This window comes from Tenrec ecaudatus, chromosome 1, assembly GCF_050624435.1.
Source record: "Tenrec ecaudatus isolate mTenEca1 chromosome 1, mTenEca1.hap1, whole genome shotgun sequence".
Classification (NCBI taxonomy): domain Eukaryota; kingdom Metazoa; phylum Chordata; class Mammalia; order Afrosoricida; family Tenrecidae; genus Tenrec; species Tenrec ecaudatus.
In genome coordinates this window covers 23,488,264-23,753,075 of record NC_134530.1, presented here as the reverse complement: position 1 = coordinate 23,753,075, position 264,812 = coordinate 23,488,264, and the positions used below count along the sequence as shown (strand labels likewise).

Genomic DNA, 264,812 nt, shown 5'->3' with positions numbered 1-264,812 from the left:
GGTCACCAGCAGTTGTCAAATGGGAGAACAGGTTTAGGAAGGGAAATCGGATTGCATGAGATTGGGAGGGAGATAAAATCCTACTTAATGGCAGCAGGTGGGTTAAGATTTCGTGAGGTTAAGCATCTGGCTCGAGGTCACATTAGGTGTTTAGGTTTTGGGAAAGGCAATTGAGCCCTGGGCTTCTCAGAGACTTCCAGAGCTTTGAGAGGCAGGTTGCCTGCTGCCTCCCCTGCCCTTTTGTTCTGGCTTTTGCTGGGAGAGGCGGCTTACTATTCCCATGACAAGTTAACAAGTCTTGGAAACCTCCAGGGGCAATTCTACCCTGTCCTGTAAGGTCACTGTGAGTCAGAGTGGACTATTGGAGTGAGCGAGAGAGGCCTGTCTTACTGAGAAGCTGCAGCCCATGGCCAAGGGCATGTGTCCGTTTCCAACTGTGTTCCCGGCTCTGCTTGAGAAGGCAGGTGAATTAGGCCCATTTTACAGATGAGAAAATTTGAGGCACAAAGCACTGGGATGCACCCACAATGCCTCAGTCACCTCCGTGCTAATGCTCCAGGCCATCAAGTGGCCAGAACTAGAGGCTTCTCAGAGCTTGAAGGCTTAGTGCTAAACCGTGGGTCCACTCTACACTAAGGAGAAGGGACTGTGGTCAGCGGGGTGTGTCCTGACATAGGGAAGACAACCGGGCTTTTGGGGGCAGAACTTGTGGAGTCAAGAGACTTGTCTCGAGGTTCCAGTTGGCCACCCTGGCAGGGCCTAAGCCAAGTTCTCCCCTTCTGACCTCTGCCTCCTAGTATGTAAAATGGGTGCATTTAGGGCGGCACAGGCTTACCGACAAGTGTTTGGGAATGAAGAATCACAATAGGGTCAGTGCCGAGAAGTAGCAACCTGTGCACCTCTGTGGGCTGTGCTGGCATCCTGTTTACAGAGGTGGGGAGCCCAGAAAGCATGCCAGACACCCCAATAAATGGTGGAACGGGTATTTGAACCCAGGCCTGTGCCCCCTCCTGGTTCTCAGCCAGGAATCGGGCATTTTTCTCACCAGCATTTGTTGCACCTGCCAGGGAGGCTCCCAGTCTGAGGGGAGAGGCAGGCCTGTCAGCTCGTGGGGAGGGTCTTCTTCTGAGACCACAGACCTGACTCCAGTTTGTAACTTCAGGAATAAATTGTTACCGTGCCAGGCGCACACCCCGGCAGGCTGAGGTCTGCCTCCCTCGGGGCACAACTTCCCTTCTGGACTAAATCCCTTCCCTTAGCTCGGGCAAGGAGCCCTGGGGTACAGTGGTTAAGCAAAGGCCTCCCAACAGCAAGGCCTTCCATGGTTCTCTGAGTCAGAAGCCACTGGATGGCCGAGGAGGGCTTGGGGGACCGTGGCCCACCTAGGGCCCTCCCTCCGTGCCCCAGGCTTGGGAGGTGATGCTTCAACTCCTACCACCACCCGTGCCCAACCCCCACACATGCCTAGTCCCTCATCACGGGTCTGTGGGTCTGCTCAAGGCTGAGCCAGATCCAAGGACCAACTCACAGGCCCTGAAGTGGGAAATCTGGGAGGGGCAAGGTTGGCCCCAGGCCACACCCACCCAGGGGTTGTGGGCATCTGTGGGTGTGGAGAAGACTAGGGGGTGGTCCATGGCCCACCCCTGCTGGTTTCCTCTGCTGTAGGGTGAGGCTCCCCTTTGGGCCCCCTGGGAGCCTTTTGGCCCCAGCCTGCTGCTGAGCTGAGGCCAAGGTGTGTGTCAGCCCCAGCCCAGCCAGCTTGAGTCATCCAGGGCACAGACCCAACCCTGGGAGGTGACCTGGGCCAGCAGCCTGGCTTCCCCTCCAGGCCAGGGGCTCTGGCAATGCCTTACTCTCAGACATGGACACATACTTTGCCCTCCTTCATGGATGAAACAAACAATCCTTTAAACCCCCTCTTGGCTTCCCGGAACCTTCTCAGTAAAACCCAAGCTCCTCAAGTCCTGGCCAGAAGTCTCCATGCTCCTCATCCTCCCTCCACCTTCAGCCACACCCACCACTTAGGTTCTGGTATCAGGCCCCACGGAATTGGGGCCTCAGTGTGGGCTAGGCCCTTTGTCTGGACTGCCCTCCCCCGCCCCCCCCCCTCTTCCTGCTGGCTGCTCACCCTTCAGGCCCCAGGGCCAATGTTCCCTTTTCAGGGCAGCCTCCCCAGAGTGACTTTGCTGGTTTGTGTCCCCAGACCCAGGGCAGCCCAGAAATCCCTGAGGTAAAAGACTAGAGCATGCACCCCCCACCCCCTATAGGTCTCCTCTGTGCAAAACACCCCAACTTTCTGTGCTGCCTCTAGGAAGCACCCCTCTATGGCCTTCAGCCCTGCCCCCCATCCCTGGTGCCACATTCTAGAGCCCCCTCCCCCCAAGAGCCAACCGGTTGAGCAGGGATTGGCCGGAATGTGGGTACGAGTCACAAAGCCACGGTGACACCAGGGCTCCACAGCCGGCCATTCGGGCTGGTGGGTTCAGCTTTGGGGGCAGGTGAGTGGGGTGCATGGGGAACAGGGGTAGGGGTCCAGGGTGGGCCTGTTGTTCCCTTCCTTGTCCCCAGAGTCTCTCAAGCCCTCTAGCCTGTTCTGAGCAGTGAGCCAGCTCCCAGCCCCTCAGAATGTGGCAGCAGGGGTGGGGGTCCCGAAGAGCCCAGGGATGGGCTTACCTCGGTAGGAGAGTTGTGTGCTATCTCCCCAAGGACCGGGACAGTGGCCTCAGCTTGTGCGACCGATGAGAAAACCGAGGCTCAGAGGGTTTGCTGAATATTCACTTGGTTTGTGTGTCAGGGGACCCCCAACCCTCCCTGCCGCTCCCTCCCTCAGGAGCCCCTTCTCTCCCTCTCCCTCTTGTTGAGTGTGCCCAAGGGTCGTCTTCCTGAGATCAAATTCTGACGCTTCCCTTTCCAAGTTGGGACGGTGTGGGTGAGGGGGGTGGGATGGGGGGTGTTTTCAAAAAGTTTGTGGGAAAGTGATACTGCACGAGAATGGACTTCCTCCATGTGTTTTTAAAAATAATAATATAGTGTTCTGAACACCTGGTTCACATAACAGACATTCCAGAGTTCAGTCATATTAAAAAAAAAAGCTGTAGAATCATCTCTACACTCGGTTCCAGAACATTGTCTTCCCTCTTGTATTTAGCTCCCATGTCCCTCCAGCACCCCTGCCCCATGCGTGAGCTCTTTGGAGACCTTTCCTGCCCGCTTGGGCTACAAGCCTTCATGCAGGGACGGCGCCAACAGGCTCAGGCGTGGGAACCATTGTGAGAGTGGTGCAGGGCCGCGTGCACAGTCGCTGTGGGTGGGAGGTGACGCAAGGGCACCCATCCACAATCAGGCCTTCGTCACCTTTACCGAGCGTCCGCTGTGCTCTGCTCTCTTCTTCGAGGCTGTTGTGTCGACTCCTACTCCCAGGTGAGCCCAGGTGTGCAGAGTCGACCTGCTTCGTAGGGGTTCCAAGGCTGGGATCGCTAGGCCTGTCCTCCAGGATAGACACCTCTGGGTGAATTTGAAAGGACGAGCTTTGGGCTCATGGCTGAGTGGGAAGCGGATGCTGTTGGAGGTGCTGGTGAGTCAAGAGTCTCTCCCTCTGGGGAGCTCCGAGTCCACAGGAAAGAAAAAACCACACTGTCAAGCAAGACGACCAGTGCATTGCTTTCCCTGGCCCGGTTTTTCTTTTCCTCCGTGAGATGGGGTGGGGACAAGGGCCACACTGTGATGTGTGTTCGGGGTAGCAGTGACATTCAGACCTTCACTAGAAGGAGAGGCATGTTCACTGTGAAGGGGTGTCAGGGAGGTGCCCTGTCCAGGCAGGAGGTCTGCTCAAGCTGGGACCCAAGGGTGATGTGTTGAGCTGGGTGGGGGGGGATCAGGTGGGGCTAGGAAAGCTGGCAGTTTGAATTTGCATATCTGAAGGCCTTGGGGGTAGAACCAGGCACCTCTGGTTGAGGCTAGAAAAGAGGCTGGGGTAGCTGGAGTGAAAAGGAAGACGGTCCCACGACGTGCCCCTCCCTCAAGAGCACAGCACAATCCCCATGTGAGCTGTTTTACCTGCTCATCACCTGCCTGCTCCCCTTGGACCAGCAGTAGGCGCTCCAGGCATCTTGAATGAGCGTGTAAGTGACAGTCAATGATGGTCGGCCATACGGCCTGGGCTGCTCCTTCCTCAGTTCTCCAGCGCTGCCTCCAGCTCAGCTCCGATGGCCCCTCCTGTGGCCACTCCCCGCCCCCCCCCCCCGGGACTATTTCAGTAGTTGGTGGCCCCAGGCCCAGGACTAATCCCAGGACCCAATGGGTGCTCAGCGAATGCCTGAGAGATGCAAGCCATTTCCCAAAGATCCTGTAGAGGGAGAGGGGCATAGCAGGTGCCGACCCTACCCGGCTAGAACTCCCAAGGGAAAACCTTTTCCTGCCTATGCTGTGCAGCTGGGTGAGCCAACTCTTAGCATCCCAGCCCCATTTCCCTGTGGGGTACTGATTCCAGAACAAGAACCGTCTGGAACCACTTGGGATTGCCAGCCACATCCAGCAACAGGCACGTGCTGTTTCTCAGTTCTGGAGGCAAAAGCTCAAGTTCCGGTGTCAGTATGCTCCTGTGGCCTTGGAGGCTCTCAGCAAGGGTCTTCTCCATCCCTTCTGACTCCTGAGGGCACCAGGTGTTCCCGGGCTTGTGACCGTGGCGCTCTAACCCCTGTCTCCACTGTGACATGGTTGTCCTCTCTGTCCCTCTCTGTCTCCTCTCCCTACTCTGGTAGGTTGTCAACTGTCACCCAGTTAGCCCCAGCCCATGGCAACTCTGTGCACAAGGGAGCCAAATGCTGCCCAGCCAGGCTTGTGGGGATGCCCAGCACTGGCAGATAGGATGGCTGTGGTCCAGTCGGACTTTAATTGGCTGACTTTCTCAAGTAGGTGAAGCACCAGACTTCTTAGTCTTAGACTGGCAGTGCCCCTGAGGCCCACGCTACATCCCAGCCATGCACAAGCCTCCACTGATAGCTGGTGGTTGCCTGTGAGGGCCATTGTCTGGGGACCAGACCCTGAGGTTTCGAGCCCTGAGCCACCACTACCCATGTGCTCTGGCGTGACCTCTTTAGACTCCATGCCCAAACATAGCCATAGGTACCGGGATTGGAATGTCACGTAGCATGACAACGAATGAATGACTAGACCTTGTTTTTAAGAGCAGTTTTAGGCTTATAGGAAAACTCTACAGAGAATGTAGAGATCCTGCTATTTGCCAGGAGCCCTGATGGCAGAATGGTTTTGAGTTGGGCTGCTAACCGCCAGGTCGGTAGTTCAAAACTGCCAGCCACTCTTGCGGAGGAAAAATAGGTTTTTTACTCCCATTAAAAGTGACAGTCTCAGAAACTCACAGGGGCAGTTCTACCCTGTCAGGTAGGTCTGCTATGAGTCAGAACTGACTTGATGGCTGTGGATTGGTTTGTGACTTTTGCTTCCAGTGCCTTCCACCCCCACCCAATCCCAGGTGCACACCATCTCCCCTAGTGACATCTTGCATTCCTATGTTACATTTGTCACAACTGATGAACCCTGTCATTGTTGTTAGTTGCTGTCCAGTTGATCCCAATTCATGGTGAACCCAGCGGCGGGGGGCGGGGGGGAGAGTAGAATGGTTCTATTAGAGTTTTAAAACTGTGACCTTTCAGCAAGCTGTCACCAAGCCTTTTTTTCTGAGGTGACTGAGTGGATTCGAACCACCCACCTTTTGCCTAGTAGTCAAAGACTTCACCACTTCCATCAGGCAGGGACTGCTGAGAAACCACTGAACTCAGTGACCCCGACCCTTTGCCATGGAGCCCATCCCGCCTGTTAGCGATAAGCCAGGACGGGCTGCAGTGTGATGGGGACTGAAGTCCAGGCTCCCCGTGAGCCTTCACCCCTGGTGTTGTCTGAGCTGTAGATGGCGACAAGGTTGCAGATGTCACGTGCACATTATCTCTCTTGGGGACACGATTCATAACAGGCACCTTTTCTCTTCTTTCCAGGTCCAGAGGGGGCTTCAAAGAGCTCATGGGAAAATACCGTGATCTGTCCACCCCCTTTTCCCCATGAAGTCTTTGAAGCGCCCCTCGCCTGATGGCCTGTTTCACACACAGAATACCACCACCAACCCCCGATGTTACAAAGGTCAGCTTGTTGCAGCAGGGGCTTCAGGTCTTTAGTGAGCATTCTCCCGGGAGGTTAGGTGCTGCCAGCCGGAAGGCTGCAGATTTGAGTTTCCCCAGAGGTACCCTGAAGGAAAGTCAGCCACAAGAAATGCTGGCCAGCACCCTGTTCCTGTGACACACTTCACGCTGACAGCAAGTGGCTGGTCTGGTTCCCTGCAGTGACCTTGGCAGTGAAACCCTGCCTCGCCCTGCGCCAGCTCACAGCTGTCCCTGTGCCGGAGCCCCCTGAAGCAGCCACGGGGTCCATCCATCCCCTCGAGGGCCTTGCTCTCTCTCGCTGCCCCGCCATTTCACCAACCAGGATGTCCTTCTCCAGGGCCTGGTCTCGCTTGACAGCATGTCCAGGGTGTGTACGAGGAAGTCTTTCCGTCCTTGCTCCTAAGGAGCACGCTGGCCGCACTTCTTCCGAGCCAGCTTGGCTTGTCCTTTCGGCACCATGTGGCCCCTTCCATATTCTTTGCCAGCACCGCAGTCCCCAACATACGGTGCTTCTTCTTCGGTCCTCGTTCAGTGTCCACCTTCGGCGTGCATGTAAGGCGACTGCATCTACCCTGGCTTGGGGGCAAGGCACGCCATTGTCCTCAAAGTAACCTCCTTGCTGTTCAGTCCTGTAAAGAGTTCTGATGGAGCAGATGTACTCAATGAAAAGCATCATTTGATCGCCTAGGGTCGCCCCCACCCCCCAGACCCCCAAGCCATTCCAAAAGACAGCCTCTTGTTTTAATTAAAATGACAAGAAAAGTAGCCTCCTCTTAGCCTCCCTCATCTGGCTTGTCTCCCTCCTTCTTTAAAAGAACCCCCTCCCAAACCCCCAAACCGATGAATTCTCTCCTTCGCATAGGCGTCACCAAGTTTAAGTGGCTCCCTTCACGATTCCCCACCCGCCACGTTGCCCAGCAACCAGGGATCCTCTTGCTGTCTCTGTGGATTCGTATCAATGGCACCAGATACTGTTCACCCACTGTCTGGGGCATGGCTCTCAAGGTCTTTGGAAGACGGGGGACGATTGGGGAAGACACTGATGAGGCAGGGGTGGAGTGCGCCCTCCTCTGCTGGCTCCTGTCACCACGTACTCCTCCCAGACATTGATGCCAATCACGATCTGTGACCTGTTGCTCCTCAGGAGACAGACGGGTCTCTCTCTACCCCCGTAAAGGGTTACAGTCTCAGGAACTCACAGAGGCGCTTCTGCCCTGGCCTGGAGGGTCGCTACGAGCTGGCCCAGACTCGCTGGAAGTGCCTTTTTCATTTTTATACCATATACCAGGAGCCCTGTGTGTGTGTGTGTGTGTGTGTGTGTGCGCGTGTGCGTGTGCGCGCGCGCGCAGTGGTTTAAGCCCTCAGCTGCCAACTGAAAGGTCGGCGGTTCAAAGCCACCAGCTGCACTGCGCAAGAAAGACGTGACTGACCGTCCGCTCCTGCAAAGATGCCCCACCTTGGAGACCCTCGGGGGCAGTTCCACCGTGTCACCCCGGGTGGCGAGGGGGCAGACCTACTCAAGGACGCGCACACCAGCCATGCGCTGCTCCCTTTTGCGTTTCCCCTGACTCTTGACGCGCTTGCTCGGGTCAGGGTAGAACCGCGTTCCTCAGAGCAGCTGGCTGGGTTCTTCTTACAAGGTGCCTCTGGGTGAGCTCTCTCCAACAACCTCGTCGATCCCGACTGAGCATTTGACTGCTTGCCCGAGTCTCACGCTCTGTGACCCACGAGGAGGCGGGGCGGCATAGTGGTTGTGCCTTGGGCTGCTAACTCCAAGGTCAGGCGTTTGAAGCCAGCAGCCACTCTGAGGGAGAAAGACGGGCTTTCTACTCCTGCCAAGGGTTGCCCTCTCAAAAGCACGGGGCCGCTGTCCCCTGTCCTACAGGGTTGCTATGAGTCGGCACTGCCTCGCTGGCAGTGAGTGGGAGGGACACGTTGTCTTTCTGAATCTGGGAGGAACAACAGCTTGTCATGGTGCTGGTGTGTCTGCTCCCCCCCCCAACATCCCATGAGGTGGCTTCAGGGTCCCCATTTCACTTTGAGCACCCTGAGACGCACGGATATTCAAGGGATGGTTTTGATGCAAAAGCAGAGAGAATGGGGGACTGGGTTTAGGGGGACTCAGCCCTTGAAGCAGGGGGTGTCACCTGGGCCCTGGGGTGAGTGGGCTCCTTACAGGGCAAAGGATGCTCTTGGGAGCCCTGAGCTTGGAAATTGTGGGCTTTGTGGCCAGCTCTGCCGTCTCTGGGATATCTAGTCCAACGACTCAGCCCCAGGTGTGTCCCTGAGCAGGTGACCCGCCTCTCTGAGCCTACATTTCTCCACATGGAAAACAGGGGTGGGTCTTGGGGTCAGTGGACCCTGGTGGGTGGGGAGAGGGCTTACCTTTTTTAAGCATCTACTGTGCAAGCTCTGGACAGATGCAACCTCCTGACCAGAGGGATATGTAAATACCTGCTGCTGGTCTGCTGTCCACGGGGCTGCGATCCGCAAGGTCAGGGGTTTGAAATCACCAGTTGTTCAGAAGGAGAAAGATGGGATTTTCCACAGATCCGGTCTCAGAAACTCCCAGGGGGCAGTACCAACCTGTCCTCACTCACTGACATGGGCCAACGGCAGTGAGTGAGGCCTCTTTGGGCCCAGTGCGGATGCAGCTAGGAAGAGGGAGGGTGTGAGGATGGTCAGGGGAGTTCCCTGAAGAGGTGAGGTTTGAGATCTGAAGGAGGACAGGGGGCATCGTGCGGGGAGTGCAGGGAAGAGCAATGCAGGCAGAGGGAACAGCACATGGGAAGGCCTGGACTCAGCACGGTGCGGGGTTGGGGACCACAGCGGAGGAGAAGTCGGAGGAAGAGGTGGGGTTTGTTCCAAGAACAGCAGGAGTTGTAGGGAACGTGTGGGCAGCACAGCTGGTGCGGGCGGGGGGGCTGCCCCCTTTCAGCCAGTGGACCTTGACTCACCATGCCTGCCCCTCCTGCTTGGGCGGCCACTCCTTGCCTGTCCTGCTGCATGGAAGGTGCTACATTGTCCAGAAGGTTCTTTCCATTCCTGATTTCCCTCCTCAAGTCAGTTGGCTGCATCTCCGGTGGGTTTGAGTGATTTTCGATTCCATGTTTTGTTTCATTTTGTTGCTTGTGATAAGTATATAGGGAACACAAGTGGACTGTCTCCACATTCTTTGCACGTGTCATGCAATAACATGACACGTGCCCCCCATGCTGCTCTCTGGACTCTCCCATTGTCCTTCGCGGTAGCTTGATGCCTAGTTTCAGATGATGTGACGTTTGGTTTTTGTTGTGCTCCTGAAAGGTCCCCTCCCAGCAGCTCTGCTCCTCTGGGGTCAAGTAGCTTGTGTCGGGAGCGACCACAAATGAATGACTTCTCTGTCCCGTCAAAGAGGATCATCGTCATCGAGTGACTGCAGACGAAGTCCCAGAGTGGAGATGACCATGTAGTTGGTTCCTGAGAGGAGTGCTGGCTGCTGTGGGGGTTTCTATTTCTGAGACCACCTTTGGGCACGTGTGGGGTCCCTCCCCTTCAGTCCTGCAGCTCGCTCACCTTCTGGGTCGTTTTATTTTGATTTTGTTAAATCTCTCTCATCCGTGCCACGCCACTCAAAGTCCAGTGAGTTCGCAAGGGCCTTGGCCACGCCACGCTCACTCTCCTTGGCGGTGTCCTTCAACGCACTAATTTCCTCCAGCCCTGTAGCTTACGACCGAGTGACCCGTTTTGGGCTGAGCATTTCTTTTTCTGATTTGAATTCCAGGAACCCTCATTTCTGCCTCTACCACTTGTCCTTCGTTTTGCGCAGAATCCACATGTGTGTAGAGTTTGAGGGGTTGTCACGTGTGCATTTTAAGGGTCATCGTGTCTGCGTGGAAAGCACCCCGTCCCTCGCCTTTGGAGATGCTGTGCTTTTGTTACCATTTAGCACCGATTCCAATATCCCGGAGGTTTCTTCTTTGATTCATGGATGAGCTCGTATGCCGTTTGATTTCCAAATAGTGTAGCTCTTCCTCGCCATATCATGCTTACCATCCTCTGATTATGCGTAGAGAACATTATGATTCGAGAATATTCTCTTTCCGATTCCAGGCCACTTCAATGTACGGAGACTTGCTTCCTGGCTTAGCATGTGGTCGCTCTTGGTGATAGTGCCACGGGCACTTGCTACTTGGGGGGTGCGCCATTGGAAATCGTTTCCTGTAAACATGGTGGTGTTGGGAGCATGCATGTCTTGGCTGTTTTCTTGTTTGGCTGCTCTCTCCGTTGCTGAGAAGCAGGTGTCTCTCTGTTTAGCTCCACCAGTGTTTGCCTCCTCTATTCGGTCGCTGCTGTAAGGTGGTGCACACATCTCATCTATTGTGGTGTCCTGATGAGAGAGATTACTCTGAGCTGGTGCATATTGTTGCTGACTTTATGGATGGCTTGTCCGGATTCGACTTTGCTTATGGATGCAGACTTCACACGGTTCCAATTGGAATGAAGATTCTTCACGCCGAAAAACATGATTGTCTCCTCAGAGCACTGGGTTGTTATACGTGGGCAGTATAGAAACTGGGAACCCAAAATTGGGGGGATAAAGGCATGAAGTGGTTGGCTTACATACTTTCATCGGTGGGGGAACATATTCACAGGATTATAGGATTAAGGTGTAGGTGCTACTTAATTGCAATTGTGAGGCAAAAGAATTTTATGTACAGGTGCCAAGTTGGCAAGGGGGCGGATTGAGATAGTTAAAATTTATTGTGCCAACCTGGCTGATAAACACATGTGGGTTAATAGAAGGGCAGTGAGATAAATGGCTCATCGAGCCACATCTTTAGAGTTCCTGGGTCTCTTGCTTTCTGATGGTCGGACCAGGGTGCATCTGTCCTAGCCAGTTCCATGCTTCAGCTGGCGAGGCTCACTTCCTGCAAGACATCCTTGAGGAGAAACCACATGGACCTCCCCCGATGCATCCCTGGATGCTGGAGCAGCTGTGTGGAGACCCCTGCCAGCGCTGAGATGCTCACACATTCACTGACTCGGCTTTCCTCCTGCAGTCAGCATCATTGCGTGTGTTTTGTGAGATGGAGGAGGACTTTGTGGATTGGTGTTGGACATATGGGTTAATGGGTTACTGTTGGACTTGCGCAGCACTGGGTTGGGATGTTTTCTTGATGTGTACTTACCCTTTATATATAAAACTCTCTCTTATACATCTGAGTGTCTGTGGACTTGGTTCTCTAAAGTACCCAGAGTCACCCAGACTCTGTGGTCAATGTGACCAAATACCTCTAGTTATCCTGTCTTGAAGTCCACCTTATCTGACATGACTACGGCCGAGCCAGCCTTTGTGTAGTACTCGTGGTGTGATACATGTTTTGCCATCCCATTACGTACTTTTAGAAATGATAAGTTACAGTTCTATTGTCAAAATCTGTCTACCTTTTGTGGGGCGGGGCAGGGGGCGATAATGTACATTGAGATCAGCCCCAGGCTGAATCCCTCTGAGGTGGAGGTCAAACACACCTTCACACTCCACCCCTTGACTGATGCTGTACCGGCTGTCTCTCCCATGTTATGCTCGACTTCTCTTGTAAACTCAATAATCCATAGCGCTTACCAATCTGAGTTGTCTCCTTCCAACGCCTGCCTTCTTTTCCTCGAGTATTTTCAATATTTACCAGAACTCCAGCTTGTTAACGTGTGCCTTCTAAATGATACCTCTGTGTGCTTCTTTTCAGCGGTTGCTCTGGGAGTTATAATAACCATCCTTAACCTGTCACACTGACTCAGAGTCACCTACAAGGTAAAGACATTTCAACTTCCCGGGACCTTTAATCTCACCTATATCCTTTATGTTATGCTTGTCATATGAATTAAATCCACATAGATTATAAGTCCTATAAAACGACACTTTTAAGAAAGTAATGTGGTCACCATGTTAGTCTTTCATATTTACGGAGGTATTTACCGTCTGTGAAGTGGCTTCCATTTCTTCCCGAGAGCTGAGTTTCCAAAACCCAAGTGTAACCCCCTCAGTCTGTAGGCCTTCCTTTCAGCACTTCCGGTGATGCGGGTGAACGGCAAACTCTCTGAGCTTTCTTTGACTTTAAGATGTCTTTACTGAACCGTTGTTCTTGTGCTGCCGTTTTTGTTGTGGTGACAACACCCAGAACAAAACTCATGCCGCTGCCACAGTTTCTACCCGGGCAACGTGGTGGGGACACCGACTCCAGACTCTAAGAGTACAGTCAACTCACTGACCTCCAAAATATCCTGGCTGACTTTCTGAGCTGGTCTTTTTTGTTTTTGGGGGGTGGGTGCCGTGACTTGGATATGAACCTGAGCTGGTCTTTTCAAACAGATCCCATGACATCTTTAAAAGAGGGTCGCATTCAAGGCAGACCTTTTTAAAATCCTCAGGCGCACCTCTTGTTAGCCACCCCTTGTCTGTTAGGTCGCCATGCTGGGATGGCTTGTGTGTGGCTGTGATGCCGGGAGCCGTGTCCCTGGTATTTCAAACGCCACCCACAGTGAACATGTTCCAGGGAAGCTTCCAGACGAAGCGCAGACTCAGAAGAAGGAATCGGCTGCCCACCTTGCAGGAAGGAGTTGGGTCAGACAGGGCAGGCCCAGTGAGTGGAAGCAGACACTGTCAGTGAGCGTGCTGGAGGAATGGCCCTGCCGCAGACGGTGTTTGAACTCTGAGGAGGAGCTGCTTTCTCAAAGTGAAGTCGACCCTGGGGTCGTGAGTGGAGTAAGGCCCGTGGGAGTGGAGCCTTCGGAATCCTCATTCACAGATGGGAAGAGCTCCAAGTGAGAAGCCACAGCTGCAAAAGTCTTCTGCAGTCTGAACGTGGAGTGTCTGCATGATGCATCGAGGAACATTGGAACGCGTTAAAAATGAAATGGAACACACAGATCGATAGCCTAGGCATTGATGAGTTGAAGTGGACCGACCTTGGCCATTTTGACTCTAACACTACTGTGGTTTACTCTGCAGGAATGACATAACCAAGGGGAATGGCGTGGCGTTCATTATCAAATGACATTTCAAGGTCTATCTTGAAGTGCATTGCTGTCCGAGATAGGATTGTATCTATCTGCCTTCAAGGACATCCAACTGTGTTTGTCCTGGTTGGACTAGAGCAGCGGTTCTTAACCTTCCTAATGCTGTGACCCTTTCATACAGTTCCTCATGTTGTGGTGACCCCCAACCATAACATTTTCATTTCTACTTCCTCACGGTAATTTTGCAACTGTTAGGAATCAGGTGACCCTGTGAAAGCGTCGTTTCCCTTTGGGGGTGTTGACCCACAGGTTGAGAACCACTGAACTAGAGAAACAAATCTAGGGAGACTCGTGTGTGTAAAAGAAAGAGCTTTAGATACAGGAGCAATTGAATATTGAGAAAACATCCCAGCCCAGTCCAGATCAAGTCCACAAGTCTGCTATTAGCCTATATGTCCAATACCAAGCTGTAAAGTCCTCTTCAGACTCATGAAATACATGCAATGATGCCAGTGCACGAAGATCACAGGCCAGTACGTAGGAAGTCTTGTGGATCCAGTGTAAGCATCTCAGGGCTGGCAGGGTTCTCCACCTGGCTCTTCCAGTTCAGGGCACTAGCGTAGCTCCATGTGTCTTATCGGCTGCAATGTCTCCCAGGGAGTGAGCCTGTGTCCTGCCTCCAGCGAGCTATTTATCTTCGTGGTGCCTCCAAATGAGGTCAAACTGAGACCTGATTGACAGGCTAGACTCCTCCCCTCCACAAATTGACACCAGATTGTGTAACTACCACATCAATGAATACAACTATTATTAAAATTTTATACGCCAACCACAAAAGCTGGTGATGAAGAATTATTTTTTTTAATCGTTTTATTAGGGGCTCATACAACTCTTATCACAATCCATACATACTTCAATTGTGTAAAGCACATTTGTACATTCACTGCCCTCATCATTCTCAAAATATTTGTTCTCCACTTAAGCTCCTGGCATCAGGTGAATTTGAAGAATTCTACCAAGGTTTTCCACTAGAACTTGAGCAAACATACAATCAAGAGGCATTGGTGATTAGTGGCAATTGGAATGTGAAAGTTGGAAACGAATGACATAACCAAGGGGAATGGTGTGGCCTTCATTAACAAATGACACTTCAAGGTCAATCTTGAAGTGCAATGCTGGAAAAAAGCTGGAGTTTGCACGATGGAGCTTTAGAAGACCAATACCTTGTTCATAGCAAGTACCATTTTCTTCCACACAGCCGAGAGACCAAATGATGCACCACATTAAGTAAATCTGCTGCACAAGACCTTTTTAGAGTATTGAAAAGCAAGGATGTTTCTTTGAGGACTACAGTGTGCCTGACCCAAGCCATGTTTTTTCTTCCATGGCCTCCTTCGCATGTGAAAGTTGGACACTGAGTAAAGACTGAAGAATTGATGCTCTTAACTTGTGGTGCTGCAGGAGAACATTGAAAGAACTATGCACTGCCAAGAGGGTGAACAAACCTATCTTGGAAGAAGGATGGTCAGAGTGCTGTGCATAGGGTGGCTATAAGTCGGAAGTGACTCAAAGCATCTGACGACAGCAACAACAACTGTTTGGTTTAAAGAAGATTTCTGAGGATATTTTCAGGGGAGAGGTAACCCATACTGCCCATCCGTTGGTTGATATTTTTGGTTTAAGCCTTAAAGATGATCTAAGGGCAATAGTTTTGGAGACTTATCCATCCCAAAAAACTTCTAGAAAGTCTGGATTCCATGATAACTTGAAATTACCTTCCAAATTTATCCCTCTTTTGATCAAGAGTTTTTCATAGGTTGTTTGATCAAAATGTTCAGTAATGTTACCCAGGCACCACTCAGTTGTGGCCTCAGGGCAGAGGGCACAGTTGTTGATGCGGGCCAATTAACCTCCCATTCCTCTCCTTTATTTTTTACTTTTCTTTCTCTGCTGCTCTGGGTGAATAGAGACCCAATTTTGCACCTGGAATGCCACCCTCTTTTCCTGAAGGACTTTTTGCTGGGTATAAAATTCCAAGTCGACAGTTCTGATCTTCTTGCACCTGAAAACTGTGTGTCAGTTATCAATTTTTACCCTCTTGACTCTGAGTGCACCTTTCAATATGAGGTCTAAGATGAACAAAGAGCTTCCTTTGAAGTGAGCGCCATGTTAAACTCTCTCAGTACCTATGCAGGGGAGACATTTCAGGTGAACAGGTGCTCACACAAAGAGGGGTGTTAGTTGTGTGGGTGTGAAGACAGGAAGTGGTTTTGCATTTTTGGTGGAGTTTACAGTTGTCACCTACAGGGTGATTAAGCCTGTAGGAGCTTACTTAGACACACCTACATGCCTTTTTCTCTCTCTTAGGCATATGTGGTAACATCTTCCCAAATGGTCTTGTGTGGGTCTCCTCCTTTTTTCTGGCTGCATACTGCTCCAGAGGTCCAGCAATTGCCCCCCTTGATAGACACAGACTTCCTTCAGTTTTGTGCCATTGCTTCCAGCAAGGCAGCAAAGAACTCCCTGTGTGGACACTGTGTCCTTGGAGCCCTTGTTATTGTGGAGTTGCATCCCAAGAGGGAAGTTTTCCAGATGATCGCATGTTTTACTACTAACTGAGAAGTTGGCATTTTGAACTCACCCAAAGGCACCTCCCACCCCTCATCTGTCAGTTTGCTGTCCTCTGGTGGCTCGAATGCGGCTGTGGTACTGAAAAATACCCCACTGGCTGGTCGTTCCAATACCAGCAGGGTCGCCCTTGGTGGACGAGTTTCAACTGAGCTTCCAGACTAAGAACAAACTAAGAAGGAAGAGGAGGTTCATTTCTGAGGGATCAGTCGCTGGAAACCTAATGAATAGTAGCAGAACACTGGTGTAATGCCGGACCCCTCCAGATGGAGAACCCGAGAATCCAATGAACTCCATCCGTGGGAAGAGTTCTCTGGTGTCAGAAGGGTGACACAGTGGGCTGCCAACTGCGAGGTCAACAGCTTGAAACCACCAGCCGTGCCATAGGGAAAGATGAGGCTTTCTACTCCCATAAAGGTCTACAGTCTCAGAGACACACACGGACAGGTCTACCCTGTCCCGTAGAGTCACGCTGAGTCAGCATCGACTCAGTGGTGATGAGTTGAGTTGAGTGGGAAGAGATGAAGATGTAGAAGCTCAAGATGGTTAACCAGAACGAGGCTAAGGGCCAACTTCAGAATGGACGATCAAATGCTCGTATAATAAGTTCAGGTTGGAGAGGCGAACGGGAAGGGAGGGGAAAAAAAGAGGACCTGATGCAAAGGGCTTAAGTGGAGAGCAAATGCTTTGAGAATGATTGGGGCAGGGAATGTGTGGATGTGTTTTATACAATTGATGTATGTATATGTATGGATTGTGATAAGAGTTGTATGAGCCCCAAATAAAATGTAAAAAAAAAAGAAAGAAAGAAAGAAAGAAAAGAATTGCATGAGTCCCTAATGAAACAACTAAAATAAAAGTCATTGTCTAGCCCCTAATAAAACAATTAAAATAAAATAAAAAATAAGTTCAGGTTGACACAGAAGGAAATCGAAACAAGACCCATGAGAGCCAAAATATGACCTTGAGCACATCCCATCTAAACCTAAAGACCTTCCCGAGGACAGCTTTGATGTGTAGAGTAGCAGCCAAGAGTTCCGGGATGAACTCAAGAGCACCCGACAGGAAGAAAACAAGAAGTGATAGAAAGGACAAGAAAGAAAAGATCAAAGTGGGTGTCAGAATAGACACGGAACCTTGCTCTTGATCATCGAGTAGCTAAAGCAAATAGGAGAAATAATGAGGTCAAAGAGCCGAACGGAACCGTTCAAAAGGCAGTTTGAGAAGACAAAGTAAAGTATTATAATGAAATGTGCAATACAACCCTGGTGGCAGGGAGGTTGGGGAAAACAGGTTGGGGGTTCCTTTAATTAGTTAAATACCGGATTACCATATGACCCAGTGATTCATTCTTCGATCTAAACCCCAAAGACTTTAAATCAGGAACTCAAACAGGTACTTCTACAACGATGTTCATGGCATCACTAGGCACAGAGGGAGAAACAACCCACATGTCCATTCACAGGATGGACGCATGTGGTCCATCCAAACAGCAAACTGATTCAATGATAAAAAGAACAGAGCATGGATACACGTGCTTCACAGGACCACTTTAAAGTGTCGAAGAGCGAGGATTTTGCTCTGAGTACTGGTGTGTTTGATCCAGGCTGTAGTATTTTCAGTCGCCACATGGGCATATGAAAGTTGGACAATGAATAAGGAAGAGCACAGGATAACGAGGTTGGTGAAAAATATTGAAAGTATCATGGACTACCCAAAAGCAAACAGATCGGTCTTGGGGGAAGTACGGTCAGAATGGCCCGTAGAAGCGAGGACAGTACACGAGACTGTCTCACGTGCTTTGGACATGTTATCAGGAAAGGCCAATTTCTGGGAAAGGATGTCACGCTTGGAAAAGTAGAGGGCCGGTGAAAAAAGAGAAAGATTCGTTGAACCCAGTGGTTGCAACAACCAACAGAACAGTAGTTGGGAGGACGGTGCAGGACCGGGCAGAGGGTCCCTTAAGAGTCATAACTGACTAGGGCAGTGGTTCTCAATCTTCCTGGTGCCGTGACCCTTTCATACAGTTAGTTCCTCATGTGATGGTGACCCCACAACCCTAAAATTATTTTTGTTGCTACTTCGTCCCTGTCATTTTGCTACTGAAATGAATTGTCATGTAAATATCTGACCTGCAGGATGTATTTTCTTTGTTACCAATTGCACATAATTAAAACATAGTGATTCATCACAAAACAATATGTAATTATATATTGTGAAATATTTATTTCTAATGACAAATACATAAAATTTTGTCTTGAAGCATGGGAAACAGGCTTACGATAGCAACAGTAAACTATGTTGCTACATTTTGTAAAAAGCCAACCTCAGTGTGGAGGTTGAAATAGCTTCTTTCTCACTAGATCAGAAATTCTCGGGGCTGTCTTTGCCAGAGAACAACGAAGATCGTCTTCCACAAGTTTACTTCTGTATTTAGACTTGAAAACCAACAAGCTGGAAAACTGCTTCATAAAGATATGCTGTTGGAAATGGAAGAAGGTGCAACCCAGTCTCAGACAGAACAGGATATGACTGCAAACACTTGATCCAGAATGTTGTAACTGGCATTGTAGAGAAATCAGTTCTGTCTGCATCGCTGTTAATGAGTTCAATGAACTCCTCTTGTGCTGTCTCAGGAACATCTTCAACTGTGACTGTGAATGAGCTTCTGGCAAGTGCACATGAGTGTCAGGGAGATTTGGAAAGTCTACGATAAAATTTCATTTGCAAACACGTGTAAGGGTTCTTTCACTGAAATTATCATCGTAATCCTTCTGTCTGGTTCAATGTCATGTTGCTCAAAGAAAGCAGATACGGTAGGCAACATGCCAATTTTATTTTCATCCAGTCTTTTTTGGCCAAAGCTGAAGTTTCATTTGGAATGATCAGATCTTTTCAGACAAATCTAGGCATGTTGCTTTTGGTCCTTGCAGTGAATAATTTAACGCATTCAAGATGGCAAAGATGGCAACCAATCAAGCTATTTTCTGCAGTTCACTTTTATTACTGAAAAGTGCTTCGCTCTGTGGTCTTGCTTTCTGATTAAAAAATGTTTTGAGTTCCTCACAAAGCTCAAAAACATGTTTTAAAACTTTTCTTCTCGACAGTCATCTCACTTCAGTGTGAAATAGCAGAGCATTGTTTGGTGCATCCAACTCACTGCACAGTTGAGAAAACAGTCGGCTGTTTAAGGCGCTGACACTTTTCATTACTTCTTGTAACTCTGGTGGCAGCGTCTTCGTTGCTATTATTGGCCGATGAATCATACAGTGAGTTCTGATGACTTTTGGTGACTCATTCAGTACCAAGTGTTGAAATCCAGATCGACATCCTAGCATAGCTGGAGCACCATCTGTGCAAACACCACAAACCTTGTCCCAAGAGATCTTGTACTCTTTCAGAAATGAACCAACTGTGTCAAATACACCAAGTGCAGTAGTTGTCGTTTCGAGAAGTTTGCAAAAAAGAAACTCATCTTTAAAGGTCACCATCACGTAAACCAGTCACTGAGAACAGTTTGCAATGTCTGTAGATTCATCAAGCTGGCTGCTAAATGTTGGAAGTGGAGCAGATTTAATTTCCTGGATTACCTGATCAAGAATATCACAGACATGTCATCTATTCTTCTGTGGACAATGTCGTTAGATAAGGAAATTGTACTAAATTTTGTAACAGATTCTTCTCTGATCATAACTTGAACAATGTCTTTGACCGCAGGCGACAATAAATCCTCAGCAGTGGTGTGAGGTTTCACAGCTCTGGCGATTCTGAGTGCCGCCAAATATGAAGCTTCAACGGCTGCTATGTCTGTCTGTGGGACTTGCCACCAGGGTCAAGCCTGGCTTTCTTGAGTCCATCAGCTCTGCTTCTAAAATAGTTGGTCTCCTTGCAGGCAAAGCTCAGATGCTTGCTATCAAAATGGCATTTTATTTTGTTCAGCTTCATAGATTCGGCTCATAGAACTTCACAACAAATAACACATTGCGGTTTCTCAATTCCTGCTGTAAGTATTGAGGTAACACCATCCTGTAAAAAATCCTCACTGTATTTTCTTTTCTTTTTAAAAAATTTTCTTTTCTTAACGTTCTTCTCTACACGATCCATTGTCATGTGATGGCTTCCCCATGAAAATAATATCTAACAATAACTTTAATAATACAAAAGATGATGCATGGCACAGTTCAGTCAATACAGTTCATTAAAGTTTCCTATGATTTACCATTCTCTGTGTTGTTTTTAACATACCTGTTACTATCACAAGGGGGCAGTATTCACATCAACCACAGCTGAATCTAAAAAGACTGATCAGCATCCAGATTAAGTTCCCATGGTACAGATATATATTTTTTGCAGTTGGTGATGGTTGTACATTTACCCAGTAATTATAATTCATGAAGTGTCATTTTACCTCTAATACTGCTGCTTTCAACACAGTAGCTGCTTTTAACAGAATAACTGCTCTCTGCACAGTAGCTGTTCTCTACACGTGTGACTTCTCCCCATAAGTACATTATGGGGCCAATCCTGTCACATACACCTGTCTTTGTGCGGGGTGTAGGTGATAGGGTTGGCATGATTGTGTCATCATGCTGGGTACTCATCTGTGGGTGTATATGCATGTGGGTGGACCCGCCTGGAAGAGAGAGGAGCAGTGTCTGGGTTCCTAAGACCATTGGAAATATGTGTTTTCTGGTGATGTTAGGTGATCCCTGTGAAAAGGTTGACCCCCCCAAAGGGGTCGTGACCCACAGGTTGAGAACAGGGTCTCTATCAACAACAGACACCATATCTTGTATCATTCTTCAGTGCTAAGCTTTAAGAACAATTCGCATATTTATGGAGGCTTTTTTAAAATTAAAAATCATTTAAAGAGCCCCAAATAAAATGATCTTTTAATAAAAAGAAAATTTAAAAAGATCATTTTATTGGGGGCTTTTACAACTCTTATTACAGTCCATCCATCTATTCCATCAGGTTTATTTGTACATGTATTGCCATCATTATTTTCTAGACATTTATTTTCTATCAAGAGTCTTTTTTTCTCTTCCCCCCATGACCCCTTGATAGATTATAAGTTATTATTACTTTATCTCACACTGACCGCTGTCTCCCTTCCCTCATGCTTTCTGTTGTTCTTCCCCCTGGAGGGAGGTGTGTGGTTGTGTGTTGATCATTGTGATCGGTTCCCCTTTCCCCCCCTCTTCTCTCTGCCATCCCCCTGCCCTTCTGATATCACTGGCATTCCTGTTCCTGGATCCCATGTCATGAACTCCCATTTCTTATTATACCTGTGCACATGCTCTGGTCTAGTCTGAATTGAGAAGCAGCACTGGGGTCATGACAGTGGGGGGTGAGGAGGCCTCAAGGGACCAGAGGAATAGTGTGTGTTTCATTGGTGCTTTACTGCACCCTGGTTGACTCATCCTTTCCCTGTGACCCCTCTGTGGGAGAATGTTCCACCGTCTACAGATGGGTTTTGGGTCTCTGCTTGGATCCCTCTCATTCTCAATCATTTGTTTTGTTTGTTTGTTAAGGGTCTCCTGATGTCTGTTACCTTGTCCCGATGACACCTCATGATCACACAGGCCGGTGTGCTTTTTCCATGTGGGCTTGTTGCTTCTCTGCTAGATGACCGCTTGTTTAACTTTAAGCCTTTAAGACCCCAGATTCGATGTCTCTTAATAGCAGGGCACCATCTGCCTTCTTCACATTTGCTTATGCACCCATTTTGTCTTCAGCAATCGACCGGGAGGGTGAGCATCACAGAATGCCAGTTTGTAAGAACAAAGTGTCCTTGTATTGAGGGAGGGTATGAACAGAGGTCCCAAGTCCATCCCCGACCTCAGTGTATGGCTGTATAAATATACGTACATAGACCAATACCTTTATTTCTATGGATTAATGTCTTTATATATGTAGATGGTGTGTGTGTGTGTGTGTTAAGTGCAGTTTCTTCAATAAACTTCCAGGCACAGGGAATGTATCCCCAAGGGATTACCAGGGACTTGCTGTGGGGGAGGGGGAGATGGAGAGGTACTGAGTTTCTGTTTAGGGGGATGAAAACCATCAGGACAGACGGCCGATGATAGCCCAGCATGGTGAGTGTAACTCATGTTAATGAATAGTACACCTAAGAATCACTAAAATGACAAATGTGTGGTTATGTACGTTTTAATCACAATAAAATGAAAAGACAATCGATGAACATTTTCAGATGACTTCCCAGAGAATGGCGAACAGAACCCAGCCATTTTCTTCAGCCCTTTATTCCCTACTGTGGCCTGAATTGTGTCTCCCCAAAACATGTGTCCACGTGGCTAAGCAGTGATTCTCAGTCGCTTGTAATTGTCCTCCATTTTGTGATGTGATGTATTTATCCTGTGTGTTGGTTCCTGATCTTTGTGATGTTCGAGAGGCAGGACACACTTTCTCTGATTAGGCTGCCTCTTCAGTCGAGCATCTTTTTTAGATATAAAGGACATGAAACACCTAAGCAAGACCGAGGGATCTCCTTCCACCAAGAAAGAAGAGCCCAGAGTGGAACACAGTCAGGATTTCAGAGCTGAGAACTTCCTAGACCCAGGAAAGGATGTGCCAAGACACATGGAGAGCGTCAAGGGATGCTAGACCCACAGACATTAAAAGGAGATAAGGACCTTCCTCCAGAGCCAACGCAGACAGAGAGAGAAGGCCTCTCCTGGAGCCAGCACTCTGACTGCGGACTTCTTGCCCCTAAACTTTGAGAGACTAAATCTCTGTTAAAGCTAACCACTTGTGAAGCTTCTGTTACGGTAGCTCTAGATAACTGCATAAATCATGTGTTCTTTATGGAAGCAGGTGACCAGCCCTTTTCTTCTGGCTGCTGCTGGATGGGTTTGAGGTCAGAAGTTGAGCACAAGCTGTGTATGCCACCCTGCTGGGTTAGACCACAAAGTGCTAACTAAGTCTCTTCCCAATATTTTGGTCAACCTTGTGCAAGGAATCGTCTGCCGTGCAATTCTTGTACCTTTAACGAAGCCAAATGTGTTCATCTGTGTGTGTGTGTGTGTGTGTGTGTGTGTGTGAGCTTCAGTGTGTCCTTATAGGTAGCGCCTTGACTCACAGGCTATACTAAACCAGCCCTGAGCATCAGGGAATAGACCTCACTGAGATTTTGACAGAGCAGATTGCCACATCTCTCTTCCACAGTGTTGCCGGGTGGGGCTGAACTGCCAACCCTTTAGGTTTGGTAGTTGAGTGCAAACCATTCATAACACCACCACCGCCCTCCGGGGTGGGTTCCAGGTTATTTACACACTCCAGGACACGTTCTCCTGCTTGTTATCCTTAAGCACTGAACCCATCTAGAATCTTTCGGGACCTGAGACAGGAGCAAAGTCAAAGCACCGTTCTTCCCGGATAACTGCTGGTGGTCCTCCCTCGGGCCATGTATCACAACATGATTCTTTCCTTTCTGAACAAGGCAGCCCAGAGAGCGGGATCCATCTCTGGACTTACTTTCCTGCTGTATCTTTCTACTTGAGCCTTTGGTATCAGCTCCTCGTTTTCTCCCCTCCCTCCTCAACACCCCTCCCTCATGAACCCTTGATAATTTATAAATTATTATTTTGTCATATCTCGCCATGTCCGACGTCTCCCTTCACCCACTTTTCTGTTGTCCGTCCCCCAGGGAGGGGGATATTTTTTCTCAGTGAAAGCACCTCCACACACGTTTGCCAGCATCGCTTCCCATTTTCAGTTCAAAGACCTCGCTTGCGTTTTCCATGCCCTGTCCTCATCCTACAAAACATTCCCACTACCGCTTCTCCCGCCATATGGGATCCTGTGGAGGCCTGCTGGGAACACAACCTCTAAACAACACACGTCTGGAAGGCTGTGGTCCAAGGCCATCTTTGCTGGCCATCAGCGCGGTCACCGGAACCAGGGGGAGCACACGGCTCTTGTTAACATTGAAGGTGTTTATGCCTGAGATAAGACAGAATTTGTCGAGGCAAGCGATGCACTCATGTGTCCAAAGCAAAGAACCACACTGGCTCCCGGCGGCAAGCTTAACAAAACCAGAGCCATCTGGGGAGAGGTAACTCATGCCCATGGAAACAGTGGCAGGGTTCGGGCCAGATTCTGAAGCAACCTGCCTGCTAAGGCCATTGGACACAGAATCTGTGTGATGCTGGGCCCCTCAAAGATTTAAACTTAAAAGTAAATTAATAAAATTCCGTGTGTTTTTAAAAAACAACAACAAAACATTCCTGTGGTCGTCACCTAATCTGGTGTCAATTTAAGGATGAAGAGCGTAGGGGTGGAGTCTAGGCTGTCAATCTGGAGATAGCCAATGAGACTTCTGTGTGGGCATGGCTTTCTCCTGAGAATGCTGGGAAATCTGGTACTTCCTCCTTGGAGGTGGAAGACACCTCTCTCTCTCTGCACTCCCTGGGAGACATTGCAGAAGACAAGCCACATGGACGCAACCAGACCTCAATCCGGAGAAGCCACAGAGAGGCCCCTGCCAGCGCTGAGATGCTCACAACGCCACCGGACCCAAAGACTTTCTACCCACTGGCTTATGATCATCCTGCATTTAGCGTCATTGCGTGTGTTGAGTGAGTCTGAAGAGGACTTTATAGATTGGTATCGGACATATGGGCTAATGTCAGACTTAAGGACTTGATCTGGACTGGGCTGGGATGTTTTCTCCATGTTCAATTCCTCTTGTATATAACTCTCTTTCTCATACACATATGTGTGTTCATGGATTTGTTTCTCTAGTCTACCCAGACTGACACAATTCCCCCTACCATGAACACAAACTCAGGAATCCCCAAGCAAACGCATCCCCGCCTTTCTCTGTCCCACCTACTCCTGAATTACCCTTGGTCTCTCTAGACCAGAAATGGTGTCTTTCATCTAAGTGAGCTCATGCAGGCTTCATCCTCTTTGTTCATTCATTTATTTAAAAGTTTATTCACTTCTCTGCAATCAACTCCTTCCGCTTGGTGTGATGTTTGAGAAGGTCATCCACAGCGTGGCGTGGGTCAGTCTGTTTTCCCTTATAGTATGCCCTGGCCCAGAGGGGCCGTGTCGTGCGTCTCACTCATCTGCAGACTCACCTTTGGCCTGTTGTGAGAGATTCTGCGAAGCACCTTGGTGTACAAAGATCCGTTTGCATCGCTGGTTTCACATCTTCTGGGCACCTAGGAGGTGAAGCCGAAATGCATGTCTACCCAATCACAGCACCCCTCTTTAGACAGAAGCGTCAACCCCACGGCTGTGAAGCTGGCACAGGACCAGCAGTGTTTCCTTCTGTGGCCCATAGGGGCGCTCACGGTCAGAAATGACCCGGTGGCACCTAACGATGGCAGCAAGGGCTGGACAGGTGTGAAGGCAGTGTAGTGGTGATGCCTCGGGGCTGCTAACCACAAGGCCAGTAGTTCAAAACCACCAGCTGCTCCACGGGAGAACAACAAAGCTGTCTGCTCCCTGGACAGGGTCAGGACCCAAATGGGCAGTTCTACCCCATCCTCTAAGGTCACGACAAGTCGGAGCCGACCGAGGGCAGTGCATTATTTAACCCTTCCCCGAAGAAGTCTGTGCTCTTGTATTTTCTTTCTTTTTTTTTTTTTTTTAACAATTTATTAGGGGCTCATACAACTCTTATCACAGTCCATACATATACATACATCAATTGTATAAAGCACATCTGTACATTCTTTGCCCTAATCATTTTTTTCTCCTCTTTTCTTTTTTTACATTTTATTAGGGACTCATACAACTCTTATCACAATCCATACATATACATACATCAATTGTATAAAGCACATCCATACATTCCCTGCCCCAATCATTCTCAAGGCATTTGCTCTCCACTTAAGCCCCTTGCATCAGGTCCTCTTTTTTCCCCCTCCCTCCCCTTTCCCCCCTCCCTCATGTGCCCTTGGTAATTTATACATCGTTATTTTGTCATGTCTTGCCCTATCTGGAGTCTCCCCTCCCCCCCGCTCTTGTATTTTCACAAGGCCCAAACGCAGGACTCCGATCCTGCTCAAGTTCCATGTTCTTTGAGTCTGAGGAGTCAGAAGGAAGCAAGAGCTCTGCTGGAGGGGTGATGGGGTGAGATCCCCAGAACAATTCTCCTCTCAGAGGAGGCGCATTGTCGAGATGGGATAAAAAAAAAAATCCCGGCGCAACTTCCCTGGCCTTTTTGTCAGCAAGGAAGTTTTCCATTTTCTGGAAACTTCTTCACGATAAGTCTCCGTGACCACCCTGTGTCCTTTGAGACAAATCTATCAAGATGACCTCTTTGGAACTGGAAAAAATCAACTCAAAATCAGTTGCCATTACTCTCTAAGCCACCTCATGGTGTGGTGACCCCCAACCATAATGTTATTTTTGTTGCTACTTCATCACTGTCACTTTGCTACTGTTGTGAACCATCATGTGAATATCTGACATGCAGGATGTGTTTTCATTGTTACAAATTGAACATCATGAAAGTATAGCGATTCAAAGGCAGGGTGGTGGTAAGAATCACATCACCGTGAATGAGGGGAAGTGCATGATGGGGACCCAATGCCCATCTGTAGACAACTGGACATCCCTTGCAGAGGGGTAGTGGGGAGGAGATGAGTCACTCAGTGTTCAGTGTAGCAACAATGAAACTCAAAACCTTCCTCCAGTTCCTGAACGCTTCCTCCCCTCCCAATTATCATGACCCCAATTCTACCTTGGTTAGACCAGAGGATGTACAGCAGTGAAGTGGGGATCTGGAAACACAGGGAATCTAGGACGGATGAACCCCTCAACACCCGCGGTAGAAGTGGCGACACCAGGATGGAAGGGGGTGTAGAAAGGGAGAACTGATCTTGGAGATCTATGTGTAACCTCCTCTCTGGGAGATGGGCAATGGGGAGGTGGATGAGAGGAGACGCCGGGGAGTGTAAGATAAGATATAATAATTATTTGTAAACTATCAAGGGACCGGGGGAAGGGGGGAGCGGGGAGGGAGGGGGAGGGAGAAAAAAAGGGAAACCGAGCTGATTCCAGGAACCCAAGTGGAAGGTGAATTTTGAGAATGATGAGTGCAACGAATGTATAAGGGTGCTTTGCTCAATTGATGTATGTACGGATTGTGATAAGAGTTGTATGAGCCCCAATTAAAAGATTTATTAATTAAAAAAAAAGAAAGCATAGCGATTCATCACAAAAACAAGATGTCATTCTAGATTGTGAACTATTTATTTCTAATGACAAGTCAATGAAATTTTCTCTTGAAGCACGGTGTAGCACGGGTAACAGTCTTCACGCCGGGTACTCGTAGGAGGGCGTATCTGCATGTGGACGGAGAGGAGCGGGGTCTTGATTCCTAAGACCATCAGAAATCTATGTTTTCCAATGGTCTTAGGTGACCCCTGTGAAAGGGCCGTCGACCCCTAAAGGGGTCGCGACCCACTGGTTGAGAACCGCTGCTCTCAGCTGGTTTCCTTTGGGGTCAACTGGCCCAGCTGATCCCCTCAGAAGCCACTGTTCTGAGAAGATTTTTTTTTGGAAGGGCACTTTCAGGAGATGAGGACAAGTGTCTGATTGAGAGATCTAGTTAAACACATCTTTTGTGTGAACCTAACCTGAGCACACATGAATTGGAATCCCAGTAGTAAGACTTTGGGGTTCTCCTTGTCTCCCACTCCATAGGTCACAAGTGGTTCTGTGCTCAACTTTTTTCCTTTTTTGGTCAGGAACCCCGGAGCTATTTTTGCCACAGTGGACAATTAAAATGAGAAATCCCCTCAGTCTTCTTGGTAGATAGTCCTGGCACTAGCAGCAAGCTGAGTTCTTCCTCTGATCTCTCTCTCTCTCTGTCTCTCTCTCTGTCTCTCTGTTTGCGAGGTGCTCTCGAGCACACCCCGGCTCACAGCACAGCAGCCCTGTGGGTGCCAGCATGAACCACTGCCAAGTCCTGCACCCTGCCCACAGTCCTTGCTGAGACTGAGCCCTGTGGCCGTGGTTGCAGCCACTGCCTCCGCCCACCTCCTTTGTTGGGCCAGGTCTTCCTCCTCCCTGCGGAGTCTCTGCTTTGCCCCAAACCAAACCAGACCCACCGCCATGGAGTTGAGCCATCCTGCAGGACAGGGTAGAACGGTCCTGTGACTTCCCGGGACCGTCACGCTCGATGGGAGGAGAAGGCCCCGTCTACTCCTGTGGAGCGGCTGGTGGTTTCGAACGGCTGACTTTGACGGTCCGACAAACCAACAGACAATGAGCAGTGGCCGTCTTGACAACAAGGCTCGAATTTCCAACTTTTTAAGATTAAAGTATCCATGAAAGTCCCCGTGTGCGCCAGCCTCCGCACCCTCTCTCTGGGTCTCTCTCCTACATCTATTCCACAGATGTAAAAATGGCTGTCTCTCTCTCACCCACCCCCCCCGCTCGTTCTATCACTTTCTCCATGTGACTGTGTCTGTGGGCCTCTCTCTGTAGTCATCTCTTTCTCTGTCTGTCTCTCCCTCCCCACTCTCTATCTCTCACCCTTTGTTCTCATCATCAGCTCTCTCCTCCGCTGTGTCTCTTACACATCCACACCCGCCCGAAAGCTTCATTCAGAATATTTCCTTCAGAGTCAGGTCCTCCGAAGCTTTTAGTTTTATAAAATAGGACTCTTGGTGGACTCCTGATCCGAGGCTTTGACCCTGTTCGTGGAAGCAGAAGGGCTGGGTGGTCCTCAAGTAGTCACCAAACATTCCCCCGAACGATGTGCTTGCTCCCCATGCACGCCATCCCTAATCACTGGAGAGAGGCCCGTGGGTGGATGTCCCCTGGATTCATGGACCCCCCCCCCCACCTCTGCCTGACGAGACCTCAGTTGGTTTGGGTTGTCACGCTTCTAGACAGCGGCATGATGAACAGCCTGGAGGGGGTTTCTCTGTGGCCGCTCTGTCATCATCCCCCTGGGTTCAGCTGCACAGCGGTGACAGGACGGACTTCCCTGCACCTGCATCGTTTTGTGTGTGTGCTTCTGAGCATTTCGTGAGCTTTGGTGTGTTGGTTTGTTGGGGGGTTTGCTTTTCATGCCTCTCCATGGGTTGGTCTTGTATGCAGGGCCGGCCAGGGAAGTGTCGCTGCACATCGCGTGGGATGAGAAATTGAAGACTGCTCCCTCTCTCAAGTTGGCTTTACGAGATTGTATCTTCTCCTCCTGCGTCTCCTCCAACTCTATGACCCTCCGAGGTAGGAAGACGCAGCGTCTGGTCCATCAGCTGGGGAGGAGGGTTTGAGTCACGTTCCATGTTGGGACCGGCGTGACAAGATCCCCCCTCTCACTTCTACCCATCCTTCCATCTGCCATTGAACCACTGTCATCGAAGTAGCACCCTCAGACTCCCATCTGTTCATTTCCTCTCCCACCCCGTTAGCTCTCTGACTGCGTGAATACTCATCGATTTATTCACTCGTCCTTCAACTATCCATCCATCGGCTCATTCATTACGCCATCTACTCAAATCTACCCCATCATCTCCAGCCAACCCTCCGTCCATCGGCCAATCAACTGTCTATTCAACCACCCACTCGCTTGTTCATCTACCCACCCACTTATTTGTGTGCCATTCACTGTTATCCATACGTTCATCCTTTTATTCACCCACTTGCTCACCCATCCACTCATCTACTTAACATCCACTCATTCACCTATCAACCAATCCTCTCTCCACTCACCTAGTAGCCCTATGATCCATCCACCCACCCACCCATCCATGTCCTTACCCATCCCTCCACTGATTCATTTTTCATTTCCCTGCTCATCTCTCTGTTTATCAATTAATTAATCAGCCTCATTCATTCAACCATTTTTCCATCCAACCCTCCATCTCATCCCATTCATTTGTCTACTCGTCCATTCAGTACGTAGTCATTCATCCCTATATCTCCTCATCCACCCAATGTTCAACCCACCAAAGCACTCATTTACCAATCAAACTACACACCCACCACTCACAGCCTGGGGTCGGGTCCTCTGGCTGAGGTGGGCACCTAGAAGTGATTAGACCTGGGCTCTTTCCTCTAGAAATACAGTCAGTGGGTGAAGGCCAATCACACACACACACACACACACACACACACACACACACACACACACACACACATGGACATCCCCTAAATCAGGTGGTCAGTGCTTGTCCTCTGAGTAGGGGTGTGTTCAAGATGAAGGAGGCAGGTAGGTGGTCAGGCTTCAGGTGAGAGAGCACCGTGTGTGCCAGCCCTCAAGTGGCCCTGGGCCACGGAGGACGACACAGGGATCCACAGGTGACCAGCATTGAGATGGCCTGAGAAGGGAGGAGGAAGAGGCAACCCTCAGGAACAAGGAGGTCTAGGTGTCCACTGGAATGCCTGCCCAGTGGGAGCCCTTATGTCCGTAGGGCATCGCATCGACCTCCTGACCCGCCCCCCTGCCACTCCCACAGGCAGAACCAACCCCCTCAGGAACCAAGACCATGCAGCAAGAGACACCGCGTCCGCTTCCGGAACAGACATCACCGAGCAGGCAGACAGGCCTCCCGTCCCAGTCCAAACTCAATTCCCCCTGTGAGGCAGAGGCGCCGCCCGCCAAGCCCCAGCCGGAGGCCGCCGAGTCCCAGAAAGCCCCCCAGGAGCAGCCGGCGCCACACCATGTCCCCCGCCTGCGCTCCGTGGTGGAGAGCCACGCCTTCAGGAACGTCCTAGTGGACGAGATGGACATGATGATGGCTCGCGCGGCCACCCTCATCCAAGCCAACTGGAGGGGCCACCAGCTCCGGCAGAAGCTGATCTCCCAGATGACAGCAGCCAAGGCCATCCAGGAGGCTTGGCGGCGCTTCCACATCAAGCGCAGCCTCCGCGCCTACAAGGAAGTGGACGAGGACAAGGACATCCCTTACCACCCCCCGCAGCAGGTGCGGTTCAAGCAGCACACCCCAGGAGGGCGAGAAGCCTCCCCACAGCCCGTCAGGATCAACAAGGAAACCCAGTTCCCTTCCTCAGACAGTCTGGCCCCCTGCAACCTCCAGAAGTCCCTGGGGGCGCCTGGCTCCCTAGAGCCCGGAACGACCCCTCCATATGTGTTCGAAGCCCCCAGTGTCCCCTTCCTGTCCCACCAGTCTGCGGCCATTCGGTTCCCATGTCCGATGCATGCAGACAAGCGCCAGTACCCTTGCTTGATGACGAAGACCATCAGGAGCTCCTGCCTGGTCCACATCGAAGCGGAGACCGCCAAGGGCAAGCATGGGACCAGCCCACTCAGCAAGGGCAGCCCTGTGGAGCTGACACCGTGTGGAAGGAGTGCTCAGTTGGGGAGTGGACCCCTCAAAACCCAGACCCAGGCCCATGTGGAAGCAGAGGCGCTAAGACTCGCGCCCCATGTGTGCCCGGTGTCCTCGCTGGTCAAGATCCCACCCCAGACACACCCGGTCACCGTCACAATGACCAAGAATCCATCTCAGCCCAGCCCGACCGCCACCATGTTCAAAATGCCTCCCCAGACACGAATGGCAGTCACGACGGCCAAGATCCCATCCCCAGCCTGTCTGATGACCCCAATGACCAAGACCACGTCCCAGACACACCCAGGGCCCACCATGGCCCATCCCCTGCCCCAGCCACGTCCAGCATCCATGACTTCCAAGGCACCACACCAAGCACGCCCTCTGTGCATGATGGCCAAGATTTCACCCCAGACCCATTCAGTGGCCACCGTAGTTAAAGTTCCCTCCCAGACCTGCCCAGTGGTCAAGAGCCCCCCTCAGACACGCCTGGCCACCATGATCACCAAGACCCCGGCTCAGTTACGCTCGGTAGCCGCTCTCTTCAAGAACTTCTGCACGTTCCCGACACCCGCTGGGAACCCAAAGTCACCCCCTCCAGCCAGTGTGGGCAGCAGGACCTCCCAGTCTCTGTCCCACACGCATCTGAACTCAGCCAAAGTGAAGAGTCCTGGCCCCGAGAGGCAGACCGACGTGGCCCTCAAGGTCTCATCCCACTCCGGCGTGGCTGCGGGCAAATCCACGGGCCACCCCCAGGAAGTGGGTACGCCCAAGGTCCTGGCGAGGTCTAACTGGGAAGCCGAGAACATCAAGGTCTGTACCCAGAGGCTGATGAGAACAGAAATGCCACCCAAGACCAGCGGGGACGCAGACATGCCCAGGACTCTGTTCAACAGGTGCAAGGCCCGAGCACAAGGCCAGGAGAGAAAGGAGAGTGTCCGGGGCCAGCCCCGGGCCTGTTTGCCCACCCAAGGGGTTATGACCCCAGGCCAGGTCCAGCCAGCCGCTGCACTGATCAAACCCCAGTGCCAGGGGCATGCGTCCACCGGGCTGGCCAAGACCCTGTCCAGGACTCTGTCCAAGACCCTCTTCCAGGCCCAGCTGGTGAGCGGGATGACCAAGAGCCAGTGCCAAGCAGCAGAGATCCCTGCCAAACCAACCAAGGTCCCGTCTCAGATGCAGCCCGGGGCTGAGCTGACTAAAACACCCTTCCCGGCCCAGGCCCCTGCCGGGCTGGCCAAGACTCAGCCTCAGAATCAGCAAGTGGCCAAGCTAACCAGCCCCCAGCTCCAGACCCAGACACCCCCCAGGATGCCCAAGGATCAGGACCGGGCCTCACAGGCGGCCAGGTTGGCCAAGGCCCAGGCCCAGCCCCAGCCCCCTGCTGGGATGACAAAGGCCCAATCCCAAATCAATCTGGCCGCAGGAACAACCAAAGCCGGGATCCAGGTCCAGGTGTCCCTTGCCCTGACCAAGGCTGAGTCCCAGGCCCAGCTGGCTGAGCCGACCAAGACCCACTTAGAGAGACAGCTGTCCACTGGGCTGACCAAGACCCTGTCCCAGGCCTCGCTGACAACAGAAACAGCCAAGCCCCTCTGCCAAGACCATCAGGCCACACACCTCAGCAAAACCCAGTCGCAGCTCCAGCTTGCTGGGTGCAAGGCCTCCACCCAGCCCAGCCAACTCCTCGGTGCCCTGGCCCCCGGCCTCGAGCTGGGCAAGACTGAGCAGGCCATCCACTCACCAGGCCCCAACACCCAGGGCATGCTGGTGCCATTGCTGCCTGGTCACTCCTCCTGCAACATCGAGTCCTGGGGGGACAGCGGGGCAGCCCGGGCCCCAACACCCACGCACAGCCCGCCTGGACTCAGCCCGGAGGAGGTAACAGCCTCCCAGCTGGCTTCGCTCTGCGCCGAGCTGACCGCCATGCTGAACTCCCACGAGGACCTCCGCTCGCTGCTGTGCAAGACTTTGTCGCAGGGTGAAGTGCGGGCCACTCTGACACAGGTCCTTTCCAAGGAGGGACTGGGCACCACCATGGTGAAGGCCCTGCCACAGGGCATGCTGGGTGCTGTGCTGGCCAAGGCCTTGTCTTGGAGCGAGCTGGGCGTGGCTGTATCGCGGGCGCTCTCTCGGACCGAGCTGCGGGCAGAGCTGACCAGGACCCTGCATAGCAGGCTGACCGACGTGCTCAGCAAGGCGCTGACGGAGGACGAGCGGGCGGCACTGAGCCAGGCCCTGTGCCAGGGGGAGCTGGGCGCCGTCCTGAGCACATGTCTGTCACAGGCGGTGCTGCGGACCGCAGCTACACTTCCCAAGGTGGTCGTGAAGGCAGCAGGCAGCAGCCTGGCGGCGGGGGCCGGGACAGTGGAGTTGGACTGCGGGGGGACCCCATCGGCCACGTGGAGGCCCGCCCTGGGGCCCACGAGAGGTCACCCCAGCAAGGTCAGGGACCCTGGCAGTGGGGCCTGGGAGGAGATGGGGGATGGGACGATGCTTGGGGGGTCACCCTGCTTGTTGAGAGTCCCTAGTCCAGAGGTCACCACCATCCACCAATGTGCACTCATCTTCAGCCAGGAGCCCCGGGGGCCTTGGGGGAGGACAGCGGGCAGTGACCAGCCCAGCCCGAGCTTAAGCCAGACGGTCTGCGGGAACGAGGCACCCGCTTTCCACAGCACAGGACCTGATGTGCCCAAGCCACCCCACTTGCGGCCGCCCCCCTATCTGTGGCCACCGCTGACCGCCAGTGGTGTTGGCCACAGCGCCAGCCAGCCATCAGTGACAGGCGGTGCGGCCCCCAGCTCCCAGAAGCAACAGGAGTCCAGCAGGGTGGCCCCTCGCACGTGGTCATCGCCCGGGGCGGCCAGCAACTACTCAGGCAAGATGCCAAGCTCGGTGGGCAGCAGGAGGGCATCACGTGGCCACCAATCCCCTTTCCCCTGCAGCAGGCACAACTGCTGGTGCCAGCTCTCAGAGGCCAGCAAGGGGACCTGTGAGACATGCCAGCCTCCCATGGCCAGAGGGGTGGGCCCCAGATCGCAGGCCCCAAACCATAAGCAGGCACCTGTGGACCCCAGGAAAGGGACCAGGAACCCATCGTCGGGCGCCAAGATAAGCAGGGTGGTCCCAGGTGACCCCCAGGCGGGCTGTGACCTGTCAGACCCCATGTCACCCATGAAGAACTACCTGGTGACTCAGGTCAATTCCATTCTTTCCCAAGCTGCCTCGGGCCTTTCCCAGACACCCATCCCCTTCCAGGAAGGGACGAGGGTGTCTAAGCCGGCCAGGTCCCAACCCCAGCAGCTGGCATCGGGCCATCAAACATCCGTGGGTAACAGGCGGACAGGCCCCTCCGCAGACACTGTCAGAGGCTTCTCCCAGCGCTCGGCAATTCCCAGAGCCCAGCAGCGCTCAGCGGCCCTCAGCAATTCCCAGAGCTCTCTGCAGAGCAGCAGCTCGGCCAGCCTGTCCACCACGTCCCTGGCCAGCTTGAATGCCACTGATCAGGAGGAGGAGCCTTGGGAGGACAAGCCACAGTGCTGTCAACAAAGGGGGCCCCCGAAGCATGGGGAGGTGGTGAGGTGCTCGCAGGGGACCAGGGAGATGGAAAAGACGAGTAGGGCCCAGCCCAGGCAGACGGCCCGCAGACGGCCCATCACAGCCACAGAGCTGGTCCCCATTCTACACCACGGACCTATGGCTAGCCGAATGTCCTTCAGTGTCCACTGGGGATCAGAGAGTGACACGGATGTGTCCTCCTTCCCGAGCTCCACAGATACAATCCAGAGTCTGTCCCAAGTATCGGCGAGGACAGGGCTGGTGAGAAGCCTCTCTCTGGGGAATATGACTCACACCCCACGTCAACAGCCCACCCAACCCCAGGCATCTTTGGTCAGTAGGTTGGCTCCGAGCCTTTCCTACCCATCCATGGCCACCGGGGTGACCTCCAACCTCTATCATCCATCTGTGGCCAGTAGAGTAACCCCCAGCCCAGCTCGCCTACCTGTAGCCAGGGGGGTGTCCCTCAATCTAACCCACCCAGCTGTGGCCAGTAGGATGACCTCCAGACTCGGCCAGCCATGCATGACCAGTGGGGGGACACCCAGCCTAATCCAGCCATGCATGACTAGTGGGCAAGCACCCAGCCTAGCCCAGCCATGCATGACCCCTGGGCAAGCACCCAGCCTAGCCCAGCCATGCGTGGTCAGTGGGAAAGCACCCAGCCTAGCCCAGCCATGCATGGCCAGTGGGCAGGCACCCAGCCTAGCCAAGCCATGCATGGCCAGTGGGCAGGCACCTAGCCTAGCCCAGCCATGCATGACCACTGGGCAAGCACCCAGCCTAGCCCAGCCATGCATGACCACTGGGCAAGCACCCAGCCTAGCCCAGCCATGTGTGGTCAGTGGGAAAGCACCCAGCCTAGCCCAGCCATGCATGGCCAGTGGGGGGGCACCCAACCTAGCCCAGCCATGCACAACCAGTGGGAGGGCGCCCAGCCTAGCCCAGCCATGCATGACCAGTGGGGGGGCACCCAGCCTAGCCCAGAAATGCATGGCCACTGGGGGGGCACCCAGCCTAGCCTGGCCACCCATGACCAGTGGGAAAGTCCCCAGTCTATACCAGCCATGCATGCCTAGTAGGGAGGCACCCAACTTCTCTCACTCATCTGCACCCAGTAGGGCGGCCCCTAGCCTAACCCAGCAACTCATGGCCAGCAGGGGTGTGCCCAGCCTCTCTCACCCATCTGTGGTCAGTAGGATGACACCCAGGTCCACCCAGCCAGCCATATCCAGTTGGGGGGCACCCAACCTCTCTCCCCCATCTTCAGCCAGTAGGGTTACCCCGAGCGTAGCATCAGCAGCTAGAAAATTGAGCCCAAGTCGATCCCAGCCATCTGTGACTAGTCATGGCTTTGATATGCCGCGTTTGGCCTCTGGGAGAGATTCTAATGGACAGTCCTCCAGGAGGGTGGATGCGGTAACCCCACATTTGCAGCAGGCCCTGGGCACCATGTCAGTTAAGCCACACCCTTCTGCAGCCCCCTTGAGCTGGCAGCAGCGCCAGGCTGCTTCAGAGACCTGGGTGGCCATAACCCAGAATCCTCAGGTAGCCTCCAGCCTCCAGCACCCCAACTTCAGCGAGGGTATAGGCCGGAGTATGGGCCAAACTTCCCTTGTCACCACCTCCACACCAAACCTTTACCAGGCCTCGATGGCCAGTGGTCCGGCTACTGGATCTGGCCAGTCGGTTAGCATTTCCCAGGAGACTCCACCCAGACGGATGACCCCAAATCTGGCTCAGGAGACAGCAGTGGCTAGCGCCACGCCCATTCTGCCTCGGAGGACTATGGTCACCGGTGTGGGCCAAAGTCAGTCTCAGGTGGCTGGTGGCGTGGCGCCTGCTACATGCTGGGTGTCTGGATCCCGTGGGCATTTGACCCGTGAGCAAGTGTCAGTGACTTCCAGAGCCCCGGAAGGCTCCCAGCCGTCGGTGTCGAATAGATTGGCAGAGTCTCACTCCAAGGGTTCCATGGTAGGCGTGGCCCCCAGCACCCCCAAGCTCAGCATGGATCTCCCCGTGGGCCTGGATTACCGGCCTCCTTCCGTGGCCATCGTGGTCACCCCTAGTTACCAACAAGCCAGTGTTCTCACGCAGGATTCCATGATGGGTGTGGCGAGTGGCCTGGGGCCCGATCCCGTAGCCAGTAGGATGACCCCAGCCGGGACACCACGCACTGCAACCACTACTTTGACCCCTAGCCCGGCCACAGGGTCTGTGATCCGAGGCATGGGCCAAAATCTCTCCCCAGGTTCTTCAGCCAGCAGTGTGACCCAGACCCTTCCCTCAGGCTATGTGGCCACTGCGGGGGCCCCTGGGGTAGCTCCAGCATCTGTGGATGGGGAGCTGAATCAGAGCCTAGTTCTAGAACCTAGACCTAGCCTGGTGACTCCAGTCCCCGTGGGATCCCTGCTGATTGGAATCTCCCCTCGGCCTTATCAGGGGTCCCTGGTTGGGGAGGGGTGCCTGACTTCCTTCCAGGCGTCCCGCACTGCTACCATGGCACACGTGCACACTCAGGCATCAGGAGTAAGCAGTACCATCAGGAACCTTAACCGAGTGCCCACTGTTCTGTCCAGAGTCTCCCAGATGGACCAGGCGATGGGGGTGATGTCATTCAGGGCCACAGAGACCCGGGCCACGTTGTCCCAGGTGTCGGGATCTAGTGGAGAGAATGACCTCAACAGCAAGCCTGTGGTCCTGCAAGTGACCCCGTGGACGTACAGAGAGTCCCTGGGGGCTGAGGAGGACTATGCCCCTGAGCTGCAGTTGCAGGAGGGGACTGTAAAGGAGCCCTGGGCACCATTCTTGGGGGAGGTGGCAACCAGCTTTGCCAAGTCTGTGGACAGCATGGTCCATAACTATCCACAGGGTGGCATGGTCAGTGCTGTGACCCAGAGTTATCCACAGGGTGGCATGGTCAGTGCTGTGACCCAGGCCCACCCACAGGGTGGCATGGTCAGTGCTGTGACCCAGGCCCACCCACAGGGTGGCATGGTCAGTGCTGTGACCCAGGCCCACCCACAGGGTGGCATGGCCAGTGGTGTGACCCAGAGCTATCCACAGGGTGGGGTGGTCAGTGGTGTGACCCAGAGCTATCCACAGGGTGGGGTGGTCAGTGGTGTGACTCAGAGCTACCCACAAGGTGCCAATGTCAGTGGTGTAACCCAGGCCCACCCACAGGGTGGCATGGTCAGTGGTGTGACCCAGGCCCACTCACAGGGTGCCGTGATCAGTGGTGTGACCCAGGCTCACCCACAGGGAGCCATAGTCAGTGGTATTGCCCAGACCCATTCAAAGGACGCCATGGTCAGTAGTGTGGGCCAGAGGCTTCCCCCAGCATCTGTGACCAGTCCCAGTATTCAGCCTCTAGGGTCCATGGCCAGTGGGGTAGCCCAGAGCCATCCACCGGGCTCCATGGTCAATGGCATGACCCAGGCCTTTCATTCAGAGTATGCAGTCAGCATTTGGGCCAGGGCTCCACCTCCAGGTCCTGTGGCCAGTGGTATGGCCCCTGCCCCCTCACAGGCCACCAGTGTAGCCACCCACTCTGGGGTTGGCAGCACTAGCCCCACGCCGCAGCCAGCAGCCAGTAATGGGTCATCCAGCAGGATCAGTCTGCATACGCAGTCTGTGGTCAACAGGCTCATATCCCAGTCCCAGGTAATCTCTGGGGCCCCATCAAAGCCGCCTGTGTTTACCCAGAGTCACTCCCAGGCAGCTGCTCTGCCCCCACCCTCCAGGTCATCCCAGCCACCCCAGGGCAACTTCAGGCCCCCCAGCGTCCCCACAGGGTCCAACACCCAGATGAGGGACCCAGATCCTTCACAGGGGTCCCACACACCGCAACAATCCCCCCCGCCTAGCGAGGCAGTGCCCAGTCAATTCCAGATGGACACTGCTCCAGGTACCCAATTGTCCCCCGTGGCTAGGGATGTGGCCCAGAGCAGCCACCGCGCATCTCTGGGGCCCCGGAAATCCTACAAGTCCGTGCACAGCAGCATCGTGGCTGAGATGCTGGGTGACTCTGTGACCACGCTGGTGCCAGCCCCCCAGCTTCAGGAGAAGCCCCCTCAGCCCTCACAGACCACCAGGTCCTCTGTAGGCGCCCCGCACACGGGTATCATGCGCACCCAAGGCATGAGCGTCCCTAGGACTCACCCAGGCATCCACAGGGTGTCCTTGGGGTATGAGTCTTCTCCCGGTGGTTCCCGGAGACCCCTCTTTGACCAGGCATCCCCGCTGAAGTTGCAGGAGTCCCACGCTTCGGTGGCCCCGAAGAGCAGTCACCAACCCTCCCAGACCCCCAGTGCGCTGCAGAGAGAGATGGTCCTTGGTGTGGAGGGTGGCCAGCAACCTTGGAACACCAATGCCACCGCGGCCGCCGCCGTCCCCAGCGTCGTGGCTGGGACCAGGGACAGCATGGCGGGCCCCAGAAGCGTGTGGCAGCCGGTCAGGGGCCCAGGCCCATGGGATGTGAAGGCAGCTGGCTGGAGGAGCTCGGGGCAGCAGTGGGGGGCGGCGCAGAAGGTGGAGGAGCTGCGTGTCCGTGCTGTGATCACCATCCAGGCGCACGTGCGTGGCTACTTGGTGCGCCGCAAGATTAAAGCGTGGCACCAGAGTGCCACCACCATCCAGGCAGTGTGGCGTGGCCATGTGGTGCGGCGGCAGCTCTACCAGCTGCAGGGGACTAACCACACCATCCACACCCATTGGTGTAGCTACAAGACCCAGCAGGACCAGGACCAGGGCCAGCAACCACGGCCCCAGGCTGTCTGGCCAGCTCCAGCAGACTGGACCAGGGCCTCATCAGAGCACCGATGCTTCCAGTCCTGCCAGCCTCGCTCTTGTGCCCTCTGCCAGACACTGAGTCTTGGGCTGGGGGCCCCGCCCAGTGTGGTCCTGCTGGTGGGCTCCAGCCCCCGCACCTGTCACATGTGCGGCCAGACGGTGCAAACCCGTGTGGTGCAAGGCACGGGTCAGGGAGCTGGGTGCCAGGAGAGCACCCCGGCACTGAGGACTCTCAGCGCTCAGCTGGTCCCCACCAGCCCCTCTGGACCTTCCCTTACCACCCTCCCTCCCTGCTGCGAGAAAGCAAAAGCGGCCACGACCATCCAGTCGGCCTGGAGGGGCTACGTGGCCCGGTGCCACCTCAAGAAGCAGCAGGCAGCTGCCAAGAAGCTGCAAGCAAACTGGCGTGGCCACTTCACCAGGACCTGCCTGACAACCGACTCCCTCCTGGGACTCACCAGGAGCTCCCTGGCAAATGACTCATTCCTGGGCCGGGAGAGACCCTGGGACAGGCAGAGGCACACCAAGTATCCCGGGGTCTAGGAATCCAGCCACCAGGAGGGGCGGATCTATGAATAAAATCCTTCACAGCCTGAGTCCTGAGGTGCTCTGTCCCAAAGTGCATGATGGTGAATGGGGGTGCCAGGGCAGGGCGGGTAGGGAGGCCTGGAACATCCTGGGTGGAGAAGCCCGCAGCCTCCGCACCACTCCATTTGCTCCTGGGTGGTGGTGGTGGTGGGTGGTTGGGGGGTGGGGTGTGTGTGTGTGTGTGTGTGTGTGTGTGTGTGTGTGTCCAGAATGGGAAGCCTATGTCTTTCTGGAGGTTAGGAGGGGCCAGTGTGGCTTCATTGTCGCCTAGCGAATGGGGTGGCATCCAGAGGGACGCTGTCCCTGACTCGCTGGGTATCTGTAGCAGGGAGCATGCCTGGCAGGCAGTCTCTTGATCCTAGAAAACCCACCCATGGGCACCTCGCTCCAGAGATGTTGGGAGGTGCCAAGCACGTCCCTGTTTGGGGATGCTGCGCCCACGGCTGAGGAGGTCCCCGTCTTGGGGACAAGGCCAGACTCCTGGCACTCCAAAGGCAGAGGGAGGGGAGGGGAGGAGGTTGGGGCGCCTTTAAGGGTCTTCCGGGAAGCCTCCTGGAAGGGGGAACAGTGGCGCTGGACTCAAGCCCATCAAAGTCTCTGTTTACAGAGATTCGGAGGAGGCGTGGAGGGTAGGCGGCTTTGGGGCAGTGAATGGAACGGCAGGGAGATCCGGGGAGGCATGGACGGGGGCACAGAGTACGAGGGCTGGGCGTCAGGGCTCCGGCTAGCAGTGGAGGAAGGCGCTGGGTGGACGTCCCGAGGCCCCGCCCCGCTTCGCACCTGCGCGGTCCCTCGCGTCGCCAGTAGGGGGCGCGCAAGCGCAAAGCGAGCACACCTGGGCGCGCGCACCTGTACGGAATAGGCCGACCCTTCCCGCTCCAGAATGGCGGTCTCGCCGCCACCGCTGCTGCTGCTGCTGCTGCTGCTGGTACTGGCGCTGCTGTTGAAATCCGACGGGACTCCCGTCACTGTCGCCTCTATAGGTAAGAACAGGTAATCGGGAGACTGCGAGTCCAGAAGCTGGGGTGCGCAAGTCCTGGCCACACTTCTGGCGCCTGCATCCCTCCGGGCGGCCCATTTGCTAGTCCCTTCCCCGCTCTCAACCAGGGCGGTCACTTTTCCCGGTGGCAAGTGGCGGAGGAGTAGTGCGAACAGCTGGAGCACTCCTGCTGGAGTCGGAGGGGAGGGGTTGGGATCTGAAGTCCGCCAATTTCAAACCCGAGTTTCTCTTAGCCCAGCCCCAAGGGAGTGGCTGGGGAAGCCCAGGGCCTGAGGGGTCACGTGTTTGTGGCTCCCTCTGCCCACCCCAGCCCCACCTCCAAGCCCACGAAGTTCTTGGCGGTATCTGTGACCCTGTGAGATGATTCCCAGGTGGAGAAGAGTCCAGTTAATTTCGCTGTCCCAGACCTCCCTCCAGGCTAGCTTGTGTCCACGTTGGCCTCAGTCCCTCTTAGCAGGTCCCTGTGGGGAGGAGCCGATGGCCCGCAGGGCCTTCCTTCCACCACCACCATGTGCAGTCATGTATCCCAGCTCAGAAAGCTGGGGCTCAGCCTGCTCAGGTCCCCAGTCTGGATCAGACCTTGATTAGAAACCACAGATTTGGTTCCTGCCAGCTTCCTGATCTGCGCCAAGAAACATAAGCACCTGGCACAATACACAGAAGCAAGCCCCCTTAACCTCCTTTGGATCCAGCTCCAAGGTGGATCCTGGTGGCACTGTGGGCTAGGCGCCGGGCTGCTAACCACAAGCTCAGCTGTTCAAACCCAGGGGCTGCTCCTCAGGACGAAGACGAGGTCGTATGCTCCCACAAAGATGGACGGCCTTGGGACCCCCAGGTAGGGTCGCTGTGAGCCAAAGAAATGTGATGGCTGCCACTCATGGTGTGCTCTCCCACCAAGGCCCATCAAACCACAAGCCACACTCACTGCAATTGAGGCAGTGCTGGCTCCAAGCCACCTGGAGGACAGGGTAGAACTGCCCCTGCTGTCACTCCTTACCAGAGTCGAAAGCTTGGTCTTTCTTCTGGAGGCGCGACTGGTGGTTTCAAACTGTTGACCTTGCAGTTAGCAGCCCAACAGGGGTTTGAAACACCACTGTATTCCCCAAGGCCCACCGGTTCCCCCCCTCCCCCCATTTGCTTAAAGAGCTCAGCTAGGCTGGGTTCTGGCTTGGCTTTCAGTTGTGTGATCCCCTGGCTCATCTTCATTTGAAGAGAAACCTCATAGGGTCTGAAAGCGTCCTCAAGGGGGAGTGGGAAGCAGTTTGGGGCTGGCCTCTTAGTCACTGGTTCCTTAGAAGTCCTTGAGAGACCCTCTATCCACCTTCCCAGTCACTCGGTCACTTCAGGCCAGACTCTCTACCCCCGAATGCACCTCGCCCATGACGAATGGGAAGGAAATCAGGCCAAAGCTCTGCAGCTCATTGAGACTCCCAGATCATTCCAAAATGACCTGGGAGAGACGACAGAGAGATGGAATGTGGGGTGGGGGACACTCCTGAGCTGGGTGTTCTTTCTGCATTTCTGGGGGAAGGAAGCCCATAGGGCAACCAGGGTGGAAGGAGCAGGGCAGGGCAGGGAGCGGCTGATACATGGACACGTGACAGCCAAGGTGCTCAGTGGCCTGGAACCAGGATAGGCAATAACTGTGGGAGGTGGCCCACAAAATATTTACCCACCCTTCGCCCAGCCCCTGGGCTCCATGCCTGGCACTGGGTTGGAGCCAGAGAGCTGCATGAGCAAAGGAGATGGGGGAGGGGTTCCAGAAACACAGCCCACTGATGCCTCTCAGGCCCCTGGCACTCTGGTCACTCCTCCCCAGCCCCCCCAAACAAAAGAAAACAAAACAAAACCCAAAGCTCTGAGTTTAACCTGAGGACTTCCAGGTAGCTGGGCTCTAACCCCTGGTCACTCCAGGGTTGTCACAGCGGGACTGTGCTCCACATGGCTTCTCCATGGCTGGATTTCGCCTAAGCGGATCACCAGGCCTTTGTTCTGGGGCACTTCAGGTGTCCTCAAACCTCCAGCCTGTTGGTTAGCAGCTGAATCAGTGCAGCTGGGTTGTGCTTCCCCCTCACTGCTGGAGTGAGTGCTTGCTGGGGGGTGGGGGGGTACCAGTTCCTGCAAGCACCGGCCTGATGGACTCCCTAGAGCAGTGGTTCTCAACCTGCGGGTTGAATGACCCTTTCACAGGGGTGGCCCGATCCGATTCATCACAGCAGAAACGAAAATAATATTCTGGTTTGGGGGGGGGTCACCACCACACAAGGAACTGTGTGAAAGGGTCACGGCATGAGCAGGGTTGAGAACCACTGCCCCAGAGGGTATGTAGAGGCAAGAAGGGGGCCAGCCAAGGAGGACTTGACTTGAATGGAGAGGATCCCTGTTTCCCCCACTGAGCACTCATGTGATGTCCTGATGACTAGAGAAAGGGGACCAGAGAGGGCCAAGGACCTTCCCAGGGCACACAGCACGGCCATCCCACCCAGAGCCTCTTCCTCACCATCTGCTTCCTGCCCTCTGACACTGTGTTTCTTTCCAGATGTTAGAACTTTGTGGCGCTTGGCCCAGCCGGTGGAGACCTTACCTCCCAACCCTCAGGCAGCTCCCAAGGTCTCCGACCCCAGACCCTTGAGCACAGGGGGTACTGCCACCCTCCACCCTAGCACCCACCATTCCCAGACCGACCCCAGCAGCTCGAGTAGAGGGGAATCCGCCATCGCCCGCCTTAGTACCACCATTTCTGGGGACCCCTCCATCCATTTCAGCACCCCAGGTTCAAGGGCAGACTCCACGCACTGGAGCACTCTAAGTCCAGAGACAGTCCCTACCTCCCTGCAGCCAGAGATGAGCTCTCACCGCAGCACAAGCCCCCCAGTTCTGAGCTCCTCCCCACCTCCCACTGCTGCCATCCCAAGAAATACCTCCATGACCCTGCCCTGGAGTCCCACTCCCGTCAGCACCCAAACAGAGCCCTCCTCCACAACCTCCCAGACGGCCTCTGCTTCGGACCCCAGTGAGTACCTTGGGGAAGTGGGTCTGGCCAGGTGCCGCGCTGCACTTCTTCAGAGCAGCCACGAGGGGGGGTCGCAGAACGGGGAATGTGCTGCCCCCACCCCCCTTGACAGCCTTCATTCATTCGCCCAGGCCTCTCAAGTCCCTTAGGTATACCAGGGAGCCCGGGTGGTGTCGTGGTTACATGTTCGAAACCACTAGCTGTTCCGTGGGAGAAAGACGGGGCTTTCTACTCTGTAAACAGTGACAGTCTCAGAAACTCACTGTCCAAGAGGGTCACGGAGTCTACATCGACTCGATGGCAGTGAGTTTGTTTTTAAGGGGTACTGCCAGAGGCAATGGGGGTTTTCTACTCCCATCTAGAGGTATCGCCTCGAAACCACTTTTTCGGGTGTGGGAGAGAAACCCACGTCTCCTGCCCTTGTGTGTCACGGCAGGCAATAAACACATCAGTGGAAAGAGGGGGAGGAGTCAGCGTGTGGGCTAGTGTTCTGATGGGTTTTGAGGATTAGTCCTTGACCAAAGGAAAAGAGCCACATGGAGTCTCTGGGGACGGGGACTGGGGCAGCCAGGCAGGGCCTGCAGCAGGTACATGCCTGGTGGATTTGAGGATGAGAGAGAAGGCGGGTGGGGTATCAGGTGGGGACAGTGAGAGTAGGGGTTGCAAGATCCAGACCACACAGAACCCCACAGGTTCCAGAGGCCCCAAATCATTGTCCCTTATAATAATATACTGTCAGCGGCCCCAACCCTTCTGGTGAACGGGGATGCCCTTCAGCCTGAAGTTCCAGAATATACCCTGTCTCCACCAGGGGTCAGATGCCTCGTTCACAATCAGAACGTGGCTGCCTTTAGGAGCCAGGCCCCCATGGAGTTTTCTCTCCCCTTGTGAGTTCTCCAGAGAATGCCCCACCCACAGTGGCAGAAAAAAAATGCAATCACTTATAGTCCTCTTATGCATTCCCCAAAGACAAACATATTGCCACCACCACCACCCCCATGTGCTTAACAAAAGGTTGTAGCAGAAACCTGGGAAGGAAAGTGAGCCTGGCTGGCAGGAAGGGGTTTAAAAGGCTCTGGGCTCTGGTGGGTATCCCAGTCCTGGGAGTATGGCCTACTGGGGTCCTAGGCTGATTCAGGACTCCCCTTTCCAGCTCCTGGTGGGCCCAGGGTGCCCGAGCTACACAGAAATCCGGGTGTAGTGGTGGCAGTGTGTCTACTGGTGTCTGTGCTGGTCATTGGTTCTGTGGTCATGGCCGTGCGGTGTTGCCAGAAGAAAGAGTCTGAGTTCCGGAAGCTGGATGAGGTTTCCATGGTGAGGAGAGGGTTGGGCTGGGGGCTCCCAAACATGCCAGTCCCCTGCTGTAGAGCCTGCGAAAACCTGACCAGACCTCTCCCCTGTTCCTCCTGCAGGGCGTGCTGAGCGAGAGGTCTTCCTTTGCCTACCCGCCTCCGAAGTGATCTGCGGACAGAGACGGGGGTCCCTGGGGAGGAGCAAGGCCTGTGAATAAATCACTCACTGAGCCTCCAAAGTCATGAGTACTTACTGTGTACGAAGAAGTATACCAAGGATTTTACCTTTAGGGTGTCCCGTCTTGAGAACCAGAGGGGCCTAGGAGACCGTATCAGAAGGTGCTGAGGATCTGGAGCTGGGCCACAGGGACCCGGGGTGCCCACACTGACCCAGAGGGCAGGGGGCCTCCCTGAGGAGGAGATGGTTGAGCCGAACCTGGAATCCCAAGAGGAACAACACCGGGAAAGTTTCAGAAGAGGCTGCAGTGTGGGGGATTGGTGGGAGCAAGGTAAACGTGTGTGTGTGTGTGTGTGTGTGTATGTGTAGGGCCTTGGGGGCTATGGGTGGAGGAGTTCCAGCCAGTAAGTACCAGGATGTGGTTGTTCCTGCCAGGGAGGCAGGTGCCGCCTGGGCAAAGACTGGTTAATTGCAGCCCAGGTGGTGATGCATGGGGACCCGAGTGCGCAGCATGGAGCTTCCCAGAGGGGGCTCATGGCTGTTCTCTCTCCAGAGGCAGATCGCCAGGCCTTTCTTCCGTGGAGCAGCTGGGCACAGAACAGTTGGTGCCACCGGGGCTCCCGTATAAAAACTCGGAGCCTGGTCCCACAGCCTCTGACATGTCCCGAGGAGGGCCAGGGGACCTAGCCTCCTCCCTCTCATGGGCCAGGTGGGGAAACTGAGGCCCAAGGAGGGGAAGGCCCATGGCTGGGGCCACTCTGCAGTGCAGTAGGCGCTTCCTGCCTCCACCCTCATCATCTCAAACTTCTCTAGTCCAGGGGGACACTGAGGTCCAGGTGGAGTCGGACTTCATACCACATCTCATGTCCGGGGCCTCCCCTCCTGGGTTGTGCTGGCCTGGCGGTGAAATGGGCATTCAGAGAGGGGCCACGGGGCCATGGTCACCCAGCCAGTTGGGGCTGAAGGCCGCCTGAGGGAGGGCCAGCGCTGCTACGCTCCGATGGTCTTGCGGGGGAGCGGGGGACACAGGGCCTCCCAGGCAGGCGGCCACACAAGTGAAACATTAACTCAACTCTGGTTCGGGCGCCGTGAAAGTGGCAGCCACATGCCCCCCTTTCTCCTTGTTGTGTCTCCCTACCCCCACCCCACCCTGGCCACCAGGGTGGGGAGCTTTCCTGAGATGCCCCTCACCAGGACCTCCGGTCCATCCCCCTCCCCTGACTAGCTCTCATTCTCTGTCTCCTCACTTAAAACCACCAAAAATTATACCCACACAACACTAACCCAGCGGTCCTCACCTTCTTCAGGCCGTGACCCTCTCACACAGCTCCTCAGGTGGTGGAGACCCCCAACCATAACATTATATTTGTTGGTACTTCACCACTGTCATTGTGCTACCATGATGAGTTAGGTGACCCCCACCCCAAAAAAAGGGTCACGACCCATGGGTTAAGAACCGCTGCTCTAACCCCTAGGCCTGGTGTCTGTGCTGAGTCCTGGCCTCTCCCTGGGCGTCAGGGCAGAGCTGTGCTCCCGGGGGTCGCCAGGCCTTTCTTCTGCGGGACCATCAACTTTACTTTGGCTGGTGGCAAACAGCTTGTGCCACCAGACTCAGAGAAGAGGGCATAGATCTCACACATACACACACATCCACACACACACACACACACATACACACACACACGTGTTGTCAGGGGATGGGCGCTCCCTGAAGGACGCCAGGCACAGAGGGATCCACTGGGCACTGACACCATAAGTCTGCACAGACAGCAGACTGGTGGGTGCCTGGGAGTGGGGGGCGGTGGGGGTAGTGACGGGAATGGGGCTGGGAGTCTCCGCTTGGGCCATGAGAATGTTCTGGAACTACACAGAGGTGGCAGGTTCACTCGGGGACTATACTGCTGAATTTTGCAGCCAGAACCACCATTCACTCTGCAAGGTGAATTTCTTTTTAAGTGGAAATAAACTCAGGAACAATTAAACTTGACATTCACTCCCTTGGGCACCTCCCATACTATCCCAGCCTCCTTCCCCATCCCTGCCCCCCCCCCCAGTCTGTCCTCACTGTTCACCTCCCCACCCCCAGCCACCGGCTCCGGTCACTAGAGTAGACTGGGCTGTGTCTCCATCTGGCACTCAGAGAGTTAAGGGGCTCAGATGGCGGGGGCGGGGGCTTGGGCCGCCCTCTCTGCAGGTACAGCCCCACCTCCTGCTTCCTGGGAGGGCCCACTCCACCAGGCCGGAGGCTCAGCGGCTGGAGAGCCAGGGCTGGCTGTGTGAGTTGGGAATTCTCAAGTGGTGGGTGAGGGTGTCACCTACAGAAGGCAGGGCTCCTGTGAACAGACAGCTGGGCTTGGGGTTCTCTCCTTGGGGTCCCCAATGTGGCTGAGTGGGGAGAAGCCTTGGAGGGGAGAGCAGGTGGACACTGGGGATTGCTGTCCCAGGACAGACAGGCCCCAGGGGAGTTCTGGGGGAGGGTCTTCTGGGATGACCAGGACAGAGATCCACAGCTGGGAGTGGTAGGGAGCTGTCCTCAGGGAGGGGCATCACAGAGATGGGCATGGGGGCGTGGGCTTACACTTGCCTCTCTCAGGTCCAGACCCCGGGCAGCATGCGGCGCAGTGGAACTGCTCACTCCTTCCTTCTGAGCGAGGTGAGCAGCCAGGGATGAAGGAGGCAGTCTGGTGGGGGGGGGGGGACCGGGCGGGGGGGGCACCCATGGCAGGGAGGAGTGGTGCTGGTGGGCCAGCTGTGGTCTCATCATCCACACACCTGCTTATTTCATCTCAATGGAGCAGGTGAGGGACGCGCCAAAACCAAGCATCCTGGTGAGGGAGCCCATGACTGTGTCCAAAGGGTCTGCATCAGGCAGCCACTGAAATAGGATGGCCCCGTGAGGTTTTCCAGGGAGCCTGGGGGCTTAGTGCTTTCACAGTGGGCTGCTAACCACAAGGTCAGCAGTTCGAAACTACCAGCTGCTCCAAGGGGGGATGATGAAGCTTTTTACTGCCACACAGATTTAGAGTGGTGGAAACCCACGGGGGTAGATTTACCTGAGCTGGGATTGGCTCTGTGGTGGGAGGCGGAGTTGGCATTTTGGGAAAGGGCTTTTAATGCCCTGGCCTCTGGGAAGCAGCTTGCCCTCTCTGTCCGCTGCAGCCCCTTTGGTGGGTTAGAACCACCAACCTTTCAATCATCGTGTGCTCAGCTGCTTATGTCACCCCGGGACCAGCCTACAGCCCAGAGTGCCAAGCCTAGGTGTCCAGTCTGGGATGGTGGCTATTCCTTTAGGGGGTAGGGGACCTGGGAGACTTGGGACCTCTCAGATCGGGAGCCAAGGTCTTTGATCTCCAAGGAGGCCAGAGCAGGAGACCTCTCAGTGGAGACAGAGAGGAAGGAAAGGCAGGTGCTGGCCGGGGCTGGATTTGAACCCTAGATCAGCCACCTTCCTGGGACTCGGGGTTTGTCTGCTCCCTGCCATGGAGTTGACTCCCGGGACCGTGTCGGACAGGGGAGAGCTGCCTGCCAGTTTCTGGGACTGTCACTCTTTACGGGACCGGAAAGCCTCCCTTTCCTCTTATGGGGCAGCTGGTGGCTTCGAACTGCTGACCTTGCAGTTTAGCAGCCCAACAGGTGACCCACGATGCCACCAGGGCTCCCTGTTGATGTAGAGCGAGGGCTGAATGTCTGTACATGGAAGGACCAGGACTACACTGGCCTGGCCCATCTTGGCCCTAAACTGTGGAAGAAAGGCTTCCAGTGGCTGACTACTCCCACTCCCACCTAGACCTTAGGTGTCCCCAGTTTACAGACAAAGAACCTGAGGCACAGAGTGGTTACCCACCCCCCTGGGATAAGTGCATCTGACCATGGGCCCGTGGAAGCCCGAGTCCCTGCTCTGAACCCCACCCTCTGCCCTTCTGGCTGACTAGGGACCCCATAGCCGGGGCCATCTCCCCCTTACTCCTCTTTAAAGAAGGCGGGTGGCACTGACCAGGCTGGCCCCTGACCCCAGCAGGCTGCCCACCATTCCCTCTCAAGTGGGGACTACCTGGTGCTCTCTGAAAACATGGGAGCGGCTTTCATCACCCCACCAGCATGTTTCCTGGATTCTGTGTGCTGGGGATGGGGAATCTGGAACCCATAATGACATGATAGGTTCTGCCCGCCCACCTGGGACTTCTGGCTGGGGGAAGGGCAGACAGTTGTTAAACAAGAAGAAAGGAACAAAGGGTGGGGTGGCTGGGGTGGGAGAACCCTCTCCCCCTGCAGGGCTGGGAGAAAAGGGCTCCTTTAAGGGGGTTCACAGGAGGAGTAGTGGCAGGGGTCTCTGGCCGGGGTGGGGCCACTGCTCTGTGATGAGCTGGACAGAGCCCTGGATCTGAAGTCTAGTGACATTGCTGGTGAGACAGAGGGAGAGAGCAAGGGGCCGTGGGAGGAGGGGCAGGGTGGGCAGGGGCTGAGCCCCACATGACCCCAGGGGCAAGAGGGACATGGGCTTTGCTGTAGGGGCCCTGGGAGCTATGGGAGGTGGAGGGACAGGTTTCAGGGTTGTCTTGGCGGTAGGACTTGGGGTCCAGCCAGGGCCAGGACGCTCAGTGTGAGATGAGCAGGGGCACCTGTGTGCCCTCCACCCCACACGGAGAGCAGTGTGTCCAGAGACCAGGTGATGGAGCAGCAGAGCCTGGAGAAGCCTGGAGCACCCCCCCACCCCCACCCCCCTCGGCTCTGACCCACAACCCTCACAAGTCCAGGGGCAAGCCCAGCTGCCTCTAGGGACCCCCTGGGACTCCTACACTCCAAGACCTGCTTCTCCCCATACCTGCCCCCCATCCCCCCATCCCCCAGTCTTCTTCCTGGTAATGGTTGCCTCACCTAACCACACAGGGGACAGTGTGACTGCCTGGGGGCAAGTGGTGGTGAGTCATGGTTCTGTGAGCGCCTGCTGAGTCAGCCCTGACTCCTGGCGACACCAGCCCTCACCACCACCACACACACACAAGATAAGACATCCTGGCCCTGCGTCATCCCCAGGGTCAGCTGTGGCATGGACCCACCCGGGGGGCCACGGGTTGGTTTTCAGAAGTATAGCCCCAGCCCTTTCATGCCAGTCCATCTAAGTGTAGTCTGGAAACTTCCCTGGAACCTGAGATGCACCAGCCTCTCTGACAGGCTGCTCCAGGTTCAGTGGCCAGGAACCAATTACACAGGGTCTCCTGTGTGGAAGCCGAGACTCGACCAGGGCCTGCCACTGCCTCCCAGTTCCCCACCATAATCCTCGGTCCCCTCTCTGTCACACCCCGTGGCCACTGCCCCCCTTTCCATCCCTAATATGCACTAAACTCACTCGCAGTGACCCTCCAGAACTGCTGTGGGTCTCCATAATTTTAACTCTTTATGAGAGTAGAAAGCCTCATTTCCCCTGCCTGGAGTGGCTGGTGGTTTCAAACTGCTGGCCTTGTGGTTAGCAGCATAGAGTCTAGCCCACTATGCCACCAGGCTTCCTTTCTTATACACCCCAAATCCACAGACTTCCCTCCAGGGGCCTCAGAGCGTCCCGGTCACCGGGAATCACTGCCACATGGAGCTTTCTGAAATGACCACAACGGTCACCTTCCTCTCTGCTCTCAGCACTTCTCAGAACCAAATGCAAGCCCACTCCGGGCTCCTGAGCCCCCTCCGTTCCACCCCTGCCTCCCTGCTGTCATCCCACCCTCAGCTCCTCCCGACCCACCAACCACACGGCCTTGGCACACGGTGACCTCTGACTGCCAGCTCTCCCCCACAGGCTCCTCTTTTAGATTCCAGCTCTGTCAGCTCCTCACACAGCCCCCCACTGTTCTCTCCAACAGTATGTGTGTGCCCCTCCCCAGCCCTTACATGCTTCCATTTCCTCCCTCTGCCTTCTGCCTCCCCCAAAGGCCTGGGAGCCTGGTGTAGTTGGACCCAAACCCCTCCATCCACAGCCACATGGCCAGCCCCCAGCCCCCAGGGGGATCGGCGATGTTTGTTGAATGAGTAAGTGGCCCACTATCACCTTGAATCAAGATTTATTTTTTCCAGCTGAGCCTCAGTTTCCCCACCATAAAACAGGCAGGTGGCATTTTGAGGGACCTCCTGTGCTGGGAGGGGCCCACTGGCTCCACACACCCTCCCTCGGTTTCCCTACACAGCCTCTCCCTTGCTGAGAACCCTGTCCTGAGGGATGCGGGAAAGGGAGCACTTAGGCTTCTGCCGCAGAATAAAGACACACCCGGGGTGGGGTGGGGGTGGGGGCGCACGGGTTGGGGCAGGAAATAAGCCATGCCTAAATGGGGGGCCTGGAAGGATGGGTTTGGGTGAAGAGCTGAGGAGGGCCTGAGCAGAGCCCCTGGGTCACTCTGAACCTCAGTCCCTTCCTCTGCAGGGTGGGGCCAGAGGGCCACCTCCCAGGGTGAGAGGGGCCCAGGCGCACAGTAGGCACCAGCCTGTGTGCTTTCCTCTCAACCCCCCCCCCTGCCCTGGCTCCTCCCGGCCCTGGCTCCGGTCCTGATTAGCAATGCTGCCTGAGGGCCTTCCTCCCCCCCCCCCCCCCCCCCCCGCCACTTGGAGGGGCTATGGATCATACTCCAGGGCACCAGCTCAGGGGAAGCCTTGCCCTCTCCCAGCTCCACGTGGGGGTTCTTAGCTCCTTCCACCATGGTGGGCCCGACATTCCTGGACGCTTTCCATGTGTCTTGGCATGAATCTTCCCTGCATCCACCAGGGACCCTGGAGCCAAGAAGCTCACTCCTCTGCCGGCTCTTCTTCCTTAATGGGAGTCGGGGGCCCTCCTTCTCCGCCCACCTCTCTCTCCTTGTAGCCCTTGTAAGATGACAGGTGAGGAATCCTGGTAGCACAGTGGTTATCTACCCAATCAGCTGCTCGCTGCGAGGTTGGCAGTTCAAAACCACCAGCTGCTTCTCTGGAGAGAGAGAGGAGGCTTTCTACTCCTGTGAAGAGTTAGTCTCAGAAACCACGGAGCAGCTGCACCCTGTTCTAAAGGGTCGCCCTGAGTCAACCTCCACTGAGATTGGCTTGGGGGAACAGCAGGAGATTCAGGTCACAGCTCAGGGAAACTCCCCTTACTTGGCATCAGGGCTGTGGCCTGAGTAAGCATGCTGCACCCCACCAAACCCTAATCCTAATCCTCACGAACAGAAACATGACCTAGTCCTCCCTCATTAACCCGACAAACAGACGAACCTTCTTAAGGCCACCAAATCCTGCCTCACTGATAGATTGGAGTTGACCGCCCACTCAAGACCAAACACCAAAGGGTCACAAGGAAGAGACGAGCCAGTCAGGGTGCAGTATAGCACCGATGAAACATACAGCTTTCCTCTAGTCTAGTTCTTTACCACTCCCCCACCTCCCACCCCCACCCCCACTATCCCAATTCAACCTTGCAAATCCGGCTAGACCAGAGCATGTACAGGGGTAAAGACAAGAGCTGGAAACACAGGGAATCCGGGACAGATAAATCCCTCAGGACCAAGAATTGGAGTAGTGATACCAGGAGGGGAAGGGGGAAGGTGGGGGGAGAAAGAGGGAATAGATTACAATGATCTACATCTAACCCCATTCCTGCAAGACATGAAGAAATAATAATAATTTATAAATGAATAAAAAAAATAATAATAATAATTTATAAATGACCAGGGGTTCGTGAGGGAGGGAGGGGTAAATGAGGAACTCAAGTAGAAAGGAGATGTCTTAGAAATAATGTGCAGATGCGCTTGACACAATGTATCGATGCATGTACTGTGATGGGAGCTGTATGAGCCCCCAATAAAATGATTTAAAGAAAGAAAAAAAAAAGGCAAGCATGACCACCATGCCGACCCACAGTGCCCCTGTAGGACAGGACAGAACTGGCCCTTGGGGTTCCGAGATGGTCACTCTTTGAGAGAGTAAAAAGCCCTGTCCTCCAGTGCAGCTGGCTGGTGGTTTCGAACGGCTGACCTTGCAGCTAGCAACCCAGTATGGCACCACCCTGCCACCCACGCTCCCCACCAGCACAGGAGGCAGGGTTATATCAGATCACAAATGTCACCACACCGGATGGGCATCTTGGCCTGGTCAAACCAACGGACTCACTGTGAGGGAGGGGCGGTACAGCTAAACTGCCCTGTCTGGTGTGTGTGTGTGTGTGTGTGTGTGTCCTGGGAGGGGTGTGTGTGTGTGTGTATGTGTCCTGGGAGGGGTGTGTGTGTGTGTGTGTGTCCTGGGAGGGGTGTGTGTGTGTGTCCCGGGAGGGGTTTGTGTGACAGTGTGTGTGACAGTGTGTGTGTGTGTCCTGGGAGGGATGTGTGTGTATGTGTGTGTGTGTGTCCTAGGAGGGGTGTATGTGTGTGTGTGAGTGTGTGTGTGTCCCGGGAGGGGTGTGTGTGTATGTGTGTGTGTGTGTGTGTGTCCCGGGAGGGGTGTGTGTATGTGTGTGTGTGTCCTAGGAGGGGTGTGTGTGTGTGTGTGAGAGTGTGTGTGTGTGTGTCCCGGGAGGGGTGTATGTGTGTGTGTGAGAGTGTGCGTGTGTGTGTGTCCCGGGAGGGGTGTATGTGTGTGTGTGAGAGTGTGTGTGTGTGAGACCTGGGAGGGGTGTATGTGTGTGTGTGTGTGTCCCGGGAGGGGTGTATGTGTGTGTGTGTGTGTGTGTCCTGGGAGGGGTGTGTGGTGTGTGTGTGTGTGTTAACTGCTGAGCCTCCTAGGGGATCCTATGCCCAGGAATTCACTCTGCCTTTTGCCTGTGTCTCCCTAGCGGACCCGGGAGTCGGCAGACTCTGGCTCAGCCCCCGTGAGCCCCCTTGGCGGTGGCGTCATCCGGAGACGCTTCTCTGGCACCCCCTTGCTGCCCCCGCTGTCCAGCCGCCTCAGCGCCCCAGGCGAGGCGGAGCCCCGTGCCCATGTTGTGTTCACCATCGAGGCCCGAGGGCCAGAGCGGAGCCACAGTCCGGCGCTGGGCAGGTGAGTGGGCTACGGGATGGGGGGTTGGGGCGCCACGACAGAAAGGTAGCTACGTTCGTGCAGCCGTGGAAAGAACATGCTAAAGGGTAGTTAGACTAATAGACGAGGAGAGGTCGGTGGGTGGACGGTGGGTGCAGTCCAGCTGGCTGGCTCCTGGGGGCACCGTGGACGACAGATTGAAAGGATGCCAGCCCTTGCCTCCTGCTCACAGGCAGGGCCACCTCCCTCCCTGACACACTAATCCACCAGACTGGATGTCCTCCCGTGGCCGAGCCCTCCTGATGCTGTGGCAACGCGAGGCAGATGGATAATGCTTGAGAATATTTGGGAGCCACCAGCCAGCCCTTTCTTCCTTGTCTTAAGTCTGGAAGCTCCCCTGAAACCTTCCCGCCCTCATGACCCTGCTGACATGTGATACACACAAGGCACCAAAGAAGTCCATGGAAGAATTCCACTCTTCTCGAGTCCCCTTTCTTCCATGAACTTTTGGAAGCCCCCCACCCAATACTGGTAACACCAATGGTGGTCAGCACCACACGCAATCCAGATGGATGATGCGGAAAGGGCGGGGACCCCTCCTGGTGGTGTCTCTCTAATTTGTTCCAAAAGCATCGATGGCGCGCCTACTGTGCGCCGCAACCTGTCTGGGGACGGAGTCGTGGACAGTTAGGCGTGCGCAGTGAGATGGTGGAATCAGGTTCATGACTAGATGTTGACCGTGGAGGGTGGTCCAACTGGGATGGGGCAAGGTCAGAGCACTGGGGGAGTCTGGGGAGGCCAAGGAGGGCTGCCTGGGGACAGTGGCCTCTACGCTTGACATGAGCACTAAAGGGAAGCCACCCAGGGGTACGCAGAGGTCAATCCAAGCGGAAGGAACAGAAGGTGCAACGTCCCCGCCTCAGGAGGCTCATGTATGTGCAGAGCTGAACACAGACCATCGAGAGGGTGGGAGAGGAGACCGGGGAGGAAGGTGGGGCCTGGAACACAGAGACCTAGGGGACACAGTGAGGAGGCTGTCAAGGAAGTGATCCCATTGGCATTTTAAAATAATCCCCCTGGCGACTGTGGGGGAGAACCAGGTGCCAGGGCTGGCGTGAGTCTTAGGAGACCAAACCAAGAGGCCTGGGCAGTGTTGGAGGGTGGCATAGCAGGCTGCTAACTGCCTGACCAGCAGTTCAAAACCACCAGCCTCTCTGTGGGAGCAAAACGAGGCTTTCGACTTTCCTCAAGGGAACCCACAGGGGCACTTCTAGCAAGTCCTGTTAGGTGGCTTCGAGGAGTCAGAATCGTCTGGATGGCAGTGGGCATTTTGTTTATTTTTACTACCTTTTAAGCTTAATTTACTCCCGAGTCCTAAGTTTTTCGCTCCATCAGTTTCTTCTATGCTGCCTCCTCCTGGTTTAGGAACAATTCGTTGCTTTTCGGTCAGGATCCTCTCACTGTGGCCGGGGTGGGGGGTGGGGGTCTCATGGATGGGTTGATCCCACCATTGAGCTCTGTACGCCCGGCGGCATGTTTGGGGCGCCTTGTTCAACTGGATGTGCTCTGTGACCAGAGAATCCGCAGCGAGACCCTTCCGTTCAGCGCGACGCTCTGCGTTTTTACGCATGTGCAGCAAAAATTCAGCACTCTTGGAGGCCACCGACCGTGGGTCCAACCCCACTCTTTGGCCTGGGCGCACCGCCCAGTTCCACCATGGTAACGCCGGAAGGGCACACGCTGTTTCTGCAGAGCGAGCCTTTCAGAGACCGGGTGGATTCTGGATATGCCGACCCTTGATGGTCTGGGCAGTTTCATGGGCGTCCTTAAAATGGACCCGAAGACTCGGCCTTGTGGATTCGTGTGATCTTGTGGGGTTTTGTGGGTCAAACGAGTCCTGAACCATTTGGCAGATCGCCTCGGGCCGCTAGGGGAGGCAGTGTTTCGTGTGATCTTGTGGGGTTTTGTGGGTCAAACGAGTCCTGAACCATTTGGCAGATCGCCTCGGGCCGCTAGGGGAGGCAGTGTTTTTTGAGGGGAAGGCCAGGTGGGAGCCAGGAACCGGAAAGAAGTGGGCAGCTTGGGAGGACATCCAGGAGACAGACTCATCAGGTGGGTGGACACCAGGAGAGGGGAGGGGAGGGGAGGACTCCTGGCGCAGACAGTCAGGTCACACCCCTAATCCTGGCCCTGACATTTCCACTGTGGCCTCTCTTTGGAACCAGTGCGCCCCCTTTCCAGAAGGAAACGCTGAGGCTCAAACATAGGAAGACCTCTCGGAGCCCATGTCCCACCCTGCTCCGACGGTATTCTCTGGAAGGGGCGGGGAGGGAGCCCAGAGGACCGGTTCTGTGCTGGTTTTTCAGCTCACACTGCAGAATGCAGCGGCTCTGGGACATGTCTTTATCCCACCAGCCCCCAGCCACGTTTTGGATTGTTTTCCCCTGGGGGCAGGGCTGGCCAAGGGGAGACAGGTGCCATGTTGCTGCCATTAGGTGCTGTTGAGTCTGACCCACAGCCAGCCTCTGCACAACTGAACCCGCCACTGCCCGGCACGACGGCGCCTGGGCTTGAGTTCATTGTTGCAGCCACGGTGTCAATGCATGTCCTTGAGGGCCCGTCTTCTGATCTGCTTCCTCCCTGCCTGACCAAGGGTGATGTCCTTTTCCAGGGACTGGTCTCTCCTGAGGACAGGTCCAAGGTCCGGGAGACCCAGTCCGGCCAGACTTGCCTCTCAGGAGCGCTCTGGCTGTACTTCTTCCAAGACAGATGTGCGGGTTCTCTGGGCCATCGCCGCGACCTTCAGTGTTCTTCCACAGCCCCATAATGCAAACGCATCTGTTCTTGGGTCTTGCTTAGTCAGCGGCCAACTTCCCCTGGCATGGGAGGCAATGGAGGGCACCACAGGGCCAGGCGCACAGGATCCTGGAAGGAACCTCCTTGCTGTTCCACACTGTAAGGGTTTTTTTCCAATCATTTTATTAGGGGCGCATACAACTCTTATCATAGTCTATCCATCCATCCATCCATTGTGTCAAGCACATTTGTACATTCATTGCCCTAATCATTCTCAAAACATTTGCTCTCCACTTAAGCCCCTGGCATCAGCATCTCATTTTCCCCCCTTCCTCCCTGCTCCCCCTCCCTCATGAACCCTTGATAATTTGTAGATTATTATTATTTTGTCATATCTTACACTGTCCAGCGTCTCCCTTAACCCACTTTTCTGTTGTCCATCCCCCAGGGAGGAGGTTATATGTAGATCCTTGTAGTCAGTTCCCTCTTTCCACCCCAACGTCCCTCCACCCTCCCAGTATCGCCACTCGCACCACTGGGCCTGAAGGGATCATCCACCCTGGATTCCGTGTTTCTAGTTCCTATCTGTACCAGTGTACATCCTCTTGTCTAGCCAGATTTGTAGAATTGGGATCATGATAGTGGGGTGGGTGGGGGAGGAAACATTTAGGAACTAGAGAAAAGTTGTATGTTCTGTCGTTGCTACACTGCACCCTGACTGGCTTATCTCCTCCCCGCGACCCTTCTGTAAGGGGATGTCTGGTTGCCCACAGGTGGGCTTCGGGTCCCCACTCTGCACTCCCCCTCGTTCACTTTAAGGGGTTTGGTGCGGCGAGTTATCCGGTGCCACGCGTCATTTGGTCTCTTCAGCTGTTGCTTCCATGATCATTGACTGTGGATCCAGTCAGGAGGAAATCCTTGCCCACTTCCATCTTTTCTCCATTAATCGTGATGTCCCCACCGGCCTGGGGTGCGCAGTCTGGTTTTCTTGCCACTGAGTTGTGATCCTGCTGCAGGCTGCCGTCCTGGGTTTTCAGATGAAGCTCCAAATCATGGGGTTGACCGCGGCGAGCCTTGGGAGGAGCTGTGGCACGCTTTGGGTCTTGTTTACTCTTTTAAAAAAATCATTTTATTGGGGGCTCATACAACTCTTATCACCATCCATCCATCCATCCATCCATCCATCCATCCATCCATTGTGTAAAGCACATTTGTACATTCATTGCCCTCATCATTCTCAAAACATTTGCCCTTGACATCAGCTCCTCATTTTTCCCTTTTTAAAAAATAAGCTGCCACTCAGAAGGGGCTAGGGCTCCGATCCACCCTGCTCCAGCCTGACCTTACGCACCACGCACAGTGATACCTGGGCTGTAGAACTTGATGCGTTCCAGATTCCTGTTCAGATCCCCAAAAAACTTCAGGGCGGAACATGTTGTTTTTTTCCCCATAAAAAAATGGTGAACCAAATAATAGTTTCTTAGCTCCAAAAATTACACTTAGACATTCATTTTGTCCAGGATGTTAATGCAAAGTTGATCGCCCGGGGTTGTGAAAACACCTGCCCCCCAACCCCCGTCCCTATTCTAAAACATCTAAACCCAGGGGGGAGGAAGGGACAAAAGAGGGGCTCATGCCAAAGAGCCCAAGTAGAAAGACAATGTGTTGAAAATGCTGATGGGAACATAGGTACAAGTTCGTTTGAGATCACTGACTTATGGATTGTGATAATATCTCTAAGGGCCCCCAAGAAATTTAAAAAAACGAAACACAATAGAGGCAGCACATTAAAGATCAAAACACAGTTCGGTAAATGAAAACATTTGGTACAGTACTCTCGCTTGCCCTGGAGGCTTCCTGGCATCCTGAGATGGGAGGGGGAGGGCAATGGCCCCTCCCAGCCTGACTGCTGGGAGGGGCCCTTCCTCTCCATCTCTGGTCACCTCTTGTCCAGTGACACCTGCTCCTGCCTTCTTTTCAAAAGGCCCCTAAAGTGAGAGGTGGCATTTTTCGTTTTGCCAGGGGCACTGCTCTGTCTGTCACTGCCTTCTCTGGGTGGCGGTCTGTCCAGGGAGTGGCCACTCCCGGCCATTTGGCATCCATTTCTCTTATTAATGAACTAGGGGGCCCCTCCCACCCCTCCTCCTCCCCTGAGACCATTTCCTCTGTGGCAGCTCCTTCTGAAGATCCAGAGGGTCTTCTGTGGTGCGTCCTGCCCTGGGCTCCTTCACCAACTCCTCCACAGTCTCTTTATCAGTCCCTAGACCGGTTGACCGGCCCAGAGACACACGCTCCTCCACAAGAGGCCCCTCCTCAGACCCCCCGGGTCGCTCTCTGTCACAACTTCTGGCCACACGTGGCCACACAGAGTTCATGATCCTGGAAGAGACGCCTGCCAGACCTTGTCGATCAGGGTGATGCAGTGCACGTGATTTCCCCAGAACTCTTGCAGGGTCAGCTGGGTGTCTGGGGTTAATTCCAAGCACTGGTGTACATTAAAAAAATCATTTTATTGGGGGCTCGTACAACTCTTCTCAAATTCCATACATCCCTCCATTGTGTCAAGCTCATTCGTACATTTGTTGCCATCATCATTCTCAAAACATTTGCTTTCTGCTTGAGCCCTTGGTATCAGCTCCTCATTTCCCCCCTCCCTCCCCGCTCCCCCCTCCCTTATGTACCTTTGATAATTTATAAATTATTATTATTTTGTCATGTCTTACACTGATGTCTCCCTTCACCCACTTTTCTGTTGTCCATCCCCCAGAGAAGAGGTTATATGTAGATCCTTGTAATCGGTTCCCCCTTTCCACCCCGCCCTCCCTTCACCCTCCTGGTATCTCCACTCTCAGCACTGGTCCTAAAGGGATCATCTGTCCTGGATTCCCTGTATTTCCAGTTCCTATCTGTACCAGTGTACATCCTCTGGTCTAGCTGGATTTGTAAAGTAGAATTGGGATCATGCTAGTGGGGTGGGTGGGAGGACGCATTTAGGAACTAGAGGAAAGTGGTATGTTTCATCATTGTTACACTGCACCCTGACTGGCACGTCTCCTCCCTGAGGCCCTTCTGTAAGGGAATGTCCAGTTGCCTACAGATGGGTCTTGGGTTGGTGTATGGTTTTTTGGAAATTAGCAATGGCTTGCTGGTCCAGGGACCGGATGAGCAGAGTCATATTCTGGGGCAAGAACTTAATAGTGACAAAGGAGCTTAAAAATTTTTTTTAATTGAGAGCTCTAACAGCTCTTTTCACAATCCATACATCCATCCATTGTGTAAACACATCTGTGCATCATCTTTTTCAAAACATTTTCTTTCTACTTGAGCCCTTGGTATCAGCTTCTCATTTCTCTCTCCCTTCCCCACCCACCCTCCCCCATGTCCCCTAGGTAATTTATAAATTATTCTTTTATTTTTTCATGTCTTACACTGACTGCTGTCTCCTTTCACCCACTTTTCTGCTGTCTGTTCTCCTAGGAGGAGGCCGTACATCGATTATTGTGATTGATTCCCTCTTACCCCCACCCCTTCCCTTACCCTCCTAGCATCGCTGCTCCTCTTAATGGTCCTGAGGGGTTTATCTGTTCTGGATTCCCTGTGTTTCGAACTTGTATCTGTACTATTATACGTGTTCTGGTCTAGCCAGATGTGTAAGATAGAATTGAGGTCATGATAGTGGTCAGGGAGGGAACATTAAACAACTAGAGGAAGGCTGTGTGTTTCGTCGGTTCTGTACTGCACTCTGACTGGCTTGTCTCTTCCTTGTGAACATTCTGACAGGGGGTGTCCAATTGACTGCTGATGGACTTTGGGTGTCCACGCTCCCCTCCTCCTCATTCCCATTGACATGCTTTTTGTTTGTTTGTTTTGGGTCTTTGATGCCTGATACCTGGTCCCTTGGACACCTCGCGATCACACAGACTGGTGTGCTCCTTCCATGTGGGCCTTGTTGCTTCTGAGCTAGATGGCTGCTTGTTTTTCTTAAGCTTTAAGACCCCAGATGCTTTATCTTTTGATAGCCGGGCACCATCAGCTTTCTTCACCACATTTGCTCGTGCCCAGCTGGCAAAGGAGCTTTTATCACCCACTCACCATCCAAGCCCGGAGGTTGAGCAGCAGGAGCGTGTCCATGAAGAAGGCTGCTTTTACAGACACTTTTCATCCTGCAAGTGTTTCTTTACATTCGGCCCAAACACGCCATGTCCCCTCGCCATGAAAACCTGCCTGCTCACCCAAGCTTTATCATTTCCCCTCCACATCACACTTCACTTATTTTTTCCTTTTTGTGGTTGATGTTTTACTCTCAAAAGCTTTATATTGATTTTTTAAAATCATTTTATTAGGGGCTCATGCAACTCTTTTTACAATCCCTACGTACATCATTTGTGTCCAACACATTTGTACATTCGTTGCCATCATCATTCTCAAAACACCTGCTTTCTACTTGAGCCCTTGGTATCAGCTCCTCATTTTTCCCCTCCCTCCCCACACCCCCTCCCCCTTGATAATTTATAAATAATTGTTATTTTATCATATCTTACACCATCCGACATCTCCCTCACCCAGTTCTCCGCTGTCCGTCCTCCAGGGAGGAGGTTACATGGAGACCTTGTCATCTGTTTCCCGTTTCTCCCTCACCCTCCCTCCACCTTCCCGACATCGCCACTCTCACCACTGATCCTGAGGGGCTCATCTGTCCTGGATTCCCTGTATTTCCAGTTCCTATCTGTGCCAGTGTACATCCTCTGGTCCAGCTGGATATGTAAGGTAGAATTGGGATCATGATAGGGGAGGGGGGGAGTAAGCATTTAAAAACTAGAGGAAAATTGTATATTTCATCGTTGCTACACTGCACCCTGACTGGCTCGTCACCTCCCCGCAGCCCTTCTGCAAGGGGATGTCCAATTTCCCCCAGATGGGCCCTGGGTCCCCACTCTGCACTCCCCCTCATTCACAATGCTATGATTTTTTTGGTCTTTGATGCCTGATACTTGATTCCTTCGACGCCTGTCATCTCACAAGCTGGTGTGCTTCTTCCATGTGGGCATTTTTGTTTCTCAGTTAGATGGCCCCTTGTTTATCTTCCAGCCTATGGGGCCCCAGAGTCTATATATTTTGACAGCTGGGCACCATCAGCTTTCTTCACCGCATTTGCCCATGCATCTGCTTTGTCTTCAGCGCTCGTGTCATGGTAGGCTGCTGTGCTTCTTCTGTGTAGGCTTTGTTGTTTCTTAGCTGCCTGATTGTCTCCAAGCCTTTAAGACCCCAGACCCTATATCTTTTGGTAGCCAGGCACCACCAGCTCTCTTCGCCACATTTGCTTGTGCATCCATTGTTATCAGCGATCATGACCGGCAGGTGAGCATCTCAGCTGCCGAATTGTTAGAACAAAGTGTTCTTGTGTTGAGGGAGTCCTTGTGGATGGGCCCACTGCCCATCTGTTTTTTTAATACTCAACAGTGGTTCAACCATATCAAGGAGAATTGTACAATCATCGCCATAGCAATTTTAGAACATGCTTAAATCGCCTTTAAAATGAGTGTGTAATCACTGTCCATTCTAGTGCCCCTCCCCTCCCTTCTTCTTTTCCCGCCCCCAAAATCTCCCTTCCCTCCCTCTCACCCACTCCCCGCCTCTACACCAATATGATAACTATGCATCCACTCCTCCTGTGGGCCACACAGAAACAATGAAAAGCAAATTCATAATAAGGAGGCAAGGATACAATAATAATAAGATGAAAACCAAAATGCAAACAGCAAGAAAGGAAAGCCCCTCATCAACATTCCAAAAGCCAGGAAGACATTTCCATCCTGGAACAAGAGACACTTGCACCCAGAACCAACTCAGGTCGGGTCTATAGGGAGGTCGTCTGGCCAAGTATCAAGTTCGGTTCAGCACATTCAAGGTCGCAGTGGTCTCTGCCTGACTGCAAGGCTGTTTGCGATTCTTGCCTATGGCTAAAGCGGATCTGCCAGCGGCTCAGGCGGACCAGATACCCTGCAGATGGAGTTGGGCTCCCACTGCCCTCCATAGCCTTCGACATGCTGGGTGTTCATAATTTTAGCTCTGATACTTTTCCCCTGACTATATGCGAAGTTTTTCGTTGTCATCTTTGCATCACACAAGCTGGTGTGCCTCTTCTGTGTGGACTTAGTTGACTCCTCGCTTAGATGGCTGCTAGTCTGAATACAAGCCTTTAAGACCCAAGACACTATTAAATGGATAGCCGGGCACCATCTACTTTCTTCTCCACACTTTGCTGTCGCACCCTATCTCCAGTGAGCCTTTCCTGGAGATGAGGCTCGAGCAGGGCCCTGTGATCAGAATCGACTGCTCTTGGATTGGGGCTAGAGGTAAGTAGGACCCCAGACTCCATCTGCTTGTCCACGGGGTTTGCGCGGCTCAGGTTTACATTGGCGATTGTGATATGACAAAATCAAAGCCCTGTCATATCAACCACATCCATAGAACACACCCCCCCAAAAGAAAAGCGAGGAAGAAAAAAAACAAAAACAAAATCACCAAAAGAGCAAGCTACAAACAGGAAAGCTGAACCCCATAGAAACAAAGAAGTGCAGCCTGTCGATCATCCCCTGGGGGGGGGGTTGTCCACTGACACACTGCTGTCATCATCCATTTCCCCAATGACCCAGTGCCCCAGGCACTGCCCGGAAGGAGGAGTCTATGCGAGGACAGTTCCACCTTGAGCCGAAACCCCTGAGGTTTTGTCCTGCAGTTTGTCCTCTCATTTGGTTGGGCTCTGTCGACCCTGAGTATGGGGGTGGATGCCAGTGGGGGGTGTTGTTTTCAGAATAGTCCATGAACTTCACATTCAAATCTCCACTAGCATTCCACACACAGAGTGAGCCTGTCTTTCCTGGGCTTGTGTCCTCACAGCGTGCCTTCTCCGCTTTAGTCAAGAAGGTCCCGTTGGGCATTTCCCCCTCCAAACGGACCAGCTTCCTCACAGGCAAACACTTGCTGGGGAACGAAACCCTCAGCCTCCTCTCCGGATTCAGCAAATCCAGGCGCACATTCGCTGGCGTGATTGTCTTTATTTGCTCTTGCCCCTCCCCGTGCCTTACCACCCTGGGTCTGCGGCTCCCTCGGAATTCTTTGAACCAGCCCTGGCTGGCTCTGAACACGTAGGGCTGCTCAGCACTCGTCCCTCAGCACTTGTCACCAAATCACTACGGACGCGGTTAGCCTTCTCGCCTACCAGGGTCTCGGATGAGCTATGGCTGTCCAGTTGTTCTGGTTCGTCCAAACTAACGGTGACCTCTCATCCTCTTCCAGGGTCTGGGTTTCATGGTTAACCATTTCATACCTTTGGATGCATTAGCTGCTTCAATCACATCTTTTCCCCAGAATGTTGACAGTGTGGGATCCAAATCAGACAGCGGCGACCGATTCACATTTCTCGGTGATCCCTGTCTTTTGCTGTCTCGGCATTCCTTCTCACAGTCGGCCCCTTCCTTTACTGCTCACTTCCTTCAGAGCCATGGTTACGACATTTTATGCAAGCAAGGCACACACAGAAAGGGCAGTGAGGAGCATCTTGACGCATTATCAGGAGACTGAGAGTGGCGCTGAGGCTGAAGCGCCGCCCCTTTGTGTGCGAGGCAAGATGCGACAGCATGACTCACTCTCAGCCCGGACAGGTTAGTGTCACATCCGACTACCGAGCAAAGTTATAAAACCTGAGCAGATTTTTTTTTTCGTATTTTGATGTTCCGGAAGTAGACAGCTGGAGCTTAGAGCCTTCAACAACTGAGGTATCACTGCAAAGCAAAAATGTTCTTTCCACGCAGGAAACATTCACATGTACGTGGGGTAGATCTTCAGCATCTTCTTCTTATTATTTTTCAACCAAACTCACTGCCATTGAGTCAGTTCTGTGACTCAAAGCAACCCTATTGGACAGAGTATAACAGCCTGGTGGGTTTATCAGACTGTAACTCTTCATGGGAGTAGAAAGCCTCATTTTTCTCTCGCAGAGCAGCTGGTGGTTTCAAACTGCTGACCTGGTGGCATACAGCCTGTCCGGGTAACCACTGCACCACCGGGGCTCCCTTAAGATCCCTTGTGAGCCCCAACCACCTTCCTTCCACTCTCAGAGTTTATGGGTGGCTGACACCAGGTTGAGACCCAGTCTCACCTCTGTCTGCTCCTTGCCCAGCCCTGTTGGCATTCCAGGCTATGTCTATAAAATGTTCTCCCCATCTGCCACTCCCCAGGAAATTTCCCTAGAGCAGAATGCCCAGTGAGCAGGCCCTCGAATTTCCAGAGCTGGGGATGGGGTGGGGCAGGCCTGGTGTTGAGGATGGGGATGTGGCCTGTAGGGTGTGTCCAGGACAAATGAGATCCTGCCATTTCCCCTGAGGGTCTGGGCATTGGTGTGGTTATCAAAGGGATGGGCAGGGGTGGGATGATGAGGCGCTCCAAGGAGCCCCAACTACTTATCCTGAGCAACTACAAAAGGTGGATTCTCTTCTTGCCGGCCCATCCCCAACCCAGATGCAGAACTAGGAAGCTCTGTCCAATAGAGATGTGACTTCTCGCTATAACCTCCCCCACCCCCAACGGTGACCTCTTTGAGCTCCGGCTGACCTCTCTGCCCACCCAGGCAGGGGAGGACCCCACCACAGACTTCGTTTCCCTCTCCTCCCAGGACCCCTTTCCTGTGAAAAAGGGGCTCCCAAAGAGACGACATCTGGGGCTGAGCTGCTGAACCGACCCTCCTGGGCTTGGTCGAGGCTCCACCATCTGTGCCAACCTCTGAAGACCAGAGCGCTTACCTCTGCTTCTAGATCCTTCCTCTGCTCTTACTGGGGAGGGCTTGCCAGTCTCAGCTGTCAGCACCTCCTGGGCGGACAGTGCCCTGGTCCGTGGGTGCGCCCTAACCCCTGTTTTCCTGCGCCCCCTTCAGAGCCATTGGGGTCTGGACAGTTAGTTCCTCGCTGTCGCATCCCCTCCAGCCCTTGAACCCACCACCGGCTTCCTTTTCAGCACCAGAGGAGGGACAGCGCCACATCGCCAGGGGGTCTCCCGCCCCTGCCTGCCATTCAGCACAAACAGAGATCAATTTCTGCCTCCACCGCCTCAAGCCCTAGCCTTGAGCCTCTTCTGTTCTTGGCCCCAGGGAGTCTCCCCCTCCCTGTCTTCTCTACATCCTTCCATTCGGCCCCCCTTCAGCACCAGCTGGGCGCGGACAGCTCCTACCTGGCGCTCCTAGTTCTTACCTTCTTGGTTCAGCACCTCTTCCAGCCCTGCTCGCCCCGCTCCCCTCCCCAACCAGAGCATGGAGACCCCCGGGGCCGGCGAAGGGGCCGAGGTATCCAGTGGCTGGAGTTGTTCTTGCAGCCGCCACGGCTCAGCCAGGCCCCCCAAGCACCTGTGGCGGCAGCCCCGGCGTCCCACCCTCATCCAGCAGCGCTGCCGCTCGGACCCGGACAAGTCCGCGCCCCGTGGCCAGGGCGGGCGGAGTCCGCGCCCCGGGCTGGAGAAGTCGGGGCGCTCCTGGCCCACCTCCGTGCCCAGGCGGTAGGAAGCAGGGGCGGGGAAGGGGCGCGCGCGGGGTCTGGTGGGAGTGAGGGAGGGTCCTGGCGTCTGCCGGGCGGGGGCTGCCTGGGTGGAGGCCGGCGCTCGGAGGAAAAAGCTGTTTACAGGTGGGGGTGGGGTGAGGGTTGCATGTGAGAGAGATGAGAGAGAGGTGTGTGTGTGTGGTTGTGGCCCTTGTGTGAGTGCCAACTTCATCTTGTTTGGGGCTAAGCTTCATGTGTCCACCTGTATGCGATGCCTGGTGTCCCTTCCCACTTGTGGGTCGGCTGTAGTGTGTGTGTGTGTGTGTGTGTGTGTGTGTGTGTGTGTGTGTGTGAGAGAGAGAGAGAGAGAGAGAGAGAGAGAGAGAGAGAGAGAGAGAATGTCCTCCTGCTGTCCTATGGTCCCTTGGATCCTGGGGTGCTCACAAGTGTTTGTGGGGGGATGTGGGCACTGTGAGCACCTGGGTGATCTCAGGGTGGGCGAAGAGAGCACTGGGCTGGACTTCCAGTGCTGGAGGAGGCACCTCACTGTAGCCTGTCCTACCATCCCCCACACTCCAGTCCCCCTCTTCCCCATCCTTACACTTCCCTCACCACTCTCTCCTGTCCAGCAAGCAGGCTCCCTTCCCCCAGCTCTTGGTAAGAGAAGGGGGCCCCTTGGGGAGCCAAAGCACAGATGTTTCTTCCACATCAGAAGAGAAAGGGGGGAGTGAGAAAGCAGGAGACTGAAGCCCCGGTGGGGTCAGGGCTGCTCCTGCATCTTAAGGCTGTGGGGGGAGGGGATACAAGGTAAAGGAAAATGGGGATGGGGTAGGGAGCAGGGACTGAAGGACAGGACAGCATCCAGGAGCCCCAGGCCCTCCTTGGATGGAAATGGGGCACCAGTTGGGGCCAGACCTGGAATCTTGGGCTCCAGACCAGGCTGGGTGACCTTGGGTGAGTCACTTGCCTCTCTAGGCCTTGCTCTCCCCCCTCAACCTTGGCCTAAGAGCCTCCCAGGATCACTGGCTTCTTCTCTAATCAACAAGCCTGTCTGCAGGCTCCCCTCCCACCCAGCTTTTCACAGCCCTAGGAGGCGGTCCGTCTGGTGCACAGGGGGCCCCAGGGTGCTGTGGAGTTGGAACCATGCCCAGACGACCTGACAGGCCCCTTAGCCCCCTCTGCCCCCGTCATTTCCACTCCACCCCCCCTCCAAGTGAGTCATGATTTTCCATCTTCAGGAAAGAACAAACAGACTTGGTTTGGGCCTCTGGGGAATGTGCTTGGTTCTGGGAGGCTGCGTGTACATGTGTGTGGCCTTCTCATGCCTGTGTGTGCCAGGGGAGGTGCTGGGCACCACCTTGTGGGGAATCTTGGGTTCAAGGCCAGAGCCCAAAAAAGCCCCTGAGAGATGCTTCTTAGTGAGTGACTGAGTAAGATACAGGCATGAATTTGTACTTTGTATATTTCAGTGAACAGTGTATTGCTGGCTGGGGAAGCCCGTGGGAGCCTGTCTGACCCTGCCTCCAGTGCCCACCCCAGCAGATCGCTTGGGTCTGAGAGGCCTGAGCATTTGCCTGTGGCCATCTGGACCAATGTCTGCAGCCCACATGCATGTCTTTATTTTACCCCCCCACACACGCACACATGCATTATTCAACATCTACTGCATGCCAGGTGAGGAGTCCTAGAGGTGGTTTGAGTTACGAGTCAGGCTGCTAATCCCAAGGTCAGCAATTCGAAACCACCAGCTGCTCCTCTGGAGAAAGAGGAGGCTTTCTACTCCCACAGAGATGCAGTCTGGGAAGCCCACAGGGACAGTTTTACCCTGTCCTGGAGATTCGCTATGCACCCCCTGTCAGGGAGCGGCAGGGAGAGAATGCCAAGTGTGGAGAAAGGGGCAGGGACCCACGTCCACCTGGCCTGCCAAGTGTGGAGGAAAGACCAGGAAGCCATGTCCACCTGGAGGCTGGGGGGGGGGGGGGGGACTGGTACTCACCGGCTGGCGTGTGTGTGTGTTTAGGGATGTGTGATGACAGTGACTGTAAAAATGCTCCCAAGGACAAAATGTGCTCCAAGAGGGTCTTACCTGACAGGCCAGAGACGCTTCCTGAGTATAAAGAGTGAGGACCCAGCCAGGCAAGAGCATGGAGCAAAGGTCTGGGGGTGTCAGAAGTAGGGGGGGGAAGACAACTCAAAAAACAGCGAGAAGTGGAGGGGTGCTGCAGCAGAGGAAGGGCGGTGGTTGGAGAAAGGGCTGGGTCCTAGGGAGCTCAGGTGAGGTATGGATTGAAAGCCAGGCCAATGGGGAGCAATGAGAGGTTCAGGAGCAGGAGAGGGGGGCATCTCCATGACTGGTGGGAACGAGGACTCAGCCTAACCTTCCACTCAGACTTTGGCAAGTCGTCTCTCCTCCCAGGGTTTAGGCCTGCTCCTTGGAAAGCGGGGCATACCTGGATGGGGGTGAGGTCACCTTCTGCCTTGCTGGCGCCACCTGGTGCCAGCAAGGAAACATGCCAACTCAAGCCAACTCATTGCCCTAGAGTGGTGACGCCCCAACCATATAATTATTTTCATTGCTACTTCATCAGGATCGTTTTGCTCCTGTTATGAATGGTAGTGTAAATACCTGATATGCAGGATGGATTAGGCGATCCTGTGAAAGGGTTGTTCGACCCCCCAAAGGGGTCGCGACCCAGATTGAGAACCACTGCCCTAGAGGGTAGCCCTGCCATTGTGGGTTTCTGAGACTGTAGCTCTTAACAGAAATAGAAAAGCCCACCTGGCAGTTAGCAACCCAACTCAAAACCCACTACACCAGCGGGTCTCCTCGGAACCCAGCGCCTCTCGAATGAGGCAAATTCAGGCAGAGGTCCTCCAAGAATGCCCAGAGACCCAGGAGCACCTCCCCAGGTCACACAGCATGCAGGGACAGAGCTGGGGCAGGAGATCTTGTGTCCACCTCTCTCCCAGCACCAGCTCCTTTCTGCCTGCCGGGCCTCAGGGCTTCACAGGCAGCAGCTGGCCAGGCCTCTCGTGCTGAGCCCTGCTCCATGGCATGATCCCTGTCTGTGGCTCAGTTTCTCTATCCAAGAAGCAACGTGTCCCGCACTACTTCAAGGACTGTTTATAAAGTGCTTAAGTGTTTAAGGTGCCGTCTATTAGCGAAACATTCAGATGAAGAAGATGACGAAAATGAAGATTGATGGACGGGCACCAGTCAATGCAATCAGAGGGGAAGGCTGAAGTCAGGTGTGCAGGGCTCAGGCTCATAGGATCCGGCCCTGTCCCCAGTCTGGCTTGAGTCCCCTTGTGTGGCCTCAAGCAGATGGTCACATCTCCCATGCCTCAGTTTCTCCATCTGCACCAAAAACAAACCCAGACTCTGGCCACCAGGTCCACTCTGACTCCTGCCAACCCTGTGTGTGTGACAGAGGGGAACTGCTTCATTGGGGCATCTGGGCTGTAATTCTGATGACAGTGATCACCAGGCCTTTCCTCCACAGCAGCCCTGGGTGAGTTTGAACCACCAGTTTCTGGGTTAGCAGTCCATCTCAAACTGTTTGTGTTGTTCAGGCACTCCATCCGTAACACAGGAAGACTAGTTGCCCCCACCCTGTAAAGCTGTTTGGAAAACCAGATGACATCTTACACGCACAGCTCTCGGCTCAGAGCCAGGCGTCGGTCCTGCCTGATTGTATCATGTTTACCCACAGTCCTCCACTTCACGTTGGGGGTTCCGCGGAAGTGGCTAAACTAATCTATACCTCGGTTTCTCCTTGGTAACATAGAATCATGGTCAGATTGCAGCTCCGGCTTCTCTATCAGCCAGCCCTGGTGGCCTCAAGACTCTGGGGACCATTTATAATTAGGTCCAGTCCCAGCAGGATTTTTGTCTTGGAGACAGGGAGGTCCAGTTCCCCCAGGTGACTGGTCACAGGGCCCAGAGAAGGGGGAGGCCTGAGCCCCACCGTCTTCCTGGCCTGTGCTAACCCTCTGGGCGGCTGTTGTCCATTCTGTAAAATGAGAAGCAAGTTTCCTGCCTTAGTGTGCGATGGGGATTCCCTCCTGGGGCGCCCCTTCCACCTAGCCCTGCCCCCCCATGTTGTAGCTCAGATGCCCTTAGCGCATCAATATTGGAGAAGCCCATGCCCAGAAAGAGGGGTCCAAAGCCCTCCAGGGCACAGCCTGAGCCAGGGGATCACCCCATAATAGGGTGCACCGTTGGCTCGGCACCCCTGGGCTCGTTTCCTCTGCTTGGGAAGTGAGGTCCTGGGCCCACTTGGGCAAGGTATACCTTCCTCAAGTTCATCCCCAGAGTAAACGGGGAAACAGGGCCAGCACCCCAACATTCCAAGGACTAAGGCTCCTGGCACAGCCCTCCACCAACTCTGGAGACACCAGAAGTGGCCTGGGCCCAGGGCCCCAGCTGCCCTTCCTGCCTGGGCCGCAGATGAGGTTTCCCAGGGGCGGAAGGCCTTCGTGAAGAGTGCTGACGGATGTTTGTTCAGTGGAGACAGCAGGAGAGAGCGCAAAAGGATCCAGAAACAGGGCCTGGGGAGTGTCACAGCAGGTGCGGGGGGGGGGGGGGGGCAGGCGGGGCCTTGGGAGGGGGGCGGGCATAGAGGTGAGCGGAATCCCAGACCCCTGCTTTGTGCCAATCCTCCTGCTTGCCTCCTAGCTAGGCGCCTCAGTTTGCGCGTCTGGAACGTGGGCAGAGGGCTCGGGAACCTAGCCTGAGGCCTGGGCAGCCCCTCCCCATCATGGAGGCCGGGGTGACGGTGCCCCGGCTCGTCGCCGGCGCTAACTTCCGCATCTCCTTCGGCTCAGCTCTGAGAGTTGTCGCCCCGCGTCCGGCGAGGATGGGGAAGTGCGGACACGGGAAATGGGGGCGGCCTGACCGGCCCGGAGCCGGGGTGTACGCCCCCAGGGGCCGCCCGCCAAAGAGGAGCACAGGCATGGGCGGCCCGGCGCGTGCCTCAGTTTGCCCTTTTATCCACGCGCAAAAGGGGTGGGGGCGACCTGGAGCCTGCACCACAAGGAGGGGCGGGTGCGCCCTGGGTCCGGTCCCAGCCAGGCCCCGCCCCCGCGGCCGGCCAGAAAAGGTCCCTGCTCACCCCGGCGGGGGCCAGCCGCAGCCAGGTTCCCGCGATGCAGGGGTCCCCAGCGGCCGCCGCCCCGCGGAGCTCCTCGCGCGGCTCCCCGGGGCTCTTCAGGAAGCTGCTGACGAACCAGAGCCTTCGCCTGCAGCGCCGCTTCACCGTGGCCCATCCGCTGGGGTGAGGAGGGAGGGCGGACGGAAGGCGGGGGGCCTGGACGGCCGGCGGGCTGCGCTGGGCTGGGGCCTCGCGGCCGGCGCTCCTTCCCTTCCACGGTCTCTCCCCGTCTCTGCCCGGGTTCTCCATCACTGCCCCTCCGCCCGCCCCTGAGCGCGCGCCTGGGACCCGCAGCAAGCCCCAGCCGCTCCTGAGCCTGGCAGCGTTGCCAGGTGAGGGGTGGGGGGGGGCAGACCTCCCTGGGTCACCCCGCCCCCGCATCCCTCCTGGACCCAGCACTAGACGGCCCAGGCCTCCCCCTGAGCCCTAGCTGCCCACGAATTGAAAGGGGCGCTGGAGGCAAGCGCTGCCCCGGGGCAAGTGCGCGCGCTGAGTCCACGGGTGCGGGTGTCCCAGAACGTTCACTCCCGCCAGTTCCGCGGGGTTAGAGGTTAGAAGTTAGGGTTTTGAGTGAAGGCGTTAGGGGGTCAGAGGCCATGGGTTGGGGTTAAGAAGTTAAGGGTTTGGATTAAGGGGTTAGGGTAAGGGTTAGAGTTAGAGTAAGGCTTCAGGATTAGCCTTGGGTCAAGGTTCTGACTCTATTCACGGTTCTGGGTTCGAATCCCGCCCCTGCGGGAAGCGGCAGTTACCTCGTGGGCTGAGCTCAAGCTGGGGTGGAGGTTGGGGCTCGTGAGCCCCGGGAGACCTCGCTCCGCGCCCCTTTCAGGACTTGGCACCCCGAGGAGGCTCAGAGACAAAAGCTCATTTCTGGCCATTCGGCCAGACAGTGGCTTAGCCAGGGTGAGGGTCGTGACAGCGCTCCTTGGGGACACCGTGTCAGCTCTGGGGAGAGCCGCTGGGGAGTGCAGGGTAGCCAGGGAGCAGCCCCTGGATCCCCAAAACGTGAGCCTTGGGAGAGCGAGTGGATCGCGGGCAGCCCTCCAGCCTAGGTCTGCGGCCCCAGACCCCAAGGCCTCTCCGTACCTCGGTTTACCCGTCTGATCAGTGGGTAGTCCCGCTATTCCCACAGACCTGCAACCTGGACTGCGCTGATGGTGCGACAGCGTCACGGAACCGCCCGCCTGACCCCGCTGCTCCCAGCTAAGTTTAGAGCAGAAAGAAAAACAGCTCCCAACCCGTCCCCCGCCCCAGGGAAAACCGCAGGCGTCTTAACCCTTTGTACACGAGACGGGATTCGAACTTGGCACCCTGGGACCGCTTTGGCCTCAGTTTCCCAAGTTGTCCGTTGTCGCCTGTCCCTGGAAGCCTTTGGTCACAGGCGTGGCCATCACTACACCTTCGCGTAGGAGGGCAGAGTCTGAGGGTGTGTGCTGCTCCTGGCCCGCCCTGTGTCTCTAGGTGCGCGGCGCCCCTCATTCCATCTGGGCAGGGAAGGGTTAAGAGACCCCACCCCCTGTGACGTCTCCAAGAGGCCACTGGAATCGCTCTGCCTGGGGCGTTTAAAGCCAAAGATAAGAGACTAGGTTCTGTAGAGCACATCGGAATTTACCCATGCCAAAGTGGCCCACCTCTCCCGCGAGCGGTGACCCAGACCTGCCTAAGCGTGTGGGACCTAGCTGAAGAAATCCGAGCTCAAGCAAAAGCTGACCCCAAACCTGGGACAGAGACCAGGTGGTCTTTGACCCAAAGGTCACACACGAACAAGGGACCAGATAGACATTGATCCTTGGTCAGGAGATTCGAGTTCTGGGCAGCCTCCTGTGCCCACCAGGTCCCACCACTTCCACCATCCTTCTCAAAGGGACATGACCCAAAGACAGCCCCTCCCCCGCTCCCACCTTCACACCTGTGCCGGCTGGCTCCCACGACCTGCCCTCCATCCTGGGACCCCAAGGTGGGGCTCATAGACCACCCTACCTACTTAGGATGTGGCTGGAGGCCTGTGCAAAGCTGGGCGAGCGTGGGGATTGACTATGGCAGGAGATCCTGAGACCCCAGGAGGAGGCTCCCTCCTGGGGCACAACTGGTTGGGTTCAAAGAGCCAAGGAGAAGAGACCCTGCAGGCAGGGGCGTGTCTGGCTGCCTGGGGCTGAGTCCTAAATCCTGTGGGTGTGGTCAGTGCGCTGTAGGAGGGGGGCAGGGCAAAGCTTCTTCCAGGCTGTAGGAATCCCTGGAGCCCAAGGGGCCAGGTAAAATGAGGGTCCCCTCCAGGGACTAGAATCCAGAAACTGGTCAGTAACCTGGGTCTGTTTCCTCCTTTGTAACAGGGGTGCCCAGTCACTGGAGGACTTTCCAGTGGGCAAGCCAGGCCTACACCCTCATGGCTCTGGGGAGAGAACGGCCCTTGATTCCGGGACCCTTGGCTCTGACCTTGTCTCTTTTGCCTCCAGCTTTGACCTGGAAAATGGACTCGTGTGCAGCAGGGGCGCCCTGGACCCTCAGGCCAACTCAGGTCTGGGCCGGTCAGGCCAGAGCTCCGGCCCACACAGCCAGCGGCGTGAGTCATTCTTGTACCGCTCAGACAGCGACTATGATCTCTCGCCCAAGGCTATGTCCAGGAACTCCTCCGTGGCCAGCGACCTGTGAGTTCTGGGCTGGTGGGATGCGGCCCCTTCCTCCCTCCCTCCTTCCCTTACTCCTCTGTTCAGCCACCCTACCACCTCAAGTGACTATTTGCTCTGGACTTTGAGGTTTGAATAGGAGTTTGCCAGGCAGGTAGTTAGCTCACTTAGCATGGTCCCAGGTGAGTGAGCCTGTGTGCTCAGCTTTAGGAGGGGTGGGAAGAGGAACACGTGAGGTTTCAGAAATGCTAGGCCAACTCACGACTGAAGAAGCCATTTGACTTGAGTTCCCTGGTAGCCACAGCGAAGAGTCCAGTGCGATCATTTCTGCCATGGCCTTAGTTTCTTTGCTGCCCTGGGACTCAATGTTCCCCTTTGTGGGCTGGAGGTAAACTGAGTGATCGGTCAGAGGGGAGTGCTCACTGAGGAAAGCCAGGGACCAGGGAGCCACTGGAGGGAGAGTCCCCTCAGCAGATGGCAGGATGTGTGGAAGAAGCTGCGAAATGGGGAACCCAGGGAAGTGCCCTCTGCTGACCTCCCTGATCACCTATCTCCTTGCAGACATGGAGAGGACATGATCGTGACGCCCTTTGCCCAGGTGGGTGTCTACCCCTCTCCCCGTAAGCCTGGCGGATGGAGCTGACCCCTCTCAACTTGGTGCTGACTCCCACCCCCCTTTTAGGTCCTGGCCAGTCTGCGGACTGTACGGAGCAATGTGGCGGCCTTTGCCCACCAGCAAGGCCGAGGAGCTCTCAAGTACGCAGGCGGAGGGGCGTGGGGGGTGGGGGTGGGAATGGGAGGTGGGGTGTGAGGGGGTGCTGGGAGAAGGGGGGGACCGCCACACACGTGGGGGCAGGGCTAGGCAACAAGAAGTGGTGGGAACTGGGGCCAAACTGGGACTCGGGTATTCAGGGGTGAAGCCTGGAGGATTTGGGGCAGGGTTACAGGGGTGGGGTCAGACCAGTGTTAAGCCAATTTTCCTACAGGTGGCCATCCAGTGGGAACCCCCCATCCAGTGGGAACCCCCCACCCACTAGTCAACCACCTCTGCCCACAGGTAACACTCGTCTTCCCCTCCCCTCTCCCATAGCCTTGAACTTCCTCTTCCTGGAGATCTCCCCGCCTAATTGTCCTAATTGTCACTACCCCGATGCACTCCCCTCCCCACCCTGTGGAGCCCCCAGATTGCTTGCAGATGGAAGGCTGACGCCAGGGAGAGACAGAGACCCAGGCATGTAGGGACAGATCTGGAGGTTCCAGGCACCAAGTGTGATGGCTCAGCGTCCCTGCCTGGGGTGGGGGAGAAGTGCTATCGGAGGGTCCCTGACCCACTGGGTCCCCAGAGGACACAGGGCAGAGGCTGGCACTGGAAACTCTGGAAGAGTTGGATTGGTGCTTGGACCAGCTGGAGACGCTGCAGACTCGGCATTCTGTGGGGGAGATGGCATCCAACAAGGTGAGAGCCTTCAGAGAGCCCAGGAGGCCTGCTTCCGTCCACAGCGCCCCCTCCTCTCTCCCCGCCCCACCCCTCCGTTCCATCACCCCATCCTCACCACCTGCTCCTCTCTCAGTTCAAGCGGATGCTGAACCGCGAGTTGAGTCACCTGTCGGAAACCAGCCGCTCTGGGAACCAGGTGTCCGAGTACATCTCTCAGACCTTCCTGGGTGAGCTGTGGTTGGGTCACTGCCTGAGCAAAGGTGTAGAGTTGGAAGACAGAGGAAGAGGAAGAGGAGGAAGAAAGGCATTGTAGACCTTTCTAAGGATGTCAGGGCCCCCGACAGGCTTCTGCTCTGTGTCTTTTATGCCCCTCAAGGAGGTGGGGGGGCAGAGCCAGACACAGACACCTCCAGGCCCATGGGTCAGAAATGGGTCAAGGGAAGGAATGAGTAGAACTTCCAGGAGGGGGGGCATTAAAGCTAGGGTTTTGAGGCATGAATAGAAGTTTGCCACGGGGGAATAGAGAGTACCAGACATCCAGATCTTCAGCTTGGTGCATGGAATGGAAGGATTGGAGGAAAATGCTAACCCCAAGTGCCTACCAGCCATGCCAAGCAGAGGGCATCACTGAGTTGAGCCATGAATGGGAGAAAGGGGTCAGGCGGGGGCTTTGCTCTGAGCTTGCTTTGGTAACTAGATTGTTTCTGATGCTCGTCAGAATCCAGAGCTGTGGCCAGGTTAGGATGACCCTGAGGCAAACCAGCCCCTCTGTGCCCCACCCTGTCCCCCCACAGAGCAGCAGGCTGTGGTGGAGTTGCCTAGGGTATCCCCCGAGGAGACCCCTCAACCCATGTCCCAGATCAGCGGCCTTCGTGAACTCCCCCACAGTGCCAGCCTCTCTGCTGCCACTGTCCCTCGATTTGGTGTCCAGACCGACCAAGAGGAACAGTTGGCCAAGGTGAGTCCCCCAGGGGGACAGCAAGACCTGGCTTTCAGTCCTGGCTCCATTCAGATAGATGTCTTTATCTTGGGCCTACTTTGCCCACCTGCATTACCGGCCAGGCGGGGCTTACTGTGGTACCTGGGCGGCTGAGGGTCCAGAGCCTGGAGGAATTCGGCAGGGGTTAAACTGTCGTCCTTCCCGCTTTAGGAGCTAGAAGACACAAACAAGTGGGGGCTTGATATCTTCAGGGTTGCAGAGCTAAGCAGGAACCAGCCCCTCACAGCCATCATGTTCCGTATCTTTCAGGTACCTCCCCTGCTCTTGACTTCCAATATCGCCCCAGGAGTCCTTTCCTACCCCTAGACCTCAGGGAACACTTATTCTTCAAATCCTCTTCAAATCCTCGCCAGCAGTCATAGTGGGTCATTTGAACTGGGTTTTGAAGGATGAATAGAAGTTTGTTAAATTGTGTGTGTGGGGGTGGGGCTGGCGGGGGATGATTATTGTCAATAGCCTCAACCTGAAGAGACCCAGTCTGGAGAGACTAGCTGGACACTGATTCCCTTAGTCCTGTGGTGTGAGGTCTAGACCAGAAGGGAGGGGAAGGACAGGGACAGAGAGAGCAGGGAGGATATCATGAAAGGAAGAGCTGTTTGCAGGATGGGTAGAAGTTCAGAAGGAGTAGGCATGGCGTGTACCACCACCTTAAGGCTGAAGCCCTGACCTGGGGCCTGTCATGAACCAGGAGCGGGACCTGCTCAAGACATTCCGGATCCCGGTGGACACACTTGTCACCTACCTGCTGACACTGGAGGGCCACTACCATGCTGACGTGGCTTACCACAACAGCTTACATGCTGCCGACGTGGTACAGTCCACACACGTGTTGCTGGCCACACCTGCCCTGGAGGTATGGCCCTACTGGGTGTTTGCTGGGGGCCAGGTGCCCTTGAAGAGCCTGCCCTTACCCCTCCCTGTGCCCTGTTCCCACCCAGGCCGTGTTCACAGATATGGAAATCCTGGCTGCCATCTTTGCAAGTGCCATTCATGATGTGGACCATCCCGGAGTCTCCAACCAGTTTCTGATCAACACCAGTGAGTTGGAGGCCCCACCCTGCTCTCTGCTCTTTCTGGAATCCTGGAGACCCCTAGTCTCAGGGAAACAGAACCAAACATAGACATCCCAGTAGCCACTGAAGCACAGCAGGGCCAGGAGGAGAAGCAGTATTCCTGGTAGAATTTTCGGTAGGGCTACAACATAGGTGTAGGAGTTTTCCAAGGATTTCCCCAAACTTGTTTTGGGGTGAGCAGATGGGATGGGCAAGCGGAGATAAAGTAAGGCCAGAGAGAGGGAGGATCTTGGAAGTCTTCTAGAGGAGGGGATATGGGAGCTGAGGCTTCAACACATATGTAGGAGTTTGCCATGAATTTCCCCAAACCGGCCTATGGTTGGGTCGGTTAGGTGGGTGGGTCTAAAACTCCCAGCTTCCCCGCAGACTCGGAGCTTGCGCTCATGTACAATGACACCTCTGTGTTGGAGAACCACCACCTGGCTGTGGGCTTCAAGCTACTGCAGACAAAGAACTGTGACATCTTCCAGAACCTCAGCACCAAGCAGCGGCTGAGCCTGCGGAGAATGGTCATCGACCTGGTGAGGAGGGACCAGGGACGAAGCTGGCTGAGGCGGGCTTGGTATGGCCAAGGGTTCTGTCAGATGGGGACCTATCTCCTTGCTCAGCTGTCTCTGAAACAGCACCGTGACCAGCCAAGCCCTGGGTCCTGCCCATCAAAGCCTGGCTGCAGTTCACACAGTAACAAGGCAAATTCCCCCCAACTTCCCCCAACTGAAAGCCCTTAATGACGCTGATATTTTTCAGGTGGGAGACACCCATACCTTTGGGGGGAGTGTCTCATGCCACACTCCTTGATTTATTTGATAAACAAATCTTTTTAAACCCCCTACTGTGTACCCAGGCCCCCTGAGCTGGTTACTGAAAGGCTGGTGGCTCCGGTCCAGCCAGGCAGGCCTCAGAGGAAAGGACTGGTGACTTGCTTCCTGTCAACCAGCTTCTAAAAGCCCCAAAGGAGCAGTTTGGTTCAGACACCCGTGGTCTCCCCATGAGCCGGAATCCGCTTGACAGCAACTGGTGTGGTTTGGGATTACGCGGTGCTCTGGGCCAGGGGCCCTGGCGCATAGTGCTGACGTGCTGAGCTAACCGTAGGGTCAGCAGTTCGAAACCACCGGCCTCTCCACCGGAGGAAGCGCTTTCTACTCCTGTTGTCAAGAGTTACAGCCTGGGAAACGCACAGGGTCAGTTCTACCCTGTCTTATGGGGTTGGCACCAACTCAACGGCTGTGAGTTGAGTTTGGTGCTCTATGACCAGAGGCCTGCGTTGGTGGCTGAGTGTCGCTGCGTTTCCTGGCCCCCGATTTCATCGAGGAGGACACTGAGTCTCAGAGGGCTGAGGGTGGGAACCGGAGTGGTATCTGGGGGGTGCAGGATAGGCAGGGTCCTCTCATCCCTCCCCTGCCTTCTCAGGTGCTGGCCACAGACATGTCCAAGCACATGAACCTGCTGGCCGACCTGAAGACCATGGTGGAGACCAAGAAGGTGGCCAGCCTGGGCGTCCTGCTGCTGGACAACTACTCTGACCGGATCCAGGTGTGTGGCCCTGTCTGGGCTCGAGCCGTCCCGGCCCACGGTGTGTCCAGATGGAGGTGCTGAGAATCACGTGCCCTTCCCCTTCTGGGCTTCCCTTTTCCTACCTATAAAATGAGTCGGCCGTGGTTTTGGGAGGAGGGGGGACTCCAGGCCTGAGGGTGGCTCAGACTGCACCCTCCCGAGCCTCCTTCTCCCCAGGTCCTGCAGAACCTGGTACACTGCGCTGACCTCAGCAACCCCACCAAGCCGCTGCCCCTGTACCGCCAGTGGACGGAGCGCGTCATGGCCGAGTTCTTCCAGCAGGGTGACCGGGAGCGTGATCTAGGCCTGGACATCAGCCCCATGTGCGACAAGCACACGGCCTCCGTGGAGAAGTCCCAGGTCCAAGGGCAAAAGCCACCATGGGATGGGGTCAAGGCAGGGGAGCCCCAATGGGGCAGGAGATGTTTTCCTAGAAGAGGGGTTATTTAAATTGGGTTTTGAAGGATGTTGTGTTAGTCCTGGTTGACTAGAGAAACGAATTCATAGACAGTCATATGCGTATAGGAAAGAGCTTTCTAGAAAGGTGATGGAACATGAAGAAAACATCCCAGCCCAGTCCGGATCAAGTCCATAAGTCCGATAGTAGCCTCTATGTCCTGTACCAGTCTGTAAATTCCTCTTCACACACACGAAACACATGCAATGACGCCGGGTGCAGGAAGATCACAGGTCAGTGGGTGGAAAGTCTTGTGGACCCAGTGACAGTGGAAGCATCTCAGCGCTGATAGGGGTCTCCACATGACTTCTCCAGCTCCAGGGCTCTTGCATAGCCCCATGTGTCTTCTCAACGGAAAGGTCTCGCAGAGAGTGAGCGTGTGTCCCGCCCCTAGTGAGCTAATTATCTTCTTAGTGCCTCCAAATGAGGTCATCAAGCTGAGACCTAATTGACAGGCTAAACTCTACCCCTTCACTCTTAAGTCTCAAATTGACAACAGATGATGTAACTCACAGCTATGTAGGGGTTGGGTATGGCATTCTGGACAGACGGAACATCAGGGCCAGGGCCTGGGTGCTGGATTGGATCTAGGGTCTATGGCAACTCACTACTGTTCACCCCCCTCCCCCAATCTCACAGGTTGGTTTCATTGACTACATCGCCCACCCGCTGTGGGAGACATGGGCTGACTTGGTGCACCCGGATGCCCAGGACCTGCTGGATACCCTGGAGGACAACCGAGAGTGGTACCAGAGCAAGATCCCCCGCAGCCCCCCAGCCCCCAACAGCCCCCAGCGGGCCGGTCTTGACAGGTTCCAGTTTGGGCTGACCTTGGAGGAAGCAGAGGAGGAGGAGGAGGAAGAGGAACAGGCAGCAGCGGATGGGGAAGCCTTGGAAGGGCCTGACACAGAGCTCATGTCCTCCGAGGCCAGCCCGGACCCCCAGACCTCACAGTTAGACAACCAGAGGACCAGGGGCAAGCCTTTTGTGGACTGTGAGGGGAACACGCTGGCCAAGCCCTTTGGCACTTAAGAGTCCCTACCAGGTGGACTTCACAGCAGGAGGTCCCAGGTGGCCCTGGCCTCGGCCTCCTACCCATTGTGGGAGACAACAGAGCTTTAGTTACAGCAGGTCTCAAGGTGAATTCAGGGACTCCTGCCTGGGGTTCATCCTGACTCCAGGCTCAGGTGAGAGAGAGCTCCCTCGGGAATAGTCTCCTACAGCATCCTTGGGATCCCCCTCCTGGAAGCCACCCCTTCTCCGGGGAGGGAATTCTTACCAGACTCCTTGGCCAGCTTTTTCAGTGGCCACTCTGAAGCCACGATGATAACTTTATTCTCTTATTATTTATCAAATATTTACTGAGCACCAGCTGTAGGGCCATGCCTCCTCTGGGCCTCTGCGGGAGCTGGGGTGTGCGGGTGGGACAGTGGCAGTACATGCGTGCTTGCCTTGGGGGTCAATGGCTGGCCCTGAGGGGGAGCACCCGCAAAAGTGCCTTTCCCTGCTCCTCTGCCCAGGTGCCAAGCTCCTGCAGAAGAGTCATCCTGAAAACCGGCACAGCTGGTGCCGCTGGTGCCTTTAGATTGTGGCTGTAAGCCCCTGAGCTTTCTGTGGTCAGGTCAGGTGTCTCTGGTTGATGTGTCCCCTGCTCGCTGGCAGCCCCCAGTCGAGTCCCACTGCTGACTCACCCCCATATCCTCTGTCTCCTAGAATAGGCACAAAGGCCCAGAATGCTCCACGTGAGCCCCACTCTGTGACCCTTTGGTTCCCGGAGCCGCCCCCCCCCCACACTTAATCCAGAGGGAGGAAGGCCCCAGAGGCTTCCTTGCAGGTACAGCCCCTCTGGGCCTCAGTTTCTCCACCTGTAATCTGACTCTAATACTCACCTACCCCTTGGTTGAGGGTTGGGGTCCACGAGTCCCCTCCCCCATGGCACACCTGGCAAACCTTGGGCATTGAGGGCACTGAGCGTTTTCCTGACGCTGACCCAGCCATCTGGGTCATATCGCAAGTGCCCCACCCCAGCTCCTGACGAGCCCCTGTCCGGCGGGACCAAACCACTGTGTTCCTGAGGATTTTCCGAAGGCAACTTCCAGGCCTTTCTTCCTGGTCCATCTTAGTCTAGGGCAGCGGTTCTCAACCTCCCTCATGCCGGGACCCTCTCATACAGCTCCTCATGTGGTGGTGACCCCCCAACCAGAACATGATTTTCGTTGCTACTTCATCACTGTCATTTTGGTACTGTTAGGAATCAGGCAACCCCTGTGAAAGGGTCGTTCAACAACCCCAAAGGGGTCGCAACCCACAGGTTGAGAACCGCTGCTCTAGCAGTTTCCCGGAAACCTGCTCCACATCCACATGGTGGCCACATGCAAGCCTCTTCTGACTGATGGGTACTGGCTTTGTGTGAGGCACCTTTGGGCGACTCGAACCTGGGTCTCTGCATAGAGAACGAGAATTCTACCTTCGAATCACTGCTGCCCTCATTCAGGTCTTAAAGGAAAAGAAAGACGTGGAGTCGATTCTGACTCATGGACGCGGCAGGACAGTTGGTTTCCCAGAGACTGGAGGCTTTCACAGGCGCAGAAAGGCTCAGCTTTCTCCCAGGGCGTGGCTGGTGTTCAAACTGCGGGTCCTGCAGTTAGCCCAATGCCATTCACAGCTGCAGACGCTCGATGACTCAGCAATTGGTATTGTGCCCATTGCATGGTTGGTGAAACTAAGGTGCAGGGAGACCCCCACCAAGTCCTGGACCACCAGTCAGGTCCCTGGATGCTCTGCCATAGTCAGGGCTGCCACCTTGTGGTCAGAACAGGAAACACAGCTGTCCTGTCCTAGGGACAGACCCTGTTGGGTGTTTTCCAGAGGTCAGTGGTCAAGTCCCGAGTCCTGTCCCCTCCTTGGAGACCTCCCCTTCCCAAAGCAAAACGAAAAAATAAATTCACTGCCATTGAGTCGACGCTGACTCAGCATCCATATAGGACAGGGTAGAACTGCCTCTGGATTTCTGAGACTAAACTTTACCGGGAGTAGCAAGCTCTGTTTTTCACGGGAGAAGCAGCTGGTGGTTTCAAACGGATAACCTTGCAGTTAGTTTCCCAATGGTGTACCACTGCCACCAGGGTTACCATCCCACCCAGTGCCTGAAAAGGTGCACGGGACACTAGGATTCTAGCTACTAACTGCCCTCACTGTCACCAAGTCCATTCCGGCTCCTTGGGAGCCTGGAGGACAGAATAGAATTGCCCCTGTGGGTTCACACCATCGAGTCGCTGGTGGCTTTGAACCGCTGACCTTTCCTTTCAAGGTGCAGTGTGTAGCCCGCTACGCCAGCAGAGCTTCCCTCTGTTACTGTAACCACGGACACTTCCCCACCACCAGACTTAATGCTAACTATCCACAGGAGGAGAAGTAACGTCTCTGGGGTTCCGAACCTGGTACAGTTCACCAGACGCTTATATAAGAGGCCGGGTGCCAAGGCATTCCTATTTAGAATGATCTCTCTACCCTCCACCCCAGCCCCTTTACAAATCAATATGTGTTTGCTGTGGGTGATTTGGAAATCATAGAAATCGAAAATAATCATGGACATGAAGAAGAAAATAAAACGGCTATAGACCTGCCTGTAGATGACTCGGCTGTGTTCGTGTGCATTTCTCTCTGTTTGCTGCCCCCACCCCTGCCTCCGTGTGCACCTCTGAGCATCCCTGTGCCCTTCCCTCTGTCTCCCTCCCCTCCCCCTCACTGACCGCCTTGGTTGCCTGGAGCTGGGGAAACCGAAATGCCACAAGTGAGTGGGTTTAACCCACAGCCCAGGAGGCTGGAGTCCACATTCAGGGCTGGCGCTAGGAGAATCCTCCCTCTCCCTGAGATTCTGTGGGGAGATCCTAGTCTTTCCCCCGCCCCCCCAGCTCTTGTCCCTTGCCCATTTCCATCTACCTTCTCCATCTGTGCTTCTGTGAGAATCTGCCTCTTTTGTGTCTCAGAAGAGATTGGTCTAACAGACCCCACACGTGTTGGTATCGGGTGCTCAAGGTGTTTGGGACAGGGGAGCCCAGACCTTCCTCTCAGCGGCACTCTCTCTCCTCTTTCACACCTGGACGCTCCTCCTCCAACTCAGCCATCCCTAAGTCCAGAGTCTTAGGCCTTGCATTCCTTTATTTAAAACAGACAGTGCGGGAACAAACTAGACCCAATGAGCCCCCTGCTGTCCATCTAATGCAGACGGGGACACCACACAGGGTTTGCACTGAGTTATCATTTTGTTTTATACATTTGCCAACTGTGCTCTCCTCAGAGCTAATGGCCAAGTCTCTCTCGCTCCACGCCGCCACCGGTGGGCTGACACAGCCAACCTTTGGGTTAGAAGCTGGTGTAAATTTAGTGGGGGGGGGGCTGATCCCCCCTAGTCAAATCAGAGAGTATTTCTCAGTGCCAACCAGTTCCAAGCCCTAAGCAGTGGGGCACCTGCATCTGGGGGTCAGAGAGCCAAGTGGCCTTGGGATTAGCTGCCCGTGGGCTTCTCTCTGCAGGCAGGAGCCCTACCAGGGGTGAAGCCTTGGCCTTTGGTTTGGGGGATGGGGATGGGAAGGGGGAAAGGGAGAAGGCTTGTCTATGTTTTTCCGGAATGTTCCCAATGTGCCTCAGTGTGTTGAAGATACTTTCATAGTCCAAAGAGGTTTGAGTGGGCAGTTGCTTTGGTTGGGTGCTTGTCAGCGGGGACTCTGAGCCTATGAACAAAGGGAGGGGGGACGGGGTGGGGGGGGGCGACACTTCCTAGGCTTCCCCATCCAGGACTGCAGCCACTGGGTCAGCCCATCTCATGGAAGGTCTGCCTTTCCCGCCCCCTCCCCTCCACCCCCGCCACTTTACTAAGGACTAGTCCCTCCTGAGAACTTGTTTTCAGTACGCCCAGCTTAGTCTCCCTGTCCCTGAAAGAGGGACGGAGACAAACATATTAACCAGGGAAAAAATAAATTTTCCAAATGCAGTCGTGGGAGGGACGTCCCTGCACTTCCGGGGGTGGGGTGGGGAGAGTGGAGGCGGGAGGCGGGGAAAGTTGCCCGAGGAGCTAGCTGTAGTTATTCTGGTCCCTCGGCGCCTGTGCAGCTGCAGACCTTTTTATAAACAGGTCGCCCCTCCACCTCCACCCCAGACCCGCCTCCTCAGGGAGGATGTTGGATCGGGACACTGTAGAGGCCCCTCCGCCCTCTGTGGGGTAGTGGGTCTGAGTGAGAGAGCTAGTACTCAGAATGGAATTCGGAGTCTCCCTCCTTCCCCTTTCCATTCTGACTTTTGTGGTCCAGGTTCTGGGCAGCGTGGGGCCTCTTCGCTTCATGGAGCATTTTCACCTCAAGGTCTCATTTATCTGTCTCTTGTTTTGGTTTTTTTTTGCGGCCCTGGTGTGGTCTGTTTTTTAACTCAAAACTGGGGAAACCTGGGTGGGGATTTTTGCAGCTCCCAGCTCCCATGTCTTTATTGTGAAGTGTAGGTAGGAAGGGCTCCCTCATCACCTCTGCTTACCTGCCCCTCAATAATGGAGCGAAGGGAGGGGTTCCCAGAGAGCCCAAAGCCCTTCCCACACCCCCACCAGGAATTGGGGAGAAAGGTGGCTCTCTTGACCCCAATTTTTTTTCTCTTCTTTTAAGCCTTAGAAATGGGGGCGGGTGGAGGCGCTACCACCCGCTCCTCATTTGTGGTCTTACACGCAAGAATTGAACAAGGAAGTGTTCTCCCATGACCTCAATTTTCCGTTTCTTCTTTTTGAACCCCATAAATGAGAGAGGAACAGCTCTCGGGCCTTAGCTTCAATTTTTGAAATTAGGAGTAGGGAGCGCTCAACGAGAGGTCACAGAGCTCCAGGCGAGACAGGGGTGGTCGCAGGGATCTACAGTGCTGGGTAGGTACAAGCAGGGTAGGGCCACCCGACCAGTCTGGGGGATCAGCTCAGGCCTCAGGCATAGCCCTTCAATGGCCCGGGAATCACCATTGGACAGGAGGAGGGAGGCGGCGGTCTCTTATTGGCCATTCATCCCGTCCATCAATTACATAGGCCAGTGAACGGGTGCCAAACAGCCCCACCTCCTGATACTGACAAGAGGCGGAGTCCGAGTTTGTACCGCCCCCTTGAAACAGGAGTCCACTTGAGCCACGAGCGATTGGGTGTGAACGCTTAAACCCGCCCATCCACCCGTCAATCTACGCGGGAACCCCACCTCTCCTGCATCTGCGTGCGTCAGCGGTCCATATCTCCATGCGCGGCCCCGCCCCTGAATGGCGTCACGGCTGTATCTGCATGCGAGGCCCCGCCCCACTCTTTGCAGGACGTCACCGCGGACTGCAGGGGCCTGAGCCGCCGCCGCTGCCGCTGCCGCCGCCGCCACCGCCACCGCCACCGCCACCGCCACCGCCACCGCGCAGCCCCACTTCAACGCACAGGGGACCCCAGCGCCGCCGCAGCCAAAAAAGCCACCGCCGCGAGGGTTGCCACGGCATCAGTGCAGGGCAAGGTGAGCTGCCAAGGGACCCGGTGCTTTTCCGCCCGGCGCACCTGCGTAACCTTCATTTGACTGATGCACCGGCTGGATGGGGAAACTGGTGGACGGCGTTTGACTGAGGGGTGGATGCGGCGAAGCGATGGGGCTAGGTGTCTCCACCTGCCGATCCTCAGTCCCCCCCACCCCCATCCGGCCCAGCTCTGCGGTGGAGGGGGGAGGGGAGGCGCGTGCCGCTCGGGAGGTGTGCGCGCAGAGGCTATATACGTGCGCGTGCGCGTGGTGTGCACACGCGTGTGCTCCCGTCTTGTGACGGCGAAACTGTGACTGTCCTCTTGCATATTCTCCCATCGCTGTGGGCCTCTAATCTCAAGTGTGTGCTTGCAGCGCGCGTGCGGAGGGAGGTTGCGTGTGCGCGTCCCACGGTGTCACACAGGGCTGCATGTCCCTGTGGGTGACACTGTACACTGCTGCCTGGGTGGAGGGCGCTGTCGGTGTGGGTGAGTTTGCATATTTGTGTATGCGAGCCCATGTGCAGAGAGGCGCCTGCCTGTATGCACCTGAGCGTGTCTGCTCCCTCTTGTGTACGCCCCGCACAGGTAGGTGTGCGGTGTGCGTATGTCAGGCTGGGAGCACCTGAGCATGTGACTCCCTGCCCCTGTCACGTGATGCCGCTGCCTCAGCTCTTGCGCTCCCTACCTGGAGGGGTAGGGAGAAGGGGCTGTGGACGCGCCTCAGTGGTACCATGCGCGCGCTTGTTCACGTGCCCGTGCCCGGCGCAGCTCGGCCTGGAAGATAATGAATGATTGATTGGGGGCGGGGCCAGCTGCAGTCACCCCTCCAGTCACAGCGGTAGGGTTTAGGGTTACAATGGGACCTGGGGTGCAAGCCAGCTAGAGGGGACTGAGGAGGCGATCCCATCCCCATCACTACCTCTGAGATCCTCCCTTGCAACCTTGCGCCATTCAAAGTCATGGGTCTCCCAGGGTCACGGCCTCATCCTGATGGGATCAGGGTGGTCTCCTCACGCCAGAGTCCTCCTACTTGGGGCCCTCTCTATCCTGCGTTCAACCTTGGAGGCTGCAAGGAGCATTTTGATGCGTGCCTCCGCTCCACACCCCCAGATGGCGTCTGCCACAGACTCGCGCTACGGACAGAAGGAATCTTCCGATCAGAACTTCGACTACATGTTCAAGATCCTCATCATTGGCAACAGCAGCGTGGGCAAGACGTCCTTCCTGTTCCGCTATGCCGACGACTCCTTCACGCCCGCCTTCGTCAGCACCGTGGGCATCGACTTCAAGGTCAAGACCATCTACCGCAATGACAAGAGGATCAAGCTGCAGATCTGGGTGAGGGGGTGGGGGTGGGAGGCCTTGGGAATGCCACACTGCTTACTCCTTACTCCTTGGGAGACAGCCCCTCCCTTCCTCTGCCCTTCTCTTTCCTGGCTGAATCCATTCATTCATTCATTCACACAGTGGGCTTTTATCAGGTGTAGACAACAGTACTAGGGCTGGAGGTACAAGTGAGACCACCTCAGCCTTCCCCAACACTCCCTTGGACAGGTGCAGGTAACCCCACCAGGGTCTCTTGGCCCCCTCTCTTTCCTCCCCTCTGAAGGCCAGAGTTCTCTCTCTTCAATCTCTGTGCTGCTCTGCACGCCCCCACCCACTGCACTCGGGGTAAATCCACACCGGATCATATCCACCATGTGGGTCTGGCTACTCTTCGTTTTAACTCTTAATTGGGATCTGGGAAAGTTCTGGTGATGGTTATGCTTTGGGCTGCTAACCTGAAGGGTTACATGTCATAACCACAGCTGCTCAGGAGCAAGAGCATTCTTTGTATTCGCCTGAGGAGTTACACTCTCAGTCGTTCACAGGGTGCCTCGGCTTTGGTATCTCTCTCTCTCTCTCTCTCTCTCTCTCTCTCTCTCTCTCTCTCTCTCTCTCTCTCTCTCTCTCTCTCTCTCTCTCGGTGGCAATGAGTTGGTTTTACCTTCCATCATTTAACACGTACTTTGTTTGAACTCGTCCATGTCAATCCCCTCCCATGCAGCATTGGTTTTCCCACTTCCCATCTCTCTTCCTGGAATCCATTCCTCCTTTCCTTTTGATTTTAAATGGCTGATTCTGCTGGTTAGCCTGGGGTCCTTTAGGATTGTGAGTTCTGTATACTTTTCTCCCACTCTATCCAGTAAGATCCACACCCACGCTTGTCATTGGCTGCTAACCTAAAGATTGGCAGGTCAGCCCCCACCCCCACCCCCACCCCCAGAGCCACTGTGGAAGGCTTGGGGAGTAGCCTGATAATGCATGCCATTGCCATGGGCTGGGATTGACTGGGTGGCAGCGGGTCCCCTGGCTCAAGTGGCCCATCCCCATGGGCACCCCTACCACCTTCTCCTCCCTCCAATGCAAAGGCAGCCCCACCTCAGGGCCTTTGCATGGGCTCTGCTCGCTGCCCAGGAACCTCCTCCCTGAGAACTATGTGGCTCTTCAGGTTTTCAAACTGTTCTTTCTCCGCAGCATCCACCCCCATCTAGCTTGTTTCAGCCACAGCCCTTGGCTGCCTCTGACACGTGATATATTTCTCACGACCTGTTTGCCACACTGGGCTTTCAGCTCCTCCTGGGTCATGATGTTTGTCCCATTTGTTAAGTGAAGTCATCCAGAGCTGGGTGGGGCACACAGTAGAGCGGATGAGGAAGGAGCATTGGTAGAATGGATGGGTAGGTCATGTGTCTGGGTACCCCTTTTCCATTTGCATTCACGGACCCCCTTGGAGCCCCGGTAGCATAGTGGTCCACGCATCGGGTTGCTAAGATCAGCAGTTCAAAACCACCAGCTGCTGCGAGGGAGAAAGATGGAGCTTTCTATCCCCGTAAAGAGCTAGTCTTGGAAACCCAAAAGGACCCTTTTACCCTGGCCTGGTTTGGAGCCCTGGTGGTGCTGTGGTTCCGAGTTGGGCTGCGATCCGCATGGTCAGCAGTTTGAAACCACCAGTGGCTCCTCGGGAGAAAGACAGGGCTTTCTACTCCCGTGAAGTTAGTCTCCCGAACCCACAGGGTGGCCAATGGGCCCGCATGGACTCGATGGCAGCATTTGGTTTGGGCTCCTAGCCAAGCCCCTACCCGCTCTGTGCCTCGAGGTTGGGGCTGGATAAGCCTGAGAGCTCGTTTTCATCGCAGGTTTATGTGGGTCCTCTCTGACCTCGGTCTCTTCCTCCCCAGGACACAGCTGGGCAGGAGCGGTACCGGACTATCACCACCGCCTACTACCGGGGTGCCATGGGCTTTATCCTCATGTATGACATCACCAACGAGGAGTCCTTCAACGCGGTGCAGGACTGGTGAGCTCTGGCCCCGTCCCTTTGCACACCGCCCTGGAGCCAGACGGGGGGCAGGGCCCAGGCCCAAATGAGGGAGCTGGAGACCCCGGACATACAGGCAAATGGTTTTCCGAACTTGCCGCCAACTCTTCATCATTCAAACTGTAACTCCTCCTGGCGTGGGCCTGGGAATGACCAGAAGTCAGACTCTGGAGGAAACAGGCTGGGAGAGGCCTCACTCTGAGGGCACAGGAGATGGGGGGGGGGTGTCCCAGGAGGGACTATTGGGGGATGAGGCAAGGTTGATGTGTTTTTGACAGGAGGGGTGCCAGGAATAGCCATGCAGTCGGGCCAAACCTAGACTGTTCAGACTCAAGACTAGTTGGTCAGGGACAGTTGCTCCGAGAAAGGAGAAAGAGAAGGCCCCCCTGCTTCCCTAGAGTGACCGTCCCTGTAACCCAAGGAGGCAGTCCTGCTCCGTCCTGTCGGGTCGCTGAGCTGGAACCTCGAGAGCAGTGAGGTTTTGTTTTGGCGGTGCAGTGGGTTAGGGGTTTGAGTCCCCCAGCCGCCCGAGAGACAGAGGAGGCAGTCTGCTTCCATAAAGAATCGTCATGAGGCGCCCTCTGGTCAGCTCCAACCCACAGCGACCCCATGCGGAACAGAAGGAAACCCGGTACCAGCCTTAGGATCATTTCTGTGCCGGAGCCCGTTGTTGCTAAGGGCTTGCCTCTCATTTGCTGCCCCTCCACTTTACCCAGACTTACAGCCTCAGAACCCCCTGCTCTGTCCTGTAAGGTCACTATGCGTCAAAACTGACTGAGGGCATGGGGGGGCAGAGTTTGGTTCTTAAGGTCGGTCCCTGGTGGCCCAGTGGTCAAATCCTCCCTCAGCTGCTGACTGAAAGTTCGAACCCCACCTCCGTCACCCCAGGGAGAAAGATGGGAAGGTCGCTTGTAGCAAGACGACAGCGTTGGCAGTCCTTTGGGGCAGTCCTGCTATTGTTCCGCCGTCCTCCAGGGTATTTGCATCAGAAGTGACTCCGTGGCAGTGGGGGGTGGGGGGGATCATGCCAGCAGTTTACAATCACTGCTGACCCAGAGGTTGGTGGTTAGAGTCCACTCGGCGACACCACAGAAGGACCCGTTTCCATCGGGACTGCAGCTGGAGTCTGTCACACTGGGGGCTCTTGGGAGTTGAGACTGCCTCCCTGGCAGGGGGATGGGTGGGGGTGAGCAATGGGTGAAAGGGGGAGAGAGTGGAGACGGCAGTGGGACCTCCCAGTTGAACCTCAAGGATCCTTTTTCCTGGGTCAAGGCACAGCCCTGGGCTGACTTACAGGGGCGGGGCTTAGCTGTGGCTATCTACCTCTTCCAGGTCAACCCAGATCAAGACCTATTCGTGGGACAACGCACAGGTGCTGCTGGTGGGGAACAAGTGTGACATGGAGGATGAGCGAGTGGTGTCATCAGAGCGTGGCCGGCAGCTGGCTGACCACCTAGGTGAGTGCCTGACAGGACTGGACACGTACCAGGCTAGACACGGGGAGCTAAGGCCCCAAGAGGGGACGGGGCATGTGCAAGGCCTCTCAGCAAAGCCATGGTGGGGCCTGCACCATAATCTAGGAAGCATGCAGTTTCAGCCAAAGTGGGGTCATCAAGGGGCCGTTTGAGGTGGGTTTTGATAAATGTATAGTAGTTCACAATGCAGACAGCCACTAAGTCATTGTCATGGCTCAGCTTCATCATAGGAGGCACTGGGCTCTAGAAGCCTCCAGCTTTGTGGGGGACCACTGACTGTGGGTAGGTGGAGGGGGGTACCCAGGCTGGAGAAGCCCTTGAGGATGCCAGGCTCTTCCAGGGCATTAAGGAAGACTTCCTGGGAAGTTGAAGCTCGTGAGGGGAGGAGAAACCACCTGGTCTGAGACCCAGAGATGGGAAGATCCCATGTGTCCTGGCAAAAAACACTTTCACCAAACTAAGGAGCCCTGGTGGCGTGGTAGGTTAAGCTGTGGCTGCTGACCACAGGGCCGTGGTTCAAACCCACTAGCAGCTCTGAAGGACAAATGGAGACTGCCTGCGTCTGTGTAAACCTGACACGCTTGGAAACTCTACGGAGCAGTTCCACTCTGTCGTATCGGACTGCTGGGAGTCAGCGTCAAGACAATGGCGGTGGTTTGTTGTGTATCTTTTTTTTTTACCAAACTGGCCCATGCTAGGAGCCCTAATGGCATAGTGGTTACACATTGGGCTACGACCTGCTAGGTCCACAGTTCAAAACCAGCAGCCACTCTGGGGGAAGAAGGAGGGGCTTTCTCCTCCCATCAAGGGACAGTCTCAGACACTTGCAGGGGCAGTTCCATGCTGTCTCCATGGTTTAGTGTGGCACAAGAGGGTCAACTGGGGGACACACAGGCCGGCCAGTCACACAAGGCTCCCCAGAGCACGGTGGGCAGCCACAATGGACCAGAGAGCAGGAGAGGGTGGGTCTCCACTAGCGGGTCCGAGGCTGCAGGGCCTTGTCAGGAGGACTCTGGGGGCAGTGGGCAAGAGAAGCACACGATGGGTGCGACCTCACACTGTGCCACGCAGCCCCTCTCAGTGCCCAGCTGGCCTGGTCCTGATCCAGGTGCCTCCCTCCTCTCCCCTCAGCCCCAGTCTCTGAGAGTGGGGGGCTGGCTCCCTAACCCGGGATCCTCACCCCTTCCTTCTCTAACTCGGACACAGGGTTTGAGTTCTTCGAGGCCAGCGCCAAGGACAACATCAACGTCAAGCAGACCTTCGAGCGCCTGGTGGACGTCATCTGTGAGAAAATGTCCGAGTCGCTGGACACGGCCGACCCCGCGGTGACGGGTGCCAAGCAGGGCCCACAACTCACGGACCAGCAGGCGGCCCCACACCAGGACTGCGCCTGCTGAGAACTCCCACCCGGCCCCGCCCCCACGGGCCCTGGACCTGAGACCCCGCCCCACTCCCTCTTATTTATCACCCTGCCTATTTATTTATTTATTATGTCCCTGGGGCGCAGGCTCACCTAAGGCCCGGCCCGCCCTGCCCAGTGGGCCCATCCTGTACATACAACCCTCTCCACCAGTCCCCTCCTTGCTCTGCCGTGTCGTGGCCCCCCCACCCCACCCCCAGCCTACCACCCTCTCGAGACCCCACTTTTTTTTAAAATTCACCCCCATCAACAGTTGTCCGTTGTGACCAGGGGCCTGATGGCACCCCCAGGCAGGCTGATGGGTGGGGGTGGGGTGGTGCAGCCTTGCCTGCCCCTGACTCAGGTGCGGTAGAGACCACCATGAGGGTCTCCGTTTGGCCAGGGGTGGGGGGTGAGAGTCTAGCAACCCTTTTCCACCTCCTCTCTCCTACAGGGGCTGCTATAGGTCTTTGCCACCCTGGGACTCCCTGCCCTCCCCCACCCCTATCCCCCAAACACCAGACCTGTTCTGACGTCACGAGTGTCAAAGATGCCCCCCTAGACCCTCCAAGAGATGTCACAAGAACCAACAAACACAACCCAATAAAGCAGAATTGACAAGGTGGTGTCCTGGTGTGCGCCTGCCCGCCGGCGGGGATGGACCACAAAAGCTCCACTTGAGAGAGGATTTAATGGCTTTCCAGTCATTGGTCAGCTAGGAGGGCTGGGGCCTGCGGACAGGGCCTGGGGCAGGCCCGATGCTGTCTGACTCAGGCAGTGTGGATGGGCTGGTGCTCTGGGCAGGGGGGACCCCAGGGAGAATCCCGAGGCTCCTGGGATCTAAAGGGCGAGGCTGCGGCTGTCCACCTTTGTGGTTTTGCTCCAGATGGGGAAACTGAAGCCAGGCAGTGGGCTTGGAAAGGGTAGCCCCGGGGTGGGGTAGGCACACCTTGGTGCAGCTTCCCTTGGACCACAGTGATGTTTAGTTGGGAGTGGAGGTGGACCTTCTCTGATGCTTCTTCATCCGGCAGGAGGCTCAGTGTACGCTGGCGTCCAGGACTACACAGCCTGGGGGCGTGGGCCAGGCTCATGTGACACCAGGTTCATCCATCCTGGCTGTCTCACAGCCTCAGCCACCCGTCTTCTGTCTGGGGTCAGCCTTGCTCCACTGCCACTGCCACGGCTGGCACCTGGTCACACCAACATCAGACACCTTGCTGGGGCGGACCCCGCCGCCCAGGAGTGGGGCTGAGCTGGGCCTGTCCCGACTCATGTGCTCACCCGGTACTTCAAGTAGGAGAGGTACGTGTCCCAGCCGAGGGTCACGCCATTGATGTAGGTGACCCGGAACTGCGAGGGCACGAAGAGGAAGTTCACCAGCTGGGCAGGTGGCCAGACGCACCAGTCTGCCTGTGGGGAGGGGCTGTGGTGAGAAGTTGGCACTGCTTGTGGGTGAATTCAAATGAGTTATGTGTGGGGGGTGGTGGGGAGAAGAGAGAGCATGGAATGGGCAGGGCCTGGGTAGGTATTCCCTTCAACACCTCCCCCCCCACCCCTGCCAAACTCCGGGCCATCAGGTCTTTGCTGACCCAGTGACCTTGCAGGGCCAAGCAGAACTGCCCCGTGAATTTTGGAGACTCTTTATGGAAGTAGAAAGCCTGTCTTTCTCTAGAGCAGCTGGTGGTGTTGAACTGCTGACCTTGAGGTGAGCAGCCTAACATGTACCTCCTACACTACCTTGTAGAATTCCCAGAACTTGTCCCGCAGCTCCTGGTGGCTCTCCTCCAGCGTCTGGCCCTCCAGCCAGCCAAGACCTGGGAAGAAAACCAGGAAATGAGTGTCCATGTCTCGCACCAAGGAGGGCTGGCAATGAAAAGGGTGGGAGGGGCAAATGGGGTTAATGGACCTTCCCCCCAGGTTCCTGAAGGCCGATTACCACCCCGCCCTCCCCCAGCCCAGCCTCTCCCACAGGTTCTACAGCCATCGAGTGGATTCCCACTTGGACATCAACGGGGCAGGCCTTTCCAGTAAGTCTCAGCCAAGTGCTCCTCTGTGGGAAGCCCACTTGGCCCCTTCACCAAAGCAACCCCATCCAACACCCTGGGGACCCTCCCATATGCATCACGGGCTCCCTGAGGGTGGGACCAGGTCTGCACAGTGGTCCCTGTGACTGACCACACCCTGGTCCAGGAGGTATATCTATCTATAACCTCCTCAACCCAAAGTTGGCCCTGCTCCAAGGACCATGGAGGGGCAAGGCCAAGGCTCATAGGGCGTTAGAGATGGGATCATGTCCCCAACCAACATGCATTGAAGTCCTGGCCCCTGTCAACATCAAGCTCATGGCCAGTGAGTCGATTCCAACTCACAGGGACCTAGAGGACAGAGTAGAACTGCCCCTGTGGGCTTCCAAGACCGGAAGCCAGGAGGGGCTTCAAATTGCCGGCCCTGTGGTTAGCAGCCCAACACATAACCCCCATACCACCCGGGCTCCTGATGGCGATTGGGTAGCTGTTGGGAAAGAGGGCTTTCTTTTGGGAATGTGAATTAGGGTGTAACCTCACCCCAATCCCTTCTGAGCTCTATCAGAGGTGACACTGGCACATGCACATGAGGAACGAGGATCAGATGCATCCATGGACAAGACCAGGCACCAACAGTTAGGTGCTGGACCACAGGCCCCAAAGCCTGGCATCTGCTTCTCACAGACCACCGCGTTGACAGACTGGAGCAGGAAAGCCTTCCCTTAGAGCCCGGCCTCATCTCTGACTCCTCAAGATCACCAGCCACTGTTGGTGGACTCCCCCTTGTGGCTTCCCGCTGGGAACCCCTAAATGACTCCAATAAGGGGATCCTTACCCATGAAGTACCAAACACCTAACAAGGGTGAGGCCACGAGCTGGTCCACTAGGACCTTCCTGAGGACGGATGGAAGGCTGCGGAGGCCGGAGGCAGGGAGCAGGCGGTCCAGCCAGAGGTACCAGTAGTGCAGGAAGGGGCCCATACTGCAGCCCATGGCAAACATGCTTGCTGAGGGTGGAAGAGCGCAAGTCAGCCTGGGGCAAACACCGCAAGCCAGACACCCTTCGGGGGCTGCAGTTCCTGGGCCTGCCCAGGGATGTCTTCGACCTACACAAGCCGGATCTCCAGGCTCAGCCCCAGGAGCTGTCTTCTACCTGCGAATCCCCTCCCCATAACCTGCGGATGTTTGATCACTGCCCCACTTTGTATAGGCGGGAAACTGAGGCATACTGGAGTGCAGGGGCGGGGCAGGACGCCAGGTTGCCGGGTGCAGAGGCTACCAAGGGTCCCACCTCGGCAAAGCCAAGGCTGGATGCAGGAGGGCGGGGCGGCAACACCCGGTGTGGGCAGAGCTGGAGACGAGACCAGAGGGCGGAGCGCCAGGAAGTGGGTGGGGATGGAGGTAACGCAGAGCGAAGACTCCGGGGATGGATGGGAGAGGATGGAGACTCCTGAGGTCAGGTGGGACGGAAGCTGGGGAGGGTTGATCAGGCACCAGCGTGAACTGAGAGGCCAAGGGTCTGGCCTGAGATTGAGATCACAGGTTACGATCCGCGGATATAGTACAGGGTTCTTAGAATATAGGGTGGGGTCCAAAGTCCCCCAGGGTGGCGGGCCTGCAGGCCGGTCCGCTTACCGGAGCGCAGCGGGTTGAACCTCTGGCCAGGCCTGGCGCGGATTTCCCAGGTCTGGCGCGCACCGTCCCCGGCCGCCATGAGTGCGCCGCAGCCCAGCGTGTTCGTGACGAGCAGCGCTCGGCCTTGGAATAGCGGCTTCCCCGCCGCCCACAGGCCGCGCACCCAGTGCCAGCGGCCGGACGCCATCGCCGCGCCAGACCCAAGAACTCCGGAGCCGGTCCGCTACGTGCCGCGCAGACCAATCGCGAGTCACCTCCTCACCGGAATGCCCGCCCTATGCCAAGCCGCCAATGGTAGACGGGCTACAGCTTTTTATAATAAACGTGTGCCCCGCCCCCAAGCGACGGAGGCCAATCGATGGCCACCTCACTTTACTTTCCCCGCCCCTAACTGTATTGACCAATAAAGGATCAGCACCTCATCCCGGAGCCAATCGCTGTAAGAAGGCAAACCCTGCCTTCCCGCGCTGCGCGGACCAATCGCAAAAACGCATCGCGCCACACTCGCCACCAATTGCCGGATCTAGCCCGTTTCCCCGCCCCTTCGGCCCCGGCCTAAGGGAACCGTGGCCACACCTCCCAGGACTCCACGCGCCTGCACTCCCCTAGCCAATCGTCCTAGAGCGGAAGTCCAATCACGGGCGGGGAAGGACCGTGCTCCTGCGCGCGCAGTCCAAGTGAGTCGTTGTGAAGACGCTGACCTTAGTCCTGACTTTACCGCGGCTAATAATTAAAACCTTGATCGCCGTCCCGTGCATCCGTTCCTTTTACAGTAAGTTCATGCCACAGGAACTCTTAAGCCCTCGTGTATCCCCTGTACTCCCGCAGGGGAAAATGTTTCAATAGGCACGTGGAAGGTGAGGCAAAGTACAGCCCGTGGGCCAAATCAGGCCACAGCCCGTTTTTAAGTGAGGCCTGGGTGTTTAGGGTTTTTAAAAGTCTTTTTCAGTGTTGAGAAAATATGTTGAGACCCACATGAACAGAACTTTTTACCATCTTGCCCCTGGCCCAGTGGGTTAAGCGTTGGCTGCTAACTTGCAAAGTAGCCGGTTCAAACCCACCAGTCACCGCACTGCAGGCAAACAAGGAGATGCCCGGCTCCAGCCAAGATTGAGCCTTGGAAACACTAAGGCGCTGTTCTACTCTGTCCCATCTGATGAGCAATCTACAGGGCAGCAGTGGGTTTTCCTTGTTCCCTGTACAGCCTGGTGGTGCCATAACTAAGTTCTCTACTACTCATTGGGAACATAAAAAACCTCACTGCCATGTAGTCCATTCAGACTCATCAGAGATTCAATAGGACAGGGTGGAACTGCCTCTGTGAGTTTCAGAGACTGTAACTCTCTAACAGTAGAAAGCCCTGTCTTTCTCCTGAGCAGTGGCTGGTGGTTTTGAACTGCTGGCCTTTAAGTTAGCAGTCCAATATGTAACCACTAGGCCAGCAGGGGTCCTGCTAATGGAAAGGACCACTTGAACCCATCACTTGCTCCTCGGGAGAAAGATGGGGAAGTTTGTTTCCTTCCATGACAGCCCCAGAAGCCCAACAAAGCAGTTCCTTCCTCTAGGGTGACCATGCGACAGGCAGAGGGCTAGGTTTTGGTTCCCTATAAGGCCCTCTTCTGTTTCTCTGGTTATAAGTAATAACAATAAAAAAAGAATTCTTGCTTATAGACATGCAAATAAATTCTGCTCCCTGGAGGGAAAGCCCCAGGCTCTGCAAAAAAAAAAAAAAAAATTTTTTTTTTGGCTTCAGTGCAGTATCTGTGACCAGTCTGGTCCTTGGGGGTATAAACATAAGGCCAGAAAGGATTTAGCAGGCATTACTGAGGTCCCTAATCTGGTCTCCTGAGGCAATCAAAAGGCAGATCTACCATGGCTATGAGAAATCTTGGTGGCACATTGTCTGATGTTAGGTAATTACGGTAGTCTCTGCCGCCATCATTATTTAAAATGTTAATTTAGCTAGGATCCCACACTGCACGTAGCCGTCCCATCTCCTGTTTCCTCTCGTCTCTGAGTTTCCCAGTCTCTCCCTGCCTCTCAGGACCTGAACACTTTTGAAATGCTTGGGACAGGTATTCTGTAGAAAGGTCTCCCCACTGGGGTTGGTCTGGAATCCAAACCTGTGTTGTCTCAGGTCTGGGGTCACCTGGCATCCACATGACTGATCATAGTGGGTGACACCAACCTTAATCACCTGGCGAAGGTAGAATCTTTCAGATTAATGTTTTCCCTTTCTCTGCTTCATTCTTTGGAACTCAGTCCCTCCAGGTATAGGTGCCCTAGTGGTGCAGTGGTTAGGCAGTGGGCTGTGATCCGCATGGATGGCGGTTTGAAACCACAAGCAGCTTCACAGGAGAAAGACGGGGCTTTTTACTCCCATAAAAACTTAGTTTCAGAAACCCACAGGTGTGTTTCTTGAAATCGAGCCACTGCCAAGATGGCAGGTGAGTGGAATTAAGCTTCACCCCCTGAAGGGCAGCACAGACATGCAATCTGACAGCCCCTTTTCAGATCCTACTAGCAGCTTTCCACTTCCCCTCTGGCGACTATGGTGCTGTGGGTCTTTTAAATACTAACATGGTGGGCAGGTTTCAACAGAGCTGGATTAGATAAGGCTGATAAAACGGATTAGGAAGAAAGGCCTGTCAGGAACTACTTCTGAAAGTCAGTTGATGGAAACCCCATGGCCAGAGGGAGGTCGCTGGGCGGCTCCAACACTACCTGTGTATGTTGTACGGCGGAGTGAGGGCAGGGGGGCGGGGATTGGATGGGCGGAGCGGGGGCTGCTGACTTGTCAAATGACGGACAACCGCCAGAAGTTTATTTGAGTCATTGCAGTTTAGCACCATTCTCAGAAGGACACGATCCTTGATCTTGAGGTGGGATTTTTGAGACAGGGCTTCTCAGGAGGCATAGGAGTTATCCAGGTCTGAGAGCTGGGAATCAGAAAACCACTGTGTGTGTGTGTCGGGGGTGGGGGGCAGCCAGATTCTCACTACTGTCTCTGGAAACAGACTTCCCGCAGGGACTTGGCTCCAATATTGCAGACATCCGGCTTCTCACCCTGGAGGGAACAGCCAGGAGTGGGCGTCCTGGAAGGAGACCCAGACCCCAACCCTCACCCTTTTCTGCCCTCAGCCAGTTTACCTGGTATAACTTGCAAACAAGGTTCAGCAGGTTGTCATGCTCACCCATGGGTATCTGCACAAACCAAGACAAGTCAGGGGTGGGAGCACAGTCTCACCTACCTCAACCCATACACACTGGTCCTGGCTCCTAAGGTCCCCATCCTGGCTTCTGGTTTCCAGCCCAAGGGACATCTCCATCACGACAGTCCCCACCTGGGTACCCTGCTGAGGGCAATGGGAGTCTTACCCCATTGACGACGGCCCAGGGCACATATTTATGGGGAGGCTTCAGCGCATCCGTCAGCTGGGCGTTGGTGTGCATGAGCTGTGTGCCCCGGTCCCCCTTTGCACACTCCACAATAGCTTCTGAGGACACATCCGGGGCATAGATCTGCAGGCACTATAGGTGCAGGAGAACGGGCAAGTGGTGCATTGCTTCAGCTTCCTCCCTGTTATCTCCCCAACGGTCCACCACTGGCTCCCTAGCCATGCAACCCTGCCCCCAAAGAGTGGGGGCTTTATACATGCCCAAGTCGGGGGCCCTCAAGGCCCAGGCTGCTCCTGCTTCCACACTCTGCATCCTTAGAGCAGCTCAGCCGATCCTGCCTTTCCTCAGAGCTGCCGTACATGCTGTTCCCTCCACCAGAAACACCCTTCCTCTTCCTTCTACAGTGTCTCAAGAGAGCTCCCCTCCTCTGTACACCCAGCTCCCTTCTCACCCCACAAGGTTGGGAGTGTCTCAGGGTGAGGCCACTTGGCCAACCCAGCTAGCTTTTATTTTATGATGGTGCATGTACACAGTCAGAACAAAGCAGCTTATGCAGCTGAGGAATACATAAATGATGGGGAGAGATGCGGCTCTCCTCTGGGAGCTATTGTTTAGAATCCTCTGGGGAAGTTCTGGGGGGGGGCATTTTATCATCCTCCTGTGCCACGGGAGCTCCCTCATCTGTATCTCTGCCATCTTTTATCCATCCTTCTAAGCACAGCTTAGCGGGACGTCTTCCAAGCAGCTCTTCCTAACACAGCCCTGCTCCCGGGGGACCCTCACCCTCTGATCATTCCTGTTGAGAGATGGAGGCTGTGAGGGTTACACAGCAGGTGGTGTTCAGAACCAGGATCTGCACCCACGGTCCGCTGTAGCGCCGACGGAGGGGCACACTCACCGGCTTCAGGTTGTCTTCCATGTCATCCATTTCCTCTAAGCAGACGATAGTGACAAGAGCTGTGGTCTTGTCCAGTTTGTCCAGCAGGCAGGCCTAGGGGGTGAGGGTGAGTAAGGGTGTGAGGGGGGCCTGCCTGAGGCACTCGGGCCCGTTCAGCACCTTCGCTCTGACAGGAAGAGTGGTGGCGGGCGGCATGGAGGCCCCTGGACAGAGGACAAAGCTGATTCCAAAGCCCGCCTCCTGCCCACTCACCTCCACCTTGTTGAAGAAACACTCTCGCTCCCCGTGCTGGCACTGGAACTCCCACTTGCCGCTGACATTCTTTTCCTGCAAAGCAGTGCGGTGAGCGGTGGCTGCCCAGTGTGTATGCCCTCTGCCCAGCCTGCCCCCCTCCCCACGACAGGGTTTCCCGGCCCCCACACACCTGGGCGTTCCCATAAGGCACCAGTGTGACGTTCAAGATCTCCAGGACCATCAACCACGTGGGGAAGAGCTCTCGGATCAGGAATGCCCGGCAGCCACCGCACAGGGACTCGTAGTAGAGGGTGACATTAACAGGTGGCGGGGCCCAGTTATTGACGGGCACCTTTGGGCACAGGATGCCGGCCTGCAAGGAGCAGGGGGTGTGAGGCTGTGTGGCTCTGGGCCTGCTTGGCTTCCACCTTTCAGACACGGGGGGGTGGGGGGGGGGTGGGAACCTTCTCTCTTCAACCACCGAATACAACAAATCAATGAAGAAATCCAAACCCCAGGGCAAACATGCCAATTCCAACTCATGTTGACCCCTTGTGGTTACAGAGTGGAACTGCTCTGGGTGTTGGTTTTTTTTTGGATAGACAGATCTTTTTTTTCCTGACACAGGTTAAGTACGTTCAAAATGCCAACCTTTAGGTTCAAACTGCCTGTCGGTGAGGGACCTGTCAGGTCCCCAAAGGTGCCTCTGAGGGGCCGCAGTCAGTAAGGCCCACACATGTTTCTGGTCCACCCCCGCCTTTTCCAGGGTGCATACCAGAGGAGCCTAATGTATGCACATCTCTCTACACTTCCCCCCCCAGAACCTGGGTGAGCTTTGTTTACTCTGCACCCTCCCAAGGCCAGCTGCACAGAGGCGGCGCCTAATAGGTCCTGGCTTCCAATGGGGCAACCCGAGACTCAGCCCCCAGGGGCGCCCCGGAACGCACAGAGTAAGCGCCTCCTGCATGCAGGTGGTGCGGCTGGGCCGCGGAGCTCGCAGGGCCCGGCCGCGGCGCCCTGGGCAGTGCACTTCTGAGTCAAAGCACACACTCAGCCGCGGCGCCCGGGGCTGGGGGGGGGGGGCGCCCGGGGCGAGGGGGGGGAGGGGGGCAGGCCGGGGCACACGGCCGGAAAGTGAAAGGACTCCCGGAGGGTGTGAGCGCAACTCGACCGGAGAGGCTGGCTGGGGAGCCGTCTACACCGATGGCGGGGCGTCTCCTCCGGCCCTCGGTCCGTCTCCCTCCCTCCCCCGCGCGGAGTGCCGGGACGGGGCGTCGATACCCCCCGTCCCTCCCCCCACGGCTTCACCGTCCCTACCTTGCAGGCGGCCGCCACCTCGGGGAACGCTCCCCGCGGGGACGCACGCGCTGCCGCGGGGCCCTGGAGCAGCAGCAGCAGCAGCAACGGCAGGAGCGGCGTTAAAGGCATCGCGGCGGAGCAGCAGGACAACGCGGCGGCCGGCCAGCGCAGGGAGCCGCCTTTTAACCTGGCTGAGGCCACGCCCCCTTGCCGCGCCGCCCCCCAGCTGGTGTCCCCGCCTCCCGGGGTGCGGCTTCCGCCGCGGCCTCCCCTCCGCTGGCGCGGACCCCTCTCCGCACGGCCTCCCTTCGCCCCAACTCCTCCTCTGGCTCGGACCCCTGGGCCCTCTGGGAACCATCACCAGCGCCCACTTTCCAGCGCGGCCCTGCCCCACCTCTTCCGGCAGGTGCCCGGGGCCCGAGTCGCGCGCCAACAGGTGGTGGTTGGTCTTTTTCGACCTTTGCGCCGCGGGCAGCAGCGCTCCCAGCCACGAGACGCTGGGAGTTGGAACATGTTGAGCGGACCGGGGTGTGGAGACTTCGGGGATAGAGACCGGGGCTGCGAGAGACGCCGGGTGGTCTCCGTGGCCCAAGGCCAGTGTAGGAGCCCAGCCCCATAGCCCGGAGACCTGGTGACCCCACAGCCCTGTCCCAAACCGCGCTGGCCCCCTTCCTCCCTTCGCTTGCTCCCTGGTTCCGCAGCCTTAGGCTCAGACCCAACCGCGGTCGGTCCCCAGGGGCTGACTCAGACTTGGCCACAGCTGGACCAGAAAGCAGAAGCCAGAAAGGAGGCCTCCTCCCTTCCTTAACGGGCCCTATCCCAGGGGGCTGGGAATCCTCTATTCCACCACAAGACTTTAGGGGATGAGGGGCAGGCATTGCCCTCGCTGTGATGTCAGTTCTTTTTTAAATGTGGGGTAGGGGGTGGGGTGTGTGTGTGTACACTCCTGGGTACACTGGGTGGCCTTAGGCAAGAGAGCCTCAGGATCTCAATTTAAGGTAGGGGAACAGTCCAGAAAAAGGCCCGGAGGCAGATGTGGGGGGGAGGGGGGATAACCAGATTCTGCAGGTCTCAAGGGCCAGGTACTAGGCTGAACACGGAAAGCCCCCTTTTCCTCAGTTCTGGGAAGTTCTGTGTTTCTACACAGGTAGCAGCAAATTCGGGGACCATGTTTCCCGGCGTCTGGCTGGCACATCCCTAAACCTGGTGCTTTAGCTCTCTGCAAAGCCCACTTTCTCCTGGAAGCCTCCCCTAGGCTTGGAACAAAACTGATCTTGGCTAAGTACATGCAGATATAATAAATGCAAATGCTAGTTTTCCCATTGCAGATGTACCTGTAATGGTAAGGGCAAGATTCCCTGCTGAGCACATTTGATCAAACCACCCACCCCTCACCCCCCATCCCCGCTGAAACTTCCCATGGAAAGTAGTGACCCCCCCGGCTTTCCTATTCCTAGACAAAGAGGAACTGCTGGGCCAGAGGGAGGGCAGCTTGCCCAGAGGTAACTTAATTGGCTGGTGAATGAGGGCAGGGACTGGGACGAGGCTGCAGTGAGTTATTTATTGGCTGAAGCCAGAGAGCTTTATCCTTTGCTTTCCCCTCAGGAACACCTGGTGGTCAGGAGCCTGGTGACTCAGCCACAGAGGAAAAGGAAGCTATTGGAAGAGCTGGGCCAGGGATCAGGGGAGGCTGGGCTCTGTTCACCCCTTTGCTCCTGCTGGGCTGCGTGGAAGTCGGTGAGGAGGGGCAGTAAGGACAAACTCAGCCCGGTCTAAGGGGAGGAAGCAACTGAACCAAAGGACAGGGACCCTGGGGGGAGCGGTCAATTGGAGCCAGGTGGAGGGTGCTGTGGGGGCAGAGGTCACAAGGTGGCCTGGCTCTGCATCCCTTGGGATCTGGTGGTGGCCTGTTGAGGGCCAAGGGGCCTCCAAAGCTGGGGAGTGGTTAGGACCCTGAGGACAAGGGGAGCCCTTAAGGGCAGGAGGACCCTCTGGACTGGCAGCGTGGTTGGGTCTTACAGAGCTAGGCAGGGTCTTGAGTCCCCTCGTCCCTGGGACCTTCTCTGGACCCTGAGGCAAATGGAACAAGTACATGTCAGCCCTCAGGGGTGGCTTAGGTTGGGGAGGGGGGGAACACGAGGAAAGCACACCCTTTCCATTCCAACTCCCCACCCCCACAAAAGGCTCAGCGCGCAGGCACCAACAGTTCCAGAGCTTTATTCGTGGCAATGCCGATGTACCGTACAAAATGCTCCTGCCGGGGTCGGCAGCATAAAAATCAGAGTGCTCATCCTGGAAAAGGAAGGAGTGGGCTCGGCTGCCCGGGGTGGGGGTGGGGGGTGGGGACAGCATGATAAAAGAAGCGGTCAGGGCGACTCATGGTGGCCAGGGGGGCGGGCGGGCGCTGCTGGCAGTGGTGGGGGCCGCTCCGTGGCAGGGGCCTCAGTTCCTGGGGCCAGGCTCAACGTGGGCCAGCGCCCGAGTTTATTTTTAATGATTCTCATGATGGGGAGGGGGTGGGGAATTCTCGGCAATGGCCTCTTGGGGCCGGAGAAGGCCCCAGCACAGGTTTCACTTCAGGGTTTGGAGGGGAAGCTGGGGTCTGTGGGGCGGGGGCAGGGGCGGGTCCCGGTCCCGCCCGCTGGCTCCCAAATGTCACAGCAGAGGCTCTTGGAAGTGGCCGAGCGAGAGGTTCCTTCCTCTCCGGACCCCTGGGTCTATGGCTTAAAAATCAGGGCCCCTATGCTGGGTCGGCGCTGCCCAGAGGCCTCTGTAAACAGGGCAGGTACAGCCAGGAGGGGTTCTGGTGACCCCAGAGGCCTGCAAGGGCCAGGGAAGGGGTTAGGTACAGGGTCCTGGGAGGACAGTGCCCCTGAAGGGGTCCAGGGTAGGGCTGGAGAGACCCCCAACACAGCCATGGAGAGACAGGGCGAGATTTAGAGAACTAGCATGTGGGGGTAGGTGGGGTGGGGTGGGAACCGAGACAGACAAAACCCAAAGCACAGACAACCAATCGGCAAAGGATGAGACAGGCCGGACAGAGACAGGTAGGGAAAGAGGGAGAGGGAGAAAAGGCTCAGGGGGGAAAAAAAAGAGGAAGCTGAAGGGTGAGGGCGATAAAAAAAGCCTAATGGAGCAAAACCAAGAGAAAAAGTACTGAGGCGGGCAGAGAGGCAGACTGGGGAAAGAGCAGGGACAGACTCGGACAGAGACAGATGGAACGACAGACTCAGCTGGCGGGAGAGGCCACGAGCCAGGAGGTGGGTACTCGGAGGCAGAGAAGATTGCGGGTCCTGCCCGTCCCTCGGCCGACGTCAGCGGGCAGCAGGCGGGGGCCCGGGCCCCGGGGCGCGCACGGGGTGGGCCAGCGTGACGGTGAGCGCGTCGTTGTGCTGCACCAGGGAGGCGTGCTGGTAGTGCAGCACCAGCTCCTTGAGCGACCCGTACAGGTTGTAGGGCTCCGCAAAGCCGAAGCCGGTGGCCGTGCGGTAGATGACACAGTGCTTGGTGTCGCCGTCCACCCTGTGGGTCAGGCCAGCGGCGTGTCAGACAGGGCCCTGGGCTCCCTGAGCCCCCCATCCCGCTGCCCAGTCAATCGCTCCGGTCATCCAGATCCCCCCCCCACAATCCCCACCCACTTCTGGCCCCAACTCCGGTCCGCAGGACACGCCCGCCGTTTTCCCTCACCTCCAACAACCCTAGCTCTGCAAGGTATGTGAACAGCACCCCCCACCACGGCCCTATTTCCCCCCCACCACACACACTCACACCACAGAGCAGGCGTAGCAGCCCCGCTGGCTGCTCTCCCGGATGAGGAAGGTGCCATCCCTCTTGCCGCTCAGCATCTCCTCAGCCTGCGTGCGGTTGATCTTGCCCACGTACCACGTCCGCTCCTCGTGGTGCGGCAGGTCGTCTTCATCCTCCATCAAGGAATACTGGCTGTGAAGGTTGTGTGTTTGCAGGGGACAGGGGGAGGGCACACATGGTCACTCACCTGCTAGCAGCTGAGATCTCCCTGCTGCCCAGACAGCATTTCTTCCCTGGCCAACGAGCTACTCTTTCTTCAAAACCCATCAAAAAACAACTGTCCCTCAGGGAAGCGCCGGTGAACTCCTATGCATCCTTCAAAACCCCTTAAAAATAGCCCCTCCTCGAGGAAGCCCTCCTCTAGGTAGTTACTTACTCCTCCGTCTCATTTCTTATTCCCAGCCACTCGTTGATTTTCTTCTGCCTGGCACCTTTTTGGGTGAGCCACCTGAGGGGGGGGTGCAGAGAAAGCTGGGCTCAGGTCCCTTCCGAGGTAGAAACCAAAGCTGGGGCAAGGCAGACCCTGGATGCCCATCAAACCTGGCCCAAGGCAGGGGCCGACCTGGGAAGCCTGTTTCTGGACGCGTTATCGCCGGTGGCCACGTGGGGGCAGCCTCCACTTGGCTAAGGGAAGCTGGACCAAGGTAGGCTGCCCTGGCTTCAGGTGTGGAGCTGGGGTGGGGTTGAGGGCATCCTCTTATCTGAGAGCACTTTTGTAGCACACGCCAGGCCAGAGGAGCCCTTATTACGAAAGGCCGTAGCTTAGAGATGGCCTCTGTCTGGGCCCGCTCTCTGCTCAGTGCCTCTATTTCCCTGGATGTCAAGGGCAAGCTTCACCAAGGTGGAGCCCCTGTGTGTCACCCGCAGCGGGTTCAGGGGCAGAGCTGGGATTTGAACCCAGGCTGGGATGGCCACAGCCTCTTAACCAGAAGCTAAGGGTGGAGCGGGTAGAGTTTGAAGAGCAGGGGCTTGGGGGTGGGCCGCTCGGTGGAGCAATCAAGAGCGGGAAGGTGCCAGAGACCCCAGGGCGCCCCGCGCGAAAGGGGCTGCGCAGGTGCGAGGCACTCACACCAGGTACTGGTCTCGGATCTTGCGCAGCTGCATCAGGTCGGGCTTGAGGCTGTTCATGCGCTTGTCGATCTCCCGGTTGTCCGAGGCCTGCGCGCGCAGCTCCTGCTCCAGCTTTGCCCGGCTCTCGTGGATCTCGGTGATGCGAGACTTGAGCCGCTCTGAGTTGAGCAGGATCCTGCGGATGGTGGTGCGGAGGGCTCAGCAGGCGCCCAGGCGGCTCCCTCAGGGCCCTCTTTGCATCTAACCATGTGCTCCATCCTCTCGGCTTTGGCCCGTGCTGTTTGCCCAGGGCTTCTCTTTCTGGCCCAAATCTACTCATCCCTCAGAACCCCTTTCCACCGCCCGACTGTCCACACAGATCCCTGGCTGTGGCCGCGCCTGTCTCTCTTCTAGGGGGGGGCGCAGACTCACCTCTGCATCTCTTTCTCATTGCCCTCCCGCCGGAACCGCTCCAGATACTCCTTGCTGCACTTCTCTTGCGTCTGGCCCTGCTCCTCGAAGATCTTGATCGTCTCGTTGAACGCCTCGACGGCCGTGCGCTTCATCTGCAGCTCCTGGAGGAGGGTGTGTGTGTGTAAACCTGACTTTGGGCCATCTCACGGGGAGAAAGCAGATCCCAGCGCTGCCAGGCGCCTTTGCTCTCGGGCTGGCCCTGCCACCAGGAGTGCGAATCCCCTGGCTCCTGCTGCTTCGGCTGACCTGCTTGTCAACCTCCCAAACCCCATTCCTACCGAGCTCCCACCTCCTCGCATGCTCCTTTGGGCGCCCTGGCCCTGCAGGCCCTGGTGGCCTCGGTCTCCCCGGGGTACCTGCGAGGTGCGTGTGTATTCCTCATAGAGCTGGTCGTACTCGCGGCTCTTGTCCTGGTACTGCTGGTGGTAGACTTTGAGTTGGGCGCCCACAGCCTCCACGCTGTCCTCCTTGACAATCTGGTCCTGGGGGCACCCGGAGGAGGGGTCAGGGGTCTGGCCCAGCACACCTCCCTTGGCTCCCGCCCACACCTCCCCGCCGTAAGGACCTGCTGGTACTTGGACACAGGGTACAGCAGCCGCGTGTCCAGCTTGGCATTGTACTGGGCCAGCGACTCGTGGCGGTAGTGGGTGATGAGGTCCACGACGGAGCAGAAGGTGAGCGGCTCGGAGAAGCCGTAGTGGCCGTCCCGGCGGAACACTTTGATCAGCTTGTTGTTGCCGCCTTTCCTGGAAATCGGAGGAGTGGTCAGTGCCCACCAACACCCTGACCTCGACCCCAGGTCTCCCGGCTGTGATATACACCCCTGATGTCCTCCTGCCGCCTTCTCGGACCACTGACACCAGGGTCGTGGGTACAGGGGGAAGCCTCTACCTGAGGGTCAACGTGTACTCCCCCTGGATCTTGCTAGATGCATCTCGAACCAAGAAGGTCCCGTCGGGCGTGTCTCGGAGTTTCTCGTTCACCTCCTCCCTGCCGAAGAGACCCAAGATCAGGTCACCTGCCAGAGACCCTTCTCCCCACACTTACCCCCCCCACCCCAGGTAGACCCCATGCTGCCCCCACCGAGGCTCTGACTCCACCCACGGCTCTCCAGGAGGCTTCACCAGCTCCCCTACCTGGAGATGTCCCCCCAGTACCACTCAGCATCCTGCAGGGAGGGTGGGCTTCCCCCATTGGCCAGGCCCCCGGTGGTGGCTGGTTTTGCCTTGGGAGGCTTAGGCGGCAGTGCTGGAGGACAAGAAAACAAGCCATGTTGAACACCGATGGTCCACTGCCACCAAGCCCACCACTCCTGGCAGGGCTCGACCAGGGGCACTCACACCCTGTCCCAGTAAGAGGTGGGGGTGCACACCTGGGGGCGCGACCTCTTGCTCCTCCAGGTGTTCCTTGAGCAACTTCTCCACCAGTTTTGCCGGGAAGTCGGGGCCGGGGCTGGGCTCAGTCCTGCGGGGAGGGAGTGCGGTGAGCCCCAAGTGGCACCTGTCTGTCCCTGTGTGCACACAGGTGTGTGAACCCTGATATCTGGGCTGCGTGTGTGGGAGGGGAGGGTTGATTATTGCTTATGTGCATGTAGTAGGTGAGACATTCGCAAACCAAAAACAGAATAAAAGCCCCAAACCTGGGGTGGGATGAGTGGAAGCAGAGGCTGGGAAAGACCCCTGAGTGGGGGGATTTGGGCCACTAACCACCAGGTCGTAGGTTCAAACCCATCAGCAACTCCAGGGAGGAAAGATGAAGCTGTTCTTGTAAAGCCAGCCTTGGAAACCCTTCGGTGCCCTGCCCTGTCCTTACCACCCAGGGGCTCGGGCTGAGCCCCAACCTCCTCCCTTTCTTGACTCCAGCTCCCAGCCCCGCCCTCCACCCGGGCAAGGCCTTGGCTCACCCATCCGGCGCGCTCCCTGGCGGCGCAGGCGGCAGCGAGTGTAGCAGCAGCAGCGGCCCGAAGGCAGCGGCCAGAGCGCGGATGGCGGGGCCTGGGGCTGGGTCGCGGCGGGCCAAGCGGCCCAGATGCTGCAGCAGGAAGCGCAGCGTGAGCGCGTGGTGCAGCGGCAGGGTCGGCGGCTCCAGCGCCGGCCCCACAGGGCCCGCACCCTCTGCGGAAAGAAGCCGACCAGCTGCAGTGAGCCACGTGACCTGAACCCACCCACCCAGGCCCCTTCCCCAGGCGGGCGCCCCCCTGGGCTCACCCCGCAAGGCCCTGAGCGCCTCAGCTGCGGCCTCAGGTATCACCAGGGGTGCTGGAAGTGCCAACAGGAAGCCCTTGATGCCGTCGGCCAGGGCCACCGCGTCCCATTGCTCCACGTCACTTAGGGACCAGTCTGCAGGGGACACACATCCGGATGATCCTAGGTCACCTCTGAGCACCCTCTGAGGCCGGGGGCTCCCCCACTCTGTCCCCATGTCCCCCTCACCTGTACGTGGGGCAGGCAGCTCTGGCCTGCAGAGGGAGGCACTGTCCAGCCCTGGGGGTGGGGGCAGAGACCGGGGAGGGAATGGGGCAGAGTCAACCATGTGAACCGGTGAGACTAGTTCTCAGATCCAGACCCCCACCCCCTACTCACACTGGCGATTGAGACCCTGACAAGACTGGAGGGGTGGTCCCGTTCTCCATTCCCTAGCGGTGGGGGCGGGGGTTGATATGGGGGTGGTAAGAGGGAGTGGTGTCATTTCTCTCCCTGCTCCCCATAGGGGTCCCTAGCTGGTCCACGGTCTGAAGCTCACCTGTCCGCTCAGCGGCCTCCACAAGCTTCACCAGAAGGGGCGGTGCCACATCTGGAGGGGAGAACTGCTCGGGCAGGTCGGGGAGAGTGAAGCCTGCGGGAGGGAGGGAAGGGTGGCATGTTGGCAAGGTCCCTGGCAGGGCCTAGCATGGCTCCCTGCCTCCGGGATCCCTCCGCTTGGGTCACTTCAGGCAGGGACTGGCTCCGACAGGCAGCTGGCCCAGGACTCTCATGGGTGTGTGTGTGTGTGGTGGGGAGGTTTCCGCTGTAGCAGGAGGAGAGCCTGGCCGAGGGCAACAATGTCCCCGGTCACAACTTGGAAACCAGAGGTGATGGGTTACTTTGTATCCCAGCCCTCTGAAAGAGATGCCTCCAGATGCCTGGGGCTGTGTGTGATTTCATTTGGAAGCTGGGTACGTCATGATTGTGAAGACGTTGTTGGGGGCCTTCCATCTGATTCTGACTCACAGCAAGAGCACAGGGCACAGCTACTCTGCCCACCCTGTAGGGTCTCCTGGTCCTGGGCTGTCACCTTCCTGGTTGGCTAGGTAAAGGCAAGGCGACAACGGAAACACAGACCCTCAGCTACCAGAGCGAGGCCTGTGGGACGGAGCCAGGGCAAGGCAGGCATGGAGTTGGAAATGACTTGAGGGTCCGAGGCAAGACTTCATCATACATGCTTTGGACATATGGTCAGGCGAGACCAGTCCCTGGTGAAGGGTACTGCGTGGTAGCGTGGAGGGGCAATGTTGTAAGGGAAGCAATCCTTCAACAAGGCAGACTGACACAGGGGCTGCATCCACGGTCCAGGCATAGGGGCCACTGGGGGTGGTGGCAGGCGCAGAACCAGGCAGTGTTACGGGTACGTTTGCTGTGGGTCAGAGTCAACTCCAGGGCACCAAACAACGACAGTGATGACCACTGGCAGGAGCAGGTAGCCGCCAGGTATTTTTCCCAAGGAGCCACTTGGTGGCCTCGAACTGCCCACCTTTGGGTTAGCGGCAAATGGCTTACCCACTGTCTCCCTGTAATAAAGTTAAAAGATTTTAAGAGGAGACAGCATGCACCTCGGGTCCAGGGACCGGCATCCCTGTAAGAAAGGGGAATTCCCCAGAGTGCATGGCTATAGGCAAACAGAGCGCCCCCTCCCGAGCGCAGCCATGCTGGGATCTGGACTTCCAGCCCCCAGAACAGGGGAGAAGAGAGGCCCGTGTAAAGTTGACCACCGGAGGTGCTTTGTTACCATGCCCACGGGAGACTCATACACCAGGGCTTGGCCTCGGCCACAGCCACGGCCACGGCCACGGCCACGGCCACAAAGCCCAGCTGGGCTGCCTGCCTCAGGTAGGGGACCTGCCTTCTCTGACTCTGTCACCTTAAATAAGGAAGGGGCATAGCATTAGCACGGTGGGGAGGGGGTGTTTGCTGAGGGGGAGAATGGTGGAAAGGAATGCACAGGAAACAGTTTCTGGGGACCTCAACACCTTTTCCTGAGGCTTTTGCTATTTTTTATGGCACTTTGCTTGTTAAAAAGGGTTCCCCATCCCAAGCCGGGCCACTCACTCCCAGCATCCAGGCAGCCCGAGCCCGCCCCCTGGTTCTTTCCTGCTCAGAAGCCTCTGGCTCCATCACCACATTGGACCTGGAGCTGGTCCTCGGCAGGCAGGGACGCCCTGGCACGCAGCAGGGACAAGCCGGGGCCTGCGGGGCGTCCTGAGTGATGGGCCAGGTGGCGCCTCAAACTGGAGAAGGGCCCAGCTGCAAGTAGCAAACGCCAAAACAAACAGCAAGCGTGCAAGGCGAAGGGGGGTAGGTGACGCCCTGAATGGGGTTGGGGGAGGTGACCCTGAAAGTCTTCTGTGACCATCCCCCACAGACCGGGGTCTCCCCACCACCATGTTACAGATGGCAATCCACGAGGCTCTGAGTGGGACAACCTGCTTGCTGTTACCCAGCAGCCTCAGCCTGTCCCTGGCTTCCTGAGCAGCAGGCATGTAGGCGGGAAGGGACTATCCCTATGGTTTCCAGATGAGGAAACTGAGGCCTGAGGTGGGCGGCTCTGGCTGAGGTCACGTGGTCCTGGAAAGCTCAGAAGGCAGGCTGGGCAGCTGCCCCACGTGGGGCTTTATGTGGCGGGCAGGCGGGCGGCTGGAACAGGGCCAGGCCAGGGAGGGAGGCGGCTGTTACCAGGGACAGAGGCAGGTTCTGGCTGGGAGCCCAGATGGGGCCTCCTGCTCTTTGGGCCGAGGTGGGATGCAGGCCTAGGCCTGGGCACGCCAGATGCAGAGGGGCCCAGCGTCCCTGCTCGGCCCAGAGCTGGGGACTCCGGCCAGGTCCTCTCTGGGGATCAGCGTCCCTCATGTACAAAATCAGCCTGACCTTGGTGCCTCCTAGCTCCATGGACATGCTGGGTGGGCCCCTGGCACCTATCTTGCCCTCTGGGCACAGAGCCTCACAGGCTTGCCCGAGGGTCAGTGCAGACCAGGCTAGCTCCCCTCTCCCCAGGCAGCTGGGACCCACACCTGCTGCCCAGCGCATGGCAAATCCAGCGTGGCTCTGTGCCAGGCTCCCTGCTCTCCCCGGCAGCTCTGTGGCACCAGAGACGGCTCAGTTTCTGAGAAGGGACACAGGGTCCTCACGGGTGTTAGGTGGCCTCCACCGGGTGTCCCATCCTGAGCGTCCCCTCATTTGAAAACTTGCGTAACAAGAGGGCTGTTCCTGGGACAGAATGGAGAATGTGCCCCTGGGGGCAGCTGAACTTTCCTGGGACTTGTGAACATTCCCGTGTTCCTCTCCAACCCCAGGCCAGGTGCTGCTGCCTCTACTTCCTCATTCTACCCCACGTGTGCGGCCTCCTGCAGTGGGAATCAGTCAATCAGACAGTCAATCCCACCTCCTGACCTTCGCCCTCGCTGCTTGGAAACAGTCCACCCCCAGCTCTCCCCCTGCAAGGCTCCTTCTCCCGTTCTGGGCCTCCCTGGACCCACCACCGGCAGTTCCACAAAGGCAGCGCCTGGTCTGTCCAGTGAATGGGGCCCAACCCCAGAAAAACGGTGTCATCAGTGGTTGACAAGAGTGACCGAGAGCCTGAGCGCCCACTGGAGAGAAGAGGCAGGCGGGGCTGTGGGAAGACAGGACCCTGCCACCATCTGGCTGCTCACCTGGCTCAGGGGGCCCGTCTCTGGGCCGGGCCGGCAGCGGGCGGGGGCCACGAGGGCGGGGGCCGGGCCGGGCCAGCGCCACGGGTCCCAGGAACTCCACGTAGGTGCCGGGAAAATCACCACGCTGCCGTGAGCGCTCGTTGACGCCAGGCATCCAGCCCACGGTCTGTGGGCAGCGCTCCCCGCCCTCGGCCACTCCCAGTGCCTGCAGGGCTGCCCGGCTCACCACCAGCAGGTCTCCGGGCAGCAGCTCCAGGTCCTCGGGCCGTTCCCGGCGATATGGGTACAACGCGCGGTACTGGAAGCCGTCGGCACCAGCCATGGCCAGGCAGGGGCGAGGTCTAGAGTCAAGTGGCTGCTGGGGGTCCGTCTGGCCCCATTGGCAGAGTCAGGGCCCGGAGGGTCCGCTGAGCTGGCTCGGGGCACTCAGACCCCTGTGTCCACCATGAAGTTGAAACAATGGAATTTAACCAGGGGAGGCCCGGCCGAGCCTGATGAGTCCAGGGGAGCTCACACTTCCATCTGTTCCATTGGGTCACGTCCCCGATCAGGGTCCTTCCCCACTGTGCCTACCATCAGCCAGCGGGCGGGAGGAGCCTGCAGTGTGTCTGGCCACTCAGCCAGGTGGAGGGGGGGTGCCCAGGATGGACCACTCACTCACTCCCTCATGTGGGGTGCCATCGGCGCCTGAGGCTGGTGGCTCTTCTGAGAGAGTCAGGGGCACAGGTGGTCACCATGCTCAGCGGGGATGTGGGTGGACCTAGGGAGAAAGGCAGGGCAGAGTCATCTGGGCTTGGATCCCTAGCCCCCCCACCCCCCGCCCCCCGGATGGACTCCAAACCTAGGTTCCAGTCTCAAACTCACTGAGCCCGCTCAGGTCCATCGGGGCCCTTCTGTGGGCCTCGGTTTCCCTACCTGTAAAATGGCAGCACCCCTTGGGGCCTTTAGGGGCAGAGCTTTAGGAACCTGCTCAAGGCATACTGAGGGCACCACCAGCAACACATCCTCCATTTGCCCTTGTTAAGAATGGGGAGACTGAGGCTGGGGGGGGGCGAGTGTGTGTGTGTCTGTGTGTGTGGTTAGTCACATAGCCAAAAGTTAGAACTGGAGTGGGCAGGACTGCTAGGTTGGTGGGGGTTGGGGAGGAGGCTTCAGGAAGATCTGGAGAGGGGTCAGAAGTGACCAGAGCCCCACAGGCGATGGCGGGAGAGCAGAGGGAAGGGGGAGGAACCCCTGCAGGTGCCACCAAGTGAAGGCCTGGTAGTGAGTCAATGTGGGCAGACCTTGTGCCTCCACTGGAGGGGGTGTGTGTATGTCCCTGGCATCGCTCGGTCCAGGGGGCTCCCCCGGAGTGGTTCAAAATATGTAGGGGTGGGTGGGGTCAGCAGCCAGAGGAGAGGGCAGACCCAAGGCAGATGGCAGGAGTGCCCTGTGGCCGCCAATGGGGGTGGGGGTGGGGTGGGAGCTGCCAGCTGAAGGCCATGATGAGCCCGGGCTCTGAGCTGAACACAGGCATGCCACTGCAGAGCTGCAGGGCAGGGTCTGGGGCTCCTGGGTGAGGGCTGGGTCCTCAATGAGACTGGGAGGGTGTGCTGGGCAGAACGGCTGTTGGTGCTCAGGCTAGGTATGGCAACTAGGAGGGTACGTGCCCTCCACCAAAGAAATTCGTTCAGGTGTCTGGTAGGAAAGCAAGGAGGCCTCCCCCAAAAGGGTCTGGAGGTCCAGTACTTGCCGTCACCCAAAGTCCCAGGAGATGTCCTACACAGGACTCTCTGGCCCCCCAGTGCCCACCCTGTCACCTTGATTCCACAGGTGGGGAAACTAAGGCCCAGTGAGGGGACGTGGAGGAAAGGGATACTCGGGATGGTCCGGGACCTCTCGCCACCCCACTCCAGCGTACACACATTTGCACTTGCCCCAGTGTGCACCCCTTGAATCCAAGAGGCAGGGGAGGGGAGTGGGTCGGCAGGCCTGGCTAGACTCGGGGTCGTGCGTGTGCAGACATGCACTCGGGCCCGCGTGGACTGGTAGTGGGGTCGACCCCGAGCCCCATTATGCTCCACACAATGCCTAATGCTCCCAATCACTGCTCGAAGCCCCCTCTATAGGCAGGGCCACCCTCCATCGCGGGCTGCGGCTCCTTCTGCCCAGGGCCCCCATTCTGTCATTAGCAGGCAGCGTTGAGCCGAGGCCTGCGCCCTACGCGGCTCCTTCTCCCTGCTGTCCCCCAATTTCTGCGGGGCCCCGATCCAGCCCGGCGCTTCGTTCTGGCCTCCACGACCGCCGCACTCTGCCTACCCGCCCCGAATTCGAGCGCGCCCCCATCGCGGTCTGCCACACCGACCGGCCGGACTCACCTGGTCTTGCCGCCGCCGCCGTCACGCCGACCGGAGCCCGCCCCGTGGCTGCACCGCAGCCTCCGCCGCCGCCGCCGCGGGATCCCCGCCTCCGCCGCCGCCGCCGCGGTTCCGAGCGGCCGGTCCCGCCCCCAACGGAAATGGCCTAGCACGGTCGGGTCCCGAGGGTAAGCCCGGGGACGCCCGAGCGGCTCCGGAAAGAGTCGAACACGCGCCCCCGGTAGAGCCGAGCGTTTCCGGAAGTCGCCGAACGCATTCAGTCCTTCGGAAGACCCGAGGTTGGGCTCGGCTGAGCAGCTCCGGGAAGAGCCGAGCGAATTCCCGCGGGAGTCGTAGAATAGAGGCGCTTCCGCGCATCTCCGGGAAGAGCCGGAGGAATATGGGGTTGGTGGGAAGCCCCGAGGAGTCGTGGCTGCGCGTGGTGTCGAGATTCTTAAGTTTAGCAGTTCGAAACTACCAGCTGCGTGGGAGAAAGACTGGGTTTGTCTACACCTATAAATGGCTACAGTCTAGGGAACTCACAGGGGCAGCTTAATCCTGCTCTACAGGGCGTAGTGGCGTAGGGGATTATGAATTAGGCTGCTAACCATTAGGTCAGCAGTTCGAAACCACAGCTTCTCCGAGGAAGAAAGATGAAGCTTACTGTTCCAGGAAAGCTCTACAGCCTTGGAAGCCCACAGTTCTACCCTGGCTCCAGAACCACTGTGAACTGCAGTCACTGGCAGTGAGATTTATTTGTCTTGGCGGGGAGACACCCAAGGAATTCTGGACATGGTGGACTTGGCGTGGGAGGGGAAGAGTTTGGGACCGAGCAGAGTATGCTCAGGAACAGGGACTTAGCTAGGAGGTGGCCGGTTTGGGGCTTGTGCCCCCAGGCTCGGCTTGAAGTAGTGGGGTGGTGGGGGGAGAGCGCAAACGAGCAGTTTCTATTGGCTATCGCAGTTTCCATCTCCAGCTGCGAGGGAGCAGCCAGCAATTTAAAACCGCCACAGGCATTCCATTCTGTAGCTAGTTCGTCCCAGTGGCAGTGTACCCCAGACAGCTCCCAGAAATTGCCTCCTGTGGATGGCTCCCGAGGAGGGTGGGCGAGATGCCCGGAGGGCAGGGTGCACGGGTGGTGAAGGGGCCGGAGCAGCAGCCAGTGGACCTTTCCCGGAAATAGCCCAACACCCTCCGAAGCAGCCCGTGGAAGGCGTTTCCCATAGCAGCCACTGGCGTCCACAATCAGCTGAAGGAGCTCTACACTAAGTGGGCCCAGATGTCACCGAGGATTTCCACGCGTGGGAAGGTGGTGGCGATGAGAATGCCAGAGACAAACCGAATTCGAACTCTACTGGACTAGGGAACCGTGTACAAAGAGGGTGGGGGGTCTCTGAGAGGTGATATAGGTTTATTGTTCATTTTTAGGGCACAGCCCAAGGAAAGATCAGGATGGAATGGTCACAAAGAAGTGTACTTCTCTTATCAACACAGCTCAAGGTTCTGGGGGTGGGGTGGGGTGTCTGGATGAAACGTTTCAAGGCAGAGCCTGAGACAGGAAGGCCAGGACCAGAGAGTACTCCGGGGGCGAACTCCTACAGAGCCTTCAAAACCCACTCCAAATGGCCCAATAGGAAGTACCACAAAGTTTTGCTGCATGGATGATAGGACCGTAACTAAGAGGGGAAGGATGCCAGGTTCACTCTGCTGAGCCAAGGGCTGTTCTCATAACCCGCCCCCCCCTCTTCCCTCCCTTCTCGAACTCCCAAATCAAGACATCAGACCATCTGTGAATACAGGCTTTTATTCATGCCATCTCCTGGACAGAAGGAGGGGGGCACTCATGCACAGCCTCTGTCTGCCTCCAACCCCTGATGGTGTTGGGCTGGGGACTGGGGGAGGCAGGAACGACGAGGGGGGATGCAGTGCCTGGAGAGTGCCCTCAAGAAATGGGGCACAGCCTTGCCATCAGCTGCGTACAACGAGGAAACAAGCCAGGGCTAGAATCTGGTGTTTGCCACCAGACCCTCCATTCAAGCTCCCTCGACAACGACGGTCACACAGAGCCCGACAGCCGGAGGCTCCCTTATGCCACGTGGGACAAGTCCCTGCCCGGCACCAGGCCTCAGCTGTCTTGTCTGTAAAATGGGGATGCTGCGGCCACCTGCAGCCTTCTGAAGGCTGGCGAAGGAAGGGAGAAGCCACGAGAAGAAAGTGCTTGGCACAAAGTAGGTGCTTAATAAATAGTCGCTGGACTTAAGTCTTGTAAACACAAACTCAGGCACAGAGTGGGAACATTGCTTTCCCCGAGCCACACAGCACAGCGGAACGTCACACGTGGTCGCTGTCCTGCCCGGGTCAGGTTCTTCCTTACTTTCTCCCTAGAAGGCTCTGAATCAGGTGAACCCCCTCCCCCCAAAAAGGAGTTACTGTCAAGGCCTCGAACATTCGGAAACTTGTGCTAGGTCAACATTCCTCTCCCCTGGTGTCGTAGTGGGTTTACAGGTTGGGCTGCTAACTGCGAGGTCAGCAGTTTGAAACCACCAGCCGTTCGGCAGGAGAAAGAGGCGGCTTTCTGCTTCCCTAGAGCGGAACAGCTTCGGAACCCCCCAGGGTCGGTTCTGCTGTCCTGTACGGTTTGGCCTGTGGAGTGGGTGACCCCTCTGCCTGAAGTTGGTGAACGCTGACTCATCCATCCAAACCCTAGCTCCCAGCTCCAGGTGACAGTCTGGAATCGGAGGCCAGTTCCAGGAGGGAGTAGGAAGCTCCTTCAGAATGCACTTTGTTTTATTTCACAGAGGCTTGTCGGAACTCTCCAGCCCGTGCCCTACCTGAGTCCGGACAGGTAAGTTCAGTGGAATTCCTTCAAACTGGTGGGTCTTGGGTGGGGGAAGGTACAGGGAACACACACAAACATTTTTTAAAAAAATACAGAAAAACTGGAATACACGCACACACATGACTTGTCCACAGTGCTTTCTCCTTGGCCCAGGAGGTGGGGACTCTGCAGACAGGGTCCCAGGGGCCGGGGCCACTGCCACCGCCAGCACCCGGGCAAGCTCTGCCTGGCAATATAAAACGTAATAAATTAACCACAGGGATTTGCTGCTATTTACAAGGCCATCCTCCGCCTGCCTTCCAGCCTCCACGGCTCCATTCAGCACCAGAACGTAAAATGCCGCTGCTGCTTCTGCCTCCCAGCGAAGACCAGGAGGCCTCAGGCTGGTGCCTCGGTCTCTTCTAGAGTGTCACTTGACTGGAAAAACATGGAACGACAAAAAATACCACGCGGCTCGGGGGCCAGGAGAGGCCCCGGGGGGTCGGGAGGGCTCAGTCCTTTCCTGTGGGCCCGGGGGCTCCCGGCATGGCCTCAGCACCCTCCACGGCGATCTGTGGCACGGCGGGGAGCAGCCCAGTGGCCTCCTCTGGAGGTTCGTCGAAGCTCACCTCCTGCACCGCCTCCTGCTTCTTGAAGGAGTCCCGCCGCTCCGACAGGTGCAGGCGCCTCATGACAACCAGCTCAGCCTCTGGACCGCGGCCGCGGCGCCCTGACTCCCCGTCCAGCCGTTCACCGGTGCCCAGCTTGTCGGCTGACTGGCCCCGGCGCAGGCACGGGGAGCGGGCAGGGGTGAGTGGGTGCCCAGGCAGGGGTGAGGGAGAACGGGGTGGGGGCGCGGGGACAGGCGGGCAGGCCAGAGGGGACGGCGGGATACTGCTGGTGGACTTGCGGCGGCCGGCTTTGGGGCGAGGAGGTCCCAGCTTGGCTGCCAGGCCATGCAGAGAGCTGGGGCGAGCGTGTCCGGCTGCGGCTGGAGAGGCTGGGCTGCTGGAGCTTGGGGAGGCGCTGGGCGGGGAAGCAGTGTCTGTGGATGACAGATGTGGGTCAGGGCTTCCTGCCTCGGTCCTAAGCCAGAGTTGAGGCCCCGGGACTGATTACACCTTTCAAAACTTTCCAGCCACCCGTCCTGTGCCTAGGCTGGTTGCCTCTGCTGGCTTTGATCTCTGAAAAACCACCCTGCCATGACTTGAGGACGACGCAGTGACCCTAGACCTGTACTTCTTTACAGGAGTAGAAAGCCTTGTCTTTTTCCGGTGGCGCCACACCACCAGGGCTTCCTACTTTGATCTAGTGAACTCCGATTCACCCATCTAAGTCCCAGCTCCCACGCCCTCTCCCTCCAGGAAGTCTCTGCCTCCCCGCTGAGATTCCTGAGTCCTGGTCCCTCCTTGCAGCCAGGGCCTGTCCCAGTAGGGCTGGGGTCTGTGTCTGGCTTAGTGCGTCCCCCTCTCCTGGCCCAGAAGGATCTTTTGCAATGGTCAGCCATGACCAGGCCCTGGCCAGCTCACACCTCCTCCATGCCCCCACCCTAACACCCCTCAATTAAAGTCTAGCTCTTTGGCCCAGGGCTTGGAAGCACGGCTTAGGTCACCTACTATACGCCCCGCCCTCTCTGCCCCCCAGCTTCCTTTTCAGCTCTCTGCCTAATCTCCTCGGTGCATGCAGTCCCCTCTGGTGGGCACGCCCTTCCCCTCCTTTGCACTGGACTCTCGGAGCATGGCCAGTCCTCCCAGGCCTCTGGGTTCTTCCTTTGCTTGGTCCTCCATTCTCTGCTCCCTCCCTCTCAGTCCCTACTGGTTCTCTCTCCCACGGTGGCCACACAAACGCACGCACCACGTGCACGCACCTGTGGGAGCGTCGGGGGCTGGGCTGCGGCAGGGTGTGCTGGGGCTCGGGGAGAGGCTGTGCGTGGGGGAGCCGGGGAGGCTCTCGCTGGAGGACAGGGAGTGGTGGAGGCCGGATGAGAAGCTGCGGCTGGTGTGCAGCACAGAGGACTGCTTCGAGATCTTCTTGAACAGCGACTTCCGCCTGGGACGGGCAAGAAAACCCGGATTCAGAAAAGGGCCCGGCCCGGCTCCTCCTGCCCCTGCCTCGGCTCATGCCACGGGTCCCCCGGTCGCCACGCACCGGTCCTGCGTCTCCCGCCGGCGGCTGCGCTTGCTGCGCCGGGCCATGCGGCCCTTGGCCACGTTCTTGCGGGCCGGCCCCACCTTGATGGACGTGTTCTCCAGGGCCGTGGTCCGAAGCGCGATCTTGCTGCCGCTCTGCAGAGGGACGGCCAGGGGTGGAGTGGGGTCCCTGGGAGCCTCCCCGCTGAGGAGGGCGCCCTCAGAGCCTCTAGCGTCGTCAGCCATCAGCCAAGACCTGCCACCCGCTCGCCCGCCTGGACTGTGCCTCACCAGCAGTGCACCCACCACCAGAGTGCGCCACGCCCTCCCCAGGTCAGGACCCCGCACCCTCCTCTCTAACCCACAGCCTGGAGGCCCCTGCTCCCGCACAGCCCTGAAAGTCAGGGTGGGTGAGAGGAGGGCCAGGATGGGGTGGCTTGAAAGGGTATGGCAGGGGCTAAAGAGAGTGGCCCACCAAGTCTGGGGGACTGGGGTCCAGTGTAGCTCTCTGGGTGGTGTGGGCAGCAGGCAGGGAGAACATGGAGCTGAGGCTGGGGGGGTCCTCAGGTGGATCAGAGTAGGGAATCTTGGGATCCTCCCAAAGGTGAGCAAACAGGTTGTTAAGGGTTCCAGGAGTCTCCAAGTGGTACTGGAGGGAGGGTTCTTAATGATGGAGAGGATATTAGAGGATCAGACAGGAAGTTGCAGGGAGGCCTGAAGGTCCAAGGTTGGGAAGACATGAGATGAGTGGAAGAGTGGACAGAGGTCTACAGCCCTGGAACGGGACGGGAGGCAGATGGATCTTAGGGCAGAGGGCTGGGGCCCCAGGACTTAGAGTGGCACCTTCAGCAGCAGCTCCACCACGTCCATGTGCACCAGCCCCAGCACCGACTCCCCGTTGATGTGGGTGACCAGGTCCCCGGCTCGCAGGCCCGCTTCCTGGGCAGGGCTGCCCTCCTCCACGCTCTGCAGGAGGGCGAGCTGATTCAGTGTTCCTGTGCCCTTCATTTCACTACCTTGGGGGCTGTTTGGTGAGTGGCAATAGGGAGGAGCCACCAGGGGGGTGGGGGAGGACGGCACGGCCATAGAGTGCCAGCCTGGAGTGCGGGCACAAAAGCCCATCCAGGAGCTAAGAAGGACCACCCCCCTCCACAGTCCCTGACATCTACTCAGTTTCCAAGAGGGGGTGCGGTCCTCGCCCAGCTCCCCTGCAGGCTCCCGGCACTCACCCAGACCACGTGGTGCACAGTGTAGACATCACTGTCTCCCATGTAGACGCGGATGGCCCGCAGGCTGAAGCCGTACTTCTTGCCCGAGCTGTGGATGATGATGGGGGGCCGCAGGCTGCCGCACACGGGCGACGGGTCTCGGCTGGGCGAGGAGTCGCGGGAGGACGGGTTTGAGGACAGGGAGCGCGGGGACAGGGGGCTCATGAGGGGGCCGCCGCTGCTGCCGTCATCTGTGGGAGCGAGCGGTCATTCCCACGCCGGGGCCCCAGTCGGTCCCCCTCACCTCCCACCATGTCACTGCTCTACAGCCTCAGGGCCTTTGCCCCACCAGGTCTCTATTGGAAATGCCCTTCCCCCAGCTCGTCTGTGTCCCCAGGGCTCAGTCCTGAGGCCACTGCCTCAAGGAGGCCCCAGAAGCCTCTGGGTATTGCAGCTCCTGCCCCCCATCAGTGAACACATGAGAAGCTGACCTGACTATCTGGTGGGGTGGGGCTTGGGGTAGAAGGGTGGGACTCCCGGGTGCAGAGGTACCTGCCGTGATGATGAGCGACAAGGCGGACACGGAGGCCGACTTGGGCACTCGGCCGCCTCCGACGGAGGCCCGGGGCTTCTCGGGGCCTGTGTCCCTTGGGCACCCGAGACGGCGGCCTCGGCTGGAGTCTGGGGCTCGGGGTGTGGAGTGTCGGGCGCCGATGCTGTTGCTGCGCAGGCGGGCTTGGCTGAGGGCAGCTGTGTCGGCTGGGGGATGGGCAGTGGGGTCAGGGGTCAGCAAGGGCCTCTGCCCAGCTCACAGAGGCCCGAGGAGGTGCAGTCCCGCCTCTCAGTTTCTGCCCCACAGTTCCCTTTGCCTGCATACCCCTCCTCTCTTTGGAAGCTTCCCACCTCCAGGAAACCTTGGCGCCCCCCTTACCCCCATCACTGCTCCCCTTCCTGCTGTCGTGACCCACAGAGCCGAGGCCCTGGCTTTTCCCTGTCAAAGCCTCTGTGACAGAAGGAAAAGAGGCCTCCAGTAAACTCCTACCCATCCTGAAAGTCCTACGTGAAAAGAATACCTCCTCTAGGCAGCATTCCCTCCACTTTGGAAAGAGCCGAGGTTCCCTCTAGATCTCCCAGTTCCAATCCTCCCCCTCCAGCCCGGGTCTGGCCTTACAAGGCTAGTGGTATCTTAGTCTGGGAGTTCCTTAATGGAACAGGTCAGAGGAGGCTAGATAAAACAAATGCCTTCTCTGGCGAACTCCTACTCATCCTTGAAAACCCCGCTCAAAAAACCCCCTCCTCTAAGAAGCTGTCCTGACACGCCCACTTACCAGAAAGACCTGAGGCCTTGGGTATCACTGGGGTGGCTGCCTGAGGTGGGTCAGGCTCGCCCAGAATGAAGATGGGTCTCTCGGTACTGGTAGGGGCCGGACCTGCCGCTTCATCCTCTGAAGAGAAGGCAAACTTGGGCATTGTGTCCAGGCTGATGGTGTTCAGGAGAGATGGGCTGGGTCCCCGCTCAGGCTGGGATGACAAAGAGTGGCAGGAGGAGCCAGAAGATGTCCACGACCGCAGGCTGCAGGGAGAGGGCCCATGTCCACATCACACGCTAGAAGCCACCGCCCTGGGGTACCCATCAGACCTCAGGGCCCCTCCCTGGTATCGGGCACTTCCCTGCCTGGTATCTGCAAACACAGGGTGAGTTCCTCCTGCCCGCACTGCCCTCCACATCAGCGTGAAGACCCAATTTGTGCCCATTTTCAAAGAGACATTATTTCTGTAGGGCCTGGTGTTGCCGCGTGAATAGACGCTCATTAGCAGATGGGCTTTCCAGGCAGGGAGAAGAACTGCGTGGGAAAGGGCACTGCACAGGGTCACAGGTCATGACCGGGTAGGGCCTTTGGAGCCTCTTCTACAGGGCCGCTGGGAAGCTCCCTCCAATGCCTGTCTTTGTGGCTCTGCCTCTCTCCCAGCAAGTCTTGGGAACCGGACCTGCCCCTACACACCGGACTTCAGTGTTGAGCCGGCGGCTGGACTCCCCCTCGCTGCTGCGCTCCCAGCCCTCCTCCTGGTCCTCGCTGAAGCTTCTCTCTGTGAAGGTGGGGGCGGGCTGCACGGCTAGGAACTCGGAGCTGCTGTAGACCTGGGCAAAGAACAAAAATAACAGTAAAAACAACAAGGACGGTGCCGGCACCGGCGCCGGCCACACCCGTGTGTGAGAGGCAGCTCGGTGATGAGCGCGTCCTCCATGCCAGATGCTTCCACGTGAGTCACTTCCTTAAATCCCCGCTCACCACATCCCCCCAGAGCCCAGTCTCTCAGTCATACACAGGCGAGGAAACCGAGGGTCAGGGAGGCCTAGTCACCAAGACGACAGCTGGGGGTGCAGCGGGAGGTGGGGAGTGTTCCACAGCCAACCAAGAAGTCCTGCCTGCGACAGGACAGAGACCTGATCACATTATAAGTGGGGAAGATATTCCACTTAAGCTTAGTGGTCAGAAAAACACCGGAAGGCATCACGGTGCTAGGCCCAATTTGTCGAAAGACATCAACAGCCCAGATGGCCACCGACCAACAATCAGATCAACAAAACCTGGTCTGGACGCACCAGAGACTAAGGAAACCGATTGGGACCCACGCCGCACCTGACACTAAAGGCACATCTCGTGTGACTGCACTTATGCAGACCCCCGGGCTGGACCCTCGTGGTGACCCAAGGCAGATTCCACTCGCTCAGGGAACCAGGGAGGAGACCGTGCGCAGCCTTAGCAGTTCCTGCCTTGTCAGAACGGTCCGGTGACCTACTCTCAACAGCAAGTGCTCGAAGACCCTCGGGAACACAGCTCCATGGGGTCACCCACGGGGTCCCCGAGTCAGGCTGGACCACACCCCCGTTACCCTTCTCCAAGTTGTTCCACCTGTAACCTAGACTCAACGCCCCCCAGGCGACGGCGCCTCCTCCCCACCAGCAGGGGCCGTCTTTTGTTTCCAGACATCTGGTGAGTCCCCACAGTATCCGCACGTCCCTTTGGGACAGATGTATGGCGCTGTGCTCGGCACGGCGGCTGGCTTCAAGGCTCACTGGATGTGGGGTGGCACCTGGGTTTCATTTCTCCCCGTGATGAATAAGCACTGCCCTTTATGGAAAGGCGAGGGGGAGCAGAGGGATGGGAGGATGACTGCCGGGGAGCCCGGGGTCCCTTTCGGGCTGATGGGAAAGCTCTGGACCCAGACAGAGGCAGTCTTCCACACCAAACTCACTGCCATCCAGGCAAGTCCGACTCCGAGCGACCCCATAGGGCAGAGTAGAACTGCCCCCGTCGGTTTCCAAGATGGTCACGCTGGACGGAAGCAGAAGCCTCATCTCTCTCCCACTGAGCAGCTGGTGGTTTCGAACTCCTGACCTTGGCGGTGAGCAGCCCAATGTGTAACCCCTCACCGTCTCGACGGAAGTGGTGGTGGGCCCGCCAAATGATGGTGCCAAACGCCCCCCACCGGACCCCTTTGATTACGGTCAGCATTGCAAGGCACGCGTGTGATCGCTGCTAACAGACAGCGTTGGAAGGGGAGTAAGTCGTGCCACCGCCGCCTCCCCCAGTGCCCACCTTGCTGAACCGGTGGGAACAGGAAGAGAACTGGGGGATCTCCGTGGATGACTCCTCATCGTTGGTCTCGTCGTCCTCGGAGCCGAGGTGGCGGTACCGCTCCGAGCGAGCTGCAGGAGGGGGACACACAAAGGCCCTAAAATGGGGACCCCCCCGAGCTGGGACCAAATCCCAGTCGTGTCCCTAGGAGCTGGGGGACTTCAACTGGGGGTTTCCTGTCCCTGACCCTCCCTTTCCTCACCCTTGAAGCAGGTCACCCAGAACCACACGGGCCTCAAAGACAAGGCCTGTTTGAAGAAGAACCAGAGGACTGGACACCGGACAGGACCCCAGGACACGCCACAGCCTGCTCGGGGAACTGCGGGTGTTCACTCAGCATCTGGCTGTGAGTGGAGACAGGTGAACCTGTCCGAGCCCATCGCCACACCCCAAAGGAGGCCCCCCCCCTCCGTGTCAGATGGGACCCAGACAGGCAGGGGGCACCCTAGGTGTTTTGCCTGACCAGGGCCCAACCCAGGAGGCTGGCCCATGGGAGGACCTAGGTTCAGCTACACCTGGTGCCTTGATTTCTGCTTCGCCAATGCAGGGAGGGGAGCGGGGACAGGGGGCCGGCTTGGAACGCCTCTGCCCAGAGGCACAGGAAATCCCAGTTGGTGGACGGCGGACATGACCCCAGCTTCTGGGAAAGTTCAGGAAGTCTGAGGCTCCAGGCACGACCAGGCAAAGTGCCAAGATTAGGTGAGGTCACTGGAAGACACCCCACTCCGCCCCCCCCACTCACTGTCGAAGTAGCTGGTGTCATCCTCGGCTTCCAGCTGCGGCACAAACTCAGCCTTGTGACGCAGGAGGCCTGCCCAGTCCAGGGTATAGAAGAAGGGGTGCTGCTTCACCTCATGGGTGCCACCTGCAGACACACCGGCTGAGCCTCAACCACCATCCCCTCTCAGACAGCCGCCACTGTCACTGTTATCTCCCTACCCTACTCTGCCCTGCCCCCTGCAAGTGGCCTGCTGACCGGACATGTGACAGGAGGGGACACTCGGGTTAACCACAAACTGGAAAGATGAGGGAAGTCAGCAGCCCCAGGCAAGCACCAAGAGGAGCCCCAGGGCGGTGGAATGACTTCTGGGAGCTTGAGCCCTGGGCCGGCCAGGCCCCCTGCTGGGTCCTCTGCTGAGCCTGGCCCAGCATCCGCCTCCTTGCCCCACGAAACCAGAGGCTGGGGCTGGGGGGGGTCTTCCTAGGTCAGCTCCACAGGCTCATGGGTACAGGCACTGCCTGCGGGCAATGTCACAGCCTGCTGCCAGCCAGCCCCACCCACTGTCCCTCCTGGTCAAGCTGCCCCACGGTGGTACAGGCAGCTGTGTTCACAGTTGAATCGTCCTGTCACCGCTAACCAGGGAGTGGGGAAGCTGGGACAGCAACATCCACTGGGCTTTGAAGGACACAGTCCCTGGACCTCTCAGAGCTTCAGGGACCCACACAGACTCACCACTCTGTGTCACTCCCCTGGCTCTCCCTTCCTTTGTGCCTGCTGAACTCCTATGCATCCTTCAAAACCCCACCACCTCCAAGCCCGCTCCTCTGTGCAGCCTCGCTATTACAGCTACTGTCTAACCTAGTCCCTATGCCACCCTTCCCTGGGTCCTGACCATACCCACATACCAGTGCCCAAACGGTCCAGGGGGCTCTGCCGGAGCAGCCTCGTGATGAGGTCCTGGGCGTCTGGTGGCAGGGCCTCCTCCCCTTCTGGCCACATAATCTCGTCTGGAATGAGGTGGGGCAGGGTCGATCTTATCACCCTAGCAACTCTGCCCCCAGCACTCCCGGCCCACAGCCCCTGCTCCTTCTACAGGACAGCTCCCCGATCCACCTGTGGTCCTGGCTGCCCGGGGCCCATCCCTAAGTGGGACTGTTCCTCTCTCTGTACAGGACCACAGTGGGGCCGAGACTCAAACCCAGGGCCAGGGGAGGGGACGCACCACTGACAACCTGGCCGAAGAGCTCCTCGGGGGTGTCCCCAAAGAAGGGCACGCAGCCCACCAGGAACTCGTACAGGATGACACCCATGGCCCACCAGTCCACCGGCTTCCCGTAGCCCTGGCGGAAGATGACTTCAGGTGCGATGTACTCGGGCGTCCCGCACACCTAGGGCGGGGGCACAGGGACACTGAGGCCAGGGCAGCAGCGGGGAGGTGCAGCGAAGGGACAGGACACACCCGAGCCTTTCCCGCCCGGCCCACCTGCCCTCCCGCCAGCACACCTGCTTGTCCAGGAATTCCCGAGCATCCTTCTCAATGTGGTCCTCGTAGAGGTTAGTGGCCATGCTCATGAGTCCGATCTTGGACAGGCCGAAGTCTGTCAGCTTGATGTGGCCGAGCGAAGTGATGAGCAGGCTGCGGGCAGGGGGCGGGGGACACTCAAGGCTGGGAAACCGAGGCATGCCCGACCTGGCCTGAACTGGATCCACGGAACCAAAGGGTTTTCGGTAGTGACCACGTGACAGAGCACACAGCTCAGGGTCCCTACTGGGTGCATCTGCAGGCGGTACTGGGTACCTCCCTGTGGACGTGGGAGTCCCAGAGAATGCACACAGGCTATTGCTTGGCTGGTAACCAGGAGGCTGGCGGTTCGAGCCCACCAGAAGGATTCTCGGAAGAAAGGTCTGCAGCTACTCTTGAGAAAGGAGCCCTTGAAGGCCTGCCGGAGCCTGACCTGCACCCTGACCGCCGTGGGGCCGCCGTGGGGCCGCTACACTCAGTGACAACGGGGCTTCGACTGTGTGCTCATCTGTGCACAACGCACGCTCTGAGAACCCAGTCCTGCTGGGTGTACGTGCATGTGCGTACATCTAGCAGGTCCGTCCACTTCAGGAAGACGCGCCCTTCCCAAGCACCTACGACCTACCTCCCTCTGGAAAAACAGGCCTATCTCGGATGCCCGCTGCATAAAGGGCTACTCGTGAGCACCTCACACGGGCACAGGCCAATCCACGGCCTCACCGCCGCCAAGCCCATGCCGACTCACAGCGACCCCGGAGGACAGGGCAGACCTGCTTCTGTGAGTTTCCCGAGGCCGGAACTCTTGACAGCAGAAAGAGCTCTTGTCTTTCTCCCGTGGTTTTGAACTGCGGACCTTGTGGCAGCACCACGTAAAACCACCACGCCTCCAGGGCTCCTCCTGTGTACGCTGCCATCCCAGACTCCCGCAGACTTCAGTCTGAGTACGTTTCGCCAAGTGATAGACTGGCATACGCCACCTTTAAAAGTCACCTTTTCACGTGTGCCTCCTGCCGCCACGGACAGAGGCAGCACGGTGGGAAGTGCCCGCCCCCTCCCTCTGGTGGCCCGTGCCCTGTATACAGCAGGGGTCTCCTAGGTGCACATTCCTGTGCTCACTGACAGCCAGGCGGAGGGCCTGGTCCCTTCCTTCCCTGACCCAGCCGGAGCTTCTGAAGGGCCCGGAAGGGTCCTCCTTTCCTCTGCATACAGTATGCACTCATACTGCCTCTCTCTCCTCCTGCACACCAGGTCAGCTGGTGCCCCAGAAGCGGCCCGAGATGCCAGTGGTGTTCCTCATAGCCAGTTCTACCACCTCCTTTCCCAAACAGCCTTCCTCAGCCCCCACGCCACTCCCTTGCCCATGACTCCAGTCCAGGTCCTTCTAGCCTAAAGCCTCTTTCCATCTATGTGAGGCCTGCTCCAGCTGCCGCAAACCCCAAAGGCTCCGAGCCTCACCTCCCACCAGAGGCCCAGCCCACGCAAAGGCCCCACCCAGATGTTCAGGCCATGCCCACTCCCTAAACCCAGCTCTAACCCTGGCAGTCTGGCCCCAGAGTTGGGCCCCGCCCCTTAATCTGGCCCCGCCCACTCCAGGTCCCACCCCCTTGCCACAGAGGCCCAGCTGCACGGCCAGGGCAGGGGCGGGCAGGCTCACTTGTCAGGCTTGAGGTCGCGGTGCACGATGCCATAGTTGTGCAGGTACTCGAGCGCCAGCACCGTCTCCGCGAAGTACATGCGGGCCATGTCCACGGGCAGCGGGCCCATGTTCTTGAGCAGCGTGGCGCAGTCACCACCTGGGGAGGGAGTGGGGCTCGTTCATGGGGACCCTGGCCTGCTGCAAAGCGTCCTGATGGGAGGGAGTCAGGGCGGGGACAAGGGCAATGCTGCCCGCCATGGTGTGTCTCTGGACCCCACCTGGGATCTCACAACACCTGACCTCCACCTGTCAACACACTCAACGCACTGCCATCGAGTCGATGCCGACTCGGGACTCGTACCCTAAACTGCCCTGAGTTTCCGAGACTTGGAACTCTTTTGGGGAGCAGAAAGCCTCATCTTTCTCCCGAGGAGTGGCGGGTGATTTCAAACTGCTGACCTCAGCGGTTAGTAACGCAAAGCATAGCCTACCACGCCCCAGGCACTCCTCCCCAAATTCTCACTTCCCTCCTCTGAACCTCTTGGCCTGCCTGGACCAATCCACCCCCTCCTCTGACCCTCACACTCAGCCCCACCCCACTGAACTGGAGGGTCTTCTGGACCTATGTTGCAGGTCCAAAGGACGACGTTCTCCCAGGCCAGGGGGTGAGCGCCCCATCTCCGGGGGCATGCAAGCAAGTGCCAGCGCCCGCACCTTCCACGTACTCCATGACCATGCAGAGGTGGCGCCGGGTCTCGAAGGAGCAGAACATGCTGACCACGAAGGGGTTCTCGGCGAAGGTGAGGATGTCCCGCTCCACGAACACCTGCTGGATCTGGTTGCGCAGGATCAGGTTCTGCTTGTTGATCTTCTTGATGGCAAAGCGCTGCCGTGTGTCGCGGTGCCGAACCAGGTAGACAGCGCTGCAGAGAGCCGGGGGAGGGGAGGCAGGGGGTGTCTGAGTCCGGGTCTTTGTCTGGGCCCCTGCCCAGGACACCCCTTCTCCATCCCAGGCAGCCATCCACGGGCTTAAACTGACCCCCCCCCATGTGACTGGGATAGATAAGACAAGATGTGGGTGTCCTCACCCCTCTTGGGGCCTCCACCCGTCAGAGGTTCCCGCTGGATGGACCCCGGCCCACAGGTCTGGGGTGGACCTAGGACTCACCCATAGGCTCCATTGCTGATGAGCTTAATGGTCTCAAAGTCGCTCTCACATGGCTTCCTCCGAGAGGGGCCGGCCAGGGCCCGGCTCTGCGGGCGGGCGACAGGGAAGGCTCAGGGCCCTGCCCACTGCAGGTGTTTCTGGGGGCCCCTCCCGTCACGCCCCCTCTTGGCAAACAGCTCACACTCGGCTCGAGTGTCACAGCTTGTGTTCTTCCCAGCCAATTCTACACGTCCTTCAGGACCTGCCCCCCTTTCCCTGTGCCACCCCCCAAGTCACACTGCCAATCCCGGCACCTCACACTGCCTCCCCCAAACCACACCACTTCTGGGTTTCTGTGTCTTCAATCAAAGCTGTGTCTTTCCTCCTGGGAAACTCCTGCACACCCTTCAGAACTCTCCTTCCTGTGCCCACCCACCCATGACGGGGCATTCCCCAGGGATGACGCGGAGTAATCCCATCTCCTCCTAGAGGTTGTCACAAGCATTTTATTAATCACCAACGAACCCAAAACTTCGTCAACACGAAACTTTACCAAACCCCGCCCCCTCGATGGGCCGCCTGATCTACCCCCAAGAGGACGAGATGGCCGAGGGGCCCAGAGCTCTGAGACTCACCTCTGGGGACTCAGGGGTGGGGACCTGTCCACTGTCAAGGTGACTCAGTGGCACCATCTCTGCAAGACAAGTAGGGGGGCGGGGATGGTGGTGACTGCCCCTCTCAGGGTCAGCCTGTCCCTCAGCCAGAGATTCCCCAAGGCCTCAGGCCCGTCCTGGGCTGGGGAACACTGTGTGCCCCCTCCCCCCAGCTCTGCGACACACCCAGTTCTCAGCCAAACCCTGGGAGGCTGGACTAGGGAGGAACCTTCTACATGGAGAATTGCTCAGCAGTGACCAAACCCTGACTCTGAAGTCTCAGGCCAGTGAGGCAGGGCCTCAGGGTCCAGGTTCCTGCTCAGCCCAGGGTAGGTCCCATTATTCTCCGTCTCCCAGGGGCTCAGTAGAGGGACGTGAGTCACGATGGTGGTCATGAGGGCAGTGTCTTGTGGTCACAGCACAGACGGCACAGCGTGGCAGAGCCAGGCTGGTGAGAAAGTCCTGAGTTTGAATGTAGTCTCTCCCAACTCCTGACCCCTCAGGGCCTCACAGCCTCAGCTATTGCCTGCCCAGCTGAGGCCATCCCCTCCACCTAGGCTGACCACCACCCACCACCCATATCACATCCATCCCACGGGGGGAGGGGTGGAGCTGAGTAGGGAGGGCAATGCTGCTCCACACAGTCTGGCCTCGGGCATGCTTGGGTTTGGATCCCGCCCCACCTCTTCTGCTCAGAGCCTCCATTTCTTTGGCTTTCAATGAGGCCAGCTGCCCCAGCCTGGGATGTGCCCATCATGGTACCAGCTACAACTGTGGTGGGTCTGGCCCCTGCAAGGACCCTTGGCCCCCCAGGTCCCCTCCTTCCTCTGCTCTAGCCCCCCTGCCCCTCTGCTCTGCCCACCACAGGGCCTTTGAACGTGCTGCTCCCCAGCCTGACTCCCCCTCTTCCCACTGCCAGCTGCACTTCCTCCCGGATGCTTCCTGGCCACCTCCAGGCCACCCAGGACCACACCGGAGGATCTAGCCTGGCTGTTTGCGGGGATCTCTGTCTCGCCCATGGCTTCTGCCTCTCCAACCCTGAGTGCCCTCCTGGGCCAGTGCGAGGACGTTTGTAAACTGCTAATGGAGCTCCTGCCTGGCGAGAAGTCCAGTCAGAGTGCTCCTTAGAAGCAAAGACGGTGAGATCTCATGGACATGTGGCCAGGAAAGCCCAGTCCCTGGAGAAGGGTGTCGTGCTTGGTCACATGGAGGGGCAGCGAGAAAGAGTAAGGTCCAACACTGTGGACTGACACAGGGGCTGCACCAATGGGCTCGAACATAGGACAATTGGGAGGAAGGCGCAGAGTTTTGTTCTGTCGTACAGATGGGCACTCTGAGTCCGGAACCCACTCCATGTACCTCTAACAACCAGACGCTCCGCCCCAGCATTGCTCAAGCATCCCACTGAGCGTCCCTCAACTTGGCGCTCAGGGACAGAGGGTTCCCTGAGGCCCGTGCAGGTGAGAAGGTTTCACTTGGGCTGCTGGACCTCAGCTCCTGGCCCCCAGCAGGCCCTGCAGGTGTCAGAGACTGAGCCACAGACAGGAAGGCCCGAGTGCAAGGCTGGGGAAGTGAGAATCCCAGCTGCGTCTGTCTCTCTGGAAGGCAGCCCTGCCCTACCACCACCCTGGCTCACCTTCCAGAGGGTCCTTCGTCAGGCCCAGCTGCCCGATGATGTACTGCGGCAGGTCTGTCTTGATGCCCTGGCCTTCGCGGGCGTGGCCCTCAGCTGCCTCCAGCAGGTGGTAAAACTCCTCGGGGTCAAACTCCTGAGGGAGCAGGGGAGCCGGTCAGTTGGCCACCAGCCACATCCTACCACTGGGCCTTTGCACATGCTGCTCCCTCTGTGCACACGCTGTTCCCCCTGTCCAGGGCTCAGTTCACTGTTTCCCTCCAGGAAGCGCCTCCAAGCCTAGCAGCAGGGTCCTGCACCCCTCTCCAAGATCTTAGGATGAGAGCCATTTCGTGGACCGTGGACTGTCCACGTGGTGGGACTGTGGCTGACCTCCGCCCGCCCGGGGACTCACCAGGCACTCAAGGAGCCGCGCTGGTCTCGAGATGATGATCAGCAGCTTCCGCACGAGCTGGACGACGAAGCCTACCTCCTCGCTGTCGGAGCGCTCATGAGCCTGGGGGTGGGCAGATGGGGGCCTCACTCACAGCCCTCTGGGTTCTGCCACCCACCCCCACCTGCGCCTGGGACCCCTCGCCTCCCACGCACATCCAGAAGCAGGCGTTCCAGCTTCTCCTGCATCTCCAGGAAGTAGCGGGAGGTGATGAGCGCCTCTCCGGATTTGGCCAGGCAGTCACGGGCCAGCTCCACAATCTGGTGGTGGATGAAGCCCAGCACGCCATCGGCCAGCGCCAGCCGGGCGTCGGGCGCATAGGCCGCCAGGAACTCCTGTAGGCGGCCCTCCATCTGTGCCGTGGCCTGGGTGGAACCGGACAGGGAGCCGCCGTTCAGAGGACAGGGTTGGAAGGAACACAAGGCAGACAGACGGGGGATGGGAGAGGCACCAGGCAGGCAGAGCGGAGGACAGATGGGGCAGGGGACGGATGGAGGTAGGGGTGGGGGACAACATGCACAGCTAAGGGGGAGGGGTCAGAGCAGAGGGAGGGAAAAGGCCAAGTGGACAGATGGGGCTGGCCCGCTGGCCCACCTTGGGGAACCTCTCCCGGTACACGTGGTTCATCATGACGATTTCATTGTCGAAGGTCCCCGATGTGCGGCCTGGGCTGAGAAGAGAATGGGCGGCTCGTTTGCGGGCCTGAGCCCGCGGATTGGGGGACTGGAGGGGAGAGGGGCTGGCACCCAGGCTCAGGTTTGGAGGCCCACCTGAGGCTGCGGGAGCGTGGCCGTAAGCAGGGCAGGCGGCCGCCTTCCTCGTCGGCCACACTCTCGGAGCTGCGGAAGTGCTTGGACAGGAAGCGGAGTTCGTCCGGCGTGGGCTGGAAGGGCAGTTGGTGGAGGCGCTCTCGGGAGGACGAGCTGGACTGTGGGGCGCAGGCAGGGGTGTCCGGTCAGCACCACAGCCAGCTCCATAGCTCTGCCCTACAAGCCCTTCAGAGTCATACTTTCTCCTGCTTGGCCCCTACGTATCCCTCAAAACCCCAATGCAATAGCCTCCTCCTCCTCCAGGAAGCCTTCCGTGCATGCTCCCACCCTACTCTGTCCTCCAAGACCTAGGCCACTGGTCAGTGCCTCACACAGAAGCATAGCTGACAACTGTGCATCCCTCAGAACCCTAGCCGTACCTCCCCCTCCAGGAGGCCCACCGAGCTTGCCCTCTCTTGGCATGCCCATGTGCCCCACTGGCCCGACCTCGACTCTGAAGACTGGGGATGTCTAGGTCCCCCAGACTGAAGGTTCCTCGGGGATAAGGCTAGATTGTCCACCCTACTTGGGGCTGCAAATACCGAGACGGTGGAGCTGGGAGTGTTGGTGCCATAGCCGGATGATGGGAGGGATGCCAGGGACCACCTTCTGCCGTCCGCTCTGGGGGGAAATGAGAACAGTCAGCAGGTGGGACACACCTCACAGTAGGTACATGCTCTCGGTGGACACCGAGGCAGGAAATTCTGGTCGTGCCTGAAAAGACCCTATACCTGACTCTGCTCCAGGAAGCCCTCTGTGACCTGAGCTGCCACCAGGCCCTCCTCCCAGACCAAAGCTCTGGCCTTTCGGGGTTTGAGCTCCCCAGTTGAGTATGCAGGCTGCCCCGGGACCCCAAGGCCCAAGTCCAGCCTCCCAGGCTCAGCTGGTTGCTCTGCTGCATACGGCAGGCATTTAATAAGTGAGGTGAACCAAACAGGCCAAACCTAAGTGCTGGCAGACACTTGTGTGAGCAGGGTTTGTTGAGCGGCTGAGTGACTTCTGCTAAATAGAGGATACTTGGACCGGCCTGGCACCCCTCCTCGGCCGCCCCGGGAGCTGAAGGTGATTACCTGTCGGTGCGTGGGAAGTGGCTGCAGGTGGATAAGCGTGTGCCGGGCCAGATGCCGGAGGCAGAAACGGCCGGGCAGGGGCCAGGGGAGGGGAAGAGGGGAATGAGAAGGTGGGTCCAGTCACCTAGGACACGCCCCTGTGGGTCTCCTCAGTGGCTGGGCCCACCACCATCCCCCGTGGTTGGCCATCACTTACCTGCGGGCAAAGGGGAAGTTGACAGCTGACGTGGACGAGAAATTCCGGGGGCTGTCCAGGGGACTGCTGCCTGCTGAGCACAAGTGGGGGAGTGGTCAAGGGAGGGGGGCAGGACACCATGTCCACCTGCCTGACGACCTTGACTCACCTGTTGGGACGGACAGCGGCGACAGGGGCCGAGAGAGGGTCGGTGAGGGTGTTCCTACCACGAGACTTTTGCGGTTCCCGCTGCGGCAGCTGTGGGTGTAGGGAAGGCACGTCAGGGGCTGCCGGATCCGACCCAGAGGCCAGAGGTCCAGGTGTCCAACCCGGAAGCCATGTTTCGCTGACTTTGGAAGCTGAGTTCCCCTCGCCTCTCAGAGTGAGCCTACCCCCAGGTGGGCCCTCCACAGCTTTGTGGCCAGCCCTCAAGGCCCGGCACTGGACAACCATCACCTACTCCTAACATGATCGTCCTCATGGCCGACTACGCTCCACTTGGCCCCGACTCCTGGTGACCGTACACACAAGGGAAGAAACCCTGCCAGCCCTGTGTCACCCCTAAAATCAGTTGCAAGTCAGACGTGTTGGGACCCATTGGATTTTCATGGACCGATTTTTGGCAGTTGGCGATCGGGCCTTTCTTTCTCGTCCGATTTATCTAGAAGCTCATTCCAGCAACACGCAAGCCTCCTGCACTGACAGGCGGGACGTGGCTGTGCCTGCGGAGGCACCGGCTGGGGCTCGAACCCAGGTCTCCCCCACGGAAGGCAAGAATCCTTCCACTGGACTATGATTGCTTGCAGTGAGACGGGCACAGGGGGCACCGCCCGAGGTCAGGAGGCTTGGGCCAGCCCCAGCTGCCCTGTTCACAATCCCACACCACCCACCTTGACCTGAACTGCTCCCAGGCACAAAGTGGGGTAGACCCCAGAGTCCACCAGTGGGCTGAGGGTGCCCCGTCCCAGGTCTGCACTATATGCCCACTCCCCAGGACGGCCACCTCAGTGTCTTTGCAATCCCTCACCCCCGGAAAAAACCCTCAATGCGGTCGCGTCTCCTGACTCCTGGTGGCTCCATGTGTTACAAAGCTGGACTATTTTCCAGGGTTCTCCTGGTGGTCCCTTTCCGGGAACCAGGTTGCCAGGCAGACCTTCTTAGTGCCTCTGCAGGGGTTCACCGTTAGCAGTTGAGCACAAACTAGGAATTTGACCCCGGATCACACCTCCTTATCTCCCACTGCCACAGACTCGACTCGACTCAGACGCCCAGCTACTCGCCAGGGGCAGTTGAGCTGCTTCTTTGGGCTTCCATAATGGTGCATCTTGATTGGGGGGGGGGTGAGCAGACAGCCTCCTCTTTCTCCCTCTGGACTGCCCCATCAGGGATCCTTAAGTCCAGGCCCGCTTTCCCAACCCCCTAAATGCACGCCTCACCCCACTACACCCTACTTCAGCATCTTTGCCTCCACTTGTACCTAGCTTGTCACCTCATTTCCCCCTGGGCCCCTAGCTCCCCACCAGACTCTCTGCCCAGGCCACTGGGGGGGGGGACATGCTGGCAGAGGGAAGTTAGGAGCAACACCAGCCCGCCCCCCAGCTCAGTTACCCGGCAACCACTCAGCCTGCTGGCTCTGCTAGTTCACTGCTGCTCGACAGGCAGGCACACAGCCCACACAGCCACGGCCACCAACGCAGCTCAGCTCGGCAACGAGGGAGAGCCATGGGGAGGGAGAGTCGGGGTTATGGGGCCCCAAGAGGAGGAAGGGTGTCCCAGGAGGAAGATGCAGTGCTGGCCAAGGGGAATGGGGGCAGTGGTCAGCCAGCGACCTGGGGGCCCTTGCTGGAAAAGCGAGGGAGGAGTGCTGGTGCACCCTGTTTCCCAGTTGTCAAGAGAGAGGGTCCTGAGTCGCAAGTGGTTAGACGCTCAATGACTAGCCAGGGGGTTGGCGGTTTGAAACACTGCCCCTCAAGATGCCTTGGAAGAAAGCCCTGGCGATGCTTCACACACAGGGGGCCACCGGTCAGCCACAGACCCTGAGGGGCGGAGGGAAGGTGCAATGCATTCTAACGCTGGGTGTGCTGTGTGCAGCTCTTGGACCTAAAAAACACATCAGACTCCTTGCTATCGAGTCAGGGTCAAGACCACCGACTGGCCCCGAGGAAACCGTGGCAGGTCTATCTATTGCTTTTTTCTGTTTTCTTGGTCTCCCACAAGTGGCCCACAAGCCCCAGGTAAAGGAAGACAGAGAGTCCAGGTGCTACCTGGGAGAATTAAGGCCCGGACAAGTGCCAATCCCAGCATGCCTCAGATGGAGGTATAAGAGAGCAGCTGTACCCATTGTTCAGCCAGGGAAACTGAGGCCCTCAGATGTCAACAGCTGCAGGGCCATCTTCCCCGCCCGAGGTACAAAAGCAGCAAAAACGAAACCCCCAAGTTCCTGCCAAACTTCCTGCCTACACCCCCTCCCCCTCTCGTCATACACACCACGGTTCCCCTGCATCAGTGGCTCTCAGCCTTCCTCAGGCCTCAACCCTTTCAGACAGTTCCTCATGTGGTGGTGACTCCCCAACCATAACATTATTTTTGTTGCTACTTCATCACTGTCATTTTGCTACCGTGATGAATCAGGCGACCCCTGTGAAAGGGTCGTTCGAGCTCCTCCCAAAGGGTACATTGCAACCCACAGGTTGAGAACCGCTGCCTTACGTCCTCAGCAGGCCTCTCCTCTAGCCGGGGCCTTGCCCCCGTCCTGCACACCACAGACCAGTTGACCACATCAGAAGGGGCCTCCTAGGAAACACAGCCAACGGTGACGTCTCAAAGGAAAACTGGACCACTCCTAGGAGAACCAGGTATACGCCGAGCATCCAAGCAGTGCCGACTGTTTGCAAAGCCCCCCGGCTTGACCATGCAACAACCCATGACGTGGGGGCCCGGGCAGGAGAGTGTGAACATGTGATGGGAAGCAGGGTCTGGAGCCACATTCCTGCACCGTACCCCACCCCGCTCACGTGCCCTCTGTGGCTCCCCAGCACCTGCACTTTGAATGCAAAGCTCTTCACAAAGTGGGTCCCTTAGGGAGGCCATCAGGGTAGGGGGAAGTTGGGGGGAGAAGGGGGAGAAACGGGGAACCGGCTACCATGATCAACATATAACCCCCCCCCCAGGGGGATGACAACAGAAACGTGGGTGAAGGGAGACTGCGGACGCTGTAAGATATGAAAATAATAATTTATCATTTATCAGGGGTCCATGGGGGTAGGAGGGTGGGTGGGCAGGGGAAAAAGAGGCGCTGATAGCAAGGGCTCAAGCGAAAAAGAAATGTTTTGAAAATGATGATGGCAACATATGCAGAGATGTGTTTGATACACTGATGTATGGATTGTTAAACGAGCTGCAAGAGCCCCCAATAAAAGGATTTCTTAATTAAAATGTTTAAAGTTGGTCCCACAGCGTCCCAGTTCAGAAAACCCAACCCAGTAGCCTTCTTTCTGATCTTCAGAGCCTGGGCTTGTGCTCCCTTCAGCCGGCACCAGGGAGAAAGCTGAGCTCAGAGAGGTTCAGGCACTGCCTGAGGCCACACAGCCTGGGGGCTTCGCGAAAATTCAAGCCCCCACCTAGTAAGTAAGGCGCTCTATGATCCCATCTGCCTTTCAGTCCGGGAAACAGGCTCACAAAGGAGCCAAATGCATCTCGGCGAGCTCCTGCCACTCCCTCCCCACCCCACCCCACCCCCAGCTGGGGTGGCAAGACCGACTTCTGAACCAACGTTTCCACTGACTGACACCCCCCCTCCCTGCCCTCCCCCGCCAGACAGAAAAGCTTCAGTTTTTCCAAGAACCTCGCTCATACTCGTTTCCTCGCAGCGCTAGAGGCCTGGGTTCAAATCTTGTCTCTGTCCCAAGTGGCCGCTGACTCTCAGTTCCATCCCTGCACCCCAGACACCCCAGACACCCGAGCCGCGGCCCGAGGACAGGGAGGCACCTCACACTCACAGTCCCCTCCCCGGCCGCTTCCGACGCGGCTCGCCGACCCCCCCCTCTGCCGGGACGCCGCTGAGCCCCGGCCGCCCCCCTACCTCTTGGAGCGTTGCAGCAGCGCACCCTTGGCCAGGCGGCTCCGGTGGCCAGGAGCCGCCACCGCCGTCCAGTAGCTGGGGTCGGACATGCCGCTTCCCTTTGTGCCGCCGCCGAAGCCCGAGGTCCGGGCGCCCCGGGAGACGCCGCGCGACGGGCGGAAACCCCCGCCGGCGGGCCGAGCCCGGGAGTGGGTCCCACGGCGGGGAAGGGGCTGCGCGCGCCCCGGGGTGGGGGGTCAGGCCGGGAGAGGAGGAGGAGGAGGAGGAGGAGGAGGAAGCGCGCGCGCGCGCCCGGAGCGCGGCCGGGAACGGGCCTAGAGACGGCGGGGGCGGGGCCTGGAGGGGGCGGGGCCGGCGGGACCACGTGCCGACCGGGGGCGGGGCCCCGCGAGGCTGCCGGCGGAGAGGCTGCAGTGTTGCCAGGGCCGCGGGCGGCAGGGGCGGGGCGTTGCCAAGGCCGCGGGCGGCAGGGGCGGGGCGTTGCCAGCGCCTCTGCGCTGCGCGGGTGGGGCGTGGGGCGGCACCTCCAAGTCCGGTGGAAGATTTTGGGTCTCAATCCTTGTAAACGTAAACCCGCTCACGCACTCCCCGCCCGGCCCAATGCACTAATCACGTCCCTCTGAGCTGCTCCTGGCTCGGAAAGGTCTTCGTAGCGGACCAAATAAAACGTCCCCGCGTCCTCCAGGAAGCCTTCCCTGATTCCCTTTGCACACCTCTGGCTGTCCCTCTATCTGAACCCCAACCCCAACCAGACAGGGCTGGAGGGATCTGTTGGCTGGACCTTCCCCGGACTTGGGGCTCCTTGGCAGCCCCGTTGTCTCCTAGCCCAGGATTGGCACTGAGGAGTGTTTGGAAATTTGCGTTTGGGGCATCTTGTCCTTGTCAGGTGGCGAAAGAGCTTCTTCCTGGCTTCACCCCTCCGTGACCCATTATCGAACATTGCTAGCCTCACTCTCATCTGTGAGAGGAGGAAATAATCTTCACATGAAGATAAACAAGCAAACAAAACCAGTTGCCCCCCAGTTGACGCTGGCTCAGGGTGGCCGGTGTGCTGCAGAACAGACCGCTCACTCCGGTGTTTGCCTGCGATCTTTACGGGAAGATAGCCAGGTCTTTCTTCCATGGCACTGCTGGGTGGGTTTGGTCAACCAACCTTTCGGTTAGCAGCTGACTGGACACCACTTGCGCCACCTAGGGTTCTTTGTGAAGATTACATGACATGCAATTAGCTTAGAGATCGGTGGGAGTCTGTAACTCAGGGCCCTCCAGCCAATTAGGCTTATAATGACCCTACAGAACAGGGTAGGACTGCCCCTCTGGGTTTCTGAGGCTGCTAACTATTTACAGGAGTAGAAAAGCTCATTGTTTCCCCCACAGAGCAGCTGGTGGTTTCGAACTCTGGGCCTTGTGGTTAGCAGGCCAACATGTAGCCTCACGCCACCAGGGCTCCGTGGTGTCTGTAACAGTGTCCAGCAGGTCCTCAAAAACGGCCAATGGCAGACAAATTTCCAGGCCTTGGGTTTCCCCAGGAAGGAAGGTGGACTTGGTTGGGGGCTGTGGCTATAAAAACTCCAAACTCACTAGTGTTGAGTCCACTCTGACTCATGGTGGCTCTATAGGACAAGGTAGAAGTGTCCCTGTCGGCTTGAGATGGCAACTTTTTTTTAAAGAACATATTCTTTCTTGCTCCACTCCCCCCATGGTTAAATCGCTTTTAAAATGAGTTATTCGAGAACAATCAGTTCTAATGTTCCCTCCTCCCTCTGGCACACACTGCTGGCTCCCCAAATCTCCTCCCCCTCCCTATCTCCATCTCCCCGCACCCCTCCATTCCCTGTAGGCTCTTGCGTCAGTCAGCTATTATCTCTATGCATCTACTCCTGTGCTTCACACACTGGAAAACCCCACAGGTACAACGAAAAAGCAGAAACAGAATAAAGTGGTGAGGATAAAATAATAATAACATAAAGATAAGATAAAAATACAAATAATGAGTATGAAAGAAAAGACCACCATCAATATTCTAAAAGCCAGGGAAGAAATGTTTGTTATGAAACAAGCCAGAAATACGTGCACCTACAACAAATCCAGATGGGTCGAGAGGGGTCAACTGACCAAGTATCAAGTTCAATCCAGCAGAATCAAGATCACAATGGAATCTATCTGATAGCAAAGCTGTTTGAGATCCTTGCCTGTGGCTAGAGGGGATCTGTGTGGCTTTATCTGACTAGCTAGCTACTCTGCAGATAGGTTTTGGGCTCCCACTGTCCTCCACAGCCTTCCACAAATTGGATGTCCACAATTTAAGCTCTGATACTTTCCCCTCCAGCACATTGGAATTTTGTTATTGTCATCTTTGGATCACACAAGCTGGTGTGCTTCTTCCTTGTAGATCTGACTCGTCACTTAGATGGATGCTTGCCTTTAAGAGCCCAGACACTATTCTGATTGATACCGGGGCACCATCTGCTTTCTTCACCAACCTCTGCTGGAGCACCCTTATCTTCAGCAATCATTTCTTGAAGGTGAGTATCGAGCAGGGCCATGTGATCAGAACTAACTGTTTCTGGATTGGGGCCAAAGTTAAGTGGGAGCCCAGAATCCACTTTCAAGTCCATGGGATATGCCCGAGTCGGGCTTACTTTGGTGGTTGTGGTATGACAGAACCAAAACCCCATAAGACCATCTACACCAGGGGTCCTCAAACGTTTTAAACAGGGGACCAGTTCACTGTCCCTCAGACCCGTTGGAGGGCTGGAGTATAGTAAAAAAAAAAAAAAACTATGAACAAATTCCTATGCACACTGCACCTATCTTATTTTGAAGTAAAAACACAATAGGGGCAAAAACACCCAGCGGGCTGGATAAGTGTCCTCGGTGGGCCACATGTGGCTCATGGGCCGTAGTTTGAGGACCCCTGATCTACACCAACAGCAGCAGCAACCAACCAGCAGACAAAACAAAAACAAGTTCAAGGGAGGAAAACAAAAACCCATAGAAACAAAAAGAGTTAAACACTTGTCGGAGATTTCAACTCATTACATGAATTAAAGAGCCTCATCTTTCCCCTGCAGAGCAGCTGGTGGTTTCAAACTGCTAACCTCATGGTTAGGAGTCCAACGAGTAACCTCTGTGCCACCACAGAGCCTATGGTTGTGGATGTAACATGCATTTACTACAGCAGTCTCTATAGGTCGAATGGCTCCAGCTATACCAGCGGTTCTTAACCTGTGGGTCGCGACCCCTTTGGGGGTCAAATGACCCTTTCACAGGGGTCGCCCGGTTCACAACAGTAGCAAAATGACAGTTAGGAAGTAGCAAAGAAAATAGTGTTATTGTTGGGGGTCACCACCGCATGAGGCACCGTATTAAAGGGTCGAGGCATTAGGAAGGTTGAGAACCGCTGAGCTATACGATTCTTGTTAGATGCCGTCAAGTTCATCTTTTACCCATAGCGACCCCATGTGTTTCAGAATTGAACTGCTGGGCTATGGTCTTGGTGGAACAAGTGGTCAGCGCACAACAGCTAACAGCAAGGCCAGTGGTTTGAACCCAGAGCAGCTGCTCCTGGGAAGAGACAAGTGGCAATCTGCTCGCGTGGAGATGTATAGTCTGAAAAATCCTGCAGGGCAATTCTCTGGCTTACTGGGTCGCGATGGTTAGGACTCCACAGGGCAGGAATGAGTTTGGTTTCAATGGGTGTGGTCTACATGCAGGCCGACCGCCTGGTCCTTCTACAGCTGCACTGCGGAGTGGGTCTGAACTGCCTGTCCTTCGGTTAGCAGCCCGACACTTCCCTGCTGCACCTGCAGGCCTCCTCTGGGCACTGACTGCGGGCACCCTCCTCTTCTGACGGTTGCAGGAGGTCAGAGACCACATCACCCTGAGGGCCGACCTACTCCCAGGCCACAAGGAACACAGGACTCTACCCCAGGGCCTAGGGACCACAAGAGACAAGCAGGGAAACTGAGGCATGAAGGGGGCGCCGCCTCCCAGCCATCTCACCACTTAACATCACTCCCCAAGTCTCCCTCTGACCCGCCTGTTCCCGTCATGCCCAGTTCTACCCCAGGTGCCCTGGCCTTGTGGCTCAGACTGGGGCTGGATGTCTCGCTACCAGGCTTGAACACCTACACCTGGATATTCATTCCTTAAACTGATGCTCCTTAAACCCCTATTTCCTGCCAGGTACTGAGGGAGCCTGGGGTAAGACTCCCTGCCCCAAAGTGAGGGGCTCTCAGTCTGATGGGGAAGGCGGCAGGAAGAAACTGTGACATGAGCAGACACTTTCAAACACCACCGTTGAGGAAGGACAAGAGGCGGGCAGTGGTGGCGAGGGGAGATACCCCAAGGAGAGGCTACTGCAGCGGGGGACACCAAGCATGAAGAGGAGGTGGCCACAGAGCAAGTGACTCAGGCAGTGAGTGAAGCCCATGCAAAGGCCCTGAGGCAGGTCTTTGGTGGGGGAGTGGACACAGGCAGCAGGCCAACCACATAGACCTTGAGGGCTGCACGGGGGAGTGGGTGTGGGTAAGAGAAACGGGGAGTTATGGCAGGTATGTGAGCCAGGGAGGGCTGTGAGGTGGTCTGTGTCGGCTAAACCCCTCCACATCTGCCAAGGGGAGCAGGGTTGTCAGGGTCGGGAGGGAGGTGGCACAAGGCCAGGGAGGGGGGGGGTCAGGACAGCATCTGGGTGAGGGATATAAAGGCCTGGGCCATGGGGGGGTTGGGGATAAAAGGGGAGCAGACACTAGACTTCTCTGGGGGGTGAAGGACAGGCTGTGCTGAGGGTCTGGATGTGAGGATGAGAAAGAAGGGTCCAGGAGGAGTCACTGATGGGTCCAGGTGTCTGGCCTGAGTCCCGTGGTAGCGCTGGGGTAGACGGGGAGGGGAGGTGGAGATCAAGACCCCTGAGGCTGTTGTTGAGTTCAAGGTGCCTGCCACTATGGGGACCCAAGTGGGGACAGAGCCAAGGCCACACTCATGGCCACAAGCCACCCTCCTCCCATGTCCGTGTGTCTGCGGGCCACCTCTGCAGGCATGCAGTAAGGGAGCTGCCCCCCCTCCCAGCCACTGCACACGGCACCACCTACACACCCCATCACACCCACTGCCCCGGTGTCCCCGGCAGCTGTCTCTCCCTACGCCCATCTGGCCTGCCCCCACCCCACCCCCACGCAGAACAGCAAGACCCTGAGAGCCGGTGACCGTGGGCTGGCAGCACAGCTGACCACTAGATGAGGCTCTTCCCCGGCTCATACGCCCTCCCTGGTTCCCACTGCTCTCACAGAGCTGTGCTCCTGGGCCCATTACCTCCCCTGGGTCCCAGATTCTGACCCTGTCCTAGGCCAGATCCCTGACTTCTGACTCGGCTTCCCTCTGTGCTAATGACTATGGAAAAGAGGGGGCTCAGTGCGTAGAACCTCATCCCCAGCCCCCCACTCCAGTCCTGTCCACCTCTCATATACTCCTGGCCCCACAATGTGAGGTCTGCAGCGTCTTCAGTAGAAAATCCCCATTGTCCCTGCCCTTGACATTCAAGGCTCCAGAGGGAACCCACCTCTGATTCTGTATTTCCACCAGGGACAGCCTCTCGGCCACACCTCCATTCTTGGGGGTCCAAGTGACAAGTTACTTCAATGGCTGGTGCTTTCCATTTGGCCAGACCCCACACATCACCTGAGTACCTGCTGCCCCCCCCCCCCAGCTTGGTCCTGTCCCAGCATGACCAAGACAAACCCAGGTCCCCATCCCCCAACCCCCCAGTCTCAGGGGAAGAAAAAACACCAGCTAATCATCCCTCAAGAAAACGTGAACTCACAACCCAAGACGGGGGAACTGAACACAGGTGAGATGGATGTCTCTGGGGTCTGGGGGAGCTGGGGAAGGCTTTCCCGTAGCAGACTTGACCAGGTCTGGCTGATGAGCAAGGCAGGAAGGAGCCCTGGGTAGAAGGGCTCACAGCCTCACAACAGACCCTATAGAACAAGTTTGGAATTGGCTTTGGGGGCGTTTGTAGAAAGCTTCATCTTTCTCCCGAGGGAGGAGTGGCTGCTGGTTTCAAACTGCTAACCTGGTAGTTAGCAGCCCACCTCGTCTACCAATAAGCCACCCAGGGCTTCTTAGGGAGAGGAAGCTATCTTGAGTCAAGAAAGACCCATGCTGACTGGGCCAGCCTGCCTTTTAGAGGGGCAGCCAGGAGGCCGTGGGTGGGACAGAAAATGCACAGGGAAGATGGGGTGGGAGGGGTGAAAGCAGCCAGACCACAAGGATGACTGAGTTCATTTGGGGTGCCAGGAGCAGGGGGGGGGCAGCCAGGGTCTGCTGCCGATCCCTGTTTAACGTGGCTCTGCTGCCCCCCGGTGGCGTGTGAGGCAATCACCAAGAGCTCTGCCAGAGCCCCAGACTTTGCCTCCCTAGCTTCCTGGTAAAAGCAGCTCAGCTTCCCCTCCATTTCCCACCAGACACAAACTTACCTCCCCTCAGCACCCCATTGCTTACTTGGGTTAAGGCCAAAGACCCCGAGCTCCACTTGCTTAGCCATTCCTTGCTGGGCAACACAGCCCCTAAACCTTACCGGAGGGCCTCACCTGGTAGAAGCCACCATCTCCTGCCAGACCCTACCCCAGTTTCCTCCCTCCGTCATCCACTGCCAATCATGCCCTCAGTGGGTGGGTACTCTCACTCCAAGGCAGACCCTCCCGTGCCAGAGTCTGATTCTGATTCACAGTGACCTGTCAGGCAGAGTAGAACGTACCCTGTGGATTTCGGGGGCTATCAATCTTTGTGGGAGCAGATAGCCTCATCTTCCTCTCTTGGACCCGCTGGTGGGTTTGAACCGCTGACCTTGAGGTTAGCAAGCTAATGTGTAACCCACTGCACCACCAGGGGTCCTGACAGCAGCCACAGAGCCTTTGCATTTCCCTCTGCCTGGTGACTCTCTGCCCAGGTCTTGGCTCGAGTGTCACCTCCTCTCAGAACCCTGGCGGTGGAGTGGGGCACACGGGGCTGCCAACATCAAGGTCACTATCCGCTCTGTAGAGAAAGATGAAGGGTTCTACTCCCATAAAGATTCATCCCCTCAATAAATAATAAAAAGATTCATCCCCTCAGAAGACCACAGGGGCAGGTCCACCCTGTGCTGTCGGGGAGCTGTGAGTGAGAATGGACTCGCAGGCAGTGAGTTTGGTTGTTAGTATTTTCATCTGTTCACTTGGGTCCCTGTTCACCTCTCCAACCAGACTGAGTCCCGTGAGGGTGGCACGGTGTCTATTTTGTTCATAGCTATGCCCCCAGCACTTGGCACGCAGGAGAGATCTACAGTCCTCAACTAAAGGCACCTGCTTATTCCCCAGCACCCACTGTGGTTTCCACAGCATTCCTTCTTCCCCCCTATTAAAGCCGTGTGAGAAGAAGCTGAGCCACTCATTCACACTAAAGTGTACATGACTGAAAGGCGACTGAAGTTTAGATGGCACTGACCCTCCCATCTGCCACCTGTGTGAACCTTGCAAGGGGCCTATGATAGGCCTGGTAATCCTCCCTGTACAGGTGCAAGAAGACCCTGATACCCACCAAGCCACACCAGGTGGCTTAACCCTCAAGAGGAATGAAACATAGACTCTGGTGGCAAAACCCGCCCACGTGCCTGGCCTGCACATGTACTGAACCAGGAGAACTGACAGCTCCTCGTAGAGCTTCAGGTTCCTCAGCTGGGAGCAAGGTAGAACACGGTGCCTTCCTCCCAGGGTTGGTGGCAGAAGAGACTGTGTGTGGGATACAGCTGGCACATTGGCAAGTTGGGTTCCTCTCTCCTTCCACCTGGGGCATGCTCATTCAAAGTCCTGGGCTCTTCCCATGGACTCTTGGGTTTGGGCATGTGTATTCCGAGGGAGGAGCCGGGGGAAGGGGCCCTGAGGCCCCAGTTTAGAAGCCCAGGCAGAGTCAGCAGGGCCGGCCCTGAGAGGGCTGGGAACCCAGCACCTGTCTGGGGAAGTCCTTGGGCAGCAACTCAAGTCCTGGCCTGGCCTGGGAGACACCTGCTGGATGGGAGACTTTCCGGCCATGGCTGAACAGTGGAATTTCCCCAGCAAAGCCTCAGCGTGGACTGCTGCATCATTTTATGGAGTGGGAAACTGAGGCCTGGGGAGGTGACATCACCAGCCCCAGGGGCACTGGGGCAGGCAGGTCCTCGCCCTGTCTCCTCACGCTGTCACTCACCTCCAGGGGTGCAGGCCCAGCGAGGGGCTACAGGGGCTGCAAGGACTGCTGGGGCTCAGCAGGGCCGGGCTCTGGCTGCTCGGAGACAGACTGTAAAGACAGAGGCCGGACGGTGAGCCAGGTGTGGGCCTGCGTGCTCCTGGCCCCGGTGGAGAGGGAACGGGGTCCAGGCCACCGAGTCTGGGTGTCGAACAGGCCGTGAGGGCCAGACCGCTGACGCTGACCGCAGAGGGCTTCCTGGAGGCGGCGGCGCGTGAACAGTGACGCGCGGGCCCACTTGCATAGACCCCCCCATCCCCCTCCCGCCGCCGCCTTCTCCCCGGCGCCCCAGTCCCCCGCCCCGCAACCCAGCACTCACTCGAGGGTCAGCGCCGGGATGAGCAACTTGTCCCTGCGGGATTTCATGCCGAGGCCGGGGCCGCGTCGACACAAGGGCCGGAAACTGACACCCTTTGCGCGGCTCGCTACACCCGGCCGCGGCACGGACCGACGGACAGACCGACTGACCGACGCGGACGCGGGGACGCGGGCACGCCTGGCGGGCGCGGCAGACGCGGCGCGGGGGCTGGGCGGCCAGGGGCGCGGGGTGCAGGCGTTCTCCGCCCCGGGGCGGGGCTCAGGGCCCGCACCTGCGCGCAGGCCCGGGCGGGAGGGGACGGGGGCGGGGTGGGGGGGGATCTTCGGGGGCCACCCCCTGCCCGAGACGGATACGGAGGACGAGGGGTCCGCAGACGGAAAGGAAGGTGGGGTACAGCCGCCTAGTCCGCAATGGAGCTCGATATCTGACCACGCCCCCAAACCCGCCCCAGCCCCGCCCCCGAGAGATCTTTGATCTTCAAGAGACACACGCCCCAATCCCTCCTCTGGTCCCTGCTCCCCGGGTCCCCTTCAAGTCCCCAGGCACACCTGAGGTGGGGGGGGGGGGGACCCAGCTGGGTGTTATCACAAGCGGCAGAGAGGGGACAGAACCTAGGGGAGTCTTTGGTTCCATCTGCTCCCTTGACCCGGGACTTTGCCCTCTGAGATCCAACTGACTCAGCGAGTCGCTCACCACCACCACCACCACCACCACCACACACCACCCAGCCCTGGCAAAGGCCGGTCAGGGCCCGCTCTCTGGGCAAAGTCCGAGCACCATCTTTTGGACTGGTACACTTGGCACTTGGGGCCCCTTCCCACCAGCTGTGCCACCCCCACTCCAGCAATCTGCAGCTGGTCCAGGCCACTCTGACCCCAGCCCTAGCATGACTCTCAGCCTTCTAAAGGAGATGGCTACGCATTGGGCTGCGAACCACCAGGTCTGTCAGAAACCACCAGCCGCTCGCTCGGCTCTTCGGGATCAAGACGGGGTTCTCTCTTCCCATAAAGAATTACAGTCTCAGAAACTCACAGGGACAGTTGGCACTGACTCGATGATGACAGTGTTTTCTGTTTGTTTGTTTGCTTTTTAAGTTAGAATCCAGAGAGGAGCACTAGCTTCCTGTAGCTCACTCTGTTCCAGCAGCCAATCCAAGTTGATCCCAATATCCCAGTTTTGCCTATGCTGTTCCCTCTGCTGGAACGCTCCCTCCCCAGCCCACCCCCCCGCCCCCCCGACATCCCCCCAGGGGCCAGCTCCTCTTTCCTACCCCCTCTAAGAGGTCTTCAGATGGTTCTGGTTAAAACCCGCCCCCTCCTTTCTGCCTCTCCCTTTTCATTTCTTCCCCAAGAGCCCAGCAGTTCCAAGGAGCCGATGTCTTGCTTTTTCCCCCCCCCATGCCTCTGAGACCCTCAAACCCCAAACCAAAGCAGTCACTGCAGGACCCAGAGGATTTTCAGTGGCTGTGTTATCACTCGGAATCGCCAGGCCTTTCTTCCATGTCACACCTGTGTGACCTATGAACCATCAACCTTTCAAGCAGTAGAGTACAACCCATTGATACCAACCAGGGACGGAGACCACCAGCCAGCACCAGGCGTTCCCTCCCGCTTCCTGGGCCACACTTTCCTCATCTGCAAATGGGCAAAGTGTTGACCAAAATGTTCTCTGCACTTTGGGGAGTTCATACCCCCTGGCCAGCCCTGGTGGCGGAGTGGTTGTGTGTCAGGCTGCTAACCACGCGGTCAGAAGTTAAAAATCACCACCCGCTCCGTGGGAGAAAGATGAGCCTTTCTACTCCCATAAAGCGTTAGTGTTAGTGTTAGACACCCACTGGGGCAGTCCTAGCCCGTTCTATAGGGTCGCTCTGAGTTAGCATCAACTTGATGGCAGTGAATTTCTTTTGTTCATTTGTTTCGTGCCCCAGAATGGGCCCCTAGTAGCACAGTGGCTAAGCACTCAGCTGCAAACCGGAGAGTTGGTGGTTCTAACCCACCAGCAGGTGTGTGGGCCAAGTGGTGGCAGTCTCCTGCCATAAAGAGGTACGGCCTTGGGGACTCACTCTGTGGGGCAGGTCTTCTCTATCCTATGGGGTCAATAGGAGTTGAAATCGATGAGGCGGCTTTGAATTTGGGGTCCGCACAGGAGGCCTGCCAGCTAGTTCTGGGATACTGGGGTTGGAATTTTATACTCTGGATTCCATCCATGTTTCCCCCTTCCAAGCTGGAGCTCCTTTGAGCTGCTGCTAGAGGCCCTTTGTGTCTCAGTTTCCTCATTTTCAAACTGACACCTGCCCCCTAGGGAAGGGCCAAATGAGGTCCTTTGAACCCCTCCAGGCACGATCCAGGCAAGTAGTGCTCACGAAGAACACGCTCAAGTCAGTTGCTACTATTGTAATCTCTGCACCCAGAACCTCGGAGCCCCAGCCAGCCCACCAGTCCACCAGGCCCACCAACTCACCCACGTCCCCGGCGTGGCAGGCTCAGCTCCTTCTGAAATGAGATGGAAATGGGGTCATTCCCAAGGAAACATGCCTTTTACACCCTCCTCAAGTTCCCCCCCCATCCCCGTCCCCCTGCCCCCAACTCCCACTTTATGGGGCTTCAGATATGCTTGCTTCCTGCTTATCTCACTCACTGGGCTCAGTCCTGCCTCAGGGCCTTTGTCCGGCAAGGACTTCCTTCCCTCCCTTCAGTCCTGGTTAAGTGCAGCTCATCCCGCTGCCTGTGTGTCTCCTCTTCCTGGAAGCCCTCCCAGACTGCAAGTCAACCTCCTCTCACCCAGTTCCTACTCCACCTGCACTAAAGCAGTGGTTCTCAACCTTCTTCAGGCAGAGACCTCAGTGGTGGGGACCCCCAACCATAACATTATTTTCATTGCTACTTCCTCACTATCATTTTGCTACTGTTACGAATCGTCATGTCAATATCTGATAGGCAGGATGTATTTTCATTGTTACAAATTGAGCATCATGAAAGCATAGTGATTCATCACAAAAACAATACGTCATTCTGTGTTGTGAATTCTTTATTTCTAATGATGAATCAAAGACATTTTGTCTTGAAGCATGGAGTAGCATCGGACAGAGTTGTCAAGCCAGGTACTCGTATGTGGGCATTATCTGCCTGTGGGCAGACCCGCCTGGAGACAGATAGAGGAGCGGTGTCTTGGTTCCTAAGGCCACTAGAAATATGTGTTTTCCGATGGTCTTAGGCGACCCCTGTGAAAGGGTCACTCAACCTCCAAAGGGGTCTCGACCCACAGGTTGAGAACCGCTGCACTGAAGTCATGCTGTTCCTTAGAAGAACAAGCTGTCCCCGGCTGGCGCAAGCGGTGAAGCATTCAGTGCAGTCAGTGGTTATGCTGGAAAGCGGGCCAGGGCTGGCCATCTGCTTCATGAAGTCACACCTTAGAAACCCCTAGAGAGTAGTCCTACTCTGCACACTGGCACCGATCCACGAAAGAACGAATCCGGTCTTCTTGTTAATCAAGAAGTTCGTCAAGAGCAGCGGAGTCCCAGTTATCTGTTGACAATAGGCGTCTGTGTTCCGAAATGGGCTCTCCCCACTCCACTCTGCAGAAACGATGTTATGTTTGGGTCCTGGGTGGCTAGTGGGGCTTAGGGTACTATGCCGGGGATCCTCCTTTTGAGACCCTTTTAGAGCTCAGGGAGCGAGCCTGCACCTCCCCTAAGTGGCCTCAACACATACAGGGCGGAAAGCTCAGCTTGGGGGTCCACCGTGACCCCGAGGGTGTGATTTGCTCAGAGTCTGGGAATTCTCTAAGGCCATGGAGCACAGGTTTAGACTCTGGGGACCAGCTATTTGTCCCTTCCTGACCTGCAACCTTGAGCAAGTGACTTGTGCCTCGGTTTCTCCATCGGAAATCTGAAGGGAACATAGGTGGTATCTGGGAAATTTTTGTACCATTCACTAGGAGTCAGAGAAGCCGTTTTTTTTTTTACAAGCCAGGGAAACTGAGGCGGTGAGGGAAGCCTGCAGCCCACGTCTCCCCGTGGAGGCAGGGCCGGGAATCCGACGCTTTGCCCTATCCCACCACCACGGGGTGGCCGCGGCGGGGACACTGGACTATTTTTACCTCTGTGGGCCTGGGGCTGCCCACGTTCTGAGCGGGGCGTTCACCATGGCAACCCGTGACGTCAGCGGCCCCCGCAGCCAATCCGAGGGGGCCGGAAGCCGCCGGGCATGGGACAACGCCTACAGGGAGGGGTTAGCCGGGTCTGGGGAGGAGGAGAGGGGTTGGCAGGGATGAGTGTACATTCGGAGAGGCCTGACCCCAGCTATCTCACATGAAGGAAACCAAGTCATTCGGGGTGGGGGTGGGGGGGGTTGGCCGCGAAGGCTGAACTCCCACCTTAAAAATCACCCTGTTTGCTTGAATACCTCTGAGGTCAGAGAGCTCACTACTTACCGCACAGGACAAGAAGTCTTACTCTGCAAAAACTACCATCATTAAGATCGCTTTCTGCCTCCTGTAATTGCTGGGGAACCTTATGCCACTCCCCACCCCCTCACCCACCCTTGGGACTTGACCCCTCTGTGCCTCAGTTTCCTCATCTGAAAAGCAAATCAGTAGAGGCCTGGGAGCACCTGGCACTTGGAGGGGTCTTGACTACGATTTTGCGAGAGTATTCATAGCCACCCAAATGCAAAATGATGTCAAGTGGCAGAGGGAGGGGAGGGGAAGCCGTGGACGCTGCACCAGGAACCATCTGCTTCCGCCCACAACCCCCTCTGTGCCAGCTGTTCCCCAGGGGGAGGGGTGGGGATGCCGACCCTCGGAACCATCTATTAGCAATAATATTTACAGCATCTGCTCTGTGCACAGTCATGCTGGGCAACACTATCTCCTTCCCCAAGCCTAGCTCTAAAGACCCCAGTCTGAAGAAAGAGGAGCGGGCTCGGATCCCCAGACTGGAGGAGTCAGGAAGAGAGAAGGCTGGAGGTACCAGGGGTGCAGGGTGGGGGCGCCCTCCTGGATGAGGTGTCTCAGAACTAGTGCCGCAAGAGTAAAGATGTGGTGGTGACAGCCAAACGCATAAGAGGTCAGGTACGGCCAGAGAGACCGGAGGGAGAAGTCAGCAGAGGCCATGTTACACCAGCCTGGGGGCTTCCTGGAGGAAGAGGTCAAATGGAACTGAACCAAGAGGAAGCAGGGACCCCCCCCCCCCACACACACACAAGCTTTGGCCCTTCCAAGGAGCCTCCACAGCAGCAGGGGACAAAGTCCAGGCTCTGCCAAGACACAGGCTCTGGCCTCATGCTCCAGCCCGGATGCCGTTAGGGGATCTGGTGTTTTTCAATCTGTCTTCTGTCTTCCTTAAGCCAAACCAGGAAGAACCAGTCCCTAGCTCTCCCCCTGACCCACACCCAATGAGAGCCCACGGCCCCTGGGGCTAGGACGTGTCCAGGACACAGCCACCACACTCTGATTGTCCAGGACCTGCAGACCTATATCTGGATCAGCACTGGACTGGAGTCCCCCTCGCTTTCTCAGGCTATTATGCATCGACTGACTTTGGGCACCTTCAGAGGTCAGGAAATATGATGGGCCCCAGCTGGTAGGCTCACATATCTGATTGGCTGGAGTGCTCCCAGGACAGTTAGGGAAAGCTGGAGTCTGCAGTTGCTGCTCGGAGACCGAGGCCCTCAATGCCTGGGCACCCACCCTCAAGCACCTGGTGGGGTTTGAACTCCTGGCTGTTCCTTTTTTGCTCCAAGCCTCAGTTTCTTTTTCTGTAAGATGGGGCTATTGATGGCATCAACCATACATGCCTTTGGAGTTATCAGTTCAGATGTGCACTTTTAGTATTTTGGTGGTGGAGGCTGTTAGCTGCTGTCTGGTTGGCCCCCAGCTCCTGGTGACTCCATCCCTTCCCACTTGGCCCTCTGGTCCAGGCTCCTCCTGGCCCTCGGATCTTCATTTTCTACCTCACTCTAGCTCCAGTCTCCAGATCTGAGTGTGTGTTGTCTAGTCCAGCACCTCCATTGCCACCCATCACCTTAAAAAGAAAGTCTCCTCTCTTCAAAGGGCGAGGGAGAGTTAAGTTAGAAGGAGATGGCCAGCCTGGATTCAATCCTGATTGTCACCTACATACACTCTGCGAGACCTGACCAAATGACTACACTTTTCTGAGCCTCAGTTTCCTCTTTTGCAAGTTGAGGTTCAACTTCCCACACCCCTCCTCTGAGCCAGGCCCCACTTCCTGACGTCAGTAGCACCCCTGCTTGCTTCCCTGGAGGCGGTTTTCTTATTTTAAGAGGCCGAAGGCGGGGCTCAAGTCTAATTGGGGATCCACTGGGCTTGGGCACCTCCTCCCCCCAACAACACCCCCTTGTTCTCCAGTCCTACCCAGCCCCCTCCTTTTCACCCAGGCTACCCACCCCCATCTCTGGCCTTGACCATGCAGTCTGATCCTCCCCCTGAGCTAGCTGCACTCTCAGCTGCCAAACCTGCAGCCCTACCTGAGCCCTCTGGGCTCCCCACCTTTCACTGAGTTCAGAGCTCCACAGGGGCAGCCAACGGGGGATCCAGGGCCCTCTGTCCCTCCACGCCAGTGCCAACCTCACCCCGCGCACCAGACTCTCTCAGCTTCTTTCATTTCCCCAATACACACTCCTCCCCTAGCCCCGGCACTGGCAGACGCCTGGGTCAAGTGTCCCCTAGGGCTGTCACAGCTCCGGAGGGACGCTTCGATGCGGACCACTGCGTGGGGTCGCTCTTGCTCAACCGGAGCGCTGAGACTGAGACTTCGCAGTCTCTCCCACCCGGCACATAGCAAGTGCTTCATAAACAGCTAGGACTCAAGTCAATGATGGATCCCAGGTTCCCCGTCCGCCCCGTAAACCGAGCAGCTGCTCAGGGACGTGGTCCAAGTCCTAGAGGGAGCCAGCCAGAACTTCTGAGTTTCTTTTTCACAGCTGGGGAAATTGAGGCTGGGAGAGATCAAAGAAGTCACCGCCCTGGGGGTCAGGCAGTCCCCTGCTGGCCTCTGTCCACCTTCGTAATGCCCGGGGAAACATAGCCTCCCAAGAGGCTGGTATCAAAAAAGCGGGGTCCTATGGCAAATGGGGACCCGGAGACGCAAGAGTGCCCCAGTTGGCCTGTGCCCTGAGGACCAGTTAAGGACTGTATCTCCACTGGAGGATGCACGACCTCTAGGAACTGGCCTGCACCCTGGAGCCTCGGCTTCCTATCTGACCAATGGACACCTGAGTGTACCGTCCCAACCTCCTCAGGTTGCCCTAAAGGTGGGCTCAGGCGGGGCTCCGCAGCGACTCAGCAAAGGCACCAGGCAGGGATCGATACATGTTGATTAATATTAGTATATCATTAATAATAGTATTGATATACTGATGAACATATGGCGTGCTTTCAGGCAGTTGTTGATTTTATTATGAGCTCACCCTGGCGGGGCGGGGGTGGAGTGGGGTGTTGAAACCCTTCACCCCGGGTTTCCCCCCGCTGTGTTCGGAGCCTCAGTTTCCCCATATGTCAGACAGGAGCATCTTTCCCTCCTTCCACAGAAAAAGCACTCCCAAGGGTACGCCTAGGGAGCGACCGAAGCGCCCCCAACCCTTGACTCAGTTTCCCCGCACCTCGCGGAAGCCCCGCCCCCGGTGCCCAGGCTGCGTCCTCGGGGCCGCGCCCTCGCCCCCGTCCCCGCCCTCCCACCCCGCCCACGGCTTTGGGGCCTCACCTGGAGCCCGCGGCGCCGCAGGAGGCTCGGCTCGTCCATGGCTCAGGAATCCGAACAGTCAGCCCGCCCTCGGCCCCGCCCTCCCTGGCAGGCCCCGCCCCTGGCGCCATTGGCCGCGGTCAGCTGACGTCTTCTAACTCCGCCCCTCCGGGGGAGCCTGGCTGCGAAGGCTCCGCCCCCATCCAGTGGGCCGGGCCTCGCCCCGCCCCGCCGCGCCCCGCCCCGGAGGAAATAAACATTTTACAATTCTTGCTCCTGGAAGCAACGAGTGTGAACAGCCCCATTTTGCAGATGAAGAAACTTCTGAGACTCAGAGAGGCTAATCCAGGCGCCTTCCTAGTCGTCCAAGCTCCAGAGGGAGACAGCCAGAATTCTTATTTTACACAGAGATCATAGGATTTGTCACCCGGGGTGTGCGCAAGTTTGAACCTGGCCTCGGGGCTTCAGAACTACAGAAAGCTGTCCGACTGTTTTCCAAAGCAGTCACCTAGATACGGTTTGTATCCGCATGGTCTGCGGTTCGAAACCACCAGCCACTCCTCAGGAGAAAGATGGAGCTTTCCACTCCTATAAACAGTCTTGGAATCCCACAGCAGGGTCGCTCCGAGTCTGCATCGACGAGATGGCAGTGAGTTCAGAACAGGGTCACAGAGTCAGAATCTCCTGAGAGCACCCAACAACCTGCCCTGCTGGGCACAAACTGTAGAGTGCCCCGCGGGGAGCCCCAGGTTGGTGGTTGGAATCCACCCAGGGGTGTCGCGGGAGACAAACCCAGCAGTCGGCAACCAAAAAGTCCCGTCTTTGAAAACCCAGCGAAGTTCTAGTCTGCACACACGATGTCGCCAGAAGTCAGACTCGACGGGCACAACTGACAACCACCAAACCCTGCAAGTGATGTGAATCATTATGTATATGTTAATATAACAGTTCAAAATACTAATGCCAAAATTCAGGATGAGCTGAATAATTTTTTTTTAAATAAATATAATCCAACCTTGCTCTTGCTCAATCCTGCCTCACCCACCTCACCTGGTCCCCCAGCCCTTGGTCCCAATAGTATAACTTAGTTTACAAAAACAGCTGATGTTTGCAGTTGCTGATTTTTAAATAAAAAAAAACATTTTTAATATAAAAGAGCAATTGTATATTAAAAACATCCCAGCCCAGTCCAAATCAAATCCATAAGTCTGATATTAGCCCATATGTCCAATATCAGTCTGTAAATTCCTCTGCATACTCACTCACTCATATGCAATGATGCTGAATGCAGGAAGATCACAGGTCATTAGGTGGAAAGTCTTGTGGATCCAGCGGTGGTGAAAGCATATCAGCGCTGGCAGGGGTTTCCACATGGCTCCTCCAGCTCCAGGGCCCTGGCTCCATCAGCATAGCTCCATCTGGCTTGTCAACATGAATCCCTCACAGGGAGTGTTAAAAAAAACAACACATTTTATTGAGTCTCTTACAGCTCTTGCAACAATCCATACATCAGTTGTATCGAGCACATTTGTACAAAAGTTGCCATCATTATTTTCTAGACATTTATATTCTAATGAGCCCTGGGTGTCAACTCCTCCCCAGCCCCCACTCTCATGGCCCCGTGGTAAAATGATAAATTATTAATATTTTCATATCTTACACCAACTGCTGTCTCCCACCCCCACGGTTTCTGTTGTTTGTCCCCCTAGGGGGTGGAGTACAGTTATGTGTCCATCATCATGATCGGTTCCCAATTCCTCTCCTCCTCTCTCTCCCTCCCTTCCCCCTGTTGCTGATTTATGCTTTCAGGATGATTGAGTTCCACCTGAGGTGTTCGATGGTAATGCAGCCCCACCTCGCCCCACCATTTGCAGAAGGGGAAACTGAGCTGGGGGTAGCCTACGGTCTCATTATGGCACCCCTCTTATCTCTTCCACTGGGATTCCCAGGCTCTCTGCCTCGGCAGGTGCTCTAGGCATCTCCACTGTTCACGAGCACTTTGGGGTACAAACTTAGGGTGGGGGGGGCCTCAGGGGTTCAGTAGGATCTTACCAACTTAGGTTTGCCTAATTCAGCAAACACGGGATGCCCGGTTTAATCAATTTTCCCATATGACTTTTTAATTGCGATATAATTCACATTCCATAAAATTCACCCTTTCAAGTGTACAATTTAGTGGTTTGGTAGTGGTGTAGGGGTTCTGCGTTGGACCGTTAACTGCATGGTCAGCAGTTTGAACCCATCAGCCACTCCGAGGGAGAAAGAAGAGGCTTTCTAATTCTGTAAATAGCTGCAGTCTCAGAAACACGCCTGGACATGTCTACTCTGTCCTACAGGGTCGTTATGAGTCGGCACTGACTCAGTGGCAGTGAATTTGGGTTTGAATTGAATGGAACATTGATGGAGTTGCCCAACCATCCCACTAATCTCAGAGCATTTTTATTACCGCCTGTGGTAGCTGTAGAAATCGTTTGGCAATTTGAGGGTTAAGAGTGAAAGGGTGGACCTGCCAATCAGGTGATAGCCAATCAGGCCTCTGTGTGCACGTGGCCTTCCCCTGAGGATTCTGGGAATTCCTATTTTTCCTCCTTGGAGCGGCGAGACACATTCTCTCTCTGCTCACTCCCTTGGAGACGCTCTACTGACAAGACACATGGCACTAGGCTGAGAGGCCCCGTGCCCTGGGAGCTGGAGGAGCCACGTGGAGAGCCCTGCCAGTGCTGAGATGCTGCTACCACCACTGGATCCACAAGCCTTTGCACTCACTGGTCTGGTTTTCCTGCATTCACTGTCATTTCATGTGTTTTGTGAGTCTGAAGAGGACTTTATAGATTGGTATCAGACATATGGGCTAATATCAGACTTATGGACTAGATCTGGACTGGGCTGGGATGTTTCCTCAATATTCAACTGTTCTTGTATAGAAAGCTCTTTCCTATGCACAGATGAGTCTCCCTGGATTTGTTTCTCTAGTCCACCTGGGTTAACACACTGTCCCCCATCCCCAAGAAACCCTGTACCTATTAGTAGTCACTCCCCAAACCTCAGCCTCTCTGCAGTGGCCCCATAACCACCACTTTGTTTTCTGACTGTGTGAATTCTGGGCATTCCATATAAATGGAGTCATACATTCTATGATCTTATGTGTCTGACCATCATGTTTTCAAAATTCCCCCATGTTGTAGCAGGCACCGGAGCTTCTACCCACGTTGACCTGGTGAATCGCAGTGGAGCCTTGACTGGTCCTGCCCTATCCTGACCACACGGGTATGTCTGAGCCCTTCACCCATTTTCATGGCTGAGTCAAGTCCCTGGGGAAGGACATCATGCTTGGTAAAGAAGAGGAGCAGCCATAAGAGGAAGGCCTTCAACAACATGGACTGATGTGGTTGGAGGGGGTGCCAGTGCCCCCCACTAATCACAGGTTCAATAGACGCAATTGTACGGTTATTATATATAAAGATTACATTAAAGTCATAAAGATAATGAGAGATAGAAGAGAGATTGAAGTAATGCAGTCAGACACAATTCATGGTAGCATGCTCACCTCCTGGATGGCCATGATCCTACCAGCCAGGTCCACACACAGTGCCGAGGTGAGGTGGGGCAGGAACCCAGCAGGATGCTCAAGGACCACGTTTATTGCTAACCAAGGGTTATATCTACTTAGGGGGGCATGATTATAGGTACCCACACGTCACAGTAAGGGGCAGTACAGTAGGCATACACATCATAGGAAGGGGACGTACAATGGCATAGGCGTAACAGGAAGGGGATGAACTAGGGGTGTGCACATGATAGAAAGGGGAGGAACTAGAGGGATACATGTGACAAGATGGGTGAACCCTAGATTCATGATGGCGGCCTAACCTTGGTCACCCTTGGGTGGGTTTGACCTCTCTGGGGTCTCCTACAAGGAAACAGACAACTACTATCCTAATCAAAAAGGAGTGGGCCCTACTTGTTGTGGGATAAACAGTGGTGTCTGCTTGCTCTAGATGGCTGATAACCCTTAGGGAGAAGAACCCCTGACCTACTTCTGATGACCTCCAAGTGTATAGTCATTTGCAAGCAGCTAAGTTTGAGATATATTTGGGGGAGATAATGTGGGAGAAATCTTTCTGTTTCCCACAGACTGACTTAGGGGTTAGGACAATGGGTTTGGACATAAGATTCATGCTCAGGGTGCTGCTGGAAGGATCGGGACGGGGTGTCCTCCTGCTGTTTGTCCACAGGGTCTCAGTGAGTCAGAACCCACTGGGTAGCACCTCACACCAACGACAAGGTCCCATCGGACGGACGGACGACATTGTGTTTTTGCTCATGCTTCAGTTGATGGACATTTGAGTTGTTTCTTGTTTTCTAGCGCTTATGGATTAGGAACATTGGTGTGCAAATTTTATGTGGCCCTCTGTTTTTTCACTCTCTAGGGTGTATCTCTTGGAGTGAAGTGGCTGGATCATAGGGTAACGCTGTTTCAGTCCTGGAACAACTGCTAGGCTGTTATCCAAAGCAGGTCCCTGAACTACATTTGAATTTCAAATAAACAATGAGTACTTTCTTTTTAAGTGTTTGTCACACACGGTTATGCAAAAAAAGAATGTGTGACTTATCTGAAATTCAAAGTTAAACGAGTATCCTGTGTTTTATCTGGTAACCCGTCACCAGGTGGGCTTCAGGTTGTAGCTCACATACCCTAGGTAATGGGAAGCTCCCCTCCTGTCATGGTCCACTATCCTTCTCTGACTGGTCTGACTAAAATCTCTTTTTGGGTCCAAGCTGGGGTGAGCATGTGACCCAGCACAGGCTAATCAGTCTTCCGCTCACCTCAGCACTGTGGTGATTCATTCCAGTTGGGCATGTGACCCAAGTATAGCCAATCAGAGCCTTTCCTGGGATTTGGACTGGAATTTGCAGGAATTTTCTACGAGTAACTAGCATGTCTGGGTGGGACAGATGAAAAGCTGGTGGCAGGAGAGTGGCCAGAGATCTAAAATGCTCCTGAGCCTCCTGGAAAACTCCGACATCATTTCCCAAACTTCTCTCCAATGATTTCTGCGTGTGCTTATTAAAAAGGGCTTATGGAGTGAGCTAGTAATTTTTTTTCCTTACGAACATCGGCATATCCACCAAAGTCCTCTGGACCATTAGTGAGTGTAGTTGTTGAATGAACAAATGATTCCCCACCCCCACCCCGTGAACTTGTACTTTAACACCCACCTCAAGTGACCCGTAGGTAGCATCAGAAAGTCTTGGTTGAATGAATGAATGAATGAAAAATGGTCTTATTGGTGATCCATGTGTATACATGTGATTGTCATATGAACCAACAGTTCTTACAAACTCCGACTCATCCTTCAATGCCCTTCTTAGATGCCCTTGTGGCATCAAGGTTTATTGACCACCTAGAGGGATGCTGGGCCCTCCTCAGGCCTTAGGTCACAGTCACAGGGAGGAAGTCGGAAGCGGAGAGTGTGGGGGAAGTTCTACAGTTCCTCCTGTCGTGATTTCCGGGGGCCCCTGTGACTTGCTGCAACCTGCCTTCCTCCCCTCCCCCATTCTGTGGGGCCGTGGAAAGTGGGGCGCCCTGGGAGGGGCCCACACAACTTCCTGGAGGAGGCAGCCTGAGCGGGCAGGCGGGCGCACAGAGTGGGGTGTGGTGAACCTCAGGATGAGCTGTGGACTGTGACCCCAATAAGGCTGAAATGCTACCTCCAGAGCCTCTGTGGTCCCCCCCACCCTGCTCACACACTAGCACCTGTGGGAGAAATTTGAGGCCCTCAGCTAGCATTTGAGGCCCTTGCTCAGCAAGCCAGCTCCCCAGAAGAAACCCCAGGTCAGCCACATCCGTCCTGTCCTACCTCTGCCTCAGCTGTATCTGCTACCCAAATTCCTTTTCATTCTATAAATCCTGGCTCAAGGGCCCCCTCCTCCAGGCAGCCCTGCCGCTTCCCCATTACCTACCCTCCCCAGCCTAGCCCTGACCCAGGTACTGAGCACAGCTGTGTCTGGCCTGGCTCCCTCCACCACCCCTCCCTCTCTCCATGTTTTCCCAGTGACTTCTCCAGCTTCTGTGGGGATGGGAAAGGATGGAGCATCCTATGGGGAGGGGGGTTACACCAACAACCATGACAATAATCAGCTGGCAGCACCCCCTCGGACTAAGCCCATGTCACAGGGAGGCAAGAGGGGGCATGCTTTCCAGGGGGTCCTGGGTGTGGACCTCATTCCTGCTGGGTAAACTGAGTCCCTGGGGAGTGCCCTGGCTCAGGGTTCCCGTCCACCTCGTCCTCTCCAGCCGGATCTTCTGGGAGCCTCTGGGCTCAGTTTCCACATCTGGGAAAGGGAGCAGGCGATGGGTTTCCTGGGCAAGGGGTCCCTGATGGGTCAAGAATGAGGGTCCCTTGTGTCCCTCCTCTGCATGTCTCTTCTGTCTGTTTCTCTCCTTCCCTCTCTCTTTGCCCCTCCCCGTCAACCACAGACCCGTGACCCCACCCACTCTCTTGCCCTGACCTGGGCCTCTCAGCCCATGAAGGCTGCCCTGTGTAGGGTCATGGGTGCCTGGTCCCGCTGTGCCAGGCTGGGGACACTGTCACTTTGTCCCCTGGGCAGCTCTGACCTCATGCTCCGCTGGGCGCCTGATCCTGTCCAGCCCAGCTGCCACTCACTGGACCCCGTGCAGGAGAAGCTTCCTCTCCACACGGTGGTCCCTGCCTGCCCAGGTCTCAGTGTCCCCACCTGCTTCCCCTCTTAGAGAGACCCTCAGCCCTCCTCGTAGCCCCCAGAGCCCTGCGGACATTTAAAAAACTGAGGTGAAATTAGCATGGCAGCCACTGTGCCTTTTTAAGGCCCACCATTCAGTGCTAGTAGTACAAGCAGGACCTCGATTTCGTTCCAGAACGTGCCCATCACCCGCATGGAAGCTCCACGCCCACTAGCTGTCACTGCCTCTGCCTCCCTGAAGCCCTCCCTGAATTGCTCATTGCCAGCAGGTCGGTTCCGGTAGGTGGCGGCCCCTGAGCGCATATTAGAACTCCCCCACGAGGCTCTCCTTCCGAAGCGCGTCGCCTGGTCTTTCTTCCGAGGTGTCAGAACCACCAACCTTCCAACCAGGAGCTGAGCACTCTGTCCCTTCCCACCACCCAAGGACCCCCTCAAGCCATCGGCAACCCCCACGCCGCATTCTGTCTGCAGGCACTTGCCCGTGCCGGACATTTCAGCTCGGTGGGATCAGACTGGACATGGCTGCAGTTGACCGCTCTCAAGCAGCATGATGTTTTACAGGTTCATTGCCAGCATCGGCTTCTCCGAGCTCAGTTTGGGGACATGGCTGACTGAGGAAGAGATTCTAAGAAAGGCCAGAATCCAGGGTCAGGAGCTGGGGGCCAGAGCACCTCAAGCCTGGAGTTTGGGCATCTTGGGCTACGTTCTGGTACTTGTCAGATGAAGGGATTTGGACCTCCGCGCTGCTGGCTCTTTGCCATGTCCAGAGAAGGCTGAGGCCTGCCCACACAGCCGCCAGAAGCTCCCCCGGGCCGGCACAGGGTGTCCAGGTCAGGTGGGGGCTGTGGTGGAGAGAAGCCTCCACCTCCAAGCTGACTTCCTGGGTTTCTCTTTCTCTTTGACTTGTACCACGAGGGACGCTTACATCTTACTTTTTTTTTTTTTTTACTTTCTTGCTCAGCTTTGCATGTGTTCCGGGGTGGAGGCGGGTTGGCGGGGGCCTCGCCGGCAGTGCAGGAGCTCACCTGGGCTGTGGGCTCCAACGTGAACTCAATGGGGTGGCTGGAGATCAGGCTGGCCCTCCCCATCCTTCTTGTCCTCGCCCGTAGGCAGAGCGGTGAGTACTCCTGTGGGGACTGGGCTTCTGTCACTGTGTGTGTGTGTGTGTGTGTGTGTGTGTGTACGCGCACAGCCATGGGCCTGGGCTGGAGGTTTCTCTCTGTTGCTCTCTGCCTCGGTCTTTTTCTCTGACAAATGGGGACATGGGTGATAGCCACCTCCCTGGGCTCCAGGGTGGGACTTGGATCACTCTTCTGAGTCTTGGTATTCCTTCCTCGGCAACTGGATTATTCCGCTTCCCAGAAGCATGGAGCAAGGCGCCGAGGAAGGTCTAAGTGCCGCAGTGCGTGTAACAGAGAAGGCATTGTTCTCGTTAGCTGCCGTTGACTCGGCCAGACTCTGGACAGCCCCGTGCACAATAGACCCAAACGCTGCCCGGCCCAGTGCCATCCCCGTGATCGGAGGTCGAGTGGACCCGGCTGAGTCAGAGGGTTTTCACGGCGCGTCTGGAGCCAGGCCTTTCTGCGTCAGCTGCCTTCGCCTCGAAGCTCAGGCTCCTGGTTGTTAGACGCGTCAAAGCAGAGCAGACGGACGCAGAGCGCGGGTTTTAAGGAACAGGTTGATTAGCGTTAGGGACCTGCCCCAGCGGGTAGAATGGAATGAGAGTCCAGGGGGTAGGGTGAGGGGAGATCAGAAGACAGCGAAGAGAGTCTAGCCCAAAGGAAGAACGGGAGCGTTAGAAAGAGGAGGAGACAGAGGGACTGACGGACGTGCGACCACAGGAGAAGGTGAAGACAGAGAGAGAGCGGAAGAAGGAATCCCGTGTTAATAAACTTTGGGACAGAAATAAAAGATGGGGTCTAAAAGGAGCCGGTGCCTCCCTCCCATTGGCTGTGGCACCGCGGACTAGTGAAGGGAGGGGGCGGTGGCTGGAGAAGGTGAGGTATGAGGATGGCGGGGGACGGAGACGGGGTTGGAGATGCCTGCTCTGACTGAGAGCCGCAGAGTTACTGCTGGACCCCTTCGTGGTCACACAGACTTCCACCGAGAGATGGGTGGTCACTGCCCAGGATCTGCACTGGCCAGGATTTGGACCACTGAACTGCCCGGCCCCCGTTCATTAGCACAGACAGACATAGCATCTAACACATGTTCTCTGTAACGTGTACATGTGGGGTCTCTGTTAGAATCCACTCGGTGACAGTGGAATTTTACCCGGGGGCTTCAAAAGATTTCTGAAAAAAAGTTGAGTGAAAAGATCGTGAATTCTTCCAGTGAACTTTTGGAAGCTCCCTGTGTATGTGTGAATGGGGTCCTGGGAGTGTAGTGGGGTACATGTAGGGCTGCGAAGCACAAGGTCGGCAGTTCAAAGCCACCCCTCGCTCCAGGGGAGAAAGAGGAGGCTTTCTGCTCCTGTAAACAGTGACCATTCTTGGGCACCCACAGGGACAGCTCTGCCCTGTCCTATAGGGTCGCTGTGAGTCGGCATTGACGCGCTGGCAGTGAGTTAGTTGTGAGCGTATATAAATACAAACACACTCACGGGAATCTAAACGCTTTCTTGCCATCTGGTGGAACCAGGCAGGGAGAGAGGTGCCGGCCTCCTGTGGATGGAAGCTTTTCTGCCGTTACCTCGGGCTACGCCTTTGCCTCTCTGTGCCTCGGTTTCCCTCTCTGTAGACTAGGCTCCGGAAAGGTGCAGGCTCCTCAGCTGGCTCAATGGGTTAAACTCAGGTAAAGGGCTTGGCTCGGAGCTGGCCCTCGGGAAGGCCCAGCCTGTGTGAGCTGCCGACCCGGGTCCGGAGGGGCCGGGTGGGGCAGGGAGATGACCTCAGAGGGCAGGGGAGGATGGATTTCCCAAGGGGCAGCTTGCTGGGGATGGCATTAAACTGTCAGCCCTGGAGGAAGGAAAAGGGCAGGCAGCAGACCCTGGGGTGGGGGGCTGTGTTGGCAGAGAGGGAGATTGGAGGACAGAACCGAGTGCCCCTCTCCCCACAATCGAGCCACACAGGACTGATTCTTGGGGGCTGCCTTCTCCTTCATGGTTTCTAATTACCCCAGCCTGACCCCGCACCCAGGTCAACATCTGACAGACTCTAGCACTCCTGGGGGCAGGGCTGACCCCCCCGCTGAGGGAGGTTATCTCGCCCCCCGGATGGCCTGAGATGTCCAATGCTGTGTGGCTCAGTGTGTTGGCTCAGGCTGGCAGTACCAGTCTCTCAGCACCCAGCTGCCATTCCACCCGCCCTCGACTCTGGCACAGACGCTGTGGATGGGACAGCCACACCCCTGTTCTCTCAGCTTCCTCCCAAGGCTGTCCTCTTTCTGGGGTTTTCTTCTTCTGGGGTGAGCTCCCCAGAGAGGCCCCACTTGTCTCTCAGTCTCCACTTGGAGGATTTAATTATGAGGTCAAGGGCTGGGGGTGGGGTAGGGGTAGTGGATTGCAGAGCAAAGGGATGGATGTGGGTGGGATGTGGATGGGTTGATGGACGACTGAGTGGGTGGATGGATGGATGGATGGATGAATGAATGAATGATGAAAGAGTAGGTGAATTGGCTGAACTAATGACACTATCGATAGAATTAATTGCCTATGCCCCAGGGGTATGATGTATAATATCCTCTATCATAAAACAATACTGATGTCTCTAAAGTCAACCAGAGACATAGATAAACCATAGATCTATGAAATGAGTTTGGGGCTCATACTTTAGTCTAGCCCCAATCTAAGAACACACATGACATGGCCCTTCCCGCTGCTTGCTCCCATGAAGAGCTCTCTGAGGACATGACTGATAGGGCATCCTGTGGTGACGAAACCAGATGGCACCCGGCTCTCAGAAAGAATGGCGTCTGGGATCTTAAAGGCTTGTCTTCAAACAAGCAGCCATCTGAGCGAGGCGTCAACTAAGTCCACAGGGAAGAGGCACAGCAGCCTGTGTGATCCAAGGATTGTAAATAGTAAAATCCAAGTGTGACAGAGGGAATGGTATCAGAGCTTAATTTATGAACGCTGACTTTGCAGAACGCTATGGGTGACAGTGGAAGCCCCTCGTCCACTTGCAGGGCCCCCTCCTGGACTAAACTTCGGGGTGAGTCCCTTCTGACCACAGTCGAGGGGTGTGAAGAACCTTGCAGTTGCACAGGGCATTGTGAAGTCGGTGACGGCAGATAGAGTTCGGTTACAACCTTATCACTTGCTCTCCCTTCGGACTCAGTTTAAAGTTGTAATACGTTCTGCTTTCTCTTTGATTGAGGTTGTTCTGTTTGCCTCGTCATTGGCTTTTAAAAAATAATTAAATCATTTTATTGGGGGCTCTTAAAACTCATCACAATCCACACATGCATCCATTGTGCCAACACTTTTGTACATTTGTTTCCCTCATCATTCTCAAAACATTTACTTTCTTCTTGAGCTCTTGGTATCAGCTCCTCATTTTTACCCCTTCCTCCCCACTCTCCCCTCCCTAATGAACCCTTGATAATTTATAAATTATTATTATTTTGTCATATCTTACACCGTTAGATGTTTCCCTTCACCTACTTCTCCGTTGTCAGTCTCCCAGGGAGGAGGTTATATGTAATCTGTTCCCCCTTTCTCCCTCACCTTCCCTCCACCCTCCCAGTATCGCCACCCTCACCACTGGTCCTGAGGGGTTCATCTCTCCTGATTCCCTGTGTTTCCATTTCCTATCTGTGCCACTGTACATCCTCCGGTCCAGCCGGATTTGTAAGGTATCATGATATTTGGGGGGAGGAAACATTCAAGAACTAGAGGAAATTGTATGTTTCATCATTGCTATACTGCACTCTGACTGGATCATCTCCTCCCCCCGACCCTTCTGCAAGGGGATGTCCAATTGCCCTCAGATGGGCAACTGCATGCACTCCCCTTCATTCACAATGCTATGATTGTTTTTGGTCTTTGATGCCTGATACCTGATCCCTTTGACACCTTGTGATCACACAGGCTGGTGTGCTTCTTCCATGTGGACTTTGTTGTTTCTCAGCTAGGTGGCTGCTTGTTTACCTTCAAGCCTTTAAGACCCCAGACGCTATATCTTTTGATAGCCGGGCACCATCCGCTTTCTTCATCATATTTGCTTATGCACCCGTTGTCTTTAGCGATCGTGCCAGGAAGGTGAGCATCTCAGACTCTCGAATTGTTAGAACACAGTGTTCTTGTGTTGAGGGAGTACTTGAGTAGAGCCCACTGTCCATCTGTTTCCTTAATACTAAACCTACAAATATATGTACATAGATCTATTTCCCCCTCGTCGTATATAAATATATTTACATCTGTACATGCCTGTATTTAGATCTCTATAAATACCCTTTGCCTCTTAGTTCTTTTCTCTATTTCTTTGTACCTACCTCTTGTCCCACTATCATGTTCAGCCTTCATTGGGGTTTCAGGAATTCCTCTCGGTTACATTGTCCTTGATCCAGTCCTACCAGACCTCCTACACCCTCCTTGCCACTGATTTTGGATTACTTGTTGTTCCCTTGTCCCTGGGTTTGTTAACACCCACTCCCCACCCCACCCCCGCCTTCCCCTCTCCTGTGTCCCCCCCCCCAGAACTGTCTTCCCATTGTTCTCTCTTCCGGCTTGTTTGTCCCACCTATCCCTTCCAGGTAGACATGCAGTGACAATATGTACCATCACAAGACCGAGTACAACGAAGCAACAATAGAAAATAAAACAGTAGCAACAACAACAACCCTATAAATAGTTCAGGGTCTATTTGTTGTCCTTTATGAGTGCTTTCCAGTCCAGTCTGGTGGGGTGCCATGCCCTGGCTCCACATCTATCTCTGGGGACTTCATTGCTCTGCTCCCCGCAGTTGCTCTGCTCCACGCCCCCAGTGGCTGACTTCGGTGTAGTGAGCTCAGGGGGGGCACAATTCCCGCCGTGTGTCTCTAGTGTTGTCCCCTGTGGTGCTATGGGTCAGTGTGTTCCATGGGGGGGCCGGCCCTGTGGTCGTCTCTGTGCATTGCTGCTCTGAGCAGGAGCATTGTCCTCAGGGCTTGGTGAGCCAGGTTCTGCTTCACTATTTTTTCCCCCCTTACCCCCTCGTTGGCTCCTGTGTGCTCTGATCAGACACGTTCCTCTTCTTGAGCTGTAGCTTCAGTGCTGTCCTCTGAAGTGAATTTCTCTGGGAGGGAGGGTGGTGGTGTCCACTTCGTTGGCAATGGGGCCAGCTCCTCAGGCCTCTCTATCGGTTCCCTGTTTCATGTCAGTGTGTTGCGTTCTTGTCTTGGAGCTCCGGGTTGAAGTCTGGTCCCTCTTTCTCTGGGGAGACACAGTCAACACCCTCCCCCTGTGTGGGTTAGTGCCCTGTTCCCCTAGCTATTCATGTCTTTTTTTCACCCCTGCTCCCTTTTAGTGGGCTACCATATGTATTCGTGAGCTGGGTCTGGCCCTGCCATATGATCTGGACCTCGCCCCAGGAGTGTGTGTCATTGGCTTTTGGTTTGTGTGCTTCCTAGTTGTGATTTGTACGATTATCTGCACATGAAATCCCAGATAGGTAAATCGACAGAGACAGTAACTGGATTGAGAACACCTGGGGGCATGGCAGGGTAGGATGATGGGGGGTGGGAATAAGGGGGGGGGTGATAGTAAGCTGCCAACAATAAGCACGAGAAGAAAATTCTCTGAAATGGATTGTGGTGAGGATTGCACAGATCTTGACACGATCGAACGATTACATGGTACGATATGTGAAGAACATGCCGACAAAACCATAAAAACCAAAACCCAGTAAGTGAATAGATGGGTGAGTGTGTGAGTGGATGGAGGGATGAATTAATGACCACAGAGTGGGTGCATGGGTGGTGGGTGGGCGGCTGGATAGAGAGATGGCTGGCTGGGTGGGTAGGTACATGGGTGGACAGAGGGTGGCCATGCAGATACTCCCCAAGGCCCAGGCTCACAGGTGAAGTCTCACCTATGGAGAATCATTATATCTGTTGCAGCTGGAGCCTGTGGAACCAGCAGGTGCTGCTTTCAGGACCCACCGTACCTGGACACAGACTCAGGTTTGGGACCGTCTCGGGAGGGGCGTGCAAAATGGGCTCAGCATGACCCCATCCTCACAACCCCTTCCCTCAGCCTCCTCCCACCTGCCAAAGACCCAGCTCGACCTGGGTTCCAGGGAGCCCTGACCCACAAGTGGTCAACCACTCTAAACCTACGTCTCCCTTGCAAGGTCATGCATGGCCTTCTGTCTGAGTCCATTCAGATGGGTCAGTGCATGGGGCAAACAGTTCAAGCGCCGGCCCAGGCAGCCATTGCTGGAGCATTTATGTTTAAGGTGACCAGATTTTAACATTGGGAAAGCGACACCAGCGGGGCACCATTGATAAAACTCATATCCTGGAGAAATAGCCACATGGCAGCCGAAAACCATGTACCCTAGCTTGTTGTGCATTCTTTCAAAAAATAGGGACTTTAAAAAAAATGCCGTAGGACACGGGACAAATTGTTAAAAATCAGGACTGTCCCGCCAAAAGCGGGACGTCTAGTCACCTTACTTTAGAATGCCCCCTGCCAAGAGTCTGCCACTGAGCAGGTACTTAATCCAGGTGGCTGTTCCGTAAAGATTTACTGAGCAGTGACTATAAGCAGACACAATTCTAGACTAGATGGAATCCACTGTGGGTCCGGCTGACCTCCCAGGGTCCTAGCCTAAATGGATGAGTGGGTGGACAGACAGATGGACTGGGGGATGAGGGGTTGGGGTACAGATGCAGACCCGTGAACCCATCGACTGCACTCAATGAGCAGTCACAGGGAGAACAGGAGGGCCACTTTGGGGTTGCAGGTGGTGAAGGAGGAGCCTCTTCGGGACAAACTGGAATGTCAAGATCACCTGGGGCTTCCTGGGTGGTGAAAGAGGCAGCATCCTTTCTGGCCACTGGGAGCTCTGTCCTGGGAGCATCCTGGTAAACCTCCTCCTGCGTGTTCCTCCATTTGTATCTCTTTCATTGTAACAAACTTGCCATCGGAGAAAGTAAAGCCTTGTGGGGGTGGGGTCCAGGCCCTTTCAAAGGCGCTGTGGAAGGAAAGTTGCTGGTGTGTTTGGGGACCAGCCAGCCAGGAGGCTGGAGCAGAGGAGCAGGGAGATGGGGGAGGGAGGTTAGGAGAGGCAGGGAGGATGCTGGGAACCACCACAGGTTGGGGCTGAGGGGACACCAGATTACATCAATGTCACAAAGATGCATGCCCCCTCTCCCCCATTCTCAAACCTTTGGAATCTTCAGTCTCAGCCTTGGGGCCCCGGAACCTGAGCTGCTACCGGATATTCAGCGCCGGCGCCAGCTACGAGTGCTCCTGGCAGTACGAGGGGCCCTCGATCGGGGTCAGCCACTTCCTGAGGTGCTGGTGAGGATCCCCAAACCTCCTCCACCATCCTGCCCTGGCTCCTGCTCCTAGGTGCCCGGACTGGCCTTGTCTTTATGCCTTTCCGTGCCTCAGTTTCTCATCTGAGATTGCAGGCTGGGCCTCCATGATGTGGGGTCAGCATGATGTGGGGGTGAGCACCCTAAAGTGGATGGCACTGAAGGTCCCTAGCTCTTCTTTCACCTTTACTCCTCATTCAGTCATCCGCACACCCATCCACTTACCCCTATCCATCCATCCATCCATCCATCCACCCATTTATCCATCCACCTACCCACTCACCCATTCATCCACCTGTCCATCCATCCACTCATTTATCTACCCATCTCTCTATCCACCCACCTATCCATCCATCTACCTACCCATCCACCCATCCTCCTGTCCATCCATCCACCCTACCTACCCATCCATCCATCCATCCATCCATCCATCCATCCATCCATCCATCCATCCTCCTGTCCATCCATCCACCCATTTATCCATCCATTCATCTATCTACCCATCCATCTATTCATCCATCCATCCATCCATCCTCCTGTCCATCCATCCACCCATTTATCCATCCATTCATCTATCTACCCATCCATCTATTCATCCATCCATCCATCCATCCATCCCTTCCTTCCTTCTCCCTCTGCTGCCCATGCAGAGAGGCTCTGGCACCCCCAAGTCCCAGGCCAACCTTGAAGGCACCATAGGCTGCAGTGGGAGGAAGACGCAAAAGGGCAGAAGAGGGTGCTGGGAGGTGAAACACAATGTCTGCCATAGCTGCTGACATCCCTGACAACCTTTTCCCTGCAGTGTCAGCCACGGGCGCTGCTGCCACTTTGCTGTGGGCTCGGCCACCACGCTGCAGTTCTCCGATCAGGACGGCGTGCCAGTGCTTCGCAATGTCACGTTCTGGGTGGAGTCTCGGGTCAGAAACACCACGGAGACATCACCAAGGATTTCCCTGCAGCTCTACAACTTGGGTCAGCACCCTGTGGGACCCCTGCCCACCCCCTCCCCAGGTCACTCTCCCCCAGAAAAGTCTTGAGTTCCCCGCCTGGACCTGGGGGTTCTGTCACTCCTGCCTGGAGTTGTCACGTCTGTTACCATGTGTACCACGACTGAGCCTTCCACCCTCGAGTCAGAAATCCCCTCCTCCTGGTCCTGAGGTTGTGCAGGTTGTCCCGAGTGCTGTCCAGCTAGAGGGGCCTTGTGGGGTCTTTAGATCTGTTCCCGAGACCCAACCACATGCATGCAGCAGACCTACTTTACACCTTGACTATTACCGCCAGGAGCCCTGGTGGGCAATGGTTCAAACACTCACTGGTTAACCAGAAGGTCAGCAGTTCAAGCCCACTGGCGGCCCCAGGAGAGTAAAGAGCTGGCAATCTTCTCCCATAAAGAGGACGGCCACTGTGAATCGGGATCGATTCAGCAAGCGCTGTTTGCTGTCTGCTGATCAGTCGTAGGGATGTGGGCTAGGTCCGCCAGGCCGCTGTCTACGCTGGTCCTGGAGTCAGGTGAGTGAGGCCTCCGCACTGCGCATTGTCTGCAACACCAGATGGACCCCAGAGGGTGACTTTCCCAAACAGAAATGTATTCTCTCACCGTTCAGCAGTCTGGAAGCCCAAGTTCAAAGCGCCGGCTCCAGGGGAAGCTTTCTCTCTCTGTTGCCTCTGGAGGAAGGTTCTCGACTCTCAGCTCCTGCTTCCTGATCTGCTTAGAGATCTCTGCCTGGCTTGGCATCTCTCATTCCCATTTCGGCTGCTGGGGGAACCTCTTTTATATCTCAGAAGGGATGAACGGACAAAGAGGAGTCCAAGGCAGGCACAGCAGCTGGGGCTTACAGCACATCTTTGTGGGCGACACAAAGTAACAGGTGAAATCCCTGCAAAACTCACTGCTGTGGTGGTGCGGGGCCTTCCAGAAGATTCCAAGTCGTAACCACCCTCCGCACCACAGAAGAAAACCCCGCCCCTCCTGCGGACTCCTCACATGGTCCTACGCCTGAGCCACGGAGGCAGCCGCGGCGTCTGTCCGTCTCACCCAGGGCCTTCCACGTTCTCGCCGCCCCTCCACTTTACCCAGCACGGTGTCCTTCTCCAGGGACTCTCTCCTGACATGTCCCAAGTATGTGGGACGGAGTCTTGCCCTGCTTGCCTCTCAGGAGCGCTCTGGCTGTACTTCTTCCAGGACAGATCTGCCGGTCCTCCTGGCAGTCCCTGGTAATATGGATATTGTTCACCAGCACCACTAGGAACAAGTGCTATTTTCATGTGATATATATGTTTTTTGGCCTTTATCCCCCCAATTTTGGGTTTCCAATTTCTATATTGCCCACTTACATCAACCCAGTGCTCTGAGGAGACAATCATATTTTTCGACGTGAAGCATCTTCATTCCAGTTGGAACTTTGTGAAATCCGCATCCATAAGCAAAGTCAAACAGGACAGGCCATCCATAAATGCACCAGTTCACAGGCTCAAAAATCTTCTCTTCATCTGGTCGGGTTCTGGTCAACTCAACGTGGGCTGCCTCTCTTAGCCTCACAGGGTGTCCATTGACTGCCTCACCTTCAGACCATGGCCCCATCACAAATTCTCAACAACCCCAGCCCCTTGTGCTGGGTCATGACCTTCAGACCAGTCAACCCACTCTCATCTTTCCTGTCAACCGAGTCCACGGTGTCAGTGGCCAGACTCAACCCGTCTTTCTATTGCTGCATTTCTCCCACTGCCACTCAGCAAGTGGATCCAGGTGGTCACCTAGCAAGCATCTCAGCCTGCTCTCAGACTCCCTTCAACGTTCAGTCCCAGAGGGGTGTTTTCTTCATGGTTCCAGATTCTTTCCAGCTTCTGACAAAAACCACTAGAGTTCAAACTTCTTTCACGTGATATTTTTAAAAGTCCAGTGTAATGCAAAAACATCTACTAGGAACCAAATATCAAGACTACACACCACGACGAGCTCCAATGCTGCACTTACATGCTCCTGCCTCGCCTGCCCCTGTCCCCGTGGCGCCGGAAAGCATCCAGCAGGAGGAAAAGTGGGGAGAGTGTCCTAGGCAGAGGGTGCAGCATGTGCAAAGGCCCTGTGTGGGAGCAGGTATGGTTTGATCAAGGTGCAGAAAGGATGATCAATGTCTCTCCTTGGGCTCCTTTTAAGGGGTCTGCAAAATGGTCAAAGTCGCTCAGTAAGACGTCCTCCACAGCCCTCCAGGGAGACAGAGCTTAATGGTACCCTCTCGCTACAATCTGCAAAAAGCCCTCTCTTGCCCCGGCTGCGCTAGCAATGGGTGTTCATATTTCAAAAATATCAGTGCTGATGAGGTCCTGTGTCTACATAGACTCCCAGGCATAGACTGTCGGGGTGTCCCTCATGCACACTCGAGAGTGTTTGGCCGGAGACCCTGGGCCAGGCAAACCAGACCCACTGCCATCGAGTGGATTGTGGCTCACAGTGACCCTACAGGACAGAGCAGAGCAGCTCCCTTAGGGTTCCCAAGGCTGTCGATCTTCCCAAGAGCGGCTGGTGTTCTCTAACTGCTGACCGCCACCGCCAGGGCTCCCTGGCCCAAGTGGCACTTACCAAGTCACACACATCCTGGCTATCCCCCCCCCCCCACCTCTGCTTCCAGTGAAGTATGACCCTCCTCCTCGGAGCCATGTCCAGGTGTCCCGACAAGCAGGCCAGCTGCTCCTGCAGTGGAAGATCCCAGACGACCAGGATGGGGCCGAGGTGCAGTTCCAGCGCCGGACGGCTGGCAGCCCGTGGAAGTTGGTGAGTTTTATGCTCTGGCCTGTCACAGATGGGCCTTGGCCCCCCAGTCCCCAGAGTCCCCTCCCCCCTCAAATTATGCTCGTCATCTCCATACTGTCACCTCCCCTCACCTGACCTCCATTCTTGTCCCAGCCTCCCCCCCCCCCCCCCCTCGAGACCTGGATCTGACCGTGGCCTCCCCTGCTCAGCTCACACCCCTGCGTGACGCCCTGTGAGCCTCCGGAGGGCTGCCTGGGGCTCAGCCAGGCCCAGCTGGCCCTCGCCAGTCTTGCGCTTCCTCCAGGCGGGGTGACCTTTCTTAGCCTTCTTGCTTTATCCATGCTCTTCCACCTCCCACCCCGCCCGGCTGAGAGATTTCCTCTCCCTTTCACTACCTGCCAAACAAAGTCCAGCCTGCCGGGCCCTGGGCCAGGGCTGCTCTTCCTGGAAGCTGTCCTTCCACTCACCCATTCTCCAAGGACTCACGGCCCCTGCCCACTGTTCAGGCTTTTGTTTCCCAAAGAAGCTAAGAATAACCAGCCCCCTGGCGTGCCTAGAGCCGATGTATTTATTGCTAGGTAGCCGTGCCAGGCACGCGTAAGAGGCCAAGACATTCATTTAGAACGGGGGCATCTGAGCCAGCAATTGCAATTTCGTTCCATGACTAGCGCCTCAATTTCAGACTTTCAGCTTGTCCCTCTGAAGAGCGGTCTGGGGAAGAAGGCTTGACCGCAAGCTTGGCAGCTGTCCTTCGTGGCTCAGGTTCAAGGCTGGCGGTAGTAGAATCTCAGGGCAGAGGGTCAGTCATTGAGGGAGTCAGGCTCATGCCTGCCTTCTCTCTGCCAGGCAGCGGGAAGCCAGGGTTTATTTGCGGTCCCTCCCACGTTAAGGGCCCCGTGTGACATCAAAGACTGGTTCACAACTTTGACAGAAACCAGATGTCTCGGGTTTTTTTCCTTCACGGTTAGAGATTGGGGTGACGGTTTAGATTTTGGTCTCAAGGCTGGTGCACAAAGATTAGCAAGACGATCAGGAGCCTTGGTGGTGTGATGGCTTCTGCACGGGGCTACTCCGAGGTCAGCAGTTTGAGTCCACTGGCTGCTCCGTAGAAGAAAGATGAGACGCTTGCCTCCTGAAAAGAGTGACAGCCCTGGAAATCCACAGGGACTGTCCTTCTCTGTCCAGGGGCTCCCTATGGGTTAGAAGCGACTTGATAGCAGGGCGTTTTTCTTGTAGGACAGCAGGCAGGGGCAAGGTCTACTTCAAGGTCGTTTCTATGTTCTTCACATTAGTTCTGTTTCTCTATGCAGATTCGAAAACGCTCCACTTCTCAGTCACATAAGGTGACGTACGGTCATTACAGACACCACCTTCCAGAGTCCCCGATGACCTTCAGAAAGTTTTACAAAGCAGATCGGTTTCACCTCTTGCAGTGTCAGCATCCTGAGTCAACTGGTCCATGCAGCCTCCTCAGCGGACCATCGCTTATCCCACTTCCTCCCCGTGTTTCCTGTTGTGCGTAGTGGTTACACCTTGGGCTGCTAACCGCGAGGTCAGCAGTTCGGAGTCACCACTGACTGTGGGAAATGAGGGAACATTGTACTTCTGGGAAGAGCTGCATTCTGGGAAGCTCATGGGGGCAGATCTACTATGTCTCATAGGCTTGCGTGGGCTCGACAGCAGGGAGTTCATTCTTCCTTCTATGAGCATTGCCATTGGGTACCTGCTTCCCCTTGGATGTAAACGATTGCTGAGTCTAACTCACGTGTGAGTTCAGTTCCGGGTCTGTAGGGTCAGGACCTTAGTGGGCATCCTGCTGGTCTCTCTACCTGACTCCATCTCTTCCATATGTTTCTATCAAGACCTTCTACTGCAGCGTTTTCAACCTTCCTGAACCTCCCTCACGCCGCGACCCTTTCAGACAGTTCCTCATGTGGTGGTGACCCTCCAGCCATAACAGTATTTTCCTTGCTACTTTGTAACTGTTGTTTTGTTACTGTTATGAATCAGGGGACCCACAGGTTGAGAACGCTATTCTACTGTGACCCTTTTCAGGGCGGTTGGTGGGTAGGGGGGTGGCCGGGCACCATCTAGTGCTTCTGGTCTCGGGGTTGTGGAGACCAATGTTTCCACGACCCACCGGACTAATGTTTCCACACATCTTCCTATTTCTATCCCGCTTCGCTCGTCTCGACAGGAAGAGACCTGTAGCTGCATCTTCAATGGCTGCCATTGAGTTTTTAAGAGCCCAGTCACGACTCAACCACAGTAGGATGTAGAGCCTTATTTTTGTGAGCCATGTGGTGGGACGTGACTTTGATGCCCCCTGGGAAAAGTCGCGTCATGATTCAGGAGCAGCGTAGAATCCTCTGTCACTTGAGCACTCGACAAAACATCAGCAAACACCCTCTCGGTGCCCCCAAACAACCCCCGCTCCCCCACCTCTGAATGGCAGCCAGTCTCCTCTTCCAAGACTGGGCCTCTCTTAGGGTCAAGGATAGACCTTGTGCCCCTCCCTGAGCATCCAGTTCCCTATCAGGTAAGTGGGCAGGAGACCCTCAGGTTCAGCCAGGGGGGAAGGACATCTCTTTATGTTTCCGCTTGAGCTCCCCAGCCACGCTCTGCAGGTGACCCGCTCAGCCCCATTTGCAGACTAGGAAGCTGAGACGGCAGGGGTCTCTCTAGGGGCCCAGGGAGTGTGTGTGCCAGACTGGAATCAGAACTCAGCTCTCTTGACCCCCAACCCCTAGAGCAGGTACACCTCACACTTTCAGGTCACCATCCTGTCTCCTAAAATAATCTCTCGAATAACCTTTGACTCTGGAATATGTTAACAATAATGTTCAGAAACGTTGCTAAAATAGTACCGACAGTACCCATGCATCCTCTCACCAGCTCTGTCCACTGTTAGCATCTCACACGACCTCGGGCCACGGGCCAGGCCTAGGACGCGAACACTGGCCTGTTGCTATCGACAAAGCCAGCTTTTCTTGATGTCATCTATTGTCCCATGGAAGGTTCTGGATCCAGGTTGTTCATCCTATCGCTCAACATGGGCTCAGTTCGCTGATACTGGGTTTTGAAAACTGTGGTGACATAGAGGTTGTTGCTGGGTGCCATCGGGGGGAGCCACCCTCCAGCATCGGAAGGAACCCCGCCCGGCCCCGCACACCACCCCCAATCACTGTTCCTTTTGAGTCCGTGGCTGAGCCGCCAGTCAGTCCATCTTGTCCGGGGGCTTCCTCCTTTTTGCTGCCCGTCTGCTTCACCAAGCGTGCTGTCCTTCGACAGGGACGGGTCTCTCCTGACAACACGCCCCGCCATCCTCGCTTCTGAGCAGCACTCTGGCTGTACTTCTTCCAGACACGTGTGTGCCCTTTGGCAGTCTGGGGTCCTTTCCGTTTCCTTCGCCAGAACCGTAATTCAAGCACAACCATCGGTGTAACACGTAGCTTGCTATTTAACCCTAATTTTTCTATTTTATCATGATCAGATGCATATAACAAAACCTTTGCAATTTCAGTTTTTATACACCCGTGCCTCGCTTTGTGACTATCTTTTTGACTAGCTTGTTATCAGGCATTTTGCATTGACAGTAGTCAACAGATACACTACTTTGCGCATTTGTGACTTCCATCTGGCAGTAATGAGCACTGAGGTGCAAGGCTAGCTCACCCGGGTTGTGATGGTGAAGGCTGTCCGACGACTTGGCTGGGCCACATTCTCAGCAGTCTGGCAGTTATGTAGTGAGGCAATGATGTGACTGGGCAGTCATGCCATGATGTGACTGGGCAGTTGTGTCATGATGTAATGGCAGCGTGTAATGATGTAACAATGTAATTTGGCAGTTATGCCATGATGTGACTGGGCAGTTATGCAATGATGTGACTTGGCAGTTATGCCATGATGTGACTTGGCAGTTATGCCATGATGTGACTTGGCAGTTATGCCATGATGTGACTTGGCAGTTATGCCATGATGTGACTTGGCAGTTATGCCATGATGTGACTTGGCAGTTATGCCATGATGTGACTTGGCAGTTATGTCATGGTGTGACTTGGCAGTTATGCCATGGTGTGACTGGGCAGTTATGCCATGATGTGACTTGGCAGTTATGCCATGGTGTGACTTGGCAGTTATGCCATGATGTGACTTGGCAGTTATGCCATGATGTGACTTGGCAGTTATGCCATGGTGTGACTTGGCAGTTATGCCATGATGTGACTTGGCAGTTATGTCATGGTGTGACTTGGCAGTTATGCCATGGTGTGACTGGGCAGTTATGTCATGGTGTGACTTGGCAGTTATGCCATGGTGTGACTGGGCAGTTATGCCATGATGTGACTTGGCAGTTATGCCATGGTGTGACTTGGCAGTTATGCCATGGTGTGACTTGGCAGTTATGTCATGGTGTGACTTGGCAGTTATGTCATGGTGTGACTTGGCAGGTAGGCATTGCTGTAGTCATCCTCCATCTTGTGCTGTGATGTGCTCATCCTCCTTTTTCACAAACCAGCACAAATTCTTCCAAGAATGGCCTGGTCTTTGGAACCCACTGTGTCAATAAGTGAGGTCCACGTGCAATTCAGTGACAGGAATTACACAACCGTCACCACTGCCTGCCTCTGAAATGCTTCCATCGCCCCAAACAGAAAGCAGGGCCCTCCAGGCAATAACCCGATTTCCCCTCCCCCATCCATGTGGGTCAGTGCCACTGCCCACAGCGACCCTACGCATGACAGAATGGCACTGCCTGGTCCTGCGCCATCCTCACGATCGTTCGAGTCTTGAGCCCATTGTTGCAGCCACCATGTCAGTCGGTCCGTCTCCTCGAAGGCCTTCCTCTTTCTCGCTGCCCCTCCTCTTTGCCAAGCTCCATGTCCTTCTCCAGGGACTGGTCTCCCTGACACGCCCAAAGCATGAGACGAAGTCTTCTCAGGAGCACCCTGATTGCACTTCTTCCAAGACTGGCTTGTTTGTTTTCTGGGCAGTCTCTGGGAATGCCAATATTCAGTGTCCAGCTTGCACATGCACAGGAGGCGATGGACAGCGCCCTGGTTTGAGTCGGGCGCACCTTAGTCTTCAACGAAAAGACCCTGACTTCCAACGCTCGGAAGGAGGTCTTGTGCAGCACACTGACCCCATGCAAGGCGGCGCTTGAGCCTTTAGCTGTTGCTTCCACGAGCACTGATTGTGGATCCAAGCTAGACCTCTTCCTTGGCAACGTCAGCCTTGTCTCCATTGATCATGATGGGATCCCTGAGTCCGGTTGTGAGGGTGTGGGTCCTCTGAGCTGTAAGCCATCCTGAAGCCTAGCCTCCTTGACCTTCAGCAGTAAGTGTTTCACATCCTCTTCGCTCTCAGCAAGGAAGAGTGCATCCTCGGCCGACCACGGTTCTTAAAAAGCCTTCCTCCGGTCCGGATGCTGCCGGCTTGTGCATATAACCCCCAGTCCACCACCTTTTGTCTCTTGGCAGGTGCTTATGCTAGTGATTTCCTCTAAGGGAGGCCACACCACACTTGTCCCGGGTGTCTGGTTTCTTTTACTCAGCGGCGTGTGTTTTGATTCTCATCCACCCTGTGGCCTGCGTCATTTCCCGGGCCGGTGGAGTGGTGCCCAGTGTAGGCTCAGACCCCGTGGTGTTTATTAATACATCTGCTACTGGACTGGAATGTGGTTTCTACCTTTTAACTGGTGCCCGCGGGCAGCCCCCGGTGAATGCCGATGGGCAGTGCAGACGCGTTTTGGAAAGTCTGAAGCAATGAATGTTTTCCAGCACCACCATACCAAGCCTTCTGTAAATGTGATCTCTTTCTAGGGCCACTGTGGACCTCAGGATGACGCCAGCTTCGGTGAGACTAATGAATGATCATGCCACCCACAGGGGCACCACGTTAGTGCTGATTGAATCCCTGCCGTATGCCGGGCCCAGTGCCAGGCTCCGCCTGCCTTGCTCTGCTCTGTCGTTAAGTACCGGGTGATCCCCATGCCCCAAGTCTGGAAACGAAATGCTCGGAGGCCAGAAGGCACGGGCCGAGAGCAGACTCTCTAGGAAGTGGCCTGGAGGGGATTCCAACGTGGCCCATGGGCAGAAATGAATGTACTTGGACGCCCCCCAGGCACAGACAGCCCTGACCCCTCTATGTCCCCAGCAGACAGCCCACCGCCCTGCATACAGTTGGTACTCAGTGAGTGCCCAATGTCTATGACCAGTGCCCAGCTCTGGGCATCCTGCGGTGGGACAGCCCTGTGGCCTTACACCGGCTCTGCCTCTCCGCAGAGTCCTGCCTGGGCCCCCTGGAGAAGGACGCCGTGCAGGAATTCCAGCTGCGGAGGCGGCGGCAGCTCAGTTCTCAGGCCCCTGAAGGGCCATGGAGCCACTGGAGTGATTCTGTGTGTGTCCCCGCAGGTGAGAGCGCCCAGACCAGGGGACCCGGGGCGGGCTGTGGAAACAGGGTAGTGGGTTTTAGAAATAAGGCATCCGAATCAGAAATAAGAAGGTGGGTGGAAAAGGTGGGGTGTTTTTTTTTAATAGGCTTGGGCTGAAGACCCTCAAACCGCCCGCACCCTGGGCCCAGCTGTGCCCACTTTTGGGTGCTTTCACGTGGGCACCACTGTACTAAGCTTCAGGGGGAGTCATCTGCCCGAGGTCATTAAATGGCCTGCTGCCTCCAAGCCTTGGCTACGGGGACTCAGAGAGGGAGTTTCTACCATGTGGGAATCTGGGGCAACTGGACCTCGGGGACCATGGCTATTCCTGGGGACAGGGACCTGGTCCAGGAAGGTGAGGGGTGGGAGAGGACCCCCACTTGACTTCTGGGCCTCAAGAGCTGTTTCCTCCTCTTGCCCCAGATGCTGGGAAGGGGACCCAAGGGGGTGTGTGGCTGATTCCGGAAACTCTCTACACCCCCTGATGATGCCGGGTTTCATGGGGGAGTGGGTGCCTCTATCCCCACCCCCAGCCAAACACACACTGTGTGTGTCTCCTTGCAGAAATCCTGCCACCACTCAAGATGAATTGCTCCGTGGAACTGCTCCGCCCGAATGGGAGGCGGTGGCTGACCCTCCAAGTGCAGGTACTGGGGTCAGTGTGAAACTGCGCCCTCGCGCAGGGATGGAAGGAAAGGGCAGGAGGCTGGAGGGAGGGGAGCAAGAGGGGGAGATGAGACATGAGGCCCTCAGGTAGGAGTAGGGGGCCGGGGAGGGTCACGTGGAGTTAGTGAGTGTGAGCAGGGTTGGCCACAGGTGGGTTCACGCCGCTTCTCAGGGACAGACTATAGGGGGTGAGGTAGAAAGCAGGAGACCAGGAAGGGGTGGACCGGTCCAGCTGGGCACTGATGATACCAGGGATCTTGGTTGGGGGTAGGGGGGCAGTAAGAGCTCTCTGGTCCAAAGTCACTCATTAAGCATAGTATGATCAGCCTGTTTTACAGAGGAGGGCCTAAGACCTAGTGACCCCACCTGTGTAAGTGCGGGGCTGTGTCCCCAGAGCACACAAGGACTGCCCTACTCTACACCCTGGGGGTCCCCAGCTTTCAGAGCCAGCCCGACGGAACCGCCACCAAGACCGGTCCGTGGGGGGTGACTGTCAGTTTCTCAGCAGCCTGGCCAGCATTCGGTTTATGATTTTTTAAAAAACATTTTAAACGTTGGGTGCCTGTAGTCCGCGTTGCCCCCGGGGGAGTCTCTCCTCATGGGCTGTGTCCGGGTGTCTGTCCACCGGACCCAGCAAGCTGCCTCTCCCCCTCACAGAAGCCACCTCAACTCCCACTGACCGAGGGCTGCCTCAGAGACCCAGGGGACACGGCAGAGGTCACTTACCACACCAGCCTGCACATGTTGGCCTGCCCGTGCCAGGCCAAGGCCACCAAGACCTGGTTCCTGAAGGAAAGATTCAACCTCTCGGGCGCCGCCTACAACGTGACTGTCTTCCCGAAGAATCACTTTGGTCCTGGCCTCAGCCACTCCTGTCTCATTCCTGCTGAGGACCACACAGGTGCTTCTGAGGCGGGGGGGGGAGCGCCCCTTGCTGCCAAGCACCTGCTCTGAGCCACAGGCCTAAGAAACACAGGAAGCATGTGTGTCGGGTGGAGAGGCGTGCTGCGGCACTCAATAACCAGGAAACATCTCAGTGCAATGCAGTATTATCCTGCTGGAGCCTGCAAGCTCACCAGCGAAGCCCCGCTTGTCAATAAAGTTTTATCGAGACCAGGACCAAGATCAGAGCGAGGCGAGCGAGGCAGGGAACTCTCGGGAAGAGGCAGGCTTAGGGCCTGTCTTTATTTAAAATCCGAATGCTTTATTCATTTTATGCTTTTATACATATACGTCCTTTTTTCATACATACACCTTATTGATTGGGGTAAAAGTCACAGAGAGGAGGAGCTGATACCAAGGGCTTAAGCAGAAAGCAAATGTTTTGAGAATGATGAGGGCAACAAACGTTCAAATGTGCTAGACACAATGGATGTAGTCATTCTGAAGTGCACCACTCTGACTTTTTGGCCCTGTCACCGTGCTGTTCTGGAACATTCTCCTCCTCCCCACATGAAAACCCGCTACCCATTAGCACTTACTCTCAACCCACCATAGGCCAGCCCCTCGTCCCCTCTGTCTCTCGGCATCTGCCCAGCCTGGGCAGACCACACAGAGGAGACCACACGAGACGTGCCATGGTGGCGCTGTCTTTTCCCCTGTGCTCTGTGAGGTGAGCCCACGTGGCAGCCAGTGCTGTGGAACGGAGGCCTGGTGGTGTGGCGGTGACATTTGGGGCTGCGATCCCAAATGTCTGCAGTTGAAACCCCCAGAAACCCCCTGAGAGAAGACAGGGCTTTCCACACTTGAGTGAGGAGCTCCGGTCTCAGTCACTCACGGGGCAGTGCTCCCTGTCTCCTGGGGTCACCGTGAGCCAGCATCGTCTCCATGGTGATGTGGAGTGTGAGTGCGGGAATGATGTGTTAAGCAGTTAACCATGGAGTTGGCCATTCAGACCCTCCGGCCGGCTCGGAGGCTGTCTGTCCCTGTAAAGACCTATAGCAGCGGTTCTCAACCTTCCTCAGGCCACGGTCCTTCCATACAGTTCCCCATGCTGTGCTGGACCCCCAACCATAACATTATTTTCGTTGCTACTTCATCACTGTCTTGTTGCTACTGCTACGAATCAGGCGACCCCTGGGACAGGCTGTTCGGTCCCCAAAGGGGTCACGGCTCCCAGGTGGAGAACCGCTGGTCTCCAGTCTCAGAGACACACAGGAGCAGCTCTGGTCCCACAGGATCATCCGACTTCACAGAATGGACTGCAGGGCAGTGGGTGGGGTGGGGTCTGGGGTGGGGGTGGGGCAGCTCTCAGTGTCATGCCTTTTCCCGGCTGGGCCGTCTTCCGTTTTATGCATAGACTGCTCTATGCTGACCCGTTCATCTGCCGATAGGCATTTGGATCATCTTTGACGTAGGCTCTTGTGAAATATATTTCTATATATATATTGCATTGCATTCATATATATTATTCTTAATAGTGTATTAAAATACTGTTTATCTCCATAACTGAGGGGTTTATTGTGTGTGCCCAGGCGGAATGCCTGGCTCTCCTCACCCCATGCCTGGGGAGGCTGTGCCCCCAGCAGCCATCTGAGGTCTGTCACCATGACTCCGTCTAGAGACGAAAAGACAGACTCAGGGCAAAGAAGCCATGCCCTTGTTGGGTGGCCCTGAGTCGGTGACTCTCCCTGAGCCTCAGTTTCCCTAGCTGTAAAATGGGAGCATCACAGCCCCACTTCACAGCCAAGGGAGCCCTCAGCGTTGACCTGGGACACAGAGCACACCCCATCCAAGGCCTTTATCCCCAGTCATGGACGCAGCACCCACATCCCCGAGAACTCTGCAAGGGCCTGGGTGCAGGGGGTTGGAGAGGACCCCAATGCACCTTCATTCACCCTTTGGGCCTTGCCCTCTGGTAGGCGGGGTGTGGTGGGTGGCTGGCATCTGGGAGACCCAGAGTGGTGCGCTGGCTGGCAGTGGAAGGCAGGGTGCCACAGTGGGCTGTTGGGACAGGGTGCCCATGAGCTGGCTGGGGCGGCATGCCAATGCCCTGCTGCTGTTTCATCTGTACCCAGTGTGGGGCCCACGAAGCCAGACACAGGCTTCAGCTGGTGGGGTTAGGGCTGGGCCTGAGGGAGGATTGGGGCAGCCCCTAATGTGCTTCTCCCCATACCCCTTCCTCCCTTTCCAGACCCCGGAGCTCTGAATATCAGTGTCGGCGCCCAGGGGACCACAATGCACTGGGCAGGCCAGGATCAGGCCACAACGTACTGCATCGAGACACAGCCCCACGGCCATGGCAGGAGCCGTCCCACCTGCAACCTGATGGCGCCCGTGGCCGGAACGGGTATGGGAAGTCGGACCTCTGCCTCCCCCTCACACCCCGACTGCCTCAAGTCCAGGGAGGGTCCATGCAGGGTGACCGTGGCCCAGAATAACGGCTCCCCTTGGTCCAGGTCACAAAGCAGCGGGGACAGGTTGAGGCTAGCCTGCTCTCTCTCACCCAAGCAGGTCTGGAGGCTCAGGGCTCAGGCCCGGGCAGGTCGCACCCTGAGTAATGAGAATCACACATCCCAGGGTGTTTGTTCAACAGTCACCTGCGCTGGGGAAGGTGGCCACTCCCCAGACACGGGTGACAAATTATTCACAAGGCTGCTGAAAGGAAAGGGGAGGGGTGGGGCTTGCTGTCCAGACATGCTCCTGCTCTCCCGCCATCTCTCCCGGGCTCTGAAGGGCCCCAAGGAGCCTCAGCTTGCAGGGTGCAGGCACTCTGGCCCCTTGGAGCCAAGGTAGAGCTGGAGAAGGAAGGTGGGTTAAGAGCAGGCCGTAGGAACGGAGTCCTGGAAGAGGAGACATTGACGCACGGGCTTTGAAGCATGAATAGGAGTTCTTGGGTGGGGGAGGCAGAGGTGGGAACACAGTCTTCTTACTGACCTAGCCTTTGGCCATTCTTCCAGTGACCCACAGCTGGAGCCCGTCAGAGGCAATGGACCAGGAAGGGTGTTACCGCCTCACCATTTTTGCCACCTCCCACCCAGAGAAGCCCACTTCGTGGTCCACCGTCCTGTCCACCTACCACTTCTGGGGCAATGGTATGTGGTTCCAATCTGGAGGCATCGGGAGAGGGCCGTCCCTGGGGAAGCACATCGTGCTGGGTAAAGTGGAGGGGCAGGGAAAGCGAGCAAGGCCCCCAGGGGACGGATCCAACGCAGTGGCTGCAGCGACAGGCTCCGAGAGGAACTGTTGTGGATGACACACGACGGGCGGTGTCCCATTCTGTGTGGCTCACTGTGAGTTGGAACCAGCCTGGCAGCCCCGGACAATTGTATGCCCAGGAGCCCGTTTAGCGTATTGAGCTACACGACGGGTCAGCAGTTCAAACCCACCAGCTGCATGGGGAGAAAGATCAGACTTCTTGCTCCCTTGTAGATGTACAGCCTTGGAAACGGCGGGGAGCAGTTTACTCTGAGTCAGGATTGACTCAGTGGCTGTGGTTTGGTTTAGACTATGCATGGGGGGCCGGGAGGGGCAATGGTAGAATTCTTGCCTTCCAGGTGGGAGACTCGAGCCCTGGTATAGCAGAGTGGTTATGGTTGTTCTGCTGGTGGCAAAGGCAGCAGTTCAAACCCACCAGCTGCAGCTCTGGGGAGAAAGTCCGGGCTTTCCACTCCCATAGAGGATTAGAAAATTGCAAGGCCGTTTGTTCACCGCTGTCCTGGAGGGTTGGCCTGAGTCGGCCTGCACTCGATGGCAGTGAACTTGGGTCTTCAGGTTCCACTCACACTCGAGGCGCTGTGGATGCCGCAGCCAGCGCTCTGCTGTGGATGGGGGCCCGGGGCTGGGCAGCCACGCAGGTTCCAGCGGGCTGTCCGCGTAAGACACGCGCAGAAGGAAGAAAGGCCTGGCTATCTTTTAAAGAAAGGCAACCCCTGAAAATCCGGTGGTCCAACCCACATGTGAGTGCAGGCTGGTGCCGGACCGGGTGGCATCTGGGGACTGTTGTGCCTCGGGTCGCCGTGAGTCAGGGGCCACTGCGATGATGGCACCTAGCAATCCGTGTGCATCAGCCCCAGGCCAGTGGTCAGCGTGGTGGACTGTGAAGCCACCCTGAGTAGCGTGGTCCCATTTTATAGATGAAAAAACTGAGGCTTTGAGAGGGGAAACTGACAACTAGGAAGCGGTGGAGCCAGGATTCATATACATAAAGCAAGGACTGGGCTAGAGAGGGGACTGGGTTATGGGACATCGCAGCACCAGGGTCCTAGAGGACCGGGCACCGGTGACAGGGCTTTGACGCCGGAATGAGGTCCCGGCTTTCTTTTCCACACAACGGGAGGGGGCTACTTCGGATAACGTAGGAGTCAGCTGAGCGGGCTCGCGGCCACCTCTCTCTGAGGCCAGGGTACCTCCCGTCCTTGGGGGGTGCCAGGGCTGGATGCCAGGAAATGCTCCCCTTGCAGCCTTGGAGGCGGGGACCCCGGAGCACGTCACGGTGAAGAAGCACGGCGCAGACTCGGTGTTGGTGCACTGGGCAGAGTCGGTGCTGAGCTCCTGCCCTGGCATCCTGAAGGGGCACACTGTGAGCTACTGGCATGAGGGCAGCAGCCAAGCAACAGGTATGTGGAGGACCAGAGAGAAGAGCCGGCGGGGGTGGGGGAGGCAGCAGTCTGGGCTTAGCTCTGCCTGGCTTATGGGATGCTGGGCACCTCACTATCCCTCTCTGGGTCTCCGGTGTCCCAATGGGAGTCTTAAGCTTTCAACCCCCCAGAGAAAGCCGATCTGGGTGCCCCAGGCACTGTGGCCAGGATTACCCTGCCCCTTGGGAGGGGCGGGGCTGGGGCTGGGTATTCAGGAAGCGCTCAGCCTATGCTCTCAGTGTTGATGGGAGGGCCCCATGGCTCTGGTAACCCCTCCCTCGCATCTATCAGCAACTGACTCCCATTGGGTGGGTGACAGATATGAACACTGGGGCTTGGAGAGGGGGTTTGGCCTGCTCAGTGCTTGGAAGACAAGCCTGGACTCCTGCGCTGTCTCTTCCGGCCGCTCACCCCGGCCCTTGCACTGAGGGTGCTTCCTGGCCCCCTGTGGGACAGTTCCACAAGCCCCGGAGAGCTTCCTGGGCCACTGTCTTCATGTGAGCAAGTCACCAGACCTTTCTTCAACGGTACCGCCCAGTGGGTCAAAATCTACTAACCTTTCAGTTAGTAGAAGCCCAGAAATCATTTGCCCCCAGCTTAGGAAGAAAAACGTCACAGGAAGGCCCCCTATCATGAACTAAATTGTGTCCCCTCAGCCCACCTCCTCCCCAAAAAGGTATGTCAAAGATCTGACCCCTGTGCCTGGGAAGGTGGCCTCATTTGGAAATGGTGTCTTGATAGATGTTGTCAGGTAGATCCCAAAAGGGCGGCTCCCCACACAAAGGCCGCTCGAGTCCACCCAGGGGCCCACGGAAGAAAGGCCTGATTTCCAGAAACCGGCCACCGGTAAACCGATGGAGGACCGTTCTACTCAAAGGCACTAGAGGTGGCCGCCAGGTGGCAATGGTTCGAGGACAGCTGGCTGCGGTCACGCTGGCGGGCATCAGGTTTGGATCAGCAACTCAGCACCCAAAGAGGAGGTGCCTCACCAAGCTGGACACCACAGTATCCTATACCGCCCAGGACCCCATGTGATGGGCACGCCCACATGGGAGGAGACGGGAAGAGGGGTGGCAGGCCAGTGAAGACGACCAGCTGGGGCCACCAGAGGCTGGAAGACATGAGGACAGATCCTCCTTTAGAGCTTCCGGCCCTGCTGGCCCCCCGGGGTTAGGGCCGCTGTCCTCCAGATCGGGGAGTTAGTAAATCTCTGCCCTCAGAAGGCATCCAGGGGGTGGTGTTTGGCTATTTGGCCACAGGGGAACCCCCACAGGGCAGTCTTACTTCCTGCAGCGTTGCACAATTTGCCCCTCACCATTCACCCCACCCCTGATGGTTACTTCCTGCCGGCTCAGCAGCCCTGCAGAGAAAGCCCAGCTCCTGCATCCCCAGGCGGGTCTGCCACCCCACTCGGCTCTAGACTAGAGACTCAGACTTGCTGCCGCCAGCGTGGCCACCTCCACATGGTGTGGCAGGGACACTGATACTGTGTGGGAGTCGGTGGGCAGACTGGTGTCCTGCGGCTGATGTCACAAAGTACTTACTCCACGCGGGGTGGCTGGAAGCTACAGGGACACATGCCCTCCCAGCCCTGGAGGCCAGGAGCCTGAAATCAGGGTGCTGAAGGGCCAGTCAGGGGACGGTCTTTCTTTGCTCTCTGAACGCAGGTAGCCTTGGGCTTGTGGCTGCCTCCTGACAGCTGGCTCGGCTCGGAGTCCGCCTCCTCTTCTGTGAAACGCAAACCATACTCACTGCTGTTGAGTCGATCCGGACTCACAGTGACCCTACAGGTCAGGGTAGAACTGCCCCCGTGGGTTCTCAAGAGGGCAAGACCTTATGGGAGTAGAAAGCCCCATCTGCCTCACAAGCAGCAGCTGGTGGTGTTGAACTGCTGACCTTGAGTGAGGGTAGCAGCCCTGTGTACAACCCCTGAGATGGGATTAAGAGCCAGGCTGTTCACCTTGGGCTTCATGTTCAACTAACTGACACACCTTTAAAGATGCGGTTTACAAGCAAGGCTCACAGGTACAGGAGTTATGACTTTAGCTTACCCCCTTTTTTTGGGGGGGGGGTAGGGGAAACCAAGCCAACCCAGAGTAGCGTCTTATTCAGGGTGCGGGGAGCAGCCTGTCGGCTGAAAACCCAGTAGTCAACAGTCAATGTGCTGAAGGCTAAATGTCCCAATTTCTCCCAATTTCCTTTTGATGAAGAGACATTTTCCTCTTGAATCAGGGTCAAAGAATATGAATTTAGGGTTCTAGGACTACCCTCTTGAAGACAGCCAGCAACTCCCCTTTCATTCTAAGAGGTTTGAAGGAATGGTTTTATTTGTAATGTGTGACCTCTTCAACTCCACCAGCGCCTTCTGAGGACGTGTGGGCTTGGCTCTTGTCTGAGGCTCTGGGCGGACCCCGGGGTTGAGGAGGACAAAGCTAGCTCTAAACCCCAAAGGGCGAGGAGGTGAGGGAGGAAACCCGTGGGTATCTGGGAGAAGTGTATTTGGCAGCTGGAACCACCAGTGCAAAGGCCCTGGGGTAGGACGGGACCTGCTGCTTTTAAGGGGCAAGGACAGGTGAGTGTGCCCCTCCCCTCCCCATGGCTGCCCAGTGGGAGCTGAGTCGAGGTGTGGTAAACCATGGCTTGAGTTTAGCTTCTGGGGAGCAGAGGGGTCCCCTGGTCCCAGAGTCTCCTCCCTGCCCCCTCATCCCTGCAGAGCACGCAGTGAATGCCACAGAGACACAGGCCATCCTCCACGGGCTGTGGCCCGGCGTGAACTACATTGTACGGGTCCGAGCGGACACAGCAGTGGGGCCCGGGCCCTGGAGCGAGCGGAAGAAGTTCATCATCGGTGAGCGGGCGGGGCCGGGGGGGGTCAGTCCTCTGCCCTGTTGACCCGGCTGTGCTGCCCCCACCCCACATCTCCAGTGGGGTCTCCCCGGGTCTGCCCCCAGCATTGCTTCTCCAGTCTTCCTGGTGAAGCTTCTCCTGCACTGGGTGGGGGCTTCTCTGGGAATGCCCTCCTTCCTAGTTGTCCAACTCCTGCCAGAGGTCATCCCTCAACAGCCAGTTCCAAAACTCCCTCCTCCCAGAAGCCCTTGCTGCCTCCCTGGGGGCGACACCCACTGCTGCCACCCTGCATCCTGCCCTGCCCCCTGGGGGGAGTGTGTTAGGGCCTCACTCTGCCCTCCCTCAGCCTGGGGCTCTGGGCAAACTATAGGGGCTGTGGGAGGGGGCCATGAGTAGTGAAGGAGTAGATGACTGAATGGAGATTTGGAACCCCGCCCGCCCCCCTGCTTACCACAGAGCCTGCCTATTGTCCTGGCATGAGCCTGGGCCTCAGCAGGACCAGGGCCAGGCCTGGGTTGGACTGAGCAGGGGTTTGGGAGTATGGGGTGGGGGAAGAGGGGCAGAAGTCACAGGGCTCAGCCTGTAGCTACTGCTGGTGGCCATACCCTGAGCACTCTATCACCCCAGCCCCCTGGGCAGCAGGGTTCCATGGTCCCCATAGTACAGATGAGGAAACTGAGGCACAGAGAGGCCCTTAGCATGCCACAGTTAGCAGAGAGTTGATGGATCCAACCCCACCCCCTCACCCCATCGCTTTTATTGGCTCCCATGCCCTCAAGGGTCAGGGCTGCCTCTTACACCTGAGCTCTCCCACCCTCAGAAGTTCAGGTTTCTGTTTTGTCCATCCTCCTGGCGTCGCTGGGCAGCTTCGTGAGCGTCCTCATCCTGGGTGTGCTCGGGTACTTCAGCCTGAACAGGTAACCTGCTGTCCTCCCCGCTGGGGACCGGGACGAGTGATGGGAACGGTGGCAGTTAACCAGTGGGTACTTGCTTGTGACCATTTTGCAGAGGAGGAAATTGGGGCACGAGTGGGCAGGGCATGACCCAGGGCTGGGATTTGAACCCAGGTCTTTCGGATCCCAGCCCCTCCCCAAATCTTCATCCTCAATGAAGATTTAACCTCACCGGGATGACAAAAGTTAGGCCGAAACCATGAAAAGGACGTCAGAAGGGAAAGCATTACGTCGGGACAATGACAGCGGAAGAGCACATGTAAACGCGTCCCTCTAACCGGTCCCCTCTTCCCTCTCAGGGCTGTGCGGTGCCTGTGCCCACCCCTGCCCACACCCTATGCCAGCACCGCCGTGGCGTTCCCCAGCAGCCAGGGAAAGCAGGTAAGCATGCCTTTTCAAATTCTAGGTTCACCTTGCTGGACCCATCCTTCTCTGGGCTCTGCCAGGCAACGGCTGTGCATGCATTTGCTCATCGTAGTCTCCCTGAATCCCCTGCCCTGTGCACCCCAGACAAGTGCTCCCAAACCCTTCCTATTTGCTAGACGGGTAGGCAAAGCCCTTGGGAGGAGCCACCTGCCAGTCATCTCCTCGGCACACAAATAGGACCAAAGTGGCTTCAAAGGACAAAGACCACGAAGGCTAGATCCAGAGATGAGGCACGAACTCACTTTGCTGCTGTCCTCTCTCCCGAGCAGCGCCCACCCCCTCTCCCCTGACCCCCAGTAGCAGAGAGGCTCCTGGGGCACCAGACCTCCTCTTGCCAGGGGGCACAAAAAATACACACACTGCCACCAAGTCCTTTCCAACTCCTGGCAAATCCGTAGGGCAGAGCAAAGTGAACCCCTTAAGGTTTTGAGACTTAAACTCTTTAGAGGTGCAGTCTCGTCTTTCTACTCTGACGTGGTTGGTGGGTTTGACACACTGGCCTTGCAGTTAGCAGGCCAAGGCTTGAAACAGGGCATCTTTCCCTCGCCTCCTCTCAACTCTCCCCAAAGTCCCAGGGCCATCCCTGATTGGCTAGGTTAGGTCACATGCCCAATTCTGAACGTAGCATTGGAGCTGGGTGTGAAGTGGGATGATCTGATTGGCTGGGCCAGGATAACACCCCCCCCCATCCCAAGGGACAGGGTGGGAGTAGTTCCTGCCTAAGCATGGCCCATTAGATGGGTCGGACAATTCCGGAAGAGCGATGGGAAAGCTCTTCCTAAGAGGGGGCTGAATGGAGGTTTGGGAAGCAAAGTCTGTGTGGATGGGAAATGAGACCCCCGTCCACAGCCTTGACCACACCCCTCCCCCTCGATCTCCAGGTTTGGCAGTGGACTGAGCCAGTGAGCTTCCCGGAAGAGGCATCCCCGCAGGAGGACGTGGTGGTGGAGACATTCTGGGACAAAGGCGAGGGGGCAGGACTGGACACTTGGACTCTTGAGTTGACGAAGATCATCCCGGAAGACCAAGCCAAGGCTCGGGGGTCCAGCAAACAGGACAGCCTGGCGGAGGGTCATCCTCTGCTCCTCACCAGACCTAATGCCAGTCCTAGGCTTGGGGGCCTCAGCACTCCGAAGCTTGATGGGCAGGAATACTAAATTCCACTTCATCTTACAGATAGTACAATGCCCAGACGGATGGCCACAGTCACACAGGCTGGTTATTAAGCACCGACTGCATACCCAGACCCAGCCAGCCACTCTCCCGGTTCCCTGAATTCCCCAACCACCCAGAGCGTACCGTGGCTGCCCTATTTTACAGATGGGGCCACTGCGGCTCAGAGAGGTGGGGTGACTCTCCTGAGGCCACACAGCTTGGGCAAGAATCAACTGGGGACCAACTCAACCAAGCCCCACCAGCCTCAGGCGCCCTCACCCTTCCAGCTGTCTGAGCACAACTTTGATTATGACACTTCCTAGGCAGGAAACCTTAGCAAGCACCCCTAGACAGAAGCTGCCAGCTGCGGGGTTAGGTCGGACTTCCGGGGCGTGGATGGGCGTGGTCATTGATCCACTTGCTGCTGAAATAGACCTTAGGGGAAGGCTAGCTCCGAATGGCTGGCAATGCCAGGGTCAGGGCGCCCACCGCCTCGCGAGGCCTCTGTGTGGGCAACAAGGTGGCTGTGTACCCCCTGAGGGAGGCGGCTGTCCCCTGCCTCAGTCTCCTTCCTGGTAAATGGAGAGGCGCCCCCCCCCCCCCCATGGCTGCCCCTGGGCCGGAGCTCAAACAGGAACCTGAGAATCGTGAGCGCATGCATTTCTTCCTCCCACAAACATTTCTGCACCTCCGGGCCCCGCTGAGGAGCATCCAGTCTGGGGGAGTCCCCCTACGGACTCCGAATCCACCCGCTGGCCTGCCCGACCACCTGGCCTTGCCCCATCGCCTCCAGTCTCCACTGGCCCTCCAGAATCTCCATAGGACCCGCGGTCCCTTAACATCCCCGACGAGCGTGGGATCGCGGTACCCTTTGTGGCCACCAGGTGGCAACCACTGCACGTGTCTCCTGAGCCAACTAACCTGGCCCCCACCCCCACCACCTTCTACCACATTAGCGACATTCTTTTTCCAATGTCAAACTGTTGTTAGCCATTGGCCGTGACAGCCCCGGGCACAGTAGACTAATCCTGTGATCAACCGGGATGGAACGACGTGGCCCGGCCATAGGGCTCTCGCTGGCTCAGTTCAGGTTAGCCAAGCCTGTAGACTGGCAGCCCTAAGAAACCTGTTCAGGGCCCTAGCAATCGGGGTGCAAGCTACCACGGAAAGACCACTGCACATGGGGTGGATGGGCGAGAACTTAACCCAGGTCGCCCTTAGAGAATGCACGTTTCTACCACGGAACTGCCATCGAAGTACCAATGCTTCCCAAGTGGTGGTGGTGGTGGTGGGGGGGTGGTCCCTGACCCTGGTGATCCAGCTCACGTGGCTTGGCTATTCCCTTGGGCTCTGCTCCCTCTCAAGGCTGGTCCTCCTTGTTCCAGTGGGCTGGCTCCCGCCTGCATCTGGCTTGACATGTATGACAGTCCCCTGGCGTGTACTGCTGCCACCATGTCTGAATGACCTTCCACTGCCTTTCGAGTCGAGGTGGGTTCAGAAGATGCGACTCCTGGGATATCATTGGTGATGTCAGACGGATCTTGGCTGGAAGCAGAGACTACAAGAAAGGTGCTTAATTGACAACAAAGTTGTCCGTCTGTGCTTTCCTGACCAAGCTAAGGCATGTCATTGCGCCGAGGGTATGAAGTGATAGAAGCATTTCGACAGAACGGGAATTCCCAAGAGGCGGACGCTGATTAGCCAGAACAGGGAACACTTGTTAGGTGCTGCTGAGTCAGTCCCTATGCACAGCCACACTGTGTGCAACAGCAGAACAAGCTGCTGCCCGGTCCCGTGCCAGCCTCACGATTGTTTGTGACGTCTGCCCCCACGGTTGCAGCTACTGGGCCAATCCATCTCATAGAGGGACATCCTTTTCTTTGCTGCCCCTTCACTGGACCAAGCACGATGCCCTTCTCCAGCGACTGGTCTCTTGACGGGTCCAAAGTCCATGAGATGAAGTCTTGTTATCCTTGCCTCTGAGGCGGTACACTGACTGTACTTCTTCCAAGACAGACCTGTTTGTCCACCACTTGTCTGTCAGTTTGTCGTCACTGGTATTTCACATACCAGCAGGGTCCCCCAAAGGGAACAGGTTTCAGCCGAGCCCACAGATTCAGGACAGACTGAAGAAGAAGCAGGCTGTCCACTGCCGAGGCATTCGCCACTGAAAGCCCTCTGGGAGCATTAAAACATTCAGTGACCGGAGCGCTAACGAACAGGAGCAGAGCATTGTCAGAGGGGGCGCCCCTCACGTCCGAAGGCCCCCAATATGCGAAGGGGATCCTGCCCGTCGTACAGTCAGGAAAGGGGGGCCATCAGGGCTGATTGCTCCCACCCTCCTGACTCAATCTGCCCGCGGAGCAAACCATCTGAGAAAGTGGACTAGCTGAAGAAGAAGGTGGCATCCGGATCGGAGGAAGGCGCCTTAACAGCATACGCTATACTGATGTCACAACTTTGTGTGCGACCGCGAAGAGGACTTGAAGCCCTTGCTGATGAAGATCAGAGGCTCCAGCCTTCTGTTTGGATGCCTGTGGTGAGAAGTTTCCTTGAGAAGAGTGCATTTCAGACGAGTCCCAAGGAGCAGATTAATGATGTCCCAAATGACCAACTTTTCCAAGATGCAGTTCAGCTCCATCCCCCATCCCCTCCCCCCCCACTCCTCCCTTGAGTCCTATCCCCTCACGTTCCTGCATTCCGCGAGTCGCTGCAACATTCCACAGAAACTCAGGGAAGTTCGAGGAAATGTCACACGCGGTGGTCATGGGTGCCGATCAGTCCCAAATCCGAAGGTCGGGCAGAGGGGAGCCAGCGACAGGGTCCAGAGACAGAAACCAAAAATATCTGTCAAGGCCAGAGCAGGTCCATCTGCTTCTACCCAAGCTCAGTCAGGAAATGGGGGCTTCCGGGTGCGTGGTTGGTGTGAAGTGGTTGGTGTGAAGTGCGTGGTTGGTATCGGATGGTGGTTTCATTGGATAGCCCAGGAAGACAGACAGTGTGGCCTAGTTCACACCCAGTTCTGAGGTGCTAAGGTGAGATCTTAAAGTTGTCATCAACAAAGAGGGTGGCAGATTCCATTCACACCCTCTGCTAAACACCAGCCAAAACCAACACACTGCCCCCCAGCCAATCCTGACTCATGGCCACCCTATGGGACGGGGTGGGGGGTGGGGGGGTGGGGGTGGGGGTGGGGACTGCCCTGGTGGGTTTCTGAGACGGCGTGGTCACTCTTTACAGGAGTAGAGCGCCTCATCTTTCTCTCTCGGAGCGGCTGGTGATTTCGAACTGCTAACCTTGCAGGTCACAGCCCAACCTGTAACCACTACGCCACCAGGGTTCCTTACCCCCTACTAAGGTCAGGTCTTAATCCCACCCTATTCCTGCTCCTTAGAGCAGACCCTCCAACATGGGACGAAAGCCAAGTCCAGAATTATAAGGGAAGTCCAGCAGGGATTAAGGCTGAAAAGGCCATATTAATCGACTGTAACTCAAATACACCCCTGTGGTAGTTAGATAATCTGATGTCAATTTGAGACTATTAAGACTGAAGGGGCAGGGTTTAGCCTGAAGGGGCAGAGTTTAGCCTGTCAATCAGGTCGCAGTTTGATGACCTCGTATGGAGGCGTGATGGAGATAAATCGCTCACTGGAGGCCAGACTCGCTCTCTGCTTCATCTTCCTGCTGACAAGCCACATGGAACTACGCTGATGGAGCCAGGGCCCTGGAGCTGAAGGAGCCAGTGCTGAGATGCTTCCACCACCACTGGATCCACAAGATTTTTCACCCACTGGCCTGTGATCTTCCTGCATTCAGCATCATTGCCTGGCTGCATGAATCTAAAGAGGAATTTGTGGACTACTATTGACATATAGGCTAACATCAGACTTAAGGACTTGATCTGGACTGTTTTCTTAATGTACAATTAATTACTCTTTGATAAGAAATCTCTTTCTTATACACATGAGTCTCTCTGGATCTGTTTCTCTAAGCTACCTAGACTAACACAACCCACATTCAGAAAACAAAGATCTCACAAGGGGACCACTAAACTGCATCAGGATAAAGGGACAGAAGACTGACGTTGTCAAGGATTTCATTTCCCTTGGATCCACAATCAACCCTCACGGAAGCAAGCAGCAGTCAAGAACTCACCCAGCATGGTGCTTAGAAAAATCTGGGGGGAAAGGCCTCTTGAACGTGCTTACGAGTCAGTTTGAGGACAGATATTCCCAAGCCATAAAGTTTCAACAGCCCCAGAAATAATCCGATCTCAAAACATCAAACATAGGAAAGCTCTCATAGGCATCAAAAAGTTATCATTTATCAATGATCATAAATGAAAGTACCCACGTATTTTCGATTACCTCCTATGTGTGCAGAGGCCGGACTAGGAATGAGGAAGCCGGAAGATCAATCGGTGCCTTTGAATTACAAGGTTGGAGGAAACATATTGGCTATGCTGTCGGCTGCCAGAAGGAACAGATCTGTCTGGGAAGAAGTACAGGCAGAATGCCGCTGCACAGCAAGAATGAGGAGCGTGTGTGCCATGGACTTCAGACATGGAGTCAGGAGGGACCGTCTCTGGAGAGCACAGGAGAGAGGCAGCAAAGGTCAGCAAGACCGCCAAGGAGCTGGAGCCTCACAGTAGCTGCAACAGTGGGCTCAAACACAGCAGCAACCTTGATGGCGCCCAACAGGGGGCAGTTTCCTTCTGCCGTCCATGGAGTCACGGTCCCTCTGACAACTACAAGAGGTCTTCATCTAGTCGAGACCGGCCACAGCGGCACACTGCTATCGAGTCACTGCTAACTCCGAGCAGTGGACAGGGCAGAATTGCTCCTGTGAGATTCTGAGACTAATACTTTCCAGGAGCAGAAAACCCCATCTTTGTTCCTTGGAGCAGCTGGTAGTGGTTTGGAAGTGCTGACCTTGGGGATCACAGGCTCTTATCAGGACACCCCCCCGTCCCCGCCCCCGGTGGCACAGTGGGTTATGTGTTGTACTGCTAAGCACCAGGTTCGCAGTTTGAAACCACTGGGAGAAAGCTGAAGTTATCTGCTCTCATAAGAGTTTACGGCCTCGGGAACACACAGGGACAGTTCCGCTCCGTCCTATCGGGTCGCTGGGAGGCAGCGTGGACTCAGTGGCAGTGGGGGGTCTCTTAACTGAGTTATCAGAAAACACAGACTGGCCTTGGAAGTGGATTCAGAATGCCCCTTAGGAGGCATCGAGGGCAAGCCTTCATCTCACCTACCTGGGACATTTTCAGGAGAGACCCGTCCCTGGAGAAGGGCATCGTGCTCGGCAAAGTAGAAGGAAGGCCCTGAACCAGACGGATTGTCACAGCGGCTGCCACAGTGCCCTCCACAATTGCCAGCATGGCGCAGGCCGGGCAGTGCTTCCTGCAGCGGTTCTCTACCTCCCTCATGCCACGACCTTTCACACAGCTCCTCATGTGGTGGTGACGGGCCCCCCAAACCCAAACATTATTTTCGTTGCTACTTCATCACTGTCATTTTGCTACTGCTACGAATCGGGCAACCCCTGTGAAAGGGTTGTTCCGCCCCTCCCCCCAAGGGGTTGCAACCCACAGGTTGAGAACCGCTGGCTTATCGGGTGGCTGAGAGGTGAAATTGGCTCCGTGGCACCTGACAACATCAGCAGGTGTTTCTTAGCAGGCGTTCTGGTTGCAAGCGTTTCTCCCATTCGGTGCTGTCTCATCACTTCTTTGTCTCCCTTTACACAAAAGCCTAGATGCTGATGAGGTCTCCTTTAGCGGGTCTAATTGGGGGATGTCCTCCCTAAGACCCTCTTGCCCTCAGTGACTCTAGCCTGGGTCCTAGTCCTTCTTCTGAGGGTCTGTGCCCACGCCCTGCCCGGCTGCCCCCCGCCCCCCTCAGGCCCTAGTTGGCCTCCACTTTACCAAGGGTCCCCAGCAACCTTCATCAGTGGGCGGGACACGTGACACACCCACCTGGCCCCTCCGACTTCACCCCAGCCAATTCAGGCCTGATGATGGGGGAATGGTCTCCCTTTCCAGGTGGGGAAACTAAGGTATGGGTGCGGAGCCTGCCTGGAAGCCCGGGATCCAGGCCAACGCCATAGTCACATTGGGGTACCCCACTCCCAATCCTTTGTCCTGTAACCCAACTCAGCCCTTCCCATTCCTCACCCCCGCCCTTCCTCTCTGCGGCCAACCGGCGGGAACTGCCTGCTCCTGCTTCCAGCTGCCCAGCCCGAAACCCAAACACGAGGAGGGGGGGAGAGGCGGGAGAGAAGAGGGGGGAGAAAGAGGGAGCTCGGGCAGCCAGGAGGCAAATCCAGCCTGCAGGGGTGGGGGGAGGGGCGGATACAAGGGACCCACCTCGCAGGGGCATGTGGCTGATATGGGGGAGAGGGGAGCGTTGGGTCCCCCAGCCCCCTGCCCCTCCCTCATTTGGGTGCCGCATGGGGATCCCACCCAGGCCTGCCCCCGACACCTGCTGTCTCTCTCTGGGTCTGAGACCTGCCTGTTCAGAGGCCGCCCCCCCCACCCCGTCCCCTGGTTGGCTTTGGACCCCTGACCAGCACAGAAATCAAAGTCCGTTCGGGCAAAGTGGGAAGAATTGGACCAGTCAGATCGGGTGGCGGAATGCTGCACACTTGCCCTTGGGCGGCCGCCCCCCTGAGGGCGAGGACTCGAGGAGCTGCGTGTGGCCCGCGTCCCTGGAGGACAGTTTTCGGTCGGTCTGTAAAGCCTCCCAGCTCCGAACGGAACGCCGTGCAGAGAGTTTGCAATGAATGGCTTGCATGCCTTCCTCTGGCTGTCTTTACATCTAGGTCTTCTCTCTCCCAGTCTCTTTCTCTCCCTCCCTCTCTCTCCATCTCTGTTTCCTTTCTCCGGCCATTCTCTCTTGTCATCTCTCCCTTATCTCTGCCCCAGAGTCTCCCAGGCCCAGCCCACAGCAGCAGGATCAGCCAGGTTTGGCTGGTGTCCATCGCCCAGATCTGTCCGAGGCCCTACCCTGCCCTCCACCCTAGCTTCTGGTTTGTCTAGAGCCTCAGCTCTGAGCATCCCGGGGTAGCTTTCAGATGCCCCCAGACCCCTCCTGTAAGTGGGTCAGCAGGGCAGGCTGGGCAGGATACCACCTCTGCAGAGGCTGGCCACCTCTGCAGGCGATTTCCCAATCGGTCTGCTTGTTCACACTAAGCTGCCAGAGGCGAGTGCCAGTGGGGTGGGGTCACTGGGGTGGGGCCTGGGGCCTGATGAACCTGTAGGACACCAGGCTCAGAGTCTGAAGAAGACTTGTAGACCCCACCACCTCCCCTCACCCAGGGGAGAGCCACAGCCTGGGACTAACCTTTTCTTCTTGAGGAAACCCCCCACCCGCCACTCTGAGGTTCCCATCTCCAGCCAAGCCCTTGACCCTCTGAACTTGGGGGTGTCCCTGTGTAACTTAGACCCCCAAGTTGGGACCTCTTGGGTCCCAGTAGTTGTTTAGTGTCGTGGTGGGACCCCAGGGAATCCAGTAAAGAATGAACAAATAAATGATTGACATGAATTCATAGACCCACAGAAATGTGTTGGTGATGCTAATGGCCAGGGAGTTGGTTCTGAGACCTCACGTGCGCAGGGTAGAAGCGGACTTTCAAGGATCCGACCTTTCAGAAGCCCATTCCAGGCCTTTCTTCCTTGGTACCTCTAGGTGATGTGAACTGCCAAACTAGCAGGCAAGAGCTTAATCTCACATCACTGGAGGCTCCCACTGAAATGTAAGGGCATCCAAATCGAAGACCTGAATTCTTAGGACACTCAGGTAGTTCCCAGCCTAGCCCCTGCCTGGAACCCAAAGATCTGGAGCTTGGGCCCTGAGTTCAAATCCTAGGTCGGCCACTTGAAGACCTGTGCCGCTGCTCCATCTCTGGGACCCTCAGTCTCCTCCTTCTGTACGGTGGGGGTGATGCCTGCAATTTGGAGTCCTTGGGGGTAATGTTGACTGGGGCTGCATGGGGAATTAAAGGTGGCACTTCAAATTACTGAGATAAAATCACAAGAAGAGAACCAATGCAAACAGAAACCTGCCACCAGGGCTCACTGCTGCTCAGCAGAGCCAAGCGGAGGAAATGAGAGATGCAGGCCCAGAGGTGGTGGGGAAGCTCCCTGGGGTCCATCCACACCACCACACACACTCCTCCTCCCACAAGCGTAGAAGGAAGCCCAGGGGCCTGCCACTGCCTGGATGACCCTGGAATATATAACACCCAGCAAAACTGACCAGTCACAAGGACACCCACTGTGTGATCTCACTATAGCTGGACTAGCCAGGAGGCAGGAACTCGGTTATTGGTGGTTACCAAGGGGAGGCAGGGAGCGGGCAAGGGAGATGCTTCTCGGGGAGCAGTGAGCTTAACGATTGTGGTGAGACATGTGCTGAACTGTTGGTGCAGACACGGTTGCACCAGCCTTTGTTTTCGTGTGAATCTCCACACCATCTTTCTCTCTTTCTGAAGGTAAACAGACTGATGGGAGAAAAGGAGACAGATAGTCAGAGAGGCAGAAGGATGTGGCGGGCGGGGGTGGTGGTGTGTGGAGTTGGGGGAGGAGGAGGAAGCTGTACGTGCAGCAGGAGAAACTGAGAGCCAGGCTGACCCAGGGGCCTAGGGTTACAACTGGATGCTGCCCTGCACATCCCATCTGTCCCTTCCAGCCTCTGCTTCCCCACCTGCACTTGACACACACACACACACACCGCCTACCCCCACACCCCGCCCCCAAGCAAAACGTGTCCCCAGTCCAGTCCCTCATAGGACCCTGTCCGTTCTCCTCCCTGGTCCTCCTTGGTCTCTGACTCCCACTCTCAATCCTCATTGGCTCTTTGCCCCAAGCAACCAGAAGCAGAGCTGTCCCCCCTCTGCAAAGGCCTCTCCATGGCTCCCGCCTACCCCAGATTAAAAACCAGAGTTCTCCTGTGTTATGCTTCCTCCTGTCGTCTCTTCCCCCAACTGTCCCCTCAGCTCTGGCTTTCCCGGCTTCCTCATGGCTCTGGCAACAAGCCAGGGTTCTGCCGCCTACCCCATGGCCTTTGCACCAGCTATGGTCTCTGCCCAGGGTCACTCCAACCCCCTCCACACTCCCTTCTGCCACCTGCAGTTCCTAGCTCCAGGGGTAGCCTGCTGCTCACACTCCACCCCCCCCCCCAAAAAAAGACTGCATTTTGGTTTTGGCTGTGTCCCTGCCTCCTGGCACTCAGGTCAGGGCTCAATCCATGTGCTCACAAGCATGCTGATAATGAGCACTTACCAGACACTCACTGTGCACCAGGCCCTGGCCTGGGGGCTAGGAACGCAGCCAGGGGTGATCCCAACACACCTCAGCTCTCAGGTGGTGGCTTGTGGAATGGGTTGGGTTAGTGGGTAAAATAAATGGGCAAACTCACTGCGGAGGGATCACGGAAGAAAGGCCTGGTGGCCTGCTGCCGTGAAGATTTCAGCAAAGACCATCCTAGGGAGTGTTGTGTTCTCCTCTGCCGCCAGGAGTCAGGATCGACTCAAGGGCAGCTAACGTAGCACAGAGTCGGGCAGCGAACGGTATCATCAAAAAACTGAGCCTGGTCTCTTCAATCGGGCAGCCAGGAAGGGCTTCCTGGAAGAGGTGGCCTTGGAGTAGGTGTGGGTGAGGAGGGTCTGGGCTGTGCTGGGGACCTGGGGTGGGAATGAGCACGTGTGTTTATCAGAGGCTAGAGGGAGATGCTCTGGGGACACCGGGGCTGGACCTCATGGTGTTTGGGGGTGCCACACAGAAGGGGTTGGTTGTCAGCTCCAGCACAGTGGGGGACCCTATGAAGGTGTTGAGATGGGGCATGGGATTTGATTCCTGTCTCCCAAGGGCAGTTTGACCCCAGGAAGCAGCCCTGAGGCCTGTATGATGGGGGAAGAGAGCAGGCAGGCCACTTTCCCAGCCCCGTCAAGTTCATCAACCAGCCAGGCACCAGTGGCTCTCTCTGCACTGCCCCAGTTACAGGTGGGGGAACAGAGGTCTGGAGCAGGGCTACCCTCCCTCAAGAGCCTCTGGGAACAGAGACAGTCCCTCCCCTCCATCCCCACGCTACTCCATCTGCCCCTGTCATGGGGAGACTTTCACACGGGGAAGACACGTGGGGTTACCAAACAGCAGCCTAAAGCGGTAGGCAGGCTCTGGTTTCAGTCCACAAACAGCATCCAGTTCTGGCCGCCTGGAGCAGCCCTGGGAGGTATGCTTGGTTGGTATCTGGGTCTGGTATCTGTCCGTGAGAGAAACAAGGAAATGACCGGGGAGCAGGGGAGGGAGGTGGCTGGCGGTGTGGGCTGTGTGTGTGGAGGCTGCAGGGCCCTGGGCATTGAGGTCAGGACCCGGGATACGTTGGGTCACAGTCACCCTGGGTGCTGGCTTCATGCCTTGCCAAACCCAAAGTCAGTGAGCCCATTTTCACTCATAGTGACCCTACATAGGCTTTCTGAGATGGTAAAGCTTTGTTTTAAAATCCTTTTATTAGGGGCTCATACAACTCTTATCACATTTCATACATACATCAATTGTGCAAAGCACATTTGTACATTCGTTGCCCTCATCATTCCCAAAACATCTGCTCTCCACCCAAGCCCCTGGCATCAGCTCCTCATTTTGCCCCTCCCTCCCTGCTCCCCCCTCCCTCATGAACCCTTGATAATTTACAAATTATTATTTTGTCATATCTTGCACTGGCCGACGTCTCCCTTCACCCACTTTTCTAGTGTCCGTCCCCCAGGGAGGAGGTTATATGTAGATCCTTGTAATCGGTTCCCCCTTCCCAACCCACCCTCCCAGTACTGCCACTCACACCACTAGTCCTGAAGGGATTCCCTGTGTTTCCAGTTCCTATCTGTACCAGTGTACATTCTTTGCTCTAGCCAGATTTTTAAAGTAGAATTGGGATCATAATAGTCAGGGGGAGTACCCTTTAGGAACTAGAGGAAAGTTGTATGTTTCATTGTTGCTACATCACACCCTGACTGGCTCATCTCCTCCTTGAGACCCTTCTGTAAGGGCTGTCCAGTTGCCTACAGATGAGCCTTGGGTCACCAATCTGTACTTCTCCTCACTCACAATGATATGATTTTTTGTTCTTTGATGCCTGATACCTGATCCCTTCGACATCTTGTGATTGCCCAGGTTGGTGTGCTTCTTCCATGTGGGCTTTGTTGCTTCTGAGCTAGATGGCTGCTTGTTTACCTTCAAGCCTTTAAGACCCCATATGCTGTATCTTTTGATAGTTGGGCACCATCAGCTTTCTTCACCACATTTGCTTATGCACCCGCTTTGTCTTCAGCGAGCATATCATGGAGGTGTGCACACAGACAGTAAAGTTTTACAGGAGCACCCAGCCTCTTCTTTCTCCCATGGAGTGACTGGTGGATTTGAACCACTAAACTTCTGGCTTAGTAGTCCTCTGCCTAAACCACATAGTCACCTGGACTTCTTATGCTTTGCTTTAGTAGCTATTTCTCCTCCCAGCAAACATGCATAAAGGGATTTTTTTCCCTCAGAGATAAACCGTGAAGTCAAGTTATGGTATTTTCTTTTTCTTAGTTTTGTGAGCTATTTATTTGTTTGGAAAATATTTTTATAAGATCATTACTTTCTTCTTTCATTCTGGGTCTTTTTTTAACATTTTATTAGGGGCTCATACAACTCTTATCACAATCCATACATATACATACATCAATTGTATAAAGCACATCTGCACATTCTTTGCCCTAATCATTTTCTTTTTTTTTCCTCTTCTTTTTTTACATTTTATTAGGGGCTCATACAACTCTTATCACAATCCATACATACACATACATCAATTGTATAAAGCACATCCGTACATTTTTTGCCCCAATCATTCTCAAAGCATTTGCTCTCCACTTAAGCCCTTTGCATCAGGTCCTCTTTTTTTCCCCTCCCTCCCCATTCCCAAGTTATGGTATTTTCAATCACCTGGTATGCACGTGGAAGTTGGACATGGAACAAGGAGATCGAAGAAGAGTTGGCGCTTGTGACTGGTGCGTGTGGCGCTGGGAGGAATCTTGAATGTCCCGTGGACTGCCGAAGGACCCCGCGAATCTGTCATGAAGAAGAACAGCCAGAAAGGCTGCCTGGAAGCAAGGATGGAGAGACGTTGTCTCACGTACTCTGGACACGTTATCAGGCGAGAGCAGTCCCTGGAGAAGGGCATCCTGCTGGGTAAACTGGGGGGACAGCGAAAATGAGGAAGACCCTCAAGGCGATGGATGGACACAGTGCCTGGGACAGTGGGCTCTGTCCAGTGTGAGGATGGCGGAAACAACTCGACAGCACCCAACAACAACAACAACAACAGCTTGTTGCTAGGTGCCATTGAGTCCCTTCCAATTGATAGTGACTGTCTGTGTGCAGAGTAGAACTGCTCCCTGGGGACGTCTTTGCTGTTATCCTAACAGAAGCAGGTCTCCAGGCCTTTCTCCCATGTGCCTCTGAGTAAGTTTGAGCCGCCGACCTCTTGGCTGCTGGTTGAGTCCTTCATGATTAGTCACTCAGAGATCCCAGGAGCTTGCGGTTCTTGGGCACTGGATTATCTCAACTGTCTGATAAAACAGGGCTGCCAGGTCAATGACCACATACCAGATGCCCTGTCACCGCTCTGGAGGGCAGGAGTCTGAAGCCGAGGTGTCGGCAAGCCAAGTGTTTCGCAGTTTCCTCACTCCGATCCCTGCCTCCAACGTCAGGTGGGGGGAAGGCCAGCCCCCCACAACTAATCGTGGGTTCGATAGGCACAATTGTACGGGTAATATATATATATTATAATAAAGTCATAACGAAGAAGGAGAGAGAGAAGAGAGGTTGACATAATGGTGTCAGACACATTTCATAGTAGCATGCTCACCTCAGCCTGGCTCAGTGGTCCACGTGGAGATGGGAGATGAGAGGGCAGGAGAGAGGGGGAGGGGCCAGGGGAGCGAGGACGGGGAGAGAGCAGGGAGAGAGAGCTCTTTATTTCTAAACAAAGCTTATATATCTTTGGGGGATGTGCAAGCCCCTAATTACAGGTAAAGGCATCCATCACAGGAAGGGGTTGTACTATAGGTAATACAGTAATGAGAGGGGGACAACCTAGGGGTACACACACTATAGGAAGAGAAGGGATTAAGGGTATGCATGTGACAAGATGGGTGGAGCCTAGATTCAGGATGGTGGCCTAACCTTTATTGCCCTTGAGCTGGAGACTTTATTTAGCTTAAGCTTTCAGGGGGAGCGATCCACTCTCCCTAACAGCAGGGTGAGCCCTACCTGTTGTGGGAGAAACAACAGTGTCTGCTTGCTCTGGATGGCCGGAGTCTTCAGGGAGATAACTTGACAATCATTTACCATTAGTTGCAAGCAGTGTCCTAATTAACACAAACATATATATTTGGGGGACACGAGCTGGGGAACAGTCTTTTTATATCCCACAGTCAGGGGGTGTTCTTTCTGAGAAGGATCCGAGGCCCTGGATTTGGGGCCCATCTCCATCCAAGGATGGTCCCTGGGTGGGACAGTTTTCCCTCAACTACTAATCTAAAGGCCAGCATTGGCACCCACCTAGCAGCACTCGGAAGAAAGGTCTGGTCACCTGCTCCAGACAGCCCGTGGACACACAGCCTACCCTACAGCTGGGCTCCCCGTGGTTGGAATCGAGGCCACTGCAGCTGGTCTGAGTGGTTTGTGGTGTTTGTAATGGGGTTTCAGCCCCCTGCAGGCAGACCCATGTGGTCAGTGATGGTGCAGGTGAAGGCTATTGAAAGTCCCGGGGACAGCCCAAAGAACAGACAGACACAACTGTCTTGGAAGCAATACAGCCAGAAGGCTCCTTAGAGGCCAGGAAGGCGAGATGTTGCCTCGCCTCCTTTGGACATGTTGTCAGGAGAGATCAGTCCCTGGACAAGGCCATCATGATGGGGACAGTGGAGGGAGGGACGGTGAGAGAGAGGGAGGCCTCAATGGCATGCACTGGCACGGTGGCTGGCACGATGGGCTCCGGTGTGGGAACCACTGGGTGGGTGGTGTGGGCCTGGGCGGTGTCTCGTTCCACCGTGAGTCGGAGCTGACTCAATGACACCTCACCACAACAGCGTGGGTCAACCCACTTCAGGGCTCAGCCAGCCCCTCACACCTACTATGTGCCAGCCCCGGGCCAGGAGCTGTGGATGCCAAGTGTGCTAGTCTGGGAACTTTAGAGAAACAAATCCACAGAAACTCAAATGTATAAGAGAGACTTTTATATAAAGGGCAAGTGCACATCAAGAAAACATCCCAACCCAGTGCTACCCAAGCCCACAAGTCCAACATTAACCCATATGTCCGACACCAATCCACAAAGTCCTCCTCCATCTCACAAACACACGCCATGATGCTGACTGCAGGAGGAAAGCCGAATCAGTGAGTGTGTAAGCATCTCAGCGCTGACAGGGGTCTCCACATGGCTGCTCCAGCACCCAGGGCTGCATTGGGGTAAATCCATGCGGCTTCTCCTCAGGGATGTCTTGCAGGAAGTGAGCCTTGCCAGCTGAAGCAGGGAACTGGCTCAGGCAGCTGCACCCTGGCCCGACCATCAGAAAGCAGGAGACCCGAGAGCTAGAAAGGCAAGGCTCAATACGCCATTTATTTCTCCTCTTTCAGTTAATCCCACATGTGTTTATCGGCCAGGTTGGCACAATAAACCTTAACTATATCATCAAGGGACTCAAAATCACTGCCACAGGGCCTGGCCTCCGACCCTTGGGCTGACGGGTGATCCTGTGCTGGGGTGTGATCATGGGACCAGAGGTGCCCCTGGAGTGTGCCAGTTAGGATGCAGAGTCTTTGCCGATGGGACCTGCAGGCAAAGATGATATCTCGGTGAGATCACCCTGGCTGGGCGGGCCCCCTAGCCAATAACCAGCATCTTCATGAGACTGAGGAAAGGCAAGGATGGGGATGCACACGCAGGAAGATCGAGGCAGGGATCAAGGGACACCAGGTGCCACCTGAGGCTGGCAGGAGACAGAGTAGGCCTTCTACTCCTGCGAGGACCGACAGGCCACAGGGGCAGGGCTGGCCTGTCCCATCGGGCCTCTGCTAGTTGGAATGCCCTCGGTGGCCATGAGAGTGGGACCAGAAGCTGGAAGAGGGGCACGGGCTAGACTGACCCCGAGGGTCTTCACAAAGAACCCAGCCCGCTGCCCAGTGCGTTGAGACGTTTGGCATCCAGAACTGTGAGAGGAGACCGTTTCGTCGTTGGGAGCACTCCGTTTGTGGTCATTTGGCACGGCAGCCTCAGGAGTCGAAGACAGTATATCCCCGGACAACAGTACCCTGCCCTGCCCGCGTGCTGGGGCCCAGGACTGGGGCTGGCAGCAGGGAGGCAGGGTAGGACCTCTGGAGGTGGGTGGTGGTTCCCGGCATGCTCAGAAACACCGGGCGCTTTGCCAGAGTGTCGAAACCAGTTCCCGTGAATCTGTCAGCACGCGGGACGCTATCACGTTATCGCTATTGCCAACGAAAGGCATCTAATGATGTCTTGATTTGCCGAGACTTAACCCCTAACGATGTCACACATCTCCCACATGACCTCGTCACACGTGTTTGCTTTCCTGCAAAACCCCGGTGAGGCTGCTGGCTTTCTGGAGGGTGAGTTACAGGGATTCTTGGTCTGTGCTTGATGCTTCGCTGCTGCCGAAGGAGTAATCCGCTGCATCTGTCTTCCTCTGGTTTGTCATTCGTCCTCTTACTTTCTGCGAGGCGCCTTGGGAGCAAGTCACAAGCCTTAGCCATTAACGTGTGGAGACGCGCTAACTGATCGATCTTTTCTTCTGTGTCGTTGTTGCCAGGTGCGACGCCGTCAGTGCCGACCCACAGCGACCCCAGGTACAACGGCAGGAATTCCTGTCCGGCCCTGCACCGTCCTCACACTGGTCCCCGTGGCTGAGCCCTTTGTGGCAGCCGCCGTGTCCACGTATCTCGCTGAGGGCCTTCCTCTCGGTCACTGCCCCTCGCCTTCGCCCAGCACTCTTATGCAGACCATGCCTCCTCCTTCTGGTTCGGAAAGTCTTTCCTTGGCCCAGGGTCTCAGCCACATCCACTTGAATTTGTTTTTAACTCGTGGTGAAAAACAGATGCCCCAAGGCGCCAGGCAACGGCATCCACGGGGCTAACCCCACACCGGCGACTCCATGGCTTCCCTTGTGTCACCCTTGTCACGGCCCTTCTCTGAAACATCCCGCCACCATCGTCTTACACCCAATATCCCCCCAACAAGAGCGCCCCGCCCCCTGCCCCCTCCCTCCCACTCCTGGTAGACAGTAATAATCTTTGGTCCCTCAATATTTGCTTATTGTTATATAATTGTGATTCGACAGAATTTGACCTTCGGTACCTGGCTGACTTCACTCAGCATGGTGTTTCCGAGGTTCAGCCACGCTGTGGCACCCTGGCAGGACGGTACTGACCTTGGCAGTTACATAATCTGTTGTCAGTTTGAGAGGATTAAGAGCGAAGGGGTGGAGTTTAGCCGGTCGATAGGCCTCAGTTTGACGACCTCGTTTGGAAGCGCTAAGGAGATAAATAGCTCATTGGAGGTGGGACTCATGCTTAGTCCCTGTGAGACATCCTATCCTCATTGACAAGCCACATGGAGGCAGGCTGATGGCAGCCAGAGCCTCGGAGCTGGAAGAACGTGGAGACCCCTGCCAGCGCTGAGATGCTAACCCGGCCACTGGATCCACAAGACTTCCCACCCACTGGCCTGTGATCGTCCTGCATTCGGCATCATTGCATGTGTTGCGTGAGCCTGAAGAGGCATTTATAGATTAGTATTGGACCTATGAGCTAATAGCAGACTTAAGGGCTTGATCTGGACTGGGCTGGGACGTTTTCTCAATATTCGATTGCTCTTGTATATAAAGCTCTTTCTCACACACATAGGAGTGTCTGTGACTTGGTTTCTCTAGTCTACCCGGGCTGACACAGGCCCACAGCGACTCGATGCCTAACAGAAAGAAACCCTGCCTGGTCCTACGCCACTCACCGTTGTTCTCCCGGGCGAGCTGTTTGTTGCAGCCTCTGGGCCGTCCGTCTCCTCAAGGGCCGTCCTCTCTTTCGCTGCCCCTCCGCTCTACCAAGCAGGACGTCCTTCTCTAGCCCCTCCTGACAACACGGCCAGAGTTCGTGAGCCCAAGTCTCGCCATCCTGGCCTCTAAGAGCATCCTGGACTCTAAGAGCATCCTGGATGCACTTCTTATAGGACAGATCTCTGTGGGCTGAGGAATAGGCTACTGTATGAAAGGGACCACACTTAAAAATAAAAATCACACTCTGCTGTTTCTACCTGTTGGCTTTGGGGGAATGCTGCCATGAACACGGGGAGACAGGTCCAGCTGCATTTTCTTTAAACTGACACTTTTAAAGTATTTTTTTACTCGTTTTGTTTGTTTTTTTTCACTTAGGTCCTGAATCCATTTTGTGCCTGGTGGGAAGTGGAGATCCCATGTCTTTGTGTTCCACATGGCCTACTGCTTCCCAGACCCCAGACCCCAGACCCCAGCTCCACCCACTACTGGGACACTTTTCCTCCACCTTGGAGCAAAATGCCTGGCATTCACGGGGCTTTTTGTGGCGGTTAAATTCCAGGCCCTCCCTGCGTTAATTCCAGCCTTCTGCATTGTGCCCGATGCCCGGAAGGACAGGTAATACCGCCCTGTACTTCTGCAACACTGTCCCAGCCAGTTGTCATTAAAAAAAAAACAAAACATCTGATCAAGTCCTAGGGCAAGTTCATAGTTGTTTCTTCTTCTCTTTTAAACGTTTCAACTCTGATAACCTTTTATCATCGGCCTCTCTGTAAATCTGGTCGTAAATCTTTAACAATCTATCATAAACCTGACCATCTAGGAACGAACACCTCAGAACGATCCCATCAGCAAATCAGATGCTGCAACCGATTGCGAAAGTTTCGGTGTGTGAAAGCCAGACCCAGATGCTGGTCACTTCAGTTTGCTGCGATGCAATGCACCCTGGGAAGTCAGAGACTAGAAACCAAACCGCCGGTCTGGAGTGGAGTCTGATCCAGAACGGCTCTGCAGGGTCGAACGAACTGGTCCACAGTTCAACTGCTCAAGGACTGTGTCATCTTCGAAGGACACCGCAGCAGCAGACTGCCACATCTCCTTCCAGCAGAGCAGCTGAACTGAATTCTGGGTGACATTCGAGCAAAGCAGACTCTTGTTCTGTAGGACGCTAACTCTCCACGCCATGGTGTCGTGTGCCCCAGGCAGACTCTTGACTGGATCGGGTTGAGACGATGGCTGGGTTTGGAGAAGCAGTGTTTTTGCAGCTCGGGCTTCCTGTCTATGGACGTGGTCTACCTAGCATCTCTTTAGTTGTGTTACCATCTCTTCAGAAAGTCGTGTGTTTCCTGAAGGGCTGGGGGCAACTTCTGTCTCCTTTCCCCCTCCTTTCCTCAGCTTTCCTCTCTTCTCTCCACCCCCCTCATGTTCCTGATGACAACTGAGTTAGTGTGCGTGTGTGCCCACTAGTTTATTCCCTCACACGTGGTGTTTCTGGCTGGTTCCCCTCCCCCCCTTACACTTTAGTATGGTAAACATATATGGCAAATCATTGGCCACTTCAGCCAGTTTGGCATATACAGCTCGGTGGCATTTGTTCTATCCGCTACGTCATTTGAACTCAAACCAAACCCAACCCATCGCTGTGGTGTGGATGCTGACGCACAGTGGGACCAGGTGTTGAAATCTTAACCACAACTCCTTTCCAAGTCCTTTTTCTCACCGTCCTTGAGATCATTAAGGTGTATTGTGCCAACCTGGCCGATAAACACATGTGGGGTTAATTGAAGGGAAGAGTTAAATGGCTTGGTGAGCCTCGCCTTTCTAGTTCTCGGGTCTCTTGCTTTCTGATGGTCGGTTCAGGGTGCAGCTGCCTTGGTCAGTCCCCTGCTTCAGCTGGCAAGGCTCACTTCCTGCAAGACATCCCTGAGGAGAAGCCGCATGGATTTACCCCGAAGCAGGCCTGGGTGCTGGAGCAGCCGCGTGGAACCCCTGCCAGCGCTGAGATGCTTACACGTTCACTAACTCATCTTTCCTCCTGCAGTCGGTGTCATTGCGTCTGTTTTGTGAGATGGAGGAGGACTTTGTGGATTGGTGTTGGACATATGGGTTAAGAAGGTTGGACTTGTGGGCTTGGGCGGCACTGGATTGGGCTGCTACCTTGATGTGCACTTACCCTTTCTATAAAACTCCTTCTTATACATATGAGCTTCTGTGGATTTGTTTCCCTAGTTTACCCAGACTGACACAGTCCTCCACAGAAAGGCAGGGTTCCTTAAGTCATAACACGGAGCCCTGTGGTGCTGTAGGGTAAGTACTGGGCTGCTTGCCACAAGGTTGGAGGTTCAACCCACCGGCCGCCCCAAGGGAGAAAGAAGAGTCTATTTGCTCCCATGAAGATTTACAGTCTTGGAAACTCTGTCGACTAGACTTGCTTTGAGCTGAAATCCACGCCGTGGACTTGGATTTGGTTTTAAGTAATAACCCTCCATTTCCCCCTGACACTTGGCCCCTGGGAACCACGAATTGGCCCAAGTCTCTGAGAGTTTACTTTTTCTGGCTATTTCCTGTGTATACACATAAACAGGAAGACCCTCTGTGAGACGGAGTGACACAGTGGCTGCAGCAATGGGCTCCCGCCCACTTGTGAGGATGGAGCAGGACTGGACAGTGTGTTGTTCTGCTGGACACAGGGTCCCCACGGGTCACAACGGACTTGATGGCAACTGAGAACAAGTGGAGTCAGACAGCATCTGTCCTTTTGTGTCTGACATTTCACTGAGCATCATGTCTGCTCGGCCCATCATTGTTCTATTGTGGCCCCCCCCTTTTGACAGCTGCGTAATACTCCCTCACATAGATGGGCCACACTACATTTATCCGTCACCTATGGATGAACACTGGGGCTGTTTCCACCTCTCGGTTGTGTGTGGTGCTGCTGTGGACACTGGTGGGCACGGGTCTGTGTGGGTCCCTGCTGCCCATGGGGTCATTGTTGAGTCGTGCTTTTGATGCATCACTCTCTTGTGGTTGCCTACATGCCGCCCCCCCCCGCCTGCTTTGGGGAGTATATCAGTCTAGGTAAACTAGGGAAACAAGTCCACAGAAACTCATATGTATAAGAGGGAGTTTTATAGAAAGGGTACGTATACATTAAGAAAGCATCCCAACCCAGTGTTGCCAAAGCCCACAGTCCAACATTAGCCCATATATCTGACACCAATCCACAAAGTCCTCCTCAGTCTCACAAAACACATGCAATGACGCCAACTGCAGGAGGAAAGCCGAGTCAGTGAATGTGTAAGCATTTCAGGGCTGGCAGGGGTCTCCCCACGGCTGTTCCAGCACCCAGGGCTGGATCAGGGTAGGTCCATGTGGCTTCTCCTCGGGGACGTTTTACAGGATTTTGTTGAGCCTTGCCAGCTGAAGCAGGGAACTGGCTAAGGCAGCTGCACCCTGGCCCGACCATCAGAAAGCAAGAGACCCAAGAACTAGAAAGGCGAGGCTCACCGAGCCATTTATCTCTCCTCCTTCAGTTAATCCCACATGTGTTTATCGGCCAGGTTGGCACAATAAACCTTAACTATCTCAATCCACCCCTTGCCCACTTGGCACCTGTACACAATTCTTTAACCTAACAATTCCAGTTAAGTAACACCTATACCTTAATCCTATGAATATGTTCCCCCACCTATGAAAGTTTGTAAGCCAGCCACTTCATGCCTTTATTCCCCCAATTTGGGCTATCCAATTTCTATACTGCCCACGTACATCAACCCAGTCCCCTGAGGAGACAATCATGTTTTTCGATGTTAAGAATCTTCATTCCACTTGGAACCTTGTGAAGTCTGCTTCCATAAGCAAAGTCAAATCAGGGCAGGCCATCCATAAAGTCAGCAACAATATGCACCAAGTCACAGGCTCAAAATTCTCCACCTGGTCAGGTCCTGGTCAGCTAGGTGTGCAACTGCCTTGCCTGTTCTCTGCCTCCATTTGTAAGCTACACTACCTTTGGAACACCTGACCTGTGGACTGTGTCTCTGTAGTTTGAGGTCCCTTCAAGACCTGCTTCACCATGCTACTGGAGCATACATCACTTGAGCTGGGGACTGTGGGACCCTGTCATCTGGCTGACTCTTGCCTTGCTGTTTGCTTCCTGTGGCCGGACAGCCTGAATTGCTCTACAGAGGACTACCTGGCGACTCTCAAGACTTGAGGGACTGCCAGTGTCTCACAGCTGTCTCACGGGAGTGAGTTGCACTGAGCCATCCATGCTGCTTTGTAGATTAAGTAACTGTGTATTTCTTACGTTGTCTCTCTATACAAATATATACATATAAAAGCATTAGTGTCCTGGCTTTCTCTAGAGAACCCCGTCTCACAGAGGGAGTGGGCGGCTCGTTCATAACCCTCTGTGGCTTGGACTTGCTTTTCCTGTTGAAGTGACAGCATTTCCCCAAACTTGATCACTGGCCAAGCAGAGGCCACCGAGGTGGGGGTCAGCCCCAGAATGAGGGACCTCAGAGGAAAGATGAGACACAAGTCTCCTCAGATTTCCCGCCCCCATTGCCCTCCACCCTCATGTCTCTCCCCTATGGTGTTTCCCACATCCCCCCAGGGAGGCCGCTTGGGCGTCACTCTGTGGATTGGGAGTCCCCTGGTACCCACATCCTGGGGTGGTGGTGGGGAGGGTGGTCATTTCCTGCCACCCAGCCTGCAGTGGCAGGGGTGGAGTTAGTAATGTCAGGACAGGGCTGGAGCCAGATTCCCAGCTGGTGCCAAGCCCCCTCCAGGCCCATCAACAAGGTGCCTCTGCTCCCCCTGCCCCTCACGCCCACCCTATCCATGCCTCGGGCTGGTGTCACAGAGGAGCCGGGATGGCCCAATTGGGGACATCAGGCCTAGGCTCCACCCCAGGAGCCCAGGGGTCGTTTGAAAATGCTTGGTGTCATGGAAAACTTCAAACATGCCCCAGAGTGTCGGACAGATGGTGACCTGGGTGGTGCTGACCTGTTTCCATGGTTTCCATGACATTCCCCACCCCCTTGTTCAGCTCAGGCTGCTGGTGGGGAGCCAGGGGGGTGTTCCAAAGGACAAGAAGCCTCAACCCAGATCCACCCCCTCGGTTTCTCTCTCATTCTCCTTGGGGCCTTCCCAGAGTCACTAGAGGGAGGCAGGGGCAGGGCACAGTGCCGCCACTGTGCCTCAGTTTCCCCATCGGTATGCATAACAGGGGACAGGAGAGGCAGGTGCCCACCTGGCTAGGAGCAGGAAGGGGGCAGGCCTGGAGGTAAAATAAGTGTCTCTCTGTCCCGTCCAGTGGGACATCAACAACGTGGACCTGAAAGAGGGACTGGGAATGAAGATGGGCAAGGGCGCCGAGAGATGGAGGCAAGACAGGAATCTGATCAAGCCTCATTTATTGAGTTGAGAGCAGAGGTTTAAATAGCCAGCGAGGGGCTGGCACCATTACGTCACATGTAAAATAAGGTACAGCTGAGGTAGCCAATAGTCATGCATCTCCAAACAAGGAAGGGATGGCGGGCAACTGATCAAGCAGGTAAGTATGCTAATGAAGCATTCCCGGTGAGCCTGGGGGGGAGATGCCATCAGTCATGTATTGACCAATGAGCATAGCAGCTGCTAGTGAAAGAGCACCAATCCTAGCAAGGGTCAAGGCAGCCACCCTCTGGCGGGAAAGGAACAAAGGGCAGAAAAACCTCAGGGCAGTTTGTATGGCGAGAGTAGATTCATGGCTAAAATCCAGGGTGGGGAGACACGCAGTTCCCTACATCTCTCACTGTCTCTCTGGCTCTCCCAGCCCTTCCCTGCCTGTCTGTCCCTGCATCTCTCTCTATCTCTCTCCCTTTACTTCCCCCTCTCTCTATTTCTGTCTTTCTCTTGTTTTGTTTTCCTCTCTGGGCCTGTCTCTCGATTTCTCCCTGTTCCTCTCTGACTCTTCCTGCCCTGGTGGCACAGTGGGTTACATGCTGGCTGCTAACCACAAGGTCTGCCGTTTGAAACCACCAGCTGCCCGGCAGGAGACAGACGGGGCTTTCTACTCCTGTGAACAGTTACAGCCTCGGAAGCCACAGGAGCAGTTTCATGCTGGCCTACAGGGCAGCTAGGAGTCAGAACCACCTCAATGGCAGTGGGAGGCCCCTGTCCCTGTCGCTGGTGGAGCAGCTCCCAGCCCTCACCATCCCTCTTGGACCCACTGAGCCGGGCCTGAATGACTTTCGCACTGCATTGTTCAATGAGACCACAGGTACACGCTCTGGGTTCCCCACCCTGCTGGGCTGCCTCGTGCTGAGCCCCCTAATCCTCCACACTGGAGGCGACATCTTCTTTGTCCCCCCAAAATATAGCTCTCACCATAGATCAAGCTACAATGGCCCCCTCTGATGACCAGGCACCCTAGGGTCTCGGGGACAAGGACAAGCCACCTGCCCGGGTTCCTCAATTCAGGAAGTGACCCTGGGGCTGCGCCCTGAACAGCGGCAGCCAGCAGGCTGGGGAGCTGCTGCAGCTGCTGGCACGCCGGGGGTGTCTCCACAGGCCACTGACTCAAACATTGGAATGATGGCAATTCCTTACACAGCGGAAAGGGTGCAGGATCCCGGAGCCAGCCCATTCCAAGAGGCCCTGCTGTGCCAGGCCAAACCCCCACACCTTCAGGGCGCTTCTTATCCCCACTGGACAGATGGGGAAGCCGAGGCCCAATGGTGTGACCGCTGGGTTGTACAAGTCTGCGCTGCAGGGTGGATTACCCCACGTGACAGGGAGGAGCTGCCTCTGGGATCCTTCCACCCCCAGGTATGGGCCCCGCCCCCGGCCCCGCCCCCAGTTCAGGCTGCTGTCCCCACCAGAGCAAATGACCAGGCCATGAGTATGTTCGAAGGGCCAACCTTCCAATGAGCCGCCCGCCTCGGCGTGCTGCGTGCCACCAGGGCTGTGGCCTTGTAGGGGTTAAATGGCCTGCTTGCACCTGCTCCCCGTGGTTTCTGTCAAGGCGTGCTCCCAGCTACCTTGAGCACACGTGGTACCCCCCACCCCCACTCCCCGTGGGCCTTTCATGTATGTGCTTGCAAAGACAGATGGTGTGATTTTTGGAAATCAATCTGCTTTTTAAAAGTCGTGTTCAACGTGCAGGTGGGACAGGGGGCTCCCCCGTGCCCCTCTCCCCGCTGGGGTTTCTTCTCAGGCTGCCTTCTCTTCTGCATTAACATGGGACATTTCAGAGGCCCGTCTGTCACAACGGATGGACCACTCTCGACACAGGACTAGTAAATCGGGTGTCACTCTCCTGGTGGTTGTGGGTCACTGTGATGCTGGAGGCTTTGTCCCCAAGCCTTTCAAATACCAACAGGGCCACCCACGAGCCACAGGTTTCAGTGATGCTTCCAGAGGAAGACAGGCTAGGAAGAAAGGCCTGGTGATCGACTTCCCCAGATTAGCCAATGAAACCCTGATGGGCCTCAACTGAGCAGGTGACGTGTCTGCCATTCCAGGGTCCACACAGAATGGCTTTGCTGCCCCCAGGTGCCCTAGGCCCCACCTATCCCTTCCTCCCTCCCCCGAGCCCCTGGCACCACTGGCCTTTCTGTGGCCTCCACAATTTTGCAGGAAAAAGACTATCACCAGGCACGCCCGGGCGGCCAGAGTGGAACTAGTGACGTGCCCAAGCACTGCCCTTGGATCTATCTCATCCTTTTTCTTTTTCGCAAGTCCATCATGATATTTATTTTTCTAGAGCCAACCATATAATCACAATATTTTTTTAAAAATCATTTTATTGGGGGCTCGTACAATGCTTCTCACAATCCATCCATCCATCCATTGTGTCAAGCACATTTGTACATTTGTTGCCATCATCATTCTCAAAACATTTCTTTCCACTTGAGCCCTTGGTATCAGCTCCTCATTTTTTCCCCTCCTTCCCACATCCTCCCTCCCTCACGAACCCTTGATCATTTATAAATTATCATTATTTTGTCATGTCTTACACTGTCTGATGTCTCCCTTCACCCACTTTTCTGTTGTCCTTCCCCCAGGGAGGGGGTTATATGTAGGTTATTGTGATGGGTTCTCCCTTTCTCCCCCACTTTCCCCTTCACCTCCTGATGTGGCTACTCTCATTATTGGTCCTGAGGGGTGTATCTGTCCTGAATTTCCTGGGTTTCCAGCTTTTTTTTAAACCACTTTTAGAATAAAATGTTGCATACCATACACACTCCTGTATAAGCCGAGTTTTTCAGCACATTTTTAATGCAGTTTTTGTGATAAAATCAGGTGCCTCGGTTGATATTCGGGTCGGCTTATACTCAATGCATACGGTGCATATTTTTCAGCATCACGTGTGACTGACCGATGGAAACACAAGTTGGGTGGGGTTTGACAGATGGGTACGGTGCTAGAACCACCAACCTAGATCGCTTACCTCCATTGCCCACAAAAGGTCTACTGGCACATAGTAGGCATTGAATATTTGATAAGCACGTTTTTAGCTAAAAGCAGATTAAGCACTGGGCAACTAAGTGCAAGGTCAGTGGTTCAAACCCACCAGCCGTTAGAAGGGAGGAAAACGAGCTGTCTGTTGCTATAAAGATTTACAGTCTCCGAAACCCAATAGAGCAGTTTTCTTCTGTCCTACAGGGGCACTCGGAGCCCTGGTGGTGGCATAGTGGTTATATGTCGGGCTGCTAACCTCAAGGTCAGCAGTTTGAAGCCGCCAGTCGGTCTGCAGGAGAACGATGAGGCTTGCCGCTCCTGTAAAGAATTTACGATCATGGTGATCCACAAAGGCAGCTTCGCAGAGTGGAGACCTCAGGTCCAAAGGACACACGCCACTCCCAGGGCATCCCCACACCTTTCTTCCCAAGTGCCCCTGTGCAGACTCCATCTCCTGACCTCGTTACCAGCTGAGCCTCTTTACCAGTCCCCTTGTCTGGGATCATTTGTTACACAATTATTTTAAGGAATTATTAGGAGGCATTCCTGGTGTAAGTGCTATTTGGAATGTATTTCTACTCACAGACGTTACATGTTGATTATCTGAAGTGTCGTTAACCGGGCCTCTGTCCTCTCTTTGATCTGCCACTCCCATGCCTCATTTTACAGAGCAGAGAGGAGAGACTGAGAGCTTCACAGAAGGGCCCAAAGCCTCCGAGCGGAGCCCGCCCGTGCCTTCAGCATTCAGTTCCTGTCTCAAATAGCCCAGCACAGCGAGAGGTCCACAGTTAGCAAAGGCCAGCCCGGGTGTCCCCATAAACAGCGTCCCCATAAACACCCAGCAGAAGCCCATCCCAGTGGCATCCGGAAGCTGGCTGACCGGTCCCCCTGTAAAAAGCCAGTCCCTTGTCTCTGTAAACAGCTGGCGACTAAAGATGTTGTCACAGTGCCCAACCTGCAGTATGACTTCCCTGTGACCCAATCCTCTGTCACCGGCCCCTGCCACTCGATACTTGGTAAACAGTGTCTGATAGTGGTGGCAGTGCTCACTGCGGCCGTCTTGAGAGGTGAGGGCCCAGGGAGAGAGCCGGGCGCTGTCCACCAGGGCCTGACACAACTGGGCTTTGTTCTGCTACTTTGTAAACAACCAGTCCCCATACAGACTCATTGCCTGTCAATATCGGCCCGTTGGCAGTCCATGGTCTTAGCATGTCTTTAGCTGACACTGGGGGAGCTGTCTAAGCAGGTTCACCGATCCTTTGTAAACACAAATGTGGAGACTTTCTTACTAACCGAGCACCTAATCCTGGCCCGGCAAGCTCCAGCTCAGACCCATGGAAAATAAGAATGAGTTGCCGGCAAGGGCGTTTTCTCGGGCCGCTGGGGCTGCCCGTGGCTGTGTTCACTGAGGCACAGCCTGGGTCACTCCCCACCCCGTTAGCCCACTGCGCAGGGCAGGAGTTGGATGGTCCCTGGTCTTCGTCACAGATGACCTGGCTAGGTGCAGCTTAACAGTACTGCGGGCAGAGCCATGGAAGCCCTGGGAAGGAGGCACCTCAGGGTCTGCAGAGGCTTGGGTGGAGGTGGGGGTGGGGCACGAACCCTGGGACTCCTGGGTTGAGTACAAATACCCAGCCTTTCCCCCTAAGCCAGTGGCTCTCAACCTTCCTCATGCTGCGACCCTTTCATAGTCCTTCATGTTGTGCTGACTCCCCAACCATAACGTTATTTTTGTTGCTACTTCATCACTGTAATGTTGCTACTGCTAGGAATTGGGCGACCCCTGTGAAAGGGTCATTTGACCCCCAAAGGGGTCAAGACCCACTGGTTGAGAACCGTTGTCCTAAGTAAGCTATTGGAGCTTGGCAGGTCCTGAGGACAATTCGGCAGCCAGGAGGTACATCCTGGAGACCAGGTGAGCCAGCGAGACCTGGATCAGCTGCAGAGAGGCAGCATGGGAAGCTGGTCACTGCCAGGCCACTGAAAGGCAGTCAGGACAGGGCCAGACACAAATGCTGTCAGCTCACAGGGTCAGGATGAATCGAACTCAAAGAAGCCAGGCTCAGCCAGGTTCCAGGGAGGGGGCATTGGAAGTAGGGTTTTGTAGGGTGAGTAAAAGTTTGCCAGTCAGCCTAGGAATAACTCTGCTCCATCTGGAAGTCAGGACTAGGTGGGGAATTTGAAACGTTGGAGGGGTCACTCTCAAGAGACCTCATGGAGGAGGAGATGAGGAGGGTACGGCCCAAGCAGAATGGGCACAGGTGGGCAAAGACAGGTGCTAGGAGCACGAGCTGTGCTGGAGGTGGGGGCGGGGTATCTTGGGGGTCTGGGGCAGATGAAGGCAAAGGAGGGTGGGAGGCCACAGAGGACACCTACTGCTGGTACACACGCCGCCCAACACCAGATCTGGACTTGCAAGTGGACCACCCGGCCCCTCTGTTTGCTGAGCTGTGAACGTCCATGTCCAAGTCCGTGTAATATGTAGTACGTACCTCCAGGCTGGATGGCAGCACACAGAAGCCCTGCCTGCCTGCACACACAGCTGCACGCCCGGGCAGCTCTGCCTCCCCCCGGGCGCTGCGAACACGCACGTGCGCACACGGCCTGCCCAGCACGCGCGTCACGCGCAGGCTCCGGAAGCGTAGTGGGGGGCTCCCACGAGAGTCTGCTTCCTGTTTTCCCGTAGGCCGGGAACTGCTGACGGGGTTCTCAATGGTGGCCCCACCCCCTCCGCCATCCGGTCCTTGTGGCCCTGCTGTCTGCCTCTCTGCCGGGAGCTGACCCTCCCACACAGGGAGGCCGCCTCCTGGGCCCCCTCCTGATGGGGAAACAGGCTCAGAGAGGCTGCTGCTGCCGGGGTCACACCACACGGAAGGCGCTGGGCCGACACTGAGGCCAGACCCTTAGCCTCCTGCTACCTGCGCCCTGCGCCCTGGGGTGGGGTGGGTGGGGGGCGGGCAGATGCCCCCTCTGCCTGGACCCAGGTTCCAGGGTCCACCCACAGGAAGCACCAAGGCGAGCCCCTTGGGGCCAATGCCCCTCTGTTCACTGCACCTGCCCACGTGTGTCTGAGGTGCCAGCGAGACTTCGAAGGCACACAGGCACACAGGTCCCCGACATCACAGGTGGGCCTGCCCTCAGCCGGGCTGAGTGGGTGGTCAGGGGGGAGAACAAAGTGGTAAATAAAACAAAGCCGTCAATCACCCGCCTGGGCAGGCTGAGGACAAGCCTGTTTTCCTCTTACATGCTGCAGTCTGCACAGGCTGGCCCCTCCTCTGCCCTTCCTCAATCCCCGGTAAACTCCTCTTCATCCACCAAAGCCTTACATCAAATGTTCCCTCTTCCTGGAAGCCCTTGGAGGACTCTCTAGCCTCTGTGTTTACCTTCACCCCCAGGGGAATAGTGCTGTCTGAACGTGCAGTGTGACCGGCCTGGAAGGTGGACAAAGAGGCAGAGACCAGCCCCTCTCTAGAGAAGCCGGCGGCTCTCCAGGGCACAAGGGTGGAAGGGTGTGTTGGGAAGGAATTGCCTGGGCCAGGTAGAAGGCTGGGAGGTGGACCGTGCATGAAGAGCAGGGACAGCAAGGCGGTAGTGTCCCAGGTGGTAAAGGACTGACTGAAGCCTGGGAGTCTGATGTGACCAGTGACCCGGACCGAGCTGAGCATGGGCACAAATGTCATTGACACTGGCAGTGGCCAAGCACCTACAGTGTGTCCTGGACAGTGGGGACACGGTGGGGACCTGGGGACCAGACAGCACACCAACAGGAAGCCAGGCTCACACTCCACTCTGGGGAGGAGGGAGAGTCGGAGGCAGCTGGCTGGCCAGGGGGTGGGGGGAGGGGGGAAGGTTGGGAGAGTGGGGGGCTCCGTCATGGGACCAGGGACCTGGCCAGGCACAGCTCGGCTGGGGTGGACGGACAGAGCAGCCACGGACAGCCCCATTCAGAAAGCTCTAAAGCCAGAGCGAGGAGGGGAGGGGGCCGGGGCCCCCCAGGACGGCGCGTCCTGTAACCAAAGTCAGGCAGAAACAGGGGCCCCCTCCCGCCACCCCCAGCGCGTCCTGCTCAGGACAGAATGTGCCCGGAGGAGAGGCCTCAGCGGCGTCTGTGCCTGGTAGATTCCTGAACGTCGGCCTGGCTCGGAGTGCTGCCAGCTGCCCGCTGGGGCGAGAAACAGGCAGCGGCGCCCCGCCCCCCTGTCACCCCATGCCCAGAGGGCAGGCCGGGGCGGGAGGCAGCGGCAGTGAGTAACACATGGAGAGACAGAGGCAGTGAGACGAAGTGACAGAGACACGGAAAGACAGTAAATGAGAGTGACAGACAGACACTGAGAACCATGGGGAAGCCCTCAGAGCCAGAGAGAGAGAGCGGAGCGGACTCAGCCAGCTTGGGGGCTTGGTCCACCCCAGAGGTGGGGCTCCCCACTCACGCCTGGCATGCCTGCTGTGTGCTGAGGACACAGCCCTGAGTTTACCCCCGCCCCCACTGTCCTCCCTAATCACGATGGTCCCTGCCGGGGCTTCAGACAGTGAACTCCTCAGTAGAAATGTCAGGGTGATGGGGTCTCTGTGGGCAGAGTAGGGCACTGCAGAGTGAGAAGCCGGCAAGTGGGCAAGGAGGAGTGGGCTGGGGGGAGCACCTCTCCGCCAGGAGGAACAGCACATGCCAAGGCCCCGACGTGATCATCCGTTTGGGGCATCTGAGTCGTTTTTCTGCTTAGAGAACTGACCTGATTTGTATCTTGCTCTCTCCTTGGGCTTCCAGGGTGCCCCCTATCTTCCCAGGGCATTTCCCGAACCCCAAGCCCAAGCCAGCTCCCCTGGACTGTCATCTCTCTGGACCAGAGGCTTTGCCTCCCGCGGGATCGGGTTCCCAATGGTTGCAGACTCAGGAGTTCCAGGGTCACGCGGGCGTGTCCTCCCCGGCCCTCTGGAGGCAGCCTCTCGCGAACTGTGTGTCCACATCCGCCGCGGGAATCAACACCTTCGGTCGCTCCCAGCTGGCGAGCGTGGCTCTTCTTTCTTACATTCCCTGGCTGATGGGGACTTCACCCCCGCAGAGGGGTCAGCTTGGGCTCTGGGCAACGGCGGCAGATCCCTCGAGGGCAGAGGTTCTCAACCTGTGGATCGAGACCCCTTTGGGGGTGGAATGACCCTTTCCCAGGGGCCGCCCAAGACCATCGGAGAACACATCAATATTTCGCAATATCGAATTACCTATTGTTTTGTGATTCATCACTATGCTTTAATGATCTTTCATGTTCAATTTGTAACAATGAAAATGCATCCTGCCCATCAGATGGCGATGCATAACGGTAATAACATGACAGTGATGAAATAGTAACGGAAATAGTGTGATGGTTGGAACTGTATTCAAGGGTCTCGGCCTTAGGACGGTTGAGAACCGCTGCTCCAGGGAACTTCAAGTCTGTCATGCCCTGGACCCGGTGCCAGCTCAGTCACCAGGGTCAGACAAGGGGGGCTGGGGAGCCCCACAGGTGGCTGGGTCGGAGGGGGGATATCCAACTGCTGACCTTAAAGGTTAGCGACCCAGTACATACCCCACACCATCATGGGGGCACGCAGACCGGGGCTTTCCTTTGAGAAGAATTACCTGCCCTCCTCTGGGTGTGGATGCGAGGGGCGGGGGAGCGGGCTATCCTCTGGAATTGCAGGTGGGGAAACTGAGGCCCCGAGAGGGAAGTGGCCTGGCCAGGGTCCCCCGGCCTGGCACGGTGGAGCCAGGAGCTGGAACCCTTACTGCCCTCTTCAGAATTCACCCTTGCCTACCAAGATTCAGCCTCTGCTCCGGACGCCGGAAGCCCTGCCCCTCCTCACCCTTCCACCCCAAGGGTGGAGAGCCCTGCTGAGCCCAGTCGTCCTGCTTGAGAAGGTGACAAATCCCGTGGCAGCAGGCGGCCATTAGCAGGGCCCCGGGGCAGGGCTGAGCACTGAGCACGGGGTGGTTGGGACTGTGATAACACACCGTCCCCTGTTCGGAAACGGTGACATCCCTCCCTCCGCCCCCATCATCTCACCATCGAGGGAGAGGTGGACACCCAGGTTGGAAGTGCCATCGAGTCAGTGCCGACCCACAGCGACCTTCTGCACAACAGAGCCAAACACTGCCCTCTCCTGTGTCCTCACAAAGCGTCTGATGCTTCGGCCCGGGGCTTCCATGCTATGCACAAGACTGTCTGCAGCTCCTTCCTCCCAAGCAGGCAGCCAATTCCTTCTTAGTGGTTTGTTCTCAGTCTGGAAGCTCCACAGCAACGTGTTCCCTGTGGGTGACCCTGCCCTGCCGGCATGTGAAATCCCAGGGACCTAGCTTCCACATCCCAGCAACACACAAGCCACCCCAGACTCACACACTGACAGACGGGTGGCGGGAACCAGCCCAAGGGTTGCTGGTTGTCAGGGGCCACCGAGTCAGCTCTGACCCATCGCGACCCTACACACAACAATAAAACCCTGCCCGGTCCTGCGCCGTCCCCACAAGCGTCCCTCTGGCCAAGGCTCCTCGATGCAGCCACTGTGTCCGTCCAAGTCCTTGAGGGCCTTCCTGTCTCGCTGCCCCTCCGCTTTATCAATCGTGACGTCCTTCTCCAGGGACCGGTCTCTCCTGACAACACGTCCAAAGTGGGTAAGACAAAATCTTGCCATCCGTACCTTTCAGGAGCCTCCTGGCCTGACTCCTTTCAATAGGGACCGGGTTGTCCTTTAAGCGGCCCATGGTCCTTTCGATACTCTTCTCCAGCACCGCAGTTCAAATGCATCCATCCTTCCTGGGGCTTCCTGATTCGACGTGGGCTTTCACATGCAGGAGATGAACGCGGAATAAGGCAAGCAAGGCTCAGCCCTTGACAGCTTCGCTCTTTTCCTCCATTGGCCACGATGTTGCCTACTGGTCCAGTTGTGAGGGGTTTACATCTTTCCAGGGAGTTGTCATCCAGACCGAAGGCAACAACCCTTGACCTTCATCAGCAAGCGCTCGAAGCCTCCCTCACTGTCAGCAAGCACGGCTGCGTCCTGCGTATGCGGCAGGTTGTTCATGAGCCTTCCTCCCATCCTGAAGCCGCACTCTTCTTCTGAGACTCCAGCTGCTCTGACGATTTGCTCAGCGTACAGACTGAACAAGGATGGTGACAGGACACAGCGCGGACGGACGCACACCTTTCCTGATTGTAAGCCAGGCAGGATTCCCTTGTTCTGTTCACACAACTGCCTCTTGATCCGTGTCCAAGTTCTGCATGAGCACCAGGAAGCGTCCTGGAATTCTTATTCTTCTCAAGGTGACCCGCAGTTTCTTAGGGTTCACGTGGCCGAACGCCCGCTGCCTCGTGCAGGAAACACAAGGAAACACCTTCCTGGTAGTCTCTGACATCATCTAGGCTACCCCTTGACCCACGTCCTCTTCTGAATCCGCCTGCGCGTCTGGCAGCTCCCCGTCCGCGTGCTGCTGCCTTCGTTGTTGGATGATCTTCAGCAACATTTTACTTGTGTGCGACATCAATGATATCATCTGAGCGTTCTGCTGGGGCACCTCTCTTTGGAATGGGCACAGACATGGATCTCTTCCAGGCAGGTGTCTTCCAAATTTCCTGGCATAGACGAGTGAGTGCTTCCAGTGTTTCTTCCGCTTGCTGAAACATCTCAGTGGGGACTCCGGCAAGTCCTGGAGCCTTGTTTCTGGCTCATGCGTTCAGTTCAGTTTGCGTTTCCTTCAGCATCATTGGTTCCAGCTCAGATTCTACCTGCTGCAATGGTGGACTGTCCGTTAGTGCTTTCTGGTACAGCGATTGTGCGTTCTTTCCGTCTTCTCTTGGTGTCTCCTGCATCCTTCAATGCTTTGCCCGTAGACTCTTTCATAATTGCAGTGAGCGGTTTGAATTTTCTGAGTCTCTCCGGTTTCAGAGATGCTGAGAATGCTCTTCCCGTTTCCTTCTTTAACTCCAGGTCCTTGCACATTTCTTTCTTTCTTTTTAATCATTTTATTAGGGGCTTATACAACTCTTATCACAATCCATATATCCATCCATTGTGTCAAGCACATTTGTACGTTCATTGCCCTCATCATTCTCAAAACAGTTGCTCTCCACTTAAGCCCCTGGCATCAGCATCTCATTCCCCACTCCCTCCCTGCTCCCCACTCCTTCATGAACCCTTGATAATTTATAAGTTATTATTTTGTCCTATTTTACACTGACTGACGTCTCCCTTCACCCCTTTTTCTGTTGTCCATCCCCCAGGGAGGAGGTTATACGTAGATCCTTGTAATCGGTTCCTCTTTTCCACCCCACCCTCCCTCCACCCTCCCAGTATCGCCACTCACACCCCTGGTCCTGAGGGGATCACCCGCCCTGGATTCCCTGTGTTTCCAGTTCCCATCTGTACCAGTGTGCATCCTCGGGTCTAGCTGGATTTGTAGTCCTTGCACATTTCGTTACAGTCTTTGGCCTTGTCTTCTTGAGTCGTCCTTTCTATTCAGCTCCTTGCCTTCATCTGTTCTGGTTTGTTGTAACTACTCTGCGGTCAATGGCGAGTTTTACAGTCTGCTGTGGTGGCTGGTGTGTTACTGTGATGCTGGAAGCGGTGTCACTGGGATTGCAAGTGAGAGGAGGGTCGCTCAAAGTGAACAGGGTCAGCGAAGCTTCCAGACTACTGAGAGACAGCGGAGAAGCACTTGGCCACTTTGGAGGAAGAAACCGCCGAAAACCTTAGGCAGCGCTTCAAAGCCTTTTCAAATACTGAAAGCCAAAGCAAGGAGGGAGAACACTGCCGGTGACCCAGCAGGCAGACGGGGTCCTCCTCGGGTCTGAGGGGACTGGAAATGTGGCTGAAAGGAGGTGAGTTCAAAAATGAGGAGCTGATACCAAGGGCTCAAGTCGAAGGCAAATGTTTGGAGAGTGATGATGGCAACAAATGTACAAATGTGCTAGACACGATGGATGATGGATGGATTGCGATAAGCCTTGTATGAACCTCCAACAAAATGATTTTTACAAAAAAGAAAGAAAAGGACATTTCTTGGAGGGGAGTCGTCCAGGTGGCACGAGCCTGGTGAAGCCTGTGGGAGGGGAGGCTTCCTATGCGGATGGGGCACGACTCACGGCGAGGAGGAACAGCTGCAGAAATCCTCAACCGACGGGGACTTGGACTCTGCAAAATGTCAACCTAGGAAAACTGCAGGCGGCCAAAAATGAAACAACGCACGAAGATCTATATCCTCCTTACTGAGCGGAAATGGACTGCTCTAGGCCCTTTTTAATCAGAAGTCCAGGATTTACTATGCCCGTGATCACGAAATCAAGAGGAGTGGCGTGGCTCTCATTGTCTGAAAGAAACTTGCTAAATCCATCCACGCCTACCTGTGTGTGACCAATTATATCGATCTGCCGCAAAGGAAATCCAATCAGTACAATCATTCTCCAACTGTATGCATCCGCCACAAAAGCTTGTGGTGAAGAAATGGAAGCATTTTACCAACGACTTCAGTCAGAAATTGATTAAACGCGCAATCAAGATGCATTCATAGAAAAAAAGATGCATGAATAGTTATTGGCCATTGGAATACAGAAGTTGGAAACAAAGAAGCAACAGTAGTTTGGAAAATATGGATGTGGTGATAGAAATGAAGCCTGAGATTGCATCACAGAATTTTACCAAACCGATGGCTTATTCCTACCTAACAAGTGCCCCTGCTCAGCAACACAAAAGGACATCCCCATTGATTTCCTTCCCCAGAGGGAAGACACAGAAATCCAAGCACTGCGTCTGTGGGAAGCCACAGTGGAGCCCATTCTCGGCAGCTCGGAGCAGACCCCAGGCTGACTGGAACATACACTTGCTCGTATGTACGCTGAGGACAAAGCTGGAGCGAATTAAAACAAGTCCGCAGGCGCCAACCTATGACCTTGAGTCTGTCCTACTGGAATTTCGAGACCTGAGCAGTAGTGACAGAGACCTGATGAGCTGTGGGCGGACATCAAGATCATCGTTGGTGAAGGAAGCAAAAGGTCATGAAAAAGACAAGAAAGGAAGAAAAGGTCATAGTGGATGTCAGAAGAGTCTCTCTAGCTTGCTGTTCATTGTAGAGTAGCTCCCGCCCAAGGGTGGAAACACCCAAACGGCATCAGCACATGAATGGATAAACCAAACACGGCTTATCCACACAATAGAATAGTATTCAGCCAGAAAGAGGAAAGAAACTCTGATACCCAGGGAAAATTCTCTGAAAACATGCTGTAGATTCCGCTTAGATAAAATGTCCCAAACAGGCAAATCCTTGGACAGAAGGGAGACCAGTAGTTGCCTGGGGCTTTGAGGGAGTGACGCTTAGTGGATCTGAATTTTCCTCCGGGTGATGAGAATGTCCGGGAACTAAATAAGGAGGTGTCTGCACAACATTGTGAATATGCTAAATGCCACATTGTTCCCTTTCAAATGATGAGTTTTATGTTAATTTCACTCTGAGTTCTCCACCTTCAAACAACTTTCTAAGTTCCAATGACTGACTCTGCTTAAGTATCTACCTGGAAATCTCTTGTCCACCCTATTTCCAGGTTCATCGATGAGGTATCATGGACTGCTAAAACAAAACCCCCAAAACCTGATCTTGGTCACTTTTGTTCTATTAAACTGGCATTCCATGATGCTCACCTTCCTGACATGATTGCTGAAGACAAAGCGGGTGCAAAAGCAAATGTGAAGAAAGCTAATGGTGCCCGGCTATCAAAAGATATAGCATCCGGGGTCTGAAAGCGAAAGGCTTGAAGCTAAACCAGCGGCCATCTAGCCAAAAAGCAACAAAGCCACAAGCACACCAGCCTATGTGACTACCAGGTGTCAATAGGATCGGGTCAGTTATCAAGCATCAAAGAACAAAAAATCTTATCAGTGTGACTGAGGGGGGGGGGGAGTAGGGAGTGGGGACCCAAAGCCCATCTGTAGGCACTGGACATCCCCTTACGGAAGGGTCGCAGGGAGGAGATGAGCCAGTCAGGTGCAGTGTAGCAATGACCAAACATACACCTTTCCTCTAGTTTTTAAATGCTTCCTATCTCCCACTGCCATGACCCCAATTCTACCTTACAAATCCAGCTAGACCAGAGCATGTACACTGGTACAGATCAGAGCTGGGAACACAGGGAATCCAGGACACATAGACCCCTCAGGTCTAATCATGAGATTAGCAATACCAGGAGAAGGGGAAGGTGGGGAGGTAGAGGGAACCAATCACAAGGATCTACATATAACCCCTCCCTGGGGGACGGCCAACACAAAAGTGGGTGAAGGAAAACATCGGTCAGTGTAAAACATGAAAAAATAATAATTTATAAATTATCAAGGGTTCGGGAAGGAGGGGGAAAATGAGGAGCTGATACCAAGGCCTCAAGTAGAAAGCAAATGTTTTGAGAATGATGATGGCAACAAATGTATGAATGTGCTTGACACAATGGATGGACGGATGGATTATGATAAGAGCTGTACGAGCCCCCAATAAAATGATTTCAAAAAAAAAAAAAAAAGAGAGAGAGAAGTCCAGGCAGTGTTCCTTGGGGGCAAGGCTGGCGAGACTAGTCCCACGTGCTTTGGACATGTTGTCAGGAGAGACCAGTCCCTGGAGAAGGACATGTTTGGGCAAGTGGAGGGGCAGCAAGCAAGAGGACGGGCCCTCCAGGAAGTGGATGGACAGTGGCTGCCACGCTGGACTCCGGCACAGGAACCGTTGTGCGGGCGGCGAAAGACCGGGAAGTGCTTTGCATTCTTGTCCGTAAAGTCGTATTGGGTCGAAACTGACTCCAGGGGACCCACCACCACAGGTGAAATCTCCGTCTGTCTTACACCATCCCTTCTCCCAGGGTCTGGGCCTGCTCCCGCTGCTGGTGGGCAGCAGGTGTGGTGAGATCCAGCAGGTCCCATCCAGTGCTCAGGGCCCAGGAACCTCCCTGCCCTGAGCCTCAGTTTCCCCTTAGAAACAGCAGCCCTGAAATTCTGTTCCCGAGTTAGTGGCTCAGGAGGGACTGGACTAGCAGTCAAAGCCACCCAAAATCCCTCAGAAGTTTGAAGGGGTGAAAAAACCACATCAAGGAGTACCATCTCCTTTCTCCACATTTTTATTTTAAAAAAGTACAAAAGAATTCACTTTTAAGGCTTAACAGAAATGCGCCGCGTCCCAGGCAGAGGCCCTGCCCCAGCCAGGACCGGGACTTGGCAGTTGGGGGCTTGAACCAGCTGCCCCTTCACACTTTGAATCATTAGGGCACAGGGGTCACCTGGACTGTGTAGCCTAAGCAGCCCCATAAGGCCCTGTGCCAGAGTTTTTGCTCCGTGGCCCCTTACTTGAGATTCTCCACTTTGAACCGGGGTGGGGGTTAGGGGGGGCTCTGGATGCACATTGTGCCAGTTCTGTCATTCCCTGAATCTCAGCTTCCTGCCCAGGAGGCTCTTGCATACTGGGGTGCTCAGATGAGCCGCGGGGCAGTCATAAAACTGGCGATCATTCCACTTGCAGTGACCACATTGCTCCAACAACCTGCGGCCCTGAATATTTCACTCCTGGGCCCTCTCTCCTGTCGCACCTTGCTGTGTGACCTCAAAGGAGTCAAGGGCCTCTGAGTCCCCAGTTCTCTCCTAAAACACAGGGACTGGGCCCCAAACTTCATTCCACTCTGACCTTTTGCTACTTCTACTCTTTCCACTTGTCTACTGGGCTCCTATTCATACACCAAAGCCTTAGCTAAAATGCCCTTTCCTCCAAGAAGCCCTCTCTGACTCTCCTCTGGACTCCCCAGCTCTGGGTCCTGTCCTCTGGCCCCGTGCACTTGGAGAATCTGTGCCTGGATCTCTGGTCCACCTTTAGGATGCCCTCAGACTGGAGGCTTTGTGGGGATCCCAGCGGTGCTTATAGGTGGGGCACAGGCACATCAAACTGTCACTTGGATCCTACACTTGACATCTGATGCCTCCCGAGGACAGCCATTCTGGATGTTGGATTCAGTTGAGCTCTTCTTCCTCTGCCCCCTGCAAGGCCAAGAGTCAGTCTCCCCAGCTTCAAAGCAATCAAGCTGGCTCGGCCCTTGCTCCAGCTGTCCCCATGTCAGTGGTGGCCAGAGCGGTGTGCAGCTTTGTTTGTCCCACAAGGCGTCCACTGATCAGCACGTCATGCAGCGGGGTCTGACAACCGCCATAGGTGGGTGAGGGTCCTCCTGTGTGAGAAGTTCCCATCAGGCCTTGGGGAAAACCAGATCCTCACAGGCACCCCCCTCCTTGCCCCACAAACCTCCCAAATCTGACCTTCTCAGCCTGTTGGTTGAACTCCTATTCATACACCAGAGCCTCAGCTAAAATACCCATTTTTCAACTCCCACACTTGTCCTGGGAAGAGGCAACCACAGGGCAATACTTAAGGCAGACTCAGGCACCCTAGGAGTCTGGGTACTGAGGTATGCATAGGAGTTCTCCCGTTAAGATTTAGAACCTGTCTCCTCCATCTCCCATCCCACGGCCCCCGGGCTCACCTCGGAGTACAGGGGCGGTGGGCGGTAGCGGAACTCCTGGATGTAGGTAAAGAAGGGGCCCTCGAGGCCTAGGTTGAGCTCTGGTAGGCGCGGGAAGTGGTCCTGCCCCGCACTGGCCGCATCCTCGTCTGCCACCACCTCTGAGTACTCAGGAGGGGCTGGGAACAGGAGAGAGGGTGGTCGAGGGTGAAGGAGCATTAAGGAGTCAGGACAAATAGCCACTCTGGTACACTCAGGCAGGAGACACTTGTGACTGTCACCATGACCACTGGAGGAAGTGAGCCTGGGAGGGGTGGCCTGGCACCTCCACCCCCGTCCCCTGCAGCAGGACTTGGCACTTACCCTCTGGCTGCTCCGGCAGGGCACCGAGCCCCCAGTCCATCAGGAAGCTGGCGTGGCTGCCCACGCTGGACGAGCGGCTGCCGAAGGGGTGCAGGGGCACAGTGCCAATGACCAGCGGCAACTCCAGGAGCAGCTTGGACGTGCCCGGGATGTCCACACAGACCTGGGAGAGAGTCGCCATAGAGAATGTCCAGGCAGCCTGTCCCCTCCACTCCCCCTTGTGCCCAGGCCCCAGGTCCACTCTGTAGAGCCCTAGACTAGGGGCAGAGGCGACACAGCCCCACCCAGGAGTATGCTATAACAGAGGGTGTCCAGCACACCTGCTCCCCTCCTTGTACAGAGCAATGAGGTCCTGACACCCCCCCTTTCTGGGGACAGTGGACACAGCCCCCTGCAGCCACAGCTAGCAAAACACACTACCTTGAGTACATAGTCCACACGCAGCACACGGCAGTGCAGGATGGAGGGGCCCACCGGCGGGATATGCAGTGCCCGGCCCTGCCACAGAGCCCGTCGCCCTGGGCCCACCGGCTCGCCCACCAGGCTGGCCACTACCACCCGCTTCTGCTTGCGGGCGCCTCGGGCCATGAAGGTCTGCGTCTGGATCACGGCCACTCTCGGGAGCACGGGGCGCGTAGTGCCATTGTCGATCTCCGCAAAGACGGGGATCAGCTCGCCTGCAGAGGAGAATGGGGGGCCTCAGTCTCCCCCAACCACTTCCCCACCCCTGGCCCTCTTTCTCACCCTGCCTTCCCACCTGTGGCCCAGCTACCTGGTGTGTAGCCCTTCCGGTCAATCTTAGCCGAGAGGGAGACGAGGCCCCGGTTACAGTACCAGGTCCGGGCAAATTTCTCCTGGGTGCCTGCCTGAGGTGCCTGCCGGGGAAGAGGTGAGGGATACAAGCGGGTTATGCTGTGCCACGTCCACGAGCCCCCAAGCCCCACCACTGAAGGGAGACCTGGGGGAGGGGAACCCAGTTTTGTTTCTTTTGTTTAGGCAACCTTGCATGGTGACAGAATAAAACACCTCCGTACAGTCATCGATGCTATAATCTTAATGGAAGCAGTGAGCCAGGCCTTATCTTCCGTAGTGAGCTCTGGTAACAGTAGACTAGATGAGGGGCTGCCCACTGCCAAGTCTAGCAGTTTGAAACCACCCGCTGCTCCCAAGGAGAACGGAGGAGGGGCACTTCTACCCTGTCCTGGAGGGCCGTTAAGAGGCGGAATCAAGGGAGGGAGTTTCTCCCAAAGTGCTGCTGCTGGCCTTGAATGGCTAACCTGAAGGTTAGCAGTTGGGCGCAGGCTATTTAGACCTGGTCCCAGGAACAGTTTACCTTATGACACAGAAAAGGAAATATACAAGCCAAATGCTTAATGCAAGCCGATCCTGGAAGCTGAGTGGCTCGAACCATTAAGCTTCCGAAAGGTCAAAGACACTGAAAACCCGTCTGAAACAGTTCTGTTATCCACTCACCTTTGCTACCATGAATCAGAACCCCACCCCCGGGCCACAACTCACAACAAGCAGTCATTGCATTGTGGTTGGCAGTCCTTGTTTTTCAGATGCAGGGAGAGGCTCGGAGAGGGCGAGGCAAGTGCTCAGAGGGCAAATGGGTGCAGAGATGGGATCTGCACCCGGTGGTGGCTATGCCTGCACTCCTCTGCCTGTGTTCCTCCCTCCTGGGCCTCTACTGTTACCCAGCCCCTCCCAATTTGTGCAGGGGGTGAGTGGGTGAGGAGCCTGCCAGGGTCCCCAGCGGCCAAGTCCCTGCCTGCAGCACCCCATCACAGTACACACCAGCAGGGCCGGGGTGTTGATATCCACCGGCTCAATGACGACGAACACCTTCCTGGCCCGGCGTGCCGGGGCCCAGGGCCGGTGTAAGGTGGCCTTGACGCTGTAGCGGACGCTGCCGTGTCTACCCTCGAACGACGTCACCAGGGTCCTGAGAGTTGAGGGAGAGGGTCTCAGGGGGCGAGGTACACAAACACGCGGTGGGATCTGGACACCGGAACATTAGACACTCGGGACACTCTCAGGGGTTCCCTGGACACCCCAAACCTGGAGAGGGGTGCCCTGAGGACTTACGGGGGCAGCTGGAAGCTGAAGGGGAACTCATGACGCCCGGGCGGCAGGGTGGTGGTCTCTCCAGTGTCTGTGGGTAGGAGCAAAGTGAGGCTCAGACGCTGCGCGGAGGTGCCACCCTCAGGGGGCAGCGCACAGCCCTGGCATCCCCCGCCATACCTGGAGCGAGAAGCGTGACCAGGTGGTTCACCACCTCCAACCGTTCGCTGTAACTCTGCGTATACGCGCTGCTCGAGCCTGTGCTGCGCGACTCGGTCCAGTGCACGTGAGCGCGGCCCCGCGCGTGCAACCTCAGGGCACCCACACGCACGGCGCCCGACAGCTCCAGCAGTACCCGGCCAGCCACGGCCTGGCCGCCGCTGAACACGGGCTCCGCGCCCCCGCTCGCCCCGTCCAGCTGCACCACGAACGCCTTCACCTTGTCGAACAGCATCGCGCCGGGGACGTGAACCCCATACGCTCGGAGCCCGGCCTCGAACTGACGACGCAGTGGCACCAGCGGCAGAACCAACCGCGGAAACAGAAGCTTGGGAGCGCGAGCGAGCTCGGTGTGCGCAGGCGCACTGGGGGAACTAGCGAGCAACTGCCTGGGCGGCGCGCTGGCTGCGCTTTTATACGACGATGGCGGAGGGGCGGGGCAACCCATAGTCCCCGCCCCCGGAGCGGCCTGCCCCAATGGCGAGGCAGTGGGCGTGGCTCCGCCCAGGCGTGGAGGAAAATAACAAACATCAGCCTGCTGGGGAGCCCTGGTTCCGGGCCACGCCCTCTCCTGTATCGGACCCCGAGAAAACTGAGGCGCCCAGCTGTAAGAGCCCGTTTCTCCTGGGCCCCGGCAGTTAAGCGGGGCAACTGAGGCCAAGAAGCGGGGGTCTAGGGCTGAAGTCGCCCAGATGAGCGAGCATCTTGTCCCACCAACTTTTAATTAGTCATCAACTTTCTATCGCTTGCAAATGTGACTTGAGGCACGTTCACCCCAAGCAGCTGGGCGGCGTCTGGCCCCATGGGAAGCGCGGGAGGGGGGCTGACGGAGAGTCTGCATTTCCGGGAGACTTTCTCCCTCTGAGCAATGGAGGCGGGAGGAGATAAGGGGTAGGGTTTGACGCCTGCTCGCCCATTGCCTCCTCCCTCGCCACGCCAGCGAGTGACCATCTCTGGGACCTTAGTTCTACATCCGCAAACCTGGGCGAAAATCATTCGCGACCCCAAAGCCACGCAGTCCCGGTCATCTGCCCGTCCCAACGCAACCTGGTCCCCACTTCTCATACCCCTGGTCTTGCCTCCCACCCTACGCCGCGCCGTTCTCAGCACACCCAGCCCCGACCTCCTCCACTAGCCACACCGACCCGGAGCAGGGGCGCCGCCGCCTCTGGGTCTCGGCTTGCACCAAGGGAGAGTGCGGTGGGGAGCTCCGGGCAGCCAGGGGTTGCCTCCGCGCCGTCCGCAGGGCGCCAGCGCCCCCTGGCGGTCACGAGTGTGCTCCAACTTACTCCCCAACCCCAGCGCCGTCGCCCCACCCCCGCCCGGCTCCTTAGTGCTGGGGGTGGGGGGTTCGGGTAGGACGTAAGGGGGAAATACTGTCGAGCAGTGGTTCTCAACCTCCCTGATGCCGCCACCCTTTCATGCAGCTCATGTGGTGGTGACCCCCCCACCATAAATTTTCGTTGCTACTTCATCACTCAATTTGCTACTGTTTTGAATCGGGAGACCCCTGTGAAAGGGTCTTTTGCCAACCCCCCCGAGGGGTCGCGACCCACAGGTTGAGAACCACTGCTGTAGAGGCTGTGGGCGTTCAGGGAGGCGCAGGGGTCGGCAGTTGAAATCTCCCAGGACAAAGTAGAGCCCCTAGGCGGGGCAGGAAGCTGGAACCCCTCCCCGGGAGGAGATGGAACTTGCTGCCCTTTTGGGAAGAGGGGCCGTGGAGGGCAGGGTGAAAAGGCGTGTAGCTCCACTTCACGAATGGGCCCCAGAGAAGGAAGGACTAGGCCGCTCCGGAGACGCACAGCAGCTCCGCAGGCTCAGCGGCCCTCCAGCGTTTTAAGGAAGTCGTCGGTGCATGTCTGGGGCCTGGGGGACCACTGGGTTAGGGTGGCCCCTAAGTCGCCTCAGAAGGGAAGTGCCTCATGGGGCTGGGGGAGGGGGCTCTTCCTGCTTCTACCGGCCCCCTCTCGCCTTGACTTCCACAGCTGGCCGGGGAGGGTCTGCCGCCTGGTGTTAAGGTTTCGCAGCTGTGGGCAACCAGCTAAGAAAGGGAACTTGCAGGGTTGGGAGCTGCTGCCACGCCCACTTTGCAAAGGGGACTAGACCTGACTTTGACTCGGGTGGTCCAGAGAGGCCAGCCCCCACCCCACTCAGCTAGCCACACAGCGAGAGTTGCAGCCCCGGGCCAACTCCCGATGGGCTCTGTGGCCTGGGGCTGGGGAGGGGAGACAGGTTAGGTGGGGTAGGGGCAGACCTAAGCCCCTGCAGAACCCGGGGAAGGTCCTAAGACCGAATGCCAACATAACTACAGGAAGCTTCTAGGTAAACGGGCAGAGAGCAGGTGACAACGGGCACTGGGCATCCTGTGACATCGGTCGTCTAGGCGACAAGGGACTCCTGGGGTGGGGCTCTCGGACCCCATCCCAAGACTCCTTCAGACCCTGGATAGGGAGTCCTGAGCACTGACAGGGACCCCCCAGCCCCCCGCATCCTCTAAACGACAGGTCTCGGCTCTGGGGTCCGGTGGTCCTGCCACAACCTAGGGAGGGGATCCTGGTTGTCCTCTGCAGGGGGTGTGCCCAGACCCCGAGAAGGAGATCCCGGGTGTGGGGTACCCTAGCGGGGTGACTAGACCCTGGATCGTGGGTTTCTCCCTATGGAGAGGTCACCTGCCCGCATAACTTCAAATAAAGTCGAATGGTTCCCGGCTCTGAAGGAGAGGGGGTCCTCAGAGGAGGGCGTCCCAGTCGAAGTGGTCCTGATCATCAGGGTGCAGCTCACCTCGAAGCAACAGCTGCCGCCGCCGCAGGTAAGTCTCGGCGGCTACAAAGTCGCTGGACACCGCGTTGACGCCCACGCTGCGGCCCTCGAGCCAATGCGCCGCCGCCCCGCCGCGCGCCGCCACCTCGAGCGCTCGCACGCGCAGCGGCGCCGCCGCCTCCAGGAGCACCCGGCCGCACAGCCGCTCGCCGCCTCGGTACGCGCCTCCGGGGCCCCGAGCCAGTTCCAGCGCGAAGCTGCGTATGCCCCAAGGGCGCATGGCGCGGACTGGGCGCCCAGCCTGGCGCGCCTGCAAACCTCCCGGCGCGGCGCTCTGCCTCGTGGCCCGGCGGTCCCCAAGACCCGGCCTCCGCGCCCCGGGACCTCCTCCGACTTCCGGGTCTCCCCGCTCGCCCCGTGGCGCGCGCAGCCCGCCCCGTTTGGCTTTGCAACCGCCCCGTGCGGCCGGCGGGTGACGCAGGGTCGGAACAGTTGAGTCAGAGGCTGCCGAGGGCGGACGTGGCGGCGGTCTCCGCACTAGCTCCGGCGGGCCGGTGTGCTCTCCACCCCTTTGGCTCGGGCGCTGCTCCGCTTCGGTGCTCCGCTCCGCTCGGGGCTGGTCCCTAAATTCACCCTGCTCAGGCCCTGCCTCTTGGCCTTTGCCTAGCGGTGCGGCTGCAGGGAACGCCCTTCCCCAATCCGGTCCCCAGTCTCCACCCTCGCTGCTTCTCCGGAACCCCTGCGTCGCTCAACGGTCTTGTCCCCGCTGTTCTGTATTTACTGCACCTCCCCCGTCACACGGGGCGGGTGCCGCGCCCTATCCCACCCCTGCGTCCAGGGCCTAGCCCAGCGGCGGACTTCATAGGGCCCACCCACACTGTAGGGTATCCCCTGCTTTCTCAGTTTCCCCCAGATAAATAGATTGCAGCCACGGGTCAGAACCGCCTTCGGCCGCGTCCTGTTGAGTCAGGCGCCTTTCCTGTTGGTGGCGCCTCGGAAATGTCATTTCCTGCGCCTTTCCAGGGTTATCCAAAGGCAAGGCTGGAGCTGGTATAAAGCTCAGGACCAGGTTTGTCAACTGCCCAACCACACCTTGCCCCACCCCGAGTCAGTACTCAGGTGAGGGAGCATTTATTGAGCACCAACTGTGTGCCTGACCCATTTTCAGTTTCCTGGTTTGAATGTACTGTCACCCTTGACCTTAAACAGGGAGAAACGGAGGCCCCAAGAGGGGCAGTGGCTGTCCAGGGCTGCCCCTAGTGGCAAAGACAGGACTGGAACCCTGATCTAGGCACCCAGGGTCAGCTCCCCCCACCCTCTGTAGCACCTGTCTGCTCTTATCTCCCAGAGCCAGTTGGTGGCTTTATGGGGGGAGTGGGTAGCTGCCAGGCCTGAGGGCCCCAGCTGGGTCAAGATTAGTTTCCCTGGGCCCCACCTGCCCTCCCCACCCACAGGACCAGTGCCTGCCAGCCTGCCTCCTTACATAGTCTGAGGGGAGGGGCCCACTTGCTGCTTCTTCCAGATGTTTGCTGCCTCCTCCCTGCCCTGTTTCTCTCCTTTCAGCTTGGCTCACCTCCCCCAGTTCTGACCTCCCCCTCCCTCAAGCCTGTCCCTCCCTGCCCTGCTACCCACTCAGCCTGGCCCCAGCACGATACACCCACGTCTGCCTGTCTCAGAGGGCATTTCTAACCTCAGGATCCCCCCCCACCCACCCCCTACTTATAAATCTTTCCACCAATCTGAGATATTCACTAACCTGTGGGTTGTGCCCCCCCCCATTTGAATCCTAGTTTCAACCTGCCCCATCAGCTGGCCCTAGATGGGTGGCTTCTCGGCCACCTGTCGCTGCTTCTCCAAGCTAACCTGGGTGGGCTCCGGTGAGAAGACTGCGATCGCTTCTACCCCATCTCATGTATTTAGCAGGTGCTCAGTGTGTGTCCAGAGAATAGCTCAACACCCCCTGTTTCCCCTACCAACCCCTGAGGCCCCAGTGGGGAACCCATCTAAAATCAAGAAGGCAACAGGGAGAGAGGGGGCTGTTACACCGGACCTCAGAAAACTATCCCTAACTGAGCTTGGGCCTGGGCCACCAGGGCTGGGCGGGTGATAGGAACAGATTCAGTCACATCCAGTCAGGGCATCGGGCTGATTGCCACCAGCCCCTGCCCACCCCGCTCCTGCTCCCCGGACAATAGGCAGTGACTCTGGGTCCTGCTTTATTCAGAATTGGCAAGGACTCCATCAGCCATTCCTCGCCCACCGGGGGCCAGGGGGCCTGGGATGTTCTGGGCCTCCCCCCTGTCCCAGCAGGGTGGGAGTGAGCAGGCCTGGGTGGGGTTGGGGACCCTGTACCCCAGAACCCGTCTCAGCTGCGGCTTCTGGCTCTCCTGGAGGTGCTACTGGACAGGCCCTCCTGGGCGGTGTGGAGGCGGTGGCCACACGATGGCCAAGATTTGGGGTCTGGTGGCGGGCAGGGCCGTCACCCGCAGTCTGAGGGTGCTGTGGGCGGCCGCCGGCTCGAGGGACTCCAGGCAGCCGGAGCTGGGGACCCAGGGCCTGGCCGGGGCGGCAGGGGCGGTGGTGGTGGGCGTATGGCTTGGGCGATGAGGCCAGGCAAGGCCTGCAGGGAGGTGGCCAGCGCATCCAGGCGACTCTCCAGGGCGGCCAGGCGGCCCTCCAGGTCCTCTTGCTGGGCGTGCAGTTCAGCCACCAGGTCATACATGATGCTCTGCGTCTGGGGGAGGTGGCATGTGAGGGAGACAGGGCTGGGAGGAGAGCCCCTAGCCCTGGGGGTTTCTGGCAGGATGGAGGGCATGTGGGGAAGGGACCTTGAATGCCACGGTCTGGGTCAGCTGGCCTGGGGAGATCAAAGATGTTTGGGGCTGGTGGGGAAGTGGTGACTGTGACCTGAGTGGACAACTGGACACCGGCAACCCCCACACAAGGGTTTCCCAGATCTGGGATTGGGTGGTCTCCACACATTTGAGAGGGGGTCTGTCTCCCTCCCCCACCTAACCTTTAAATGAAAAGTTTCCCAGCCCTGCAAGGGGGCTCCATATCCTGGGGAGGGGGTCATGGCCCTGGAAGAAATGTTTTTATTCTGGGAAGGTTACAGATGAGGGTCCTGGCCAAGGTGCTGGTCCTATGGGGAGTGGAGACAGTATCAGTGGTGGCTCGGGGACCCTGAGTGTGACACGCAGGGACATCCTTTGTTTGGCTGGGGGAGGGGAGTGGGAGTCTGAATAGTGGCTAACAGATCTGAAGCTCATCTGGGGTGTCTCCACTACCTAAATTGCTCCCCACAACCCAGAAAATAGATGCTAGGCAGAAGCCAGGGGACCCCTGGGCCAGAAGGAGCCCTTAGAGGAGATACCACTCGCTGCCAATAGGTGGCGCGTGAATGGTGCTCCAGTCTCCAGCCAGCGGACCCAACCACACAGGTTGAAGGGTCAGCGTGAGCCCACAGGGCAGAACTGTCCTCTGGGTCCTGAAGACTACAGGTCTTGACGTGAGTAGACAGCTATTATCCTTGTCCCGAGGAGCGACGGGTGGCTTCGAGCCGCTGACCGTAGAGTCAGCAGCCTCACCCGCTCTTCACCAGGGCTCCTTCTGGCAGGGCTGTTTATGGGGTGGGGTGGAATCCTCTCACTGACTCGCAGCCCAGCCTACGCCACATGACCCAGCCTTAAAGTGACTGCTGGGGCCCTCTCTGAGGTTCAGTTTTTTGAGGAAGCGGCTGTTGACATTACTCAGGTAGATTTCTGGCTTCTCTGGAACCTCTAGTCATGGTGGACCCCTGTGGGGAGGCCTGTGTCCCTAGGTGGCCCCAAAGTACCTGCCTGCCCATGGGTGCCAGTGCCCCCCTACCCCCACCCCCTGGCCAATCGCCTGCTAGCCCCGGAGCTGCCTGCTCCACCAGTCCTGCAGCTCACCTTGGCCAGGTCAGCAAGTGTGTTGGCCTGGTCATTCAGCTTCCGCTGCTCCATCTTCACACTCCTCAGCCTGGGGACACAGGTGGGGGTCAGAAGAGGGCCCACAGCTCATGAGCAGGGGGTGGGGTCCTTCATGCACCCCCCAAAGCATGCACAGTGATGAGGTGGAGAGTCAAGGGTCAGGCCTCTTATGGCTCTTCCCTCTATTGAGTATGGCATGCTGGGAGCATGGGAGCTAGGAGTGGGGCTAGGGCGAGCCTTCACCCCCACCCCCCAAGGCCCTTGGGCTGATTCCAGCCCTCAGATCTCCCCATCCTGAAGGGATCCCCACACTGGCCTTCAGGGTAGACACAAGCCTTCTTGTCTCTGAAGGCAGAGGGGGCATGCCCCATCTTCCCAGTGTACCCGGATTGCCATGCCCTGACCCCCCGCGGAGCATCGGTGGACACTTACTTCTGCGCCCTGTTGGCACCCAGCGGAGCAGAGAGAAAGCACACAGCAATTTTAATCCCAGCCAGCAGCACTTAACGGAGCCCTGCCCACCTCCTGCCCTCAACCGCTGAGCACGGCCCTGGGTCCTAGATGGCGTGAGCCTGCCACCCTGCTCTGGGAAGGGGCCTGGCCTTTGGGGACACATCTGCCCTCTGTCCCCTCCCCACTTCTAACCCTGAAGGAGCACCTGCACTGCCCTTGGCCCTGTGTCCCCAGAGAGGAGGGGAGGGGCAGGCTGGAAGCTTGTTAGACCAAGGTAGCAGGGCAGAGGCAAGTGGACACCTGGCTCTTGAAGTGTTGGCCCAATCAAGCTAAAGGGTCCCGAGGCTCAGAGGGGTGAATCCAGGGCAGTGGTTCTCAACCTGTTCATAACTGTAGCAAAATGACAGTGATGAAGTAGTAACGAAAATTACTTTATGGTTGGGGGGTGGTCACCACAACACGAGGAACTGTATAGAACCACCGATCTAAGAGCAGGATTTGTATCTGGACCTAACACTGCAGCCTCAGCTCTGGATAGCTGCCTGTGGGGGCGGCAATGTGTCCTGCTAAAGGGGCCAGGGGACCATTTCCAGGGCTTGTCTCATACACCCCAACCCTCGAACATCTGAGTTCTACTTTGTGACCCCAGGTGCCTGATGCCCAGAATGGACTATTGGTGCTCTCCCTGAGATGGCCTAGCACTGGGGACCCCTCATCTGGACATCGATTCTCTCAGCCTGTGGGTCAGGGCTGGGGCCGAGGGAGGCCTGGAGATGAGGCTTGCTAGGACCCCCAACAGGCCCTTTCCTGGGGAAGCCCTTCCCGGGGAGACTATGCTATTCCCCTCAACCCACCCTCTGGGGGACTGTGTCTTCACTGTCTGCTCTCACAACATCCCCATCCTCGGACACTCGGACTCGGGAACCTGCCATGGCTCCCTCAGGCCTGCAGGCCTTCTCCTCCCACCCCCAGGCGCTTGGACTTTCCCAGCAAGGCCCCCCTGCCCTCTGGTGGGTGTGGCATCGGATCCACTGAGCTGTTTTCACCGAATCACTTGGGGTTGCTTCATGTGTGAACCTCTGTTGAAATGTATCATATGTAATTTACCGCATGTCAATTTACTTTGATGAAATGGATTAAAAAGAAGAAAACGAAAGATGATTTTTTTTTTTTAAAAACCCTGAACACCTCACAGCCGAGTGGATGCCAACTCTGAGCGACCCTATAGGACAGGGCAGAACGGCTCCTGTGAGTTTCTGAGACTGTCATTTTCCTTCTGGGTAATAGAAAGCCCTGTCTTTTTTGGGGACCACTAGTGGTGTTGAACCTCAGACCTTGTGGTTGGTAGCCCAATACGTAACTACTATGCCACCAGGGATCTAGGTGATTATAGAGGGTTATAAACCTCAGGGAGCTGTACGTCTGTTCCCCGTGGGCTGAGCTACCCTGTGGTCAGGCTCCTTTACCCTCTGATGACCCTAAAGCCAAGGACCCTCGGCCTCTGGCCCCGCTGCTCTCCCATGGCCTCGCTACCCACAGGGTCTTGCCTGCACCCAAGCATCTGCTGTATTGGTGTTGGGTGTGGCCTGGAGACAGGATTTTTAAACAGCACCCCAGGATCCCACTTGAGTCTGTAAATCTCAGGACAAAGGGAGGAGAGAGGTAATGAGTCAGTTCTAATCCCTCCACAGAATCAGGTTGCAAATTTAATTCCAGCTCCCTGGTAAATGTATTCTGCTTCCTCTGGAGAACTGACAATGCTTCCCATCCCTTAGACGGGAGGCCTTCTAGGACTTTATTTGAGCTCATTGCTCCCGGCCTCCCTGCCCCACACCACCCCCTTGGCCGCATCTTTCCACCCAGCACCCAAACTACAGGTCCCAACCAACTGCCAGCTGGCCTCGGGGTAGGGCCACGGTGGGGCCTGGCCCGTGGCCTCAGACTGCCTCCATGCTGGCTGGACACAGAAAGGGGGGGAAAGGGGCAGGACTTACTGATGGATGGCTTGGAGGAACTTACGCTGGTGTTTCCGAACCCGGGAGTGGTCTGGCTTCCTCACCAGCCTGGTGTGTTTGTAGATGAGCCACGTCTCCCTGAGAACGTTCGCGGCGGCATTCTTCACCTGGTACAGCGAGGGGACAGTTCCTCAGGAGAGGCCTGGTCCTCCAGGAGGGCTTCCCTCCCTCCCCATCCTCCCCCCATCCCCATCTCTCCCGACAACAGGATCTCAGAAACAGGGGCTTCGTGGCAGAGGTCACGATGCGTTAAGATGCAGCTGCCATGGATGCGATGGTGGCACAAAGGGCTTGGGCCTGGCCACGGAGTAGAGGGTGGGGTTTGGAAGCCACCCAGCGCCAGTGGTACGTGGAAGAAAAATCAGGCAATCTGCTTCCTAATGATCACAGCCAGGAGCACCCGAGGGAGCCAGCCCACCCCGTAACGCCTGGCGGGACTCCACTGCAGGGAGCTTGGTTGGTTGTGCTAAGTCCTATCACACGTGTCCTGAAGCGAAGGCCCTGGGGTGCTGCCACAAGGTAAGTGACAGCAAGGGTTTTGGGGAGCTCCTGGAATGGAGGAGAGAGGCAAGGAGTGGACACCCCCTTGGGGCCTCATTAGGAGCCAGCCTTCCCGATACTTTGTGTGGGTGGCTCTGGGGAAATGAGGCTGGAAGTCCCAATCCAGGGCGCTGGCAGGCCTGCACTAGGCAGGATCAGAGCAAAGACCCTTTTGTCTCTCTCACCCTTGGGGTGCCCTGGGGTTTCCACAGCTGGCAGCTGAAGTGGAATTCCCACACATGGGCGCTTCCTTCTGTCTGCCTGTCTCTACTCTTTAGAAGGCTACCATTCAGGTGGGATGAGGACATCCCCCCTCCCACTCCAGGATGTCTTCCTGTTAACCTACTGGGTAACAACCTCACAAGAGCCTGTTTCCAAACAAGGTCACGGTCACAGGGCCCGGTGGTGACGACCGCAGTCTTTTCCAGGGGACACAATTTGATCCTGATCCTGTTGCCACGGAGTGGAATTCTAACCCACAGACATTCCATCAGGTGGACAGGGCTGCCCCACATGGTTCAAACTGCCAGCCTTCTGGTCAGCAGCTGGCTGCTTAACCACTGCACCACCAGGGGCCGTAGCCAACCTGGAGCCCCTTGGTTTGGCAGTTCTGGCCTTAGAACTGGTAGAGAAGACAATGCTGCTGCTGGAAGCCTTTGTTATGGCAGATCAAGTAAACAAACAGAAGCTGGAGACTCTAGAATTTTCTAGAAAGCTCCGGAAGCTCCTGGAAAACCCCCAGGTTGGGGCATCAATGCCTGGGCGTGCTCCTACCATGTCATCTGCTCACCGTGGCCGGGCTTCCTTCATGCCGCCTAGACGTGAACTCTGTGAACCCACACACACTGTTCCCACCTCTGAATCGTGCATGGGAGAACTCAGGTGTGGGGGCATCTGCACGTCTCTTGACCTGGCCTCTCCGGGAGGGTGGGCACCTGGCCATCTCTCTAGTCTCTCTGGGCACGGTGCTGGGGGCCTGGTGGGTGCAGAGGGCGCAGCTGCACGGTCCCCCTGCCCGGGGGTTGTGGAGACGGGGGTCCTTACCCGCTTGTTGAGCTGTGTGTCCATCATGAAGTTGTGGACGTGCTTCTCAGCCTTGGTGAGCTCCAGCTTCCGGGCCACCACGGCCACCACAAGTGCTGTACAGCCGGCACCCTGCGTGCCGAGGGCAGGATTCAGATTAGTGATCACCCCCTACTTCCAGGAAGCCCGCCCTGATTGCACTCCACACCTGGCCTTCATTAACAATTGAACTCTGCCCCCTGCAGAAGATGTGTCCTAAATCCCAACCCTCACTGAACGCTGAGCAACAACACTCTGGCCATCGGGGAGAAGTCCGATACTGTCACGCAGATTCTATTTGAACTGGATCCACAATCAACGCCCCTGGGAGCAGAGGCCAGGCCGGGAGATTGAGATCAGATGCCGCGTTGCCCTGGGCAAACCTGCGAGGAGAGCTCTTTAAAGTGTTACAGAGCAGAGAGGTCATGTTGGGGACGAAGGTGTGCCTGAGCCAGGCCCTGGCATTTCCCATCACATCGTCTACATGGGAACGGAAAAGGGAAGCCCCAGAAGGATCGGTGGCTTTGGATCACGGTGCCCGAGAAGATGCCATGTGCCGTGGACAAGCCTGCCCCAGAGAAAGCGCAGCCAGAGCGGCTTCTCCCAAGAGAGGCCGGTGGGATGTCCTGCCGGGCATGTTGGAGTGGTTGTCAGGAGGTGCCAGGCCCTGCAGAGGACATCCCGTGTGGGAAAGTGGAGGCGCGGTATAAAGAAGACCCCCGGAGAGATGGCTGGCAGCGCCTGCACCGGTGGGCTCAAGTGGAAGAACGAAGGGCAGTGGGGGCGGGGGCAGGACCAGGCAGGGTTTCCATGGTAGGCAGGGTCTCTGAGAGCTGCTCCCCCACCCATAGCACCTAACAGCAGCACACCCGCGCCCAAGGAGTCCTAGTGGGGCTGCTCTCCGCTAAGCTGGAATGAATTCACCAGCTGCAGAGGGATGGTGGCCCCTGCAGGGGAGTTCTGCTCTGTCTTACAGGATCACTGTCAGTCAGTCGCCTTGAGGGCCATGGGTTTATGCCTGTAGAGAAGGTGCTCTGGTGGCACTGGGGCTCAGGTGCTTGGCTACTAACCCACCAGTGGCTCTAAGCGAGGAAAGGCTGGCTGACCTGTCCTGTCAAGATTCAACGGGAAACCAAACCCATCGCTGTGCCTTTTGGAAGCAGATGGCACACCTGGCCTGCCCTCTGGGAGCCGTCTGCTGTGTAATGGTTCCACGCCGCACAGCGTGGCCACGCATCGGAATTGAGCACGTGGAACAGACGACAGCAAAGACACACAGAGAACAGATGGGAAGAGGTGGCGCGTGGAGGCACCAGGGACCGGGGCGGAGGCAACAGAGGAAGCCGGCTCAGGACACTGGCGCTCTGGTGTTGGATTTCTAGGAAAACCAATGAAGCACCCGGCCATACCCGGATGATACCACCTTGCTTGCTGAACGTGAGGAGGACTTGACGCCCCGATGAGGTAGATCGAGGCTGACAGCCTTCACTGTGGATTATAGCTCCATGTAAAGACCCACATCCTCACAACGGGGCCAGTAGGGAACACTGTACTCAACGGAGGAAAGAGGGATACCATCATCTTGCTTGGATCCACAATCAGCGGGCATGGAGCCGCAGCCGAGAGTGCAAAGCATGCATTGCCTTCGGTACATCTGCTGCACCGGACCTCGAGGGTGTGGAAAAGCAAGGTTGCTTTGCGGACGGAGCGCGCCTGCTCCAAGCCACGGTGTTTTCAGTCGTCCCCATGTGTGAAAACTATGTCTGTGAAGGACCGGACCACTTGAATGGCGGTGCTGGGCGGGAAGAGTCAGGGGACCAAGGACTGCTATAAGGACAAACAAAGCCGTCTAGGAAGAAGCGCAGGCAGAGAGCTCCTCGAGGCAGGAACAGTGAGACTTTGTCTCCTGTACTTTGGATGGGTGGTCAGGAGAGACCAGCCCCTGAAGGAGGACAGACAGCACGCTCAGTAAAGTAGAAACAAAGCTCACCGCCATCAAGTTCATTCTGAGGCACAGCGGCCCTATAGGACAGGGGAGAACCGCCCCTGTGGATTTCAGAGACTGTAAGCTTCTTACGGGAATTAGAAGGCACATCGTTCTCCCGAGGGGTGGCTGGTGGTTTCGAACTGCCAACCTTCTGGTTAGCAGCCCAATGCGTAAACCAATAGAGGGGCAGGGAAAAGAAGGTCCTGGACCAGGCGCTCGGGACGTAAGAACAGGGGTAAGGATGACGTGGCACTGGCCGGCGCTTCCTTTAGCTGGAGGTCCGGTGGCTAACAAATAACAACTAACAAGCCCCCTGTGCTGTGAGGTCAGGTACAGTGGCGTCCTGTGGGGCTTCTGTCACCGCATCTCTGAGAAGCTGAGCTCCTCCACGCCCATCACATTGGTGGGGCCCCTTCTGAATGCCTGCCCCAGGCCCTCCCCCGCCCCGCCCCCGCATGCGCACCATGATGCCGGTGAGCAGGCACACGCCCTTCCCGCAGTAGGTGTGCGGCACCATGTCGCCGTAGCCGATGGAAAGGAAGGTGATGGAGATGAGCCACATGGCGCCCAGGAAGTTGCTGGTCACCTCCTGCTTGTCGTGGTACCTGGAGGAACCAGAGGGGTGCAGCCAGTCCATGCTGGTGTCTACCTTCATTACCCCGCGTTCCAGGGCAGGGGCAGCAGGGGCCCAAACCCACCTCATAGGTGGGGTCACGCCCATGGGGAGTGGACCAGTCTGGGGATGGAGGTAAGGGAGAGCTCTGCGGGGCACTGTAGGCAGTGAACCCCAGGGGTGGGGTGGGGGCTGCAGTCCTGACTCTGAGGACTGGGCATCTCCTCCCAAACACCCCTCCCACACACTCTCTCTGCCTCACCCAGGACATCTGCCCTCCCTGGTCCTGGCCATGGAGCAGTGAGGGGCCTGGGTGCACAAACTCACACACACACTACAGAGAGCTACACACCACACAGACAGATGGGGACTCGGGTGGCCAGAGGCGCCAGAAGCGGCAGGGCGTGGAGGCACAAAGATAAGGAAGAATCCAGTCAGACACCAGACTGGGAAGGCCCAGAGGAGAGAGGGCGTGGGGAGACAGGCTGAAGGATCATGCCCAGGACTTGAGGGAGAAGAGGAGGCAGGATGTGTGGCAACCCCAGCGCCCCAACCCTGGCCTAAGGGTTGGGTGGGGAGAGGACTAGGGCTCTATTTTGGGGCCTGAGGTGAGCAGGCCTTGAAGGGAAGGGATGGGGGTCACAGCGGGGCCTAAACTGGCTTTTGGGGACTTTACCTGGTCTGAGCCAGGTCTGGGGGGTGGGGGTGGTGGTGGCAGGAAGGTCTTGCTAGCAGAACCTCCTGCTTTTGGCTCCAGGGTTTCTAGGTGAGGGAGAGATGGCTAACCCTATGGGGGTGGAAACTCCCTACCTGGTCTGCTATTTTGGGGTTCCTTACCGGTCCCAGTGGTCCTAGGCCACCAGTGGAGGGGACAGGGAAGGCTGGGATTGAAGCTGTCCAACACAAGGCACCCAAAGGCAGGGCAGCTCTGGTGTGTGCTGCGGGATAGGGGTGGGGGGCATGCAGGAGTTGGAGGGTGGGTGGGAGGGAGAAGGCCGGGGGAGAACTGCAGGACAGAGCCAGGCAGGTGGGGCGTTAAGCGTCGCAGGGCTCAGAATTTAGGATTGGCTGCCCACCATCCCTACCTGTGCCCCTCTTAGTGCCAGTCCCAACCTGCCCTCGTGGTGGCGGAGAGCACATCAGGAGACACCATGCCCTCTGCTTGGGAGCCCAGCATCAGATATGGCAGTGTGAGGGGTGCTGAGGTGGATCCAGCTCAGGGACCCCCAGGAACCTCAATCCCAGCACCACCTGCCTTAGGCTCTCCCAAGTGAGATCCTGCCCACTGGAGCTGCCCGGGGCCCTGGAAGGCCTGCTGGGCCCCGGCCCCTGGAATATGCTCTGAAGACGCCTCCTTCCTTTCCTCTCGCAGCCTGTTTCCTCATGCATAAGCCGGGTCTTCTCAGAGATGACTGGGGGACCCTGAAGGCGGGGCCGCTTACATGCACTTTCAGATTCCAGAGTCAGCCTCCTAAGCCCTCCCATCCAGTCTCCCTTTCCGGCTTCTGCAACACAGTGCCTGTGGCAGCCTGCCTCCTGCCACACAGGCAGGGGCCTGCTCCACCTCTAGGCTCCAGGCCCTCTGAGCCCAGCCCTGCCTCCTGTCCCTGTCCCTGCTGTGGCAGCTAATCTTAAATTCCTGGCCGACAGGCGGCTGCGGTGGAGGCTGTGCGCGGGGCCTCGGCAGCACTCACATGTTTTCCCTACGTCCGTGGCAGGCGGGGGAGAAGGAGACCAGGTTACACGTTCCCGCTGTCCCTGCCGCTGCCCAGGTCAGAAGCCAGAGGCTACCCCCTCCCTGCCCCAGAGGAGGGGCGGGAAGAGGAGGGGGATGTGATGGGGAGGGGCCCCAGCAGAGGAGGGGGTAGGTCGGGGTGGGATAAGGTGGCTAGGGACACTGGGCTGGTGGCCCAGGGAAACCAGTGATGGATGCAGGGTCCTCAAGGTCATTAGGCGTGAGGGTCACAGCAGGTCTTGGGGTCAAGGAAATGGGCATGATGGTTGAGGGCCCTGGGGGTTCTGCGGTCAGGAGAGTGGAAGTGGCCCCAGGTGTCCGAGGTCATGGATGGGCACGGAGGCCACAGGGAGCTAGAAAGATGGGAAAGAATCCCAGGTCCCTGAGGTCATGGGGGGCAGTGACCTGGAAGTCATGCCCAGGCTCATTTGAGGAGGCTCCCTGATGGTCTTGGGGCTCTCCAGGGGGCCTAAGAGCCCTGGCCCAGGGTCCCTGAGTTGGATGGGCTGCACCAGGGAATCACAGTGGTGGCTCAAGAGTCCCCTGTGCCCAGGGTCATGGGCTGGACACTGGGCCACAGGGGCCCAGGGCCGGGCAGGGGGCACGGCGGGGGCGCACCTCTCGCAGACGCGCACGGTCCAGGCGGCGACCACCCAGGAGGAGATGCTGAAGACCAGCAGCACGGTGCCGGGGCAGATGGTCATGAGCGTCTTCATGACGAATCGCGTGTTGAAGGTGACCTTGTTGAGGGCGCCGATGCTGCGGCTGGAGGCATCCGTGAAGATCTTGCTGTGCAGCAACATGACGCGGCCCAGCAGGTAGAGGCGGAGGAACATGGGGATGGACAGCAGCACGTCCACGTCCGCCTCCGCCTCGGACGGCGCATACGTGAAGGCCAGCCGCGCCGTCCACGTGAAGCGGTAGTGGCCGGGCACCGGGTGCACGGCGCACACCACCAGCTCCAGGGAGATGAGCAGCACCCGCTCGCAGGTCATCGCGATGCGCCAGTCGTCTGCGCCGTTGTCCACCATGAAGAGCTGCGGGGGCGGGGCGGGGCGGGGCAGGTGGGTCTCCACCCCCCACCCGCGCGCCCCGCCTGAGAAGCTGCGCAGGAGGAATCTCCCCAGCCCTCCCAGCGTGGGCAATGAGGCTGGGTTAAAAGCACTGGGCAGGGTATCCCCAAGTGTGCTCAGTTGGATACCCTGTGACCCAGCAATTCCGCTCCGGTGTGTCAGGAGAAATGGAAATGTGCATGTGCACAGAAGGGTGGGGTGAGCATGTTCATGCAGCACCGTGTACAGCCGCAGCGGCCCCAAGCTCCCCCACACCTGCCATCGATAGAAGGACAGAATTGTGTTTCCCCCAAATATGTGTGGCAAATCCTCACCCTACACCTGGGTGGTTAAGCGGCTAAGGATTTGGGTTGGAGGTTGGAGGCTACAGGAGAAAAGACTCGTCTTTCTATCCCTATAAAGCAGGGGTCCTCAAACTTTTTAAACAGGGGGCCAGTTCACTGTCTCTCAGACTCATTGGAGGACCGGACTATGGTTGTTTTTTTTTTTTAAACTATGAACAAGTTCCTATGCACATTGCACATATCTTGTTTTGAAGTAAAAAACAAAACAGGGCAAAAACACCCAGAGTGCCAGATAAATGTCCTCGGCGGGCCACATGTGGCCCGCGGGCCGTAGTTTGAGTGCGCCTGCAATAAAGACGTACAGCCCTGGAAACCCACAGGGTCAGTTCTAGCCAGTCCCATAGGGTAGCTACAGGTTGGAATTGACTCCATAGCAGCGAGTCTGGAGGTTTGTTTCCTTTTTTGTTTTTAGTGGAGCCTTGAAAACAGGCCTGGCAGCCCACTTCTGGAAGGTCAGAGCCTTGAACCCCCATAGAGCTTTTCTATGTAATCTTCAGTCCATATGGTGCTCTCTGTTATGCCTTTATCAGTGCTGGGTCAGACCGTCCTAACTAACCACGTTAGATCTAAGAGGAGCTGCTTAGGAGCCGGCACAAGAACAGATGGAGGAAGAGAAGCTGAAAAGAGACCAAGACTTTTCCTGAGAGTCAACAGAGACAGACAGACAGACAGACAGACAGACAGGCTTCTTCTAGAGCTGGTGGCCTGAATTCCAACTCCTCAATGGCCAGGGAACAAGTTCCTCTTATCTCAGATACACCCACTTGCAGTTGGAGCAGCACTAGCTAAGACGCCGACAGCATAAGCCACTAAGAAGCCCCCCTCTGGAAGGAGAAAGCAGAAACTAGCCTTCCAAGGTAAATTTCCCCAGTTTTCAACATGTCACCATTTAAACTTCAAAGCATGGTGTGGAGTCTCCTCAAATGTCTAAGCATCAGCGTGTGACCCAGCAGTTCCACTCCTGAGTTGACGTTCAACTGAAATGACAACTCGCATGCGCTCATAGTTTCATACTCGTGTGTTACAGAAGCATGAGTCACCCGGCTGGAAGTGGAAACAACTCTGGGTCTATTTGTGGACCGGAGCATAAGCACAATGTGGTCGATCCACCCATCGGTATTACTCAGCCCGGAGGAGAAATGACGTCCTGATGTGTGATACTACAAGGATGCATGTTGAAAACACTGTGCTGGGTGAAAGAAGTGTGATCCCACTAAGATGCTGACTTAGAATAAGGAAACACACCCAGAAAGCTTAGTGGCAAAGTAGATTAGTGGTTGCCTGAGGCTTGGGACTCCATTCGTCTGCCACTTTGTCATACCGTGGCTTGTGTGTTGCTGAGATTCTGGAAGCCATGCCACTGATACTGCAAATACCACCAGCAGGGTGACCCCGGGTAGACACATTTCAGCAGAGCTCCCGAACTGAAAACAAACTACAGACAAAGGACCGGTGGTCTACTTCTGAGGGGCTAGCCACTGAAGAAAGCGTCCTGGCTATCAGTGGGGCGTTCTGGAAGAGGAGCCCCTCCGGCTGGGAAGCACTCCTCCTGGCTGTAGGGATTGCACTGCCGGGGCGAGGAAAGTGGAGCTTTCAGAATCTTCGTTTGCTGAGACAGCCCTGACTCAGAATGAAAAGCAGCATCATTACTCGGGACACGGAATATACGAAGTAATAATGTGGGAAAATTAGAAGTCATCAAAAAGGAACACAAAAAGTTCGGTATGTGAGGCACGAGTGAGCTAAGATGGACTGGAATTGGCCATTTCGAGTTAGACATTGTATGGCTTACTCCGTCGGGTCTGGCAAATTCAAGCGAAATGGTGTAACGTTCAATATTAAAAACAGTTTTCCAAGGTCTCTCTTGGATTACAGTTCTGTAATAGGGCAATCTCATATACCTGTAAAGAAGACCAGCTAATACAACCGTGATTCAAATTTATGCACCATGACTGAAGGCAGTGATGAAGAATTCCACCAACTTCTTCAGTCTGAAATTGACCAAATATGCGATCCTGTAGGACTGCTAATGACCGGTGATTGGAGAGCAGACATTAGGGACAAAGAGAAAGGGACAGAGGTTGGGAAACATGACTTTCCTGATGAAACGAAAGTTTTCGAGCGCATGATAGACTCTCACGGGTGGGTCCAACAACTTCTTCAGCAACATAAATGGTAAGTCAACATACACATGGACCTCGCCAAATGGAACACTCCGGAACCAGCTTGTGTACATCTGTGGGAAGAGGCCATAACTGGACCAGCCACAACTACCAAATAAACCATGCATTGGCTATGTGCAAGTTCAGGTTGAAGCTGAAGCAAATTCAAACCAGTCCTTGAGAGCTAAAATACAACCTTGCACCTTATCCCACCTGAAGCTGGAGCACATCTCAAAAAACGGGTTAGGCACACTGACCATCAATGAGCCAAGTCCGGAGAAGTTCCTGGGCATCCCACATGAAGAAAGCAAAGGGTCACTTTTCAAGAGACAGGAAGGAAAGAAAAGAGCTACGTGGCTGTCAGTAGAGACCCCGGCCCTTGCTCTTGAATGAAGAGCAACCAAAGGGAATGGAAGACGTAATGAAGTGACAAAAAAAAATGAACGGAGACATTTGCAAGGCAGCTTGAGAAGACAGGAAAAGCGTCAGCATGGAATGTGCAAAGTGACGACTGTAAAGGGAAGCAGACACGTGGAGCATTTCTCAGGCTCCGAGAACCAAGAAAACGTGCAAGCCTCAAGTTTCAGCTTTGAAGGATTTCCCCCGGTGCTGGCAAAGAATACTGAAGATCCCATGGACTGCCCGGAGGACAAGCACATCTGTCTCGGAAGAAGTACGGCCAGCATGCTCCTGGGAGGCCTCCACCTCGAGTACTTTGAGCACGAGGGGCAGCCAAAAAGAGGAAGGCCTTCAAGGAGCTGGAGCGACCTGTGCATGTTCAACACCGTGTTCAGGCTAAGGAAGCACGGGGAGGCCGGCGCGGGCCCTGGCAGTGCTTGGTTCTGCTGTGCGTAGGGGTGGCTATGGGTCGGACCCCCCTCAATGGCACCTAACAACAAAAGCAGATGGGTGGAATCCTGAACGCCACCGGAAGCATCTAAGGAGGTCAGAAGGGATGCAGACAGTCATGTCCCCAAAGAGCTGGCCAGCGCCAGGAGGGAGCACATCAGTAAGAACTGCTGCAAACCAAGGCTCCAGGAATTGACTGGCTACCAGCTGAAACGGTTCAAAACACTGAGGCCGCACTGGACGTACTCACTGGTCCTGCCAAGGAATTTGGAAGATGGTTACCTGGCCAAGAGGCTGGAAGGGAATCATTTCAGTGTCCATTCCAAAGAAAGGTGACTTAGCAGAATGTGGAACTGAGTTGGCAATACCATTCACATCACATGCACGTCAAGCTTTGCTAAAGATAATTGCAAAACCGTTGCAGCAGGACATCAATGGGGAGCTGCCAGAAACCCACACCCAGTTGGACGAGGCTAGGACACGAGGGTTAGTTGCCATTGCTGATGTCAGCTGGTTCCCTGGGTCTGATGGACTATGCCCACAAACATAGGAGGTTATTGTAGAGAATGGGACCTCCAGAAGCGTGCTCACGGACACAGACCAAGAGGGAGTCTTTCTAAGTGAACAAGGGGCTAGTGTGAGGTTAAAATCAGGAGAGGCGTGGGTCGGGGCTGTAGCCTTCCACCATTCTTATTCAACCTGGACGCTGAGCAAAATAAAAACGACTATCTGAGGAAGAACGTTCGTCAACAACCAGTGATATGCAGAGGGTACAGCTTTGCTCGCTGACACTGGAGAGGACTTGAACCATTTACATGAGGATCAAGACTAGAAGCTTCTTCAGTATGGGTTGCAATTCGCTGTGAAGAAGAAAATCGTTTAACTCTTCACACTCGGACCAGGAGTTTGCATGCCTCTTGGGCACATACCCAGGAGCGGATCTGCTGGGTCATGCGGCACCCATCTGAGCGGCGCTCCCTGCTGTGTGGATAGGGTTGCTATGAGTCAGAACGCACTGGACGGCCCCTAAAACCCAAGCCACTGGCAGGGAAGGCAGGCTCAGGCCTGGTAGCCCCTGAGAAGGCCACCCACCAGTGAGGCCGTGCGCAGCCAGGTGCTAAGACCAAACTGGAAGAGGGCAGGAGGTGCTGATCACTGCCGCCTAGACCAGAGTTCAAGGCCTGGCTCTGTCACTAGGGGCACCCCTGGACAGCCTCGCAGGTCCCCTCTGGGTAGTTCATACCACCCAGGGACGAAGGCACAGTTATCTTCTTAATTTTTTTTCTGATGTGTCATTTTAAAACGAATAACAACGAAGGGATTCTAAAATAAGAAAAGGGGGGGTGGGGCGCCACATCCTTCCAACGTGTCGTGACTGCTTGGGATTAGTGGTTTCCAAGGGAGGGGGGAGGAGGGGCGACTATGGGGGAAGTGAAAGCCACTGCCAAAAAAAACAAAAAACCCCAAAACAAAACCCAGCACACGTCTCGAAGGCCGTTCCTTCTAGAAGCACGGCCCGCCCACGCGCCTGAGTGATCCGAGCTGAACACGGGCATCCTGCCCGGTACAGGTGGGGGAGTCCCCTGTTCCCCGTGGGCTCGGATTGAGAGACCCAGGGGGTGTTCTGGGCCTGGAAATACAGCCAGACAGGCGAGGCGAGGCCGCAGAGAAAGCTCTTTCTCAGGAGCGCAGGTGGACGCTGTTTCCGCGGTGGCGGATGCAGCGCCCGAGGGGAGGGGCTGTCTCTATGGATGCGGCTGCTATTTGCCTCGCCTGGGTTTTTTCCGCATTTCGTTCCGTGGTTTAAAATATCACATTTAAATAGTATTGAGCTTGATGTCTGCGTTCTTGGCACCCCCTGGTATTTTGTGCGCGGCTCAGTGCCTCTCTTGCCTACCTTGGTCCTGGCCCCAACCAGGTGTCCTCTTGGAAGCCTGGGGGGTGGAGGGTTGAGGGGGCTGGGTTATGCGTTTGCCAGACCGGGGGTGGGGGGGGGTCTTGCTTTTCAGCCCCTAAGAAGCTTACTGAGATGTAATTCACTGTCCATCTAGTTCGCCCATTTAAAGTTGCATTTACAAGACTGTGCGGGCAGCCACAGCCTCGGTCTCGTTCCAGAACCCAGGAACTAAGGCGCACCCTGTGCCCTTTGCCCAGATCTTAAGTGCCGTGGGGTCCATTCCGACTCAAAGCATCCCTACAGGATACAGGAGACCTGCCCTCAGAGCTTTCCTAGGGATGCGGTCACCAGGAGTTTTCTCCCCAAAGCCACTGATGGGTTTGAACTGCCGACCTTTCGACTAGCAGCTAGGTGCCCCCCAAGCCCCAGGCAGCCAGCCTGTTCTGGGTTTGGGCACGCAGATGGAATGAGACGCCACGTGGACCTTGGGTGCCTGGTTTCTCCGAACAAGTTCCCTAGCTCATCCATGGGGTGGCCTGCACAAGGGGGGCTTCGAAGGAAAACCCCCTTCTCTTCTCATTCCACTTCCCCACGAACCTTCTGAAGCCCTCGCGTGGGAGTACGTCCCTGAAGGGTGTCCCCTGAAAAGACGGGTGGACCTCCTACCCTCTGGAGTCACGGATGTGACCTGTTAGGGAAGAGGGCTTCTCTTTGTGGTGGTCAGCAGTTAATTTCAGAGCCGTCACACCGAGTACCACACCTGGACCACACCCACTGCCACCGAGTCAACCCTACACAGAGAAGATCAAGCTTCACGAGAGCAGACAGCCTCCTATACCTCCCGAGGAGCGGCTGGTGGGTTTGAACCACTGATCTTATAGTTAACCACCCAACTTGTCACCGCCACGCCACCAGGGCTCCAAGCCCCAATCCCTTCTGAGGGATGTCTTAGAGGCGGGGAGGAATGGAGGCAGAAGCTGAGGCTAGCAGGGGAGGAGAAATGGCCCGTGAAAGCCAGGAACCTGGGGTGCATTCTGACTCCTGGTGACCCTGTGTGCAGAGTATGGAGCGGCTCCTGATGTTTGTCGGTCGTAGATAGCCAGGCCTCTCTTCGGAGGCACGTCCAGGTGGATCCCAGCCCCGGATCTTGTAGCCAGAAGTCAGTGCTTTGAGCCACCCCCCCGGGGGGGGGTGCTGGTGCGTGAGGAGGCACAGAACAACCAAGACACCCAAGGGCCTGGGATGCATCTGGTGGCGACAGTGTTTCCATTTTCCGGTGGTTGGTGGGGTGTTTGTCCCACTACTGTTTCCCGGCTGAGTAAGATTCCACCGCGTGGGATCGATTCCAGCGAGCATCACCGGCCTCGCTAGAAGGAAGCCCTTCCAGCCATCACCCACGGGGTGAATTCGTTAAATGTTTGACTAAATATGGCAGGCTGATTTTTAAGTTGGTAACTCGGTATGGCGCTGGGAAGGAGGCTCTAAACAGCCAAGGGGCCCTTGGCCAGAACGTGGTTACCCAGCCCTGGTGTGGACGGCCCCGTCATGTGGACCCATGATCTGTTACGGGACACGTGGGCTGTCAGTGGTGCCGTCACCACCATGTGTGCACCCGTTTCTGTGTGGACCTAGGCTTTTAGTTTTGCGGTGCGGGAGGGGGGTGGGAGGGTCTAGATTTCCAGAAGTGGAATTGCTGGGTCACCCGGTAACTCCGGCACTTGGCTGTTTCCTCCGCAGGGCCTACCTACTTCCACACAGCCCACCTTCCAGCTCAGACCCGGGTGTCCCCCCGGGTGTCAGGCCCCCAACGACCCTGAAGGTCCCTTAGGTGCCTCTTCTCTACACCCTGTCTCCCTGCCACGTGGCAGTTCCTCAGGGGCAGGGGCCCAAGGCCAGAGGTCAAGAGCCTCGTGGCTTCCCATCCCTGAGGTGGCCCCTGGTGGCACCACAGGCACAAGCATAACGGGCATCTCCCTGACGTTCCCTAAACCCAGCAGGATAGATTTCCTGGTGTGCACTAAGCCTGTCCTGCCCTGGGGTGCCATCAGCCGCGGGAGCCTGGTAGCGACCAACACGGGTTTCCACAGCTGCAAAGTCCTAGAAGACGCCAGGGTTTTCAAAACGATCCTGCTGCTGGCCTGGTGCATCAGCGCCCCTCTGAAATCCACCCCCCCCCCGCCTCATCTGGTCCTTGTCCCAAGGCAGTTGGCTCCGACTTATTGGAGAGCCCATGCCAATTCCAGGGCACCCCGTGGGGTTTGCAAGGCTGTGGCCTTCCAGAAGCAGACATCTAGGCCTTTCTTTCATGGCTCTTCTGGGAGGGTTCAACTCACCATCCTTTGGGCTAGCAGTCAGGTGCCTAACCGCATGCCATCCAGGGCTGCCTCAGGGCTCATCAGAGAGCTCCAATGTGTGAGTGTGGAGGCCTCCAGGGATTTTGAAATAGCGTTTCTTTGGTCTGAAAGGCCCCGGGGTGGTACAGGGAACTAACCTGGATCTCCCTGGCGTGGTACAGGACGACGAGGCCCAGCAGGATGATGGTGGAGAAGCTGATGAGGCATTTCAGTGCGAATGAGTACAGGGACTCCTGGGCAGAGAGATCAGACAGATGGACAGATGGGTGGATGCTGGAGGGGCTGGGGACCCCACCCTGAGCCCCAGCTTCTTCCCTGGCAAATTGGGGCGGAGGGGGGGGTGGGGTCCGGCTGGGAGAGAGTGCTATGCCTCCATCTCCCTCGGCTGAGGCCAGTGGGTGGTGAGAGCTTGGTCCGGGTGGGGACAAGGACGAAGCTGGTCAGAGGGACTGTGTTATCATTCTTTGGGCAAGCTGAGCGCCCTTCGCAGTTTAGATGACCTGGCCGCCTCTGTCCCTGGTCCTGCTCAGCTTGTGCTGCCTACACTTCCTGGGCCCTTCCTGGTTTCTAAGCCCTGGCCCCCTCTGGCCCCTGCAGCTCCAGGGCTTCAAAGCATGACTCTGGCTGGCCCGGCAGAGCAGGCTGACTGGGTTCCGATCCCTTGCCTGCCCTGGGGTGACCAGTGCCCTCCCAGTTCCAACCCCAGGCTGAGTGCTACTGGAAAGGGGTAGAAATCCTTTCCCTGACCCCTCCCTTCTTTCCCGCCCCCACCCCATCCTACACCCACTCTGAGCAGCTTGTCCTGGGGGACAACCCCTCCTGTGGGTCAGAAGGTGCAGTTGGGGCCCTCCTTCTCCATCTTGGCTTCAGGAGGTGGCATGGGGAGAGTCCAGGACTGTCCCACCCACAGCCCCCACCTGCCTCTCTCATTGGGCCACAAAGACCCCTAACCCCAAGCCCAAGGGATTGTGGGGAAGTGAAGCAGGCTCTGCAGAGACCCTGGGGGTACCCCAGAAATAGGGCATGGAGTGGTGCCTACCTTGGTGTAGACGCCCCAGGACAGCTCCGTCTCGGTCACCATGACGACGATGCCAAACATGCCAAAGATGAGTGCATAATCACTGAGACGCTTCCTCTTCTCGAAGAGGGCTCTCCGGTGGCCCAGGCGGTGGCCTGCATTCGGGGGCCTCCCCGAACGCCCCCGCCCGCCCTCCTCATCCTCCTCCTCATTGTCCTCCTCTTCTTCCTCGTCCTCCTCCTGGGGCTGCCCCCGGGGACTGCTGGGGGAGGGCCGGGCCAGCTCGTTCTTGTCCACGACCACCTGCAGGCCTGGGCTGTGCAGGGGCTGCGGGGCACGGCCGGCCTCAGGGTCCACAGGGTCTCGGCCCAGGACCCCCGGCCCACTGCCCAGCGGCTGCCCCACACTGCCATTGTGGCTGTGGCTGTTCATGACTATCTGGGGGCAGGCGTCGGGCTGGCTGCAGGCCACCCGGGGCCCAGCATGGCGCAGCAGCTGGGCTCCCGTGCTGACCTGCAGAAGGACAGGGGGATGCCGTTAAGCCACCAGAAGCCACCCAGGACCTTGCTGACTGGACCCAGAGGCAGAGCCCATCACCGGAACTCCAGAACCTTCTCAGGCTCAGGACCCACCGGGCTCTGGGCAACTGAGAGCACTCAGCACAGAAGCATGCCATTCCAGAAACACCGCTGGTCAGCCTCCCTGCTCCAAGCCCGCCGGTGACTGCCCAGTCCCACCATGCAAAGTCACACTCTGGGCAGTGACCAAGTGGCCCTCTCGTCCGCTCACTCTCCCCAGCCCCTCCCCCATTGCCGTCCTCCCTGTGACCAGAATCAATAAGCTCAGACCCGCCTCCAGGCCTTGGCAGATGCTCTTTGCTCCGCCTGGAACACCCATCCACTGTGGCCACATCGCCGAAGCCCAACTTTCCATGTCCGCTGCCACCACGCCCAACGTTCCCCCACCCCCACCCCACTATTTCCCACCTTCACACACCCTCCCAGCTGCCATGGTCGACCGAGCACGTGTTTACTGCCAGCCCCTGAGTGGTGCAAATGGTGACTGTGTTCAGCTACTAACCGTGAGGTTGGAGGTTCAGGCCCATGTGGAGGTGCCGCCTAACAAAGGCCTGGAGATCCAGACACCCACAGCGTGCAGGTCTGCTCTGACACATGTGGGGGCCCCCAGTCAGGGTGGATTCAGGGGCATTTGTTCGGTTTATTATGAGCCAGGCTCCGTTTTGTTTTTTTTTAAGGCTCGGTTCTTGATACCGATGTTCTCTGTGCCTCGTGGTATAGCTCCAGCAGATTTGCTTTGTTGGCGATGGGGGCGGCGGAGTCTGTTCTGCTCCGAGGGGACCTGCCCGCTCCTGCCTTTGCCTCGCAGGCCAGCACAGATCGACTCCAGCTCACGGTTGAAGTTACTGTGTCGCTCGCGCGGAGCGTCTGTCTCTCTCTCCCGTTCAGTCTCTCTCAAGCGCGATGTTCTTCAGGGCCTGGTCCCTCCTGATAACATGGTCCGAGTACCTGAGACGGAGTCTCAAATCCTTGTTTCTAAGGGGGATTCTTCTGTCACTGCTTCCGAGACAGGTTTGGGTGTTCTGCTGGGAGTCTATGGTGTGGTCCGTATTCTTTGCCAACATCAGAATTCAACAGCATCCTCCCCTCGTCGTCAGTCTTTCTCATTCGCTGTCCGGCTTTCCCACGTGCGTGAGATGACTGAAAATACCACCGTGGATTGGGTCAGGTGCACCGTAGTTCTTAAGGTGACAATTCGCTCACTAATACTTGAAAGAGGTCTTGCACAGCAGACTGGCCCAAGACAAAGACATCATGTGATTTACTGGCTGCTGCTTCCACGGGCAACTTCCGTTATTTCTCCGCCCCCCCCCCCCCATTTACCAGATGCTGCTCACTCGACCAGCTGTGAGGATGTTTGTTACCTGTGGAGGTGCAGTCCACCTTCACAGCTGTGCTCCTGGCTCTGTGTCAGGCAGTGCTTCAAGTACTTTGCACTTTCCGCCTAGCACGGGCCGTTAATGAGCCTGCCTCTCATCCCAATGCCCCGTCCTGCAGATGGTCCAGCTCCACGAGTTATTTGCTCAGCATACGGGGGTGGAATAAGTACGGCGAAAGGCTACAGCCCAGATGTACATCTTTTCTGATTTTCAGCCAGGCACCAGGCCTCCGTTCTGCTCACACAACCGTCTCTCAATCCGTGAACAAGTTCCCCAGGGGCACGGCTTAAAGTGTTTTGGATTCTCTAATCTTTGAAAGGTCAGCTCTGATTTGTTTATATGCTTTCGCAGAGTCACGAAAAGACAGGTGAACATCGTCTCTGGTATTCCCCGCTTCCAGCCAACGTGCATCCAACATCAGCAATGGCGTTCTCCCTCCTCCCTCCTCTTCTGACCCCAGCGTGAATTCCTGGCAGTTCTCGGCAACCAATTTTTAAAACCGTCTTCAGCAGAATAATAAATAACGAAAGGGTTTTTACTTATAGGTGGTATTACTGACCTTCTTTGACAATTTCCGCCTTCTCTTGGGTCACCTTTCTTGGGGCTGGGGACACATATAGATCTCTTCCAGATGGCTGGCCGGGTATCTATCTTACAGATCTCTTGGCCCAGGTGAGTGAGCATTTCCAGCTCTGTGTCTGGCTGTTGACACGTCTGTCGATTCCTGCAACCTTGCTTCTTGCCAGTCAATGCCTTGGGGGCAGCTTGACTCCGTAACTTGGTTCTTGATCTGCGCTGCCTCCTGAAATGACCGCATGTCCACCAGTTCTTTTTGGTACAGTGACTATAGTCCAGCAGTTCTCAACCTGTGGGTCATGACCCCCTTGGGGGTCGATCTGCCCTTTCACAGGGGTCGCCGATTCCTATCAGTAGCAAAATGACAGGGATGAAGTAGCAACGAAAATCATGTTCTGGCTGGGGGGTCACCACCACATGAGGAAGGTTGAGAACCTCTAGTCTAGTCTTTCCATCTTCTCTTGATGCCACCTGCATCTGTCAGTATTTTGCCCACACACCCCTTCCATAGTGTAACTCAGGGTTCGCACGTTTTCTTAACTCAGCTTGAGAAGGGCCAAGCACAGTCAGTGTCTAACTCCAGGTCTGCAGGTTTCATGACAAGACGTCCTTTGTCTTCTCAAGCCACCGGTTCAAGTCTTCCCTTAGGCTTTTTTATGTCATGCTTTCTCCCATTGCTTCGAGGGCACGTTTCAGAGTTAGGATTATGCCTGCTCTTCCCCTTTCCTGTCTCTGGAATAATGACCTCTTGTGGTCTTCACGTCTGATGTCCTTGACGGCATCCGGCAACCCCTCTGGTCTCTGTGCATCACTGCTCAGTGTGTCCCATCCATTGGTCTCTCAGTTCAGGTGGGTCATAATCAACGTTGTACTTTGGGTCTTGTTGACTTGCTCTCATTCCTTCAGCCTCAACTTGAACTTGCACGTGAGCCATTGATCGTTCAGTCTTGACCAGATGCAGTTGACCTGTAGCCTTGTTCTTATGTTATTGAGCTTCTCCACCATCTCCTTCCCACAGACGTGGTTGATTCGACGCTCGTGTAATTCCATCTGGCGAGGTTCACGTGCACAGGCACGGTTTCTGCTGTTGGAAGAAGCAATATCCCCTGAAGGGGTGGTTGCTCTTGCTAAGTCCGATACTGTGATCTCTGGTGAAGTGTCCATCGTCAAGGCCATGTTTTCCAACTAATGATCTTTGTTTCCAACGTCCACATTCCAATCGCCGGTCATTATCAATGCATCTTGATCGCAGGTTTGCTAAACTTCAGGCCACACAAGCAGGTAAACATCTTCAATCTTTTCACCTTTGGCATTAGCGGTTGGTGCACAAATCGAAAGAATGTTTTGTTTTAACTGGTCATCTTCGTAGTCATATGGCTTTTCTCCGATCGCTGACGGGTTGTCCTTCAGAACAGATTTCGAGGTACCCCTTTGGCTAATGAAAGTGGCGCTGTTCCTTGTCATTTGTCATTCCTGACATAGGAGATCATGTAATTGATTCAAAATGGCCAATACCGATCCAGTTCAGCTCACTCATGCCTATGATATCCATCTGCAAGTGCGCCGTTTCATGTGTGGCCACTTGCAGTTCCCCTAGACTTAGACTTGGTAACGTCTATCTAAACAGCTGTTTTCAGCTGTTTTTTAACATGTGGAGTCAAGCCACATCCACCAACAAGAGTCCAAAAAGCCGTGTTCCATCCACAGCATTCAGGTTGCCTTGACTCTGAGCAAGCAGCTCTTCCTCAGCTGGGCCTGAGGGGCCATCTTCGGGGACTGTCTCTGACAAGGTTCTGCTCATAAAATTCTCACTGGGCAAGTTTTAAAGACACAGAGGGCCAGCTCCTCCTTCCTAGTCTGTCTCAGTCTGGACGCTCCACTGAAACCTGCCCACTGTGGGTGGCCCACAGCATCCGGCATCTGAGCCACCAGAGTGCGACAGACTGACTGGTGAGTGGTGGCGTCCAGCTCTACCCAAGGTCCCTTACAGGGAAAATTCCGGACCTCTCCCAACAAGACAGGCGGGGCAGGTGGTGGGTGATGTGTTGCCCTCTTTCAAAAGACAGGTCAGCATCTAGGGATAGGGAGATGGCTGTGGGCACAGACAGACCAGGGCACCATCTGAAATGCCGGAAGCACATCCTGGGGGCAGTGGCTGAGGAAACCAGCAATGAGGGGAGTGCCATGGTGAGGTACGCTGACCATCAGGGTGACGGCGGTCCTGGACTGGGACACTACCCACATAACAGGGCCGCCTGTGCACTCGTTCCAGGGTCCCCTCTGACTCTGTCACATTCACTGTGTGTCCTCAGTGGCTGGGGCAGGCGCACAGTAGGACAAGATGTTTTTCCACCGCTGATCGCTTGCTTTATGCCCTATCCCCCATTTAATCCCACCTAAGATTCTGACCCCTATTCCCAGATTCCTGCCCCATCCAGCCCCTGGCAGCACCCCTCTAAAGGTCTCGGCTACCATACAGGAATGGAAACCTGCCCAGTTGTGTGTGTGTGTGGGGGGGGGGATCTAGGAGGTAGGACTCAGGCCCCTCTTCCACTGCCACTGGCCCCACAAAGACACTGAAGGGGGCTACATGCATATGGGCAGGAGTGGCAGGTGGCCTGGCAGACAGGACCAGGGAGAAGGGGGGCTGAGGGCCACTGCAAACGACCTTCTGAAACGCACCAATGAGGATGCAATTTGGGGTGACTCAGCCAGCAGACGCACGGGCCAAATGCAGCTGCCGCGTGTCTGCCATGTTCCTCCCCGCCCCCTGGCCCTGTCCTAAGGTGCCCTGGACAGGGAGGGGATGGGGAGCGGGGTGGCTGGCAGGTGGCTTCTGAGAGGGCAAAGGAAGGGATGCCCATAACCTGAACCCATAACAGAGTGCACTGTGTGCAAAGACCGCATCTTAATCCCTACCGCAACCAGAGAGGCAGCCCCT

General features: G+C 56.3%; 10 protein-coding genes across 20 annotated transcripts; 4 read left to right on the top strand and 6 right to left on the bottom strand.

The window, feature by feature from the left end:
* Positions 1–30,256: 30,256 nt before the first annotated feature.
* On the top strand, positions 30,257–39,973 carry IQCN (IQ motif containing N). The gene has a single exon (XM_075556847.1). The coding sequence runs from the start codon at positions 30,278–30,280 to the stop codon at positions 39,971–39,973; it is 9,696 nt and encodes a 3,231-aa protein (XP_075412962.1). The 5' UTR covers positions 30,257–30,277.
* Positions 39,974–48,112: 8,139 nt separating this feature from the next.
* On the top strand, positions 48,113–81,113 carry PDE4C (phosphodiesterase 4C). Its single transcript, XM_075556724.1, has 16 exons — positions 48,113–48,154; positions 54,278–54,483; positions 74,389–74,580; positions 75,121–75,157; positions 75,242–75,315; positions 75,576–75,616; positions 75,903–76,015; positions 76,131–76,224; positions 76,792–76,955; positions 77,148–77,246; positions 77,686–77,850; positions 77,936–78,035; positions 78,437–78,591; positions 79,481–79,603; positions 79,802–79,984; positions 80,721–81,113. The coding sequence occupies exons 1-16, from the start codon at positions 48,113–48,115 to the stop codon at positions 81,111–81,113; spliced, it is 2,181 nt and encodes a 726-aa protein (XP_075412839.1).
* A 5,308-nt stretch (positions 81,114–86,421) lies between these two features.
* On the top strand, positions 86,422–93,440 carry RAB3A (RAB3A, member RAS oncogene family). Of its 2 annotated transcripts, XM_075549017.1 has the most exons (5): positions 86,422–86,593; positions 87,703–87,930; positions 89,814–89,932; positions 91,286–91,410; positions 92,635–93,440. In XM_075549017.1, exons 2-5 carry the CDS (start codon positions 87,703–87,705, stop codon positions 92,823–92,825), a joined length of 663 nt encoding a protein of 220 aa, XP_075405132.1. In that variant the 5' UTR covers positions 86,422–86,593; the 3' UTR covers positions 92,826–93,440. The 2 variants fall into 2 exon arrangements, with proteins under 2 accessions (XP_075405132.1, XP_075405131.1); XM_075549016.1 differs by lacking the exon at positions 86,422–86,593 and having other exon boundaries at positions 87,676–87,930.
* Positions 93,441–93,499: 59 nt separating this feature from the next.
* MPV17L2 (MPV17 mitochondrial inner membrane protein like 2) lies at positions 93,500–96,759 on the bottom strand. Its single transcript, XM_075549012.1, has 5 exons — positions 96,486–96,759; positions 95,687–95,857; positions 94,565–94,641; positions 94,109–94,237; positions 93,500–94,017 (listed from the first exon to the last, which is right to left on the bottom strand). The coding sequence occupies exons 1-5, from the start codon at positions 96,670–96,672 to the stop codon at positions 93,982–93,984; spliced, it is 600 nt and encodes a 199-aa protein (XP_075405127.1). The 5' UTR covers positions 96,673–96,759; the 3' UTR covers positions 93,500–93,981.
* A 2,516-nt stretch (positions 96,760–99,275) lies between these two features.
* On the bottom strand, positions 99,276–102,483 carry IFI30 (IFI30 lysosomal thiol reductase). Its single transcript, XM_075537870.1, has 7 exons — positions 102,334–102,483; positions 101,207–101,389; positions 101,035–101,109; positions 100,783–100,875; positions 99,864–100,016; positions 99,636–99,689; positions 99,276–99,552 (listed from the first exon to the last, which is right to left on the bottom strand). Exons 1-7 carry the CDS (start codon positions 102,442–102,444, stop codon positions 99,484–99,486), a joined length of 738 nt encoding a protein of 245 aa, XP_075393985.1. The 5' UTR covers positions 102,445–102,483; the 3' UTR covers positions 99,276–99,483.
* Positions 102,484–104,516: 2,033 nt separating this feature from the next.
* Positions 104,517–116,119, bottom strand: PIK3R2 (phosphoinositide-3-kinase regulatory subunit 2). 2 transcript variants are annotated; one of them, XM_075548995.1, is made up of 16 exons: positions 115,906–116,119; positions 113,549–114,308; positions 110,389–110,481; positions 110,079–110,129; positions 109,854–109,985; positions 109,550–109,760; positions 109,019–109,110; positions 108,783–108,894; positions 108,538–108,636; positions 108,212–108,392; positions 108,003–108,128; positions 107,605–107,747; positions 107,192–107,368; positions 106,499–106,570; positions 106,084–106,254; positions 104,517–105,837 (listed from the first exon to the last, which is right to left on the bottom strand). In XM_075548995.1, exons 2-16 carry the CDS (start codon positions 113,868–113,870, stop codon positions 105,630–105,632), a joined length of 2,190 nt encoding a protein of 729 aa, XP_075405110.1. In that variant the 5' UTR covers positions 113,871–114,308; positions 115,906–116,119; the 3' UTR covers positions 104,517–105,629. The 2 variants fall into 2 exon arrangements, with proteins under 2 accessions (XP_075405110.1, XP_075405117.1); XM_075549002.1 differs by lacking the exon at positions 115,906–116,119 and adding an exon at positions 114,390–115,415.
* A 1,559-nt stretch (positions 116,120–117,678) lies between these two features.
* On the bottom strand, positions 117,679–155,907 carry MAST3 (microtubule associated serine/threonine kinase 3). 7 transcript variants are annotated; one of them, XM_075548958.1, is made up of 28 exons: positions 155,859–155,907; positions 150,599–150,630; positions 135,649–135,737; positions 135,501–135,573; positions 135,305–135,325; positions 134,777–134,855; positions 134,196–134,353; positions 134,020–134,095; positions 133,581–133,790; positions 133,387–133,488; positions 132,996–133,128; positions 131,342–131,400; positions 130,728–130,813; positions 130,274–130,482; positions 129,578–129,716; positions 127,905–128,037; positions 127,624–127,789; positions 127,307–127,408; positions 126,423–126,545; positions 125,642–125,751; positions 124,043–124,179; positions 123,368–123,612; positions 122,592–122,798; positions 122,061–122,290; positions 121,675–121,797; positions 120,851–120,987; positions 120,570–120,751; positions 117,679–119,747 (listed from the first exon to the last, which is right to left on the bottom strand). In XM_075548958.1, exons 1-28 carry the CDS (start codon positions 155,895–155,897, stop codon positions 119,215–119,217), a joined length of 3,933 nt encoding a protein of 1,310 aa, XP_075405073.1. In that variant the 5' UTR covers positions 155,898–155,907; the 3' UTR covers positions 117,679–119,214. The 7 variants fall into 7 exon arrangements, with proteins under 7 accessions (XP_075405073.1, XP_075405080.1, XP_075405099.1 ...); XM_075548965.1 differs by having other exon boundaries at positions 135,501–135,570; XM_075548984.1 differs by lacking the exons at positions 150,599–150,630; positions 155,859–155,907 and adding an exon at positions 139,561–139,792 and having other exon boundaries at positions 117,679–119,140; positions 119,332–119,747.
* Positions 155,908–163,613: 7,706 nt separating this feature from the next.
* IL12RB1 (interleukin 12 receptor subunit beta 1) lies at positions 163,614–192,829 on the top strand. The gene is made up of 16 exons (XM_075537861.1): positions 163,614–163,677; positions 169,599–169,661; positions 170,886–171,006; positions 171,826–171,995; positions 174,650–174,792; positions 180,591–180,624; positions 181,053–181,181; positions 181,766–181,848; positions 182,525–182,768; positions 185,001–185,156; positions 185,767–185,901; positions 187,270–187,425; positions 190,160–190,294; positions 191,114–191,210; positions 191,546–191,627; positions 192,554–192,829. Exons 1-16 carry the CDS (start codon positions 163,614–163,616, stop codon positions 192,827–192,829), a joined length of 2,088 nt encoding a protein of 695 aa, XP_075393976.1.
* Positions 192,830–230,483: 37,654 nt separating this feature from the next.
* ARRDC2 (arrestin domain containing 2) lies at positions 230,484–237,908 on the bottom strand. 2 transcript variants are annotated; one of them, XM_075548932.1, is made up of 8 exons: positions 237,305–237,908; positions 234,329–234,395; positions 234,038–234,185; positions 233,013–233,115; positions 232,661–232,917; positions 232,241–232,403; positions 231,899–232,056; positions 230,484–231,586 (listed from the first exon to the last, which is right to left on the bottom strand). In XM_075548932.1, the coding sequence occupies exons 1-8, from the start codon at positions 237,561–237,563 to the stop codon at positions 231,533–231,535; spliced, it is 1,209 nt and encodes a 402-aa protein (XP_075405047.1). In that variant the 5' UTR covers positions 237,564–237,908; the 3' UTR covers positions 230,484–231,532. The 2 variants fall into 2 exon arrangements, with proteins under 2 accessions (XP_075405047.1, XP_075405036.1); XM_075548921.1 differs by lacking the exon at positions 237,305–237,908 and adding an exon at positions 234,485–234,758.
* A 1,663-nt stretch (positions 237,909–239,571) lies between these two features.
* On the bottom strand, positions 239,572–259,809 carry KCNN1 (potassium calcium-activated channel subfamily N member 1). 2 transcript variants are annotated; one of them, XM_075548942.1, is made up of 10 exons: positions 259,360–259,786; positions 258,458–258,553; positions 250,260–250,678; positions 249,601–249,609; positions 247,757–247,898; positions 245,289–245,399; positions 243,684–243,811; positions 241,669–241,677; positions 241,216–241,285; positions 239,572–240,017 (listed from the first exon to the last, which is right to left on the bottom strand). In XM_075548942.1, the coding sequence occupies exons 1-10, from the start codon at positions 259,768–259,770 to the stop codon at positions 239,763–239,765; spliced, it is 1,650 nt and encodes a 549-aa protein (XP_075405057.1). In that variant the 5' UTR covers positions 259,771–259,786; the 3' UTR covers positions 239,572–239,762. The 2 variants fall into 2 exon arrangements, with proteins under 2 accessions (XP_075405057.1, XP_075405063.1); XM_075548948.1 differs by lacking the exon at positions 249,601–249,609 and having other exon boundaries at positions 259,360–259,809.
* Between the last annotated feature and the right edge of the window lie 5,003 nt (positions 259,810–264,812).

Coding starts and splice junctions, on each gene's coding strand:
- IQCN (XM_075556847.1), top strand. CDS start 30,278: ATGCAGCAAGAGACACCGCGTCCGCTTCCGGAACAGACATCACCGAGC.
- PDE4C (XM_075556724.1), top strand. CDS start 48,113: ATGCGGCGCAGTGGAACTGCTCACTCCTTCCTTCTGAGCGAG. Junction 75,617..75,902: donor TCAACCACCTCTGCCCACAG/GTAACACTCGTC, acceptor CTGGGTCCCCAG/AGGACACAGGGCAGAGGCTG. Junction 78,036..78,436: donor CCAGTTTCTGATCAACACCA/GTGAGTTGGAGG, acceptor GCTTCCCCGCAG/ACTCGGAGCTTGCGCTCATG.
- RAB3A (XM_075549016.1), top strand. CDS start 87,676: ATGCGTGCCTCCGCTCCACACCCCCAGATGGCGTCTGCCACAGACTCG. Junction 89,933..91,285: donor TTCAACGCGGTGCAGGACTG/GTGAGCTCTGGC, acceptor TACCTCTTCCAG/GTCAACCCAGATCAAGACCT. Junction 91,411..92,634: donor GCAGCTGGCTGACCACCTAG/GTGAGTGCCTGA, acceptor ACTCGGACACAG/GGTTTGAGTTCTTCGAGGCC.
- MPV17L2 (XM_075549012.1), bottom strand. CDS start 96,672: ATGGCGTCCGGCCGCTGGCACTGGGTGCGCGGCCTGTGGGCGGCGGGG. Junction 95,858..96,485: donor GTTCAACCCGCTGCGCTCCG/GTAAGCGGACCG, acceptor TTCCACCCTCAG/CAAGCATGTTTGCCATGGGC. Junction 94,642..95,686: donor AGGTGTTTGGTACTTCATGG/GTAAGGATCCCC, acceptor TTTTCTTCCCAG/GTCTTGGCTGGCTGGAGGGC.
- IFI30 (XM_075537870.1), bottom strand. CDS start 102,444: ATGCCTTTAACGCCGCTCCTGCCGTTGCTGCTGCTGCTGCTGCTCCAG. Junction 101,390..102,333: donor AGGTGGCGGCCGCCTGCAAG/GTAGGGACGGTG, acceptor TGCTCCTTGCAG/GCCGGCATCCTGTGCCCAAA. Junction 99,553..99,635: donor TTGTTTGCAAGTTATACCAG/GTAAACTGGCTG, acceptor TGTTCCCTCCAG/GGTGAGAAGCCGGATGTCTG.
- PIK3R2 (XM_075548995.1), bottom strand. CDS start 113,870: ATGGCTGGTGCCGACGGCTTCCAGTACCGCGCGTTGTACCCATATCGC. Junction 109,111..109,549: donor CCAGGGAGCGCGCCGGATGG/GTGAGCCAAGGC, acceptor CCCTCCCCGCAG/GACTGAGCCCAGCCCCGGCC. Junction 108,895..109,018: donor GCAAGAGGTCGCGCCCCCAG/GTGTGCACCCCC, acceptor CTTGTCCTCCAG/CACTGCCGCCTAAGCCTCCC.
- MAST3 (XM_075548952.1), bottom strand. CDS start 139,649: ATGTCCGACCCCAGCTACTGGACGGCGGTGGCGGCTCCTGGCCACCGG. Junction 134,096..134,195: donor CCACGCTCCCGCAGCCTCAG/GTGGGCCTCCAA, acceptor TTCTCTTCTCAG/CCCAGGCCGCACATCGGGGA. Junction 130,483..130,727: donor ATCAGCAATGGAGCCTATGG/GTGAGTCCTAGG, acceptor GGCTCTCTGCAG/CGCTGTCTACCTGGTTCGGC.
- IL12RB1 (XM_075537861.1), top strand. CDS start 163,614: ATGGGGTGGCTGGAGATCAGGCTGGCCCTCCCCATCCTTCTTGTCCTC. Junction 174,793..180,590: donor CTGGCAGCCCGTGGAAGTTG/GTGAGTTTTATG, acceptor ATCTCTTTCTAG/GGCCACTGTGGACCTCAGGA. Junction 191,628..192,553: donor CCAGCAGCCAGGGAAAGCAG/GTAAGCATGCCT, acceptor CTCGATCTCCAG/GTTTGGCAGTGGACTGAGCC.
- ARRDC2 (XM_075548921.1), bottom strand. CDS start 234,758: ATGCTGTTCGACAAGGTGAAGGCGTTCGTGGTGCAGCTGGACGGGGCG. Junction 232,057..232,240: donor CCTGCCGGAGCAGCCAGAGG/GTAAGTGCCAAG, acceptor TCCTGTTCCCAG/CCCCTCCTGAGTACTCAGAG. Junction 231,587..231,898: donor CACCGCCCCTGTACTCCGAG/GTGAGCCCGGGG, acceptor CTTCTCACACAG/GAGGACCCTCACCCACCTAT.
- KCNN1 (XM_075548942.1), bottom strand. CDS start 259,770: ATGAACAGCCACAGCCACAATGGCAGTGTGGGGCAGCCGCTGGGCAGT. Junction 245,400..247,756: donor GCCTGCTCACCGGCATCATG/GTGCGCATGCGG, acceptor CTCGGCACGCAG/GGTGCCGGCTGTACAGCACT. Junction 243,812..245,288: donor ACACACAGCTCAACAAGCGG/GTAAGGACCCCC, acceptor TCGCTGTACCAG/GTGAAGAATGCCGCCGCGAA.